At 35.1% G+C, this 256,739-nt stretch overlaps 1 protein-coding gene across 5 annotated transcripts; it reads left to right on the top strand.

Moving 5' to 3' along the window:
* Positions 1-105,393: 105,393 nt before the first annotated feature.
* On the top strand, positions 105,394-242,748 carry LOC150093840 (polypeptide N-acetylgalactosaminyltransferase 2-like). Of its 5 annotated transcripts, none has more exons than XM_090412709.1 (3): positions 105,394-105,483; positions 125,916-126,018; positions 177,448-180,416. In XM_090412709.1, exon 3 carries the CDS (start codon positions 177,545-177,547, stop codon positions 179,216-179,218), a length of 1,674 nt encoding a protein of 557 aa, XP_090268835.1. In that variant the 5' UTR covers positions 105,394-105,483; positions 125,916-126,018; positions 177,448-177,544; the 3' UTR covers positions 179,219-180,416. The 5 variants fall into 5 exon arrangements, 4 of the variants coding, with proteins under 4 accessions (XP_090268835.1, XP_090268833.1, XP_090268836.1 ...); XM_090412707.1 differs by having other exon boundaries at positions 105,472-105,557; XM_090412710.1 differs by lacking the exon at positions 105,394-105,483 and adding an exon at positions 105,525-105,628.
* The last annotated feature ends 13,991 nt before the right edge of the window (positions 242,749-256,739 follow it).

Raw genomic sequence — 256,739 nt, 5'->3', positions numbered from 1 at the left:
GTTTTCATACTAAAAACAGACAAACTGGTCCATGAACACACATATCTATAGAAATACCATGGGACAAGGATAGCAACAAGACACCATTTTATTCTACAATAATTCCCTAGTAATGTAGCATTGCCACCTCACTGACCATTGAGTTTAGAGAAAATACACAGACAATACTAGAACTGCGCACAAAAAAGGCAACTGCTTGATCCTCACTGCAAGGAAACGGTTTTCAATGCTGAAATTCAAAAGCGGTATTATCCAATAGTACAAACAATTTAATTAATTATTTAATTTGATTTCAATATATAATCACTTCATTTACTTACAAATGGCAAGCTTCTAGTAGCAACAAAAATATTTCAACATCTTTTGGATGACAGCTGAAACAAGAACTGATTACTGCGCATAAGTAAAACCTATTGTTGCCATGGAAATGAGACACATGAAATCGCATACGTTTACCATTACCATTAACATTACTGACAGGATGGGTGAAGCACTAGTGATTTTTATATTTCCCTTTATCTGTAATGAGAGTTGTTTGGAAATGGGAGGTTTGTGAGCAGTTAAGCTCGCCCTCTGAGGGCAGTTGTGTTAGCTATGATCAGTTGAGAGAAGAATAGCCTTCGGTCTTTTGTGTTTGTAATAATCAGTCTCATTGTAATTGACAGCTTGTACGATTAGTGGGTTTGAATGTGAACTTGACTTCACGAAGAATTTTTCTGCAAAATTACGAAGAAAGGAAGAAATGTATGGAATGCTGGTTTCTCGGTGAATCTGTGAATTTCTGATGAACCACGTGCATCCAGGATCATCCTAAGGCATTTGTTTTGGACTCTCTGCAATTTCGAAATGTTTGATCTTGAAGTGTGACTCCATGCTGGTGAGGCGTAGATAATGACTGAACGTATTACCATCCGGTAAAGAAGCAATTTATTATGTAGGTTCAATTTGCTCTTGCGGTTGATCAATGGGTAGAGCTGTGCTATTACTTTGGAAGATTTGGAGCAAATGAGATTGATGTGCTTGTTAAAAAGGGGTTTCTTATCCATTAATACCCCAAGATATTTGGTCTCTGATTGCCATGGGATCTTATGACCAGAGAGCAGGATATCTTCTTTGTTGCAGACCTTTCTTCTTGAAAACAACATGGCTGAGTTTTGAGGGGGTTCACTTGAATCATTCCCAGCTGGTGAACCAGTTTGCTAACTCACTGATACTTCCTTGGAGTCTAGTGATTGCTAGGCGAGGGCTGAGCGATCTAGCTAGAATAGCGGTGTCATCGGCATGAAGGGCCGTAGTAGTTGTTCTTGAATTGAGAGGAATATCTGCCATGTAAGTTGTGAAAACTATTGGGGCCAGAAGAGAACCCTGAGGTACTCCCACCAGAATTTTGCGCCTTAATGACACAATTCCATTGAGTTTTACTTGCATGTATCTTTCATTGATATATGAATATATGAGTTTCACTAGTTTAATTGGGATATTGTTTTCAATTAGTTTGAAGATAAGGCCTTGATGCCAGACCTTATCAAAGGCCTTGGCAACATCCAAAAATACAGCAGCAGTGTGAAGGTGCCAGTTAAAACCATGAGTGATATGTTTTGTTAGTCGGTGAATTTGTTGCACCGTGTTGTGAGCTTTGCGAAACCCAAATTGCTCATTTGGGATTATTTTCTGTTTGTCCACTGCTGATTAGTCTTGATAGGATGACCTTTTCTATTACTTTGCCAAGACAGGAAAGAAGACTGATGGGCCTGTAGCTTTGGGGAAGTTGTGGGTTATTACCAGATTTTTTCAGAGGTATAATGTCCGCGATTTTCCAATCAGAGGGAAAGTACTGAAATCGTAAAATGGTATTGGTAATATTAACTAGATGAATTATGGCTTTCCGTGGGAGTAGCTTTATTATTCGATTGGTAATGCCGTCAGGGCCGGGGGCCTTTTTATTCTTCAGATGGGAAATAATATTTATTATTTCTGTTGGAGATGTGGGGTGATGGTTTCTGAATCATCCTTAGGCTGTCTTAGTGCATTTCTAACTTTACGATGAACTTTGTAAATGAGATTGATATTTAAGTTTATGTAAGATGGGCTGCATTGATTTTCCAGATTGTCAATTGGGGCTTCTACTTTTTCTTCATCTGAGTGTGCAATTCCAAGATTGGTCTTCAAAGGGGGAAGTGGTTGTCTTTTGGTACGAAGAGATTTTACAAACTTCCACATGGAGTTATCTTCTGGGTTGATTTCCTTCAGTTTGGATTCCCATTTGGAATTCCTGTGCATCTGAAGGGCTTCTCGAACCTGTCTGTTCAGGTTGTTTGAGGTTGTTTTATCCTGCGGGGCTCTGGTGTTGTGATATCGCTTTCTGACTTTATTTTTGGCCCTAATCAGGTCCATTATCTCTTCTCAGATCCAGTTGGGAGCGTGGAAGACAGTGGTTTGAGTGACTGATGCTATTGCTGTGTTGATTTGCTAGTTAAATTGCTTACAGCTTGGTCTATTTCTTCTTTTTTACGAATGACAGGGGATGGACGGATGTGGTCTGGGAGAACCTTTGAGAGCTTGTCCCATGGTAAGAAAGAATGATGGGGAGAGAGCTGATCTTGAAGTCCTAACCTGAGAAGGATGGGATTATGATCTGAGTTAAGCTCTTCTAATGTCTCCAGCTGGTATTGATATTTGATGTTTCTGAGGATAACTATGTCTAATACATCAGAACTTCCTGATAGGCTGTAGTGGGTGGGCTCAATGGGTCCAGCTACTATTGATGAGTCGAGCGTGTAGTTGAATAAGGTATGGCCTTTGGAATTGATTGACGAACTGAACCAGGCCGTGTGTTTGGAGTTTAGGTCTCCAGCTATAATTATGGAATCCGTGGAGCCGAGGATGGAGTCTAAGTCTGCTGTCAGTAGTGGAATGCTGGGAGGATTGTACGCTGCGTAGATTTTGAGTTTGCCTGCGTTATTAGTGTGCACCTCCACACCTGTCACTTCAAGGTTCAGAGTTTGAGGAGTTAGTCACCGAGTTGTGGCTTAAATAATTTTTAATAAAAATAGCTGTTCTGCCTCCACTAGAGTTAAGTCTGTCTGTCGTATATAAAATATAACCTCTTAGTTTTGGATTGTTTGGATTGTTTGATGGTCTGAGGTGGTATTCACTGATCAAGATTATGTCTGGATTGTATCTTTTTGCGAATTCTTGCAGCTCGAGAATTTTATTTGCTAAGCCATTGGCATTCCATGCTGTTATCGTGAGAGAATTTGGTTTAAATTTTTTAAACATTATAGAAAGCTGTCAATATGGATTGGGTTTCTAGATAGAATCTCTTTTTGGAAGATGGTGAGATGCTTGCTTTGCTGAATTCATGCAGCATTGTTGCAAGTGACTAGGTTAAAGTTGATGTGAGATTAGAGCTTGTACGCTCTTGCGGTGAAGGAGTCTGGGTTCTTACCGCTTCCACATATGATTTGGACATGGATGAAGGTCGAGTGCCTTCCTGTGTTGCCGAATGTGAGGTATTGTGATCTGGAGGGCGACCTGTTTAGTTGTTTCTGTCATTGCTTGGAGGAGCGTGGTTCGTTCTTGTTGATCCACGGTTTTTTGGATGGAAAGGCATCCCTTGTAATTAGAGGGATGTGGTCCTCTACAATTGGCACAATAGGCAGTTGTGGATCTGGGCTTGGTGCAGGAGTTAGTTTGGTGACCCGCACCGCATTTTAGGCATCTGTAGGCAGCTCTGCACAGTTTTTGGGCACGCCCCCGAACCTCTGGCATCTGTGGCATTGCCCTGCCGATGCCTTCTTCCGTAGAAGTTTGGTTGTAATTTTAAGCTTACAAATGTCGGTAACTTCATAGATTCTTTTTTGTGTGTTGGAGATTTCGACCAACACCAGTGGCATTGGTGTTTTATCTGACCTCAACATTCTACTGAGTTTGATTGGGGTCAATCCTTGATTGATGAGGTCAGCTGTGATCTCATCAGTTGTGATGCCCTCAGCCACTCCTCTTAGAACTACTTTTAAGTTCTCGCTTGCTAGCGCAAAGGTGTGGAAGGGCAATTTAGAGTTGTCCAGCATTTTCGTCATCATGCGATAATCTGTGACAGTGGTAGGGTGAATCTTTACACCCTCTTCAGTATTTCTTGCCCAGGAGAAATTGATATTTTGTTCTCCTAGGGATCTTGAGACTGAGGTCCATTTATCTTTATCTCGAAGGATAACTGGAGGGACCTTTACTTTTCTATCTTGGGTGATCTGATTTTGGTGAGTTGTTACATCATCTTCCATTCCACCTTCCAAAGTTCTGCATCTTTTATTAGATTGTTCCTCCTGTGAACAATTATTATTATTATTATTATTATTATTATTATTATTATTATTATTATTATTATTATTATTTCGGGCGACTCAAGGAGTCCTTAGACTCATCGAGGGAGGCCCTAAACATCATGTCCACACAACTATGCGATTACATTCTCACAGTATCTATCATACCTTGCCTTGAACTCGTTCACCGTCATAGCACCCATAACAGACTCTGGCAGCTTATTCCACTCATTTACCACTCTAAAAGTAAAGAACCTAGCTCTAACACCCCTGCTAACCACACTCTTGCCCAGCTTCCATAGGTGTCCCCTAGTTCTCCCACCACCACCAGTCCTGATCTCAAAAATATCCTCTGAATTAATCCTATAGAATCCCTTTAGCAATTTGAATGTCTCAATCATATCTCCCCTTTTCCGCCTATCAACTAGTTTCTGCAACCCACAAATCTTCAACATGTTCTCATATGGTTCATTCCATAGACCTGTTATCAGCTTAGTCACTCGCCTCTGGATCCTCTCCACCTCCTCCCCATCAAGAAGGAACCGAGGTGACCAAATCTGGGCACAGTCGAACTGTCGGGGAGTCTTTGTAGGTGGAACAGATGTAATGTCCTCTTCGATGTCCAAATCATCATCTTCAGTGTCATTTACTTGAGTGAAGAGATTCAAGCAACCAGGATAATCCGTTTCAAATTTCTTTAGGATGAATTTGAGAATGTCAAGTGACATTTATTTGTTTAACTGTTGAATGGCGTCCTTGATAGCTTTTACATTCTCCATCCTTGTGTACAATGAGGGATGATTCAGATGTCTTATTCCTGACGATCTAGGAGGGTGGTCTTTTGACAAATCCCTCAGACTCATGCGAGAGTCTACCAGCTAAGCAATGTGCAATCACAAAAATAGACAAAAGGAAGAAAGCTTATCTCTAAATATATCTTTCGGAAGTCCCAACCATTATATACAGCATAGAACCTTTTTCAACACAAATTTGCCGCCTTTTTCGGGACAAATCGCATACGTATATTGGGTTGACAACAAAATAAACTATTTTGTTATAAGAAAAAAAAAAGTGTGTGTGTGTCTAAGAAAAAAAAAAATATATATATATATATATATATATTTATTTATTTATTTCATTTATTTTTTTCTTGTGATATAACCACCTCCCACTCTCCAAAAGTGATACGTTATTTTCAAGGTGGATCGGTAATCAGCGATATACTGTTTATATTATAAAATTTAATAACGCAGTCGGGTATAATCGCATCGAATAATAGGATTCACTGCGCATTCTAAACTGCGCATATTTTTAAAAAGCTGGTACAAACGACATTGAAAACATAATAATAATAAATACTTCGTATCCTGATAGAAATTGACCTTTGTTTATCTACTATCTGCATTTCTAGACATTCCATGCGTTCTACTTTTGCCTATTAAATGTTAACAGAAGACTTCATATCAGCCTTTCTTCAATAAATTCTTCAAAGAACATTTCAAGTACAGCTGACATAGAAAAGGGGAGGAGAAGACAGGGGTGAAATTCGATGCTAGCTACATATGCTTTTCAGAATGTTATCCGTTTTTGCTATGATGTGTTTACAACTCGCGGCGGTAATATTTCATGCTGACTGAACACTTGCTAACAGCTGCAGCTTTTCAGATCGTCTTTTTAGATATTATGTCTAATGGCTGAAAACTCATCGATACACTAATCTTATATGCAAAAAATGTTCATTTTTTCCCCTTACAATTTTAGATGTAAGGTTAACGGTGAAGTTTTTGTATAAATTGTAAAACGACACCTCATGGCATAGTTTTGTAATCTAAACCCATAGAAATTTAATCTGTTGCTTGACGCTATAATACGATCATCAGACAAAACAACTGGTACGATGGCGGGATATGTTTCACAAAAGCATATCTTTAAATGCGTCATAAATGTATGAGGGGCGCATACTGTATTTGTTAATTATATATTCTCCACCTCGCAACCATATGTCTGGGAAAAGAGTGTCCTGGGTTCGATTCCCATCGTTGACGTAAGGAGCTTAGGATCTTTCTCAGATATAGCCAAGTTAGCCGGTCTTGGGTGTGGACTTCAGGGTTTTTCTCTCCACTTTAGGTTTTTCTGGGTTTTTCCTCCCGCAAGCAGGCAAACCGGCCCCGTGAACACACGCATCTACAGACATAGGACACACCGGGAGGCATAGGGCCAACCACCTTATCCTCGAGACGGGTACGGCTTGGAAAGGACTTAGGATAGCTCTGTAACAGGCCAGTAGGCCTAATTTGAAAAGAAGAAGATATTCTCCACCAAGTTGGTTTGCTTTTGCGAGAAGGGATTAGACGGTATCAGTGACGCACTCGGGATTTAATCTTAGGGGGCCGAGTTCAGTACACGATTTGAGAATATACACTACGCATCGCATACGACCTATGACTGAGCATCTGCAATGATCGCTAATTCATAAGTAGCATAGAAATAGAAGACCCGACACAACATAAATAAAAAATGAATTTTAATTAGGAAGAGATTTTTTTGGAAAATTTTCTAGTGTTCTTTTTCCTTTTTCTTTGGGGGATGCCAGGGCCCCTTGGCCTCCCCTCTGGAGGGGATTAGAACCCAAGTATTTCCAGTCAAAGGGCGTGATCATTCTTACGACTTACAAATTCATCTTAGAAGGCTTGACAATTTAAGAAGCGTTTTAGTGTGAGAATCCATCACGAAAAAGTGAGGAATATTTTCAACTCGTGTGTGTGTGTGTGTGTGTGTGTGTGTGTGCGCGCGCGCCAAACTTTGGAGAAGCGGCTGAGGGAAACAAGATATGAACGTTCAAGTCAAAGTTCCGAAAATATCGGAAGAATGCTACAGTCACTATCCCTCTGTCTTTTGTTATATAACAACTCGGCATAACGCTTCGTTCATCGACTTTTTTTCGATGCCTCTGGCGATAGTTGATAAACAAGCCAGTGCAAAGCTCATAAAATTGGCTGATCCGACAACACCATTAAAATCTGTACATTTTTTTTTTATTTGTTCCTTGAATTCTGCAAAGTGTTTCATTGTAAAGAAATATTTGTAGTATAAAATACTGTTTTTAAATTTAAACAATAGTAGAACAAACGAATGTATAAAGATTTTTTCTACTTTATTTTTATTATTATTAAAAAAAAAAAGATGACGTTTGTGACATTCGAGGAGTGGGTTATGAAGCTCTTTGACGTTACACACTTGGCGTGACAGAAGGAAGTTTGAAAGGCTGACAAGAAATGTAACATTTAAGAAGAAACACAAATTAATATGGAAAGTACGGGCGCGATCACACGCACGCACACATCTCCAGCACATTTCCCTCTCCCCTAGCGGTTGGAAATCTAAACTTGTAAATAAATAAAACCACATGGCCTTCGCGATTATATCCAAGGGTCTGATAAGTCTATAAACAGAGAAGGTAAGTGGAGCCACGCGTGATTGTATCCTCGTTCCCCTTGCTCACCAACAGACTTAAGAACAGAATGTATTCTCAAGAGAACAATCCAATCAATCAACTGTCAAACGGAGCAATCTCAAACGACGACCTTTTTGACAAATTAATCAATACAGACCGCAATTTATCATAATGACCATCGCTATTTAAAGGTCTTCCTTTTTCACTCAGGTGTCAGTTCGACTGCTGTCGTCACCTTGTTAACTTCAGAGGTCTGCGTTAACAAACATGACCTTCAGCCTAGACTCATTCGTTGTCGGGACAGCAGTTATTATCGGCTGGCGTCCGAACAAGAAGAGTAAAGTGTCTAGCAGGACCAGCAAGGAGGGTAAGAAGAGGGGAGGGCAGCGGTGTTTTTGGTGCAGTGTTTACTTTCCAACTAATGACTGGACTGAAGACGAATACTGGGAGAAATACGAGACCATCATGACCTCGCTACACCATTAAGAAACCAAACGCCTACACGTTCAAGTGTTGCAGAATCGGATTAATAAAAGGCTTTGTATTCTCAGTTGAATGTTATGGCTGCATTAAAATAACATTCACTCATAAAGCTTAAGTACATGTACTTCTAATTTTTTTGCATAGATCACTTCGTTTATCAGTCCGTTTGTGATAATAATTATTTCGAAATTTAGCCCAATAGTAGCCAAAATATGGCGACCAAAAGATAAATATAATTTTTTTAATTTTCTATGTTTGTCATTTTATTATTATTATTTTTTTTTAGGTTAGGCGGCAGAGAGATATTCGTTTATATTTACATTCATTTATATTTTTTATTAATGAATTTTCTGGCTATTAAATGAAACATGATAAATTTAATAAATAGAAAAGTAACAATTTTTCTTTGGTGACTATTTACAATGCATGATTCCGCATACATGGTAATTACTGTGCCAGTGGATTGCCATCTAGTGAGAAAATTCGACTATTATTATAAATCAGATATCATTACATTTACGATATACTAGCATTATTCTAAGCTTTTTTTTATTTTTTATTTTTTTTGAGAAATGAATCCCTACACTTTGGAAATTATGTCAACGCAATAAAATTTCGTTACTTTCATAGCATCTCCCTTTTAATATTAGGCCATTTTTAATACCAAGATATGTATGATAACATCGTACAATTAACTTTGATATACTGTATATTACAATATAATTACTAAATATCAGAAACAAAACAAATATATATTAGAATAATAGCTCAGAGGCAGTAATGTATGGACATGAGCATTTCCATTTGAAAAGAACTTTGATTTATTATGCTACGAGAAATCCTTTACCTTTTTTTTTTTTTTTTTTCAAATAAAGATTAGTTAGACCTGGATGATTGTGAACGTGTTTAGGTGACAGACGATTTTTGTTTCCCGGTGTGAAATTACCATCCTGTTTATCAAAGGATTGAAGTGACTTGAAAATTCCATGCTTGTTCTATAGAGCAGAGTTTTGGAATGATCTAACCCTTAAATCACCCAGGGTACTAATGTACCATAGGGTTCTACCTACTCCCTTTGGGAATAAAAGGGTTAGAGGAGTTATTTATTATACACATAATAATGAACTAAATACAAATATTTTATGAATTAACTAATAGTACACTTTATCCATATTTATTAATTCATCTATATCATTGTGTCAACATTATTTTTGTTCCTTTAAGAGAATGGCAAAGTCATGTAATCGATTTTGTATCTCTATGGCTCAAAAATATGTTTGCTTAATTTTATTTTAGGAACCATGTTTTACCACTAGCAGCTAATAAGTATATTTGTTAAAGATATACTTAATGCTGTCGTTATATTTGGAAAAAAAAGTTGGATATAATAAGCTTCCAATTTCTTCTTTAAATTCTTCGACAACAGGAACAACAACAACAACAACATAAGTGATTTGTATTTTGGTTCTTGCAATAGGACTCACTTTAATATTTGTTGATTCATGGATTTTCTCATATTGTCCCCACGACAGACCTGACTGCAATAATCAGTATGTTTTAGTTAAATAATAATCAGGATAATCGGAAACCTAATAACCAATAGCCCACAACCTTTTAAATGTCAATCAGTGTCATCTAGACGCAGCCACTTTGGTGAAGTTTGAGCATCACTTGGGAAGACCATTTTTTTGTGCAAGACGTGGAGAAAAAAACTAAATTGAGTATCTTTAATTATGAAGTACTAGAGCAGATGTGTTGAAAGAAAAAAAGAATACGAAGTTTATGAGGCGAAATTATATGAACAAAATGCGCTCGAGTTTTTCCCCCGTGGATGTTTTTTATTTATTTTTATTAATACAAAATAATCCATCATGTTTGAAAAAATAAAAAAATAAATAAATAAGCTGCGTTTGTCGTGTTCCAGCCTAATTTCGTCAAAAAGCGGTCTGGAGGAATTAAATTTGTTAACATTTAATCTATGTTTAGGCTCTATGCCAATAATAATAACGTAAACGGATTGAGGGACGATATTTCTGTTTTCAGGAGAGGGAAAATGAAGACGAAGGATGAAACTATATAGTGATGACTCTTCAGTGAAAAAAGATTTCAATAGACTTGAGTTATGGACAAGTGAGTCTGGAAGAAGTTCGCTGTTGCTGATAGGAAGGCATTGAATTATGGAAAGCGAAGGGCTGTACTTGAACAATTGGAGAGAGGCAATTTACGAGAGTTAGATAAACAAATGCTGTCGTTCAAGCGAAAGTTCATTGCGAAGTTGTAAAGGTAACAGATTCAGATTGTAGGTGAGAAACTTAAAAAGGAAATGACTGTTTCATTCCATATAGTGTTGATCAGACTTTATCTGAACTATACACAGATTTGGTCATTTTGATCAGGAAGATGAGCAATGGTTAGTTAGCTAGTTAGATTACATCGAAGACCAAGGCTATGAGACGAATATTTGTCTTTCTAAAGCGCATGCGTTCTGTGAATTGCTTTTATGTTAAACTGGCTGACGAGGAACCTCTAAAAAAAAAGGTCCCAAGATAATTGACTGAACTAATATCAGCAGTGTGGAATATTGATTACTGGGAGAGATGACTACAATGCTGTGACAGGTGTGACTACAATATTTGGGAGATAGGAGGTTAAGGAAGCAAACTCATCCCACGTCGTTAGGATGAGTTTGCTGAAATGATTGTAATGGCGGAGTTGATTGTAGAATTGAAGGGAATGCAAGAGCATGTGATCATCTATGGATGATATTTAAGGATGTGACAAATATGAATCTGTCAATGAGTATAAAGCACGTTAAGAATATAGCAATAGTTAGTATTTTAGGTGGTTGACATTTCACAATGCTTTTTGTGATTCCCTGGAGGTAATGTGAATCATCAATACTCGCCTTGAACCGTAATTTGAAAGTAAACACTGACGTCTATAGAAATTTTACATACTTTAATATAAAATATTAAAAATTGCTATTTGCAATTATAACATTTTGCAATGAATGATCGATTTTTGAATATTTGTGTATAATGTTTATATATATTTTGTCCAAGTAATTATTAAAAATATATAATGGACTTGTCCCCTCCCATCTTCCCTTTGATGTGTTGGCTCAATGGCCTGTCACATCCAAGTAACTTGGCTTCCTAGAAACCTGATACTACTCGTGATAAGGCAGTTAATATAATCTTATTGTCTGATGACTGTAATGTTCTTCTGACCGGTTTGCCAATTTTGCGGGATAAAAAATCCTTTCACCTCCGTATGATGAAAGGCGTAATGGAATTATTAGTTTTATTAAAAAGTAACCACTCGGCGAATGATTTTAATCAGTTAATTTTGGACTATCTGTGTATAAAGCTTTTGAAAGTTGGAAGCATTTTGTGGAGATGAGACATTAATACTGTGAGAGTTAGATAAGCTGCGAACTCTGATCGGAGACTAAACATGGTGTACGAGTTGAGTTCTAGGAGATCCGAAAATGGCTTTTCAAACCACTTCGGACTTCTAATAAGCAGAGAAAGGAGGTTTCACACCGTCGATAAAGTCAGCAGTGTGAGATCCAGCGAAAACCACACGAACCTAGAGGAATTCAAATCCGCAGCCTGTGAACTGCACATAGCGATTAACATTATCAACTAATTCAAAGAATCAGATGAGATTATTCCTTCACACGGAACCGTAAATAAGAATGAAGCTTAATCTTGCATCACGAGTGGAAATTCCCAACCGATTTTGCAGTCTCTCTTGACTATTCTAACAATCTCGAGACGAGATTGTTAGAACAGACGAGATGATATGGCATATACAGTCCATGAATAGAAGTTATTGTTCATTATCAACGTGTTATGAACTGTATTTCTATTTCTACTCATTAAATTTCTTGCATTTATGTACACGTATGTCACCAAGATAAAACGATCTGATAGCTAAACATGATGGGAACCTTCGAGCTGTATTAAATCGGTATTAACAACAAAACATTTCAGCTATTCTAAACTCAACCTTTCGCTTCAACATTTCTTTCTATTTTGTTTAAATAAATGAATATAGTTTAAAGTACAAAACGGTCGTAGTGAAATTGATTTCCATTACTAAGATGGTTGTTTTGTCTCATAGTGACTGCCACCTACCGGCAAAACTGGAAAACTACAGTGTTATTATATAATTTGGATTCCTAAGTAGTTTTCAAGTCTGTTGTGCCACCCTCCTTTGGTTGTTCGTTTTTTTATTACATCGTTTACGGAGTATGAGGTTGAAAAATAAAAGAAAATGCTTGGAATTACATAAGCAACTTTCTGCTAATCGTTTTTAGCCTACTAGAAACACGGGAGGTCAGCGACCTATATACAGAGCGTGAACTTTACGCCCCCAAGATGTACGGTCAGGTGAGTGCGCAAAAGAAATAATATATCCTGTAACTATATCTGAGAGCACACCCACATACCTAACCTTCTTTCCACACAAGAGGTTAAGCCTTTTAAAGTGCCTCAGTTCCGTGCCTTCTATATGTTCTGCTTTTATTAAAAATCTTGTCAAGTATAAAATTCGTACATGACACATATTATCCATATGTGTCTATATGCGTAAGACAAACTGAAAATTTGACACGCACACGCACTCACGCACACACAGAAAAAAACTTAAACTATCTACATCAAAATTAAGCAAAAATAAAATTATCATAAACAAGGCTCCATTCCAGAATTCTGTATGTAATGGAGGGGCTATTTTACCATTATGAGGGCATAATGGTAAAAATACTCAGCTAAAAATAAGTTAACCAGTCTCATATGCAGGTGGCAAGGTTTTTCTTCCAGAAGCGGTTTTTCATCCACAAAATAGGCATTAGTCGGAGAACACATGCAATTAAAAGGCATAATACGTTGTATCATAGTCTTAACTTCTCCAATCGTATTTCGAAATATCTCAAACCGGTTCAACCCGTGAACATGCAACTGACAGAATTAGCATGGCAGACTATGTCGAAGATTTAACATGCTTAACCAGGTGAATGTACGTTTACGAATGTCAACATACTTTGCCGGAACAGGCTATTGAGCATAATATGTGGATGGAAAACTAGTTGACTGGTTGCTTAAATGGCCAAAGGAATTAAAGTCATCAATCTAGTGTATTGACTTAAAGCAGTTATGTTCAAAGGCCAGTTTTTCTGTTTTTTCGAGAGTAAAAATCCTATACAAAACCAGCTAGCCCATCTTCATTTGAAAAGCCCTTATGAACTTTCTCTCATTTCTGGAATCCGAACCTAGGTCTTTCCATTCCTAAGGTTATAGTCACTAAGGCATTGGTAAATGAACTGCAATGATTTTGAAAATTATTCAAGTATATTACTATTAAATGTGTTTAAGTTGAAACCTGCTTCAATTTAAGTATATTTTAAAAAATTTCGGTTATTTCTTCGGATGTCTGAGACACATATAGATGCATATTGTGTCGGATAAAACATGAGCTAATAATTCTCATAAAAACTTTAATTATCACAAGGGAGAAGAGGGAATGGAACTGATGGAAGGAAAAAATTAGATGTTCTTAAACTTTTTTTTCCCTTAAGTTTTTCGTTCTTATTTTTGGGGGTGGATGCATCTAATATACTTAACATCTACCCCTTTTCCATCCATTTTACAAATCACCTTAGTACTCAGAAGCATTTACGAAGTCTTTATTGTTCGGTGCACAGCATCAATGTACACGTATCTAGTTTTTTTAAAAAAATATTGTATATAGACGCTGAGTTTACGCAAGTTACACTTAAATGTTATGTGAATAAATATCACTAGAGGCGAGATCATGGGAAAACACTATTCTTTTCGTCTACTTTCTCCGTTCAGCAGCATGCGTGGTTTACCGGATTCTTTGCAACATGGAATTACCAGCTTACTGCACAGAGGATTTCTATACCATGACATATTTGTACAAAGGCGTACATCGCGCTGTTACTTTGTGAATTTAGCGTCACATGTCCTATTTACAGTCCAGTAAGCTTGAGTTGAAATGATTTTTCAGAGACACGTTGGGTTATTCAAAGGAGGGTAGAAAGAGAAGAAGAAAAAAATACATAAGAAAAAAAAAAGAAAGAAAGAAGTAATTTAGACAGCGTTTGTCAGTATCAGTGCCGTTACAGTTTCTATTTTGCGATCCGTATAACGGACGCTAACCTTCACGTTGTTCTCTTGTCCCTCACATAGAGGGCAGTGACCGAGTCCTGTACTTGTCGGCTGTGACTCTGTAGATCACACATCCCCTACTCCCCATTTAAACACACACACACACATACACACGGACACATACGCACGCACTGAAAAAAAAGGCTTCTAACGCTACCCCGCCAGTGACCTCATCGACGTACCGATCGCAGCTGCGAGAAAGGCTTACCTCCTCCTCCTCCTCCCCCTCTCTCCCCACACTCCATAATCCTATCCCCCTACACAGCTGACAGTGTTACTTCCCTCTGTGTTGTCTGCTTTTGGCAATGAGCTCCTCCAGGCGAGATTCTTTTCAAGTCTAAGGGAACTGACTAAAACAGCATTTCTTGACTTTTCCCCTCTGATGACCCCTTTTTCATCGAAAAGATTTATTTAGCTGTCCACAACTTTCTCTTTTCTCTGTTTTCCTTACTGACCGAACAGTTCTTATAAAGAACGAAGAGATCAAATGAATGACCATTTTTTTTTTGTTTTGTTTTACGAAAAGCATTTGGTACCTTCTCTTCTTCCTGGCGAACACAAAAGATTGGTTAAGAGGCATCGCTCTCAAGTGACTGGGAAGGAATCGTAAATTTCTTCTGCTTCTGCTTCTGCAATATTCCCTCTTTCTTATATCGACTTGTTATCCAAGCAGAGCGTGCATTGCAAGTTAAATTTTTATGCTCAAAACAGTGGTTCTCAAGGTTATGGAATCAAAAATTCTGTTATTAGGATCAAGACTACAAATCAAATTCTATTCATTTTCATTATTATTTTTTTATTTTATTTTATTATTATATCACTTTATTCTAAATTTCAACACCATTTTGAATAATCATATGTGTAACCAAGAGCAACCGGATTACGTAATACATTGTCATGGTATACACGATATATACTGTATATGTAATACACAACATTTAAATTTTACATTTTACTAAATTTCACTTTATAGTACACAATTTTGAATAATCATATGTGTAACCAAGAGCAACAGCTCATCACATTTAAATTTTATATTTTACTAATGTGAATCTTTGAATATAAATATTCTGGAAACCATTACCTAAATATGATAATTCGTACAATTATTTTGAAGCGTTTCCTCATTTCTGTAGAAAAATAAATATTCTTTGATCAGAGTTTTGGATGGACATTGTTTTTAAGCAAGCATTTTAAGGAGATGTCCATGGCTGATTCTTGAAACAGTTTCCTGCAAAATTCATAAAGGACATGCGCCCACTCAGTTTCCGTTTTAAGCTTCACCATAGTAGTACTACAGATATACCACTGATTTTCCGGCATCGTTGGTTCCAGAGACTTGCTGGATTAGTCGGATTAGAATAATTATTATTATGAACGATCTCCGACCAACGGAGGTCGTGTCATAATAATACACATCAGTAAACATCTGATAAATTATTATTACGTGATACAGTACCGTGGACCACTGGAAACTTAAATACTGGATGTAATTAAACATGAATTCAGTGACTGAATAAAATGCATTAATAAAAATGATACAGTTCAAGTAGATATGGATTCGTGCTCATACTTGATACCACCACCACCACCACCACTGTGAACTAGTCCTTGCTTAAAAACTCTATCTAGGGTTAAATGTAGACAAAATAAGCTAAGAATCATCTAAAATCAAAAGATCTCCATCAAGTGCAGATGATAACATGCCCACATTTGGATTTGGCGCCATCTGTGAATGGTAGTCGCTGGAATTTCAAGTACGCTATTGTAATTTTCTCTGGACTAAAGTACCAGACCATCCGTTGCCGGAAAATCGGTGGTGTATCTGTATTTTTTTTTTTTTCAAAAAAAAAAAAAAAAAAAAAAAAAATCCATGTTACGTAGCTGGAAGAATGATATCCTAGAAATTATCTAAACTTTTATTCCGCGAGGGCAGTAATAGATGGGACTCTTTAGTTCGGCGTCTGTGCACTCTCCGTGTGAGTGCTAAGGTGAAATTTTCTGGGTTGCTGGATTAAAACTCAATTTTCGCGAGGAAAAACCATACTTGCCTTACTCAAAGTTCGACTAACTCTGGAATTGGCTGAAAAATGATATAAATTCCATAAAGATATAAGTTCCATAATTATGGAACTTATATCCCATCTCTTGGAACTTATATCCCATCTTTTGGATTTGAATCTGTTCATAATGCTGTTATTGATTTCATGCAATATTCCCTTCACTCCCCAACCCCTATAGTGATAAAGCTAAGGCTCTTTGGTAAAAACGTTAGCAACATTTTATCTAATCTTTGAACTTATTTTAAATGTTTGCCGGTAGTTTCATAATGCTAATATCAAAATGTAGGGCGATCAGCAGGAGTGACTTGATAAGCGGATACCGACCCGTTCTCATGACATCAATGATAATTCAGAAGATATACGGGATGCGGCCAAACCAGGGGCGCCCCATTACGCTATGAGAGCCCGCTGTGGAATATCCGGAGAAAGGAGGAGGAGGGTAGGGGAAAAACAGGGGATAGAAGAGAATTTGACCGTGAACCTAGTCGCGTATGGTGGCTTAAATTTCTATGATTGACATGGAACATAACGAAGACCCTGTAACTTGTTTTTTCCCCCATCCCCCATGGGTACGGAGTTACACAAATGTCGAGGTCACCAAAGTGAGTGAGAGGGGGTGAAGGGAGGGGGAAGGGCGGATGTTATTCCTCCCTCTTTGGACTAACGTTGGACATATCTCGTTGGGGAGAATCTTTAAAACAGTAGGATAAAGAGGACGAGAGAGAGTGGAAACACTGGATTTATTCCTTCCCTTGAGACTAAAACTGGATACTCTGTATGATGGGGGAATCCTTTAAAACAGTGGAAGAAAGAGAGAGAGAGAGAGAGAGAGAGAGAGAGATGCAGAGTTTTGATTTCTAATAAGTTTTCAAGCCGAATCAATTAGTATCTTGAGACTTTTTTTTAAGAAATAATTACGAAACAATATGAAACATTCAAACGTTTATATACGAATATGTAATCGTTTGAATAGGACATTATAATATTTTAGAGAATATTAACCATATTTTGCCGTATAACAGAATGCGCGGAATACAGCGATACTGGTATATTAGAATATTCAAATCAATGCGTTAAAATATTCTATTATTATGATGAGTATGTAGATTTTTTCGACCAAAAAACGAATGTTACAAATAAGTTCTTTAACTGCGTTTAATAATAAAAAAAACCCATCAGTTCCTCAGAAAAAAGAGCTCTTTCAAATTCAAAGAACAAAGATATTATAATATTTAGGATTGATAAAGGCAATTCAACTGTTAATACTCCTTAACTCCACGATCATCTTCCGCTTATCGTAGATGGTATTAACTCTACTTATTTCTTATCAAAACATCTGGCTAATCTTCTAAAGGACATCAGACATATGAACTCCATCAAAAACTCGCAACACTTCGTAGAAAAACTAGGAGAAATTTCTATCTTACTAACGGTATTCTAGATATTGTAACTTTGTTCAGAAGTGTACCTGTAGATGATCTGTTCCCTCCTGACATCTCTCAACTATTTGGACATTGTCTCAACTCAAATCACTCGTATTTCCGATGGAATGGGAAAATCTATAAACAACTCTCTGGTCTTGCAGCGGGAAGCCCTCTATCTCCTCCATGCTGATTCATTCCCTTTGAAACGTTTTACATGAATTTGAAAAGATTTCTTGATAGGTGTATATCTAAAACCGTCACTTTGGTGGAGACACGTAGATGACATTTATAATCTGGAAACACAGTGTGGCTGAGTTACACAATTTTCTTTCATCTATTAACTCTTTCCATGATAAAATTAAATTCACTTTAGAACTTGAAAATGAAAGAAAATTACTTTTCCTAGATATATTAATTGCGAAAAAGGCAGAAGGATGATGCGTCTCGCTTAGCACATACCGTAAGCCTACTCATGCAGGTCATTACCTACATTGCTCTTCATCACCACATATCGCAAAAATTAGGTATTATACATACACTGAAAAAAAGGGCATTCTCTATTACAAGAGATGAAGAAACACTAAAAGAAGAATTACATTTTTTTCTCCAACTACTGATGAGCGATGGACATTCTAAGAAAATAGTACAAAGAATTCTATTCTTTTTACTCCTGCTCTACAACAAATTCCTGACATTCGCAACAGAGCCTCAGTTTCCATCCTTTATATTGGTAGACTTTCTCTCAAAATCACGAATGGTACGAGTGACTTTAAATGAAGCCCATTGTGACTATACGATTCCTATTGCGTTCACCTAAGGATCTCAACCCTTTCAACAAACATCCTGACAATATTCCATAACAATAATTTAACCAAGGAATGATTTTTATGTGATATTTGGAAGTCACTTATTGGATCTTTCCACACGTCAGACCGACTTTAATAATAATTATTATTATGTGACACCTCCAGGAAGTCCAAAGACTCATCGAGGGAGAATGTGCCAACACCATCGAACGATTGTGTCCCCTTCTAACTACTAACCGCGCTCACACCTGCTTAACTTTTTGCGAGCCATTAGTAGCAGAGGATCTACCAATCGACCAACCTTCGCTGGCTTTTCTGCTAACTATCAAGCATACCTACTGAACAATGAGTGACCCCCTGCTTCCAAGTTTCACGTATTTCTGTTTGTTTGTTTGTATGTTTCTTTACTTTGTCTAACGATTTCTACATGTTCCGTTTTAGTTACGTAATGGTTGATTTATTTCATTTACCATTTATTGTATTTTGTTCTTCCTTACCCAGAAGAAGCCACTAGCATATGTGGCAAAACTAATTGGTTTAACTATTTATATTATCACGATCTATTAAACCATTAACACTGGGTCTTATTATTATTTGTTCTGTTATTATTTTAACTTCAAATGAAGTGCATTGCAACTGTTAAACGAATTAATAACTCTTAATAATTACATACGTAGAAAGGCTCCCATATCTTAACAACATTTGTTTGTTTTACGAAGCGATTTACTGGTTATATTTTATGAAATTTGTAGATGGCGTGCCGCAACAATCAACGTGATGTGCGCATACTCAGATTCTAATGACCTGATATTGCTTTTAAGACTAACGAAAGTGTTGATAATCAGCCAAAAATTAAGAATTTTAACATTCATCAGCAGGTCAAGCGTAGTTTCATAATGGTAGGTAACACTAATAATGCTGTTAGCTTTATTTATTGATATAATAATTTTACCTTTATTTATTTATTTTTGAACTGTTGCAAATTCCATTCTTCAAATTTTCTCATCGGATAAGCAGATCATATCAATGAGAATGGTTATGATCTGTCATTTATTATTATTATTATTATTACATCAACTATCCTGGAGTCAAAGACTCATCGAAAGAGAGGTTTATACCATTAACAATTATTACATACATTGCATGCAATAATTATGTATAGTAATATAAAATTTGCTCACAAAGAAATTATCGATATATATTTTACAATTATTTGTGCCATTATCAGTAAAAAAATCTTGCCATTGAGAACAAATTGAAAGAAAGTTAAGATGGCAAAATAAGAAAACTTCCAATAATTCATGTGTGCACATACTTATTTTAAATCAGCTGTCCATCGACATATTTAAAATAATTCTTTAAGACCGATCTTAATAAAATAAAATAAAAACAATAAAATAAAACACCTAGTTCTGATATTCTGAGTGTTGATGACCATTTGGTGTTTCCTAGGAGAAGACATTCAGGTCAGCGACCCAACGTTTACCCCCTTCTCCCGCTGCGAATGTAGACAACTGCCCCGCCCAGTAAATGAGAATTTCGTGATTCAAAAATCACGTGATGCCAATCCATGTAAAATTGTCTGCACTAAGGACCAATCATCTTATCTTCTACTTCAGATCTGTTTTTTTTTTTTTTTTTTTTGTAGATTCTTTTGCTTTTTTCCTTAAAATAGATAACTTTGATTTGAACTTTCACATCATCTATTCAGTCAAATCATGCCAAATAGGCGTTACCAAATTCTACTGCTTTACGATTGAACTCTATACTTTTGCTGGATCTGACCTTTATTATACACTTTCTAAGGGAAAAAAAAATCTAAAAACTGTAAAGTATTAAAATTTTCAGATAAAGTTGGCGCAATAATAAATCTCAAATGTCTACAATTGTATAAATCATGCTATCCGCCTGAATTAAACTAGATGGTTTGTTGGTATCTCTTGACAGCACATAATCGGTTTCATATATTGCTCTTCCTTTTAGCTTGCAGTTAATACCCTGTTTCTCTCTCTCTCCCCCCACGCTAATCTCTCCAATGGCGTTTATGTTCACTTCCATTTGTGGCGGAATCTCCTAACTTAATCCATCAACGGCAGTTATTATTTTGTTTTTTGATGGTATCTTATTTCGTTCCTTTCTTCTTGCATATCCATTCCCTTTCAAGAAAGTTGTTTGTATTATAGTCAGTCAAAATAATACGTAAATAAATTAATAACTGCTACATGTTATTTGTTCTTGTTTTTATATATATATATATATATATATATATATATATAGTTAAACAGCTGAGACTCGTGAGATCACTACATTACGTTTCAGATAATTTTCACTATTTTGATGTTGTTTACTTCCTTTTGCATTTAATTACTGATTTTCATAATTTTAGTAGTTGAAATGCAGTCCATTTTGACCTTAATAGCTGTGAATCATTGCTAAAGTTAGCAGAAATAACAGGAAAGTGAGAACTAGGAGGGTGGAAATGAAGGTCAAATATTTGTAAGCAGCTATTACTTTTCTTTCGCGTGATATCTCTTGAAGGTTATGATTACAATTAAAAGCACCCTACACTTACCTGGTTTCTCAGTTTTACTTTGTATATAAAACCAAGTACACGAGCGCCATCTTTCAAAATAGGACTGCTTAGAATAATTGCATGAAAAAAATAAAAAAAATCACTACTCTAATCATTTTTGAAGTTTAAAAAATACGAGTGATGTCTCCTACTTTTTACTACTATAAGAGAAAAGAAATAGCATCATCAGCTGTTTTTAAGTGATTTTTAGAGCGTTGACACTACGAAAGTAAATGGTAATAGGGTAAGTTTTTTAGAAGGTAGGATAGCCCTAGGCTGTTAACTTTTAGCGTTCTCAAAAAAAAAAATAAAATAAAATAATAATAACTGAATGGCGAGGTTATACAGCATAAGATGATGGCGCGAAACAGCGTAATCTATAGTAATAGTTATTGATTTAAGTTTAGTTTTTTTTTGAGAGTTTTTTAAGAGTAATTTCGAGTCATTGCTCCTAGCCATTAATACGAATAGAAATCTAAACATTCAAAACAGCTGTTCAGAGAACGACACACACACACACACACACACACACTGCTTTTTTAAAGTTAGTTACATTTATATCCGTTAATTTAAATTTTATTTAGAAATTTAGTTAAATTTATATTCAGCAAACTCTTAGCAATTAGAAAATCCATTAATTAGATTGCGATAGTGTCTTTTAGTCTCGTGTGTGTGTGTGTGTGTGTATTCACATTACAAAAGAAAAACTAATAGACTTTCGACATTAAAGATATAACTTTATGGTTGTTAGAGTGTATACACTTGGCAGTGAAGCTTGTGACGCTAAATAGGCTTTATTAATACGTGTAATTATTATTACATTTTCTGTTCAGTACAAAATGCTGAATACATTAATTTTTTGTTCATAAATATACATAAAATACTACTACTACTACTACTACTACTACTACTACTGCTACTACCACTACTAATAATAATAATGTTAACCGCATAATTAATTTTCATTTTATCCACATCTTTCGAAGCCAGTGATTGATTTATATGAAGTTGATTTTAGGTATCATTAATTATATAATTAGGCTAATAATAGTTTTCTGCAATATTCTTTTCATTAATACAGTGATACTGTATAATTTCCAATGGACATGTGCGAGCTTGTTTATTTTCCTCTTTTAGAATCAGTATCCATTTAATTTGAGTAGGCGCTGTACTTTAATTTAAATATTCATAGAATAATAATAATCCTTCAAACATCCTTCATTTTCTAATTGTTTTTCTAGTCAATTGTTTTCCTAACTATTAGCAGTAATTTAAAAGATGCAGAAACTCGAATTTCTTATTAATTGAATATGTGAGTGCTGGTAATACATTTCTAAAATATTTTGAATTACAATAAATAATTATTATGTCCAGTAAAAAGAGGATATCTTTAATAAGATTAAAGATATATAGCCTCTTATCACTTACTCATATTTAGCATTCGTGTTATTTTATTTTATTTTTTGACCTGTTGGTTGGAGAATGGATACGCTAATTTCCTTTACTCTTTGTTATTAATTGTTCAGATCTCAGAAACCACGACTGCATTGATTCCCTCATCATGAAGATAAAACGGACTTAAAATGTTTATTTTAATTATAATTATTTTGTAATTATTCTTTTAACATTACTTTAACAAAGTTAGTTAATTATTACAATTAACATTTCACGGTTTATCAAATAAATGTTTCAGGATTTATGCCTACAAAATCTTCCAAGTTGAGAAAAGTAACGATTTTTATTCATTTAAAAGTAGCATATTTTGAGATGTTTAATTATGTACCTTTATTTGGTTGGAAAAAAAAAATAGTCGAGGCGAATAAACTGCTATTAAACATTGTCTATCGGCCCTTTCTTTCTTACAAACCTAATGGTTCAAGAAACTTACTTCCGCTCATTAGCTCTGCAGGTGGCGAGATTTGCTTCTACATTTACCACAGTTGTTAAATTGCAGATCAACCAGGAGCTCGCATCATAGGCACACAAGGAGTTTCATGTATTCACCATGTCCGGTAATCAGTACTGCTAAGCAGTATCACTTTGGTGTTTCGAATTAAAATAATACACTAATTTGGAAGAAAATGTTGATAGGAAGCTAGTAATAATCAAAGCTTAAATTACATTCGATAATCTTAGTATCTGTACACAACTTTTTGAGGGTTCATATCAGAAAATGAAATAATGAGAATCCAACATGGAGTTTAGTTTTTGGTTGTTTGTTTGTTTGTTTCTTTTTCACCGTTTATTTACACGGCACCTTTCGATCTTTTACCTCTGCATCAAATCTATTAAAACCACCAGAAACTTTATGTATTGAATTATTCAATATCGTCTGCTCCTTCCCTAATGCATAACGTCTGCTCGTATAGATTGCAGGTTAACAAACCGTGGATTACTGCATAACAGTTTTTGATTCTCAGACTTATAAAAACTTATATCATAATAAGTTAGATATAAATATTAACTGGATATCGTCTGCAAGTTTTAAACTGGTACCTGATGGAGTGGAAAAATTCAATTTAATTAAAGTTCATATGTTACTTTGCTTTAGGTCGGCTGGCAGATCAATGGTTTCAGAGCTTGCGAAACTTTACTTTACTTTACTTATGCCATAGATCAATATCGGCAACTTGTTCGAAGAATATTTTCTCAAATAAAAATCGTGTTCGTCAGAAGCAAGCTTGCTTTAATGTTAAAACATTTTCTGTACTTCTTATTAAAAATTGGAAAGTGACTTTCAAAACCCGTTAATTACACGGAGAATTTAGATGTTTTTTGTAGTTTAAAGTACAGGCTGTTTGCAGAAAAGTTTTCGATAATTACAATAAAGATTTTTATCTAACAGCTAAGATTATTTAGTAATGTTTGTAAGTTTGACGTCTTTTCAGGCCCTACCTTTTTTTTTTTTCCGAACTTTTCAGTAACTTTGTGAAGCAAAGTAAAAACTGTTATTATAAAAAAATTAATTAATTTAGTAATATTCACTTTCAAAATTGCTTCATTAGTTCGTTTTAGAAAGTCTGATTATATATATATACTGTATGAGACAGCGTCAGTTGAGTTGATACAAAAAGAGCAAATAGTTGGATTGAGTTGTTTTCCTTTGAGAGCGCATGCGCATTACGGTATTTGTGCAGAAAGCTAACAGCGGATAGATAACTCGTCGATAAACACCAGATATTTGTGCTATTTTTGCAGCGCTAAGAGATAGAGTTATTTAGTCTCTGAAAAGAAAGAAATCTTTATGATGAATGATTGCGTAGTTAAAGTAAACGAAAATTTAAGGTCATGTAAATTTTGATATGTACTACTTCTGTACAAATATTGATTAAGGATTGACTGTTCCGTATAGATTATTTCAGATTTTTTTAAGTGTATGGGTGTTCATATTATTTACTGCTGACGATACATTTCTGCAACATGTGAAGTCCTTGTCTAGTTTGTCCTTTATTAGAATTTCTGCTTAAATTATTCTCTTGTCATCTTAACACCACGATTTCTTTCATAAGTACGTGTTTAATGAAACTACCAAGAAACTAGGAAGTGCGAAAAGGGGAGTTGTCCTTGAACACAGCGTCATAAACCTTGACACTTGCTAATCTAAAAATTATAGTCGGGAATAAAGTCGTCAGTTTTTTTTTTTATTATTTTTTAGCGCCTTGAAGATGTTTCGAGTAACGAAATTCATGCATTTATATCTTTTTCTTTTTCTTTCTTTCTTCGGATGTAACAGTTTGTGCATGTAATAAGAGATTTGGGCTCGAATACAGAAACAGAAATTTATTAAGACTAAGGAGAGAGGTGAAACCTCCAATATATCGATACTGTTGTGTATACTTATTATATAATTAGGCGTTTTCTATTGCCTTTTTAGCAATTTATAAAAGATGTATTTTAGTTAGCAATGTCTGATTGAGCATTTATCAAAAATAAATTGTTTTATTTGCGGCAGAGGAAGCATTCGCTGCATAAATGAGACTATAGAATTATACCCATTTAATATTACACCATTAATGAAGAATTTGTTTATTATTATTATTATTTCATTTTTCTGCCAAGACACATTACAATAGCCATATAGGATGGCAACAACGCTACGAATTACCGAATTCCTACTGTGTATCAAATAAACGTAATATTACGAAAATGTATTCAAGACCGGTTTATGGTTTTGAACATAAAACTAACTTCCATATAGCTTGAGACTGACTAACTCATTGCTGAAGATTAAAAAAAAAAGAAAAAAAAAAAGAAATCAGTAGCAAGTAATTCATATACTAACCACAACGATTGCCATGCAACAAAATCAATGCATAACAAGAGATCCCCCGTCTCTCCCCCTCCCCCAAGGCCGCCGTAACCCACTAAGCAACAAAGGCAATACATAGGAGCGGCAAGTTTTGGAGGATGGCAAAATCTAACAAAATTGTATTCAACCATAAAAGTATCCTGTCTTTCTTTTTTTTTCCTTTCTCCTTTTTGTATACATTTTAATTTTATGTATGTTCTTGAATTTAGGGATGGAAAAATAATGCTTGCCTAGGGGTTCATATATCCTAACAACGGTCCTGATTTCCCATCTTATTCTCCTATTTCATATAGGTTGGTTTGCATGTATTCACTCCAACTGATTCTATTATTCCTTTACTCTCGTCCTTTTTTTAATTTTTTTTTTATTTTCACTTAATGCACAAAAATAGTATTATTAGTGAGCGTTAGATGGCATAGTGTGCAGATGGTGAATAGTATGTAGTCTCCAGAATCTAGATCAAAGATTAAATAGTGTGGACTGTGAGTTGTGTAGTGTGTAGTTTCTTTTCGCTACGAGTCTTCGAACTCTTTAGAGACATCATGTAATAATAATAATAAGAAGAAGAAGAAGAAGAATAACAACACTGACATTTTCAGCAAATACGATATATCTGTCAGACTAGTCAATCTCTTAACAACCATGACCTTTTTGTCAATAATCAACAGCGATACCAAAGAACAATCATTAACAAAAAAAATAACAATGGCAACATGTGTTTAACGGCTGCATGTTCAGACACTTCGTGATGACTGTCATTAAGTCGAATAATAATAAACAGCGATAATAGCAATATGCACAGCTCTTATTAAACTGTGCATATTGCATATTAATCACCAAGTAATCATATATTACTATAAAACTGTAATTCAAAATGTAAACGTAATCAAAATTAATACCAACAACAACATCAACTAAATTAATATTTTAATGTGAGTCATCCATGGCTTCTGGGGGATTTGAAGCTATAGACTGCACGATAAACGAGCAAGCAGTTGCTTTAATGTTCAAATTACAGCAAACCCGCCGACTCATAACTATCATAATACATTCTCATCATTCACTTTGTGAATCTTCTGATATGAATAGACTGAAAATCCTCAGTCTGTTCATATCCATTATAAATCTCCATGACCAAAGTTGAGAATGAGAATCCAGTACTGGTCTGATAAGCGACGAAAGGAATAATATCTCCCCATATAAGTAAGGCTTATTTTAATTAAACCCAGAGAAGTATTTAAGTTCCCAGCCCTTCCTATCACTATTTTTCGGTACATCTTTTTTTTCATATTTAAAAAGATAATAATTAAACGTTATTTTTAACATATAATGACATTATTCGAAATTTATTATTTTAACGCTTGTTTTATATTCATAATAATAATGCCGAATTTTATATTAAAATAAATGTATCATATTGTATGTTTTAAGAATATATACTGCTTATTTTTAAGTCTATAATTTTGAAAATGATATTTGGCACCGTAGTCCATTGTCAATATTGTCCATAGATAAATATTCTACTAATTAAATCATGGATAATATTTGGCAACGCACCAGATATTATTTTTAAAATTAACCAATATTTTAAAGCTAAACAGCGTATATAATAAACCTAAACAATTCTGAGTTTTTTTAGAACAAAATACCGAAATGCTTATCTTTTTCTTACGTAGTTATATTCAATGGCTAGCCACAGCCAAGTAACTTAGCATCTTAACTATCTAATTAATTCTGTGAGAGGGCAGTTAATTCTGTCTAAATTGTCTGCAGTGTCAGTCAGCTGCGTGTATTCTCTGCGCGTAAGCAAGCAGTTGTTTTAATGTTCAACTTACAGCCAAATAATATTTGATAGTACTGTTCTATATGATATCCTATAGGACAGTACTTCTTAACCCAAATCACCGTTTCATTTTTAAATCGCAATCCAACATTCGCTGCTGTGGATCATAGCAACAAAATAGATACAAAAATTTGTTTTAGATAATTACGTATACGAAGCCTCATGAGAGTCTATAACTGAAATAGGACAATATTTATTTTCTCTTATTTTTCATTTTTTTCCTTTTATTTATTTCTTTCTTTTTATTTATTTATTTTTAATATTCTTGCTTGCTACCTCCATATGAGATCAGCTAACTATTAAATGTGAATTGCCAGTCTTGAACCTATGCATATCTACGTACATAATATACCATATCTATCACTGTCATCCAGGGCAGCGAGTTTATAGAATTAACGTATGCCAAAACTTAACACGTCGCTCCCAAAAAGAAATGGGAAAAGATAAAATTTCATTTGATTTCAAAACAGACGTGTATATGAAAACTATTTTACTTGTGTGTACTATGTTTTCATTGATTTCAAAAAGCGATAATCTTGACTGGTGATATATTTAGAATGATGTCATCACAAAGTTCATCTTCCATTAACGTTTTAAACACAATATCCTGTCGCAGTCAAGCAACATGACTTTTTTTTTTTTTTTTTTTTTTAAACCTAGAGAGGTTAAGTTCATCCTAACTGTATGTTTGTTACGTTTATTAATTATATGTATTCTGTGGCTGGTTTTGTAGAAAGACACCTTTCCATCTTCACACGAGATCTGCTAACACACCTTCAGTTGAAATGTTCGTACAAAAATCTCTGCTTGCCTCCTAGATGGATTAGAATTCACTTTTGAAATTAAAAAAAAAAAAAAATGAAAAACGTCTTCCAGTTGCGCTATGGAAATACATGTAAATCTTTAAAAATCATTCTAAAATTTAAAAAAAAAAAAAACTCCCCAAAGAATCTAATTATTAATTTATCTCATGGATTCACCCGCGCACTGCCGTTACAAAATATAAATAAAGTTATAGGGAAAGAGGCAACAATTTGTGTATCATTTTAAATATGTAACATGATACTAGGGCCAAAAGTGTTAAAAAAAAGGGTGACTTTATTTAAGGAGGGCTCATGATTTGCAAAATGGAATCGCAAAAAAGGTGTGGCATTATGCACATTAGTCTTCAGCTCAGTGTGAGAACTATATACAGTAACTGTCAGTATTTGCTTTTGAAACTTGAAACATTTCGAAAGGGATCTAAAGTTAGGAAAATACAAACTTCGTCATACGTTACCTTCTGACCACCTTACCGGCCAGTATGGATCAAATACGCATCAGCATTCGCTTCGTATCCATCATATATTTCAATGTTATAACAATGGTATTACAATTTTAATAAGCACTTCGCATCCATGATAACTTGAACGTCTATAGACGTCTAGGCCGGTAGCGTGGTTAAACATTACTTAAAAGACACGAGCTCCGTTCACCTCGTACAATTTGCTTTTTATCGGTACCTTTGATTACGAGGGTGTCATCATGCATTACAAGCATTAATAAAAGACACATATCTCGGGTCTCGCGCAATACTAAGGCAACTCTTGCCAAAGGTGTACTTTCGTAAGCTGTGCATCACTTTCGACACTTTTAACTTTTCAGAATATTTGCTTAACAGTTTGTAAGTGAAAAGAAATTTTGAGTTATTACCTCTAAGCAATTTTGGTAAAATAATTATGCCTGTTAAACTAAAGGGCCTCGAATATCCTATGTTGTTTAATAATAAAAAAAAATGTCTTTACATCCTACCGTAACATTGACCTTCTCCAGAAAATAAAACTTTGACAACTAATTTGAACTATTCAGCTTAAAATTATAATTTTTGTTTTTATTTCTGAATATATTTTATATCACGTCTTTGCTCCTTTCCTTAGTGATGTAGTCACAATATTTAAAAACTACTGATTTGGCATTATATTTGTTGACCATTCCTTTAATAGACATAGGGAGATCGTATACTGTTTCGACATTAAATGCGCCCTTAACGGATTTCCACACGACTGAGAATCCGCTTGAACTCGTCCAGATAACCATAATGGTGACGCAACACACCCTTACAACCGAACAGGAGCTGTAACTCCAGTGGCCAGCTGTTACCCGATTCAACCAACTAAACCGTGTCATCCCACCCACCTTCCTTTGTTCTTACCCTAACTGACTAACCGATATTTTAAGAACCAACTATTGCAAGGACTGAACTACAAATAAAAAAAAAAAAAAGAATAAAATAAGTGCAACCCACCTTCTCCAATCCCACACCAGGAGACTCTTTCTAACCACCCCGACTTAACAGAAGAGTCATTAAGCATGATGTCGCCTCACGAACGAGGATGTGAGGACAGGTGGTTTAACAAGTGATGATTTCAAGGACAACACTTCCGTTGGGGTAAAAAGATGAATACCTCACAGGTGTTCGATAGGGACTATATAGAAAATGTTGTTCACCGAATAGTTCTCATAAATTGCATGGTTATTGAATATCAGATTTAAAAAAAAAAAAAGATGTTTTGCAATGTGCCTATAAGCTTAATATGCACTTCGAGTTGCAAATATCTCTCCTTTCAATTGTTCAATAGAGGAAGAGTTCGATAATGAAACCAGCAAGAGTCCTAATAATTTTGGAACGTAGTGTTTATATCGACTACAATGGAAAATCGTGGCGGTGTAAAAATAGTTAATGTTAGAGCCTGATAAACTCACGTAGACTGTCCTGAATAATTGAATTACAACTATCCAAGCTGGTCAAGGCCAGGTGTGTTCGATTTTCAGCCATCGATTGTTCTTAAAATAGATTAAGGAACTGCTCCAACGTTCATGAGTTATTGTTACGAGCTGACTTCACTAATACTGTCATTAGGGTCTTATCAGAAGTAGAATGAGATCCCAAATTCCTCGTACTCCTCACCGAAAGAAAAAAATCCACAAGGATTCATCCAGAACCGCTAACTCTGTTACATTAATTGTTTTAGCTTGAAGCCCACTGTTATCTCCTGTCACTTCTTCTTCTTCTTCTGTTCAGACATATTCGACCCACTTTTAGTCTTTGAATTTTATTGATCACTTCTTAACTTTATCCAGTCATTATTCCCCTGGACATTAGTAAATGCGAATCTAACTTAGTTACGTTTCTTAAACCAAAGAAATTCTCTCTAATTCGTTTGGTTACTTACCAAAAGTATTAAAGAGGATTATTGGAGTAAAAGCTAAAGAAGACTGCACGTAATAGAAAGATTACGTTGGCTGAATAGAATATAAAGATTAAAGTCCAACGGAAAAGAAGAAGAAGAAAATACCGAAAGATAACAGAAAGTGATACGTAGGAAAATAGATTAAGAAAGAAGGAAGGGACGAAATGCAGCGATAAAAAAAAAGACAAAAAGAGGAAGAAGAAGAAATAAGTATGCAAAGTGGCTTGAAAAAGGTTCAATGTTTGGTCCCTGGAGCAGGGTTTTTGGATATCTAACCTTTTAGCTCACCACAGTACTAACATACTGTAGGTTTACAACTTTTCCTGAGGATTCACATAAAGAAAAAAAAAAAAATTCATCTCGATATCTTCAGAGAAGACTGCTTGGTTCGTCATGCAACAAGTTTACATCGGGGAGAAAAAACGAAGGAGCATGTTTACTCAATCGTAAAGCTGTCAACATATTTGTGAATAAAGAACTATATTAACTTATCTCCTATCCGAGAAATGATAGAAAAATATTAACGCAAGTGAATTTAATGCGTTTGGTTACATGTCTAGCTGATATGAAGCCTCCAGCTGGGAAAGCTCTCTTCACACAAACGGTAAGATTTGTTTATACAGTTTTAGAGAGAGAGAGTGAACTGCACATAGGGGAAAGAGGTAAAATATTTCAGTTCTAGAAATACTAAATTTAAATCAGCATAGAGAGTCCGTTCACTTGTCGGCTTCCTGTATCCGTTACCACTACATTATTTATTCAACTTCACCATCGAAATAAGAAAGACACGCAATGGGGTCTTTCACTTACGCTTTATTACTTACGCTTCTTACTGACAGTGAAGCCTTACTGAGCGACTGACTAAACATCATGTGTTGTCTGTCTGCTTCATTTGTTAGCAGCTACCAAATAAACATTTGTCACAGTGGCATACCTACAAGACGCATCACCCCTCTCGTTCCTCTGGTTTTAGGCAATCGCAATAAATTACGTGTTTGTGTGTGTATGGGGGGGGGGGGAATCTTAGCTGTTGGTTCTTTCGCAAACGGTTGGAATGTTTTTATATTATGTTATTTAGAAGTTTGTACGAAACATTAAAACTAAACATTAATTTTAATTAATATTAAAACGATTTTTTAAAGGAATCTTTGGTTAATTCTGTATTTAGAAAATTGATTTATAATTTATAGATGGTATGAGGTCTCTTATTAATATTCTCATAACGAGTTTGTATAAAAAGTGGTCTTTTTTATATAAAAAAATATCAGCTCTCTCTCTTTGTGTCCTCATTTCCTTTTCTCATCTATTTGTCCTTGTTATAAATCTTTGGTCTGAGTCTCCTTATCTTCATCGTTTTCTCTTCGTAAGACTTGCTAGTACGTAGAAAGGGCAGCACAACTGATTATAAGAAAAAAGCAGTCTGCCTGCTCCATCTGGTGCTTCGCATGTCAATCAACTTAATAATTATTAAATTAGCAGGTTAAACTGGTCTCATGCACTTCAACCCAGCAGTGCCACTCAGAAAATACATTGTCGTCATGTTCGTCTATTTTGACACACGGCAAACATCTTTAATCTCGACACCACCAATCTGTCTTGTAAGACCTGTCTCTGTACTTTGCTCACCGCCCATGTTAGTAGCAGGTAGGAAAGATAGAAGCTCGTTTGTAAGAAATAAGTAGACGCTTGTTGAACTCTGACCTAAAATAATTGACTCCTACACTAACATCAGTTCTAAATGCGTATTGTAATTTATTTATTTATTCCCCCCCCCTCCCTTTTTTTTTAAGCAACGTACTTTGACTGCGACCCACATATAGGGAGGATTTCTCTCATCTAAATTCTTACCTTCTTTAGGACTGTAAATAGGAAATTAGCTATTTTAAAGCGCAAGAATATCGTTCGTTATGTTAATAATTATTTAGTTGGTTTAGATTTACATTGAGCGTTTTCATTGATTGATGATAAATAAATGATAAGACGGAAACAAAAGGAAACTAAAAATAAAAGGGCATATGCAGCATACACAATTTGTGTAATAAACAAAACGAAAGAAATAATATCTATCTATATTTTTTCGAGGAGAGCATGGAGATAAGTATATCGATGTATTTTTCCAGTTGTCATTGTCTTGTGTGTGTTATACACATACACATCCGCTACCACTTCGTAGATGCGGGTCTCTTATCAAAGTCTAGCACTCCGGAAACACGTCACACATCCTTGTAATACTAAACCTTATCATGACTGATGCATAAAGATATGTGACCGGAACAACACTCCAAAGTATTGAGTAGTGAGAACCGCTTCATCCAATCCTGAAGTGATGAGTATTTAGGTTTGGCATCCTTCTTGAAGAAAGTACGAGATTTGGCTGTCATGAAACCGTTCGTTAAGAATAGTAACAGCGAGGGAAAGAGTGTGAGGAACTTGTGTAATATCGGTAGCATGTTTATTTATTTATTTCTGTTGAAAGGATGTTGAGTATGTTCCCCCCCCCCCTCTGTAATGCAGATATTTTGTTTGAATTTTCCTGCATTCCCCCCTCCCTACTTTAGGGAAAAGTGCAGCAGTGTTTTCCCCTAAAATATTTTTCTATCCCTCTGCATATATGAATACGCAAACGTGCATTAGGGTTTGTGGGGTGGGGGGGGGATGAGTATTTTAGAGTATCAGTATTAGTAAAATAAATGAAATTACAGTATTCCTACTGTCTCAACAAAACACGGCATTTCTTTCTGTCGAAATATAATTTCGACTTTTGTATTTTCAGTTTGCAGTTTTTGTATTTTCCTGAAATTTTTGTTGCTTTACGTATTTCAATAAACAAGATTAATAGTATATCTCACTTGGAAACTCCTTATCTTTGGGGGGGGGGGGAATATAAAGAAGTAAAAAAAATCGACGTTTTCACTTTTTGTTTCCTCATACGAACACAAAATAACATCAAATGGATGCCACGCCATCATTTGCAAGGTGGTAATATGACTGGAAACGCATTACATGATTCGATTTGTGCATGTTAGGGATACCGCACTGACAAAAAAATTATTAACTATTTATTTATGGATAAGCAAAATCATATTGCGGAGAAAGGTTTGAATTTGATGTAATACCTTTACTAATAGTACCGATGTACTAAACGAACAGCGAGTGGTTTGTGCAGTTATGTCATTAGGGTAGATTATTTTCATCATCTGGTGTGAGACCACCACCTTCTTTGAAATGATGAAAAAGTTGCATGTTTGGTCTAGGGATAAGATTCTTGGATTATATATATATATTCATGTGGGGGATTTTCCCTTTCTCCCCCATCCCTTTGGGAGGGCGTGTTGAGCCCGCCTGATGAAGGATGCAATATATATAGTTTTATGACTCTAGATCCGTGTGTGTGTGTGTGTGTGTGTTTGCCTGTTCTGAGGGACAAAACATCCCTCTACTTCCGTATGAGACCGGCTAACTCACCTTTATCGAAAGAGACTACGTTTCTCAAAGGTTTCTCACGTCATAGACGGGAATCGAACCCAAGTCTTTAAATAAAAAAAAAAAAAAAAGCATCGTCGATATCGACTGAGCTACCGAGGCCTGCTCAGCTGTAGAACTAATCCATAAATTTCTTTGTCAACTCTGTGAAAAAGTGATGTGTGCCATCGTATCGAACGAGCATCTATGTTAGAATAAAGTCCTTCACAAAATAGTTCTTGTTACTTTATTATTTGAAACACTCGCGTACGTGAAATGCATATATTTCGAATAATCATATTTATCTTACAGTAACTTTAACTTCTGGCCTGATTGACCGAGTGGTTAGCGTATCCAGCCAAGAGGCTAAAGGTTTCAAATCTCGCCAGATGCATGGATATTTGTGGTCGTCCTACTTAACTCTTTGTGGAAAGGGCATATACCACCCTATCACGTCCTCTAACAGAAGGCTTCATTCTCAAAACTCAGTGAGTTATGGGGATGACCATACGGTATCTAAATGACGGCGCATGTGAATAACTGACTTTAATTCTTACAAAATATTAGCGAAATTGTGAATTTATTTGAAAACGAAACAAGTGCATATTTAGTAGTTTATTTTCACTTTTAAAACTAATAAGCTTATATTGCTAATATCAGCAACCTGTTAACACAAGCTTGCCACACTGGAATTTAATTTAAAAAAAAATACGTGTTTATTTTTAGTTGTTTCAGATCTTTCATAATTAGATTTTCATTGCATTGCTGTGAACTGTAAAATAATTTATGATCATCATTCGTTTCTTTCTTAGGTTCTAAAGTACTATATGCGATTTGATTGTTTTAAAATTTACCTTGGGATAATACATTGACTTTAACCCATGGATTTAACTCAAATAAATTGTCGAGTCGCATTTAGATTACCCAGGTTTTTTTACCGAAGTATTTTTTAAAGCTATGCATGGAAAATCCGAGGAATTATATCATTTAGTAAAGAGAATGGTGGCCCTCTCCGAAACCACTAAGGGACTGCGTGTGGCTACGAATTGTGAATCTCTGACACTGATATAAACGTGAATAGTTTATAGGCGTGGTATTCATTTCTAATGCGATAAACGATGCATCAAATATAAACGCCATCACAACTTTTGAGGTTCTGTTCTTTATCATTTTTCTGTAATATTTCATAATAATAAAAAATCGGATTGACTGAACACATTAGGCGTAATAAATTATGTCGGTTTGGGACTTCAAAATTTATTGCAATAAGCAGATGATAATAACAGTAATCCTATTTAACCTCCAAGCTAATTCCTGCATTCTCATGCTTTTGTTTTGTATTTCTCCCCTTTATATGTGCTAGCAAAATTCTTTTTAAAAATTTAAAGTGCTTAGGCAAACGACCCCGAAAAACGTCGAGTTAATCTCCACCCTAACATGATTAGATATACAGATCCATTAAGACATCACCCAAACAGTTTTTAACTCGTTAATTTTTAATGAAGACTAATAAAATAATGAAATTATTTCTCGCACGTTTGGTAAGCTACTGCCTTCATTTTTCAATAAAAAAATTAAGGCAGTAAAGCTAAAAATAAAAAATATCACAATAACTCAAATGAAATAAAAAGTTCGAGCAAGTGATAATTTAAAATGTCTAGTGGTGGATACCAAACATATTTAAATAAGCTCCAAATGTCACGCGCATGCGCGCGAACAGAAGACACAGAGGTTTCAAGATATGGATAGAGTTGAGAACGCCCTGACATACTCTGAAGACCCAGCATGCGAATATGTTATCCGTAGAAAAATGCATTAGGTGTGGGACAAAGGAGACGCTAGTGGTTGATTCAGAGCCCTCAACTTCAGCTGGGAAAGGCAATCAATAAATAATTGCTTCAATTTTCTGTTGATGTAATAGTGTATATGTATAAATGGCTGAAAGTGGAAACAGGCTTCCTACCGATTTCTAGATCTTAGGACTAAAAAAAATCTTCGATTATTCCATTTGGGGGAAAAAAAATGAATTGGAGAATTCCAACACACACATTAAATAGAAATGCATTCGTTTTGTTCTTCGTTAAATGATTTTTATTTCGTAATTCATCAATAATAATTAGGGCCAGGGGTGGAATAAAACATATTTCAAGTGGAGTTGGACAAATAATTGAATAAGTAAACTTCCCTTTATCTATTCAAATTATTCTTGTGATAAGAAAATAAGCGATCTGAAAACCATAGGAATATTGTTGGAAATTGTGTATAATGTTTTTTTCACAATTTCAATCACTGTCTTATTCACAGAACGATTATAGATTCGACTCTTCAATCATAAAATAAATAAGACCACAATGAGTAGCTTTTTTCATTGATATCTAAGAGAATTTTCGTGAGTTCAAAGACACGCACTCGTTATTGTGAACCAGCTCACGATCTATTGGAGGCCTCATTCTACGTAACAGATAAGGATGCTCATTACCAAATCACTCCGTAGAGCAAATTACTTCTTTCCCTCCCCCACTCTTTCCCTCTCCCTCAAAATATACCTACACCTAAGTAACACTCAGTTATGACGCAGGCATCATTTGTATTACCCGCATTATCTGTATTTATCACATCTCGCTTACATCTATATCCTTTCTAATGACTTTAGGTGCCATGATTTTTAAAAAGGGTGTCCACAATATTTTACAAAATCTTTTACTCTCAGCTGACCTGGTTTGCCGTAATGCAAGATGGGTGGGTAGATGTTCGGGAGGTCTTTGCACTGTCACCAAGAAACCTTATTTCTTAATGGTCTCTTGTTTCCTTTGCAAGATAAGACAAACGCCTGCCTACACCTAAAAAAAAAAAAATGTTCCAATGAAGAGGTCAATCGGTTCTTAAGAAGGTACTGCGAACATCTACCCTTACTTGTAATATGATTCTGGGTTGGAATATGAATACTAAGAGTACATTTTTATTGTTTCACTTTTTTTTTCTCTATTGACCAGAGCAGCGGATATCCGGCTATGGAGAATTTCTTTAGATTCTAATGTTACTCCCTCCCCGCAATGCATATTCCAAGGAAAGTAAACAGTATATCATGTTAGAGTTCTGGTTTCTTTGTTACCAGACACCCGACCTTTACTTCCACTGTTCAAACCTTTGTCTCTACTCATAGGGTACGCTTTAGTAGTACGAATAGTAACAATGATGATAAATAAATAGGGATAAATAAAATAGAAATATAATAAGATTACATTATTTTGTGAATGCATATTAGAGAAGATTATGTTGTTACATGTATAACGAATTATGTGACTACGACAATAAATAAATAATAAGAAACATTCCTTATCTAGATAGATTTTGAGTGAAGTGAGTTCAGATGGTTCCTTGTAAAAAAAAGAAAAAAAGAAAACGTAATGATTGCATACATCCAATTTTGTCTGAAGGATGCACCCCCCCCCCCCTCTCTATGATCAGAAACTTGAATTATCGAAGATGTTTTTGAGTTTTTGAGACCTTTTCAATCGAAGCCTATTTACTGGTCTTAGATAAAGTCCGCAGAGATTGTCCTATGAAAAGTACCCATTTTTACTTCCACAAACAGACCTGAGAACACACTAATTCTGTGAGTCAATGCCGGCCTGGTTGGTCGAGTGGTTAGCATATCCGCTCCTCAGTGGCTGCGGGTTCGAATCCTGCCTTGGGCATGGATGTTTGTGATTGTGTGTGGAAATACTACTGGTGGTGGTGAGCGGTAGATGGTGTTGGTGTAGTTGCGGTTAGTTGTAGCTGGTGGATTTGAGTGGTGGAGACAGAGTTGTAGAGTAAGTGCCCTCCCTCGATGAGTCTTTGGACTCCTTGGAAGTGTCACGTAATAATAATAATAATAATGAGACAACTTCAGTGGTCAGGAAAGGCGATAAGCAGTGTAATGGAGAAAACTTATTTCTATTTATTGAAAAATAAATTATAATTAAGCGGTGTAAGCTATACAGATATACCTAATATGTATATTTTTGAGATTGCCTTTTTAAGCCAATGATGCAATTAAATGATACTATCAGGTAATGATAAACTTTTTTTACAGGACTACGTGATCTGTTCATAAAGTATGGCGATTGGATTAAGAATACGAATTTGCAGGGTTAGGAATTTAGTCTCCTTCAAATTATATTCCTTTTGCAGAAAAACAAGAGTTATTGAAATCCATTTTCGGGTTGCCTAAAGGTGTGTTCGTCGCACCGAGCCAAATCTGGAGACTGCTGTACGTATAATTATGGTGTTCCGTTTTGTGTCGAAAATGCGTATTCATTTGTTAGAAGACATAACACAGCATTTGGTAGTGGAAACTCTAGAACTCATATTTTTTATACTTCTCTCAGAGTTTGTTAATCGCTACTCCCTTCCTCATCTCACTGGTCAAGTGTCCTTGGCTTTCCTAACCTTAATTTATTAGGATCAAAACGTTTATTCAATAGGCATAAAAATTAGTTTTATACCTACTGAATATATTTTTTTCTGAAAACTGCGTGTGATCTCATGGCTGGCTTGTCTGTTTGCGAGATCAAAAGTTCCATGCATCCAGAAAAAAAAAAAAAAAGCGTCCACCTCCGTATGAGACCGGCTAGCTTACCTTCAGTCGAAAAGCTGTTATAAAGATTCTTCGCGTCTTAGACAAGTTTCGAACCCAGGTCTTTCAAGCCAAAGGACATAGTCGATACCTATTATGCTACAAAGGCTCGTAGTACGTAGTACAAGACCGTGAATGCTTTAAAATGGCATCTACTTATCTTGCATAAGAATCATTTTTGGCTATCTAATACGTTACAAAAATACTTTTAGACACCTTGTAGAACACCACTCTCATGGCTGTGTTATCGTCATAACGCTTGAATTATGAGCCTTATTAATGCTTTACATATTGATATATCTCAAGTATAAAACTTAAATAAATCGCAATCAGAAACATTACATCTCGCGAAAAAGAAAGAATTTTAATTCGTGAATATCTGTCTGTTCGACTTACTACATCAGGTGCACATTTTACACGTGCAAAACAAGGAAGAATAAGAATTTATGTTTTGAATGTTATATGTGCCGGTCTGGTTGACTGAGTGGTTAGCGTCATTCGCTCTACAGTCATTCGAACGCTGAGGGTTTGAATCCAGCCATGAGCATGGATGTTTGTAATTATCCTACTAACTCTGTGTGAAAAGGGCATCTGCCATCCTGCAACTTCTTTTAGCAGAAAGCTTCATTCCCAAAACCCTGTGATTTACGGAAGGGACCACATGACGTCACATGGAAACAACTAACAAACCGATGCTATATATAACGAAATAAAGCATGTTTTGTTACATCAGACCAGTGACCTATGTCTCAACTTGTTCAAACTTGTACAGACATGCTCTTCCTGTCATAATAATGATCAATCGGATGATTGTCGGATCCGATCTAATCTTGCTTCACCGAGTGAGATTTATATACACCTACAGAGAAAGAGGAGAGGGGTGATCAAGAATGTAGCTATTTTAGTTTATTTCTATTTTAAATTTCTTACCTTTTATATAAATTTAGCATCTCATTGTCGAGGAAGAACATCCTCTGCAGCATCTTTCGCTCCTTGGCAGACCACCCTATCTGAGACATCATAAACACACAGAAAGACGTTAACTAATCACACTCGTGTAAATACTGCTCTTTCTTCACATTCATTCCCGTTGATCTTTGTGGATCTTTCAATAAAAGTAAATTAGATTTCACGGAAGTGTTTCTTGAAGGTCACTTACACGCGATCATGCGCATACACTTTCAGTATCCTTCGTCCAAGGACGAACAAATGATTGCGTGACCAGCTGACAAGATTTCAAAGTTTCTCCGATAAGAGCATCCATCAGGTTTCCCTTAACTATTCACTTATTTAGTATCGCTCTTGTCAGGATTCCATATTTCAAGAAATCTTGAAACGTGTGTGTTGTAACAATGAAAAATTACCCTCCTCAGTCTGTGATTCTGGATTATAATAATCGAGTTGGCTTCGATGAATTAATCTACTTTTTTTTTATAATCGAACGTTAGGGATAGTTATTCATTGCATTTAAAAACCATAAAGAAACATGAGCATTTCAATGAAACGATGCAACATTAGCTGTTATTATTATTATTATTATGACCTTCCACCAGATGAGATAAGTTCATCTAAGGTGGCAACGTCATGATCTTTCACGAATTATTGGAGTTCATACTTATTATATCTGGATACTTGTGATTACTACGAAATGTGTTCAAGGTCTGTTTATGTTTGCGTGGAAAAAACCAGAGCACCCGGAGGAAATCCAACACAAACAGCAGTAGCCTGAGAAAGACTGACTCAGTGCTGAGAGAGAGAGAGAGAGAATAACAGATTGGCCATATATTGATAAATCTACTGTGGCTAAACCGATACGTACTGCGAATAACACCACTCACGTATAGAAAGACTTGTATATTCACTCAGGATATCTTCTTTATCATTTATTCTCGCGTCATTTTATTTATTTTTTCATTTATTTTTATTTATTTTTATACATTTACATACAAATACAATTTTGTGTATAAATTACATATTTGTGTACACATTTTCTACACATAATAATACTGACATGTCGGATATTGCCAAATTACATAATTATTATACAATTTTATTTACGCACATATTAACCTATGTTTATTAATCTATTTATTAACCTGTTATTTCTGAAAATTCAGCACTTAAATTCACCGCGCATGAATTATCCTAACTGGTTTGCGAAGGCGAGTACACCTATTTTTCTACCCTTAACACTAAACATCAAACTCGTCTTGTTTATTTTATAATACACTCAGAATCAATTTATTAACTTCAACTATCGTATAACTAGAGCCTCCGTAACTCCGTCAGTATAGACGAAGTCTTTGGTCGGAAAGATCTGAGCCCGATTTCCGTGAGTATCGTGAGGAACCTTCATCTGGTCTCTTTCGACTAAAGGTGAGTTAGCCAGTCTCATACGGAGGTAGAGTGTTTTTTCACCCGGAAACTAGGGGTTTTCGTCTCTCAGAACAGGCAAACAGGCCCCGTGAACACATTCCTCTACAGACACAGGACACCTCCAGGAATAAGGAGTAACCAACCTATTTCGGTTCCGAATACCGTCATGGTAAAATATGTAGGTCTACGTGTGAGCTTAAATTAGGATAGGATCTTATAAATGTCTTCTTCTGTTAGATAAAGTCATCAGATTATAATCACCTGACTCTCATAATATATTTCATATCTTCTTTTTCTCCGCTCATCCATTTTTATTTTCACTCAGCCGAATATGGCAATACCCCGTTTAGCGCTGATTGGCGAAAAAATCACAGGAACATATGCTTAATTACGATTGGTTAGAAGTAAGGGACCAAATCCCACTTTCTGGGGAACATCAAGAAGAACCTTCGAAATTCCCTTCTTCTTCTGTTTTGGTGAGATCCCAAAATTTTCGTGAAACAGCTTGGTAAGTTAATCGAATAAATAACCCAGCTAGTGACTAGTAAAACAAATACAAGATGCGAAATAAATAAATTACTGGTGATTTGTTTATTTTGTTTAAATTTCTGTATCCCGTTTAAGGCAATCATCGTGCTTGTTGGAAGTCCAGAGTGGCTTGCAAAAGTTCCATGTTTGGTCTCTCGAGCAGGTTTTTTTGAAATATGTAACATTATTTCACTCACGAAACTTGTGATACAGTAGTACGGCTAAGTTTTTTTATATTTTTTTACATAATCCGGCAACCTGCAACTTGTCCCCCCCCCAGCTCTAGAGACGAAACATGGAATATTTTCAAGCCACTTCGCGCCTCCAGTAAGCAGGCAATAGTCACCTGGCGTTGAAATTCACCTCCCACCTAAAGGTGGACCTGCGTTCATCTTCAGGTGGAAGAGGAATCAACCACAAACATAGATTCGGCATCTATAACCCATTAGTTATAGATGTTGGTAGGATTCGAACCCGCAGCCTGGTTGGAAAGAGGCTACCTACTCGTCCCACCATGGGGATTGACCTAAAAAAAATGATATTTTCTTCTCTTCATTCACTTCCTTACGAAAACATCAGTGTCTTTTGAATTGAGTCACGACAATTTTGACTTAAATAAGAATAAAAAATAAACAAGCACACTTTAGAGAAAGCCTGCAAGAAAAAGATAGATGAGGAGGGGGGTAAAAGCTGGCTGAAATATTTAAAGGCGCGACACAAGTTGAGGTGTGTGCGAAATCGAAATGTGAAGCGCACGACGAACCTAAATAACCTACGACATTACACGTAATAGAAGCGTAGGTAGTGACGTATTTTTAGAAGAATGAAAATTAGAATATTTAGGTGAGGTTATCGCAGAAAGGAGTCTTTAAGAAGCGATGAGAGCGTGAACCATAATTGGAAAAGCGAGTCAAAATCGATCAAGATTAGTAGGGCATGTCTTGAGCAGCGAAGATACCGAGTCAATCAGGAAAACTGCAGATATGGAAGGGAAGAGGCTGAGAAGGAAAAAAAAAAGTCAATAGAAGATTCTATATGCAGTTTTGAGTTGGAGAACGGAATGAATATGAAGGGAATAAAAAGGAGTTCTTGTACGAATAGATTTGTAGACTACAAGAGAAGAAGAAAGATTGTTCGGCACAGAAAAGAGCCATTGACTTCAATATCGAAACCTTAGTAAGCATCTTGTTGTTTCTATTCATTTGAACAAATCTGAAAGAAATCTGAAAAAATATATATACACATTTTGATATATTTATACAAATTTATATAACCACTGTTTAAATCATATGGTTACCAAATAGCTTCAATATACATTGACCAAACTGACACCATTTCTCTCTCTCTCTCTCTCTCTCTCTCTCTCGCACTCTGATATTTATAGATTCAGTGTGAGGTCAGAGCGCACACACACTGTTCGAGGCATGGCGTGAATTCGTTACGACCTCCCTCACTGAACGCGCAAGGGAGGTACGATGTGTGTTGTAAGCAGAAGAGGGGATAGGGGAAGAAGACAGGGAGACTACCTGCCAGTGACAGCTGCAAACGGATAATGGCAGCTGAGCAAGCGACAGAATATTGCTTCCCTTTCAGCTTTATACTTGGGGGAGGGAGGACGTGCAAATTACATACGAGTAAGAGATTGCAACTTGTCCCCCCCCCCAGCTCTTTCAGTAATCATTGTTTATAACCTCCCTCATTTCTCCTGAATAATCTTGTATAGTTAGAAGATAGATTAAGCTGATTATCTCAGAATATTTGACCATTTAAAGAAGATAATCTTCCTGGATTGTGTCGCGATGTATTTCAATAGATGTATTAGACTTGTAATATTCTCTACTTTCGATTAGAATGAAAATAGCAAAAAGAAAATTTCATAACTTATCTGCATTCGCATATTTCATACACGAAGAAAAGGTCATCATCAAAGATTTAATCTTCCTTTTAAAAACCCCATCATGTGATTTCCAAGATCAAACAGCTCATGAGTTATATATGGAGTTATTACACTGAACGTCTAAGAGCATTTCTCAAAAGGGCATTGTGTGCGAACAGGAATGGTAAACTTCGTGATCAGCATACTCGATCATTATCAGTGATAATTTACAGGCCATAGATTATCAGGATACTTCAAAAAGAAGAAGATGATGATGAAGAGGAAAAATACGAAGAGAATTGGTTATTTGTTATATCAAAAAATTCAGTTTTTTTTTGTTGATTATTAAGAACCATTACTGGGAGTAGACCATATGGAGAATAATTTTAGAAGTGAGCAGGTATACTGGTAGAAAGAATAATCATACTTTTTGTTATTATTAATCATTTTGACATAATACTCAGCTAGGTATGTCAAAATTCTATGCCATATTAGTGTTATGGGTAAAATTGTCATTAAAAATATTCATTTTGGTGTCGTGTGTTAAAAGTACCTTCAACAATGTTGTTTTTGAACGTTTTCAAGTGGTAAATAAATATTGAGGATCTAACTTTGTTTTGTGACAGTGTATACGTCGATTTTATTGATTTTAGAAAAATCGTCTTTTGTCCATTTAAGGTATGTTACTTGAGATATAATTTCGTAATGAATGTCGTGAAATTTGAAATCAAACTAAACAGCAGACAAGCTATTATCGTGTGTGGCCAGCAAAGCAGTCTCCAGTCGCAGTTTTCTCCTCCCCCTCTCCTCTTACATGCAGTGCGGTTACCACTATTCATGCGCATGCCTAGCATACTGTAATTAACTAAGGAGCCAGTACCTCCTCCATTCGAAGGTACAAGAACAAAGCGGTTCCGCAGGCTACATAGTAGACGAGACCGAACCTAATGGTAATGCATGGATGTTTTACGTCAGCGTCTCCAAAAAAAAACTCCGTATCCTCTTCCGTTCAAGATCCTTCCTTTCAACTTTACAGCCCCCAACACTGTATAAGAGCCTCCGTAGCCCAGTCGGTTTCGATGAAGTCTTTTAGTTGAAAAAAAAAAAAAAAGGTTTCTAATCCCGTCTAAGACGCGAAGAACTTTTGTAAGGACTCTTAGCTGAAGATGAATTATTCTATATATAAATCCCAAATTCGCACAACCTTAGAATACTGTTCTCACCTTTTGGTAGAATATCAAAATACCCTGAAAATTGATATATCCCCTCTCCTCCCAGTTTCAAATTGGCTCACTCCAGTATTCTCATATGAAAGTTGTTCTGTTTCTTCCTGATGCCTTTTTGATATTTTCACGATCGTTGTTCCACTTCTCATCCTCTTCATGGAATACAATCTGTGGGTGTTCAAGAAACGCATCAACGTGTTTCATCTTTCTTCTTTCCCACTTAACACGGTCCTCTCGTGTTATAGGTTTTGGATGCATCGTTGAAACGCATATATTCCGTGTGTGTGTGTGTGTGTGTGTGTGTGCGCGTGCGTGCGTAAGAAAAAAGGATATAAGAATATGTTTTATAAAATAAAAGCTACAAAAAGTATAAATGAAAAACTGAAAGTACCTTCCTCGGTCGTCTCCTCTAAACTAATTGGAACACATCTCAATATGTCACATCAGATTAAAGCTCACGACCAGAGGTATATTCTTAAAAATCCAAACTCTCCTTTACTGCCACCCACTGATGGCTCTCGTAATCGAATGTCACATTATATTCGTGTGCAGACTAGCTTATTTCCTAACGCTGTGGCATCGCTTGATTCATTATGGGAGAACGGAACTGCTGCAGTAACTTGAATAATTAACGTCTAAAACTTCGTCGTTAATCTAATTTTGCACTTTAGGCATTTCTTTTAATTAAAACGTTTTAAAGTTAATAGCGGGAATTTAAAGTGGTCGTAAATCGTTCATCGGTTTGAATCAGTTCTGAGAGAGAGAGAGAGAGAGAGAGAGAGAGAGAAGAGAGAGAGAGAGAGAGAGAGAGAGAGAGAGGAGAGAGAGAGAGAGAGAGAGAGAGAGAGATTCATTCAATAGAAATACTTTTCCACAGACGTCTGCCAATGGACAAGAAGATTACAATATAAGATGAATACGAAGAAATTCAGCATCCTTATTATAATTCTTGTATGAACGTCGACAAGATTCCAAACGTTTTAAGCCAATGTTGAGTTTGCCGATCTCATTGGCGAAAGTTTTTCTCTGGGAAAAAAAAAAATCATTATGACGAGTGATAATCATTATACACTGATATCATGGCTTTCGTAGTGATTCTTCTTCTTTGGATATTGCACAGCAACATCTCTGTGAGCTGATGCTGTAAAATCTCAGACGTTACTGAGGCTCTTCAAGAGCCTCAGTCACGCAGTGATCATGTCCTTTGGTTGAAAGGTCCTGAGTCAAAATCACATCGGAGATGCAAAAGAACCTTTATCATTTTTTTCCCAGTTTTTTGCTAAAGATGAATTAGCTAATCTCATACGTGGATGAAATTCCTGAGTCCACGATTATAAGAAAAGATTATATAAGAAAGAGAAAAAGTGATTTGTAGTAACCTGGAGATGTAAGTCAAGAATTCGAGCTTTCACAATACCACCAATACGTAGCTGTATTTTGTTTTTGTGAAACAAAGGTGAACTTTGTTTCGTTGGCTCATTATACGAATGCCTGCTCGTTTCTGATACTATGGGCTGATTAGTCACAAAGAGTAATTGTAGAAAAGATGGCGTGTGCATCTAGAAGCAGATTTTGCAGTACTTGTTTCACGGAATACTTTTAATGGCGGATTCAAGAAGTCAGAACGATGGCACCTCCCTTAAAAAAAGGAATTCGTCAGTAAAACAATTAAAAACAAATGTTATATGTTTATTTGAATTATAATACGAACGTGTTAGTAAATACTTGAAGTTAATTAAATTAACAAAGCAAGAAATGTTAAAAAAATCGAACAAGTATGTTTGTCATTTGTCTTTCCTAATATGTGCGAATTTTCCCCCTCCCCACACAAAAAAAAAAACAACCACAATTTTAATCTCCTATTAAAAATCAATTGGAATTTTGGTATGCACTGCAAAACTTGGATGCATTCAGATTTTAATCTATCCATTAACACTTCTCCGAACCTTAGTGATTTTTTAATATAACAAATATGAAAAGAAAAAAAAAGAAAGAAAACAAATCCCCTGTTTCCTCGAAGAGTTGTAGCATTCCAACGAGAACTTGGCATTTCCTAAACACACCTAAAATTGTCGAGCTCACATTTTTTTTTTTTTTTTCTGATTTAATTATTAAGGTGTAATGCGTAGTGTCGGTGAACTAGCAAGTCATAAGCTTGGCCAATTAAGCACGTGGCTGACAAATGCACTTCTCCTGAGAACGTTTGTTACAAAGAACTCGGGCTTTTCTTCTTCTTCCATCCTTAACATTGTGTACATGCTTCTCTTGGCTTGCGGGTTCAACCGATTGCTTCTGTGAAACAAAGTTCACCTTTGGCATTCCAGAAGAGGCCAATATCCTCACTAGGGGTCGCTGACTCCTGCGGAACAGACGTGAAGGTCATGTGGATGGAAGAAAAGAAAAAAAAAGAGAGAGAGAGAAAAAAAAAAAAAAAAAAAAACAACGTAGCGTTTAACGAAGGTAACGTCTTTGGCCTGCAGCACTTTCGCGAGACTAAGAAAGTGCCAGAGAAAGTTGACCTTAATTCCCGTGCACTTGGCGTTCATCAGGACGCAGTCTTTTGTTGTGTCGTAATGCACTCGAGTATAGTATCCGAGTAGGCTAATTACAGCTTCCGTTTGCTCGTTTTCATTTGAGGTGCTTTCAAAGTAAACGTCATCATTGGCTTTTAATACTTGTTATGTTAGTAGTTCTTCCTTTGTATGGACTTGTTTTTTTTTGTTGTTGTTATTCACATTCTCTCTCTCTCTCTCTCTCTCTCTCTGTGTGTGTGTGTGTGTGTGTTTCTCTCCTCTAGTGTCCTTAATTCTGTTTCCAGTTTTTTTTTCCCTTTTTAATTCTGTCTCTCTCTGTTGCCTCTCCTTTTAGATTTCTCCTCTAGTCTTTTTTTCTCATCCTCTTTTTCGTGTTATTCATGTTGCTTCTTTTAATTTCTTGTTTCTCTTTATAATTTTGTATTTCAGTTATTATTTTAAAATGTATTAATAATTTAAACAGTAATATATCGATATATAGTATTAATACAGTCATTAACATATAACTGACATATCAATAACTAAGATATTTATTGTTGTTCAACGTGAACTATAAGCAAATAATAAGAGTCGAACTGCCATCCTGGGATTGTATAAACTTATACATTTCTTTCTTTCTTTTTTTAAATTTTTTTTTTTAGAATATGCGCTATATACTGATCAATCTTTTATCCAACTTTAGCTGAGAACCCCCTATGTATCTTCAGATACCGTCTAAACAGGGAGAAAAAATTATTCATAAATACACATACACACAGTAGAAAGTACGAAATATTTTCACTTAAACAAATTGCCACTAGAGGGAGCCTGGAGACGTTCAGTAAACTCCTAACTTTAGATGATCACAGTTGGATGTCGGAATAGGCTATTCACTCAAAATGAAATGGATTAGTTTGCAGCTTATGTGATGCATTTTTGGTCAATAAATTGTATATACTCTGAAAGCTATGGTTGTTGTCTGTTTTGAGACAATCATTTTTTTCCCCCTGTCCTTACAGAAACAGTGTTATACTTCAAAGTTTCTAAATAAATAAAAAAAATTAAATAACTGTATGATCTTGAGGCAATTGATAACTTAGTACTAAGTTAATGCATTTTGTAATAATAATAATAATAACAATACCTTGTTTTGGCCCATTTCTCCTCTCCGATTGTTAATCGAATACCTATTCTGTCTGTTAAAGTACACTTTTTTTATTACTAATGAAAAACAAATGGAATATAAAGAAAATATTTGTCTGATTCGTTCATGATATCAATACATTTTAGAAAGTAAACAGTTATGTAATAAAAGTGCATTACAATTGACTAGGTTAATTAAAACATCTGAAGCAACTCAACCAGTACTACTTACTGTCATGAAATAGTGGTTTTTACTAAAGTTCTTAACCAACCCTTGTGCGTGTGCGTGTGTGTGTGTGTGTGTGTTATGCAACTGGATAAGACTTCTTTTTTGCACAAACTTTTGTACAGAGCAGATGCTGTCTTATTTATATGCCTGCAAACCATGCATTATTACTGTATGTGGACTTTTTTTCGTTTTTATTTTTTTATGACTTTGTGACAAATTATTCACTGCTAAAACTGGATAGAAATTCTCGTTTAGTAACTAAACGTATTGCACTGCCGAAACAGGTTCGATCATTGGCTCAAGCTACCACCATGGCTTCTGAATATTGATTGATCCATCAATTAATGACACCCCTTTCGAGAGAAGTTATTTCTCTCATTCTTCCACCTGACCTCGACAGCTGGATTGCTTTTTTTTTTTTTCAGTATTCTGCGGGTATCTACCTTCACCGACAAAAAAGGCAACGACCTTACAAACGTGAATTCAGAGTATGAACCCCTCTTTCCAGAAGCGGAACTAAGTAGTATTACCCTCGGGAAATCCGCCTCACCCTCGTTCCACCACTACTTCTTACTGTGAATAATAATAAGGGATGTTTGTTTATAGCCCAATATCAAGGCAACTCATAAGGTTCAAGATGAAGCTTCTGTTTCTATTTTAGCAATGAAAAATAAAATCCACTCGTATGTAATAACCTCTTCAACCTCCCCCTCCCCCCCTCTCCCTTCTGTTTTATTGGATTTTGCATCCGTTTTGTAATTTATTCCGGTCATGGACACACCCTGAGTAATTCCCCCTAAGGTGCAAGATGTGATCCACCGCCTATGCTATTAAATTTAAATCGTGTATCGCCTCTAAGGGCTGTCGACAGTCCGAATATTGGTGTGGTTCTAATTCTATTGGGCTCGTATTTTGTTTCAACTTTTGCTTATATATATATATATATATATATATATATATATAATTGCAAGATTGTCAGAGTATTGGAGATTAATTATGGCTGATTCCTGACACTCCTGAACTCACAGGTGTTCAGGAGTCGATAACTGCAACAGTTTATGCTAGATCATTATGTACTGAATTCCACAGCTTTCGTTTCCGTAGGAAGGCTGCTATGTACAAGTCCCTCCCCTCCCAACAGGGTTTATTGCCGTGATGCAGAGCTCCAGCTGATTGGAACATAGACTTTTAGAAATCTCTGGTATAGCGTGAACAATCAAGATACACATGCTTCAGCTCAGATGGAAATACTAAGGTATGGTAGTTGCCAAACAGGACATTATTTACCAGGGTGTATCATCCCATCTGTTGAGTGCGTGAGTGGTAGCGTTGTAGTTTGGGAATGTGTCTGCCATTTTGATTTAGAACTCCTTTTCGTAGTATCTGAACTAGAACCCAAAAAGATGAATCCCGAATATTATATTGACATTCTGGATAATTCTGTGTTGCCTGAGCTGTTGCTATACTAGGAACTCAAATTAAAATAAATTATGATAATACACCCTATCATATTTCAAAAACTCTGTATCGACGTAGTTTGAAGAAGTGGATATGCAAAAGTTAGCCATGAAACAGAATCTCGATCTGAACTCCAAAGGGAACGCAAGTTGTGGATTCGATCGTAAGCCTGTACTGCAGGCATCGACTACTTGCCATTTTGGTGAAGAATGCAGCAAAGTAACCTATCTTTATTCATCAACATTAATGGAAATTTTATCCAGGAGCGTGGCACGTTTATTGGCTATAAAAGGTACACTGAAATTGGTGTCGCATTCAGATGTTCAATAATTTTTGTAGCTTGGTGAAGCATAAGATACTGTGCGAATGTTGGTAATGCTCATAAGAAATAGTTTTTAGTGTAGTGGCTTTTAAACATTATTTTAAATAAAATACATGCGATAAGTTGTTCACATCTACAGTCTTATTTTTAATGTTTAAGTCACAAGGGCATGCACCAGTTTAAAAGATTGTAAAGGTAATATTGAATAAAAGGATATTAAAAATCTATTATTCTGTCTTAGTCGAATATTTCGAAAATTGACCATAGAGCTTACGAGAATACAACCTTCGACATGGGAGATCCGTTGATATTATCGCTATAAAGAATCCTTAAAATCCTATGATAAATCATTCTTATACTGCTGATGTATTTTTTATATAGCATTTTCTTTGTCCAGCTACTAATTGATGATTACTCCAACTCTGGGTAAAATTGCGCCTCCTAAAATTATTTCCCCCCCCCCCAAAAAAAAATTGTCGAAGTTTTGAAGTTTCTTCCCCAAAATGTTAATTTTATTTGGGGTTTTCTTTTTTACTCTAAATTTGATTTCAGTTATTTTTATATTCTATATTTTATGTTTTTTTTGATATTCTTAATTAGCGGAAGTAAAAAATGATCGCCCATTCCGCTGTTTTCAAAACACACTTTTGAAATATTGGATAGTATTGTAAAAATATTTATTTTATATTTTTAATGATGAAAACGCTCCCAAAAATTATAAAGAAAAAGAGTTAAATCTTCTTATTTTGTTTTCTTCATTTGTATTTCTTCTGATTTTTGATAGATTTGCAGAAAAAAAAAAAAAAACAGGGGGGGGGGATACGTAAACTCTTTACATGTGGTAAAGTTGTTGCCCACTCTCATAGACTGCACGTGGGTGGCTCTCCACCCGTCCTTGGATCACCAGGCAATAACCTGTAAGGTTGGTGGAAACCAGCCATTAAGGTTACTGCCTCGCACCTGTAGCGTTTATAGGGGTTACAAGAAGTGCTAAGAAGTTTCGGGCTGCGGTGTAAATCAACCGAATCAAAGGCATAGTTAACTTCGTTAATCTGTTAAGGAAAGATCCAAAAAAAAAAAAAGCTACTGCACGTTTTGTAAAAGATACCGAAAATTGTGTTTGTATTTATTTATTAGTCCTAGCTCGTTCAGGGAAAGTTCCTTAATACGTAATATGCCGTACGTGTGCGTGCATGTGCGGAGGCAAGTAATGTCATCGTCCTCGTGCTATTTTTCATCTTGCATTTATCCGATCTGTGGTCTGTATTGTTAAAAATCCTAATTATAGACCGTAAAACATGTGATCCAAATACACTATCTGTTCTCCACACTATTTGCAGTAACAACTGACATCCATAGCTATTAGTGTAAAGACGATATACTCAATCGCTACATGTTGTATTTATATTTGGAGAAGATGCAACGACTAAATTGTAATAAATGATTTAAATTAATCACATACCAACCTTATTCCATCCTTTCTTTTTTTTTTTTTTTTCTCTAACCCCTTTACCCTTTTTTCTTTCTTTCTCAAGAACTATCGTATGAAGGATACCAGGATTGAAGCATTCCCCCAAAATATCAAGGTCATTATTGTTGGATGATTATAACCAATTATCTTTCATATAATTTTAATAAAATTAGCCTTACATGTAGCTTTATGTATAAAACACAAATGCATGCTACTGCCGGCGAAAGCGAAGTATTCAAGTAATATTCTTACTTTAAAAGTGTATCAATTAAACATCAGATGAGCTTTGTAGCTAGTAGAATATCGCAAACCGTATGACGCAAGATGGAGTTATGTTTACAACAAGCTGTTGTGCAATGGCTTCAAACTTTATATGAGGATGATTAATTCTCTTGTGAGTCAGTATTTAAAGTAGCGCCATCTGCTTGCTCATGTTGGAAACTTGAGTTCTTGACTCATATCACGTCACTCGTTGGACGAAATTGTGAACTCTGACGAACCCTATTCCACATGGGTATGCCAACAGGTTCCAAATGGAAATATTTTTAGATGCATCTAATCTTGATATTTTGCGTAGAGAAGCTTTACCTATGCTTTCCTTACACTGCCTTCTTTTAGCAATCACGCATAACTATTCTGTTTTTTTTTTGTCCAGCCTGCAGATGTTTTTGGCAAGACAGAGTTTGTTGACCTTTTAACCCCATTAGAAATACCACTTCCACATTCGTCGGCCTGTGATAGTGCAAGTGTTTCAGTGCGTCCACAAGTTTCCTGAGCTGCAGGTGATTTTAGGAACTTCCTTGTAATTTCGCTATCCAAGTTTTATCTTTATCTGACTAATGATTACTCCTTTGAAATTAGACATGTTGTTCTTGTATATCTTTCGCTGTATCTATGTATTTATATATTTTTTTCTTTCTTTCTTTCTCTGTGTTGTTGGTTCGTATGCACTGAGGCTTTCAATTTAGTTGCTTCGGCGTAGTTTAAATAAATTAGACTAAGAATTATTGCAACAGGACACTTACGTTCGAAGTGCGTCAAATTTCGTTCAAGAGCGAATTCAGTACGAATTCCAAAATGAAGCGAGGCAACCTAACTTATTAATGAGATAAATGCGAATTCGGAGTCACGTGAAAAAAAGACAGTGGCACGGTTCAAACTGCTCTAAAGTCCTAACCATGTTTTTTTCATATTAAAAAAAAAATCAATAAATCAAACCAAACCAAATGTTCTTCTTTCTCTTTCTCTTTTCTTTCTTCATCCTCCTTTTTCTCCTCTCTCTCTCTCTCTCTCTCTCTCTACCTCTATTCTTTCTTTCTTTCTTTTTATCTTCCTCTATTCTTTCTTTTTATCTCCCTCTATTCTTTCTTTCTCTATCAACCCTTCGCTCGCTTTGCTTCTTTTTCTCTTCTTTTTTACTCTCTCAGTCGCTCATTCCTTCTATTTTCCGTTTTTCTCCATTTATTTATTCTCTCTTTCTCTCATTTCCTTTTTTTTATTTCTTTTTTATTCTTTCTCTCACTCGTTCATTACCTATCCTGTTTTCTTTTGACAAATGTGTTCATCTTTCCTAACAACGTTCTGTTTAGGATTTTTTAAAAAATATTTCTCTTCATTGGAGTATTTCAATTTTTTTGTGGAACATTAATTGTCCCATCTTTTTTTTTTTAAATCCGAATAAAAAGTTAAAATATTAAAATATTTAAAATATTAAAAATTTTTTAAAATATTTAATTTTATATTTTAATATTTAATTTTATATTTTAATATTTAATTTTATATTTTAATATTTAAATAATTTAAAATATTTAAAATTTTAAATATTTAAAAAAATAAAGGTTAATTGTCCCATCCCCCCCCCCCCCTTTTTTTTAACACACTATGCTTTATTTGAAAAACACATCCGAATCTAAATTCGACAACATTACCGAAAATTTTCCTCCATTTTCGGATTAATGTGAATTTACATATTTTTCTCACAAAGCTGTCTTATCCTATCCTAATTTACGCTTACGCTATGTAAGCATTCGGAACCGAAATCCTACGGAATAGGTTGGTTACTCCTTATTCCTGGAGGTGTCCTGTGTCTGTTCATGGGGCCGGTTTACCTATTCAAGGGGACGAAAAACCCCAGTTTCCGGGTGAAAAAAATCCCCTACCACCGTAAGAGACCGGCTAACTCGCCTTTCATCGAAAAGTGACCAGATAGAGGTTCTTCACGTCACTAACGGGAATCGAGCCCAGGTCTTTCCAACCAAAGGGCTTCGTCTATACTGACTGAGCTACGGAGGCTCCCCACAAAGCTACCACTTCAAATGGTCCAGAAGAACACAGTGTTTATGTTGTTAGGAATGTTATGTCTCGTTATTTTCCCCAGGTCTTTTAATACCCAGGATTGAGCTGTCTAAGCATTCGAGTTTCTTCGTCTTGAAGTTATACTTAAGGTGATTACACCATCCACAAGTATGTTGAATATTCATCTCGGTTTTTCTTTACTGCATCGTGTATTAAAATGTCGGCTGGCATACTGGTCCTCAGAAAACATAAGATGTATATCGTTCAGGCTATGAAATAAAATAAAATAAACGACAGAAATGTGTAAGTATTGTTTATTAAAGTTGAATGGTATACGCAACACACACACACACACACAGAGAAAATATTTTGTCCGAACCCGTTGCCTAATCAATATCAGATGCCAGTAAAAAGACAAGATATTTTTAATTGTATTACGTGATGGGACAGAAAATTATTTCGGAAAAAAAAAAAACTGGTCCTCAGCTGTGTAAAATTGGGAACTCTGCTGTAGTAGAGTTCATGGACAAGAACTTTTCGTTGAAGAAACAAACTTGAAAAATTCTAATTGTTAGCTCTCCTGCATTTTTGTTTAATCATAATTTATTAATTTTTAGACTTTATCTGTATATTAATATTCACTAAATCAATATCGCGATATAAAGAGTGATGATAATGATACAGTGAACAAATGATATTCCATGATCCATGTCATGAAGGATTTCTGTACTACTCGATCAAAGTCTTTTGCCAGTTGTCTCAGGTCACTGTTATCAGCATTCGTAAGATTCTAATCAAACTGTAGGATACACCTTTTGGGGTTGCAAGAAAGAACTCTCCTGAATATCACTCCTCTGCATTTCACTTTCCAGTTCATCTCTGGCTTTCTTCATCTTGACTTTTTTTTTCTTTATCTCAGTTTCAATCATTTCTGTCTGAGAAATTTCAAGTCTACTCACAACCGAAGTATACACTACCCTTTCAGTGATGTATCTTCTAAGCGTTGTTGTTGTTACTTGTTTCTAAACTTTGTCTTTCTCTCTCTCTCTCTCTCTCTCTTTCTCTCTCTCTCTTCGCTCTTTTAGCAGATGAAATCCTGATTAGTTGCCACGAAAAGTATATTTTTACAATAACGTATGCATCAACTATGAGCTTTAAAATCACAGATACAGTATTATAGTCTGAATATTAACAAGTAGTACAATAACTTCAGATTGGAATGTTAGTTATAGAATTTACATGAGACTGGGAAGAATCTAATTGAAAATAAAATATGGAGTTTATGTGAATGTTCCGTTGTTTTCAGCTTGCTAACCTTTGGAGATTAAAAAAATCGACAAATAAAAGAACTGTTCTGGCGTGAATCTTTTTATTATATATGTACGAGGGTGGTCTGAAACGTTCTCGGCCTCTACCATAGATGGCAACACTATCGGCAAGATTTTTTTTTTTCTAAGTTGGTACATCTGCCATAAGCATCGATGTGAAATTGCAAGTCATTCTATCAAGTAGTTTGTTTTATACAGCTGTCTGAAGCAAAAGTGTTGGCTGTATCCCTTGAAATGAATAAAACTGAGTGCGGTTATAAAATTCTTTGTAAAAGAAGGTTTAACACGAAATGAAATTCATTCGAAGTTCATGAAAGTTTATGGGCAACCTTCGTTTTCGACAATTAAGAAATGGGCTGCCGAGTTTAAACGTGGCCGTACCAGCCTTGAAGATGATCCACGTGAAGATGAAGATGAAGGACGTCAAAAGTGTTAACAACACCAGAAATCATTGATGAAGTGCACGATATGGTATTGGATGACCGGCGAGTCAAAGTGCCTATAGTCTCAGCGTGAAATTGCTGAGACTATAGGCATTTCAAAAGAACGTGTAGAATATATTTTGCATGGAGAATTGCAAATGAAAAAGCTTTGTGCTAGATGGTGTTTTTGATCTGCTCACAGCAGATCAAAAACGCACTCGCATGAAAATCTCTGAACAGTGCTTGGAGCGTTTTAACAAGAATAAAACTGATTTTGTGCGTCGATTTATTGCTATGGATGAGACTTGGATTCACCATTACACACCAGAATCCAAACAGCAGTGAAAACAGTGGACAGAAGCCGGTTGATCAGCGCCGAAGGAGACAAATTCGGTTCCATCAGCAGGAAAGGTCATGGCATCAGTGTTTTGGGATGCTAAACATTTTTTTTTTTTTTTTGTTAATTACTTGAAAAGGGTAAAGCAATTACCGGGGAATATTATTCCGATCTTTTAACCAGACTAGACGAAAAAATTCGTGAGAAAAGACCCGGTTTGCAGAAGGAAAAAATCATCTTTCATCCGGACAATGCACTGCCGATAAAGGCGTTTTGGCAATGGGAAAATTAAGGGATCTGCACTATGAATTGCTGGAACATCCACCCTCTTCCCCAGATTTGGCTCCCTCTGACTTCTATCTCTTCCCAAAACTAAAACTCTTCCTCGCTGGTCAGCGTTTTTCTTCGAATCAAGAGGTGATTGCAACTGTAGAGGGGTATTTTGCAGATCTTACTGAGAACCACTACAGGGACGGGATAATGGCGCTGGAATAAATGCATCAGTCTTAAGGGAGATTATGTTGAAAAATAAAAATAATTTTGAAATTATAAATCCGTTTTTTCATTTTAGGCTGAGAACTTTTCAGACCACCCTCGTATGTTATACACGTTCATTGAATTTTTTTTTTTTTTTTTTTTTGATAGATGATTGTTGATCCTGGAGGAAGAGCTCTTTTTAAGGAGGACTCTTACAGAAGAGAATAGAGGTGGATGGAATGAAAGACTAGCAGTCCAACTGCAAACCTACTTCTACTCGTCTATAATAAGTTAAAAACCACATAAAACCCACTGCATCAAATTTTTCCGGGAGGAACAGTTTGGGTTCAAATGTAGACTACGATCGTCGCCACCGTGACAGGCGGTTCATAGAAGATTTGGCGGTAACTGCAAAAATTCAAATTTATATAAGTTGCAGAAAACCGAGAAAAAATAAATAAATATAAAAAGTACTGTAAATACTATGTCAGAAATTATCTGATAATGTATTTTACTTTGTTCGTATATATCAGGAAAATATTTTTATTTGTCTATAACAAAATAATCAGCCAAAATAAATGTAAAAATTAACAGAAAATGTGATAGTAATATTTGAATTGTAGATTTATAAATATCACGTATATGTGATGAGAATAATAAACTTTTTCAAGTTTGGTCGCTAGAGCAGCGTTTCCGGATTAGCTCAGCCTTAGCTGAGCTAATCCGGAAACGTATTAGTGTGATAGAGTATTGTGTGATTTACAATCTTGTGTGATTGGGATTCACATTAAAAAAAAAAAAAAGCCGTGATTTATTCACAGTGAATTAACCGTTCTCCTGCAAATATAAGATTCCTCCCAGAAGCTGTTTTTCTCCGCTACTTTTATTATTAATGTATTCGTAAACAATAACTGTTTTAAAAAAATCAGCAGCCGATTATTATTATAGATGTTATAATAGGTACATTAGGATGGTATGTATAATAGTTATTGCGAAGAAAACTTCGCTGAGTTAATCGGAGATTAATTTGATACACTCTTTCTCTCTCTCTCTCTACTTTCGCTTTCTCTGTAACAGTACTTCTTCCCACTGTTTCACCTTCATTCGTTACGTGAGCCCATTGCTCACTTTCACTGACAGCTACACAAAGAGTGTCAGTGAAAAGGTGACACTTGAGCCTGCTTGGCTTACAAACACACTCTCTGATACACCCACACGTACTTTAAAGTACCCTCGACTATATTTGCTTTGAAATGATTCCAACAACCGAGCTGATGGAAAATTATGTCTTGGTGCGTCACCATCGTCTGGTTATTCCTCTCTTCTTTTCTTCTTTCTATAACGCATTCCCGCTGCTGTTGGATTCTGTCGCTTCGCACCCGTCCTCAATTTTCCTGCCCTGCGCAGTTGTTTTTCTCTTAACTTCATTTTTTTTTTTTCTATCACAACTATTGCATTCACTCGTCTCTTACTTTTTTTTCTCTCTTGGTGTTTCATTTCTTCAGTTTTATCAAGAAAATGAATATCCTCATAATCCTACTTCTACCCACCACATTTCCTATTTCCACATATTCATCTTTAAGCGTCTTAATTTAGATATTTCTAACAGGGAGTGAGGGATGAAGAAGGAAAGAGGGATGAAAGAGAGACTGATGTGAAGCATGACAGCAAAAAAAAAAAAAAAAAAAAAAAAAATTAATAAAGACCTGTGTGTGTGTGTGTGTGTGTGTGTGTGTGTGTGTGTGTGTGTGTGTGTGTGTGTGTGTGTGTGTGTGTGTGTGTTTGCGAGCTCTCGCATTGCTAAATGAATGATTAATTGGCTGAATATATGAAAATATGTACGTATTTCGCATAGGGACTTCGCTGACATTTTGTAGAGAAAGTTTTGGATAATAGTAACGCTGTAACTAACAACGTTACCGTAGTCACAGCGTTAGATTAAAAAAAAAAAAAAAAAAAATTCACGACTTCAATTAGCCGTTTTCTTTTTTAATTTTCGAAAAACATTTTTTGTACCTTTTCTAAGACAGTGTAAGCTATAATGATGAAACTTCTGCTTATACTCCATTTCTTCTTTTATAGTTTTCTGTAAAATGTAACTGAAAAGAGAAGTATTTGACGCTTTCTTTTTTCCGCAAGTTCTACGGAATCTCCTATTAGAAGTTCAAACATAAAAATACATCTATAGGGTTCACATTCCTTACTGGGCAATAGGAGAATAAACAGTTACGTCGGCTTATCCTAACAGGAGAACTTGGAGTCTAAAAACATCAACAATTTTCCTCTTTTTGTAAAGAGAATCTTCTCTCTCTCTCTCTCTCTCTGGGTAGGACTTCCATAGCTCTATCCGTATCCACGACTCCTCCTGGTTGGAAAGACGTGGTTTCGAATCCCGTCTAGGGAACACTTAGAATCTTTATAAGGCTTTTCGTCGGAAGGGGTGAGGTAGCCTGTCTCATATGGGAGTGGGAGGGTTCCCCCCCCGCGGAAACTCATGCGTTTCATCCTGCAAAACAGGCAAACTGGCTAGAAGAACACGCGCCATTAACAGCCATAATATACTTTCATAGTCTTAATTGCTTCGGTCGTAATTCTAAACACCTATAACTACTCTCTCTCTCTCTCTCTCTCTCTCTCTCTCTCTCTCTCTCTCTCTCTCTCTCTCTCTCTCTCTCTCTCTCTCTCTCTCTCTCTCTCTATTGGATGTACGCGGGTCTTCGCAGCACGTGAGCTCACTATACTGATGGGGTTGGGAGGCAAGTCCCAGAGATAGAGCTTAGAATTCTGTGCAGTAATAGCATCTTTTAACATCTATCAACTAATAATAATAATAATAATAATAATTCAAGATGCAGTTTGTATATTCGTTTTTGTTATCCAGGAATGTTTGTCAAACTGTAATTTGCTTGTCTCCAAGAATATTCGTATAAATTCATAGGCATGAGAGGTGTAAAAATTTTAAAATCAGTATCAACCTTTTGATGCTAAAGTTTGTGAATCCCTGTATATAATATTGATTATTCCTAACTGAAAAAAAAAAAAAAAAAAAAAAAACCCTTCGGAAGACTGAGTCGCTCTACGAATCTGACGTATAGTTTTACTGCAAACTTCGAATAAGAATTCCTACGAAAATCTTCACACTGAGGGAACTACTCATCTCCACTCTCTCATAATCTCTCTATAAACGCGCTATATAATAAATAATAAATTTCTTCTAGAAGAACGGAGTTTGAGAATTCGAAGTGTATGCAGCCACATCGCACTTATTTAGAAAACATTTTCCTTCTGATAAAATAATAGGATTTCGACAGTCATGTACATGTATTTTGCTGTAATTTGCTGCAACACTGGCGATTGTTGTTTTATCTACGAGTGTGCATACGGCATATGAATCAGCATTTTATTCACTTGGAGTGTTATTAATAGAATTAGCATCTATCAGGTCTCCATATCCTTCAAAAATGACCCTGAGTACTGTGACCTTGTTATAACCTCCTACACATTTTCATCTCCTCATCGTGACCTTAATCGGATAAGGAAACAAAACAAAACTATAATCGCGTTGGATTTTTGCATTTGCAAATCTACTGGTTAAAAAGCGTAGATAAGTACCTTCTATTTAGATATGGAATTCGAAGTGCACAGTCCATTGCGGGGTGTGTGTTTCCAATTTTAAATTATCAAATCAGGTCGTATTGTTTATCTAGTAAAAAAAAAAAAAAAGTCAGCTAAACACGCCGTGTTTTCACATCCCCCTTCCTTTGTACAATTTAAAGATTTTGGTGAAAACAGTATATATGGGTGCGCGCACTTGTGTGTGTGTGTGTGTGTGTGTGTGTGTGTGTGTGTGTGTGTGTGTGTGTGTGTGTGTCATCAGTAAACGCAAAAAAAAAAAAAAAAAAAATTAATAATAATAACAACAATAATAAACAATAGTTATCTTCCTAGATTGAAAACGTCTCAATAGCCAGTTGGTAGTGACGCCATCTGCTTTCGTTTGGAGCGACTACTTATTTGTTATTTAAGGAAATGAAGCTCGATATTTTAATTAATTAATTAATCGTTAGCTTAATCAATGTCAAAATCCAAAGATCTATTTAACTGTTTGCTTTGTTTTGTGTTTGCCAGGCTTTTGGGCGCCCTAGGAGCAAATGGAATCGCCGTGAGGTACGAAAGGATGTCCAAATAATAATTTCTTGATAATATTAATCAATACTGCTTAATTATTAACATTGTTAAACCATTAATATTTATCATATGTATTAATATTGCTCAATAATGATAATTAGCAAAAAAAAAAATTATTTATTAAATTTAGATTAATAGAATACGTATTATACGATGTTGAGAGCAATGGAAATAGAGGACGCTACTGAATAAAGTTTTGAAAACAAGTTAGTTAAATAATCAAAAAAAGAATTTTTTTTTTTCCCAGCCTCCATAGCTCAGTTGGTTTCTACGAAGCCCTTTGGTTGGAATCAAAATGTGATGCTGACCAAAAAAATTTGGTCGCACCTCTGTCTACTAGTTAGCTGAGCTACTGATGTACTAATTAAGTATTGTCTGTTCATTGACTAATTCAACGCTTCCAAATTCAAAATTGGCGCCAAAGGGAAGATTTGATGACATCAACACAATTGAAAATATAAAATTATATCGCGTCTCAAAAGAACAACTTCTAAAGGGAGAAGGTAGATCATGAAACAGCAAATAAATGCCCATCATCTTAGAAAAAATAAATAGATAAATAAACCCTGAAATTATTTGATGACAACTTTATACGACGACATTAGTGATAATTGTCCTGTTACAACAGTCAATTGTTTTGATACCCACAATGCTGAGTTTTTGCCACTAGATGTGGTTTATTATGTGATTCACTGGAGTCCTTTCTTCAAGTTAACTCTTGATGGACAATACTTTCAGATGTAAAAAAGAAAAAATATGAATATCTTGATATTTATCTTCAAAGCTTTCTTACCTTCTTTTTAAAGAAGGTAAGAAAATTCTTAAAACTCACTTGACAACAGAAGCACAACACAAGACATTCGTATGCAGTCGGTATCCTCTGCTGTTTCACGGCATCGCATACCGGAAAGATGTAATAAAAGCACAAAATGGTGTCTGATGTTCACGGAATCTTTGCTTATGTGTTGTTAAAGTTTCAGATAAGCAGAAAAAAAATCCAGCCATATAGTTATTAGTCCGACGTGTACTAAAAAAAATGGTTCGAGAACTATTTTATGGACTTTTTTTTTTTTTTTGTATACAGTTTAACGTTCTATTTGCACAAATAAATTTAGTGCAGATACCTCATTTTATCGTCGAGTGGTTTAGATTTTGAAGGTCATTGCAGATACGACAGACTTGACCTTCGTATAATGTGTTCTTCGTACTTCGTACGTAAGTCTGTCCTCTGTAAAGAACGCCGAAAAATGTTAAGGACAAAACCTATTTGGAAAGTTATATTAGTAGCCTTAATCTTTGAACCGTATACTTAGAGATCACATCATAAAAGTAATATTTTTATATTATAGCAAAAGAATTAAATGCTAGAGTAGGAAACAGAAAAATCAAAACAAACATGAGATTTGGCGAAGATAAATGTAATAGTAATGAATGCAGACTACGAGACATTGCCACTTATCATATGAGAATAATGAATAGATTTGAACCTAAAGACAAAAAACAAATATACATGGTCAACCAGAGGATATAATAAATCAGTTATTCATTATATTATTGCAAGATTTAAGCTATCTGAGTTAATCCCATCGCGTTTTGAATTAAACTCTGATGGTAATGGCAAAAATCTGATTTAAACTAAGATGGCTAAAAATAACATGGAAAATGCCTATCAGCAATGTTACGAACTTTTTCTCATTGCAAGATTCCCATACCGGGCAGCAGCATTAAAAATGCATCCGATGGAAAAAACAGAAACCGCACAAGAATCAAATGATAGAGGAGGAATAAAAAAATCGGAAACAAATCCTGGTAAAGCGGCAACAAAAAAGCTTAGGGATAAAGAGTAAATGGAATAGAAAAAATAAGGATTACGTAACTGGAACAGAGAAATAGAAAATATAATGGCAAGAAAAACAAAGTTACCAGAAATGGTAACTTTGTTTTGATTGCAAGATAGTAGGAACAGAAATAGAGTACAAAAGAAATAGTGCTATTACAAAAAGAGAAGTAAGAAAAAGAAAAAAAAAAAAACAGAAAGAGATGGATACAATTAACACAAAAAATGTTTGAAGTTAGTCGATCTAAATATACCAATCCAACTCTTACAGTCTATTTAACAAATATATATACAGGAAATAAAATAGCAGTCAAATTGGAACAAATATTAGAATAAAGAGACATGTCGAGAGGAATATCTTATCGTCTACGCTTTTTTTAATATATGTATATAAATAAAATTATAACAATTTTGAAACAGCATCGCCCGTTTGGTATAATAAAGCACAAACAAAGATGACACACTATTATTTGCTGGTGATCACGTTGCATTACATACATCGGAAGATGTTGACAAAGATCGATTATGAATTGCTTCTGATTTCGTTCATTACTGAGGAAGGCCTGAAGGTCTCTTCCCCTAATGGGGAGAGAGTTGGGTCTACTTCTCCCAAAATGCGAGAAGTAGAAAATGAGAAATATCTAAAAAAAGAAAATTAGAATATCTAAATAACAATATGAATAAAAACCTAATAACATGAGAATATCTAAAGTAAAAACATGGATTTCAAAGGAGAAAATCCAGTAAGAAGTGAAATAATGACAGATAATAAAATATAACGCGTAAATACTACACGTAAATACGTATAACTAAAACTGGCCGAGCAGGTGTCACAGACTCAGGAAACCTAACAAAAAATAATTTAAAAAAATCCAATAATAAAAAATAAATGTATTATTATTTTACATATAAATGTTTATCAATATATTGTTTTAGACGAAACTTTTCTAAATAAAAATTTTCAATTATTCTTCAAGTTAAGGGGTTGCATAATTAACATTCCCCCATTGAGTGTAAAAATTTGGAGAGGGCGACATATTGCATTTTGCAAAGTGCAAAGCAATATTCATCTACGAAGCTACCGCATGCATAAGAGTGTATAATATCTTACTATCCATATATGTAAATAATTTATAGACTGATAATATTTTTTAAATATTTTCTTTGCTGAATAGGATATTGTAACGCGATTTCTTTTTTAAAGTAACATGTCTGCATTTTAAAACTGTGAGATATTTTCTCCGATCAGTCATGACAGTGAAGATAGTGTAAGAAATATAAAAGAAAGTGTGGCAGGTCATTTCGTCTCCAGCAATTGAAGTCACTTTGATTTCTCTCTCTCTTTTTTTTAGGGAACGGTTCCTATCTTGAGCAATGTAACTGTCACCATTCCCAATATTTTTATTAAAATATCATCACCGACCGATGTTTCACTTTCATTTCATCCATCGTACAGAGTGTTTTCTTCGCTCACTTGGACCTGTGAATACAGATTAACAATTTTGCTCTAAGTAAGATTGCCTTCATTTTCAGGATTCTCCGGAATTAATCTACCAAAGATGTATCTTTGGTAGATTAATTCCGGATTAATCTATTTATTCCGATTTTTGGCGGGATTCGAATCCACAGCCGAATTCGAATCCATACTTATCTGCTAGTGATGAGTAAAGGATTGTCCATATGAACCTATCTGAGTGTTTATGAATTATTACAAGGAAGAAAAAAAAAAAAGAGAGAAAACCTAAGAAAAGAAGTAAGTTAAAAAAAGCAGAAGAAACTAAAACAATTTAATTGGACCTTTTATTGTATCAAAATTCTAATTCATTACAAGCTTATTACAACTAATTAAAAAATTTGTGTGTGCACTTTTGATTCACAAAATGGTCGATTCGTTTTGAACAGTTCACAGGACTGTTTATTTTAGTCGGCCAACAACAAACGAATCTAACCGTACATTTTGACTATTACTTCACTTCCCCTTTCTTTTATTTCTTTTATTTATTTATTTTGGTTACTTCCCCCCCCCCCCTTCGAGTACAAAGCAATACATTGACAGTGAATTAAAAGCAAGCACAACAATAAAAAGTTCTTTAAATAATTCACAGTTTATTATTTTAAGATTTAGCAGTTGATAAATCAAGTGATTTAAATTGCCGACATTGAAATTTTAGGTCTCCGTCAAACAGCATTTCAATTAATTTTTCAATGAATTGTTTCATTTGATGATTAGCTGTTTCGAGGGAATGCGGATTTTTTGGCTAATTGTCTTTCGATGAATTGTGGATTTTGGTGAATTGTCTTTCGATAAATTGTGATTTTTTTGGCTAATTGCCTTTTGACGAATTGTGGATTTTTTTGGCTAATTGCCTTTCGATGAATTGTGGATTTTTGTCAAATTATCTTTCGATGTATTGCTTTTTCGATGTTATTGGTCGATGAATAATTTTCGGTGAATTGCCTACACACCAGTGTTGAGAGCGTTTAAGATGGCACACCTTGAGTGTCGTGATGCCGATGGAATGATGATTGCTTCAGATTACGTGAAGATTGTTGCAGACCAGGTATTCCTTTCATATCCACTGTTTATCCATCTAGTAACTGTTGCTTTCAGCAAGATAATGTGCCATGTCCTAAAGTGTAGAGTCCGGCAGAAATGATTCCAAGAAGCATGAAGGTTGCTTTACCAACCCAGTTCAGTTAAGCATTGGTAGGATAAGATGAAACCAACAGTTCGCTGCAGGATTGGGATCGACTGCCATAGCCAGCATCTTTGTCAGGGGCGAATGCTGGTCTTGAAATTCACGCTTGCTCTTGTTATCATTCAGGGAGTGAGAGGTGTGATTGAAGTCTGATTAGCGGAATAATGAATTACTGACCATTTAAAACTATATATTTAGAAATTTATGTACATTTAATCATACAAATACAACATTTATTTTACAAATGATATTCTATCTCTTTCAATTTAGCTACTTGAATACAAATTCTATTCCCACGGTTCTTCTTTATGAACTGGCCAATAACATCGTCATAAAAAGTTGGTTGTAACTTAATTTTCCCAAGCAACACGCACACTTGTAAAGGCTGGCTGAAACTCACTGGCTGGAACTACGTTGACTGCGTATGGCCTGTGTTTAAGGCGACGTGAAGGGAGCGGAAATGACTATGCGCGCGCATGAAATTACAGTGTTGCAGCGAGGACCTGGAAGCTCCGACAACCGAACAAGCCAAGGTAGCTTTGACTAGACGAGCAAGCATCGTTTTCGATACACAACGTAAAGCTCAATTATTGCCGCGCAAGCTTAAAACGTCTTCTGTCTACAAAAATAAAAGCCTAAATGGAATGCTTATAAATGCATGCATTTATTAACAAATAAATATTCTTTCTCAAGTAATGAGCTTCGCCCCTGATCTTTGTGGAAGACTTTTGGTACTTGAATCCACACGCTTCGATCTGTTTAGCAGAACTGCTACTACTGGCTAAAAAAAAAATATATAAATATAAAAAAGTAGGTTTATTTAATAAATTTTTCACTCTGTGTATATAAAGTGGGAAAATAGAAAATACAAAAACAGCATCAATTTATGGACAAGACCCTCGGAATGAAGCAGAACAGGCCCCCATTATCTTCTGAAACTTTTATGTGAATAGCGATCCTAATTGTATGACTTCAAATCTATGCAGGAAATATCATGCCCTGTATTATTTTTATGATAGGAAACACCTTAAGAAAAAGAACTTCCTTAGCTCTCATGGCATACTAAATCTGCTTAAGAACCTTGTCAGACGTTTATTCTGAGTTGTATGCATCTTAACAAAAGTAGATGATGAATAGATTATTAAAGATAAGAGACAATAGCTGTCCTAACTATGTTTAAGAACAAAATTTGTTTGTTGATAAAAAAATACAAATTTCATCTTCCTTTGATTACGTCTGTGTTCTGCTACAGAAACAACCTACAAGATTAATGACGTTTTATTTTCTTCATAAAACATCGTCTAGAGTCACCTGTTAGCAACGACCAAGCCACCAAGTAAACTTTTGCATCCCATTTTCCACAGCAACCCACGCTTTCGCCATTGTAACGAGAGGAGGGTTGCTCAACACGCCCAGTTGGGTAAGATCTAATTAGAAGTCGTCCGCATGAACAATAGGAGAACCCTCGAGAAGGTTTAGCATTTCTAAATAGCAACTGCTGCAGAGATGTATCGATTAGGGTGGTTTAAAAAAAAAATAAATAAAACCACTCACTTTCTTTCCTTTTATTCTCACCATCTGCGCATTGCGGCATTATATTCCACGAAAGAGGTCATGTGGTAATGATTAAGAAATTCGTTTGGGAAATAGAAGGATACAGAGAGTCGGCTTACTTCGATTATGCAATTCGCGCGTGTGTGTGTGTGTGTGTGTGTGTGTGTAGCGAACTTGTTAACAAGTAAGCCTAAATTTGAAGGCGATGAAAGTGCTGCAGTTTCTTATTTCATTCCTTTCGTGTGGATTTTATTCTTTAAATAGATCTTTGGAACTCTGTTCAAAGTCTATTGGTTTCAAATTTTTAAAGATTTTTAATTGAACTTTTCCTCTTTCTCTTAAAAGAAGGACCAGAAAAGCTTCCGACAGAACATCGGAAGGATAGTCAATTATAAATAACCTGACAAATGCGACTGCTTATAGAAAAGCAAATTTTGAGCATTTGAGAAAAATCGTATCGCATGAAAACGGCCATAGCTCATCCATACAAAGCGCCTAATTCAAACAGGATAATTTCAAGCATTGGCCTCGCATTCTAGACCTGGCCAAGAACTACTGTCTTCATATCCCAATCATAGACGATTATAATCACGCTGGTTGTTTCTTTAATCTTGAATGAATACGACAATCTTTTTTGCTCTAGATTGGTAGTCGGTTATTGTTCAGCAACGTTCCTCGCTGTTGGTAGTAACACAATTATCAGTATTTTGAATACGTTTTCTCGGTTGGCTTTTACTTTTACTAAGAAGCCAGTTATGTGTTGAAGGCGAGACAAACAGTGACTGGAGTTTGGCTTCCACTATAGCGTGGAAACTTGAAGTCCATATTTAGTTAAATAAATTAAAATGGAATGACAGAGTTATAATGTGTGGTTAATGTTGATCTCCCGTGATGAGCCCTTGAATTTCATGGTTTTTTCCCATTTATTCCCATCTAATATACTAATAGAATTTATTATATTATACGGTAACCTCAGAGACTTCCTTGTAATATAATAATAGTAATAATAATAATAATAATAATAAAGGGCAGTTTAATTAATAAGTTGAAAGCTTAGTTGTCGTGTTTTCTGTATTGCTTTTTTTATTTTATTATTATTACGTTTCTTTTTTTTTTATGTACTTTCTACCAACAAAAGGTTGCACACCAAAAGCCTATAACCTGGCTAAGAATCATCGTTAGTGTGTACGTATGTGTACAGAATATTTATTGATGGTATACAATCCGTTGTTCAGACCATATATAGTTTCCGGTTTACACTTAAAAGTTTTAATACAATACAAGGAACATGTCTCACATTTTTTTTTTTTTTTTGTTCCGCTTCTGCTTTTCCATTTTAAAATATAATTGGTGACTCTTGAAACCTACACGAGATGGAATTAAAATCATAATTAATAGCCATAAGCATTATGGCTATTAAACAGAAGCCAGTCGCTTTTGTTGAGATATTTACTTGGGTATCCAATATGTTCTATGGATTTAAGACCAATACTGTCGGCCGGGATGTTGAAACTTGGTTGTGGGGGGTTGGGGATCTCACAATATCTTGATAGATATTACGATTCATAAGTTCTACCTAATTGGCTTGTTGACTTTAAAAAAATCTGATTGCCAATAAGAAAAAAAAAATGGAAGGAAAGGAGTATCTTGAGCGACAGAAGGGCGTAGCGAGATATTTTTTCATTCGATCCTGAGCCACCTCTGTCTATGAAGCTCATTCTCTCTCTCTCTCTCTCTCTCTCTCTCCTTTTGAAAATATCAGTTACGCTGTTGTCAGTTATATGAATAAAATTATGGTATAACATTTTTGCTTATAAATTATTATTGCTGATGGAGTTACATATTTCAACGAAAAAAAAAAAAAAACAGTTCTGCACACATAATCACCTCAGCGGTGCATGCAGACAGACTTCAGCCAATGTTTGGATAGTTGCGTGAGTATTCCACGCTAGAACTGATGGAACCTCATTGTCGGCGCTCGTTACTGAATTCTGACACAAAGCGATGTCCTCTTAAGTGATGCTTCGGTTTCTTGGGGGGGGGGGGGGGATGAAAGTCGTCTGGAGCTGATAAGTGTGAGCTGTGTGATAGGAGAGCCAAGTCGTATTTCTTTCAGTTATGGAAGTAAAGCTTCTGTATGTCACAATGGACTTCGAATCCATTTCTTCATTTAATGCAGTGCTTCAACGTTATGCTCAGTGATAAGGGTGCTATGAGGTAATGTATATATATCGAACAGTATATATTATGTACACACTCCCTCACCATAAAATAAAATAAAAAATCATTCGGCCTCAGTATAATAAGTAACCTAAAAGTTACTAAATAGAAAGGGCCCTCTTAAAAGTATAGCTAAGGGACCACAACAATTTTAAATCTGCCCCTGATTACGCATCATTTTATCTGTAGTAATATCATCTCCACACACCATTTTTGCTGCTATAATTCGGAAGCGACATCTAGTGGTAAACTGGAAATTTCACACGCTTCGTATAAACTTTGGAAACCACTGCTACTATGTAGAGGACGTGTTCTCGAATTCTGAAAAGTTTTACGATAATTATTACAGCATAACAGCATCGATGTTATAAACTTCAGTATTTGCATCAAGAGATGACAGAAATGTCCAAATAGGACAGAAAATGAAATCCAAATCTAAACTCGAAACTGTAACAAGTACTGTACTGAACTGCTTAACTCGTTTTTTTTTTTTTTTTTTTTTTTTTTTCGTACTCTTTCTTAAGTATTTCAAGACAGCTGCTTTTGTTTAGATATTTACTTGCAACACACAAACAGTCAATTGTGGCCAATAATATGGAAAACCAGTCGTTGCTGTAATCATAGTTTGAAACATAGCAAACTCAAGTTGTAACAGTGCTATTTATTCTTCGCCAGTGGGAGAAGAAAACCGATGCAGGGAAATGTTATCCAATAAAAAGTAATAAATGAAGTGAAAGCGTTCAAAATTTATTTACTACTATTACAAAAGAAAAAAAAATAGATATCTTGTATCGCAAATTGTATATACGCACTGTATGATGTGAGTAAATACGGCTGTTCGTGTGTGTGTGTGTGTGTGTGAGAGAGAGAGAGAGAATGCGGTCTAGTCATATGCATAAATAGCCATTCTGTAGTAATGTTTGAAGATTGCCAGCAATTTTCAACCAACGCAAATCCAGTGTGTGCACTACATTAAGTTAATCTGCTAGTGGGTGGTGGATGAATTCGGGATCAAAACATGTTTATCCACCTTTTCCAAGGAGACATCTAAAACAGCTACGTAAACAGGTCGGCTTTCATTTCGCTGATAAATTAGCGTAACTTTATCGTCACGAACTTTGTTATTTGAAGTTACAAACGTTGCAAAAATGCATCGAAAGTCAGTGCATGAATCGGTTTTTATTTGATATTCATACATTTACGTATTTATTTTATTTTTATTTTTAATACACTTTAAAGATAATTAAATAGATTTGCATAAGTTTAAGTTATCGAATTATAAAGTAGAACGACTAACAATTATTAACGCATTTTCACTGTTCGGTAAAAAAAAAAAAAAATCTTAAACAGCATAGAGCCAACTACAGACGCTTATTTTGGGGTGATGTTTGTCAATGGTGATACAGAAACGTCTGTGAAGGTATTTTTTTTTTTGTGTGTGTACTCATAGATATTTCTTTTTCTTCTTAATATCCAACTTTATGTGATATTATTAATATAGTTAATGGTAACAGAACTTTTGTTATGTGACTTCCACTCAGGATTTTATAAACCTATAGTCCATTAGTCTGCGCAGTTAGACGAGTGACTGTGCGCTTCGCAACCATATTCCTGGGGAAGGAGTGTCCTGGGTTCGATTCCCGTCAACGACGTGAAGAGATCAAGGATCTTCCATAGTTAGCCGGGCGTGGGCAGCAGGTTTCCCCATCCCCAGTTTATCTGGGGGTTTTCATCCAGCAAGCAGGCAAACCGGCCCCGTGAACACACAGGCTACAGTCATAGGACACCTCCAGGAATAAGCAGTAACCAACCTATTCAATAGGATTTCGGTTCCGAATGCCTACACGGTAAAAAAATGTGGTGTGTGCGCGTGAGCGTAAATTAGGAAATAGTCTATTAGTACCGTTGGTAGGCTAAGATTTTTTTTTTGTAATTTTATATATATTTCTTTGTATTCTCGAAATATATTTTGCACATCCCTGGACGCCAAATGTAAATTTCTCGCTTCCCTTCAGTCCTCAAAAAAAAGAAAAAAAAAAAAAAAAGAAAAGAAAAAAAAAAGGGGGGGGGTGATGAAATTTGTCTCTCATAACTATCCATGTTCAGGACAGAATTCGAATCCGTAGCCTGCAGGTGGGGGATCGAATGCACTACTCATTCAGTCAGCCAAGCTATACCTTTCAAACTGACAGTCTAAATATAGTGTAGATAAGAATGTCAGTGATAGCACTGATGACCGAAGCGGAATTGTGAAATAAAAGAATCCACCCCCCCATCCATAAAGATATGTCACATGCTCAATAAAGAATGGATATACCAGCCATTCTACCCGAGTGGAGAAACTTGTGACTATACGAGTGTCATTTCTAAAGTTCCCTATAATGTATACCCCTGTTCTTAAACCAAACATTTATTTAACGAAATAAATATCCAGGCCTTCAATGTAATCCCAATCCTGCCTTATCGCTGCTATTCAACGTTTGGTTAAGTCTTGTGTTTCTGTCAGCAAACCTTTTTGTTTTTGTTTGATGTGTTAGTAAGTCGGGTCACTTCAGCAGAAACCTCGTCAAAGTATAGTGAAGCGTTTCCCACAGTGTGGTTCTTTTAACTTCGGGAACGGATCGAAGCGTGAAGGGGCTCATGTTATGACTGTATGGGGGGGGGTGAGGAAGTACTTGTCATCCGTACTTTTCCGTAAGATCAGCTTCACGTGAAACATCTGGCGTCGCACTGTTATGTAAAATGTTCAATAACCGATTTGAGTCAGATTTTGAAGTTTTATTTCGAGGTATACAGGGAACACAATCGTACTTGTCACGCAGAACTTTTGAACCGACCCTGGTACACACACACACACACACACACACACGCGCGCGCGCGCGCACGCGCTTTGTCTTGTCTTAGTGACAGTAACTTGTTGCAAATAATTCTTCGTGCAGCAACAGGCAAGAAGAAAATTAATTGTTAATACGAGAAAGAAACAGTTTCATCCATCTGAGTATCAATTTTAGGGAACTCCTGCACAAGAATTTTATTTATTCAACTTGTCTATAAAATGGGAATCATTTTATATATCTCACTGAGGCTTGAGGCATTAATTCTTTATGTATAGGATTACTATAAAGTGTTTTCACTTTGAAGCATGTATTACAGGGAAAAAAAAAAAAAAAAAAACTGAAGTGACTTACAGATGAAAAAAAAAAAAAAAAAATGCCGGCCAAATCTTTATTTACAAGTGTTCAATATGAGGAACAGAGCTTCCGTAGCTCAGTCGGTATAGACGAAGAAGCTCTTTGATCGGAAAGACCTGGGCCCGATTCTCGTCAGTGACGCGAGGACGCCTTCTGCTGGTAACTCACCATTTCTTCAGCACGAAAACGTGTTCACACGATGGTCAAGATTCAGTTTTACGCCTCTGTAGATTGATTTTTTATATTGTTTTTAAATTTATTTATATATTTTTCCAGACCATTTCGACCTAAGCCGAAAACGACTCTCGGTTCAATTGTAATAATGAATGATTTCAGTATTGTAAGAACGGATTTGCGAAATGCCACCTTTTACGATTGTATGTGCATCATTTTCATGCTTGTTGGCTTTTGACAAAGAACTGTTTATTGTCATTTGTAACATATAATTTGTATCGCTTCGAAGCGTTTGTACAATTTTGCCGCCGAACACTGTCCAGTTTAAAATTCCTTATTACATTTCAATTCCATCCAGTTAGAGGAACCGTTATTACCGTGTAGTTTCAAATCCTTTCTCCAAATGTTGATACTCAAAATAGTCCGACGGAAACGAAAATTGAATTGGTTCAAAATATGTCAGCAAGAATCTGAAAAGCCAAATTTCAATAACATTTTCCCAGCTAGAGCTAAGGAAATCAAATGGGCTGTACACGTTTTGCGAAACTTACCTGAACCTGATCCAGTGATGGGTGATGAATGAAATACGAAAGTTGTAATAAAAATATTAAATGGCTGGTTTCGTGTTTTTATTATATCCTAGTGCGAACTGTGTGTGTGTGTTGTAAGAGAGAGAGAGAGAGAGAGATAGGATGAGTTGGATTGTTTAAAACTAATGTTAAGGCGAACGTGCTCATTGTCTGCTATTCGGGAGGTTCAAATCTTGCCACTTCTGAGATCATCTAATTCAACTTTGAAAAGACCTCGAAAACCAACCCCTTTTCTCGCTTGGAAGAGATTCTAATCCAGGCCACCTGAGGACAATAGGAAGTGTTACTACATCATGTCTGAAAGTCCGAGCATCATAGCGAGAATACAGATCCTTTTAAGATAGTTTATTTTTTGACCTGTGATGGATGGGTGATATCTCTGCATGAATTCATGTAGTATTTCCTTGAACCTCTTCCAACAAATGAAATTTTATATCTTTGCCATCCTTATACAGCTATCTGTGAAGTCTCCAGAGAATGGCAGTTGAGTTCCTTGAAGAGCCGAAAAATAAAAACTCAACGAATAAAAAAATATATAAAAAATGACCGAAGCATCTTTTTCTTTTAGTTTTTCATCAGCGGGATGTTTACTATGCGAGGGTGCTGAACTTTGTTATCTGTGCGCAAGGGCCGGTCGACCGTTGATATGCCTCACTTAATATACGTGTCACTTACAAGTAACGGGGTCGTCCGGGGAAGGGAAAAGAAAAGGGGACAAAGTGCAAACGACCTACTTTGAATCATTTCCGAAACAATAGAATCGCTCAGCCAAACTCACCACCAAGGACAAAATCACCATTTTTCTGACCTTCTCCAAGGGGGAAATAGCCAATGTGCTTGTGCTGACATCTAGTGACCACTTCCAAACCATTCGTCAGATCTTTCGAAATATACCTTCAGGTTCTCGAAACTGTTTCTTGCTCCATTTCTGAAATTCTAGTATGCGCTGTTGTTAGGAGAAAAGATTCATCCAGATATCTAGGACAGGATACCACTCGACGACCGAGTATGTCCTGCCCTGGTATAAGGAGCTCGCCGTTTGGGTGACATACATAAATGTGTATATCGTCCTGGCACAAGTAACTGTGACATGTCAACAACTGCAATTATTACTTGGATTAACCCGGATATAAACCAGAACACGAGATTACTGGTCTCCCAGTAACCCGGAAATTCCACCAAAAATATTTTCCGTAGGTGTTGTATACAGGCCCGTTTCTACATTTTGCGGGGCCCTATGAGAAATGGAAAATCGGGGCCCCTGAAAGTTAGTGACATTTATGGAAATTTTAAATGGAAGAATATCTTGTTAATTAATTAATTAAATCCTAAATATGAAAAATATTTATGCACATAAATAAACAAGTAGGTTCTTTGGTATCAATTTAAGTAAAGAGAAAAAATTACTTAAAAAATAAATGTGTTTGTATGTACATGATATATTATTTTATTATGTAAGTACACATTATCATATAAATACGCGAGAACAATGATTTATTTTTAAAAAAATAATAATATAAAAATATGAAAAAAATTATCAATTTTTACTATAAAGAATGAAATATATGTATAACAACTTATAAGATTTAAAAGAAATCTTAATATATTAAATTTTATTTAATCGAATGCGCTTATCAATAAAATCATTTATAACGCTATCGAAATTCAAATTTTTTGCAATTTCATGCTCTATAGATATTATTGCCAGGGACGACAAACGTTCTTGAGACATAGAAGATCGCAAATAGGGTTTTATTAATTTTAATTTGGAAAATGACCTTTCTGCTGATGCGACCGTAACTGGACTGGTCCATAATATTTGAAATGTCGTAGTAATATTTGGATAAATATCCGACAAATTATTTGCAATTATGAATTTTAGAATATTAATGGGTGCATCTTCTGGAACAATATTTCTAAAAATAATTAATTCATTGTAAAATTCAGATTCATCAATATCTGAATAAATAAATGTATTTAATTTTTGATACAGCTGTTTGCAGCAAAATTTTAATTCATTTTTCGTCGAAGAAAAAATACTTTTCTTCGACGTACTCGACTTTCTTTAAATTTAATTTCTATTTCTAATAGATTTGACAGTTCTTTAGCAATCTCAAAACAGCTTTCAAATCCTGATATTCTCTGCTCTTCAAAGTACTGCACTAACTCTTTGATATGCTTAGTTGCTACGTCTATCGGACTTTTTGCATTTTGCTTTATTTACTAAATTAACTTTTGATAAAAGCTCATACCAAATTACAGGCTTAGTATAAACTCAAATGAATCTATTTGTTCATATATTGAAACCACTTCTACTTTGATAGTATTATCTGATGCAGTTTTAGATAATTCTTTTAGTGCATTTAAAAATTCTGGAATTTGAAAACGTATACAGCTCTAACTGATTCTAGTCTACATTCCCATCTTGTATCACATAACGGTTTTGGAGTTAATTGTTTAACAAATTTCTTTAATATGTCCCAACGTGAAGTTGAGGCAGCAAATAATGTATATATTTTGGTATAACATAAAAAAATTTTTTGCGATGATTTTGGGGCCCTGTGCCACCGCACAGTTCGCACACCCATGAATACGGCCCTGGGTGTATATGATAATTAGAAATATAAGCAGACAGGGGCGCGTCGATCATATGTGCAATGTGTGTATCGCGCACAGGCGCCAGGATAGTAAAGGCGCCAAAGAGGAGGAAATACTTAAAAAAAAACGTTTTTTTAAAGTGATTTTTTGATTGGAGGGGGGGGATAGGGGGCGTCAACTAAAGTTTTGCACACAGGCGCCGGACACTACTGGCGCGCCCCTGTAAGCAGATCAAACGTTATTACTATCATTGATGACATGACCGTTGGATTTTGTAATGAGAAAATATGAATTTTGAACCCCTACGGATGCTTCAAGCGAAAACTTTTGCTACAGTTAAACGCACAGCACCTTCAATATAATAAAATATTTGATTATTAAATAAGTCCACACTTAGTGTGCATTTAAAATATAAAGTATTCTAATTGCGTTTATCTCTGATGCTACACATTGAAATGTGGATTTTTCTCAATGGAAATAGACGCCATCTACCGATGATTTTTAAGACTAGAAAATAAAAGGAACAATTTTGCAGAGGAAAAACGGTAGCTTTTCTTAGTAGTAGGATAGAAAAGTTTTCAATCCATTATTAAGAAAGATGTTTATGGGTTTCAATAAATAGTAACAAGATAAAATCTTTCCTGCAAGCTCTATCTCCATATTTTAAATCAGCAGTCCTAGTTTTGATAACGATATACACCAGATGCTAATATTTAGATCTAGCATGGCGTAGGTCGGTAACCTCTAGCAAGCGAATCACCACCAGGTAGCATACATATGGAACACATTTCTTAATTAAATGTTGGTTTTTATTTACGTATATCATATGTAATATATCTTAGATATAGCGTCTTCATTAACAAGAAATAGAAATGTTAACTTTCACTGATGAACAAGCTTCCCTGTGTGGTCAAAGTTGAGAGCGGTGGCATATTTAAGAAATGGTTGCTGTGCTCAATTGCTCCACCCCCACCCCCCTTATTTGAAGAATTTGAATGTGTACACTTAAAATGCTAGTTCATTGTCATAATTCTTTTTCGATAATTTTTCAGAAATTTTTCATGGGACCCGCGAAAAAGAACTATTTTTATGTAATATAGGGTTCTGCAGTGTCCAAAAGTTTAAAAAACACTGGGACAGACACTAGGTTGGGTGTGGTTTAGGATGCCCTCTGTGGACTCCATGGAAACGTCACGAATTAATAATAATACTAATAAAGCTCAGTACTGCCTATATACTTCTTGTTATTAACTTCATATGTAACCTAGATTTGTTTTCCTTCACGGTACCACAAATACATTTCTTTTAATGTCGCATGTTTTCAAAATTTTGGACCCTCTTATTTCTTAGCTTTATTGCATTGCAAATGATTAGATCAGGGAACAGTATACTATCGATTGTGAAATGTCTCATGTTCTGCTTTTCAAAAAAATAATCCATTTCTGTGATTTAAAAATTGTGTTTCTCTCCGAACCTCAGCAAACTGCTAATTATTATATCGAAACCCTCCATTTTAATTCAAGTTGTGATCAACGAACATTAGTGACTGGTGTTATGACCCGCTGTGACCTCATTAATATCCCTCCCCCTGTACACATTACCCGAATGGAAAGCGTATATCTGTGAACCACAATTTGGAGTGTTTCAGCTACCACCATCATGCTTTGTAGACTTTTCAGAGAATGTTCTACATTATAGTGGACAAGTGGATCGTATTATCTGGGTTGTTCTGAAGTAACCTGCTCTTATTACAACACGTTAATAACTATAACGTGAGTATGAGTGCATTGTATTCGTGTCACTACGTATTTTTTAAAGTTAATAGGTCATAACGACTAATATTTTAAGTAATATGGCAATCACCTACATGAAATATGAATACTTTGTTACGTTATATAAGGTTACTCAGAACTACAGTTAAAAATTAACGTTTATTGTATATTTACTACAAGAATGGTTGGTTACGTATTTTATTTGTTCCAGAAATAATGAAAGGCAATGTCCGTTTAGGTTGAAATTATATTTTTAAGTCAAAAAGAAATTTGTGCATTTCCCCCCTAACAGCATTCCCAGAAATGCCACATGTTTAGTCACGTGAGTCGCGTGTCTGGTTCTTTGCCACGCGGTTCCATTGTTGCTTCCCACGCCAATCGATAAAACTACTAGTCTGGGCTCCATGCGGTTGGGACTACATGCAGAATACTGGTAGCTTTTTCTCGGCGTCACACCATTCTGCTCCCGATCTGAAGCACATCATGCGTACAAGATGCACGCGCGCACGCTTACACATACATATACACAGAGCAAGGAAACACGAAAGGATAATATAAAAAAAAAAAAAAAAAAAAAAAGCCCGGATTCGATCGTTGGCCTCTTGCACCATATTGAGTGCCGTGATCTCGAATATGTTTTCGCCACATTCTCCAGGAGGTCAGCGGTTAAAACAGGTGAGGTGAGTCGGAGTATTGAGTACATGCAAGCAGTTGACAGAACGCTGGACACAAAAGACTTCTTATTAGCTTAAATCCACCCCATTAAGATCCTCCTTTAAAGGAAGGGCTGCATGCGAATCATTTCCTGGTCTCAAATGATTAGGGGGCCCCTATTATTAGGATAAAGCCTATTATTGCCAGCGCGCATGTGTACAAAGAAATCTCTAGAAAAATGGAACACGTGTTGCGATAGCTAAACGTGACGTCATTGCGTTTGTAAAATGGGAACGTACCAGAGCAGCAATGCTCTGTGTACATAAGTCTCATTTTTTGTCCATTAAAAAATTAATAATATTACATGGTTTCCATGGCAATGCTCTCTGAATCCTTTCCCCTACATTACCTCCAAGTTCCGCCCCTCCCAATACTGCTCACTCAAGTCACACACTTCGCTTTGTTTCTGCCGTAACTTGATAACCACATTGCAGTTTTATTTTTATTTATTTATTTTTTTTTTTATGTGGTTCCCACCCATGAAAGGTTATTGCGGACCCAGAGTCCATTCCTCCCGTGGGTGGGTCTAAGGAAGGATTTTTTAATATTCATTCCTTTATGGGTTGTAACTGACATCCTTCATAAGTCTTTTTATTCTCGCAAATTTTGTTATTATTTTTTCTGAATGCTTTCATTTCATACGTATTTATTTATTGCATTTTTGAACTTTCTGTTCTTTTTTTTTTTTTTTTTTTTTCACATACGTATTGGTCGAACTACCGATTTATAGATTCTTACTTTTACTGTCTTTCGTTCAATCTTAATCTTTCGATATGATTGAATTTAAACATATTATATAGATATTTTAATAGCTTTCAAAGATTGTTCTTTTACTTTTGTTATATTTTCATTTATTTCTAGCGGTTAATTAATCCCTCGGTGTTACCGCGTATATCAAAATCGCGTTAATCAATTATAATAACAATCTTTCTTTCTTTCTTTCACTACGTTATTCCCGCTTCCTTTTGCAGAGTCCCCGTATTACTTAGATACGACTTCTTGTTAGTACCACTCCCAACCGACCTGTCCCTTGGTTTGCCGCTGGGGGTGGGGGGGGGGATATATATTTTTTTGACTGTAGCAGCGTATGTTCACGGGCCGGTTTGCCTGCTTGCGGGATGAAAAACGCCAGATAAACTGGCGGAAAAAACCCTACTGCCCGCGTCCAAGACCGGCTGACTTGGCTATGCTTGAGGAAGATCCTCAAGTTCTTCGTGTTCGACGGGAATCGAACCTGGGACACTCCTTCCCCAGGCATATGGTTGCGAATTATTATAATTGATTAACAATCAATTATAATAATCAATGGTAAAAATTACAATTCGTCCATGACCCATTACTGTATTAATAATTCGTTTTATATAGTACTCTTTTAGGAAAGATAAAAAATGAATGCAAGGTAAATGTTTAATAAATACTTGTACCTACATTATTTACTGCAATTTTTTATCAAGAGTCGTTTGAACAGTTTTAGTTTTTTATCGGCATAAATTCTACGATAACAAGCAAAATGACTCTCCAGACCTCGGCAAACAAGCAATAAAACAAAGAAAAAACACTGCAAATATAATACATGATGGTACAAATTAAGGGGATATTGAATACAACATCATTTCATACCTATCCGAATATAGAAACTATAAGAGTTTCGGCGGATGCAAGCATAAGTAGTGCCTTATGGGCAACTCGTAGTAAAGGTGGAGTTAGCTCCAGGCCACTTTCCTGTATTTTCCATAATGTAAAGCACATCTCCTAGAGGGCATGTATGATAAATAAGCCTTTGGCTCTCTATTTCAGTAATACACGATGGTTTATTTATTTTCAGTTACAATCTAAAAATTATTGAACAAAGAATAAAAAAAAAAAAAAACTAAACCATACTATACTGACATCGGAGGTTGCGGTATCTCTCAGATACAATTTACTCTCAAATATCACAAACCTTTACATGACACGTGTCAAAACAAACTGACAGCAAAAAACAGTGCGGAATATCACTCGTAACATATGAATGCCCAGCGACTCGTGACCTCCAAGCTATGCACTATGAAGTGTAAGAATATTTAGATTAAACATTTTGCATGAATCTGTCAGATCAGCTGCGAGCTCCGCATGGTTAAAGGCACGTTAATCAAAACTCTTGCCGCGTATATCAAGGGATTGCTACAATTAATTTCGTCACGTTAATCAAATCCCGCGATAGGCAAGGGATACCTGTATTACATCAGTAACCTGCTCCCAGAGACCAAATGAAATGTGCGGGGGTGGGGGTCTCACGACGGGCGATGAAATTCATCTTCTGCCTAAAGACAATCGCAAACATCCGTGCTCACATTAGGGTTCGAACTCGCACCCTGTTGTTGCGTTGGAAAGCAGATACGCTATAGATTTACTGCATACATTTAACCAAGTTTAAATTCTGTTTTTTTTTTTATTTCATTTTATTCAAGATATTACTCCCTATTTAAAGAGGGAGTAGTAATATTTGTTTGGGGATGATATTCCTTCTGTGGAAATCACTGGAGATTTCACAGATTTTTTTTTTTTTTTTTTTTTTTTTAGCGATGTTAGGTATTTAAATTATTTTAACTCTGTCATTCGACACTAATTTGTCGCAATTTGTTCAAAAATGAAGCTTAGTAATGCTTTAACTTTTGTGACGGCAAGAATTTAAATGTGTAGAAGGAGCCTCTGTTTTTAGACGGAAAAAAAAATGATAAAATGATCACACAATTCATTAATATGATCCTCAATGTGGAAAATAGTCCTATTCTAATCCATTATTTTAGCCCTGCCTGTATGCAGATTACTGGAAATTTCAGAAAAGACTTATCTTTTCCGACTCACACAAACGTTCCATATTCTATCTAGTCGAAACGACCCAATAAACTTCAATCAATAGGCCTTTCACAGTCTCAAACTATTGCTTGATTAGTGTTCTTGCTCTGTATACTCTATAGGGTATATAAAGTAATTATAGAGTTATACAACGTATATTCTCATCTTAAATTTTATAGCAAATACGATTTCAATGGTGTACAAAATATTGCAATTCATCAATCTTTATTAGCTAGGCGTATCTAACTGAGAATATATCAAAATGACTAATAAAATATGTCATATTAACGAATATGTATTTGTATGACATGCTGTTTCTTATTTGAAAGACAACGAAACTTATAGCATGTTAAATTAGGGAGTTAATTAATTAATTTATTTTATTTATTTATTTATTTATTTTTTTGCCTAGTACCGAAGTGGAATGACCTTGAATGCCAGAGCGGAATGAGTTCAACATACAAGACATTCGAGGTGGGTATAACGGATAAAAATGTGTCGGAAATCGGGGTAGCTGATTCATGACAACAGGCGTTTTCACAGGCAGAGCATAGCATCACTCCACCCGTAAAAGGCGAGGAAACTTAGTTCCAATGTCAAGGGCATGACCGTGCTTTTCGTTGATCGGAAATTTAAAAAAAAAAAAAAAAAAAAAAAAGAAGTCTCAACGTTTATATCTTAATAAATTTTAAACATTAGGTCTTTTCATATTTATATTTTTAGGTATTAGAACACAGTTTATGACCAGTTTGTAAGATAGTTAATGAATACGGACTTCTATCTATCCCTACTCACTTATTTGTGCTAGTGCTGCTATACGAATATAATGCTTTTCTCTTTCTCTCTTACAATCAAGAAAGAAAATAGTTGCTACAATTAAAAAAAAAAAAAAAAAAAAAAAAAAATATATATATATATATATATATATATATATATATATATATATATATAAGAAAAGTGGGCGCATAATATAAAATGGCTTTAGAAAAGTCATTATTTCTATAATATTCTAAATATTTTAACTTATTTTTTCCTTTTACTTTAATTCATTTTATTAGGAAATATTTAGACTTAAATATAATGATTTATGCATATTGTTTGTTGGTCGTCTAAAATTCAATCACATCATATCGTTTTATTTTTATTTTATTTATTTTTTGTGGAATAAATTTACTTGGTAAAACATAAAGGAATAATACAACATAAAAGATATTTTGCTATAAAATCGCTTATATGTTTCCTAATGGTAGAATAATAAAAATAATTATATTGGATTACTGTCAGATGTATTTTTCTGACAGTAATCATTTTTCTGACAGAAATTATTGAAATTTCTTTTTTTTTTAATTTTTATTTATTAAAATTACTATATTGTTTTAATATTAGATGTACAAATTACAGTGGTATCTCGTAAATCGTATACAGTCCTTTTATCTATATTATTCTATGCATATTTAAATGAATAACTGGAAATACGACAAGTGCGCTTCTATAATTAAAAGTTAAATAATTACAAACTTTGTATATTTATAGTTATCTCAGCTGCGATATACAAGACGAAATAACGTTTATTTATTTATTTTTTAAATATTAACATAATTTCCATAATAGTAGCGATTGTTTTCTTTTAAATATGCACAGATATCATAGACAAGTATTGCCATCTAGGGACAGCTTTGTGTACTTTACAATGACAGAGACAAATTTCTGTTATAATATGTGGTAATTTGAATGCAGCTCAGCTAGCCAATGGTGGCGTATCCCGTGGCGTGTCCTTCCATTAAGAGGAGGCCAGGTGCTATATTCACGTACACTGCCACTGAACTCCGATGAAGGTTAACTTTTCGTCAGCTGTTAAGGAGAATGCAACGAATCTGTTGTTCATGTAATTAAAATAAATTTGATGTTTTCTTAAAATTTGTGCTAACTGCGTTGAAAATTGTATTTTTATCAAGTTGTTCATGTAAAAAAATGTATCAAAATAATTTTAAAATCTAACCACCCCTCTAACTCCTTTTATCTCTCACATGGAGTAGACTAAGCTCTTTTAGCCCTAAGTAACGTTTTTGAAGATTGCAAGGCAGCCGGTATCCATCCTTAGCCATTTTGATGACTTAAAATATTAGTGATTAAACTTATACGCACGAAATTAATCACATATTATCATATGTTAATAGTATAATACATTCCACGATTGTTTTATTTCTGAAATATGCATGCACAGATATCATCACTGATAGCTGAGCCCAGAATCATCAAGAATTCTAATACGCACCAGGAAAGAAAGTACAGTAAAGAGTTGCCTCCATCTATACTCGGCTAAAAAACGGCTGAAAAAACTAAAAGTTCCTATAGTTGCTATTAGAAATGAACTTATAATGGTCTTTTTTTCTCTGGTGGTCTAGTGCTATGGAAACAAACCCATAGGATTATATAGGCACCATATAAATATTAGGCATTATTCGATCTCATACAGTAGGTTTTTGCTTCCCGCAAGTCGTATATTTCCTCTTGCAATCAAGAATTTCGATCCTGCAAACACGTTTACTGTCATAATAATATTATTATTATTATTATTATTATTATTATTATTATTCGTGACACCTCCAAGGAGTTCGAAGACTCATCGCGGGAGGACACCTATTGTACAACTCTCCGTCTCCACCACTACACCGCCCCTACTACCAATCATTTACATCAGCGCCATCTACTGCCTACCATCATAGCTAGTATTTTTTGTCTGTAAATTGCGTGTGTTCTGAAGGGCCGATTGATATCACCAATTAATATCGGTGATATTGCTATCCTTCTTCAATATACCTATCCATAGGGGATTTAGAAGTATAAAGGCAAGCCAGTTGAATTCAATGCCTGTAAATCTCTAACAACCACTGGTTTACTTCCATCCTGTAATGATAGAGGGGGGGGGGAAGAGGAAGAAGGATAGCCATAATCTACCGGTGGCAGAGTGCGCCATTCCTCTTCATTTGTCATTTCTTGAGTCAAATAGTCAGCCCAAGAGAGAATCTTGATTTGAGATTTGGGTATTAATGAGGATAATCTTATCAACGTTACTCAAATACAATTTGTCTTATCTTTCATACTAAAGGCTACGCTTCACATTATCTTTGATAATACCCAGATTTCCAGCCAAGTTCAGATTTCTCTCTTGGGCTTATTCTAACCTTTCCTCGCTGTACATCACATCCATCGCTTCCTCTAAAAAATACCACTGGCGTTCTCTTCTTTTCAACACACGTTGTTTTTCATCTGCATAGATTCCAACATTATGCCAATCACAAATTCACCCAACCGCCCAGAAATTTCTTGCTGGATAGCATCAAGCAGGGGGATGGGCTTACTGAATGGCTCCTCTCTTATTCACTGATTGGAGTGAATATATATTCTAGTCCGCGAATAGAGGAATTTTTTCTGAATTTTTTTTTTTTTTTTTCAATCAGTTCCTGAGTTAATTCACCACTGGCACAGAGAAGCAGGCTTTTCTCTCGGAAAATCTAGTTTTTCGTCCTGTACACTAAAAAAAGAAGAAAATGAAAAAATCGACCGTAGAATCCACACTATTTTCGGACAGTAAACATAGTGTTAGAATTAGCGACCACGAGATGGCGGCACTTATTAGCCGTCCTTCTTTACCAGATGTGTCTATTCAAAGGTGTAAAATTTGGAAGAAAAGGACGAGGCTTACCTCCTTCGACTACGATACTGTTTCCCATCATAAATATAGGCGAAAAAAGTTTAAATTTATCGAAAATGATATATTAAAAACTTGCCTACCACGTCAGTTCACACTTCACGGACGCAAAACAGATGACACTAAGAAAAGAAAACCAGCAACTCATGACAAATGACAACGTTCAATTGGATTGGTTGACATAATGCCAGCAAAGGTTTGTCGAGCCTCTGCTACTAATGGCTCACGCAAAACGTTAAGAAATTTTGAGCGCGGTTAGTAGTTGGAAGGGGTTCAATCGTTCGATGCTGTTGGCACACTCGCCCTCGATGAGTCTTTGGACTCATCAGAGGTGTCAAATAATAATAATAAATCACAGCCTCTAGGTGCTATTGTCTCAGAGCTCACCCAGGCCACGCCTTCTGAGCGGTTTAAAACTACTAGAACTCTAAGAATTTGATTCGCTGAGCCATCTGTACATCTTTTCAAAGGGATAGTATATATATATATTATATTATTAGGGATGGGCGGAGTGTTGTTTTATATTTATATAGGGTGAGAAAGAGTGAAGGAGTTGAAAACAGCAACTGATTTTTAGAGGGGGGGGGGTTGACGGGGTGCGGTCCGTTTCGACTATGCTTGGTCGTCGTCTGAACACATGGAGGAAGTGGATGCTATGCCAGGTCGGGTAGGTGCTTCTGCTTCTTTCACAACATAAAATGTGACCTCAATTTTATGTTGTGAAGATTCCAAACCTTGGAGATTATGTAGGGCCTGTGGACGTTGATAGAGTTCGCGTCACATTTTATGGCTATTGTTTCCGATATTCTAAGCATTGTTTCATTGTCTTGTCTGTCTACTATGATGGCCTTGTCGATCTGTATGTTTTTGTTCAAGGGCGTGAACAGCTATTTCCGTTTTCGCTGTGTTGTGTATTCGATTTTTCTTTTTGATGTTACGTTTTTTAGTGTTTAAATGTTCTGGAATAGGGATGTTACATTCGCGGAAGTGTTCTTGTAGTCTTGCCCATAAAGACCTGATGGTGGAACCCGTATAGATGATATCACAGTCTTTTTGGCAGGGAAATTCATAGACTACGTTGTGGCGTTCAAATATTTCTTCTTGTGTGAGATCTAGTGGGTTTTAGGAGATTTGCTAATTTTTGGTTTGTGGTGAATACCAGTTTGTAGTCAGTATGTTTAAAGATGTATTTATAGGCTCGGATATTATTTCTGGGAAAAACTCCCACCACAAACCAAACATTGGCAAATCTCCTAAAACCCACTAGATCTCACACACAAAAAGAAATATTTGAACACCACAACGTAGTCTATAAATTTCCCTGCGAAAAAGACTGTGATATCACCTACACGGGTTCCACCATCAGGTCTTTATGGACAAGACTACAAGAACACTTCCGCGATTGTAACTTCCCTATTCCAGAACATATGAACACTAAAAAACGCAACATCAAAAAGAAAAATCGAATACACAACACAGGAAAAACGGAAATAGCCGTTCACGCCCTTGAACAAAAACATACCTCGCAGATCCAGATCGACAAGGCCATCATAGTAGACTGACAAGACAATGAAACAATGCTTAGAATATCGGAAACAATAGCCATAAAATGTGACGCGAACTCTATCAACGTCCACAGACCCTACGTAATCTCCGAAGTTTGGAAGCTTCACGACATAAAATTGAGGTCACGACCCCGACCAATAGGCGGTAACACAAACACTTCAAAAGCAGAAGCACCTACTCGACCTGGCATAGCATCCACTTCCTCCATGTGTTCAGACGACAACCAAGCATAGTCGAAACCGACCGCACTCCGTCAATCAACCCCCCCCCCTCTAAAAATCGGTTGCTGTTTTCAACCCCTTCAATCTTTCCCACATTATATAAATATAAAACAACGCTCCGCCCATCCCTAATAATATAATATGTATATGTATGTATATATATATGTGTGTGTGTGTGTGTGTGTGTGTGTGTTAAAGATACCAAGCAATTTTAAACCTGGTTTTACTCCATTTTTCCCAAGTAAGCAAACAGACAAAAATGTCAAGTTTGCACCTGCAAGTGATGCAAGACAAGCTGATCCTACAGGTAGTGCAAGACCAAGGCAACTCATGGTAGAGGTGGAACAAGCTCCGATCACTAATCTTAATATTTACCCTTAATGCCAAAACACATCTCCAAGAAGGGGATGTATGATGTTTTGTATTTTAATACAAAATTTTGTATTAAAATGACATTTAAACAGGGGCACTCCTAAACTGAAGCAGGCAAAATAGCCGTTAATATATTGTGTTTACTTTTAGGAATCACGCGAAGTCTGAAAACATTAGGGGAGTCTTTAATGGGAATAAATGCAAAAATATAATATCGGTGATATTGCTATTCCGTGGATGAGCACCGCACAACTGGAATATTCGACCCTGATACAGTATATTCAGTGCGTTTTTTGGGACCTACACTTTCACAAAAACGGTGTATATATAGGGTGGCTTAGAAGTCACAAAGGGGCTTATAAAATGTGAATAACTCATAACTACTTAAAAGAAAATCTCCATGTTTGTATTTCAATGTAAGAAAAAAGAATAAAAATAATTAAGAAATCATTCGTGACTTATGGGCCACCCTGTATATATATATATATATATATATATATATATATATATATATATATATATATATATATATAACTGAAGTCAGTCTGGATCTTTTAATAGTTTACGCTAAGACCATGTTTGCTGATTCATCGTGAAAGGTTCACTGTGAGGCAACAGTTCTTGAGGAAATCATGCATCGTATATTAATACATCACAAAATCATTATAATAAGGCAGCCATGAGGAAACTCAGTTATTCTCATTCCTGGCTTATAGCTCTCCCCCTTCGTACAACTTCAAAGTCTTACTTATTTGTTTACCTGTGGTTAATAATAATAGTAATAAATAAAAAAAAAAACTTCCTCTATCTGACGAGCTCTGGCCAACTTAAAAGTTGGTGAAAGCTTATCAGATGGATGTGAAAAATGTAATTTCTCTTCCTGGTATTTTTCACGCTCTGTAATTTGCATTGGTTTAATTTATCCTCATAACCAGCGTTCCACAAATTTGATGCGGACGTTGGTTATGGCGATAAATTGAAGGAATTCAGATGTGCCAGCCTTGCAATCGCTTTACTGTTGCAACTTATTAGTGTCTCTTTCATCATTGTATTATTTATTTTTCAATTATATCATTATCATTCGTATTTTCCACTCTTCGAACTCCACTGTCGAACTAGCATTTATTTCGGGAAGAATTTTAGCTGTTCACTTACTGGAATGTGTGTATATAAAGGGGGGGGGGGGGGTATGTGCGTTCTCTTTTGCGAGAACAGTCTTCAGGTGAAAAACACGTATTATATTAAATGATAATTTTCGTAAACTAGCATTGATTGTCATGGGATTTTCCTTCACAGATGAAGAAACTAACTCGCCAGATTTTAGTGACCTTCTCCGCTTGTATACTCTTTGGTGGCTCGACAGATACCAAGAAGGTAAAGCAATTTCTCATTATTTGTTTCGCAGGAGCATGTTTGTTGTTCCGGAATTGCAATAAGTGATTATTAGTCGAGCCGCATTCGCCTACATTTTGATACATGTTGTCCTTTGTATGTTTCCGCCAAAAAAAAAAAAAAAAAAGACAACTAGAGGGATCATACTTGGTGACTTAAGACGGCATGGCATGGGTCACTCTGCTAATCTATATGGAATTTATTCAAGATGACTTTCACTTGGTTGTCAGAATGGGATGAGGACCTGTCTGGATGGAAGAGGTACTGTGGTGACATTCGAAGGGTAGCATAGTTCCACATGTTCAGATACGTTGATCCCTCTTACTGTGGTTTTCGTGTTGAAAAATGGCCAGCTTTCGCGATTGCGTTTGGGACTGTCATGTTCTCGTTCCATTGCAACCTGTGGATTTTGCCAAATTCGACAGTTATTTCTACGAAACTCACCAGACACTTGAAAGCTTACCTCATTAAAGAAGGGACAACGTGATCGAGAAATAGATTATCATTTCCGCGTGGGTTTGTTTAGTTTGAACTCTAAGCCACAATCTGTGCATAACATCGCGTAGGATAGATAGAATATATTTAGCAACCATGGAATGTATTTGGCATCCCGGGAAACGCATTTATTTGTTTGTTAGTCGTCTTAGTTATTTGACTTTTTAAAAAAATAAAAATAATAATCTTCTTTTCTTTGGTTTATTATATAGTTTATCAACTGCTTCATTATCGATATCAAATATTACATCACATACTAAATATTGAAATGTGTCACACTTAATCTAGAGTTTGTTTTTATTATTATTGTTATTATAAACTTCGAGGGAGTCGAGGACTCATCGAGGGAGGCTGTAAATTACCCAACCCAGCTATCATACCTTCCCTTAAATTCATTCACACTAGATGCACTCACTACTCCTAAGGGCAAATTATTCCCCTCACTCACTGCTCTCTGAGAGAAAAACCTAGCTCTTACCTCTTTCTTGACTGAGAACAACCTTAACTTCCATGGATGCCCCCGTGTTCTCTCCCCGCCTTCCTTATAACGAAAAATTTCTTCATTTGAAATGCTATAACATCCATTCAAAAGTTTATAGACCTCTATCATATCACCCCTCTTTCTCCTGTTAACCAGAGTCTGTAATCCACATACTCGCAATCTGTCCTCATAATCTAAATCCCATAATCCCGATATAATCTTTCTAACTCTCCTTTGCACCCTTTCCACAGCTTCTTTACCCCTTGAAACCCTGGAGACCAAATCTGCGCACAGTAATCCAAGTGTGGTCTTATCAAAGCCTTATAACGAGGCAAAATTACTTCCTTATCCTTACATGTCAAGATTCGCTTCAGCATAAAAATCCTCTGAGTTGTATTTGCAACTTTTGCTATGTGACCTTTGAACTTTAAATTCTTATCCACCAATACACCAAGATTCCTTGCCTCTTCAGTTTCTTGTAGCATAACCCAGCTAATATCATATGCCGCTGGATCTCTAATCACGCCAAAGTGCATAACTTTACATTTACTAACATTAAATTAAACTGACAGCCATTTTCGTTTGCCCAGATTCCCACTCTATTCGAATCATTTTGTAATTGCTGAACATCAGTAGCATCGCTGATTGCCCTGCCTATTCACATCATCAGCAAACAATTGCAAATCTGATAATAGACCCTGCTTGAAGTCATTAATATATAGATTGAACAATAATGGCCTAAGGACTGAACCCTGAGGTACATCACTGGTTACCTTAAATCTGGTAGATTCACACCCACTATATACCACTTTTTGATATCTGTCTGATAACCATCCCCTGATCCAAGTCAATAGTTTATTTTCAATCCCATATCCTCCAGTTTATGCAACAGCCTATCGTTTGGTATCCTATCAAATGCCTTAGAAAACTCCAACATTATCATAGTGTATCCATTTCCTTTATCCAACTCGGCCGTAACATTGTTATAAAATATGAGCAAATTGCTAAAACATGACCATCCTTTAGTAAACCCATGTTGTTCCCTGCAGAGTATAGAATGCTTGTCTACCCATTTCTGTATGCGAGTTCTTACTAACTTCTCTAAAATCTTCACTACCACACCAGAAATACTAATAGGTCGGTAGTCAGACACATCAGTTTTTGCACCACGCTTGTGCAATGGAACTATATTACTTTCCTTCCATTCCTGTGGTATCATTCCTGAGCTTTTAAATTACTATTTTAGTTCATATGGGATATTTATCTAATGCCATAATTTTTGTTTTCGTTTATGTAATTCTTAAGTTATATCCCTAGTCGTTGTACTACTGCAGTCAGGATATTTGTTTAAGAAATATTTTTGCTCAGGCTATAGCTGCTTACCGAGAATGAGAAAACCCTTAGAGACTTTTGGGAGGAATACAATTGCATTGTATTTTTTGTCCCGCATACAGACAAGTCGTCCAACAGGCCGACTTGTCGACCTGTTGGACGACTATTGACATTTGATATTGATATTGGGCGGTAGATGGCGTTGTGCACTAATGGTGATAGTGCCGTGGTGTATAGTAGGAGGATTAAGTAAAGAACATGGTGTGTTGTTGTATAGCGTAGTAATATAATAATAATAATGTAGTGATTTCCGACTTACGAATTACAGGAACTATAATTAATAAAACAACTATTATGATAAACTATTTCAAATCTCTATTGAGATTTGAAATTTCTGGTACATGTTTTTCTGGTTTATTCAAATGTTTTATTAATTTATAAGCTATTTTTGATGTCCATGTCCATCGTTTTCAATATTACTAACGAATCTATTATCAATAAGTAATATTAATCAATATTACTAATGAACCCAAGAATCCTTTTTACAATATTTCCTTTTAGTTCTGCACGCAGTTGATTCTTGTTTGTTTCTGCAAATTTAGCTTATAAGTTTTTTGTTTTTGTTTTTGTTTTTATTTCTGGTAAGCTTGAAAATAGCAACAAGCAAGAAAACCAAAAACCACGAATCTAATGAAAGAATAGGGACAGTAAACAGAAGAAATAAAACTTACTTACTAATATAAATAGTATTAGAAAACTATATTAAAAACGACTGTCTTAATACGTATCTCAAATTTCAGTCTCTTCTCACATAAACGAAGAGTGGACAAATATAAAAACATATTAATAAAACAAACAGTAGAAGTTTCCCGGAGAATAACAAAAAACAAAATAAAAAAGGATTAAAATTTGGAATAATGAGATAGCAGCAGATATGGAAGAAAAACAAAGCGACTGCTATCTCATTATTCCAAATTTTAACATTTATTTATTTATTTTTTTTTTGTTATTCTCCGGGAAACTTCTACTGTTTGTTTCATTAATATGTTTATATTTGTCCACTCTTCGTTTATGTCAGAAGAGACTGAAATTTGAGATACGTATTAAGACAGTCGTTTTTAATATAGTTTTCTAATACTATTTATATTAATAGGTAAGTTTTATTTCTTCCTACTCTTTCTTCCTTCATTAGATTCGTGGTTTTGGTTTTCTTGCTTGTTGCTATTTTCAAGCTTACCAGAAAATGGCGTAAGTATATATTTATACTCTGGAAATAGTTGAAGTTCTTACTTATGAAGACTGCTTTTTTTTTTTTTTTTTGTTAACAGTAATATAGTCTATCGATCGTAATCCATTCTCATTCTACACACACACACATATATATATATATTTTTTTTTTTAACTGAAAAAAATAAAAATAAAAAAGTTTTTATTTTGTTTTAATATAATATATTTTGACTGTTCGCTAATGATTTTTAGTTTAATGTAATATATTAAAATTTTGCGTATGAATAGATGTCACTTTTCTTTTTTACATAAAATTTAATAAATTACTTTCCCCCCCCCCCTTCCTTTTTTTTTTTTTTTCCCTGAATTCTTGAGGAAGCGCAAATCATCGCTTTCCTGGATTCCCCACTAGGATAATATCGGAAGTACGTCAATTAATTTAGAATAACAGCATGTTGCTGAGATTCTTAGTCTGCAATTTTCAATGAATTCGTGTGAGTCATATTATTATACCAGGCGTTAAAGGTGATGTTAATTCTGTCATAAAGGAAAGAAGGATATGCTGTCATAAAGGAAGGAAGAATTACTAAGAGAGAGAGAGAGAGAGAGAGAGAGAGAGCAAATAGAAACTATTTCAGTCTGTAAAAATTGTTACAAGAATGCATATTATAAACTGGTATAATGGCCAATTAGCTTAGCTTGTTTGGAACTGGTTAATGTTCTGATAGACGGTTAATCCTGCCTGTATAGTGTATCATGGCTGTCAACTGAGTGTGTGTTTCTTGTCAAAACCAACTAAGATACGGAGGCTCTCTCTCTCTCTCTCTCTTTCTCTCTGTGTGTGTGTGTGTGTGTGTGAGAGAGAGAGAGAGAGAGAGAGAGAGAGAGAGAGAGAGAGACAAACTTACTGTACAAAATCACAATTTATTATTTAAAATCTCAACTAGTTTCGTTTCCATTTATAGTACATTTCTTCAGAAAAGTAAAAGCGAGTTACTTGATATTCCAGTAACTTGGTTTACAACAAGCAAACAAGCTTATTATCAGTTAATAATAATGACCACTTAACATAGGCCAACAATGTTGCTCATGCGCAGTTCGTGACGTATTATGATACAACGTAATATTGTGTATTCAGTTTGCGTCCATATTTGCATTTTTTTTTTTTTTTTGTTTTTTGATGAATAGGGTAACAAGGAACAAAGAATTATCCTACATCAGATTTGATCTTCTTTCTCTTCCCCACGTCGATCTCGGACATCATTACATCGTAATTCACCTTGAATCGCGCGTGCACAGCGATTTAAAATAGATCAGTTTAAAATTGATCTCTTAAATGATCTTAACTAGTGATATCGTTGGCTTGCTTGTTATAAACTCAGTTACTCCATCCATCCATTCATTGAACATCAACAGATGCCGTATAGTCACGCCTTTCCTTCATGATATTCCACACCAGTCCTCGCCAGGCTGTCCTGTTTTATGCTTTTCTGGAGGCTTCAACTCTCTGAAGATCAGTCACTCCAGACATACCCTCTATCTGTCTCATTGAAGACAGATAGACATACCCTCTATCTGTCTCTTCCTCTTTTTCTAGGAACTTTACCTTCTATTACTGTTCTGATAAGTCCTTCTTCCATCCTTTCAACGTATTCTTCTGTCAATATCTTTGAAAAGCCTTAAAGTTTTTACTGATCCTTTATAGCACCCATCCGTTTGTCCGCCTTTCAGTACATGATATCCTCAACAGTTTTCTGTAACACCGCATCTCAAAAGCAACCGTCCTTTTCCTACCAGACTTCTTTAGGCTTCCAAGTCTCATATCTATAAGTCGCTGTTGGAAAAAAACAGCACATTCAGAATCCTTAACTTTGTTCCCTGGAGATAGATCCATCCTTCCAGATTTTAGACAAGTCTCTGACTGTCGTTTTAGCCATTCCTAGTCTTCCTCCGTTGTCTTTTGAACAGCAACATAACACAACAAAACAGTACTACTACTACTACTACTACTAATAATAATAATAAATATACTGTACATTTATTCTGACAATACAGCATAGTCTGAAATTGTTCCAAGCTGAATTTTAGATGATCGATAGTTGCATCGTTTTTGAGAGAACTACAGTATCACATTTTCCACAAATTCACGTATTTTGGAGCAATTAAATCAAGTGCAGTGATTTTTAAATATGTGACAAGTATGTCATAATTATCGTTCGCCCGCGTGGTTTATATACTTCTAGACATATAATTTTAATACTATATATGGATCGATTCAAACCCAAATTGAGATGATTCTATAATTTTAATAGACATGACAAATATCAAATTTTATTAAATTTCGTACAGCCAGTTCCGAAGAATTAATATCATTTGGAAATATTTTAACAATAAAATTATCCTAATGAGAGTAAAATGAATGACGTTAGCATATTCTTGTGTATATCCCAAATACAAAAATTTATGGCAATTTATAATTTTCTTCTATGTGTCCGTACGAATGGTCTACTTAAAAGAAAAACTGAATTATTCTAAAATAATTTGGACAGTGGAATGGGCACTGCATCAACGAATCTGCTCTCCAACCAATATCGTTCGTTGGAACCCAATTACTAGTATGAATGTATTTAGGTGGGAGAGGAATTATATTATGTTATATCATATTGAGAAATCAAGCAGTGTAGTTTTAATGTAACTTTTTTTTAAGCTTTAAACTCTTTTCTTTGCTTGTTCATGGTACTAATCTGATGTATGATAGGTTTCCAATCTTTCGTGGGTGGAATTGCCATTTAAAAAAATTAAAATAAAAATACACTGCTTGATTTCATTGCGACACAAAGGATTGTGAAAACAAAACAAAAATGAAGAATATCAGTGATTGCAATAATTATAGAAAGACTTGCCTAATATCTCTAATAAACAGCTGTATTTCAGAAAATTAGAAAGCAAGTAGAACTAGATCTATCAACTCCGATGCGATTCAGAAAAGAGCAGAACGTGATCTACAAATTTCATGTAAGGAATAACAAATAGACCTGTGTAGCTCAGTGAAAGTGGCACCTGCGTCCTCTGCACTTGGCCGCTCGAAGTTAGACCGAGGTACAAGTCTAGTCACGGACTACAGGAACTTTTTCTAAGCCTATCTTCGACCGGTTCCCCAGTTAGTCGATCTCTGGCACGGGCAAGCGGGTTTTTCCTTCCAGAAACTCCGGTTTTTTGTTCCCTATACTCAAGGAAATCGACCGTAGTACCAACATTATTTCTGACAATAACATATCCTATTAGGGGTAGGCACCAAGAAATCGCAGCACTTGTTTACTGGTCTCTTCTTCAGTAGCCGCCTATAATTAGTGATAGACATGGGCCAGCTATCTCTGATTGGCTACCGGTGGAGAATTGAACTGCCCACTCAGTCTCCAAAAGCTAGATAGGGTATAAAGGCCTCGCCTACTCCCTATTAGGGAATAAGAGGCGTTAGCTGATTTATTTTTATTTATTTACAAATAGGTAGAGTGCAATATATATCAGCATCCTGCCAACCCCAGCTTTTTGCTGTGTGACCTGTTTGCATCAAAGTTACTTTGGCCGTAATACAAACGGAACTAAACCAAATTTTTACCATCTAACAAATCTATTTTTTCATCCCCTTCTCCCAGAAAAAACATGCAAAGTGACTGGAGAACACACGCAGTTAATATGAATAATATGCTGCCGTCATAGCAGTATTCGCTTCGGTATGATTCCCACCACTTCAATCCTAACAGCATTTCTTAGCATAAACGTTAGTTTATGCTCTCAGAAATCATTAATCTTTATTCTAAATAGTAGAATCACAAGGTGATGTATTTTAAGAATCTTTCAAAATAATGACTGAGCGTCTGTCAATAGTCAGCATGTATGAGTTGGAGAAAAAACTCATTTTACTATCGCATGAGACATGCAAACTCAATTTCCACTGAAAACCTTAAAGCAGTTCTTCGCATTTAAGGTTCGAATTCCGTCCTAGATGAACATTGTTGTTTCAAAGTATATCGTTAACGACTGAATTACAAAGGCTCTAATCATCCTAGGAAGAAACTTAGCTTACATATAAATTGCAAATCAGCAGAATAAAATTGACGGATGTAAAAGGAAAATGGCTTGTTGTTAATTCAAATGTATGACAGGACTGCTGGCTATTATCTCCACTGCTAATTTTATAATCTATGTGGACAACACTAGTAATTGAAAGGAGCATTCAACGTGAAATCAAATTAGTACACGTTAAGTTCCATGTAGATACCATCACACATCTGCTTGAAGTCTTCGAAGAGTTTGTGCTCAATTAAATAATTGCTTTGACTAATTCGATGTGTAAATTATCTGTAAAAATGCAAAGACTATGAAAATAGTCATTGAAACATCTTAGACATTTGAACATCAGCTGCAATCTTAGTAGTGAACTTATAAAACAGATTAGATATTTTAGTTGTTTATACAGGGTGTCCCAAAATTCACGCAAGAAGTAATTTTAATAGAAAACACAGGTTTTTAATTAAAAATTGTAATTTCTTATTGATTCACAAAGTATACAGTATAGGGTTATGCATGGAATAGCATATCGGGTAAATGGCCTCCACGGCTTTGCTGGCACATACGCACTCTTTTGTCGAAATTTTCCATGACCGTTTTGCATAAATGTGGCTGAATTTCGTTGATACAGCGCTCAATTTTCTCCTTCAAGGCGTGGGTGGTCGTGGGCTTGTTGGCATAAACCTTAGACTTCAAAAAACTCCAAAGAAAAAAGTCCAACGGCGTTAAGTCACATGATCTGGGCTGCCAATTCTGATCACCAAAACGGGAAATTATACGACCAGAAAATGACTCATGCAGTAATTGAATTGTTTCTCGGGCTGTATGGCATGTGGCACCTTGTCGAAACCACATGTCGTCCACATCCATATCTTGCAATTTAGGCACAAAAAACTGGATTATCATTTCGCGATAGCGAGCACCATTAATTGTTATTGCCTTACCAGCCACATTTTCGAAGAATGGACCGATGATGCCTTCAGCCCAAAATCCGCACCAAACGGTGACACGTTGTGGATGCATTTGTTTCTCAACAATCACTCGTGGATTTTCTGAACCCCAAAATGCGACAATTTTGTCGATTAACGAAGCCATCAAAATGAAAATGAGCCTCATCGCTGAAGATGATTTTGTTCGAAAAATAAGCATCCACTTGTTGTTTCATAATCCATTCAACGAACTCTCTGCGCTGTGTGTGGTCATTTTTAATTAACCCTGAACTGTCAGCTGTCACGCTGTCTTTTTTTTTCTCGTTGGCAACACTTTACCGCACAAATGGCGCTAAATTTAAATCTTGCGTGAATTTTGGAACACCCTGTACATATATTTTAAATATGGAAATGGATAATTGAATAAGTTAGGCCAATTTGATAAGAAACCAGTTAAATAAATCCGTATGAAAGAAGAGGGAAATTAACCAGAAGTTCAAACAACCAATGTTCAAAGCATTGTTCAAGCCTATTTTAACATATAGGGCTGAGAACTAAATAAAACAATAAACCTTTCTTCAAAGATTGGAGAGATGTAAAAGAGCGATGAGCAAAATAAGTGGAGTACACAGATTGACACCAGTGTAAAGGCTCAGCACAGATAAAAGATGGAAATGTAAGGGTAAATCAAATCAGACTCCTAACAAATGGCAGACCAAATTGGGAGACAGTCATATACTAATAGGAAACTATTCATGATATGTTAATTGTGTCCTGCTATAAAACATCTGGAACATCTTGTGTATATACATAAAAATCTGATTATGATGATCAATAATAATATTAATTTTGTTTCATTTTCCATTTTTGCAAATGAAGGGCACTACATGTAGTTGCCCAGGATATCATTATGTTAATTTATGCTATAAATATTATTCTATAGTATGTTAATTTATTTACGTGTACTGTCTTTATTTCTGCTAGATATTCTCGACATCTGACCTTGCCGATCAAGCTAGAAGAAATAACGACGTTTTATCTGTTAGTAATAATTTAGGACAAATTGTCAATCTGCCCACCATAACACCGGATAGTCCTTACCATGCGAATAGTTTAGACCTCTTCTTAACCAGCTTTCCTTTCCAATATACTCCCGAACCAAATACGAGGTATTTAGTTATTTGGTTCGGGAGAGCTCAGAAATAGTAATCAAATTTTGGAAATGAGTACAAACCATGGTACTATAGCAGAGGTCGGGTTATCACTCGACCTGATACTATAATGCCAATGGACATGACAATGAGAATGGTTATATATCTTTCAATAGAGCCTGTGTAGCTCAGTGGATGTGGCGTTTGCACACAACGGCGCTTGGCCGCATGAAGCAAGACTTGGTTTCGAGTCTAGTCGGCGACTAGAGGAAACTTTTCTAAGCCTTTTTTCGGCTGGATCCCGAGTTAGTCGATCTCTGGCACGGGAAAGCAGTTTTTTTCCTCCCGGAAACTCGGGTGTTTCGTCCCGTAAACTCAAGAAAATCGACCGTAGAACCCACATTATTTCGGACATTAAATATATTGTGTTAGGGTTTGGGACCACGAGATGGCGGCACATTTGAGCCGTTTCTCTTCGCTGTGTACCGCTTAATTAGTGATAGCCTTGGGCCATCTATCTCTGATTGGTACCAGTGGAGATTGACTGCCCACGCAGTCTCCAAAAGTTAGATAGGGCTAAATGGTCTCGCCTACTCCCCGTATACGGGAATAAAAAGGCGTTAGCTGATTTTTTTTGATCTTCCCTTTTCTGCAGAACAATCATAGTAATGATTTTCTGTAGTAAAAACCATTGGCATTATAGTATCAGGTCGAGTGATAACCCGACCTGCTCCTATAGTACCATGGTTTCTACTCATTTCCAAAATTTGATTACTATTTCTGAGCTCTCTCGAACCAAATACCTCCTCTGAAAGAGCAGCTAAAATAACCCTTACTAGTATTTAGTGGAAATTCGGGGTTTTTAAAACCGAAAGATTATTAAAAGGTATAAAAACCCTGTTAAACTCGCATTATTTCAAACGGTTTAATACCAACTACAATTTGGGAACAGGAGATGCGACAGTTGTCTGCTGTACTCGCATCATTTAAAGTTTCCATGTGTGAGTATCCATTAACTCAATTATTGGTGTCAAGAAAGTTCTGCTTGCTTTCGAGAATCAAATGCATTAAAGTAGGATTTATTTATTTTTATAATACTAAATTACGAGATCTTCTGATAATATGATGGTGCTTTTTTTTTTCTGGAAGCCGTGTTGGATTTTTGAGATAATGTTGTAATTTTATAAATAGTTCCGTAGTCTAGTGTGTTATTTTTTCAAGAATTTTGACTGGTAGGTTAGCTATTGGTGTATCAGTTCTTTTGCCATGTTTGTAAATTAGCGTAAGTATCGCAGTTTTTCGTTGTTGTAGAATACTACCAGCGTCGAATATTATGTTCACGAGTCTCAGAAGTATAGGATTTATTTGTCCAAAGGGTGTTAAAAGGTCTGCGAGTCTTATTTTGTCTATTCCTGGAGTGGTCTTTGGTTTTAGCTGTAAGAGCTCTTTCTTCAGTGCTTGTTTTGCTGACTTTGTGTTGGTAATTTTTTTGTTGATCATTGGTAGATTATCTTTTTTGAGTTGTGTGATATTGCTCGTGAAGGAATAGTTGAATAAGTCTGCTAGTTCCGCTTGGTTCATATCCTGACCAAAGCATTTTGCAATAAAATGTTGTGGTGAAGTTTTCTTTTTTCGAATTAATAATTCGTTAAGTGTAGCCTATGTTTGCTTCTTCATATTTTCATTTCATTCAGTAAATTTTTGAAAGCAGTGTCTTTTTTCCTACAAATTTTTGTTGTCAGTTGACTTCTTGTGTTTTTATATAATGTTTGTAGATGAGTATTACTGGGTGGCATTTTTAGTCTTTTCCATAGATTTCCTTTATTTCCTCATACTATTTAGAATGTCGCCATTTATCCATGAGTAATTGTCCGTTTGTGTCCTCGTTTGTGTAGGCTTTGTTGCTTATTTTATTTATTTTTATTTATTTATTTATTTATTAAAGTTACAGGGTCATTTATCTTTAGTAGGCAATTCCAGTCTGTATTTTTTATAAGGTTGTCGACAATGCTTTTTAATATGATCGAGTTTTGCGGTGTTGAAAGGAAGCTGAGACAAAATCGCAATCTGCGATTTTGGCGTTAATTAATTACTGGTGAGGTATATGTATGGATCGGAGCCTGCATGTTGATATGGTCAATACATGCATGTATTTGTGAATTTTTGAGTATTTCTTCTTTTGTTGGGGAGTTTATGGTAGGGTTTATGTTGTACTGACGAGTATATCAAGGTATGTGTTAGTGGTTGAAGAAGCATGGTGTAGAGTATTAATGTTAATGTCCCCTGTAAGGATGAGCCGATATGTTATACGGGGTTCAATGCTGTTCAGCCATGCTTCTAATTCGTGTAGAAAGCTGAGTGGATTATTATACGTGGGTCTGTATATTATGTTTATCGTGTATTTGACGCTATGTTTGTCGTTATTTGTGATATTTCCGAAATTAATGTTTCTGCATGTTCGAAGTGAGTTTGTTATTTGGTCACACTATTTTTCTTTGATAAATGCCGTGATGCCGCCTCCTTTTTTGCTTGGTCTACATAAGTTGTAGGACTGGTAGTTACTAATGTTGTATGCATAAGTTTCTGTGTCATTTATTCCAACTTGAGTTAGGATCAGTACGTCTATGTTTGTCAAGGTGTAGTTGAGCAGTGTTATCAGTGTTTCTTTATACTTCTTATGTTTGTGTGTATGATGGTGAAGTTGGTGTTGCCTGTCCCTTTCTTCAAAGAGTCAGAGACTTCGAAATTTATATTTTCTGACTGGATATGTTGCCCAGATTTGAGATCTCCATAATATAGTTTTTAAAAATAATTTTAAATCTTGTTCTTAAGGATGGGGAGATTTAATGTACTGTATTGGTAGACTGCTTAGGTCGAATTTTCTTGCAATACAATGATATAAACTCCAGTGTTTTCATTCTGTTTCATAAATGTTTGTGAATCATTAGTCTACAGGAGCTTGTTGTTTTTCTCTGTTTTTGTATTCCTTGCCTGGTATAAAAGATTTTTAAAGAATGGAGTCCAGTGTTCAGATATATAGATTGGAGTTGAGAGTTGCTTGTTAGCTAGGATCGATGTTGGCTGCCTTTTTTTTGCTTGCTTCTAGAATGCGGTCTCTTAAAAGACTGCTGGTAAAACGAGCGATAATTGGTGACGGTCTCTCTTGATTTTTATGTGGTCCTCTATTAACAGAGGTAATGCCCGTGGCTATGACTGGAATGCGAATCCAATTAGTTGCACTATGGTTAGTTGGTGCCAATTAGTTGCTTAAATCTTCAATCTTTTCTTTGCTATTCCGTCTATTTGAAGTTATTTTTGTAGTATATGCAAGACTGGCGCTTGAGAGTATTTACTTCTCTCCGCAATTCTTCATTTTCGTGCTTGAGGTTTCCCTACGTTTCTATCCTACCGTTAATTTCCTTTTTGTCTCGCACAGTTTCAAGATGTAAAGTTCCTACTCCTCAATTTTTTTGTTAATTTGTTCCATCTGAGTATTAAGTAAGTCTAACCATGAGTTTGACTGAATCTAAATTGCCAGTAATCTTAGGATCAGGAAGGAACTTACCTTGCTGTGCATTGTTGCTTTTTCTTGATGTCTGTTCTTTGTTTTCATTTTCTCACGGCCTTGTGGACGCCATTCAGTACATTTCTCAGCTTCCTTTGCTTTCCACGTGGTTTCCGAGATCCCTGAGGACTAGTAGTGTAGTCTTCGATCGCGCCCAGAGCAATGCGGCCCGTTCCCTTCGTTGCTTAATGGCTTAGTACCCTTGTTACAGGACATTATGCTTAGTGACCTTTGATGTCTCGGTAACCTTTGGAATTTCCTTCCCTGAGCAAGTGCAGCATATCTATTAAAATGGAGACATCATTTGTTATTCGTTGGTGACCACAGTCCACGTTGTCTAAGACTTTCATCATTCAAAATTTGGATTCTACTTAGCCGATTTCGATGAATTATACTTCTGTCTTCAGCGTAACACGTAGAATTACCTTGTAGCACTTTTAAATAAAAAATAGGAATTAAAACCACTTTAAAACTATAAAAACGGGAGCAGTGAAAGTCAGCGTGGATGCACTCCTACACCTACACAGTGCTTTCTGATAACAATAATTTATTAATAGTAATATTATTATTCGTGGCAGTAGTATCTAAGACTTCCATCGAGTTAAGGACTTATTGAGGGGGGCATAGATCATCCACATCAGCAATCACACTCCTATTACTTCAACAAGCCAACTTTTCTACTCAGTGACTGCTCTCTGAGAGAAAAACTCTATCTTTCACCGTTCTTTATCAACAAACGCAACTTCCACGGATATCCCTCTGTTTTCTCTATTTTCCGTATAATGAAACTTTTCATTTGTCGACAACCTATGACACTCTTTCAGAAGTTTATTGACCTCTATCATATTATGCGACTTTTTGCTGCTTACCAGTGTCTGCACTTCACATTCTGTCAATCGTTTTCATAACCTGCATTCCATAATCCCGATATCATCTTTGCTACACTTCTTTATATCCTTTCCACATCGTCTTTATCGCCTCAGAACTTATATCATTGAGATATACAGGGTGTTCGGGATAAATTTGACAGTTTCGTAAGGAAAAAGAAAATCTTCTTTGTATCTATTAAATTTAATGAATTGACAAAAAAACATTACAGGCAGAGTTAATTACAATACTATCAACAAGATTTACTCAAAATAACCACCATTAGCATCGATCACAGCTTCAATTCTGCTTCGGAACCTCGAACAAGCTGATGCTACAGTCTCCCTGGGAAGGGCCGCAAAAACTGTTTTAATTTTATCCATTAACTGGGCTTTTGTATTACTGGAAGTGCGATTGGTGTCTTTTTCAACTGCGCCCCATACAAAATAATCTATGGGGTTAAGGTCTGGGGAGTTTGGAGGCCAAACATTTGGACTGGTGAAGTCGTAGAAATTTTCAGACAACCATTTTTGACTTTTCCCAGAGGTGTGGCAAGGGGTCGAATCCTGCTGCCATACATACGGCCTACCATTGGCTACCCTTGTTATCCAGGGCTTGACTACAGTTAGCAACTCCACGAACAAAGCCCGAATTCCAATGCCAGGGTTCTTCAACACCTGTTCCTGCAGATTTGCGAGGAATTCTGCTGTACAAACGCAATCAGATCGTCTGCTAGGGATCTTTCTTCTTGCTACATCCTCGTAGTCACCATTACAAGTCTCTAGTTCATGCCTGATTGTTTTTACTGTATTCAGGGAGCATTGGGCAGCAGTCGTAATATCCTTATTTTGATGGCGGGCACGAATCATCATGATACAAGTTATTCTCTTCCATGATTCAGGTGGGTTCCAGCTATCCATCCTTTCTGACATCTTGTATATGAATGAAGAAGGGTCCAAACTTTTAAATGAAGAGAAGTGTGTGTTAATACATGTAACTTACGGAAAAATATAATTAATTATAAATATGTCAAATTTATCCCGAACACCCTGTATATATATATATATAAGTTGATAAGAGAAATCTGTTAGATATATACAGGTGAATTATAGTGCATATAGGTGGTGGATAGCGCTCGTCTTTCACTTACCTGTTAGACTCGACCTATCATGACCAAGTAACTGGTTACTTAGAAATCTAACTAATGCTTTGCAGGACCGTTAATCCTATCAGCATAGCGCAGTATGTCTGCCTATTATGTATTCTGCGGTTGGTTTGCTATTGTGCGGTAGTAAAAACCCTGTCACAGTACTATGAAACCAGTTAACTCCTCTGCAGCTGAAAAGTTCTTTAAAGGTTCTTTCCGTCGTAGACGAAATTCGAACCCAGGTCTTCCAGCCAATGGAAATTGTCGATACAAAGTGAGCTATGGAGTTTTTCTAATAATTTATTTGCTACAGGTGGTTTCGTTGTTGTTTGGAATGACGGCCGAAGAAACTAAGGCTATGGTCCAGTGTGTTATGTCTGTTAATTTTATGTGTTCTCTGACCAGTTTATCTGTTTTGTAGCACTGAATTTCTGGAAGGAAAATACAAACATCGTTAGAACAACAATTATCATTAAACTTTGAAGTTTTATTTTATTTTATTTTATTTTATTTTTATTTTATTTATTTTATCCAAAAAACGTTGGGAAATACTGGTCTAGAATGTAAAGAAATTTATAAGGACTTTTTAATCTGAAGGTGAGTTACTTGTCTCATACGGAGATGAAAGTTTTTTGTTCCCTCCCCCCCGAAAAACTTCGATTTTTATTTCCAAAACCAGCAAATCAGTCAAAAGAACACATACACTTAACACTTAACATCCCGGACGGGCCCAACTTTTGAGCGCCTCCGTAGCGCAATTGGAAGAACGACGGTACATTGCGCCCTTCGATTGGAATAGGCCTAAGTTCGATTCTCGTCGCGACGGGAGGAATCTTTATCTGGTCGATTTCAATCGATGGTGAGTTAGCCGATCTCATACGGGGGTAGCAGGGTTTTTTCTCCCGGAAACTCGGGTTTTTCATCCCGCATACATACAAATCGGCCCTTCAGAACACACGCAATTTACAGACAAAAATTACTAGTTGTGGTGGTGTTGGAGGTGGGCGGTAGATGGCGTTGATTCGTAGTAGAGGTAAGGTGTAGAGACAGTTGAAGATGTCCTCCCGCGATGAGTCTTCGGACTCCTTGGAGGTATCAGGAATAATAATAATAATAATAATAATACATAAAACACTGGTCTCATAGTCATAATCTTTAGCCATAATACAAAACCACCTAACCTTACTCTGTCATATTTTCTTTGCGCTTATATATATATATATATATTATTTTATTTTATTTTATTTTATTTTATTTTATTTTTACCGAAGGTACCTGTGATATGATGGGCAAAGATTCTATAAATACATTTTTTATATATACACAATTCTTGTTTCCCCCCTCTAAATTAACCAATTTAATATTATTATTATTATTATTATTAGTATTATTATTATTATTACGTGATACCTCCAAGGAGTCCAAGGACTTATCCTGGGAGGACATACTACTCTACTACACAACATATCACCGTATGTCCTCAATTCTATAAATTTGGAGTAAATGGATCTCCCAGTTTTTTCTTTCTTTTTTTTCGTAGTATTTGTTTATTAATTAATATTTTGTCTTATTATGATTTCAATTGTATGTAAGAGAAAGAAAATAGAACAGGACATAAAGTGAGGCATAATATATATTTTTTCCTCTTAAAACAGTAAGGAATAGCCAATGAATGAATTGTTTTATGACGTAATTGCGGTCCATGATTATCTTGGTAGTTGCGGAAACTGGGCGAATTGATAACAGTGAGTTACCTCATGGCATGTGATTAAACTCGTGGAGTCGAAATGTGGGTAAGCGTATTGAGGTTGTAACCATGGAATTATGTTCTGATTTTTAGGCGATATTAAAGAGATGATTTTGTGAGGTAAATTCTTATAGCTGTAATATTTTGAATGTATATATATATACTGAAATTAAAAAGTTCCGTCAAGTGAGGTATGTTAATTTTGTTTACAATTGCTAGTTTGCTATTGAATTGCATGTCTGGAAATTAGTATTGCTCATTTAAATGCCCAGGTTTGCTTTTGAATGGGTGATAAGCTTCAACTAAATGGAATCATTCCTTGTATATACATGCAACCAGAGGAAAACAACAGGAGTCTTTCAATGCATGGGGATCTGGTGTTAATAATAATAATAACATCAAATTTTTAGGATTTTACATATAGTTTTACGCACAAGGTACATCTATCGTGCAGTTTAATTTTATAGCAAGAAGTAGACATTTTTATGTTATTGTGGGTATTATAAAACTTATAGTTCTGTTCAAAGCTTTCACTAAAAGTTTTAGTGATTAATGTAATTTTGGAGTAGATTTCATGACGACATCAGAAATTTTGTCAATGTCAAATGCTCATTGTAGCCTTGATAAGATCCCATCTCGACTACTGTGCCCAGATTTGGTCACCTAGGTTTCTTCTTGATGGGGAGGAGGTGGAGAGGATCCAGAGGCGAGTGACCAAGATGATAGCAGGTCTGTGGAATGAACCTTATGAGAACAGGTTGAGGATTTGTGGGTTGCAAAAATTGGTTAATAGGCGGAGGAGGGGAGATATGATTGAGACATTCAAATTACTGAAGGGTTTCTATAAAATTAATTCAGAAGATATTTTTGAGAAACAGGGCTGGTTATGGGAGGACTAGGGTACATCCATGGAAACTGGGCAAAAGTGTGGTTAGTAAAGGTGTTAGAGCTGGGTTCTTTACTTTTAGAGTGGTGAATGAGTGGAATGCGCTCCCAGAGTCTGGTGGATGCTGTGACAGTGAATGAGTTTAAGGTGAGGTATGATAGATACTGTATGAATGTCGAATAGTTGTGATGAATATGATTTGGGGCCTCCTTCAATGAGTCTAATGACTCCCTGGAGTTGCCCATAATAATAATAATATAATTAATGTTTTTTTTTTTTTTTTTTTTTTTTTTTTTTTTTAAGTAACAAATACTTACATCTGGATTTGATAATACTTGTTTAACACCTAACACACATGCATTCAGATACTAGAATCCAAACGAAAAACTGCTTATCAAATATAGGGCTAATTCTCTTTTTACACGATTTCGAAATAACAAAAGCAAGACTATTTGTACACTGTATATTTTGATTTAATAAGGTTCAAATGGCGCTTATTTTTAAAACTTTTGTTTGAATTCACTTCTGTTAAAAAGAGTATTTCCATTAAAATTATCATTTTCTAGTACAGTACATATGTACTTAGACTTCAATTTTGCAGAACCTCGATGTTTTAAATATCAGGGATTACTCTAACAAAAAGTAGAACTTATATAGCGAAATCACAAACTGGTGTTGATGGCTTTAAAGCATTTGAGGATCATGTGACTCTGTTATTTTGCAGTAATGCTATATGAAAAACCATTACTCATTAATGATCCCTAAGATGGACAATGAAACGTGTGGATTTTAACATGCTATCAGTGCACTGGAAGGCAAATAAAAAAAGGTTGGGTTACAAAAGAAATTTTTAATGAATGGTTTGATCAATGTTTTGTTCAAGAAGTTAAATGCTATTTGATGGGAAAAAATCTGGACCTTAAAGTTTTATTGATTATAGACAATGTCCATCCTGTTTTAGAACACCCGAATGGGTAATTTTGTTCTTTGCCACCTAATACAACCACTAGAACAGGGTGTGATCGCTACCTTCAAAACTTATTACATAAGAAGAATATTTCAATACATATTGGATATTGGCCAGTCTGGTTGGCTGAGTGGTTAGCGTATCTGCTCTCCAGCCAAAAGGCTGTGGGTTCGAATCTCACCATGGGCACGGATGTTTGTGATTGTCTGTGAAAGTACTAGTGGTGGTGGTCAGCAGTAGATGCCATTGGTGTAGATGATGAAGGTAGTTGTGGTTGGTGGCAGGGTGGAGACGGAAAGTTGTAGAGCAGGTTCCCTCTCTCGATGAGTTTTTGGACTCCCTGGAGGTGCTACGTAATAATAATAATAAACTAGATAAGGATAATTTACTGACAGTTATTGATGTGAAGAAGAAAGTTTCTATTTTGGATTGCATCAAACTTGCTAAGTTGGTATTATCAGAATTGAAACCATCAACTTTAAATGCATGCTGGAAAGCTACTTGGCCAGAATGTGTGAAAAAGAAAAATTCTGTACCTTTGTATACAACTGAATATCCCAATATCTTCACATTAGCACATGCAGTTGGCAGAGAAGGATTTGATTATTTTTTGTCTGCAGATATTGAAGAATAGATGGTTGACAAGGCTGTTAGTAATGATGAAATAATAGAAGCTGTCTTGAGAATCTCAATGAAAAAGAAAAAAGTGATGATGAAGAAATTCTACTCACTGCAGGATTAATTAAAGAAGGGCTTCCAATGGCTAGTAAAATTGCAGTCATTTTCTTACAAATGATCCAAATACTGAATGAGCTGAACAGTTTAAACATGAGCTGAAGTCATGTATGGTGGGATATGCAGAATTATCCAAAGATTTAGTCAAAACAGGATTTCAGTGATTAATTGCAGAGTTCGTGGTAAAAAAAAAAGTCAACCTTCAGAATTTTTGGAAATTAGTGCTAATTTAGTTCCTTTTACTGATGAAAACGTTTCGGCATTGCAGTATGAATAGGATGGCCAAAGTGTTTCAAGTGATGGAAGTGATTTAATTCCAGTCTCTCACAAAATAATGCAGCTACTGTCAGAAAGTGATGGCATATAAAATTTAACTAATAACTATATGCATGGGTGTATTTGGATCTTTTCGAATTTCTGTTTTATTAGTGAGACACTATTTTCTTTAAGATATATGTTTTGTTTGAAAATAACTTATTGTTCATATTGGGTTTTCACAACTGGAATCATTCTTCTATTTTTTCATATGCAGTGCATTCTTTTTTACACGGTTTTCATTTACACAATTTTTTCTGGAACCAATCTACCATATAAATGGAGAATTGGGTGTAACATTACAAAACTGGACATTAACTGTAGAGTGTAAGTAGAGAAAGGTTGTAGGGTGGCATCTTGCTAAGGAAGCCTTTATGTTGGACATGATTCAATGTTAACAGGTTTTTTCTTAACTTTCTACACATCCACTGCAGTAATGTATTACAGGTTAAACAATATCTGTGTGGGGGATTACCATATATATATATATATATATATATATATATATATAAAAAAATCCAACGACTGAGATTCTTGAAACCTCTCCATAGCATTTGGCCAGATGTAAGTAGTGGAATTTGGAAAAGACTGAATTTGATTCTAGTCATTATTTTTACCTGACATCTCCAGAGAGTCCAAAGATTCGAGGGAGGGTACCTACTCTATGACTCTCTGTATCCACCACTCAATCCACAAACAAACCGCAACTACACCAACACCATCTACCACCCATCACTGCCACCACTAGTATTTTCAAAGACAATTACAAACATCCATGCTCATGGAGGGATTCAAACCCACAAGGGATACGCTAACCACTTGGGCAACCAGGCCGGCTAAAAACGAGGAGATCACTCATACCTTTGGCAAACAAGAATGAAATTGTACTTCATTTTATTTTATATCATGATGGAGAGGAATCTTTATATTGGCTTTTTCAATTGATTGTGAGTTAGTTGATCTCATATGGAGGTAGCAGGGTTTTTCCTCCCAAAAATTCGGGTTTTCATCCTGCATATAAGCAAATTGGCCAACAAGACACACAATTTACAGACTCAAAATACTATTGGTGGTGGGCAGTACATGACATTGTGTGTTAATGGTGTTAGTGTTGTGGCAGTAGAATTAAGTAGAGGAGATGGAGTTCTTGTGTAGTGGATTAGTGTGCCCTGTGCTCTCCTGCGATGAGTGCAAGGACTCCTTGGAGGTTTCACATAATAATAATAATCAGCATTAGAGAGTGAATTGAGTTCTGAGTTTAAATGATGGTGAAAGAAATGCAAAAGAATATGAATGAAGTGATTGAAAGTAGTGGTTGTGGTGGTGGAAGTTCAAAAGAATGTAGAAGAACTGAATAAAGAAATAGCTCGCTTACAATAGTCCTCCTCAGGACAAAGCACGAGATTGAAAGGCTGTAGAAACAGCAAGATATTAGCGAACTGAGAACAGAAAAAAGCAAGAGCTCCAAAGTCAAAAAGAAAATGTAAGAATAAATGAGAGAAAGCGAAAGCCCTCTGTTTCCACCTTTGGCAAACTATTTTTTGAACATCTGGAAGACACCTTGTTTTCATCTTTATTTATTTATTTATTTATTTATTTATGCTTATGGCTTCATGAAAACTGGTAAGTGAAAAGTACAATCACAATTTCCAGAAACAAATGATGAAAATCTTAACATATAAAAGTTCATTACATAAAAGGCACAACATGCTTTCTAAATCTTTCCTTTTTTTTAAAAAAAATATAAAGCAAAAGTAACTTGTCATAATTAAGCCAGGGACAATTATCATCCTGCTGCACCAGGTATGACAAGGCTGTATGTTCTCACAACACTTCATAACATAAAAGTAGCTGTATTCGAGTTTTAAGTAGAGAGTAGTTGTGTCTTGTGTGAGAAAATTTGATCCATTAGAGGAGGCCCGTTTCACACTGTATCATCATCTTCTAACATGAAGAGGAGTTCTGCTGATACTATGATGAGGATTATGAGAGTAACTATGAGAATAACGTCTTCGTGGTGAGATGGGACCGTGATCTTCTATTTCCTCCATAACCACCGCCACCATCATACCAACTACAAGTTAGTATGATGGAAACAAAATTCAAGGCCTCATCCGTCACCTTGTGGATGTCTTGTAGGCCACCATCGTGAAATTGGAGGCTTGGGCTGTCGTACGCTATATGAGTAATCGTCTGATCTACGGGAGAACAATCACAATAAGGGTGATCTGACAGCCCCCATTTATGTAGAAGATAGCCACATCTGCCCTGACTAGTTCTGATCCTGTTTATGGATGCCCAAATCTTCCTAGGAAGATCAAAACCAGGCTGCGGAGCACAGGGATCTTCTACCAGTAAGCCGTTTGTTGGTAGATTGTTGGACCAGTATTCTCTCCGTATGTCAGATATTGATGGCAGCGCAGCTGAAGAGAGTTCATCCATGGACCAGAGAGGCTTTCTAGATTTGAGGCGAAGACTAGGTGGGTTTATGAGAGTCCGGTGTAGGGGTAGGAGTGGGTTGCTCATTGCTTTATTAAATTCCTTAATCGAGGCTTGTCTTCTCCGTACGTGTGGTGGAGCAATGTTGGATAGAACAGGCAGCCAGGAGAGAGAGGGGTGCTTCTCACTGTCCCACTAATTGTGTGCATGGTAGAGTTCAGCTTGGTGTCTATAATGTTAGTGTGTGTACTTCTTTCCCAGACAGGAGTACGATATTCTGCTGCAGAGAATGTGAGGGCTAGTGCAGATGACCTTAGGACTTCTGCACCACAACCCCAGGTTGTTCCAGCAAGCCTTGAAATGATGTTATTTCTGGTTTTAATTTTATTGGAGAGGTTGATGATGTGCCTTTTATAGGTTAGGCTTCTGCCCAGGCTCACTCCAAGGTATTTTGGGTGAGACTCATGTTCTACCATTTTTCCACAGAAGGAAAGGTTGAGTTGTCGATTCGCCTCTGCATTGTACAGGTGAAATACTGAGGACATTGTTTTCATTGGAAAACAGTGTCCTCAGTATTTTTCAGCAATCTTCCAGATGTTTCAAACTATTTTTTGAAACATCTGGAAGACACCTTGTTTTCATCCATTCATCCCCAACCCTCTCTTTGGTTTTGTTATGTTGATGATGTGATGTCTTTGCTATTTGGCCACATGCTGAAGAGGAACTTACCACATTTCTACAACAGATAAATAGCATTCACCCATGCATTCAGTTCACCATGGAAAAAGAAAAGTCTGGTAGTTTACCATTCTTGGACATCCTCTGATACTTTGTCAACAAGTGTCTATCGAAAACCTACCTTTACTGGCAGATACATTTATCAAAAGTCTGCTCATCACACCTCTCAAAAAATCAGCATTATCAAATCTTTAATTAATAGAGCACATAAAGTGTGCTGCTCCCCATTAAGCTTACAACAAGAACTTTTCACTATAAAAAAGTTAATAGACTCTAATGGTTACAACCGTAATCAAATCCAGCAGATAATTGACTCCTATGTTCCAACCCTCAGGAGTCTTCAACAGACTGCAGAGTTCCAATACCTTATATTTCAGGCATCTCAGAACCTATTGGCAGAATTTTGAAGAAGTATCATCTTATTCCCACATATTTTCTTATCAACAAAATTTCTCACTTGTTGCCATCTACAAAAGACAAACTGGCACCTCTATCATTAGCTGGTGTTTACCAGATACCGTGTGAATGTAATAATTTATCCTACTTTGGACAAACAGTCCGTTCTGTGGAAAAAAGAATGAAGGAACATCAATATTATATCAAATACATGAAACCTCATAAGTCTAGTCTAGCACAACATAGCATTGACTCTAAACATAATATCCAATGGGATAAAATTTGTCTTCTTTACAGATGCAAGTTTAAATATGAATGCCTTTTCAAAGAAAGTTGCAAAGCCCTTTTTTCAAATGGCCAAACAGCCAAATTTGAATTGAAATGACTGTCTCCCCCCCCCCTCCCCAAAAAAAAAGTTTGGGAGATTCTTATCTTATGCAACCATCAATGAATTAATTTTTAAGACTTATTTAATAATATTTTATTAGCATTAATCTTCTGGTACACGACAAAAATTTAATTGTTTATCCACCAACAGTTCTGTACTTTGTATTCCATTCCTTTAACTGATGATGTACTGTTACTTTAAGTATGAAATATTTGTACCTTTAATTAATTAAAGTTATTACTGTTGGTTTTATACGTGTTAAGTTATTAATATATGAATGTTTCATTTAGGTGTCAGCTCTGGCAAAGTCTTTAAGAGAGTGGAAGAAGGGCAAAATAATAATAATAATACTTATTATTATAATAATGTTATAATATTATTAAATATCAAAATAATATTTATATTAATAATATTAATTCAATATATTAAATTATATTAAAATATAATATATTTAATATAATAATAATTAATTAATATTAAATATTAAAATATATTTTAAAAAAATTATGTGACACCTCCAGAGAGTCCTAAGACTCATCGAGGAAGAGTGTGCCAACAGCATCAAACGATTGAACCCGTCCAACTACTAACCATGCTCAAACTTGCTTAAGCTACTAGTAGCAGAGGCTCTACCAATTGACCAATCTTTTCCTTTGCACAAGGGAGAATCAAGTCTGTGGCAGCAAATTATAGACCAATCAGTATGTCAGGAGTGGTGGTAAAAATACTGGAAAAATTGGTCAAAAAGAGAATTCAGGAATGGGTGGATAAGAATATGATATCTGAGGCGACAGCATGGTTTGTGAAGGGTCAGTCATGCCTTAGTTATCTATTACTAAGGTATGATGTGGATTAAAGGGTGGGTGATAGAAGATACCAAATTCCAGCAGAAGGCAGGTGACTAGTGGTGTGCTGGTAAATGATATAGGAAATACTTGATATTTCCACAATATCATCAAGTATGATTAATCTATATATTAAAATATACAGATTATATTTTCTGTAAAGGGAAGTTAATTTGTGGAGTTTTTACACAAGTCCTGGCTGTGATTTGCATAATTAACCACGCTACCGGCCAAGACATCTATAGATATCGAGTTTATCATGGATGCGAAGTGCATATTAAAATTTTAATACCATTGATATTACATTGAAATATATGATGGATACGAAGCGTATGCATATCCGTATTTGATCCATAATGGCCGGTGAGGTGATTAATCAGTTGGTATGGATATCTTGAAATTCTATGTAACCTGTTTAGCGTACTCCACCACCTGTTTTTCACCTTCACTTTTCACAGTCTTATCTTATTCTTAAGATGAAGCCATATTCTCTACTATACACTATGATTGTATTATATTATCCTCTTTTTAATTCCTATTTTATTCTTTTCACAAAAAAAAAAAAAAAAAAAAAAAAAAAACCCTGGGCCACCAATGTAAATGTTAAAATATGCTTAGGTCTTTATTGGCCTACCATTTCAACATATTTAAACTTAAAAATGTTATGAATGACAGTTAAGGAACAAAGAAAGTTTTTACCTTCGGCTTTATCTATGTTTACTAAAATATACTTTTCCACTTTTTGTTTTTAATTTTTGAATAACTTGTAGCATACATTTATGTTTTAATTGCCAAACCACAGGGTTCAAGGCAATAAGTTTAACAGAAGGGGTGCTCATAAACAAAATGTGAGATCTTACATTTCAGTCTTGTAAGCACTTCTTAGTGTATCAAATCCACACAGATCTGAGTCTTTTTCCTGCCATCCTAGCAACAAACACCTGTTTTGCTAACTTTTCCACTTCCATTCTGTTTAAGTGACCACACCACCTTAGATTAACTCTACTTACACATTCCAGAAAATTAACAATGTCTCAACCTTCCTAATATCCTTATTTGTCATGTGATTTTACCATTGATGTCATCTGTTCAGTCTCCTAATTTTTCCAACTTTCATATCTATGGTTTATGGTTTCCAGTCTTTGATCAAGTGTTTTATTTCTAACCCAGCTCTCAGATCTAAAAGTCAAATTGGTTCGAACACTGCCTTGTATGAAGATAGCTTAATGATTTGACTAATTCTCTTTTATTCCATATAATTTTATTCGCTTAACTCCCCACAATACTAGCTTTGGTTATTCTGTTACCTATTTCCATATTTAATTTACCATCTTCACTAAAAATTGTGCTAAAATGTTATTTCTTCTGTAGGTTCTCTGATTCAGAATACAGTTGAAGTTTGGTTTCTGCCTGTTATTGTAATTTTTGTGGTCCTTTTTGCTAGTTTTCATGCCATGTTTGTTACAGCATTTATTCAATTTATTTAAGGAATTCTGCAAACTTGTACTGGATTTACTTTAGGAATATAACAACTGCATAGTTTAATTGAAAAGACCTAGGTTCGAATCCTGTCTCGAAAGCAAAGAACCTTTTATCAGGGACTATTTTCCCCTGAAGATGGGTTAGCTGATCTATGAGAAGGGCTTTACTCTTGGAAACTTGGGTTTTTCATCCTGCAAACAGATAAAACTGGCCAGTAGAACCCACACATTTGACAGACATAATACACTGGCCTCATAGCCTGAGTTTCTTTGGCTGTAAATCCAAATCAACAACCAGCCAGTCTGCATATATTAAAAGCTGACATTAAATCTCCAATTTTTCATATCAAGTTTAATGTCACATTCCTTTGTAATGTGATCCATATAGGTGATGAATAACAGTGGAAATGTGCTCCCTTGTCTTGCACATGAATTAACATCAGATCATCTTCCTGTATCTCCTTCAATTATAACTGCTTACTAACAAATCTGCAGTCTAGCAGATTTGTTAGTCAGCAGTTATATGACAGCCGTAATGGGGCTGCCATCTTGAGGCCTTAAAGTGCTAGGAGGAAATTTTAAAGAGAAGACATGGAGATAGATTAGAGATAGAAATAGAATGACCCATAACCCTTGAGTACTCTAATAGCATTAGGGTCATCAGTTAACAAGAGTTGGTCAAGGAATGCCATATAGGAAAGGTTGAAGAGCAAGGGGGAGCCCAACTCGAAGGAGGAGGAGAGAATAAAACCAGCTAGGGGACCATGGGAAAGCCACTTCCCTTGTTGTCAAGATGATAGCCCCCCCCCCCCTGTGGCCCTGTTGGTCCACAAGTCCTTATTCAACATATTTGGACCATCCCACCATATCTGGTCGGCTCCTCTATCTACCACCCAGGGGACGCACCATCTGGAGGCTAATTATAATATATAATTAGCTATAAATAATTTATAACATTTTTGCCCATATTTATAATGGGAAAGAGTATCGATGATCTAATAAATGTCCAGTTTTTTGTCCAGAGCTTTCATAGATTGATTGACTATGATTATAGTCAGAGGTTGGAACTTGTGTATAAATATGTAAGTTATTTCAGCCTTTGTTTTGTTTAGTCTGGAAAAATAATAATTTCCCAAGTGATTACTTTTCCAATTTCTGTGTGTATTGTATGACTGTATTTAAAAATTGTATCAAGATTCCAATTATCCATGTCTCACTCTAGTATTTGCCAATGATAATCTAATCTCACCATGAAGCATAAACCCTTTGTGCGTTTCACATAAACGGAAGCATAGCTATTGTTCATTTGACCTTTATACTTTCCATATTTAAAATTATATTAATTGATAAATTATTCAAAGTTATTCTACAATTAATTGCATTGGACCAATTAAGATGAGCGCTGATGCTCTACACACTCTTAATTCATACATCAATAAAAATGCAATCATATGGTCAAATTGATATGAATTTTGTAGCACATCATGGGTTGCATAAGCCACATGACAGCACACCCAACCTAAATGGGCATGTGAAGCCACCGATATATAAATTAAGAGAGACCTCTAGGAAGTCAGGAACTCGTCGAGGGATTCTATATGCACCATCTGTCATACTTGTACCTGAATTCATTCACACAACTTGCGTATATAATATCCAATGGCAGTCCGTTTCATCCATGCACCACTCCATGAGAGAAACATGTAGATCTCACCCCTTTCTTCATGGAATTAATTTTCAGTTTCCAAGGATGCCCTTTTGTCTTTTCTCCATCCTCAATAAAATGAAAAATTCCATCAACTGAAATCCAGTATGACCCTTTTAGAAGTTTGTAAGTCTCAATCATATTACTTCTGCTTACTAGTGTCTGCAGTCTACAAATTATCAATATGACTTCATAATCAGTATTCCACAAACCTGATATAATTTTTAACACTCCTTTGCACTCCCTCTCTATTGTCTTAGTCACCATGGAAACCAGGAGACCAGACATGCACATAATAGTACAAGTGAGGTCTTGTAGAGAGGCTAAATAACAACTTATTTTTATGTGTCAAAGCTCGTTTCAGCATTGTAGTTATCCTCTGAGTTGTACGAGGATGGTCTGAAAAGTTCTCAGCCTCGACCATAGATGGCAGCACTAGTGGCACGATTTTTTTTCCTAAGTTGGTACATTTGGCATAAGCATCCATATGAAATTGCAAGTCATTATATCAATTAATTTGTTTTATACAACTGTCTGAAGCAAAAGTGTTGTCTGTATCCCTTGAAATGGATAAAATCAAGTATTGTACGGTTATAAAATTCTTTATAAAAGAAGGTTTAAAGAAATTCATTCGAAGTTCATAAAAGTTTATAGGCACTCTTCTCCTTCATTTTCGACAATTAAGAAATGGGCTGCCGAGTTTAAATGTGGCCGTACCAGCCTTGAAGATGATTCACATGAAGGACGTCCAAAAAAGTGTAACACCAGAAATCATTGATCAAATGCACGATATGATATTGGATGACCAGCAAGTCAAAGTGCGTGCAATTGCTGAGACTGTAGGCATTTAAAGAATGTGTAAGATATATTTTGCATGAAGGATTGCAAATGAAAAAGGTTTGCGCAAGATGGGTGCCGCGCTTGCTCACAGCAGATCAAAAACGCACATGCATGAAAATCTCTGAACAGTGCTTGGAGCGTTTTAACAAGAATAAAACTGATTTTGTGAGTCGATTTATTACTATGGATGAGACTGAGATTCACCATTACACACCAGAGTCAAAACAGTGGACAGAATCCAGTTGTTCAGCGCCAAAGAAGACAAAGTCTGTTCCATCAGCAGGAAAGGTCATGACATCAGTGTTATGGGATGCTAAAGGTATTTTGTTTATTAATTATCTTGAAAAGGGAAAAAAACAACCGGGTAATATTATTCCAATCTTTTAACCAGACTAGACAAAAAAATTCGTGAGAAAAGACCCGATTTGTAGAAGAAAAAAATCATCTTTCATCAGGACAATGCACCTGCCCACAAAGGTGTTTTGGCAATTGAAAAATTAAGGGATCTGCCCTATGATTTGTTGGAACATCCATCCTATTCCCCAGATTTGGCTCCCTCTGACTTCTGTCTCTTCCCAAAACTAAAACTCTTCTTCTTCTCTGGTCGGTGTTTTTCTTCAAATCAAGAGGTGATTGCAGCCGTAGAGGGGTATTTTGCAGATCTTACTGAGAGCCACTACAGAGACCGGATAATGGTGCTGGTACATTGCTGGAATAAATGCATTAATCTTAAGGGAGATTATGTTGAAAAAAAAATTTTTTTAATGAGAAATTTGTGTTTTCATTGTTAGGCCAGGAATTTTTCAGACCACCCTTGTATTTGGCTCTTGAACTTCAACATCCTATCTACTAAAGCTCCAGAATCCCTAACCTGATCAGTTTCTTCTAGCATAATCCCATCAATATATATAGTATGACATTGGATATCTAATCTCACCAAAGTTGCATGACTTTACATTTCTAATATTGAACAGACAGACATTTTCCCATGCCCACAATTCCAACCCATTGAAATCATTCTGCAAGTATTGCATGTCAGCCACATTTCTGATTATCTTTGCATCATCAGCAAATAGCAGTATATTGCCTGTCAAATCCTTTCCAATGTCATTAATGTACAGATTGAATAACAGTGTAAATCTTGCATTCATATACCCTTTATACCACTTTTTGATATCAGTCAGTCAGGCATCCTGTTATCCACTCAAATATTTTATAATCCAAACCTATATTCTCCAATATATGCAACAGTTTTCCATGCTGTATTCTATCAATAGCCTTAGCAAAGTTCAAAAGTATCATTGTGTATCCATTCCCTTTGTCCAACTCAGTGGTAGCAACATTATTATAGAATGTGAGCAAGTTTCTAAAGCATTATCTTCCCTTAGTAAAGCCATGCTATTTATTGGAAGTAAAGGTTCTCTGTCAACCCATTTCTGAATGTGAACCCAACCAAATTTTCCAAAATTTTCACTCCCACTCCAGAGATACTAGTCCTCACCAGGGATACATCAGTCTTTCCAGAACCCTTGTGCAATGGGTTTACCGTACATTCTTTCTGCTCCTGTGGAATCTTTCCTGTTCTGAGACTTAAATTATATAGTAGTCAAAGGAATACCAGTTTAGCTGAACACTCTTTTAGCATTCTTGCTGATATTCTATCAGTCCCTATTGCTGAATTTTTATTCAGTTTGTGCAACAGCTCTAATACCTCACTGTTATATGCTTGAATTTCTTCATTCAGTGAAGCGGTAGCAGTGAGTGCAGTGCTGCATATACCAGGTTGATAGCTTTTAGCAAAATAGGCACGCATTAGTTGAACAACTTTCTGTATCTGTCACCATCTGCATTCAGTAGAACTATTTTTTCATTAAGTATAATTTCTGGGATTCTGTTTCTGGGAAAAAGATTCCGATGACGGTCAGACGATGACCGAAACGGTCCACACCCCGTTAACCCCTATCCCAGTTTCCACATAAGGATACCCTTCCCCTTCGTTTCCCCCTCTCCCTCCTCCCCACAAAAAATGCGGCCCTAAACAAAATAATATATATGTATATTATTAATAGTAACCCGGGTTTCCAAACTTATTTCCCGTAAAACACACCCCCATGTCCCTTCCCCCCATTTATAAACAACCTTTAGCAGGATCTTGGAATTGGAAGGCATCATAGAACCAAAAAACAAGGTATGTACAAAATTTTTCCACTTCTTTTATTCTGCCATAATTGCCTTCTATATGCACCCATAATGCCCTAAAAAAATATATATACCCTTTTTTGAGTAATGTTAGCCAGTTTATTAAAATAAGGGACACTCCTAAACAAAAAACAGGCTATAATAGCCGTAATTATATTAATACTATTCTTTCATATTCATTCTTTCTTTTACTTGCAGCATAACGATAGAATTCTTTGGTCTTGTCTTTAGCTTGAAGAGCCAGTTTCTTTTCATGCGCAGACTTAGGTTTCTGTACAACAATTGATTCTTCTGGCCTGCTGCTTATAATTTTCATAGTTTACATCATTCTTATGCACACAGTATTCCTTCCACATCATATTTTGCTTATGAATGAATCTCTTGCTTGATAAGATTATATGTTCATTTCACTCCCCTATTTATTCTTCAAACTCTAAGGATACATTCTGATGTTGCATCATTTAAGTATTTTTTTAAAATGTGCCTGTGCACTGTCGATATCCTTCCCATCCAACAACTGATACCATGGAGCAGAATCCAGCATACTCTTCAGTTGGTCATAATTTCCTGCTTTGTAGTTCATCATGTAACCTTTTCTGAATGGAATATTTATAAACTTACTTTCTAAGTGAGTAGTGCATGATCACTGTCACCAACTGGAGGCAGAATAGTCACGACTTCAACTGAAATCCACTCTGACGCTATAATCAAATCTAATACTCTTTGACTTTGAGTTCCTTCTGTCACATGCTGATTGAGGAAGTTGTCTCACAACAGCTCAGTAAATTCCGTTTCATTCTTCTCATGAGATTTGTACCACTATCCAACCAATGTTTGAATAATTAAATTCTCCCATTACAATTACTCTTTTTGCATCCATTGTCTTTATTCAGTGACTCATTTCTTCATCACTAGCAACCAGTCACTGGATCTTTAACAACACTCCACTATGTATTTGATCTTGTTAACCTCTACCTCACACCTAATGGCTTCAAATTCACTGCCAGATGAAAAACTGTTACTAGTATTACAGTCATAGATCTCAACACTAACTTGATTTAAGTCATCCAATAACATTAGCAGCACACCCCCCACTTCTCCTATCCTGTCTTTCCTTCCTAAAAATACTGTACCCTTTACACTTGATACCAGTAAGTATGTATGCTTCTGATTGCCAGGTCTCACTAATACCTACAATCTGAGGTACCAATATATTGACTAAGGGGACAAACTCTCCCCCTTTGTTTCTGATATTACTAGTGTTTGTGTACAGACATAAGCTGCCTGCATAATTTTTTGTGTACTCTTGTCTGTGTGACACAGGGGGATAACTTGCACATCTCTGTTCTTATCCAATGTCTTATTTATGCCCACATCTTTGCTTTATGGGTCTGAACTCATTCTCTCTCTCCAGTCATTTCCATGATAATACCCATTCTCATTATTACCACAGTTACATAACATTGTCATTACACACAGGTTTTCACCATTCCTACCATCATAATTTAGTTTCCACGACTCTCTAAAAGCAGGCTGTCCCTCTTATACAAATGTTCCAGCGTAGGCTGTCCCTCTTATACAAATCTAATCTTCCCTCAAACTCATAGATATGTATAAAATAAATCTGGTAGCATTTTCTTCCCCAAAATGAGTAGGCAAGATGGGATAATGTGTGTGTGTGTAAAAAAAATTAGGTATTACTGTATGAGAAATTTGAGATCATTCACATACAAGACAAACATTTTGACTCTTTTTATTCTTCCTTTTTCCCTTTGCTTCTTCTTAATCCTTTCTTTCTTTTTTATTTTCCAAGTAGATTTCATCTTCTGTCTAATTATAATTGCTATGTTTCAAATCTTCATAAAGGAAGCTATGATACATTTTCAGAAAGTTCAATGTTAATTCACCTTTCACTGTGAAAAGCCTTCATAAAAATTCCTATTACCTCAGATGGGAATTAGAAATTTTAGGTGTGAGAAGACATTTTGTGATAGCAAAATTCTTGGATATGGCTGCAAGCTATTTAAGACTAGAGGATGGCCAAAGTCAGGTGGACTTAGCCAGATAGTTGCATGTGAGTCATTGTGTGATTCAGAAACTGTGGAACAAATTCCAGTAGCCACAAACAAACAGCAAATAATCAGTGTCTCTGATTATCTGCTCACCAAAACAGGATGCTACTCTGAATTGGCTACAGGAATATTAGCTTCTTCTATGTGTGTGTGCAGAAGGCTTCAGAAAGATGGTCTGTATGCTAGGCGACTGCTATTCTACTTGCTCCTTTTTCCCATGCCACAGGAAAGAACATTTGATGTGAGCCAGGATGCACGTCAACTTGACTCAAGGCCAATTGAGATCAGTATTGTTTATAGTTAAGTCTCGATTTGCTCTAGAAAACAATACCAGGCATGTTCTGATCTGGAGAGAACCAGAGACACATCATCCCTCTGATATCTGTGAAAGGAACACTTATGGTGGAGGTAGTGTGATGATTTGGGATGGTATCTTGTTGGGTGGACGTATGTGCTTCCTAGCAGAACCATAAATGCTGAAATGTAAATGAGGTCCTAGACTCTTGTGTTTGTCCACAAGACAAACACATGAGTGATAAGAGGAGAAATTTATCCTACAGGAAAATGCTTATTCTCATTGAGCAAAGCTCTTTGACCAATATCTTCAAGAAGACACTGTTGTATGTTTGGGCTGGCCAGCCAAGTCTCCTTATCTTAATTCTGTTGAGCATGTGTGGGATGCTCTAGGATGTTGCTGCTCTCAACCCTTCCTCCATCCCCGAAACTTTCAGGCAATTTGGAGAGCTTTGCAAGAGCAATGGTTGTTATTACCAACTGAACTCCTGCACAACATAAACAGTGAAACATCTTTATGAGCACTGAATTGCTGTGAGTGGATGACCACATTTCTTATAATTTAATCTACACATACCTTATTGAGGCACTTTGAGAATCTCATCTTAACCTTTTGTTTTTGACCATTGTCTTCATGTATCCATTTGTTACTGAATTAAACTATTTATTTACAATTTGGATGTTTCTTTCACATCTGATATATCATACTACTTTTTACTGAATTGCATAAAAATTCATCACACAGTTTTTGACTTATGATTTTTCTCTTTTCCTTTCTTTATGGAAACCAGTATGTCTATTACTTGTGGTATACAGCCATTGCAGCATAACAGACCATGCTATAGATACTGATCACTGGATTCTGTGGAAGAAAACCTCCCTCTTGTACAGGTATACACATAAATGCGTGAGACTTTTCCTAGAATCTGCCTCAGCATTACATCATATGCCAAATCTCAAAAAATTCGGCTGCTTTACGTTACCTACAATCTGGGAGACTGTCAGCTTGTTTCCATCATTTTAACCATAGGGGGTATCAATTAGAACTGTAGGTTCCTGCCATTCATATTTCTGTTTGCTTTTTTACCAGTGTGCCTGTATGCATGTGCTCATGAAAATGCCTAGGTGGCATAAGCAAAATATTAGCATAATAATTTATTTATATAAATATTAATTGCATTTATTATCTGTAGATGTGTATTTATTCCACAAAACATCAACGTGAATGATAATCGATATCTGACTATCCATACCCTATCATCCTATTTATTCTTTGAACTCTGGGGACACATTCTAATATTGCATCATTTTTTAATACTTCCACACACTGTTAATATCCTTTCCATCTAGTATCAGATACCATGGGACTGAACCTAATATTCTCCTTACTTGGTCAGTTTCTATTTTGTAGTTCGGCATGTAACCTTTTCTGAATGGAACATCCACACATTTAGCCATTTCCAAAATCAGTGTTACATGGTCACTGTCATCATTGAATGATGGCAGTGACTATGCTGCAGGTTCGAATCCTGCTGTGGGCATGGATGGTTGTGATAGTCCGTGAAAATACTAGGAGGGCACCTACTCTACAACTCTCCATCACTCGGTCCACCAACTACAATGAACCACAACTACAGCAATGCCATCTTAGTTAGTGGACTGAGTGATGGAGCCAGAGAGTTGTAGAGTAGGTGTCCTCCCTTGATGAGTCTTTGGACTCCCTGGAAGTGTCACATTAATAATAATAAAGGATACAGTACTGTAATTGACTCAGTCTATAGTTCTCATGTCTATCTCAGAAGAGAAGTTTTAGAATGTTTAGAAGTTGCAAAAGAGCTGTCAGTTAGTTGAAATTTCATTTTGAAAAAATAAAATAAATAAAAAGAAAGCTTGCCTCAATCGCAGGGTAGTTTGTCTTTTCTGGTCCCTCAGTAAAGCACAGACAGGGACTTCTGCTCTTTTTGAGTATCTCCGTAGTACAGTCTGTAGGATGATTCTTGATGTTGGTTAAAAATTTGAATCTTATCCTGGATATGAGAAATCTGTAAGGGTTTTTCAACTGAAAGTGAGTTCTCATACAAAAGTAGCAATTATTCCACAAAACATATAAAACTATCCAATGAACATAAGCCATGCAGTTAAGAGTCACTTTTTATAATGTGAATCCTAGCCCTGAGATTGTAAGCCAATAGTATATTAGTATTAGCACAATGAGTGGGCTAAGGGGTTAGATAAGTCTGGAAATCTTGCTCTAGAGACCAAGTACGAAACTTTAAGTTACTTGAAGTATACAATAAGCAGGGTAGCAGTCTCACACTGAGTAGTGAGATTCATTTACCACCAAAAAAAAGCATTCACAAAACATCCATGCTCATTTAGATTTGAATTCATAGCTTGTTGAAGGATGGATATGTTAACTGCTTAATCAACTTCTCTCATGGCTTAGCTACTTAAGTGATGCCAGACAGAAAACCAATCAACCAATGAACAGTGTACAAACAAGATTCATACTGATTTTTCCTTCAGTTGTGACATGTTTTAGGTCAGTGTCATACATGTAGAGGAAGGCTTATGCGTTCATTGTACATGTTGAATAATTTTAACAGTATGGATGAGAACACAGACTGATAAGAAAATAACTATTTATTAACTAATTGCTGATATTCTATTCAGCATCTTCAGAGCACAAAAAAAGGTTTGTCACTGTATGCAAGACAACCACAATCCGCTGTAACAATGGGACTATTTTGAACAATTGTAACGTACAACACAAAGACTAAAGTCTTGATTAATTGCCATCTATGTTGGGGGGGGGGAACGGAGAAAAAATGTATTAATTTTGTCTTAAGATGACCGTCTCCCAAATTTTTGACAAATTTATACAGCCATACTCTTGTTGAGGTTTGGAGTATATTTCAAGGCTTCTGTTGTTTTTCCTGGAAACAACAGAAGCCTTGAAATATACTCCAAACCTCAACTTCTATGATTTATTAAAGCTTCTGTGCATCACTTTTGTTTTTTTCCAATTAATCCTGTGTGCAGGAGTATCTAAATCATGGTCTGCTAGACCTGACTTGCCATAACAATAGTGCCAGATGTTTTTTTTATGTTCACCGAGGCAGATGTCCACAGTTCTTCCTGTCTGTCCATAATAAGCTTGATCACACGAACAGGGCACTTCATAGACTCCTGGTTGTGATAAAGGAGAGATTCTGTCTTTGGGTGAACGGATGAGAGTTGCCAATTCCACATATGGTTTAAATGCAGTGCATAATTGATGTTTGTTAAGCTTAACAAACATCAACTACTGCTTAAATTAAGGGGATATTAAATCCCGCATAGTTTTAAAACCGAATAAGAAACTCAAAGATCGGAATCAGAGAGTTTCTTGCCGAATATAGTAAACTATAAAGTATCAGCGACACTAGCGTTAGCCAATGCAAGTGATCCTAGTATGTAGTACAATACCGGGCAACTCGTTGCAAAGGTGGAGGAAGTTCAGATCGCTATTCTTAGGTATTTTCCATAATGTAAAAACACATTTTCTAGGAAATGTATGCTGTTATTACATTATGGAGGGAGGTCACTACCCAGACCGGTTTCAGCCTTTTTTGAGGCTTCATCAGTGAGTAGCTAGACCTAATACCAAAGTGTATAGCGAAAAGAACTTATGTATTCTGCGAACAAGTTTTCTAAACAGGTGCAACCATTAAGTTACTTAAGTATAAAGAGCTAATAAGCTTCATTTCAGCAATGAAAACATTACTTAAATTAATTACTTAAATTAAATTAAAACTATGCGGGATTTAATATCCCCTTAATTTAAGTAATGTTTTCACATCCGAAATGAAGCTTATTAGCTCTTTATACTTAAGTAATCAACTATTGCATTATATATATCCTAAAGGTGTGTTTTGTATCATATACAAAGGCAATTCATGTAAAGTCATTAGCCTCTATATACAAGTGGCCCAGTCATGATGGTACTTCATGTGCAGACTTTGTTTGCTTACACTTGGATAAAGGATGTAATTTCTTGGCATCTTTAATTTATAGTATAACCAAAAAACTTGCAACAGCATGTTATTTAGTTGGATAAAATGTTAAAATACTTTTAATTTAACAATGGATTTAGTTCTCTTTACTCAGTATTTATCTACAAATATATTTATTTTCAGAATATATCTATCAATCAGGTGATAATTAAATTTCAAAGTAATAACACAGCCTCTGCTTTAAACTCAGGAATGTAATAGTTTTTGAAAAGTTCAACTTTTTCAGGTAAGTGTTAATTCAAAAAATATTCTAATTATTATATATATTTTGTGATATTAGTTCAACACATGCACACAGTGAAAAGTTATTAATTTTTTTTTCTAATTTTTTAACACTTCAGATATTTTTGAACACGTAAATTATTTTATCCTCAGTGATAAAAAAAATGCTACACAGATTGAAAAACAAGTTAAGACTAGCAACTGGCTAACTGAAGGCAAGTGCATGGCAGAGAGAAATGTGTGTGCTCCACTGTCAAAATTCTTTCTGATAGACTGAGATAAAAGGTTTATGTGAAGTACATAATGTTGTTTAAGATGAGAATTTCCTATATGTTTGGCATGGATAACCCACCTCATTAATTTTTTGAGTAATGTTAACAAAGCTGTAGGACTCTCCTTGAAAGTACACATACCTCTAAAACTATTTCTGTGGATCAGCTTAATGCTCTTTCAAAATATTCTGCATTCAGTGTTAACATCATATTGGGCTAGACCACACGTGTAATTAATTCACTATAGCAGGTGTTTTTGGTGTTCAGTAAACCTTTTTTTCTATGAGACATCCAATTTTAACAAAATAAGAGCAGTTACACTTACATACACATCGAATAGAGAATGGGGAACTTGCTTATCTTTGGTGGTCAGTTAAAAAAAAAAAGTTTGTTACATTTAAATTTTAAATGTGATGACAGAACTTGCTTGCTGGTTACTTATTTGGAAATGGAATCTTTTAACTCGCCTTGTTCATTCATACATTCATTATGGACTGTTCTGAAAGCCTGTTACATCACATCAACTTGAATCTGAATGATGAATTATCTCTGCCAAAGGTAAAATAAGGAAAATTCTAATCTTAAGCAATCTTAATTAGTTTATTTATTTTTTGATTCGTAAGTGTTATATATTTATACACAGGTAATTTACTTAAATCATGTGAAAGGATTCCAGCAATGCAACACACTTGTCTCTGGTATATAACAGAGCATTCATGAACAGCTAGCTGATATTGTACATTCTCACCTTCTTTTTCGAGGTTGTGCAGTTTTTTTTTTATCTCACTGAGGACGGAATGACTTGCTCATTTTGAAATATTTCAAACTAACCAAACTTGGGCTAAACATTATTCACACAATGCCTATTATACCTCTCCTTAAACTCATTCACTGACATGTCACTCATAACCACCTCATTTTCACAAAAAATCTAGTCCTTATGCCATTACTAACCAGTCTTATGCAACTTCCAGGGATTGATCCCTTTTTGTCTCCCTTCCAGTCACATTAAAATATTTCTTTAGCATCTACTCTATAAAATCCCTTTAGTAACTTGTGTTATTATAATATCTCCTTTTCTTTCTGTCATCTTAAATTCTGTTACCTACAAATCTTCAATCTGTCCTCCACTCCACAGACTAGTCAGCATTCTGGTCACTTGCCTCTGGATCTTCTTCATCAGTTCTCCAAAATGTTAGGCAACCAAATTTGTGCACACTAGTTTAGATATGGTTATATCTTATAAACAGGGATAATAACTTCCTTATCCTTGCTTATCAGTATGTTGATTAGCATTTAAGTGATCCTATGAACTGTTCCACTTTTGCAATATATCCTCTGAACTCGACCTCTCTATTCATTTCCCCTAAATCTCAAGTCTTTTCCTTTCTTGCTGTGCAGTTTGATCTATGTAATAATAGCCTCTGCTGCTTTTTTCCATAAAAGCATAATTTTACACTTGAGCACATTGAATTGGCAGCTGTTATCCTTTGTCCAAACTACCAGTCTATTTAGATCCATTATGCAGAACTTCTACATTATTTCTCTTTCTAGTTTTACTTCATCAAAAACAACTAGGTATTCCCACTGAAATCATTTCTAGCATATCATTAATGTACAAATTGAACAGCAGTGGCCCAAGCACAGAGCCTTGTGGTACCAATGGTAATTTGTCTTTTCTTTAATGCATTCTTTCATATATTACTCTCTGATGTCTATCCATCTGCTATCCTCTTACTCATATCACCAGCCTCATGTCCATCCTCATTTACTCTGATGTACAGTATGGCTCTGTGTAGTGTTTTGTCAAATTCCTTTGCACAGTGTAGCAATTTCCTTTGTCCCATTTAGCTCTCACTTTATTGTTGAAAGTGAGTAAATTATTTCTCTTGCACTTTCCCATAAAACACAAACTAATATCTCTTCTACTCTCATGTCGGTAGGCACATTTGAGATGTCTTAATATCCTGCATACCTCCAGTTCACTACCTCTCTTCTTACATTATTCCCTGTTATGTCAGTTACTTCATTATCTTCACCCAAATGGTTCACTTTCATGAAGTGATCAAGCAGTAATTTAACTATTTTTTTTTTTTATTCCTTTTCTGTTCCTTGATTTTTTGCATATCCATTCTCTCACTGAACAAAGCTTTCATTTTTAATCCCTTTCTCAGATCTCAACTATTTTAATTGATTCTAACTCTTATGTTAAAATTGTTGGAACACTATTTTGCATGTTATGAATCAACTTTTTAAAATCTTATTTTGTTTATATGATCCAGTTTTGTAATTATTTCATTTTTTTACCTTTTGTGAGTTATATAACATCCAACTTTCTATCATTTAATTTTCAAGTCTTCATATCCTTTGACTAGGGCCTGATTCTACTTTTCTGTTCTAGGTTATGATCATTGGTTTCTAGCTATTGCTATCCTTCTCATCCATCCCTCTAGTAGTTTCTAGCTATTAAACAAAAAAAATAAATAAATAAATAAAAATTGAATATACATTTTCCCTTTTTAACATGATTCATTTTTATTTATTTTTGATTTGGGAAAGACCAGTAAAAAAAAGTAAATAAGAAGCAACTTGCATGAGAAGTTAAATCATTTAGAGTGTCAGAAGTGTTGGGTCAGGTTGAGAGATTGAAGCAGTGGATGGAACACAGAATATGTGTGAAAGTGTAATGGAAGACAGGATTGAAAGAGATCAAAAGTGGCATGAGAGAGAGAGAGAGTAAAAATGTTTGAAAGAATAGTAGTATGATGTATGTAAAAAATGAGAGTTGGCCATAATGAGGGAAATCGCATGGTTACAGAGTAATACATAGGACAAAGCATGAGCTGGAGCAAATGCAGAAATGTCTGGTGAGTGGTTCAGCTGAGAACAGAAAGAAAGAAGTGCAAGAAAAGAGAAAAGAATGCTTGACTAAGAGAGAAGGAAAAATTAAAGAGTCATATGCATTTCTATCATAAAGGTATACTTGGTGAGAAAGGGATAAAATTATGCTTCCTGAGTACAAAAATTAACAATGTCAGCAAGGCTATTAGAATGCTAAAGGATAAAGTGAAAGAGTTGATTGTTTTGTCTGGAACGAATGATTTCAAAGGAGAAAAGTGTGGCATGAGGAAGGGCATTAAGGAGTTACTGAAAGTAATAAAAGAAAAGAGTGAGAGAGTTAAGATAGCGAGTCTGTTGCTGCAGTATGACAAATTTAAACTGAGAAGGAGGGCCATAATAGTGAATAAATTGATGCATAGGTCATGCAGGAGGAATGATGTGGAATTTGTGGATGTGAGGACAAAAAAGACATATACAAGAAGCATGGCTTGTATCTGAATGGATTTGGTGTTCAGAGTCTGGAAAAAGTGTTGTTGAATGAAGTGACAGTGGATGTGCAAAATCAGAGAAACTAGAGCTTTTAGAGAGAAGCTGTTGAATGAGTACAGAGATACCAGTAAGGCAGTTGAGTGTAAGAATGGGCATAAAATGTCTAAGTTAGTACTACTGGCAACAAACCAGAATGGGATAGTTAGTATAAAGCATAAGGACAGAGGTGGGCCTAAGGGGCTATTGCACTTCTTGTATATGCATGAAAGCAACATTTGGAATAAGGGGGAGGAGTTTTTAGCATTGATTAGTTCATTCTGGCCAAAGGTTATTGGCAGTACCGAGACATGAAGATGCTATAGTTAGTGGGATAGAATATGAAAAGTATAGTGTTTTCAGAGAGGATAGAAAGAAAAGATGTGGGGAGGGAGTATTATTGATGATAGCCAATGAACTGCAACTAAAGGAGTTGAGTTCAACTGCAAGCCAGTGAAAATAGCACATTTGGGGCTATCTGGTGTGCGAGACAGTGGCTGGTAGAACAATATACATTCGAGTCTCTTTTTATGCAGTAGATACGTTCCACAGAAAACCACATATAAAAAATTTCACAAAAAAAAGACCTAACTTATGTTGAAAAATTAGGGATACGTTCCATACTTTTCTCCACTAATTTCCTGTGCCAAAGTAATGATTTCAGCTGATAATGTAGATGGTTGCACTGTTTGCAACACATCCAGGCCAAGCTGCTTTCCAGCAGGCATTTAAAGTTTGTGGTCTTATTTCAGCGATAGCAGATGCAACATGGTTTAAGCAGTCCAAAATAGAAAATTTTTTCCAAACGCCAGTTACTGTTAATGATTCATTTTCTAGTTTATCGTATATAAATTGAAAAGTGTGCTTAATGTAATATTTTTTAAAAGTAGCAATTATGCCTTGATCTAATGGCTGAATAATTCTTGTTGTATTGGGTGGAAAAAACACATTTGGATGTTCTAAATGCAGATGACTTGGTGCATTGTCAACAATTAATAAAACTTTAAAATTGAGAGCTTTTTGCTTCATATATGTTTCCACTTCTGGTACAAAGCAATTATTGAACCATTCAGTAAATACAGCAATTGTTACCCAGGCCTTTGTATTAGCCATCTAATGTACAGGCAGCTGTTTTAGATCTTTGCCTTTTAGAGCACGTGGTCTTAGAAATCGATTTACTAGGAGGAGTTTCAACATTCGATCTTCTGATGGATTGCTACAAAGTAACAACGTTATTCGATCTTTGCTTGCTTTAAACCCACTTGCTTTTTTCTCAGACTTTGCGATGTAGGTTTGACTAGGCATTTTCTTCCAAAACAATCCTGTTTCATCAGCGTTAAACACTTGATCGGGACAATATACACCATCTTCAATCATTTTGGCTAACTTCTCTTGAAAATTTTTGGCTGCTTTTTCATCTGCTGCTGCAACCTCACCTGTAATCTTCACGTTATGAAGTGCATTCCTTTTTTAAAAATCCGGTTAACCATCCTTTGCTAGCTGAAAATTCTTTATCAGCCTGGGAAGCAGAAGTAGACGGCTCCAATTTCTTCATCTGTTCATAAAACCGAAGAGCTTTTTGTTTAATTAAACAACCACTTATAGGAATTCTTCTTTGAGTTAATTCTTCAATCCAAATTACGAGGACTCTTTCTGTTTTTTTCTAGTAAAGCATCTCTTGAGTACAATGATAATTTGGCACTTAGTTTTGTGCCAGAAATGACAGATTTTCTTATTGTGACTTCATTGTTTTTAATCGCTCTTATAGTAGATTCGCCTAAATTAAAAAGTTCACCAATCGCTGTAGATCCCTCTCCTTTTGCTAAGCGATCTAAAATTGCAATTTTTATTTCCAAAGAAATTGCTCTTCTTTGGTGCTTTTTTTCTCCATTGGGCCAAATTAAATCTTTAAAATAAGAATTAGCAAATAAAAAAAAGAGATGAATGGGAAGAAGGAATTGAAATTTATGCAGTTACGAAGGAATAATTAACTGAGGCAGCAGCATGTGATGGAATGTGCTAAGGTTTTTGAGAGTTGTAGATCTAGTAATATTGCATCAGTGAATTTGTCTGTTTCCAGTATGACCACATTCTCACCAATTGGTGAGAGTCATATGGTCTTGACCTGGAAGTTGCCTAAATGTGTGGAATTTCAGTTAAGAGGGAGTGTATGTGGAAGTACAGGAGTCTTCAATAAGTGATCAGTTGGTAATGTTAGAATTGTTCCAAAACAACAGCATCCATGAAGCATTTTAATATAATTTAAATTCATAAGTTAACAAAACCAGAATACAAGGAGTACTCTGTAAGCTTATGAGTTTAAATTATATTAACCATATCAGAAATTTAAAAATGTATAGAAAATGGCAGGATGTGTGATGGGATTTATTAACTGTTCTCTTTTTTTTGCTGTTCAATCCCAAAGTAACTTCTGCAAAGACAAAGCTACCAATCAGGCCAGCATTTCAGACTAAATGCTTTTATACAATTGCCCAACTGATATAAATATGTGCAATATTATTTGGTGACCTTCGTAGTTGCATACATCGTTTAATATATAGTCATACCCCAAAGTTACGCGGTAGGTGGGACCAAGAAAAAGCGCGTAAGTCGAATTCACGTAACTCGGGGTATAATTTTGCATGTAATTTATATATACAAACATACAATTGGGACCAAAGGTTTACAAAAACACCTATATTTTTTAAGAAATATAATCATAATTGTAGTTTTTCGTACATAAAAAAAAGAAAGTTATTTCGATGTTGATGGTTTCAAAAAATCTAATAGATTCGTCTAACGGCATAATGTCTTTTTCATGTCACACAAAATTTCTTCATAGCAAGCTAACGATTTTTTTTATTCCTTGCCTTGTGGCTACAATTCATTCCTCGTTAGAATCTATGTCCACCAAAATCTGTAAACCTTTCTTTTATGATTGTTCTTACTGTGGATTCCTGTAGAACTTCTTTGCTAGCTCACAAATTTTCATTCCGCCTTCAAAATCCTTAATAATGTTGAGTTTTGTTTCCAAAGTCAATGTTTTTTTTTTCTTGCTAGCTGTAGAAGAATCGGACTTGCTTCTTTTGGACGACATTATTATTTTTTTTTGTGATGAAATATTTATCAAGAACATAACATTAAACAATCGCAAGGTTTGTAGACTATAAAAATCGTGTATGAATGGAGGCCGCTCGAAACAAGTCAGTGCTTGTTCACAGCATGTGCAACACTGGTGAATGTGGCTGGCGCCGGAAAGATACGACTAGTGGTGAAGCGGGATGGGAATACGTACATATAAGAAACTGCATAACTCCGGATTCGCATAAGTCGGGGTATAGCTGTATATAATTATGGCCTATTAAGGTAGAAGATCAGCAGTCCTTTCCCCCCCCCCTTTAAAATCTAAAATTTACTCGAGTGAATGATTATGGTATAACATTTTAATATCAACAGCTTAAGTATTTACCTTAAACATGTTGCTCTCGGCAGTATAGTTAAAGAAAAGATGTTTTCTTTAAGGCATAGATGTTTTGACACATCTATGCATAGGATTAGCAGTGATGTGTATCGTTATATGTAATTACTGAGATAAGATTTGTTCAGAAATTTTAAAAGAAAAGATGTATTTATTACAATATTAGACTTAATATTGTGTAGTTTTGTTTTGTTTGCCTTGCGTATTTTAGTGCGTCTATTTTTGGTGTGTTATAACGTATAATTTGACAAAACACGTTACAGATAAGTATGGCACCTGTGCGAAGGAAAATGGCGGCCAGTAATGAAGGTTCGCCATCGTTATCAAAGAACGGTAGCATAAAAGAAATGAGTCAGTGTACTAGCTGTGAAATGTACGCTTTGCGGAGTGCGGTCGAGTGTGGTTAGATGATAATAAAGGATTGAATGTGTGTAGAAAATGTAGGGAGAATGCGGAATTGAAGTGTATTTCGGATCGTGAGTGTGATATTTTTGTCAACCTTCAGAATGAAGGAAATAGGGATATGACAAGAAACGGCAAGGTTGTACATGAAAATTGTGAGAGTGTGAATGTAGAAAGTGTGAATGATAGTATAAATGGTTTCTCAGAGAACAAAAAAGATGAGATAGATGCATTGAGTGAGATCGCGTTGTTGAATAGTGCGATAGAAAGAGCAAAACAGCAGCTAGAGTGCATGAACAAAAGTAGAGACTGAATGAACCAACCAATAATAAAAGGTATGACAGGAAAAATAGACGTATGAATGTGAACATGAACAAAATGAAGGATAGAGTGCTGTATGGAGACTCGTTAGTACGAGGTGTGTTAGTAGAGGATTTGACAAAATCGTACTAACCTGGTGCAACCATAAAGGATGTAACTGCGTCTATTAGAGAGCAAAAGGAAAGGGTGAAAGAAATGATTGTTGTGGCAGGTACGAATGATTTGAAAGGAGATAAAATGGAAATGATAGAAGACCTGAATGAATTGTTTGAGGTAGCAAAAGAAAAGAGTGAGAGAGTTAGAATGATTAGTCTTTTGCCACGGTATGACAGTGAAATGTTTAAAAGGAGGGCTATAATTGCAAATGAATTTATGCGTGGGTTATGTATGACGAGTGGTGTGGAATTTGTGGATGTGTGGAGTGAGTTTGATGGGCGAAAGGATCTATATAAGATGGATGGCTTGCATTTGAATGGTTACGGTGTAAGAAGACTTGAGAAAGTGTTGCTGAATGTAGTGGATGTGCAAATTCAGTGAAACTAGATTTGTTAGGGGGGGGGGGAGTAGAGATACGGTCCTTATGGAGGCAGTTGAATGTAAGAATGAATATAATATGCCAGAGCAAATAAGGACAACAAATCTGAGTGGGATAGTTAATATAAGGCATCAAGGTAGGGTTGGGGCTAATGGGGGTCTTAAATTCATGTACACTAATGCTAGGAGTATTAGGAACAAGAAGGAAGAGTTTTTGGCCATGGTTGGCACTTCCAGACCACAGGTTATAGGTATTAGTGAAACATGGCTGACTGTAGATGATATAATTAGTGGGATTGAATGTGATGGGTATAGTGTGTTCAGGAATGACAGAGAGAATAAAATGGGGGGAGGAGTATTGTTGATGATAGCTGATGAGCTCCAGCCAAGGAGAATAGAAGTTGAATTGCAGGATAGGGAAAAGAGCACATTTGAGGCCATTTGGTGTGAGATTGTGGCTAGCAGAACTAAATATACAATTGGGTGCTGCTATAGACCAGGTGATGGAAAAGATGGTGGTGACAGTATGCACAAGCAAATAGAAGAAATGGGTGGAAGGAGGGTGATTATTATGGGAGATTTCAACTATGGTCGCATTGATTGGAGTGAGGAGAGGACACACGGGAGGAAGGAACTGGATTTTACGCGGTTATTAAGGGATAACTATCTGCGACAGCATGTAATGGAAAATACTAGGGGTCAGAGAGTGCTTGACCTAGTAATTACATCTGAGGATTTGGCTGTAACAAATATGACCACATTGCCACCAATCGGTGAGAGTGATCATAGGGTCTTAACTTGGGAGGTGGCTAAAGGTGTAGAATTTTCAATTAAGACAGGGTACATGTGGAATTATCGGGCTGGAAAGTATGACAAGCTTAGGAGTTTGATTGGTTCAGTGCCATGGCATGTACAACTGCAAGGACTAGAAGTTGATAGTGCATGGGAGGTAGTTAAGAAGTGCTTGCATGAAGCAATGGCTGACTGTATACCTAGAGTCCGAATAATAAATCAAGTAGGGGTTAAATGGATGAATAACACCATTAAGCTTGAGTTGCAAAAAAAGAAACAACTATGGAGGGAATTTAAGGAGAAGGGTGACCGGCAGGCACATGAACGGTATAAAGCGCAGGCCAGAAGTGTGACGAGTGTGGTAAGAAAAGCAAAAAAGGATTACGAAAGAACATTGGCCATGCAGGCTAAAGAGAATCCTAAACAGTTTTTTAGATATGTAGCAAGCAAAAGGAAAAATGTACATGGCAGATTGATTTTAAAGAATGCCGATGGTAGGGAGGTAACTGAATCAGTTGAGATAGTTGAGTTACTGAGTGAGCACTTTGCAAAAGTATATCATCCAGGTGGTGACATTGCAGAAACGATCAATACATCTGTGGGATTGGATGGTATACCAGCTCGTGTTGTACGAGAAACAGCTAAAGCATTGTCAGTACCCTTGACCATTTTGTTTAATTTGAGTCTCGGGTCTGGGTTAGTCCCGAGCGGGTGGAAAGAGGGGAAAATAGTTCCACTGCATAAAGGTGGTTCCAAGACTGCTGTTGTAAATTACCGACCGATTAGCATATCAGGAATCATTGTCAAGGTCTTAGAGAAAATAGCCAAGAGGAAAATACAAGATTGGATAGAAGAAAATGGGATACTGTATCGGGGACAGCATTGTTTTGTGAAGGGTAGGTCATGCCTCAGTAACTTGCTCACGTATTATAACACAGTGACGGCTGAACTGGATAAGGGTAATGGGTTTACGGTGATTCTACTGGACCTTGCCAAGGCCTTTGACAGGATTCCACATGGAATTCTAATCAGTAAATTGCAGCATATGGGAATGGACATAGGGTTGGTGAGATGGATAGGAGGGTGGTTGACGGAGAGATATCAGAGAGTGGTTTATTCGGGAGTAGAGTCCACAAGACGGCCTGTGACTAGTGGTGTGCCACAAGGATCTGTTCTTGGACCACTGCTGTTTAATTTGTTCATAAATGATATAGGAAATGATCTGAGAGGAACAGTTCATTTGTTTGCGGATGATGCGAAGTTGGGTAGGGCAATAGTGAATGCAGATGACGTCAAAATTTTGCAGGATGATTTGGATAGATTGGAGGTCTGGGCTAAGGAGAATGGATGTCAGTTTAATGTGGCAAAATGTAAGGTTATGCATTTTGGGGTGAAAAGATTGGCGGCAGTTTACTGCATTGGTGGAACCCTGCTCCAGGAAATTGATGAGGCACGAGATTTAGGAGTGTTGGTAGATAAGGAATTGAAATTTAGGGGACACATTGCAAAAGTGACCAAAACAGCTCATCAAATCACTTGGTTGCTGAAGAATACGTTGACAAGCAGAGACAAGCAGGTTATTGTTCCTCTCTATCGAGCCTTGATAAGACCCCATCTAGACTACTGTGCTCAGATTTGGTCACCTAGGTTTCTTCTTGATGGGGAGGAGGTGGAGAGGATCCAGAGGCGAGTGACCAAGATGATAGCAGGTCTGTGGAATGAACCGTATGAGAACAGGTTGAGGATTTGTGGGTTGCAAAAATTGGTTGATAGCGGAGGAGGGGAGATATGATTGAGACATTCAAATTACTGAAGGGTTTCTATAAAATTAATTCAGAAGATATTTTTGAGAACAGGGCTGGTTGTGGGAGGACTAGGGGACATCCATGGAAACTGGGCAAAAGTATGGTTAGTAAAGGTGTTAGAGCTGGGTTCTTTACTTTTAGAGTAGTGAATGAGTGGAATGCGCTCCCTGAGTCTGTGGTGGATGCTGTGACAGTGAATGAGTTTAAGGCGAGGTATGATAGATACTGTATGAATGTCAAATAGTTGTGATGAATATGATTTGGGGCCTCCCTCGATGAGTCTAATGACTCCCTGGAGTTGCCCGTAATAATAGTAATAATAATAATAATAATAATATATTTTTAAAAGATTTATTTATTTGTATGGTCAAATAAAGCAGATTAGGGCTATATATTTATTACAAATTAAGTTTTAAATTGGACAACCATTGCACTTCTCCCTTTGTAGCTTGATGTAATTCTGCTATTCCCCCCCCCCCCCCACACACACACTTGGGAAATGGGAAATTGAACAAGACTGCATTATATGAGACATGGTTTGCAGAGCATTCACAATATGGCTGATTGGAAATTTTTCATTTATGAAGTTGATATTTACATCTTCAATGGCCTGTCCTAATCCTGTTTAGGTTGAACCATTGTTTGTGTGGCAGATCAAATCCAGGAGGCTTAGAACAGGGATCTTCAATAAGTGATCGATTGGTAATGTTAGAATTGTTCTAAAGATTCCTCAGTTCATCCTCAGGATTAAAGTTGTGAGTTTCCAATAGCTGTCCTCAGACCAAACGGAGTGATGATCTAAGTTGGGTTCGTGGCAGATTTTTTAATATATTTGAGATCAATTGTAGAGGATCAGATTAGTTTTTTTATATTTTTTCAAAGTTATAGTCTGTCTTCTAAGATCTGGTGGGGATGACATTTGCTAGGAAAGGAAGCCATGGTAGAGGAGTTGATTTCAGAGTACCTGAGATAATATGCAGGGTTTGGTTCAGTTTTATATCTATTAACTTGGCGTGAGCACTTCTACTCCAGACTGGGGCATAGTACTCTGCTGTTGAGAAGACCAAACCCAGGGCTGACACCCTAAGTGTAAAGGCTCTGCATCGCATCCCCAGTCAGTTTAAAGATATTGCTTCTAGCTTCAGTTTTATTTCCCAGTTGTTGTATATGCTTTTTGTAGGCGAGTTCTAGGGTGACTCCTAGATATTTTTGGTAATCTTCATGGTTTATGACTTTATTACAAAATTAAGATTTAGTGTGCATTTAGCTTCAGAGTTGATCTAGTGGAATGTAGATGAGACAGTTTTTGCTGGATTAGGTCTTAGAAACCAGGAGTTGAAATAGTTTTCCAGTTGTATTAGGTTGTTGTCAAGGGATTTCTCCACTTTGCTAAAACCAGGCTTATGACTAATGATAGCTAGGTCATCAGCATACATGAACTTGTGGGAATTTATGGAAGGTAGGTAGGTCTGATATATAACCATCGAAGAGAGCTGGAGACAAGACCGGGTGAGGCCATTTTGGAGGAATCTTGTCCTGCTTTTTCTTGTACCAAGCCTCACATGGAATTTATGATTTGAAAGCATTAAGTTTAGAAGATTTTATTTTATTTTTTTTTTGCATTGGAGGATATTTGCTAATTTAAATGAGTCCTTTTTTTTTAAAGTCTTCATAGATCTTGCATCTGCCTATGATACTATATGGTATCATAGGCAGATGCAAGATCTATGAAGACTTTTTCAGTATTGATTTCTTATTGATTTGAAAGAAAGATGGAGTCCTTGACATACTATACTCGAGGGAGGGATCAAAACTCCCCAAGAAGTATGAAATCATTTAACAATAAATGGTTGATTGAATATGTTTAACCTAGCAGTTCATGGCAGTTCCAAAAATAGTATCATATGACCTGAAAAATTGATTTCTAAAGATGGAGCATAAAAATTTGATTTGGTAATATGCAGAGAAAGTACAATGAAACAACTTTTCTTTGGATATCTGTTAAAATTGTACAAAGAAATTGGAAAAAAAACCCTCTGACAATTGGATCAGTAGAGATTCATAATAATGTAGTTAAATAGGAAGTAAGGATATAATAGGAAGTAAGTGCTTGAACTCAACGTACTGTACCATATAAACCTTATATTCACCAAATTCCTCATGTCTATTCTCAATTCGATAGAAATGTTTCTCTTTGGATTATCTGTTAGGACTCCTCCAATATTGTCGTATGGTATATATCATTCTTCTAAAGCACTTCTTATTGTACCAAACTGCCTAGTTCTCGGTCTTTCTCTGTATCTTTTATATCATCCTGACATCCGTTTCATAAATTTCCTTTTCCATTCAGGTTAAATGACTATAAGATTAGATCAGGTCACACATTCCTGAATGCCAACAATGTCAGGTTCCTACCTAATATTGTAATTTTAAATACAATTCTGCCATTAAAGCGTTCACTCTTCTAATTTTTTTTAAAACTCTCATATCTGCATATTCCAGTCTTAGATCAGCTGATGTATTTTTAAACCACTTCTCTTAGAGCTGTAAGTTAAAATTGGTTTGAACAGCTGGAATATAGCTAGTTGAGCATTTTGAATAATTTGTCACTTTATTCACTTGATTCCCTTTCCAGATTTGCTTATTCTGATGGAAAATTTAATATTTCCAATATTCAGTTTGTCATCTTCGCTATAAAATTACCCAAATAAGTGAAACATTTGATTATTCTGTAGGTGCTCTATTCAGAAATTAACATCTCCAATTTTAACATCAGGCTTAATGCAACATTTCCTTTATAATGTGATCCATATAGATGAGATAAATAACAGTGGGAATAGTGTACCATTATCTAATGCCTGAATTTACATCAAGCCATTTTCCCTTACCTTCTTTAATTCAAACTACTGACTTACAATTCGGATATGAACTATGTTGTCCGATATAACATTCCATTTACACCATTTAATTGTAGTGTTTTGAAGAGGGTTTCTCTTGCACTTGTCATATGCTTTTTCCAGATCTACAAAACTTAAATATAGATTCTTGCTATAAATTAAAGATGCCAAGAAATTATATATTCTGGGTTTAACCCTTTATCTAAGTGTAAACAAACGAACCTTCACAACTGGGCTACTTGTATATATAGAGGCTAATGACTTCACATCAATTACGTTAGCATCCCATAATACAAAGCACATCTCCTTTCAGACAAGTATAATGCATTATGAGAAGGGTCACTACCCAGACTGGTTTTGATCTTTATTGAAGTATGTTAAAGTGCAGGAATACCTCTCCAGAAACTGAGTGATCTTCAAGATCACTCTAAATCTCACTGAGTAACCCTAAAGGATCACTAGTAAAATCATTACTGCTGATCTGAGTTGCTCTAGGACAGGAAACTAAGCAGTGGCTCTACCCATTGACAGGCAGAAACCAGCAATTGAACAGAACTTCCCTACTCTCTGAGAAACAAACTACCATCAATGGGATCCAGACCCAGAAGAGATATAAAGGTTGAAGTAATGCAGAAGTCATATGTTTTTCATATGTAAGTAGTGAAAAGGTGTATCACCTTATTATTAAGATACTCTGGGTCAGAGATAGATGTTGAAAGTTTTTTCATTGTGTTATACTACAAATTAAAGATTCCAAGAAATTATATTCTTTGTATCTTCAGTGCCAAGAGTATAATTCTTGGCATTAAAAACATTACCCATTTTTATTCAAAATAAACAAATTTGAAATTGAGGAATGGAATGTCTCATTAAGGACACTTTTCATTTTTGTTCAATAAATCAAAATGGGCAATCCAGTTAATTGATGAGTTTCTCTCCTTTACAGGCTCACTCCAGTTGCTTTCTGATAGGCATTCTCTGCTGAATTGAATGTCCCCGGTATTGCCCTTTCCCTTTAACCTGTAAAAATGTAGGCAACTGCTGGTCAGTATCCATTCACTATTCAACTTGAGACATTCTGAATCAACTTCTCATCCTCCTCTTTCATTCAGTTTATCTCTGTTCTTTGGAACAGTCTTCTTTGTATGGTTTTCCTTAAAGACTGCACACTCTCCATTATGTTCAAAAAATATAACAGGTTGCTTTTCTTTTCTAATCACTTGCCTACAAATCCCATTGATGTACTGGATCTTTTACAGCTTCTTGTGTATGCATATGATTAATAATAATAATAAGACTTAAGTTCTAGAATAACTTGCCTGTGGATGGTGAGAAAAAATTACTCTTATATGTGTTTTGTGCATTTTGTAAAGCACCTCTGATAATAGGAGACTGAGCAACAGAATGTGAATATTATAAGAGGAATAATGCTCTATCACATTAAATTACCATATGATGAGGTTGTATAAATAAGTTGTAGAATAAGTGTGATGGAGAGCCACTTGCATAAATTATATTAAATGAGAGAGAGAAAAATTGGTCAAAAGACAAAGCTAGCTGTATATGAGCATCTTCAAGCCATTATTAAAATGTGTATTTGAGAGTTAAGTCCAAATTAAAACTATTGATCTATGGAAAAGATGTCCACAATTGTTGGAAGAGAGTAGTTTTATGGGCTGCAGCAAGATAAGCGAATTTCTGTTTGTCCTGTTTGGAAGAGATATCCTTATGTAGATTTCAAAAGAGATGAATAGCATGAGTGGGTGTGGAGTTTTTAAGGATGATATATTGAGATGAATGTAATATGTATGTATAGGAAGACTGTGTGTGTGTGGAGAGTAGAATAAGAAAGGTGAGTGAATGAATATGGGTATGCAGGAAGTGTGACAGCTAATGGGCTACGAGGCTTCATTGAATCAGTAGAGAACATGCAATAAGCAATGTTGAACAAAGAGCGTAAAGGCAGTGCAGAGTGTAAGAATATGAGGGCATAAGGGAGAAAATCATGATTGTGGATATGGAAGGAAGAAAGAGAGTTGAATTAACAATAAGATTGTGTTCAAGACTGATGGTGAGAAACAGAGTGGCTAACAGCAAGATAGTGAGAATCAATAACAATGAGAAAATGATTCAAGACAAAGCAAAGTTGGTGAAGATGAGGCAAGAGATGAATATGAATTGTGGTGTGCATGTGTGTGTGTACACACACATAGGTATCCCTTGATTAATGCTATTAATTGATCCCTAGATTTACCGCGTATATCAAAATCGCGTTAATCAATTATAATAATCAATGGTAAAAATTATAATTCGTCCATGATTGATTACTGTATTAATAATTTGTTTTATATGGTGCTCTTTTAGGAAAGATAAAAAAATGAATGCAAAGTAAATTTTAATAAATGCTTGTACCTACACTAGTTACTGCAATTTTTTTATCAAAAAAGTAATCAAGAGTCCAATAAATTTAGTTTAATCCTTTATCCAAGTGTGAGCAAACAAAGTTTGCGCCTGAAGTATCTTCAGGACTGGGGTAAGGTGATACAGCACCAGGGCAACTCGTTGCAAAGGTGGAGCAAGCTACCAACACTCCTGTCTCAGTATCTCCTATAATGCAAAACACATCTCCTTGCGGATATGTCTAATGTTATGCATTAAGGGAAGGGCCACTACCCAGACTAGATACTGGGTAGTGGCCCTTCCCTTAATGCATAACATTAGACATATCCGCAAGGAGATGTGTTTTGCATTATAGGAGATACTGAGACAGGAGTGTTGGTAGCTTGCTCCACCTTTGCAACGAGTTGCCCTGGTGCTGTATCACCTTACCCCAGTCCTGAAGATACTTCAGGCGCAAACTTTGTTTGCTCACACTTGGATAAAGGATTAAACTAAATTTATTATACTCTAACCAAGTGAAAAATAAACTTTCAACATCTTTCTCTAAATCCAGAGTAATTTATTAAAAAAGGGTGGCACACCATTTGGCAACTCCGATAGGTAGAGATGACCTGCAAATGCTTCTGCCTGGTATCTCAACTTGGGCCTGGCTCCCACTGAAGAGACCTCAATAAAGGTCGAAACTAGTCTGGGTAGTGGCCCTTCCCTTAATGCATAACATTAGACATATCCGCAAGGAGATGTATTTTGCATTATAGGAGATACTGAGACAGGAGTGTTGGTAGCTTGCTCCACCTTTGCAACGAGTTGCCCTGGTGCTGTATCACCTTACCCCAGTCCTGAAGATACTTCAGGCGCAAACTTTGTTTGCTCACACTTGGATAAAGGATTAAACTAAATTTATTATACTCTAACCAAGTGAAAAATAAACTTTCAATAATCAAGAGTCCTTTGAACAGTTTTAGTTTTTTTCTTAACAGCATAAATTCTACGATAACAAGCAAAATGATTCTCTAGACCTCGGCAAACAAGCATTCTTTGATTAACATCTGGATCCATATCCATTACTTGCTGCTTAAATGATTCTAAACTGCAACATATTCCATCCAGTTCTTTGATTGTTATCTCTTTTGGAACCTTATCTTCACATTCCATTTGTTTGTTGTCTTCATATGTGTGTTGTTCAATTTCAAGAAGATCATTGTCACTGAAATCTTTTGAATTTGAATCCAATAATTCTTTAACATCTTCTGCATCAACACTATCAAAACCATGCTCTTGACCAGTTGCAATGATTTCTTCAACCATGTTGTTCACAGGATTTTGAAAACCACCCAAGTCATTAGTGCATTCTGGCAAAAGGTTTTTCCAAACAGCTCTCATGTAGCTAGAAGACACTTGCTCTCATGAGTCATGAATGTTTTCAATTGCGTATTTAATGTTAAAATTTTTCCAAAATTCTTAGAGTATAATCACATTTTCTCCCATTGTTGTTTCTACTGCCTTTGAGAATGTCTTTTTAAGAAAACAGGCTTTGAAAGTTGCATTGACATCCATGGCCATGGGCTGTAGCAATAATGTCGTATTTGGTTGAAAAAATACTTTCATATTCTCGCACAGATCTTTAAGAGAATTTGGATGACTAGGTGCATTATCTAAAAGAAAAAGAGCTTTGAAAGCTAAGTTATTTCTCTTGCTATAAGCTTCAACTGCCAGACAAAAATAAGACTTAAACTAATCTTCGAATAGGCTTTGGGTGATAACCCAAGCCTTCTGATTCGCCCACCAAATTACAGGTAAAGAGTTCTTGTTACATCCTTTTAAAGTCCTTGGGTTCTGAGTTTGATTGACAAGCAGCGGCTTCAATTTAAAATCTCCATTAGCATTCCCTCCAAGCATAACAGTTAAGCAATATCTTTTGATACCAGACTGCGCTACTTCTTTTTTTGATATAAAAGTTCTAGATGGCATTTTTTTTCCAGTAGAGGCCAGTTTCATCTACATTGAAAATTTGGTGGTAATCATAATCATTTTCTTCGATAATTTTCTGCAGCTCAGCAGGAAATGTAGGTGCAGCATCTTCATCAGCACTTGCAGCGTCACCTGTTATTTTCATTCTTTAGTGTCCAGCCCTAGATAAAATTTTCAAGCCAGCCTTTGTTAGCTGCAAATTTTGAATTGTCTTCTTTATATTTAGTCTCTTTAAGTCTTGAAAACAGGCTTAGAGCTTTGTCCTTGATATTATAGGCACTAATTGGAATTCTCTTTTGATTGCAGTCTTCTAGCCAAATAATATTTCAACCATTATAGCACTTTGTTATGTGTGCATTGCATACCTGGCAGATGTAGATGCAACTTTACCTTGCTCACAGTACTCATCAGCTTTGGATTAGTCAGTATTGTAGACTTGTTAAAACCAAATTCACTTGCAATCTTACTTTTACTTTCAGCACGTTTAAATCTTTTAATTATATCAAATTTTGTATATAAGGTAATTACTTTCCTCCTCTTTTTTTCACTTAATGACCTGGTTGTGGGATTGCTCTTATTCTTCGACATGATTAATTGGCTGTAAAATTTACGAAGAATGTAATTTGTAAATACAGCAGAACAATTGGAGCTTGTAATACACCCACTCTTAATGCTTCATCGTGCTCACAACTTTCTTTCTCTCGGCCAGGAAACACTTCTCAAGGCTTGCATGTTTTTTGCATGACATGATAAATTTTAAAGTGCATTAATTAAAACTCTTGCTGCGTATATAAAGGGATTATTGCAATTAATTTTGCTGCGTTAATCAAATCCCATGTTAAGCAAGGGATACCTGTATATGTTGTGAAATGTGAATGTGTAAGAAAGAATGGAATGAAAGGTGGCTGAGGAGGTAATGAATGATTTGAGTGGTGCTGTATGGCATTTCGATTATTTTAGATGTGGTATGTGAAAAAATGCACACGGTTTGTTTTCCAGGAGGGAGAATGAGTAGAGTGACGGGCATTGGATATAAGGAGTAAGCATGCAAGAAGAGTTGGTAATGGTAGTAGGAACAAATGATTTAATTGCAAACTTGGAGAATGTGAGAATAAGTGCCAGGAGGTAGTTGAGGAGAGTAAAAGATAACATTGTGGTAGGAGAGATGGTCAGTGCATTGCTCAGGTATTGACAGTGATGAGTTTGAGTTGATAAGTGATTACAAATAGCATATTAGCAGAGCTGTGTGATGAGAAAGGGATATAGTTTGTGAATCTATGGGATGAGTTTGATGGATGAAGAGTAATGGACATCATTTAAATGATTTGGTGTGAGTTATCAGAGACTGTTGCAAGGGAAAGTAAGAGTAGCAGTGAAGTGATCTGAAAAAGTAAGAGAGAGAGAGATTGAAGGAGTGCTTGTAAATGGAAAGTTGAGTAGTGTGGATGAGAAAAAAGAGAGAATTGGAATGCAAGACAGGAAACTGGGAGGGACTTGGGATCAACAGTGAGGCACTGTATGAAAACAGTCGTATGTATGTGAGCAAACAGCAAAAGAATGAGATAGCCTGGAATGAATGGAGAGCATTTGAATCTGGCAAAAATTAAGATGCTGGTAGAGCATGAAATAGCCAAGAGCAGGAATCATATCTGAGAAGTTGTTGAACTACAGACCCAGAAGTAAACTACCATGTTTGTTTACAAATGCCAAGAGTATCAAAATAAGGGGAACATACGAGTGTGGTCTGAAACGTTCTCGACCTAACAACAAAAAAACAAATTTATAATTTCAAAATTATTTTTATTTTTCAACATAATCTCCCTTAAGACTAATACATTTATTCCAGCAATGCTCCAGCACCATTATCCTGTCCCTCTAGTGTTTCTCAGTAAGATCTGCAAAATACCCCTCTACAGCTGCAATCATCTCTTATTTCGAAGAAAAATGCTAACTGGGTTTTAGCGAGGAAGAGATAGAAGTCAGAGGGAGCCATATCTAGGGAATAGGGTGGATGTTCCAACAATTCATAGTGCAGATCCCTTAAATTTCCCACCTTTGTGGGCAGGTGCATTGTCCCGATGAAAGATGATTTTTTTCTTTTGCAAACCAGGTCTTTTCTCACGAATTTTTTCATCTAGTCTGGTTAAAAGATCGGAATAATATTCCCTGGTTATTGTTTTACCCTTTTCAAAATAATGGAACTGACTTTGTCTTCTTTGGCGCTAAACAACCAGCTTCTGTTCACTGTTTGGATTCTGGTGTGTAATGGTGAATCTAAGTCTCATCCATAGTAATAAATTGATGCACAAAATCAGTTTTATTCTTGTTAAAATGCTCCAAGCACTGTTCAGAGATTTTCATGCGAGTGTGTTTTTGATCTGCTGTGAGCATTTGCAGCACCCATCTTGCACAAAGCTTTTTCATTTGCAATTCTTCATTGCAAAATATATCTTACATGTTCTTTTGAAATGCCTATCTCACCAATTTCATGCACTCTGACTCATCGAATACCATATCGTGCACTTGATCAATGATTTCTGGTGTTGTTACACTTTTTGGACATCCTTCACGTGGATTATCTTCAAGGCTGGTACAGCCACGTTTAAACTCGGCAGCCCATTTCTTAATTGTCAAAAATGAAGGAGAAGAATGCCTATAAACTTTTATGAACTTTGAATGGATTTCTTTTGGCGTTAAACCTTCTTTTACAAAGAATTTCATAACCGCACGATACTCAATTTTATCCATTTCAAGGGATACAGACAACACTTTTGCTTCAGACAGCTGTATAAAACAAAATTCTTGATAGAATGACTTGCAATTTCACATGGATGCTTATGACAGATGTACCAACGTAGAAAAAAAATCTTGCCGATAATGTTGCCATCTATGGTGGAGACCAAGAACTTTTCAGGCCACCCTCATATTTGCTGCACAAATAGAATACATTTGCCCAAAAATTATTGAAATAAGTGAGATAAGGATAACATCCTGACAAGAATAGAGATGGAAGGGGGAAGGAGGCAGAGTGCTCTTGATGACATCAGGATTTCCTCCTTGAAGATATCAAGGAGGAAATAGTAGCAATGATTTTTACAGTATGCTGGGATGCAGAGGTGAATAGAATGAAATTGTGTGTGTGTGTGTGTGTGTGTGTGTGTGTGTGTGTGTGTGTGTGTGTGTGTGTAGTTTTTTTCTGTACCATGCACTTGATCAATGATTCTATCATTCTATCATATCTCACCCATGAAAGTTTTTGTAAACTCATGGTACATTTGAACTGTTTGGGTTAGTTTTTTTAAAGTTAGTCTTACAAAGAAACAAATAACTATATACAAATATCTACAGCAGAGTAAAAAAAAAAAAAAGAACAAAAGCAGGTATAATGATACACAAATCTATGCAGAACAGTATTATATATTATAACTACTGGACTGAAAGACTAATAAAAATTAGACTAGAAATATTCAGAGGTTAGATAACAATAATGGGGGCATATACACCTAGAAGAGGGGAAAGAAAACAGTAAAATCTTATGTAAAGAATTGCAGAAAGTCATAGGAAAAAACAAATAAAATAGACTAATTATTACTAGCAAAGGAGTTAAATGTCTCAATAGGAAACAGAAACTAAAAAACAAACTGAGGGAGATTTGGTGAAGATACATGAAATCAAAATGGACACAAGCTGTGAGATTTTGTCATTTATAATAATATGAGAATAATGAACTCGGTATTTAAACATAAAGAAATACATAAACATATATGGTCAGAGGATGGTAGTCAGTTATTGACTGCATTATCACAAATTTTAAATTAGCCAAATTAATCCTAGTTGTAAAAGTTTTGAATTGAGGCTTGGAATTAAATTCTGATCATTTTATGGTATTGGCAAAAATTCAATCTAAACCAAAATGGCTAAAAATAAATAAAGTGGAAAATAGTTATCAACCAAGTTCCCCATATTAGGCAACGATATCAGAAATGCACTGATTTAAAAACAGAAACTTTACATGAATCAAATGACCTAGAAGAGGAATGGGGAAAATCCAAAACAAATCCTGACAAAAGTGGCAACAGAAATCTTAAGAATGAAAAGTAAATGGAATATAAAAAAAAAAGACTACAAAACTGGGACAAAGAAATAGATAAGATAATAATAAAAAAAAAAAAGAGTTCCTAGAAATAGCTCAATTTCAACACAGTAGAAGCAAAGATAGAGTACAGTTACAAAACGAGAATTAAGGAAAATAAAAACATAAAGAGAGATAGGACTGTTTTGTAACTGAACTAGAAAAAGATATAACTAAGCTAAAACCAAAAACCTATAAAATAATAAAATACATGAACAAAGAAATTAAAGAAAAGGTAAAAATACAAACATTGGATTTAGAATGGGTAACTTATTTTCAAAATCTCTAGCCTGATGATAATAAAGAAGTAAAATTTTATACAACAAAGAATGATCTAACGGAGAATATTATGATGTCATAACTAAATGATACAATAAATAAGATGAAAAATAGGAAAATACCAGGAGAAGACAATATAAACATGGAAGTGTTCAAAAATGTAGGGGGAAAATTTTTTCTGAAAAGAATTTCAGAGAGACTTCTGAAATTTTGGATTTCTGGAAAAACTCCAAACTCTTGGGGGAAAAAAAAAGCACTGGTTATCCCAGTTTATAAAAAAAGGAAGTAAAGATGACTGCAATAACTATAGGTGAATTAGTCTGCTAAATGCAGATTACAAAATATATTCAAGAATGTTAAAAAAGAAACTAAACAGTATTGTAAATTAAAGACGCCAAGAAGTTATATTCTTGGCTAATCCTTTATCCAAGTGTAAGCAAACAAAGTTTGCTCGTGAAGTTACTTCACGACTGGGCTACTTGTATGTAGAAGCTAATGACTTCACATCAATTGTCTTAGTATCCCAAGATGCAACTCACATATCCTTGTGGATATGTATAATGCTATGCATTATAGTTCGCCCACCGATTAGAGGTCCCTCGACACTTCTGTGCATGTCAGAAAAAGGAGAATCCATTCTGATAATAGGGTAATCAATCTGTCTTCTGGGATGTGTTTGTTTATTATTACCGGTCGGAAAATTTAGCTTTTCTTTTACGAACATTGTAGTTTTTAAAGTGTAACTATTTTGCTTGTATGACAGTTGGAAAAATGTACGTAGAATATTAACAAAATTAAAAAAGGTATAGCATAAAATAAAAATAATTATACAGAAAAACAGAAATTTTTTCAAATGAACTTAGATATTCTAAACTTACAGTTGAGAGAACTGAGACACTTTAATGTCCTAAACTGATTAATTATTTATGACTTGTTGTGACTTTTAACAAACCCATGAAAAAAAAAAGGTTGGAAAAAAATACCATTATCAAATCCTTTTAATCTTAATCGATGTCCTCTGAATCCATAGTCGTCTGAATCGATGTCCGAATTGCCATTCACTCAAACTGATCACCAAAGGTTCGCATAATTCTTCGATAATTCTGTCTCTGTCCCAATACATATTTTCCAATGAGGTGACATGAAAGCAATATTTTCCCCAATTTTGAACTGTAATACTTTCAATCGCCTGTTCTGAAAGCTTAAAAAGTTTCGACATGTCAATATCTCCAGTTACGTTACGATGGCGAATGAAACTTTTCACTTCTGCCCAAACATACTCAATAGCATTAATATCACAATGTAGGGGGAAAATGGTGGCAGCCTCAAAGCTAGAAATCCATGCTCTTTGAGCATTGTGTCGAATTTAAATAGTTTAGTTGCGGGCGAGTTTCTTTTGACCAAATTAAGCAATTCAGTTTTTCGCATATCTGGGGAATGAGAAATGTTATTTGCAGAGAGCCAATCCATAAGAACTTGCTTCTTATTAGACCAATTTGGAACTTTGTTTAATCGAATAGAGTGATATGAAGCGTTATCAATTTTCATTCTTTCAAAGTGTTCCATCCATTTGTGTTTATATATTTTAATTTTTTCTATTACTGATTCCTGGTTTTAATTCTTTCATAATTTCTTTTGTGATCAAATAGAGTGTTATTAATCTTTGTCTTTTTTGTTTTATTGTCCAGATTTTACTTCCATACAATAGGACTGGTAGGGCTAATGTATGTATACTTTTAGTCTGGTTTGTTTTTGTACTAGAATTGGTTTAAATATGGAGTTAATTACACTGTTATTTTTAAATATTTTGCGATTTTTAGGTTTATATCTTTTTCATTTTCATATGTAATGATGCATCCTAGGTAGTTAAATGAATTCACCTGTTCTAAAATCTTTTAATCTATTACTATTTTAGTTCTTACTGGGCCATCGTTTTTGATTTTTCTGTTGATATTATCATTCCATAATCTTTGGCTATCTCATTTAAATTTAAAATACCTTTCTGTAAGTTATCTTCAGAATTTGTAATTATTTGGTCATTGGCAAAAAGGAGAGTGTTTAAAAAGAGTTGCTGAAAAGGACACCCCTGTTGGACTCCTTGGTTTATCTCTTTCATATATGATAGCTCATGGTTTAATCTTATTTGTATCTGATTATTTTCATTATATACTTACGATAGCTTTTAGAATATTATTTGGTATTTCTCTTTCTTTTAATATGTTAAATAATATGCTTCTTTAACTTCGTCAAATGTTTTTTCAAAGTCAATAAACGTAATATGTGTTTCTAAATTGTATTCTTCTTTTCTTTATTATTAATTTTAGGCAGAAGGCCAGGTCTATACATGATCGTCCTTGTATAAATCCATTCTGTACTTCTAAAATAAAATTTTCAGAATATTTTATTAGTTTGTTATTTAAAATTCTACTATATATTTTGTAACAGTAATTTAGTGTACTTATACCTCTATAGTTTTTAGGGTCATCTCTACTACCTTTTTTAAAGATAGGAATCACAATTGCTTTTTTCCATTCTATTGGGGGTTTACTAGTTGAATAGATTTTATTTAAAAATAATAGGAGTCTTTCTTTGAACCTTGTTCCTGCATATTTATATAATTCTGAGCCTGACTCATCTTCTCTAGATGATTTTCTGTTTCTTGTTTCTTTCCATTAAATGCTTGCCAGTTATCTTTTTTAAAATATTTATCTGTCCATAATTCTATATACAAATTTAGAAATTCTTCTAATTTCAATTCAGTGTTTAATTTTATGTTTTCTTTAGTATCTGTACTTATGTGTTTCAAAATCTTATATACATTGGGTCATATTTTATATACGTCATGTTCTAAATTAGAAACAAATTTGTTCCACGAGAGGTATTTTTCTGACTTCTCTTTTAGCTATTGCTCTTATTCTTTTATATTCTATTTCATCTTCTAATCGTTTACTGCTTAACCATTTATGATATGCTTCTTTTTTCAATTTGATTATTTCTTTGATTGTATCATCCCATATCTTCAGTTTTTTTTAATTGAATTTTTTGGTCTTTCCTAAGCTTTTGTGTGCTGCTGTATTTAGTATTGTTTTTATATTAAGCCATTCCATTTCTTCATTTTGTTTTATTTTATCTTAATATTGGTTAATTCTTTGTTCATATAGACACTGTATATTTGTGTCATTTAATAATCTAGTTTTATAGACAAATGTTTAAATTTTCTTTCTGTTCTTGTTATTTGTAGCCATGTAATCTTAATTTTATTTTAATGAGGAAGTGGTCACTACTTATTTTATATCCTCTGTGAACTCTAACATGTAAAGAGATCTTTGATGTCTTTTCATTTAAGATAAAATAATCTAATATTGATTTCCATCCTCTTGCTGCCCAAGTATATTTATGTATGTCTTTTTGTTTATAGAAAGAATTCATTATTTTAAGGTTATTATAAACTACATAGTCTATCAATTTTTTACCATTCCTGTTTAGAGTATGTTCTTAATGTATTCCTATATTATTATTAATTTTCGTGTTTCCAATTGCATTTAAGTCTCCTGTTAATATTACATAATCATTTTATTTTATTTTATTATATATGTATGTTTTTTAATTGATTATAAAATTCAATATTATCCTGTTCTCTTCCTTCTTCTGGAGCATATAAACCAGTTATTGTTAAATAACCTCTATCTATTTTTATTCTGGCTTCTATTCTTTCATTCCATAATCTATAATGTTTTAACTGTTTTGAAAGGGAATTGTGAATCCAAATCATAACACCTGCTTATGCTCTTTGGTCTCTGTCAACTCCACTATGTATTACATTAAAATTTTCAGTTCTCATGGTTCCTTTTTAATTTCTTTCTTGTTTCAGTGATTACTGCTATTTGAAAATTTCTTTCATTTAATATTTGGTCTAATTCCGTTTCTGTATATGCTATTCCTTTTACATTCCAGTTTGCTATATATATATTATATTTTGTCCTTTCCATTTTCATTTTACCTTTTCCATGGATTCATTCCGATTACTTTTCTCTGTCGGCTTAAAAGTAGAATAATGTTCTCCATGTCAGGTGACTAGCCTGGCAATGGATAGTCCAGTGGTAGAGCTGCTACCTTAAGGCTTCTGGACTAGCCTTCTTCCAAATTTAAACTCATAGGAGGAATAGGGTATATTGAAGGGGAAAGAGTAGATTATAGTAGAATAGAGTAGAATTATAGTAGAAGTTTATAGAGAAGACATAGATATAGATCAGAAATGGAAAGACCCTATGGCCCTTGAGTACTCTAATAGTATAAGGGTAATAAAATAAGAGGAGTTGGATGATAACGCCTTATAGAGAAGATTAAAGTGAGTGGATCTTCCTCAAAGTAGAGGAAGAAGAGGATAGATCCAGCTAGGGGATCATGGGAGTGCTACTTCTCTTACAATCAAGATGGCCCTGTTGGTCCATGAGTCCTTATTCAATATATTCGGACCACCCCACCATAAACACACACGCGTACATGGTGGGCTCCCCTATCTGCCACCCAGGGGATGTGCTCTCTAGAGGTTACAGGTTCCCTGGAATATAGCAATAAATTAGAACAAATATCAGAATGAAAAGACATATCAAAAGGAGTAAGGCAAGAATGTAATCTATCACCTATATTTCTATAATATATAAAATTGTAACAATCTGGAAATAGCATAACCCAGTTGGTATACAAATTGTATTAGCTACATCACAAGATGATCTAGAGAGATCAGTAAAATCATTAAATTAAATTTCAGAAGAATTTAATATGAGAATATCAAAAGTAAAGACAAAAATAGTGCTTTCAAAGGAGAAAAACCAATAAGAAGTAAAATAGTGATAGATTAGAACAAGTAAATACTTTCAGGTATTCAAGGGGCCAGACTAATCTTGGTCCTCTGAGTTGGGGGTTTTGTGTAAGGCTGGTTACCTTACCAAGTAAAAAATTTCTCTAACTCAGATGCTTGGACTAGAAAATTCATCAGACTGAAACAACAGAAAATTACCAAGAAAGAATAAAGGTTAAACAATTAGCAATCTCCGACATTTTAAAAGTAGCCATGTGGAATGTGAAGCATAACAATTAAGGAATTAGAATTGGTAAAACAACTAAAAGTATTAATATATCCATGATAACAAAAAGAAATTAAAGGGAACAAAATATATAGAAGGTTTTACTATGCTATATAGTGGAGGTGGACCATCATATCAGAGCTTCTAGTAGTGTGGCCATTTTAATCGATAATAAATGGAAAAATAGAATACGAAAGTACAATTTGGTAAATGATTGAATTATAGCAGTTAAATTAAAAACATTATTATTATTATTACGGGTATCTCCATGGAGTCAGTAGACTCATCGCGGGAGACCCAAACTAGCAAAACAATATCTGTCATATCTCTTCTTGAATTCATTTACAGATGAAGAGCTCACAACAAAGTCAGGCAATGAATTCCACTCATTCACCACCCTCCAGGCAAAAAACCTTGTTCTGACACCTTTGTTAACCACACTCTTCTTTAATTTCCAGAGATGACCTCTTGTTCTTCCATCACTATCACACAGCTGAAACATTTCCCCTGCATCAATCCTATAAAAACCTTTTAGTAATTTGAATGTTTCTATCATATCCCCTCTTCTTCGCCTATCAACCAATCTCTGCAATCCACAAGCTCTCAATCTATCAATGTAGGGAGCATTTTTTATATCACTCACCAACTTGGTCACTCTTCTCTGAACCCTCTCCACAGCCTCCTCATCTCCAAGGAATCCAGGTGACCAGACCTGAGCACAGTAATCCAAATGTGGAAGTATCAATGCTTTATAAAGGGGAATAATAACCTCTTTATCTCTGGATGTCAGTGTGTTCCTCAACAACCAAGTAATCCTATGTGCAATCTTGGACACCTTAGCAATGTGTCCTCTGAACTTCATCTCCTTATCTACCAATACCCCTAAGTCCCTAGCCTCATCAATCTCTTGGAGTACCTTTCCATCGATGTAGTACACAGCTGGTAATCTTTTAATCCCAAAATGCAAGACTTTACACTTTTCCACATTGAACTGACATCCATTTTCTTTTGCCCATTTTACCAGCTTATTTAAATCCTCCTGCAAACTTTCAACATCAGCTTGATTTTTTATTGCACTACACAACTTTGCATCATCAGCAAACAACTGAATATCTCCCTTTAAGCCGTTTCCTATATCATTTATATACAAATTAAACAACATTGGCCCAAGCACAGAGCCCTGAGGGACACCACTGGTCACCTGCCTCATTCTGGACTCGGCTCCTCCATACACCACCTTATGGTATCTCTCCCTGAGCCATTCTCCTATCCATATCACCAATTTAATATCCATTCCCATCTGCTCCAATTTGAGTAAGAGTGTTCTATGGGGTATCCTGTCAAAAGCCTTAGCAAAATCCAGAAGTACCACTGTGTAGCCAGTTCCTTTGTCCAACTCTGATGTTATTCTATTATGGATAGTTAATAGATTGCTAAGGCAGGATCTACCTTTAACAAAACCATGTTGGCCTCTATAGAGTATCATATCCTGATCCACCCATTCTTGAATTTTGTCTTTAACCAACTTTTCCAATACTTTTACCACTACTCCTGAGATGGTGATTGGTCTGTAATTCAATACTGCAGTTTTAGAGCCACCCTTATGCAAAGGAACCACTTTGCCTAACTTCCACTCCCTAGGGACCATACCAGAGTTCAAACTTAAATTAAATATCCAGGTAAGAGGGGTTGACAATTCATTTGCACATTCACGCAACACCCGAGCTGATATTCCATCTAAGCCTACCGCAGTGTTTGCATTTAAGTTTCGCAATATATTTAATACCTCTGATTCTTTAGCTTCAATTCTCACATTAGGTATTGCTATAGGTATAGAGATATCCTCACTTGGGTGATAGACTTTTGAGAAGTGATCACTCAGTAACTCGACTATTACATCTGATTTTGTCACCTCAATACCATCAGCACCCACTAAGGTTATCCTTCCGAAGTCATTCTTCCTAACTTTATGTTAGGAAGAATGACTTCGGAAGAATGACTTGATAAAAATTTTATTATATAAAAAATAATAATGTCATCCAAAAGAAGCAAGTCTGATTCTTCTACTGCTAGCAAGAAAAGAAGAACATAAAGAAGCTACTTAAATATCATAGGAGTATGAGCCCCTGAAGAAGGTAGAAAAGAGGATTCTGAACAATTTTATGAGTAACTACAAAAACAGTTAAATAAATGTAATAAAAATGACTATATATTAATAGCAGGAGATCTTAATGCTAGAGTTGGAAATAATCCAATCCTAAATGTCTTAGGAAAATATGGAGAAATTTGCATGAATAACAATGGGCAAGAACTATTAGACTTTTGTACTGTTAATAATTTTAAAATAACCAATACACTTTTTCAAAAAAATAATATAAATATACTTGGAATGGCAGAGGAACGAGATCTATAATTGATTGTATCATTACTAATCAGAAACTAGCTCCATGTGTGAGAGATGTACATGTTTACAGAGGAAGTGAAATTTTTTCAAATCACTATTTAGTAATCTCTAAAATAGAAATACTAGCAAAATGGAGAAAGGAAGTAAATAAGAAAAAAACAAGAAATAGAACAAGTATACAGAGTATGTCTATTACAAAAAAGAAAGCATTAGAATGCTATATCAATCATGATTAACAGATTACCTAAAAGAAGTCCAAATCATTGAAGATATAGACAAGAATAGAAAACTTTAACAAAGATAATCCATAAAGCAGTATCTGAAGTACATGGAAAGAAAAATAAAATACAGTCATACCCCGACTTACGTGAATCCGGAGTTACGTGGTTTCTTATATGTATGTATTCCCGTCCCGCTTCACGCCTCACCACTAGTCGTATCTTTCAGGTGCCGGCCGCATTCACCAGTGTCGCACATGCTGTGAACAAGCACTGGCATGTTTTGCGTGGTCTCCATTCATACACGATTTTTATAGTCTACAAACCTTGCGATTGTTTAATGTTATGTTCTTGATAAAAATTTTATTATATAAAAAATAATAATGTCATCCAAAAGAAGCAAGTCTGATTCTTCTACTGCTAGCAAGAAAAGAAAAACATTGACTTTGGAAACAAAACTCAACATTATTAAGGATTTTGAAGGCAGAATGAAAATTTGTGAACTAGCAAAGAAGTTTGATCTACAGGAATCCATAGTAAGAACAATCATAAAAGAAAGGTTTACAGATTTTGGATGACATAGATTCTAACGAGGAACGAATTGTAGCCACAAGGCAAGGAATAAAAAAATCATTAGCTTCTATGAAGAAATTTTAGCGTGACAAGAAAAAGACATTATGCTGTCAGATGAATCTATTAGATTTTATGAAACCATCGACGTCGAAATAACTTTCTTTTTTTTATGTACGAAAAACTACAATTATGATTATATTTCTTAAAAAATATAGGTGTTTTTGTAAACCTTTGGTCCCAATTGTATGTTTGTATGTATAAATTACATTCAAAATTATACCCTGAGTTACGTGAATTTGACTTACGTGCTTTTTGTCGGTCCCACCTACCGCTTAACTTTGGGGTTTTACTGTATTAAAAATCTGGAACACAGCTATAGAAAATGCAGTAAAAGAAAAACAAATGGCATACAAATCACTTCTTCAAAAACATACAAAGGAAACAGAAGAAATATAGCTAAAGCCATAGTATAGAAAGCTCACCAAGATTCTTGGGACAGGTTTATTAATAAAATAGGAGACATACATGGAAGACAAGACATAGCCTACAAAATATTAAGGAAATTTATTATTATTACGGGTATCTCCATGGAGTCAGTAGACTCATCGCAGGAGATCCAAACTATCAAAACAGTATCTGTCATACCTCTTCTTGAATTCATTTACAGACAAAGAACTCACAACTGAGTCAGGCAAAGCATTCCACCCACTCACCACCCTCCAAGCAAAACATCTAGTTCTCACACCCTTGTTAACCACACTTTTCCTTAATTTCCAGGGATGACCTCTTGTTCTTCCATCACTATCACACAGCTGAAATATTTCCCCTGCATCAATCTTATTAAAACACTTTTAGTAATTTAAATGTTTCTATCATATCCCCTCTTCTCTGCCTATCAACCAACCTCTGCAATTCACCAGCTCTCAATCAATGTAGGGAGCATTTTTTACATCACTCACCAACTTAGTCACTCTCCTCTGAATCCTCTCCAAACCTCCTCATCTTCAGAGAATCCAGGTGACCAGACTTGAGCACGGTAATCCAAATGTGGAAGTATCAACACCGTATAAAGGGGAATAATAACCTCTTTATCTCTGGATGTTAGTGTGTTCTTCAATAACTACGTGCAATCTTGGATACCTTATCAATGTGCCCTCTGAACTTCATCTGTCTATCCACCAACACCCCCAAGTCCATAGCATTATCAACCTCTTGGAGTACTGTTCCATCAGTGTGGTACACAGCTGGTAATCTTTTAATCCCAAAATGCATAACTTTACCCTTTTCCACATTGAACTGATATCCATTACCGTTTGCCCATTTTGGCAGCTTATTTAAATCATCCTGCAAACTCTCAACATCAGATCAATTTTTTATTGCATTACCCAACTTTGCATCATTATCAAACAACTGAATATCTCTCTTCAAGCCATTTCTTATATCAGTTATGTACAAATTAACAATAACAGCCAAAGCACAGAGCCCTGAGGCACACCACTGGTCACCTGCCTCATCCTGGACTGTGCTCCTCCGTACACTACTTGCTGGTATCTCTCCATGAGCCATTCTCTTATCCATAACACCAGTTTAGTATCCATCCCCATCTGCTTTAATTTGTGCAACAGTATTCCATGGGGTATCCTGTCAAAAGCCTTAGCAAAATCCAGTAGTATCAATGTGTAGCTATTTCCCTTGTCCAACTCATGTCATTTTATTATAAAAAGTTAATAAATTGCTAAGGCAGGATCGACCTTTAACAAAACTATGTTGGCCCCTATAGAGTATCATATTCTGATCCACCCATTCATTGAATTCTGTCCTTAACCAACTTTTCCATATACTTTTACCACCACTCCCGAGATGGTGATTGGTCTGTAATTAACTACCGCAGTCTTAGAGCCACCTTCATGCAAAGGAACCACTTTGCCTTCCTTCCACTCCCTAGAGACCATACCAGAGTTTAAACTTAAGTTAAATAATCAAGTAAGATGCATTGACAATTCCTTTGCATATTCACGCAACATCCGAGCTGATATTCCATCTAAACCTATAGCAGTGTTTGCATTTGAATTCTGCAATATATTAAGTACCTCTGATTTATTAACTTCAATTCTCACAACATACAGTGCAAATCAACATAATACAAGAGAAACAATGGATAGAACATAAGAATTTATGGTAAGATCCAAATTTATTAACAGGAAATAGTAATGAAAATCAGCACTGGTATAGAACCAGTAAAATTGGAGGAATTAAAAGAAGCAATAAGGTATCAAAAAAATAGAAAATCAACCAGATTAGATGACATAAATAGAGAGCTTTTGAAATATGGCAGAGAATATTTACATCACAGATTCTTAAAATTAATAAATAACTGTTGGAGGAAATGTGAGGTTCCATCAGATTGGTTAAAAGCTAAGGTTATATCCATATTTAAGAAAGAAGACAGTGATGATTGTGGAAATTACAGAGAAATAAGTTTATTAAATACAGGTTACAAAATTTACAGTAAAATCCTGAATAAATGACTTAGAAATATTGCAAACAGTCTATTCTCAGAAGAACAAAATGATTTCAGACATGGAAGGCCATGTATGGATAATATTTATGTACTAAAACAAATTACTGAAAAAATACGAGAATTTATCTTGGAGACTCATATGGCCTTTATAGATTACAAGAAAACTTGTGATAAAATACACAGAGAAAAGCTATGGAATATAATCCATTACATTTGTTATAAGCTATAGAAAGTTTATATAAAGATACAAAAATACAGTTATAGTTGAATAATAAATTAACAGAAGAGATTGAAATAAATCAAGGTGTCAGACAGGGATGCAGCTTTTCTCCAACTTTATTCAATATACAGTCGGGTCTCTTTTTATGCGGTAGATACGTTCCACAGAAAACTGCATATAAAAAAATCGCACAAAACAGACCTAACTTACATTGAAAAAGTAGGGATACGTTCCATAATTTTCTAAAACTGCATAAAACCGAAGCAATGAATTGAAATAAACCTAAAAGGTTTATAAAAATTCAGGAAAATAAGAATGCCTAAGTTTGTTTTATTTATTTAATTTTATTGAAAAGTAACGATTTTTTTTTTTTACATTTTTTCATCAGAATTAACGTCGCTATTAGACAATATTCGGCAATGTTTGCGAACTGGTGCGAAATCACTTTCATCACCAGAAGATATAGTCAGTGCATCAGAACTGTATGGTAAAGGCAATGGTTCTTCACAAACAGAATTTGCTTCACCCTCGTTCTGTGCTGATTTTTTTCTTCTGACAATTTAATCAGTGATTAAACTTTGCGATGACGATTTTACTCATTTTTTATACAGCTTGCGATATCCATATCCAGAAATACAGTTCTTCAGCTCACACTGAAATTTAAAGGCTTGTTCAGAATTTGTGTCATTAACGAGAAAATGATTTTTCCAATTTACTGCACAATTCAAGACCTTCTCGAATTATATTTGCAGGGAGGGGGGACAGATTTTTCTTCCACTTCACTATCGTTTTTCTGGATCTTTGATAATATCTAAAGTTACTTTACCAAGCATGTAGCATCATACTTTTCCTAGTCTTCTTTGTGATCACCTAAATAACCTGATAATGCCACCAAATTAAAGCTCCATGTCCTCCCATACTATGACCAAACATTTGGTGGCATTATCAGGTTGTTTAGGTGATCACAAATATCTAAAGTTAATTGATATCCAATAATATCATCGTCACTTAAGGCATTATCCACATGCAATTCGTCTACATCATTCTGGCTAAATGTATCAAAACCTTCTCCACCAATTTCATGTGCCAAAGTAATGATTTCAGCTGATAATGTAGATGTTTGAATGGTTATACTGTTTGTAAAACATCCAGGCCAAGCTGCTTTCCAGCAGGCATTAAAGTTTGTGTTCTTATTTAGTAGCAGATACAACATGATTAAGCAGTCCAAAATAGAAAGTTTTTTCCAAATGTCAGTTACTGTTAATGATTCATTTTCTACTTTATCCAATATAAATTGAAAATGTGCTTAACGTAATATTTTTTAAAAGTAGCAATTATGCCTTGGTCTAATGGTTGACTAATGCTTGTTGTATTGCATTAAAAAAACACTATCTGCACATTTGGATGTTCTAAATGCGGATGATTTAGTGCATTGTCAACAGTTAATAAAACTTTTAAATTGAGAGGTTTTTGCTTCATATATGTTTTCACTTCTGGTACAAAGCAATTATTGAACCATTTAGTAAATACAGCAATTGTTACCCCGGCCTTTGTATTAGCCATCCAATATACGGATAGCTGTATTAGATCTTTGCCTTTTAGAGCACGTGATCTTAGAGATCAATTTACAAGGACAGCATTTCAGCATTTAATCCCCTGATGCATTGCTACAAAGTAACAATGTTACTTGATCTTTGCTTGCTTTAAACCTACTTGCTTTTTTCTCAGACTTTGCGATGTAAGTTCGACTAGGCATTTTCTTCCAAAACAATCCTGTTTCGTCAGCTTTAAAAACTTGATCGGGACATTATCCACCATCTTCAATAATTTTGGCTAACTTCTCTTGAAAAGTTTTGGCGGCTGCTTCATCTGCTGCTACAACCTTGCCTGTAATCTTTCCATTATGAAGTGCATTCCTATAAGTGGTTAAGTGGTTATTTAATTAAACAAAAAGCTTTTTTGAGCTTTTTGTTTAATTAAATAACCACTTATAGGAATTCTTCTTTAATTCTTCAATCCAAATTATGAGTGCTCATTCCGTTTTTTCTAATAATGCATCTCTTGAATACGATGATAATTTGCAATTTGGTTTTGTTCCAGAAATGACAAATTTTCTTATTGTGACTTCATTGTTTTTAATTGCTCTTATAGTAGATTCGCCTAAATTAAATGTTTACCAATCGCTGTAAATCCCTCTCCTTTTGCTAAGCGTTCTAAAATTGCAATTTTCATTTACAAAGAAATTGCTTTTCTTTGGTGCTTTTTTTTTTTCTCCACTGGGCCAAATTAAATCTTTAAAATAAAAATTAGCAAAATTTAGACTTTTGATAATGAAAAGACAAACACTTACTCATATGCAAAATTAAACTTCACGGACACTCATTGCTTGCACGTTACTCACGTTACACCAGAATGTGCTGCAACACGCTGGTCATCATGTACAATGGTATATAAGTTTTGAAGTTATGCGCCACATAAAAAAGATGCGCATAAAAAGAGACCCGAGTGTGTGTGTGTGTGTGTGTGTGTGTGTGTGTGTGTGTGTGTGTGTGTGTGTGTGTGTGTGTGTGTGTGTGTGTGTGTGTGTGTATTGACCAGATTATTAAAATATGGAAACCAACAATAAAACAAGGTATCCAGTTAACCACACGAACTGCTATTAATACAATGCTGTATGCGGATGATCAAATTATATTACAAGACAATGAAGATGATTTTCAAAAATCAGTTTATGAATTAAACAGAATAAGCCAACAATCCAATTTAAAAATTTCACAAAAGAAAAACGTTATGGCAATTAAATGTTGGGATCATTTTAGATCAAAAATAGTTATAGAAAATAAAATAATAGAACAGATGACACAGTTTAATTATTTAGGCTGCATAATAACATATCTTAAAGATATAGATGAAATAATAAAAAAAAAATTCAGAAAATCTGTGGAACAATTACAAGGATACTGAATAAAAAAATCAAGACGATAAACTCAACTAAAATTTTACAAAGTAATGGCCACTCCCACTATTATATTATACACCCTCTGTCCAAAAAGAAACCGAACTTTTCAAAAATAGAAGAAACTAGTGGCACCACCTGTTGTTTTTAATTTTTTAAGAGTAATAAAATAATGTACAAAATTAGCCCATATAAGAAGTGAAGACATGAGAAAGAAACTAGATATTTATAACATAAAAGAAAAGATCAAGGAATATAGAAAGAAATGAAAAGAACATCTACGGGGGGGGAGACAGAAATGAGATGGAAAGACCAGTGAAGCCGGAACATGCAAATGCCTAATCCTTGAAAAAAAGAAATACTTTCAAATATCTGGGATGCAACTTATCATATGAAGATGAAAAAGATATAGACATTAAAATATCAAATTTTGTTTAAGTAAATGGCATAATAAATGATATGTTTAAGTCATCCTTGTAGAAAAATACACTAGAATCAGATTATATGACATTCTGTGTAAACGAACTTTATTATATTTAAGTGAAACATGGACCATAAAAAAAGAATGGAAAATGGATTGAAATAGCAGAAATGAAATTTCTTCAAAAAACAGCTGGATATGCAAGGTGGAACCATAAAACAAATGAAGAAATTTTACGATCCCTGAATATGAAACCAGTTAACCACTATATAAGTAAATATAAACAAATATGGCTAGAGTATCTAAATTGAATGGATAATAGCAGACTGCCAACAATACTATATGGATATAAAATAAATTGGAAGACCAAGAAAGTGATGGCATGAGACCAGAATAGGCCTGAAATCCATGATAGGAAGAAGAAGCACTAGTGTGGGCATTGCACTAAAAACAAAACATGGGCCTTTTTTAAGCCTCTTCAAGCCTACTGTCCATTGGTTGGGGGGAGTGGATACTAACCACATGGTCAACCAAGATGGCATGTTTAGTTCGTTGTTGTTATTGACCTATGTGGAGGACATTGACAAGGAAATGTGCAAGCAAAAGCCCAGCATATAAGAAAAGATAATCATTATAGGGGTTTTAATTATGTAATATAGATTAGAATGAAGAGATTGCATCTGGGATGGGGGACAAAAAGAAGAATTTCTTAAATTTTTGAGGGACAGCTATCTTAGTACATAACAGATGACACACAAGGCTCGAGGAACTTTGATTATGGTAAGAGTGATCATGAAGGGGTCACTTGGGTGGTAGCTAGCCATATTAAGGATTTCTGTAAGGAAAGGATATATGTGAAACTCAAAGGCTGGTTGAAAAACTCAGCAGACAGTTTGGAGCTATATGAGAAATTGAGAAGATTAGTGCTGCTTGGCACTGTTCTAGAAATTTAGCAGAAGCATCATCTGAATGTATTTCCAATAGTTAGGAGGTTAAATAAGATAGTTGTAAAATGGACAAATAAAGAGAATAAGCATGCAGTTTGGAAGAAGGCAGCATAGGATGAGAAATAATCAGTTGAATGAAAAGTATATAGAGCAAGCCAGGAAGGTGACTTGTTTGGCAAGGATAGCAAAAGTGCAGTGTGAGCAGCATTTAACTATTAAGAGAAAAACGCACGTGCACACACACAAAAACAGGAAACTCCTTTGATATGCAGCAAGTTTAAAAAAGAATCCTGCCAAGGGCATGGCTGTTTGTGATTGTCCTACTAACCAAATTACCGTATGTACTGCTGTGTCCTGTGCCATATGACCTTTGATGTCTTTGTGCCATAAAAAAATGAATTATCATCATCATCTTCCTTATACCCTCTTTTACCTTGCGGTGTCGAGGGTCCATTGATCATCGGACTTACTCCGTTTACAGGATAAGGTGGTCAGCCTTATGCCCCGGTGTATCCTATAGCCTGTAGTGTTGAGTTCTCAAGGCCAGTTTGCCTGCTTTGTGGGATGAAAAACCCCAGAATAAACTGGGGAAAAAACCCTGCTGTCCACGTCCAAGACTGGCTAACTTGGCTATGGCTGAGGAAGATCCTTCAGCTCCTCACGTCACCGACGGGAATCGAACCTAGGACACTCCTTCCCCAGGCATATGGTTGCGAAGCGCATAGCCACTAGGCCAACCGCGCGGACTAATGAATTATTATAGAAGGATGATATTGATTGATAAAAATCATAAAATGATAACCACTGTAAAAGGTATAATTCAGATATTAAATGAGCAAGTCATGAAAGCATCACATCCTCATGAATGCAGAGCTTGTGGGTAATGAGAAAGGAGGGGAAGAGAAATGGATGATGAGTGAATAGGAAATATATGGGGAATTGAATAAACTTGATGTTGTTAAGGTGGTTGGAATTGATGATGTATCACCATGTATTTTGAGAGAATGTTCAAGGAGAATTAAGAACTGTCTTCATGTTTAACATACACTGGACAAACTACCTTTTTACCTTTATATGAAAAAATTTCATGACTACAGCCAAATGTGGACATAAATTTATTGCCAGCATATTAATAAATGATATTACACAAAAAAAAAAAAGTGTTATAAATTTCATACAAATTATATTGCAAAACTATGTAGAGAGATATTTCAGTATGGAACATGTCCACTATGAACTGTGATGGAGCTCTCACAACAGTGGCTGAGTGGTTAGTGTATCTGCTCTCCAACCAAGAGGCTGTGGGTTTGAATCCAGCCAAGGGCATGGATGTTTGTGTATATACTGCTGTGTCCTGTGTCATATGACCTTTGATGATTTTGTGCCATAAATAAAAAAAAAAAAATCACGTCGTACCATGCTTAGCACCAAGTGATTCTGGAGTTAATAAGGTAAACTGGTCCACTCCTTCAGAGCAAGGAAAAGGCCTTGTTTGTTTTCTGGAGGGGAATTTCAAGCAGCAGTGCTTCTCCCTATTGTATCCCAAATGTGTTCTATGGGGTTGAGATCTGGGGAGTATGCTGGCCACTTGATTTCCTGTTTTTTAGTTGTTGCCCATGTCTCACTTCCATAGGTAAATGCTGGAATAATGCATATATTAAAGTGCTTTCTTTTTAGGCATAAGTAAATCTCCTAGCAGATAGTTTGTATGCAGCCAAAATGCTTTTGTTTCATTGTGTGATTCTTCTACTTATTTCTTTATCTTGTTTTTCCTTAAAACTAATTGACCAAGTTAAATATAGTCACACACCCCCACAATTTCAATATGATTATCTGTTAATTTTTCTTTCATTTGATCTGAATTTGTCATCATGTTGGTTTTAGTTAGATTAATCTTTAAACCTTTTTTTTCCTGCTTTCTCTATCAAGGTCATTTAGCATTTCCTGAGCTTCTTTATTTTAATTTTGGACACTCTGCATCCATGTATTTATTGACATGTAAACACATCTAGCCACTGCTTATATATGATGAAAGGGAAGGCCTGTTCTGTATGTGGTTTGGAAAGAAATATAATTTTATGCAATTCAGTAACTATGTGACAGCTTTCTATTAGCAAAGTATATGCATAAAACGTTTTTGAACTCTGCATGAAAAGCCCTTTAAAATCAAGTATCACATATTGTTATAAGAGAAAAAAAAAAATCCCCTTCAAAGTAGCACTATCTGGAGGAACTGTTGCAGATTAAAATCCATCCCGTTCTTGAAGTTGTATCATGAGTGGAAAAAAACCTTCCAAGTTGGTGGCTATAGCCTCTACTGTTCAATGGATTATCCGACAAACTACTGAGGAATATATATTAAGATAATGAACTTAAATGGTATTTACATGCATTAAAAAGGAATAAAGGTGTAGATAAATTGTCTATTACTATTATTAAAGGATGCCTCTGAGTTAATCACAGGAGGGCCCTCTAATCCAATGGAGAATTAAATAGCTAATCCACTATTTAATTCTCGAACTACATACAATGACACTATTACTAATACTACTATCAATAGCATCTACTGCCCACCAAAACAACAACAGTATTTTTTGTCTGTAAATTGCATAAGTTCTCACAGTTTGTTTGTATGTAGGATCTACATACTGGGACACAAGGTTGAAATAGGGGATCAACTGATATAGAATCTGTATATGACAGCTTTGTGATATTATACTTTTTTTTTTTTTAACTTGAAGTTAATTTGAATTTCATAGTTTTTGGAATAGAAGGTATTATGACAAACACGAAATGCTTCACATCTAGTGCTGTTATCCAAATTTGGTTGTTATTGAACTTATGTATAAAAATTATTTTCACATAATTACAGAATTTGTAAATGGATGGTAAATATTCATTTGGTTTAATGACTAGACCTGTATGTGGAAATACTGTCAATAAATTGTGCCAAGTGAGTATTTCAAATCCATTTACAACAAGGTTTGTAGTTATGTGAAAGTAATGGTTATTCTTAGCCCAGCTTTTATATATGTTTTGATAACAAATGAACTGAGCCTTGACAATTCATAAAAAATTAACACATTTGTCATCTTTTTTTTTAATTAACATATCTTAATTAAATAATTCCATGCTTTGCTTAGTAAGGGAGCATTGTCAAGGCAGTAAATAAATCTATTGTTGATAGTGAGATCTTCAGATTCAAGATATAAGACATATATAGAGATTTCAAAATAGAAAGTAATCAAAATAAATACTAAGCTTAAAAGAAAGGAGAAAGTAATCACCATTTGGGAGCATAATAAAAATGAGCATATAAAAATAAAAACATTGAAAAGAAAAATGTATAAATATTACTAGAGAAAATGTGGAAGCATTCGGAAATAAGAATCTAAAGTTCAGAGAGCCAGTTTAAAAATATGAATATAAAAAAATTTTCTTGATTCTGCTAGGAAAGTAGATGTTAAAGTTGTCGGCAAGAGGATAGAAAAATTAAAACTTCATAGTGGACTGTAAATTAAAAGATACAGTCCTAGAAGAGAAATCATATTGAAAATTACTGGCAATTAAGCCAGCATGTATCCTTAGAAAATACAAAGAAATATCATTTATTTTAAGAGAACATGTGTACTAGACATTTATTTTCTCCATGATGATGTCTATGTTACATTGGATGAAATACAGAGAAAAATGTAATCTGTGTGTATAAGTAGCTAAAAGAAAAAAATCATGGGAGGACATTAGGATGAATATGGAGCATAAGCACTTTATTAAAAGCTTTCTCTTGAGTGTAGCCCTCTGTAGATCCATATCTTTGATCTACAGAGAGAGATCTACTTCAAAAAAAAAAAAAAAAGAGAGAGAGAAATTAAGACTTCTAGCATTCATGTGGTTTTGGTGCCAGCTACCAAAGATCACATGGACAGAAATAGCTACAAATGAAGAGGTATTAAGAGAGGCAGAAGAAAAAAAAAGAGAAATACTACATATGTTAGAAAAAAGGAGAAATAACTTGACAGGACACCTACTAAGACAATTTGATTGGACTACAATTTGATGGAGCAAAGACCTGGTAGAAGGAGACCAAGAACCCAATCCATCATTGACAACAAAAATGGACATAGTTACCAAACAGTCAAATTCGCAGCACAAAACAGAAGACTATTGCCAACAACCATGCTACTTATCAACCAATAGGTTTAGGAGAGAAGAAGATGGAGCATATCACACAGGTGGCAAAATGTTCTGTAGGCTATTGAAAAAGCATAGAAAGTGCATTATTATTATTGTATGGGCACCTCCATGGAGTCTGAAGATCATTGCTCGAAACACCAACCTTGGCAACCCATTCCGTTCGTTCACAACTCTGCAAGCAAAAAATGTAGTCCTCACATGCCTCTTAACTGCTTTTACTCATCTTCCATGGATGACCTTGCTCTGTCCTCTGTAATCAAGTGCTGAAACATTTTTCCAGCATCAATCCTGTGAAACTGTTTAAGTAATTTAAATGTTTCTATTATATCCTCTCTTTTTCACCTATCAACCAACTTTTGCAATCCACACACATCCTCATTCAATCCTTATAGGGCACATTCCACAGACCACTCACCATCTTGGTTGCTGCTTGCCTCTGAATCCTCTCCACTACTCCCTCATTCCCAAGAAACCGGAGACCAGACCTGTGCACAATAATCCAGATGTGGACATATCAAGGCCTTATAAAGAGGAATAACAATTTATCTCTACTTGTTAGTGTTCTTCAATTGCCAAGTAATCTTATAAACTACCTTAGCAATATGCCTTTTAAACTTCAATTCTCTGTCTAAGAAATCCCTAGTTTCATCTGCTTTTTGGAGTATGGTTCCTTTAATGTGATACACTGCTTGTAATCCATTTTATCCCAAAATGCATAACTTCACATTTCTCTACATTAAATTGATATCCATAATCTTTTACCCATGCTGATAGCCTATTTAAATCATCCATCAAGCTTTCACATTGCCTTGATAAACTATTACTATACTTCATTTTGCATTATCAGGAAACATCTGAATATTTCCTTTCAGGGTATTTCCTTTATCATTTATGTACAAATCAAACAGTATTGGTCCTAGCACAGAACATTGTCTCACACTACTAGTCACCTGCTTTTGCCTAGACTCTCCTCTGTATACTGCTTTTTGATATCTCTCCAGCAGCCACCTTCTTATCCACACAACCAGTGTCATATCTATCCCCATTTGTTCTAATTTGCATAACAGTTCCATGTTTAGTCTGTGAAATGCAATGCCTTTGCAAAATGATCATGTAGCCATTTCCTTTATCCAACTCAGCTGTCACTTTATTATAAAAATTAGTAAATTAGAAAGGCATGAACAACCCTTCAAAACGCCATGTTGACCCTCATACTGTATTGTTCTTATCTGCTCATTTTTGAATTCTCATTTTGACCAATTTTTCCAGTACTTTTACCACCACTCCTGAGATACTGATTGGACTATAATTTACTACTGTTGTCTTAGAACCTCCCTTATGCAAAAGGAATTATTTGCCCTCTTTCCTCTCCCTTGGAACTCTGCCAGAGCTGAGACTCAGAGAGCCTAGTCAGAGGTATTGCAAGTTCCCTTGTACATTCTTGTAAAATGTGAGCTGATATACACAGCTGTATTTACATTGAAATTTTGCAATATCCTAAGAACCTCCAATTCACAGATCCCACATCAGCTCTGTTACAGCATTACATTCTTGTAAAGTGGTCATGCAGTAACTCAACTATTTTGTCTGCTTCTGTCGGCATCACACTCATTAAGGTTACATGTCATGTAACGAATGAACTCTTTGGCATTTCCTCCCATATACATCCTTCTCTTGCATGGTTTTATGCAAGAGAAGCTTCAAGCATAGCTTCAAGCTTCCCTCCTAAGCTTGTCATAATCACCTGCCTTGCAGTTCTACATATATCCCTTCTCGATAGGATATTCCTTATATTTTACAATCTCAAGTCAAGACCACATGGTCACTTTCCCCCCTAATGTGGCCACCTTAGTTTGGATAGTTCTTCTGATCCTATACCAGGTCTAATGCTCTTACACCTGAGTTCCCCTTCGTCACGTTGCCTATTTATCTCTCAGTAGATGTATAAATTCCATCATTTCCTTTCTGCTGTATGATCTTTCTTTCTTCCAATTTATATCTTCATTATTGAAGCCTCCCATAATAATCACTCGACATGTACTCATTTCATTGTACTAATTTCTTGATAGATGTCCTCCACAATCCTCCTTGGAACCCCCCCCCCCCCCATCCTTTAGCAGCAACCAACCACATATATATTTTGTCTTTTGTCTTATTGGCTTTGATCAGACATCAGAGCACTTGAAATGGACAGCCACCCTTCTGCCTATCTTCTATTCTTTTTGACTGCAATTCATCTTCTATCATCCAGAAATCCTCCCAATCCTGTCTTTTCAATCCTTTATCTACAATTTGCTTGTGGCATTTTTTTTTAGAAAACTCTGTAGAAGAATCTCACTAAATGATTGATGAACTGGATACAGAAAGTAAAGAGAAAGAATTCAATATAGACAAAAACAAAAATAATGCATAATAAGTATTCATCAAAAAGTCATTATAAACGGAATGCCAGGAAATTGATATAGTAACCTTCTATGTTTACCTAGGACAAAAATTTGCAGTAGAGGAAGACCATGAAGAAGAAATTGCATAGAATTCAGCTTAGTTGGATAGCCTTTGGAAAACACTGTGAAGCACTTAAAAGAAAAATATTCAACAGTTGTATACTTCCAGTCATGACATGGAAATGGAATGTGGACTTTGACTAAAAAGACCAACAAGTTGAGGATTTACCAGAGGAAAATGGAAAAATTGTTACTTGGTATTACCATTAGAAAGTACAATACTTGGTCAGAGCTCAGACTAGCGTGAGAGACATAACAATCATTAAAAGATTCAAATGACAATTGGTAGGTCATTTTGCAAGAAGTAATGCTCAAAAATGGACAAAGCTGGTATCAGAATGGTATCCCAGAGATGGAAAGAGCTATTGGAAGACCAAAGCGATGGTGGGCGAATGAGATGGCTGGAAGGAATTAGAAAAGCTTAAGATAAAATTGAAGGGAGGACTTTGAGGGAGGTCTTCATCCAGCAGTGGGCAGAAAAAAATGGCTGATGACAATAACTAGCAGTATGATGAGGATAGTGTTTGAGATTTGTGTGCACCAGGTGAAAAATGACCAAACCTGATGTAGGATCATACCGCATTTCTTGTTACATTGATTAGTTTTTAACTTTTCTGATGACTAAATGCCCTGTCAAAGAAATTGTAATCAATGGAGGCCATGTTTGTCTGCTGCCATACTTGATTTATCTGTGTTGTATGTGCTGCTGGTCCTTATTTATGTTAGCTTTTTTTACTCCACATTCTTGACATGTTTCTGACATGCATCTCTCTCTCTCCTGACTGGCCTGTTTGTCTTGCATAGGAATTCCACATTTGTTCTCTTCTTGTGGTTTATTGGGTTGTAATGGGAAAGTTTTGGAGGTTGATGGAGACTTCAGATGTTGTTCATTGAAAGAAAGCTACTTTTATTTCTTGTTGGCCCAACATTTTTTATATCTTTTTCATGATGTATTTCAGGATATATTTAAGAAGCGATACTGCTCCTTTATATTCCTGGTTTTTCTCCCATCTGTTTGTTCCCTAGACAAACAGATGGGAGAAAACAGGAATATAAACATTCTCAACCATAATTTTGGTATTTTAATAATTTTTTAAAGGATAAGACTGAGGTATTAGATTTCTCATTTTCACTTCTCCCTACTGCTAGAAACATTATTCTATGTTATGTCAGTTTTTTGTGATGGAAGTATACAAGATTACTTATTTGTGTGGAATTTACTGTATGAGACAAACTAGCTGGAAGAAGAGATACTCATGTCAGAAATAAATGTGGAGAATACATTAGTCAGGACTAGCATCACATGTACACAAGACGCAAATCATCAGGTAGTATAGCAGCACACACAAACAGCCTACATTGATTACAATTTCTATTCATCAGAACATTCAAAGAGCCATCAGAAATGTTAAAACAAAACAAAAAAAAAACATAATTAGTGTAACAAGAAACAAGGTATACTCCTACATTAACTTAGGTCATCTTTAATAAGATGCCTGGCATATGCAGACCATGAACACTACACATTACACTGCTAGCTATTATCATATAACAAATCATTCCTTCCCAATATTGTAGGCCTATTTAAAATATTTTGTATTACTTTTATTTGTTTGTTACTTAACTAAGTCTGTAATATCAGTTTAGTTTTTATTTCACTTTCTTGATAAATTAAGTAGTTACAACCTAACATTTTGCCAGCTCAAGCTAGCATTATCTAAGGCATTTTTAAGATACATGCTCAACGAGACTAGAATTACAATGGCTTACAGAACAAGGACAATCACACGTATGGAATGTGACAGTGGTGCTCTCTGCAGTGATGTGATTATTGTTAATGATTGGATAAGGCAGTAAACCAAAATTTATGTAGAATTACACCATTTCTGTTATAGTTCAATGGGTTTTGTAGCACATGCAATGCTTATAGGAACAGTCCCTGTGATTTAAAAGTTTTCTAGTGGCTACATTGTATAATTCAAGAAGCATGGTGAAAGCCACATTCAGGATGATTGGAGTAAAGCTCTTATACTACCGATCTATGAAAAAGGAAAATAAAAATTGGATGTGAGAATGATAAGGATTTGCTGCTGAATGTTCTTAATAAGATTTATGCAAGCATACTTAAGAAGTGATTAAGAAAAATATCATGATAGGACTTTAGTTCCTTGTATTGTTCATTATAATTTTTCAACTGGTCCTGCTGTTAACTAATTGTTGCTGTTCTTATACTGTGACATATAGTTCATGAAAAGTCAGGTATAAGATAATGGTGCATACTATTTTGACTTCTATTTATTATCCATAGGATCACATTATGAAGGAAAATAGCATTACTTGATAACAGAATTGGATATATTAAACTAAACTTCTTTATATAAATGATATACAGAATTTATTTAGGAGTACAAGTCCAGTGCAGAACCATCTAATGAAATTGGATAAATATGAAAATCAGCAACGAAAGATAAAAAAACAACTGCGAAACCATGGAACACATCAGTTGCATTCTTAGTAGAGAACAGCTAATAAACCAAATATTTCAGCTGTGTGGAAAGGCTTGTGTGTTCGTCGTACATGTTGATTAATTTTAACAGTATAGTTGAGAACATAGACTGATAAGAAAATAACTATTTATGAACTTTTTGCTGGTATATTCTATCCAGCATTTTCACAGCACAAAAACAGTTTGTCACAGTACGCGAAACAACAACAATCCATATGTCAGTGGGACAGTTTGAACAATAGTCACTTCCTGGTCTAAAGAAACAGTTAAAAAATTCAAGCCCTTCCATGTTAAAACGCCCAGGATATATGGAGCACCAAAAATTCACAAACAGGATACACCCTTATGCCCTATTGTGGATAGCTTTAAACATTCCCACATATAAACATGTTAGACATTTAGCTAAGCTACTAGCCACTCTCACAAACAATTCTCCCTCCCTTGTTAAAAATTCTGCTCACCTAAAAAGTATTTTAGAAAACCATAATTCACAAATGTGCCATTAATTAAAACAAGGGTTTTAATTACGGTACATTATTACTAAACCCTATTACTAAAGTTACACTTTCCCCCTGATATATATGAACTAACCATTTAAATTCACAGTACATGCAGGTTATTTTACATGGAAAGGAAACATATATACAAACAATTAGATGGAACAGCAATGGGCTCCCCCTTAGCCAACTTCTACATAGAACACTTGGAAAAGCTATCAATACAGCTGCTCTCAAACCAAGGCTACGCTATGTTGATGTGCATGCTCTTTGGCCACATGGCCCAGACACATTGGATAAAGAGCAAGCACATCATCAACATAGCATGGCCTTGGTTTGAGAGCAGCTGTATTGATAGCTTTTCCAAGTGTTCTATGTAGAAGTTGGCTAAGGGGGAGCCCATTGCTATTCCATCTAATTGTTTGTATATGTTTCCTTTCCACATAAAATAGCCTACATGTACTGTGAATTTAAATAGTTAGTTCATATATATCAGGGGGAAAGTGTGACTTTGGTAAATCAAGGGTTTTAATTAACTGTACATTTGTGAATAGTGAGGTGATATCAAAATTCACCATTATGTCTGAACTTTTTAAGGTATGGTTTTCTAAAATACTTTTTAGGTGAGCAGAATTTTTCTTAGCACATTTAAATAGCCAACACCCAAAAATCCACTTTATAATGGAACTGGAAGCTAATGACTGTCTGCCCTTCCTGGACACACTAATCGCACATCTTCCAGATGGTTCCTTGTAATTTTTGGTTTTTATAGAAAACCCACACATACAGGGAGATATTTACACAAACAATCACACCATCACCCATCCCAACAGTATGGTATCCTAAAAACACTAACCCACAGAGCTAGACGATTTGTTCCAATGACAATGCCTTCACTGCCCGAACTCACTCATTTATGTCATACCTTTCTTAGCCAATGGCTATAATCCCCCATAAGATAGACAAAATACTAAATGCTCCTCAGAAATCCCCCAACCATCTACCACAAAACTGTCACCATCCCATACATTCAAGGTAAATCTCTGAAAAGATATCTAGAGTGCTTAGTAAACATCAGCTATGCACTGTATTTAAACCGTATATCAAATTGGTAACTCTCATCTGTTCACCCAAGAACAGAATCTCTTTATCACATTTGGGAGTGTGAATTGCCCTGTTCGTGTAATTGAGCTTATTATGGACAGACAGGAAGAACTGCGGACATCTGCCTCAGTGAACATAAAAAAATACATGTGGCACTATTGCTATGGCAATTCGGGTCTAGCAGACCATGCCTTGGATACCCCTGCACACAGAATCAATTGGAAAAAAACAAAAGTTCTGTTGATTATAAGTTAGAATCAACAGAAGCCTTGAAACATACTCTAAACCTCAACAAGTATGGCTGTATAAATTTGCCAAAGATTTGGGAGACAGTTATCTTAAGACCAATTAATAAATGCTTTCTCTTTTTTTTTTTTTTTATTTCAACATAGATGGTGCTTAATTAAGACTTAAGTCTTTGTGTTGTACGTTACAATTGTTCAAACTAGTCCCATTGTTATACCAGATTGTGGTTGTCTCGTGCACTGTGATAAACCTTTTTTGTACTCTGAAGATGCTGAATAGAATATCAGGATTTTTTTATTTATTTTTTTTTATTATTTTTTTTTTTAGTGATAGTCAGTTGCAAAGCTGGTATGGTGGTGTTGGGGAGGGGGGAGAACAATTAAATGCATTTATGGAATAAATGAGAAATTAGCCTAATCACTATCAGTATACAGTACAGTATTCAAACTTATTGCTCTTTGAAATCAAACAGTTGATCAAAGACTATGAATTCTAAGGAAAATTAGGGACATGAATAGATAGTGTCAAAATAGTATTAAAAAATGAAGATATTAGAAAGGAATTTGCTTCATTAGCATTCAGGGATGTTTGAGCAGAACTAATCCAAGATGGTATGGTCACAAACAGAATGGGAAAGGAAAGCAACACATGTTTTTGTTGGCAGGAAAAAAAGACCTAGAGGAAAACTAGGATATAGGTAGTAATTTGGTTGTCTTAAATGGTAGTTGTCTTAAAAACTGAAAATGTCCGAACTGACAAAAAAACAGATTTAATTTGGAGGAAAATTGTTCAGAGGATGTCGGTAATAATGTAAACCTATTATATTATGTGGTGATATCATAGCATCAATTTACGCTTTGAGAGAACGTATTCAGGATGATGCTGTATCACTGATAATGTGATTTTTGTTCTACCGTATGTATATTTAGGGATTATCTGCAATTGGTCGAAGTTATTTAATTTTTTTTTTTTTTTTTGTTTGTTTCTGATGTTCATTTGGCAAAATGCATGAGCTGAAATCCGCGTATTTCAGTTGTTTATATTAGTTCCCAGCCTCCAAGGAGTTACAGTGAAATTTGTAACTTCTTGAAGGCTAGGGATGAAGTATTTTTCCCCAAGTGTGCAACTCCATGCTTTTGTTCATTATCAGTAGCTCTGAAAATTGCAGTTATTTTCAGTCAGAGCTATTAGAGATTAGGGCAAATGTATATGCATTTGCAGAACTGAGAGTATTGATATATTTACTTCATAAAAATGATGAATGAATTATTATAATGCTGGCCATTTTTTTGAATTAGCTATTATGATAGCTACAATAAACATTGCGGATAGTTAGCAGTACATGTTATGATGGTTGTGAGAGCGTCAGTTTCTCTTTTATTGACCTTGAATTGTTTTCCGCTTGTTTCATTTTCCTTATATACGGTTTTTTTTTCTCTCCCTCCCCTTGTGTCTTTATACAAGACACGTTTCTATACCGAAAACCAAAAGGGTGTCTCTTAAGCAAGATCAGAAAAAAGTGAATTTGGCTAGAATAGTATAGTTAAGAAACCACTGGCTTTTAAAGGCCGAGGCAGATTGCTTGCACAACTTTTCCATGAAAAGACGAGGTCACTGTCACGAGCTGTATTTTCGTCGTTTTCCAAATACGCATTTCTCCGCGGTTGACGTATTCTCGGCGGATGTTATGTGAACCTGGTGTTGGGCATGCGCACTCCTTAAAATTGCTGATTCACTGTTGTGCTCTGTGTTTGTCTAGGTATAGTTAACCGGTGTCGGTTGTTTGATGCGTCTGAATGCGACCACGTTGATAATAATTCAGCAATTATAACGATGATTTCATTTAAAATCGAATACTACATTTTAGAAAAAATGTTCAGTAGGTATATATGTTAACTGTGCAATGTCTTTTGCGAAATTACGGCACCGCATACATTTTATTGAACAGTAACGTGTTTAAAGCGTAAGTCCTCATTTGTTGGTTGCTGCCTCTTTATCTGTTATTGTCAGTAAAAGTTATACATAAATTTTATATTAACTTTTTACATGGCATGAGTTTCCATTTTCTGTAAAGCATTCTGTAAGCACACACATGTATAAACAGATTTCCATATATCTTCATAAATAGTGATACGAATTTTCAAGCGGAAAACTTGTGGGTTTAAACGAGTGGCAGTCAGCTGTTTTGATCGCGTGTGCTATCAATACCCACAGAGGTTTCCTTGCATGAAGTTCGTTGTTGGTAGTCTTAAGCAAGTTAAAGTTTAAATAAGTTACGAATTTTATGTTTTCTAAATTAGAAAGGTATAATTACAAGTTATTTTTAAAATCGTTTTAATGAAGTACTTCTACTCACTGCACTGCTTGGCTGCTTTATTTCCTGTAGTTAAAATTGAAGAGTCTTCTCATGGTCGGATCTGCATAAAGGAACAAGCAGAAATTTAACTCCTGGACTTAAGTGTGTCTGCACTGGGTTTGGCAAGATGACTGTAGCAGCACGCCGCAGAGTGAGGTATCTTGTGATTTTGATTTTGTCTCTTGGATCACTAACTTTATACTTGTTAAAGACAACTAAAGGGGCTTCAGAAGAAAATAAAGCTCTCAGGTTGAAGCAATCATCAGAGCAAATTTTTGAACAAAAACTTAATTCTGATACAACAGATCCAAGGCTTGGGTGGAGATATTTTGATGAAAAGACATATGTTGCAAAATCTAGACTCCAGCCAGGTGCTGATGCCTATGCACGCAATAAATTTAATCAAGAAGCTAGTGATAAACTGTCAAGTAACAGAGAGATTCCTGATACTCGTCATCCTAGGTGCTCCACTAAAACCTACAGACGTGATTTTCCACCAACTAGTGTCATTATTACATTTCACAATGAAGCCAGGTCAGCTTTATTACGAACAATAGTTAGTGTCTTAAATAGAAGTCCAGATCACTTGATTAAGGAAATCATTTTAGTTGATGATTTTAGTGATGATCCCTCTGATGGACAGGAATTGGCAAAAATCCAGAAAGTTCGTATACTTAGAAATGAAAAACGAGAGGGTTTGGTTCGGTCTCGCGTAAAAGGTGCAGATGCTGCAACTGCTGAAATACTAACTTTTCTGGATAGCCATTGTGAATGTAATGTAAACTGGCTTGAACCATTACTTGAAAGAGTTATTGAAGATTCTACAAGAGTTGTTTGTCCAGTGATTGATGTTATAAATATGGATGACTTCAAATATTATGGTGCATCTACTGATCTGAGAGGTGGGTTTGAATGGAATTTAGTTTTTAAATGGGAGTTTCTATCAACCAAAGAAAGACAGCAGAGGTCTTCTGATCCTACATCTCCAATCAAAACACCAATGATTGCAGGTGGTTTGTTTCTTATTTACAAAAGTTACTTTGATAAACTTGGTAAATATGATACTCAGATGGATATATGGGGAGGTGAAAATCTTGAAATATCATTTCGGGTATGGCAGTGTGGTGGAAGTCTTGAAATAATACCATGTAGTAGAATAGGGCATGTATTCCGAAAACAACATCCTTACTCTTTTCCTGGGGGAAGTGGTAATGTTTTTGCTAGAAATACCAAACGAGCAGCAGAAGTTTGGATGGATGATTATAAAAAATATTATTACTCAGCAGTTCCTGTAGCAAAAAATGTACCAATTGGTAGTATAGATGATCGTACTGAATTGCGAAAGAAACTAAACTGCAAGCCATTCAAATGGTTCCTTGAAAATGTGTATCCAGAATTAAAAATACCTAATCGTGGTGCACGTCGTCATGGTTCTATGCGTCAGGGACTATTATGCATGGATACGCTCGGACATTCAGCTGGAGGATATGTTGGCATGTACAGCTGCCATGGTGCTGGTGGAAATCAAGAATGGCAATTTTCTCGAGATCACTTAATTAAGCATGATGAATTGTGTTTAAGTCTTCCTAACCCAAAAGTTCACTCCCAAATAATTTTACAGCATTGTAAAGATAATATTAGTCAGAAATGGTACTGGTGGAAAAATGGACATATGCTAAAACATTTTGCTCATGATTTATGCATTGACAGTGAGAATTACCATACTGAAGGATTAAGAGTTAGCATGTGTAATGATAAACTTATGAGTCAGCAGTGGACCTATATCAGTAGTGTAAAGTGATGTTATACAATAGTTATTTATTAAATTGTGCCAGTGTATAGATGTTATTGAACTTTATGGACCCCATATTTCTTCTATATAAATTACTTAATCTTTATAATGATTTTGTGATTTTGACAGTTGTTTCATATTTAAAGAACTTTTTTTTTTTACAAAGTTTTTACATTAGATATTTGTAGTCTATTTTTAAAGTATTAGCTAGTCAAATTCTCAGTGATGTATGATGTATAGTTATATTAGAGTGGATTACAAAACAAAAGCTGCCTATGCATGCAGTGAGTGGTACAGAAGTACACTAATATTAAATTATGGAGCAGAGAGAGAGAGATTTCATTACTTATGGAAGTCTTATTTTTAATGTTCTTAAACATAATTTTTATAATGTAGCTTAAGCATGATGATAACTTCAACAGACTTTGCTGTATTTTATTATTATTATAAACATCTTATATAAATGATAGCAGAATGATTTGGAAATATAATTAAAACACACATAATTATGTGAAAAACAGTCTGGCTTTGTTCTGTTTTAGGGGAATCTTCATATGTTTCATATGTGTTGTACCTGACACTTCCAAATTTCTGTTGTTTTCAGCTGTTGCCTTGTTTATGTTATTTCATTTTTGATTACTAGTTAGCAGTTATGAAACTTTAAGATATCTTTCCATTCTTTGTGCCATCAGCCACATAGTAATAGATTACTAACTTTTACAGAAAGGCTTATAGTTCCTGCAGTAGGGACATATACTCCAAGAGTCCACTGACAATAATTCTTATTTGAGGCTACTCAGTATGTGAAATTTAAGAGTATTTGTTTCAGGAGGTTTTTTTTTCCCCCTTCTATTCTATTACTTGTTTAAAGTTGTACATAATACACAGAAAGAATTGTTATATGTTAATCTGTTAAGTCAGTGAACAAGGATTATGTATTTTTGATTTTATGATATGTAAGTTTTGTATGTAGTTGAAGGTTAGTTGCTGCATTTTTGTTCACATTTCTTTTACAGTTGAATTGGTTACCAGTTATGGAAATTGATATTTAATCTTAAATAACATAAGCACAATGGCTGATGTGTGATATATGTTTGAGGGATTTGATTTCAGGTGAAGCTTATTAAATGCCATTAGGTAATTTGTTAGCTCAGTCTTACTATTTCTCAATAAAATTTGAGCATAAATATATATTATTCCCATCTCTTTCAGTACTGCACTGTAGTCATTTTTTTTTTTTTTTTTTTTTTTTTTTTAAGAAAGTTTGGGGTGGTTATTTATTTGCCCTATCCAGAAAGACTGAACTTTCTAGGTCAACATAATAATATAATCTGGTGCTTGCCTTTATTGGCATCTCTACTAAAAATTCATGTTGTTTGGGCATTTAAGCAATACTGCCAAAGAAAGTGACTTTTTTTTTTCATAATTTCACTTGAGTATAGTGCCAAAATGTTTTGTGTGCCTACCTATGGTGCAACCAAAAAGTCACTTTGCTGAATTATGCAATAAAAATCCTATTTTTGAAACTAGGCAAGATTTCAGTTGTGTCTGCGTGAAAGAAAGAGGAAGGGGCACTGAAAATGTGTTATAAAATGATTGTATATGAGAAGGAAAGAATGAATGTATCTTTATTTTTTTATTATTTTTTCTTTGTCAAGTGCATAAAATTTAGTCTTCAGTTTATTTTTTGGAATTGCTGGTGAGTTGTAGTTAACTGCTTCAGTGCATTTTTTTTTTTTAATTTATAATAGGTAAATTTTTTTAATCACATATACATTTACAATACACACACACACACTTTTATGTGAATTATTAACTCTTGCAAGAGTTATTGTTAATGGGTCCATGGAGTCCAAAGACTTATCACAGGAGTTCACAATATACCTATCATACCTCTTGCGATGTAACCAAATTCACCATGGGAGTAAGAAACCAACCGTTATTATAACAACGCCTATCGTACCTCTCCTTAAACTGATTCACCGACAGAGAACTGACAGCTGCCTCTAGCAGCCCATTCCATTCATTTACCACCTCCCCTTAACAAAGCCATGCTGACCTCTAAAAAGTATCTATCAGATCTTGAATTCTGGTTTTAACCAACTTTTCCCAAACCTTAGCGCCTCCGTAGCGCAATTGGAAGAATGACGGTACATTGCGCCCTTCGATTGGAATAGAATCTACCCAGAAACTCAGGTTTTTCATCCCGCATACAGACAAATCGGCCCTTCAGAACACGCAATTTACAGACAAAAAATACTAGTTGTTGTGGTGGTGGACGGTAGATGGCGCTGATGGAGATGATTCGTAGTAGAGGTTCGGTGTAGTGGTTGAGACAGTTGTAGGTGTCCTCACGTGATGAGTCTTCGGACTCCTTGGAGGTATCAGGAATAATAATAATTAACCACCACCCCCGAGATAGTAACAGGTCTGCGGTTTTCAACCTCTGTTTTTGACCTACTTTTATGCAATGGAACTATCATACCCTCCTTGGAACTACACCTGAGCTGAGACTTAATAAAAAGACTAGTCAATGCAAGGCATTGACTAGTCTTTTTATTTGACTAGTCTCCCTTGCACATTCACGCAATCCATCCATTGAAATCCCATTTAATCCTATGGAAGAATTCATGTTCCATATCCACCTATGTCTCATGAGCTCTCTCTATTGTACCTTTATCTTGTTGATAAACTTTCACAAAATAATCACGCAACTATTTCTTTTGGTTCTATTACCATTCTATTGGCAGCATTCAAAGATAGCTTTCCATAAAGCTATTAAAATTTTTAATAAAAATGAGAAATGATGCAGATGTACTGGTGCTTCAGAGCGATTTGAATAAAGTGACTATGTGGGTAGACAGTGGAGATGTCAATTTAACATCAGTAAATGTAAGGTTTTGCATTTTGGATCTCAAAAAAGTAAAGGCTGCATATCATATTGGAGACATTGTATTACAGGAGGTGGAGGAAGCGTGTGATCTTGGGATATTGGTGGATAAAGAATTGAAGTTCAAAGGACATATTGCAAAAATAATAACAACAGTAAAGAAATGACAGTATACTAAGAAAAACACTGACAAATAGAGAACGATGTGGTCATTCCACTGTACAAGGCTTTGATTAGACCACATCTGGACTACTGCGCATTGATTTGGTTTCCTAGGTGAGAAGCAAACTGGAAAAAAGTTCAGAGGCGAATAACAAAAGCAATATCGGGATTGTGGAATACTGACTGTGAAGACAGGTTGAGAGAATGTAGATTACAGATGCTAGTCAGGTGGAAGAGGGGCAATATTGAGACATATAAATTACTAAGGGGTGCTTATCAAATAGATACCGAGGATATTTTTCAAAGGGTACAACCCTTTGAAAAATATCCTCAGTATCTATTTGATAAGAAAAGGAAGGAAGGGGATAGAGATAAGGTCATTCTTGGAAATTGTACAAAGGTATAGTATATAAGAGAGTGGCATGACTTTTTTGCATGGAGAGTGGTTGGTGAGTGGAATTTATTGCCAAATAAGATGTGAGTGCACAAACATTGAACCAATTTAAGATAAGGTATGATAAACATTATCTCTTTTTAGAATGCATCTTACTATAGCCTCCCTTGATGAGTCTTGACTCCAGGTTTTTGTATAATAATAACTATTTTTCTTTTTTACTTGCAACATAGTGAAAAAATTCCTTTTGGATTCACTTTGGAATGTTCAGCCAATACTTTTACCAAAGGCATAATGACTGTGTTTGCAATCTTTAGAGTTAAGGAAGAGTGGTTATGGAAGTACTTATACAATAAGCAAAAGGCAGCATGATTTCTTTGAAATAGAGACTGCAGTGTAAGAGTTAAGGATTGGTAGTTCACATTAAAAAAAAAAAACATGCAGCATCTTGTGGGTTTTAAAGGTTTTTAGTGTGAGAATAGAGCAGTATTCAAAAGTGTAACATTATTATAATGTGTGCATTATATTATATGATATATGAGATTTGTTATAAATTGACAAGGATGACCCAATTGTAAGATATCTTCACCATACAATAAATAAAAAAAAAATTGCTTCAAAACCTTAACCCATAATTTGCATTTATCAAATCTATCATTGTGACCTATTGTAGAATTTTATGGGATCAAAAAGTTTCAGTAAAGTCTGGTGAAGTTATTTATAGCTTATCTAGGTCATTATTAAAATGAAATGGATGAAATGTTATTTGCTAGTCTAATGCTATATGTGTATATATAATGTTAAAAGTAAGCCACTAGTTTGGCACATTGAAATGTATTTCTTGAACTGTAGTATCAGTTAAAATTACTGGCATTTTTTAAAATATTTGAAGTACATTTTAAGTATATAATCTGCAGTATTTTAAATTTAATTTTAAGAAAAGTTTTCTATAATATTAGTCTTATTGATTATAATATTAAGCTACTTCTCCTCCCCTCTTAGATAATGCTTATTTGCTAAGGTTTTCATTATTAAATGATTTAATGAAATCATGTGAATTCAGTTAGCTTTATTAATTTCTCTGTGATTGATATTACAGATTGTTATGATGTATAACAAATATTTTGCCAGTTATTCAAATAAAGTAGTCAACATTGATTTTTTTTTTCTCCCCTCTGGAAAAATCTATAAATGTTTATTGAATATATTGTACAAACAAAAGACACATAGCACAAGTGAGTTTCGTGATGCATTCATTCATATTCATCCAGAGTGATTTACTATATTTATTATTAATAATAATTTTATCCACTGTTAACAAATCATATAAAATAGTAACATTGCCAGTTGTAAGAATATAGGTAAAACAGTTATAGATGTAGCTCTCTTAATGATGTGATTTTAGACTTTTTAGATTGACTAAAGATTACTGTTATCAAGCAAAATAACTTGATCTTTAACTCTTATGAGAACAACTGCTAAGCATTAGCTAATATCAGTGTTGATGATTAGTGCTTGTCATTTGTTCTTGTGTAAACAGGGTATGTATTTTGGAATCTGTTTTAGGATTTTGTGGATAAACTGTTCAGAAGTTTAAGTCATCGGATTGATATTTTTAATTAATAAAATTTTACTTAAACATGGACCAACTATATACTATACTATTAAACACATAGCTTTAATTTATGTTTGTTATACTCAACTGAGTGCTGTTTTGAAGTGTTATCAATTTTTATTATCTTATCTGGTTGAGTATTGTGAACTTGTTGAGATTCTAAACTTCAGAAATATTTGGTATCAAATTGTTAATGTAAGTTGATATATGTGTAGTTAATTTAATTTTGTCCCTGGTTATATTGAAACATAAGAACTAGTGGTATTCTTTTATTCATCATTAATGTGACCTAATTTTAGTATCAGATTTAGAATATGAAAATCTGAAATGTTGCTGGTATTTCACTTTAAAGTATTTAAGTGAATTGTCACACACAAATTTTATAAAAAATGTTTGAATGACTTCAATTTATGAAGTACATTCTTTATGTATTTGAGCACCTGTAATAATAACATAATTATCTATTACTTTCATATAAGCAGAAAATAATTCTTTAATTTTTCCCTAATATTCTAAATGCTTCTGTATGGTTTGGTTACTTGAGATTTTGCAGAGATATTTGATTGCTTGCATGATAAGTTCATTTTTAAACTGAAGCAGTTAGTAGTATACTGGAGGACTAATATGAGTGTGTGCACATATGAGATCCCAGTAGGGCGACATAAGGAATGATTTTCTGTCCATTTTTTTTTTGTTTGTTTGTTTATTCTGTTTGTCAGTTTTATGATACTCAAGTGTCAAGAGGTGCAACTATTTGCAGACGTAAAAATTGGAAGAGCAAGAGGGAAAATCAAATACTGTGATATTTGTTATCTTGAGTTCATTGTGTAGAAATTATGGAGGCAAAAACACACATTAGAGCAATTACTTTACTTACAACTTATAATACACATAAATAAGCTATAGCATAACTTCTTTGTTAACCATTTATACTAGCCTGATGCATAGTGAGGAGGAATAGTAAAATATAAATTATAAAAAATTATGATAAAAAAATTAAAAGTAGAACTACATCCATTGCTACTTGTTAACTTCTCTATAATCCTGTTATCTTTATTTTCCGTCCACTGATCAGATTTCCTTGTGTTGGAGTTCTGCCATTTTGGTCTTCTGATGTTCTATACCTGAATGCTATAGAGGTTGCAGATGGATTTTCCAGATTCTTGGAATTACTAATCCATCATTCTTGTTGAGATTGGGATAATGAATCAGGATCTCACAGTTTCTTTGAATTTCCTTTCTTACAATGTGCAGGAACTTATTACCTTTCCAATTAATTCTATGACACAGTTGGAGTGCCTGATCAAAAAGACCATTTTACCATAATGGAGGAATTTGCTAAAGGAATGATGAACACAAAATATCATTTGTGTTCATGCACTCCAAATGTGTTACAGAATTAATTGGAAAGGCACTAAGTCCCTGCACTTCACCAAAACATCATAGGAAAGAAAATTCAAAGAAACTGGTGAGATCCTGATTCATCATTCCAATCTCAACAAGAATGATGGATTAATAATTTCAAGAATCTAGAAGACCAAGATGGCAGATCTCCAACACAAAATCTGATCAGTGGACAGAAAATAAAGATAACAGGATGATAGAGAAGTTATCAAGTAGCAATAGATGTAGTTTCACTTTTATTTATTTTTAATAATTTTTATTCCATGCATCACTCTTTGTAATGGTTATCAAAGCAGTTATGCTATACCTTAAGTGCACTATGATACAGCTTGCATTTTAGTTCATAAGTATGGATTCCTGACAATGACCTTGATATAGAGGTTAAAATGTTATGAGTTATTTTTCTTAGTTTTAAGTAAAGTTATTGCTCTAATATGTATTTTTGTCTCTGTAATTTCTGTACAATGAATACTGATTACCATGTTACCTTGAGTATTTTATATGCTCAGAAATAATGTTTTAATGTGTCTGTGAAAAGCTCTGGGACTTGGTCATTTCGTACCTCAGTAAGCAAGGTGGTGTTCGCTGAACACTGGGCATCAAAAATCATCTAATCCCAGAATAGGTTAAAAAGCATCAATATCTCAGTGGATCCAAACCCATATCCTAATGATCACATTTGCTATCTCCTTGGCTAGCTATGCTGGCATGATGCACTTTGGTCAGCATAACTTTGAAACTTTTATCATATTAATATACAAGTTGTAAAGTAAAAATTTTGGTTTGTTGGTGGATGAGTGTTAATTTGAAACGGCTTTAATAGTAACTGGTCAACAGCAGACAGAATATTAGGTCACAGTACAATATTGACCAGTATGGATAAGATAGTGGTAACTTGTCTGTATTGTTTATCAATATTTAAGTGATGTGCTCTGATTTAAAATACTTGGTTTTCACATAATGAAATGGAAAAAAATTATAGAAGTTTATCACAACAAATATATTAGGATTATAAATTATATATTTAGTTTAATCATTTCTTTCTCTAATATTAGGATTATTGAATTGTTCATATGACCAGCTGCATATTTTACTATATTGAGCAAAATATGTAGCAATGCTGATTTATTTTTGCTTCATCTACCAAATTTTTCTGCTGGGTTGGAAAGCATATTACAAAAATTATATTCTTGTTTTCCCCAATATTTCATTCTAGAAATTTGCATGCAAAATATCTTCCCAATTAAGCTACTTGTATATAAAGCAGATGATTCTAAAAGTATCTTAGTTATGAAGATATATATGCAAACTGTCATATGCTAAGGGGTAAAATATAGATTAAAAATTAATCTAATTTCTTGTCAAGTATAATATGCTTTCCAAATGTGGGTGGGGTAATTTACCACATATGATGTGACACCACCACTATGCTGCTTGCTGGTTTCAAAGTAGATTGAAAACTTTATTCTCTAGAACAGTGTTTCTAAATTACATACCCTTAATCCATGCATGCTATTAATATGTTATAGGTTTACAATCTTTTGTGAATAGGATCTCCTTGGCACAAAATAAATAAAAATCCAGAGTCTACTGATAATATGGTGATGCCCTGTTTTGTTACTTGTATATGAGGAAATAAGGGCTGCCTTTGAGATAGCTCTTGGTATTTCTGATTCTAGCTCTCATTGATGAGATCTTGTTACATGTCAAAATTAGTTTGGAAAGTAATTTTCGCTATAAATATGACATGAGGTGCTTTGCATTATGTGGTACAAAGAACAAGTTGAAGTGAAGGCAATTGCTCTGTTATAAGTCTTAGTCATGAGGATATTTCCGATATAAAACTCTTGGGCAGATATTTCTTCACCAAGAAATATGAAATAAAACAAGAATGTAATTTGTTAGGTTATGTTTTTTGCTCAGCCAGCATTTGTTTATAACTCATACCTTGCATGTCACTAATATCACCAATTCCTACCAATCTGAATCAAACTAATTAGTTTTGGAAAAGTAACCTTAAAAATGAATATTCATAAGTGATCTTTGAAATAATTGTTATGGCCACCAACTGAGACAAAGATGCTGTAAAAAATCCATTTCACAGAGATGAGAGATGATTAATGTACTTGATTATTGGAGTGGGTGACTGTTGAACTAATAACTTTTATTACTTAAGCATATGGTCACAAGACACCAGGACCAGAATCCAGAATTAAGTTAACATAGCATTCTTTTTAATGGAAAGCATGGATTTGTTAAAGGTTATGTGCTGGTAATCTATTTACTTATTTCACATGACAAGTGAAATGCATACACAATGGTATACTTAAATTTTTGCAAAGGCCTTTGATAGGTTGCCACAAGACAAGTTGGTAATTAAATTGAAATGGATTGGGTTGGATAAGGCAGTTTGGGAAAGTTTCATGGAGGGAGGAATTGGAAGGCTGGGATATCATTAGTGTGTGGGAAATTATGAAAGATTATTTGTTAGCAGCAATGGTAAGTTGTATACCATGAGTGAACAAGAGGACATAATTTGGAGTAAAGTGGATGACAAACAATATTAAACAGGAATTGAATGCAAAAAAGAGCTTATGGAAGAGATATAAGGAGACAGGTGAAGAGAAGATGCATGACGAGTATAAGACACAAGCCAGAAGAGTGACTGGTATGGTAAGGAAGACAAAACTGGAATATGAGAGGAGATTGGCCCTAAGATCCAAAGAAAATCCTAGGTAATTTTTTAGATATGTGGCCAGTAGGAGGAGAAATGACTGTGGGATAAAAATGGAAATAGAGTGACTGATGCAGAGGACATAGTGGAATTGTTCAATGAACACTTTATTAGAGTATTTCATCCTGGAGGAGTCAGTTTTAATGCTAGAGAGATTGGGCAGGTTCGAGATTTAGAGGTACAGGAGGAGAGTGTGTTTCAAATACTGAGTACTCTGGATGTCAGTAAAGCTGTGGGACTGGATGGTATTTCACCACGAGTTTTGAGAGAATGTGCTAGGGAACTGACAGTGCCTTTGACCTGGCTTTTCAATGAAAGTTTGGCTGCAGGAAAGGTGCCCGTGGAATGGAAGGAAAGTAAGATAGTGCCATTGCATAAGGGCGGTAGCAGACTGGAATTGTCTAATTATAGGCCAGTTTGTGTGTCATCAGTAGTTATTAAGATCTTGGAGAAAGTAGTGAAGGACCGTATACAGCATTGACAGATTAGGGTAATGTTATCTGTGAGAGTCAACATGGATTTGTGAAGGGGTGCTCTTGTTTTAGCAATATGCTGGTCTTTTATGATAAAGTTACAAGAGCATTAGATGAGGGAAAGGCATATACTGCCATTTTCTTAGACTTAGCAAAGGTATTTGACAGGGTGCCACATGGTAAGCTGATATTTAAGTTGCAGCACATGGGTCTGGATGTCAGATTGGTCAACTGGATTCAGGATTGGCTGTCCGATAGGTATCAGAGAGTTGTGTATGGTGGGGCAGTTTCAAGGAAGCAGAGGGTTATAAGTGGGGTCTTACAGGCTTCAGTACTGGGACATATATTGTTTAACCTTTATATTTCAATGACATTGTTAGTGGATTGCAAGGGGATATTCAGTTGTTTGTGGATGATGCAAAGCTGGGAAGGATTATTAGTAATAGTGCAGAAGCGGTAGCCCTGCAAGAAGATTTGAATAAGCTAGATAGATGGGCAAATGAATAGGGGTATCGGTTTAATGCAGCAAAATGTAAGGTCTTGAGGTTTGGAAAACATCGATGGGACACTGCATACTCTGTGTAGGAGTTATACTGGAGGAAGTAGGGGAGACAAGAGATCTGGGGGTTGGTGATTGATAGAAACCTGAAATTTAGGGGACATATTGCAAAGGTGGTGAAGGTAGCACAGAGGAGTGCTGCGATAATGAGAAGGACGCTGACCTGCAGAAATAAAACAGTTATCATTCCATTGTATAAGACCCTGATCAGACCATACTTGGACTATTGTTCTCAGATTTGGTCCCCAGGATTTGAAGCGGATAAATTAACTGTGGAAAGGGTACAAAGGCAAATAACAAAGATGGTTTCAGGACTGTACAGTGATAGTTATGAGGATCGGCTTACAGAGTTTGGTGGATAGAAGAAGGTGAGGTGATATGATTGAGACATTTAAACTGTTGAGAGGTGGTTACAAGGTTGACACTTAGGGAGTTCTTTCACTTGATTGAACAGCGGGAAGGAGTGATGACAAGAGGCCATTCCTGGAAGTTATGAAAGGAATCTGTGAGCAAGAGGTTGAAGAGTGGTTTCTTTGCATGGAGGGTGGTTGAACCATGAATGCATTGCCTGATGGAGTGGTGAGAGCAAGAACCGTCAATGAGTTTAAGGAGTGGTATGATAGACTTTGTGTTTCTTAGGGGGGACCTCCCCTTGATGAATCTTGATAGACTTTGTGTTTCTTAGGAAGGACTTCCCGCGATGAGTCTTTTGACTCCATGGATGCCTGAATAATAATAAAAATAATAATAACAGATTAGTGCATTGGGTTGGAGACTTGTTATGTGATAGGTATCAGCAAGTTGTGTATGGGAGAGTAGTATCTCACAGGAGGAGAGTCACCAGTGGTGTGTCCCAAGGGTCTGTTTTGAGCCATTGCTGTTTAACTTGTATGTTAATGATGTTGGGAAAGGTTTGAATGGGGATATGCAGTGGAAAGAACTGAAAAGTAGACTAGATGTGACTTTAGAAGAGGACTTGAATAGACTGAGTGAATGGGAAAGGTTGAGTAGATTGTTAGCTCACTCTTGCAAAGCATAAGGTCTTAAAATTCAGGAAACAAAGATGGGATGAGTTGGTAGGGATACCTTAGAAGAAGTGGAGGTGATGGTAGATAAGGATCTGAAATTTAGAAGACATTGCTAAAGTTGTGAGGACACAGCAGATTCTGACTTTTTACATTGCTGAAAGTTTCCTGAGAAATTCAGCCTAATTGGACTAACAGGAAGAGCAGTTTCCTAGTGGAAGGAAGCAATCACCACAAACTCCTCTTTTAGTCTTCTCAGTCAAAAAATGAAAGTGCTGATTTCTTTCTCAGACATCTGTACAACTCACATTGTTCAATTGTTTTTGACTGCATTTGTAATAATTGTTTATGATCCCCGTTTCAGCATTAATAGGATTAAAATGGAGATCAGTAAAGAGAGCAGTTATTAGGTTATGTATTGCTTTTTTCTGAGTAGCATCCTGAGAGCAAAACAACATGTTATAGTTTATATACAACAGTAAATGAAACAGTTCAAATTGTGACACAGAACTTTAATTTGATGTGCCTTCTAATGTTGTATAAAGGAGTTATTACATTTGTGTAGGAGTTGTCCTTAAGATGATTGTCTTCCAAATTTTTGGCAGATTAATGGAGCCATATTTGTTAAGGTTAGGAGAGAATGCTTCATAACCATTGCTGACTCTAAAAATAGTGTCTCTGATCTGTAATGACTTATGTATAGCACATTGGTTTTTTCCCATCTAATCTTGTGTGAAGGAGGTGTTCAAAGCATGGTCTACCAGTCCTGATTTGCTATAATAATGATAATGAATGTATTTCTTGTGTTCAAGGTTAATGGATCTTCCTGTTTTTATGTTTTCTAAGACAGATGTTGTTTTGTAGCTGGCTTGTTTGGTAGTTACAGCAGTAAAGCATTACTGCTGTAACTTCAAATAGAGTAAGTTCTGTCTCCATAGTATGTGTGTGTCATGACTTGGAAGGGAATTACACAACTTGAAAAAGAGAGAAATAGAAACTTAAACTTTGGAGATCTGTACATACTGCCATTTCAGCTTCCAATGAAGAAAGTAGTGGTGTTTTACTGGGGAGTGATGGTCATCTCTCTCTCAGCTAATAGGCTGTAACTGTTTCCCAGGCTTAATTTCCATGTGTCTTAAATGGTATTGTTTTTTTAGTTGAGATTGAAAAGTCTGAAAAAATAAGAATTTGTGACAGTCAAAAAATTCTGGGGTGATGGGGAGGGACGAAGTGACATTACTTAAGAATGATGCTAATAAGATTTTTTTTTTCCCTTTATGAAGAATGATATGGAAAGTTGCATACTGAGTAAATCTGTTTACAAATGCAACTTCTATAAAATTGATCAGAAGCACAAATTTCTTTACTGATTCATTCCTATTTTGATTGAAGATTTTACTAGACAAAAATTATTTATTCTTGTCATATTCAATCATTTTGCCATCCTGTTCTTTAAATTTACCTTGGCACATTTTTAAAAGGAACAAAACAAAAACATTTTCTTTTTTACATGTTTTATTGCAGATTGCTATGAAACTTCAAATATATCACAAAAGCATTTGAAAATAAAAAAAAATTAAAAAAAAAAGTTGCTTTGTTTATAAAAGACATGCTGATGGATGGAATAAAGATGATCATTTTTAGTTGGAAGCTTTCTGGGAGTTAAAGTATACAGAATGAGTGTACTGAGGATGAATAATCAAAGTGATCATGACTTTTCACTACTGCTCCATCATATTGTAGACAGATTACTAAGATAGAGATAAAATTGTGTTACTTGTGTTTGCTGTTGGGGCAGGAAGAATTATTGAGGGGACATTTTTTTAAGAAAGCAAATGAAATATGCATAAACTGCCATGCTATACAATAGAGATTTTATTGCTGGATTATTTCAAAAATGGCTTTGAAAGTGATTTTTTTTTTTTTTTTTTTTTTTTTTTGCAGATATGGCACAATCAGAGCAGTGTTCATATCTAGAAGAAGGAGAGGTGATATGATTGCAACTTTTAAACTGTTGAGAGGTGGTTACAGGGTTGACACTGGGGAGTTCTTTTGCTTGGTTGAACAGCAGGAAGGAGTGATGACAAGAGGCCATCCCTGGAAGTTACGAAAGGAAACTGTGAGCAGTGTGATGGATTTGTGAAGGGGCGCTCTTGTTTCAGCAATATGCTAGCCTTTTATGATAAAGTTACAAGAGCATTAGATGAGGGAAAGGCATATACTGCCATTTTCTTAGATTTAGCGAAGGCATTTGACAGGGTGCCACACGATAAGCTGATATTTTTTAAGTTGCAGCACATGGGTCTGGATATCAGATTGGTCAACTGGATTCAGGATTGGCTGTCTGATAGGTATCAGAGAGTTGTGTATGGTGGGGCAGTTTCAAGGAAGCAGAGGGTTACAAGTGGGGTCCCACAGGGCTCAGTACTGGGACCTATATTGTTTAACCTTTATATCAATGACATTATCAGTGGATTGCAAGGGGATATTCAGTTGTTTGCAGATGATGCGAAGCTGGGAAGGATTATTAGTAATAGTGCAGATGCGGCAGCCCTGCAAGAGGATTTGAATAAGCTAGATAGATGGGCAAATGAATAGGGGTATCGGTTTAATGCAGCAAAATGTAAGGTCTTGAGGTTTAGGAAACATTGATGGGACACTGCATACTCTATGGGAGGAGTTATACTGGAGGAAGTAGGGGAGACAAGAGATCTGGGGTTGATGATTGATAGAAATTTAGGGGACATATTGCAAAGGTGGTGAAAGTAATCCACAGGATTGCTGCAATAATGAGAAGGACACTGACCTGCAGAAATAAAACAGTTATTATTCTGTTGTATAAGACCCTGATCAGACCACACTTGGACTGTTGTTCTCAGATTTGGTCCCCAGGATTTGAAGGGGATAAATTAACTGTGGAAATGGTACAAAGGCGGATAACAAAGATGGTTTCAGGACTGTACAATGATAGTTATGAGGATCGGCTGAGGGAATGTGGACTGTAGAGTTTGGTGGATAGAAGGAGAGGTGATATGATTGAGACTTTTAAACTGTTGAGAGGTGGTTACAGGGTTGACACTGGGGAGTTCTTTCGCTTGGTTGAACAGCAGGAAGGAATGATGACAAGAGGCCATCCCTGGAAGTTAAGAAAGGAATCTGTGAGCAAGAGGTTGAGGAGTGGTTTCTTTGCATGGAGGGTGATTGAACCATGGAATGCATTGCCTGATGGAGTGGTGAGAGCAAGAACAGTCAATGAGTTTAAGGAGTGGTACGATAGACTTTGTGTTTCTTAGGCGCGGGGGACCTCCCCTCGATGAGTCTTGATAGACTTTGTGTTTCTTAGGAAGGACCTCCCACGATGAGTCTTTTGATTCTGTGGAGGCCTGAATAATAATAATCTCAAAACCTTGCTTCACAAAGTGTCCAGAAATGAACTTGCATACCAAATTAAGAATTTGCACAAAATGCATCTTGTTGATCCTTGGTCCATGTTTTATTCTTGCATTACTGTGCAAACCTTTGTGGTTAGAGTTAACTTTTTAAAAAAATAGACTTTGAAAGTTCTGAAACTCAAGCAGACAAAATAGTTTTATAGAAAGTTATTTCCTTCTTTAAGAAGGAGCTTATGGACCTCACTAAAGAAAACAATTCCCCCACTCAATCTTAAAGAATTCTTCTATTCCGCTATTCCACTGATATGATTCTCATAAAAAAAAATATATATATATATATATATATAAAAATATAAAAGTGAACCATGTAGTGCTTGCTATGTGTATATAAACTTCTTTTTTCTTTTTTAATTTTCTTCGCTTTTTATTTTGTCAAATGCCACTGCAAAAGAGCATACTGAAACGTGTAATGTGTCCTTCGAAGTGTTGCTCTAGTAGGCTACAAACGAACAGTCCAAGACATTGCAAAGATGGGAATGTTGATTTTTACGTAATTTTTTTTTTAATTAACTAACAATTTACTCCTTAGATGAATTGGCTAAAACATTCAAGAAGTAAATTTTTGAAATAATTTAAATGATGCAACTTGGAGCTGCCTTTGGCATTTTACTTTATTTTCTTTCTTTTACATTTCTACCATTCATCTTAGTCCATTTGTGTGGAAATTATTAGTGAAGTTTAGTGTTAGAAGCATCTGTATTTGAAATTTCATTGAAAATGACTGATCGATGCAACCTGTAAAGGTGTTTATGCAGGATGGAAGTCTAATTAGTTTGAATTTCTCAGTGGTCCTGCTACAGTGTAATTGATCGAAGTTGCTTGACCTATGACTTGTTAAGATTCCTGCAGAGGAGGAGAAGAAATATAACACTTTTTGGACAGCTTTCACTCTTTTCAAAGTTGCCTAGTTTTGTAATTAATTGATGACTAAAATAGCTAGTAGTGACTGTTGAGTTGATACAATGTGCACTCAATCAGACAAAATAGTTTTATAGAAAGTTATTTCCTTCTTTAGGAAGGAGTTTATGGACCTAACTAAAGAAAACAATCCACCCACTCAATCTTAAAGACTTCCTCTCTATTCCACTGATATGATTCTCATAAAAAAAAAAAAAAATATATATATATATATATATATATATATATATATAAGTGAACCATATAGTGTTCATTTTACTTCTTCTTTTCAGCCATTTTCTGTCCGCTGCTGGATGAAGACCTCCTCCAGTTCTTTTCTGGCAATGGTTGACCAATTTTCCCCAACAAAATTTGACAATTCATCACTCCACCTTCTTTTAGGATGTCCTTGGAATCATTTATCTTATTTTGGAATCCAGTTCGTTTGTATGGTTGTCCATCGCTCATCTTCTCTTCTGGATAGATCTCTGGCCCATTTCCATTTTAGTCGCTTATGGTAAAGAATGATGCGAGTCTGGCTTCTTATCCAGGTGTTTTGCTTATCTTTTAATGTGATGCCTAGCATCAACCTCTCCATTTTCTTTGAGTTGTTGCTAGTTTATTTGCCAGTGCTTTTGTTAGAGACAAAGTTTCATAACCATATGTGATGACTGGATGTATACACTAGTTAAATGTCTTCCTTTTTGAACAGAGTGGGACATCATTGTTTTGAAAAATGCTTTTCAATTTTCTGAATGCACTCCAGGCAAGTTGAACTCTCCTATTTATTTCCTTTTGGAGCCCACAGTTGAGATCAGTGAGATGACTTATGTATATGAAGGGACTCTTTCCAAGAAATTGTTTACCATTATTATGTTTTTTGGTGTTACAAAATGATTAAACATGAAGAAAGTTATTTTACTTACATTATTTTAAATAATTAATGGTATTGTTGCCTTTTTTTTTTTTTTTTGTCTCCACCTACAAAAGATTGTAAACTATATAGTATATTAGTACCATGGGTGGACACTGAGAAGTTTCCAATTAATTTTTTTTTTTTTTTTTACATTGTACAGAAACCCTGCTCTAGAGATCAAACATAGAACTGTTTTTCAAATCACTTTGGCTCGAAACAAGTGAGACACTTTGGACAGTGATCAAGTAACTTTGGACAGTTACTTGATCACTGGGCAATGAAATCCATCTCTCACCTAAAGATGATCGCTAACATCCATATTCATATCAGGATTCGAATCTGCTGAATGTTGGTTTAAGAGCAGATATGCTAATCACTTGGCCAATCAGGCCAGCAAACCAGTGATCCATTAGTTCATCTCAGTTCTTTCAAATAATGTACAGGACCAATGGTCAGTGTCTTCATTGCCTGGAAGCAAACAAATTAGTAAACATCATGATGAGTTCAGTCACCCTCAGTCCGGACAGAGAGATCTCCTCACATTGACCGCTTTTGGACTCATGCTACAGAAAGACTTACAGAAACTCATGAGGCTTTTGACATTTCCAGAGCATCTGATTGAGTTTGGCATAGAGTCTTACTTATCAAACCAAGATCTTATATTCTGATGTCTGCTCTTTGCATTTGGATTGCTAATTTCTTCTCTTGTTCATCCACTACATGTCATTAGAGAACTCCTTTTTCAGATTTGTCTACCAGAAGATATCTGAAGAAATGAGACTATTCTATCCAAACAAATCTCTCTGCCAGCAGAGTACTCTCCAGGAACTCTGTACTTTTTTGTTTACACTCTTATGCATACATGTTCTCTCACTAACCTCAGATTCTGTTTTTAATTTGTTGATGACAGCATACTTCATTCCTCTTTTTCATTGACAGATGCAGTGGTTAGAAATTCCAGTTTTCAAGATCTTCCATAATAACCAATTTGCGAAATACTGATCTCGCCATTCTCCATTGAGGCGAGATTCTACAGTATTTGTTGCTACCAAAATGCAGTCCTGTTTCTTATAGGTAAAATCCCATGTCACTTCTCGTTTGTCTCCGATACTACTTATCTCTAGGCAAAATCAAATATCTCTTCTTAGGCTATTACGCTAGTCTTTCCTGACACAAACATGTATATCATTAGCTCTGGCAAGCTTGATGTCCTTTTTGCTTCAGACATTACGTCTCACTTGTACAACTGCTAATATTATATAAATCTGAAATCTGCCTTTTTTTACTAAGTAATTTAAGGAAATTATAATGTCAACTAGGATATACATTAAAATAAATTTTAATATACTTCAGTATTTCGGCAACGTCACATTGCCATTTTCAAGAAACTTAAGAACAAGACACATGCACGCAGGCATAACAAACAGTAAATGAGGAAGAAGCAGGAAGCTATTATTTCTCCTAAAGTCCTTAAACTCTGCCCCACAAAAACCAACCATTTGGCTTCGCTATGTTGATGATGTGTACGCTATTTGGCCACATGGCTCCGATGCACTCCTCTCCTTCCTAACACATATAAACAACCAACACCCCAGAATCAAATTCACCCTGGAAGAGGGAAAAAAAACAACTGCCTTCCTTTCTTAGACACACTAGTCACCTGCCAGCCTGATGGAACCTTGGTTTTCTCAGTCTATAGAAAGCCCACCCATACAGGCAGATACATTCACCAACAATCCCACCACCCCTCCTCGTAACAATATGGAGTCATTAAGACACTACACAACAGGGCTAAACTTATCTGTTCAAATGACAGTGCCCTAACCACAGAACTAAACCACATTCTCAACACTTTCTTAGCCAATGGCTACCCCTGCCCCCAAAAAAATCCAAAAAATATTGAAACCAGTAACCCTCCCCCCACCACAATAAAGATTACTCTAAATCCATCACTATACCCTATATCCGAGGCACCTCGAAAAAATTACAAAAATCCTAAAAAAACATGCCTTAACTTCTTGTTACAAACCATATAAAAAATTGGCATCCCTTATCTGCTCTACTAAAGACCAATCTCCTCCCCTAGACTTACCTGGTGTATATCAGGTCTCTTGCAGCTGTAAGCTGTCCTACTTTGGCCAAACAGGCAGGACAGCCAACATCAGAATTTCAGAACATAAGGACTACATCCGGTTTCACCAATACAACCACTCTGGTCTTGCTGACCATGCGCTGGATACCTGCCATAGAATACGGTGGAAGAAAGCCACGATAGTACACCGTAGTAAATACAAATATGAAAGGCTTTTCATGGAATCAGCTTCAGCTCTAAGAAACAATCAAACCTCAACTTATCTGTTGAGGCTGCATGAGACTGCCTCAAATTTGGGAAACCTACATCAGAAGATCTTCAGCCCAATCGCCCAAGAATACCAACATTGCCCGCTAGGCGGGCACCATCAGGACTTTAGGAGCTTCCTGCTTCTTCCTCATTTGCTGTTTGTTGTGCCTGCATGCACGTGTCTTGTTCTTAAGTTTCTTGAAAATGGCAACGTGATGTTGCCGAAATATTGAAGTATATTAAAATTTATTTTAATGTATATTCTAGTTGACATTGTAATTTCCTTAAATTACTTAGTAAAAAATGCATAACCAACGTCTAAGCCTTTCCACGAGAATTACTGAATTCTGCCTGCCCATAGAATTCTCACATTTGGAGTAGTGTACCAAAAACTTCCTGAAAAATGCTTGAAAAGGATAACCTAGTTAACATGTTAACCTCTTTCGCAGATTCATGCTACTCATTTTCTCTCATTGTTTCTATCTTTTTCTATATATGTTTTCATGGTCACTGTTTGCTAAAGTGGCATTGTTCATCATATTCATCAATTCATCAATATATACTTAAACATCAGACTTATTTGACCAACTTCTCATCTTCCTCTATTCTGCGATACCTCTGTTTATTAGGAAGAGCTTTCTTCACATCACATGGCATTTAGGTACTATGAATTACTGAGTTTTTTTATACCAAGGTCAGAATTGTACTTGTATTTAAATTGTACCAACCTCTATGTTCTTCAGTGCATGGCTCATTTTTTTGTATATGAGATGTTTTTTTTTTTATGAGATAACATGTACTTTATCTGATTTTCCTGTCCCTTTATAATAATGCAATAAATATATCTGAAATAATGAGAGCCTGAAAAATTCTATTTACATATTTAAAGCATTTAACACAAGTGTTTAGCATACAACATGTATGTTTATTTGTCCCCTCTCTGTTTGTACATTAAAAATGTACAAACAGAGAGGCGAATTTATTTCTCAGTTTACTTGTACTTTTACATTCCTTTAGACATTTAGTAGCTGGAACAGACTCTCAAATCAGGCAGCATACATATCTTTTATTTTCACATGAGCACAGAGAATTTGCTGGAGATAATTTGAGATCATACTATATTCCACATTATTTTATGCACTTAATCAGTGATTGTACTTTTATTTTTTTTTTTATACTTCGATTTCACACTGAATGTGATTTCTGTGGTAATACTTGAATTCTTGCAACAGTGTGAGATCTGATGTATATTATAAATGCAAAATATTTCAGAAATTTTTTTCTTTTTCCTTGAGAAGTTATCCCATCATAAGAATGCAGTAAGTGTAATTATCTGGAGAGTAATGAGGAGGGGGGGGGAGCATGAAGTATCCCAGTTACACATCTAATACATAAATATTTACTTATATTCTGTTTGTTATATTTAATTTTTTTAGCACTGCAGAGAGCATTTTGTTACTTGATTTCTGCCGTATCTACTATTTCATCGTCGTTGTCTGAGCAATTTAGGTATAGGCTTTTTATGTACTGTTCCTGCTCTGCAGATGAAGTTGATCTTTCCACTTAATCTTGGATATCCACTGTCTCTTCTTCCTGTAGGTTTATATGCTAATTTGGGAATCCTATTTTTATTCATCCTTTCTATGTGGTGTAGCCAATTTTGTTGATATTCTTCTATTTCTTGTATGATGTTTGTTGTATCTAATCTCTCTTATTTCTGTGTTTTTCTTTTTATCTAACCTAGTGAGTCCCAGGAGAGGTCTTAGAAACTTCATCCATGCTGCTTCCAGTCTTTGTTTCTTTGTTTTAGAATCCAAGTTTCACTTCCAAATTTGAGAGATGGTTTAGAGGTCATATTATGTAATCTTAATTGAGTTTCTTTAGTCATTTGTTTTCCAAAATATCTTTTAATTATGCCATTTCATTCTATTGTAAATTTGTAGTTTTGCTTCCAATTGTGAATCAGTATTGTATTGCAAGATTATATTTCCCAAGTATTTGAATTCTGTAACTTGTTCTATTATTTTATTGTTAAGCATAATTTTGACTTTTCGAATGGTGTTTCCACACATTGCCATAGCCTTTGTTTTTGTTTCAGAGATTTTCATTTAAAATTTTTTTGTTATTTCATTTAGATGGTTAGTTGCAATTTGGAGTTTATCTTCTGAATTTGGAATTGATCACCTGTATAAAGTATTGTATTTAGCTGTATATTATTTGTTAGTTTAACTTCATCTTTGACATTCTTTTATGATTCTGTTTATACAAATGTTGAATAGGATTGGGGATAAGCAACAACCTTGTCTTACTCCTTTATTTATAGTTATAGGTTCTGATAATGTTCAATCTTCAAATTTGACACAAATTTTTGTTTCTCTGTATAGACTTTTTATTGCATTAATTAATTGAGGAGGTATTTTATCATCTTGCAATGTTTTTCAGAGTAGATTTCTGTTCAAGTTATCATATGCCTTTGCGTAGTCAATAAATAGAAGAAAAGTGGGCAGATTAAATTCGTTTCTTTTTTCTATGATTTGTTGCATTGTGAAAGAGGCATCTGTGTATCCTCTCCCTCTTCTTAAACCACACTGTTCTTCTTCTAAATAATTTTCTGTATATTTAATTAGTCATTCTTTAAAATGTTTGCTTATAGTTTAGAAGCTGTTATTAAGACAGTAATGCCTTTGTAATATCCACATTTGTCTTTGGGACCTTTTTTGTGAATATTTATTACTGCTCCAGTTTTCCATTCTTTTGGGAACTTTTGATAATTCCAGATATTATTGAACAGTTTAAGTAGGTTTTCTTTTAAGCTGTTGTCTGCATGTTTAAAGAGCTCAATTCATATTCCATCCATGCCTGGGCTTTTTCTATTTAGTGAGTTTTTCAGTTCTTTTTATAATTCTTCCATTGCTATTTCTTCTGTACTTTCCTGTGCATTGATATCTTCAATTATGTGAGTTTTGTCATTGTTTTGTATTTCTTGTTTTTCATTCCACAATGTTTTATAGTGTTCTATCCAATCTGCTTTGGAAATTAGATTATTTCTTAATTGGTCATTTTCTGCTTTTTTTTTTTTTTTCAGTTGCGTGAAAATTTTAAAAACTATTCTTTGTGGCCCAGTGATATCCTGCTCTAATGATTTAACATATTTACTCCAATCTTCTCTGCATATACTTCTGGAAAGCTTTCTGACTTCAGCCTGTAGTTTCTTATATTCTATATAGTCTGTATAGTGCTTTTACTCTGCAGATAATTTTAAAAGCCTGTTTTTTCCTTTTGAATTTCAAGTTCTGAGCCATTTTTTGTTTTTCCTTGTTTGTATCCTAGACTTTCTTCTGCTGCTTTTAGTATGGTTTCCTTTATATTTTTCCAGTCAGTTTCAATATTGTTTGTTGTTGGTTTTATTTTATCTCTTATTCTGCTTTTATATAAGTTTCTGATACTCTCCTGGTCTAGGAAGTGAATTTTAAATTGTTTATTAGATGTTGGTTCATTATCTTTTTTTTCTTTTGAAGTATGTGGTTCTTTTTATGAATTCAAATCTGCTTTCAACTAACATGTGATCACTATCAATTTCGCTTCCTCTAAAATCCCTTGTATCCTTGATATTATTTAGTTTGCTGTTAATAATAATGTAATCTATTATTGATTTAGTTCCTCTTGCTTCCCATGTGTACTTATGTATATTTTTATGTCTGAAGAAAGTATTGCTGATTTTTAGACTGTTAAATGTGCTGAAGTCTCTTAATAAAATTCCATTGTTATTGATTATCGATTCTCCCTCTGATCCAATGCATCCTGTTATTGAGTTATTTCCCACTCTAGCGTTGAATCTCCCATCAAGATTGTTGCTTCATTTTTATTTGTTTCATCAATACATTCCTGAAGTTTTCTGTAAAATTCTTCTGTCTCTTCCTCTTTTTCATCTACTGGTGCATAAATTCCGAAAACGTTGAATGTTTGATTCGTAATTTTTATTCTGTCTGATATCCAAGTATAATCCGAAATTTTGTTTTTCCATTTTTTATTAATCCAAATTGCGACTCCAGAAGAAGCACATTTGTCTTCTGGAACTAGGGAGAAGATCATGACATAATCTTCCAGAATTTGAGATCCCTTCTTTTTCTTCTTTGTCTCAGTTATTGCTGCTATATCAATGTTTCTATTTTACTATTTATAAATAAATAAAAAATTACAATACAAGCTTGATGAAAGAAAACATCATCAGGCTAGTGTGTTAAAAGTCATCAGTAAGAGTGATACTACACCTCCTTCCACAGATTACTTAAATTCCTACTTTATACTTGTGTAAAATCTATAGGATATGTTCGAATTGAGTACTATATGTATAATTTTTGTCAAAAAAAAAAATTTTGTTAGTTTCACTTGTTAGAAGGAAAATAGAGCTTCTATGGAAAAAACCAACCTCAGAATACAAGATCAACTTATTTTGTGTTCTGCAGGGGAGGGAAATCAAACACCACCTGAGTCATGCCGAGTAATCAACCATGTGATTAAACTGATATACATAACACAAATTTTACTACATTGTGCATATATTGGTCGGCTTGGGTATATTCACACTCATAACTTAAATGAACATCTTCCTCCTGTGTTTTCTTGCATCCTTTATTATTATTAAATACAAATTCATAATAATGCACATAAGCAGCACTAAATTATACAATTATTATGCGTTAGTTAGTTTTTTCTTTATAGCTATCTAAATTTACTGCTTCTGTAGGATGTTGCTAAAAGTCATTCTGCAATTTTCCAACCTAAGTAAAAATTGATCTGGGTCTTTCTTTTGCTATTAATTTTTTTATTATGCCTACTCAAGCCGAGTGCAATATTATTATGTAAGACCTCCAGGGAGTCAAGAACTTGTTGAGGAAGGCTATACATTACCCATACCAGCTTTCATATTAGGTGTATGCTCACTACTTTAACAGAAAACTGTTCCACTGACTCACTGCTCTGTAAAAGAAAAAACCTAGCTCTCACCCCTTTCTTAACTATGCATAAACTTAGTTCCCATGGATGTCCCACACCTTTCATATAACAAAAAATTTCATAAATATTCCTTATTCTTGCATGTCACTGTTTGTTTCAACATCTCAGTTATTCTCTGGGTTGTAATTGCAATTTTTACTATGTGACCTTTGAACTTCAAATTCATATCTAACATAATTCTAAGATTCCTGACCTCCTTGGTTTTTTGTAGCATAATCCTACCAATATAATGCCATTGGGTAATTGAATATTACTGAATGGTAGAGAAACATAGTATTATCAGATACTTTTATATTTTTTAACCCCTTCATTGCTAATTAATATGTATACTAGTATTCTAGAAATTTGATAGCAGCATTTCAGTTTCTCCCGGATTTTTTGGATTAAATACTTTTATTTCTTCTTATAGTGCTTTTATTCACTGAAGACTTTTCTGATGATTTTGCAATTGTTAAAAGTGCAGACATTTTTACGGGAAAAAATTAGAGTGTGTTATTTCTATAATTATATATAAAGCTAATATTTTTAAAAAATTTTCATTCTAAATCTAAAAATATAGATATACAAAAAAATGACCAATCAGAACCATTTCACATACTTTTGCTATATAGAATAAATACCACTCAAAAAGTACAGGGATAAAATAACTTTCCTTCTTTGGAGGCATCTGTAGCTAAAACCAATAAACGGAATGATACCAAATTTTATATTGAGACTTTTGAAGGCATGGGGAGATGAATTCTGCGAAAAAATATTTAGTACCAAAAGTTGCCGATGGGGGAAATTTTGGCGCTGGCAGAGCCAAAAACAAGCAGATAATTACATTAGGCAGATAAAATGGAATAATAACATTTAGACGGTGTAAGCGACAGCCACGTCACTCATTCCAGCTGGATATGTGGCGCGTTACAATGATGATAATAATAATAATTAAACTAAAACAACAACTTGCGAGAGACTCAGAAATTAATGTGGTGATTGTGAACTCACAGGAAATGTTTTATTCATTATAATCCGGCTCCCCTGGACCACATACACAATTTTCAATGTGCTGACCTTTCTTGTGTACAACAAATTGCATCTGGTGTACGACATGCTCAACAGCTGAGCGTAAGGAGTCGGATTGGATGTTCATAACAGCCCGTTTTATGTTCTCTTTCAAGACATGCAAGTTGGGAATGCCACCAACATACACAACAGATTTCAAATACTGTTTAAGGTAAAACAACAGATGCCTCCAAAGAACGAAAGTTATTTTATGGCTACCCTGTACATAAATCAATAATACAAATAAAAAAGGGATATAGATCAATAACTGCTATATTAACACAGTTTATAGTGGACCAGGTGCTAGAACTTGCACAAGTGTGCAGCTGCCAAAAGAGGCTGATACTCACTTGCTTACAGTTAGGTAACCTTCAGTGTTAACCTAGGAATTGTAATATATTTTATCTATTGTCATCATTGTTAACATTCCCATGATATTTCTGTATCCTCATGAATTAGCCTATAATTTTGAAATTCAGTATATATCTTAGTTTAGATGTTTGGCCTTATCTCGGATTAGTGCAGCACCCATGGAATAAGTGATTTAGATTCAAATCTCCTTCACAGTAAGACCTTCACTATGGTCATATACTACCCATTGTTTCTGTTACTGTTGATAACATTTATCAAAATTTGTTTTATGGATGTCCAAAACTGTTAAATTTTATATAATGTTTCATAAATGTGGCTTTCAGTTTTTTTTCGTGTTTTCCTCTGAACTGCAGCATGTAAATATTTTAAAATCTCTGTACAAATAAGTGACAGGAAATGCATTTTGAATATTTGCACACATCCGATGAATATAGAGGATATTTTTGATTCAGTACCATAAATAAAATAATAATAATAAATGACCTCTGTTTTGACTCGCAACTTCATCATTTGTTGTGTTTAGGAAGTTGTCAGAGTTTGAAGAATAAACAGGGTAGGAGTTAAATGGACAAACAGTCTTGTTATGAAAATTAGAAGACTTACAACATTTGTACAGAAAGCATTTAAATATGAAAAGGCTCTCTTTAGCTCTGTAAACCAAAGACTATCCAAAAGAATTCTCTCGTAATGCTTTAAGTAAAAGAAAGAATCTGGAAGAATAACTACACTGAAGGTAGATAGTATGCAGAAGTGATTGTTCAAGTAATAATTGCTCTTTTGCTAAACTTGTTATTTAGCAAACTGCTAATCTCTTCATTGGATGGAAAAACTGAAGTGTATGAGGAGGTACCAGAGCTGTTGTACCAACTGAATAAGAATTTGTCGGTAGGGATTGATTAGATATCAACACAGATGGCAAAAGAATGCTCGGCTGAACTAGCTGTTCCTTTGACCAGACTATATAACGGGTGGGCAAGTTCTTCGGTAATAAGAGCCGCATATAATACATTTCTGAATGTTCAAGAGCCACAGAAAATATTATTTTAAAATTGTATTTATAAATAATAAAAAATACAACTATATAGTAGTCCTACTCACCAAAGAAGAATATGATTAATCTCTACTCATTGAAGGCTTTGATTGATTCTTCATTTGTGCAGTTAATAGTTTAAAATCTGGCTGGTAGGATGTCAAAGCTGTTCTAAGAAGCTCGATGAGGTGGCTATTAGTGAGGATAGCATGATGTTTTGACTTGACAAATTTCATTACAGAGAAGAGAGATTCACAGCAGTAAGTTATCCCAAAAATAGAGAGTAGTTGGAAGCCAGTTTTCTGAAGATTGGGATACTTTGCTTCTGGGATTTGTTTCCAAAAGTCAATTACAGATGAGCTTTTATGTACTAGCTTCAAACCTACATCTTCCTGCAGCTCATAAGCTCTGTCTCTGTTGAAGCAACATCTGCAGTAAAAGGTACAACAACAGGACATCCATCGTTGATGACAAGATTAATTTTAATTTTTGTGACATCAATCACAAAAGGATTCACAAGAAATTCAAAACATGGCTTTAACTTTTTTAGTTTCTCAAACCTATTCTCAAAATCATTATAAAGTGTTTCTAAGTTTCCTTCATGCTGTTTCAGTTAAAATCATCCTTCCATTGTTGGTTAAAACTCTCATTTCTTGTTCTTATTTCTGTTTTATACTCTTCTGTTGCTCAGTCATTTTAAACAAGGGTTTTATAACTTTCAATAAAATCAATCTTAATTATTTATTAATCAGAAAAGTACTTATCTACACTAAAATTCACTAGTTATGTTCCGCTACCACCGTAACTTGTGTGTACTGCATGAAGAGTGATGATGCAGAGGCACTGGGTAATGCAGCGATCATAGTAGTTACTTTTGGAACTAATTTGATAGAGTGACATAGTCCATAAAATGTCGAAACACTTTTTACCAACCAAATACGATAATAAAATCCACATTAACAACTCTTTTTGCCAGTACCACTTAAAAGCTAAAAATGTAAAGTTTCAAAATATATGTTTTTTAATTATCTTTAAAGCATTTATGAAATAAAATATTCTAATATTGGTACATACTATACTACTATAGATTATTAATATAAAAGTTTAGAAAATATGGCAATGAAAATCAGTATTGTCTCGGGAGTCACGCAGAGTAGCTTTGGGAGCTGCAGTTTGCCCATCCCTGCTATAATTTAAATCTCAGAACAAGGAAGATTCTACAGGAGTAGAAAGAATGAATGTATGATAATTTTTTTTTTAAAATTCTTGAATAAGTTGGTTGGCCCTATGGCCTGTCTGTAGATGCATGTGTTCGCAGGGCTGGTTTGGCTGTTCTGGGGTAAATATAACCCTAAGTTACCAGGTGACTCCCTCCCTCCCTGTATGAGACCAGCTAACTCGCCTGTCATCGAAAGAGACAAGATAGAGGTTCCTTCACTGACAGAATCGAACCCAGGTCTTTCTGACCAAAGGGATTTGTCTATAATGACTGAGCTACAGAGGCTTACATTAATGACATGGGAAGGATTTGACAGGAGATATAGCTGTTTGCTGAAATCGAGATTGTGGCCAATATGCTGTACTTGTAGAATGGTTTGAATAGGCTGGAGCGAGCACTTGAAAGTGACTATCAATTCAATGTTGTAAATGTAAAGTATGTACTTTTGCATTATGAGAGAGATCAAGTGTCGTGTTATATTTCTGGGATTATGCTAGAAGAAACCAATCAAGCAAAGGATCTTGGAGTTTTAGTAGATTGAAAGTTGAGTTCAAGGGCCATATGGCAAAAATTTTAAATACATCTTAGAGGATAAATTGCAATGCTGAAATGAGCCTTGACATGTAAGGATAATGAAGTCATTTTGTCCCTTACAAGACTTTGATACAACCCTATTTAGACTGTTGTGTGCAGGTCTGGTCTCCATGGTGAGATACAGTGGAGATAGAATGTTAAAGATTGTGTTGGGATTCTGGAATACACATTACAAAGACAGAATTGAAAATTTGTAGACTGCAGACATTAATAGATTTGTAGAGCTCAATCATGATATGATTGAGCTCTACAAATCTTCCTCACCCTCCATAAAATGAAAAATTCCAGCAGATGGAATTTTTCATTTTATGGAGGGTGAGGAGAGGCGTCCATAGACTTTGAATGGAGTGAAAGCCAGATTTTTCATTTGTAGAATGGTGTGTGATTGAAATGGATTGCCTTTAGAGGTTGTGAGTGTAAGTAGGATGGATGAATTCAAGACAAGGCATTGACAGCTGGTGCAGGTAATGTGTGACTTTCCTTGATGAGTTCTGACTCCCTGGAAGTCTCTCTTAATGCAAGCCCATACAAATTAGAGGCTGTATACAAATGTTTTTTTCTGTTGCTGATGTACAGATGCAGATATACTTTGTTGAAATGCATTTCATTTTACATTTTAAATCTTAGTTAAAGTTGGGTTGCACAAGCTTATAGAACTATAGTCAAAGAAGGATAATATTTTTATCATTCATTAATATTGATTGATGATTGCCCAAAGTGTAGGTTGCTTTTCATTGACATTCTTTTTTTATTTAATTGAAAAAACTGTGCACCTCATAGCAGTATCTCCATGTGCCTTCCTTTATTTAATTGTTTCACTGATTTTAAAATATCATATTGTTCCATATTTTCAGATATTAAAAATCACTGCAAAACATTTTATTAGCTCATCACTGAACATTCTTCTGCTTAAATCTACACAATGTTTTGTGGTGTATTCTACACACTGTATCATTAACAAATGTATGCTTATTATGATGACATCTTCTCTTTGTCTTCTCATATGGAGGGAGAAGGATTTTCCCTCTGCAAAACTAAGGTTTTTCATCCTACAAAACAAGTAGACTGACCATTAGGACATATCCAGTTAACAGCCATACTGCCTCATAGCCTAAGTTGCTTCAGCTGTAAATACAAAATGACAAATCTTTTTGTCTTCCCAAAAAGATTATAACCTTCAGCTGTTTAAAAACTTATCAACACAGTCATTCTTTTTTTTTTTTTTTTCTCTCTCCTATCCTCTAGTCCATGCTTGGTACTGATATGCTATGTTGCAACCTTTCAATGTGTGAGTCAGATATGTAACTCACCCACACAAATTTTTGCATACATCAGAAAAGGTAGCTTCCTTTAGCTTCTACTTGTTTCAGATGTTTTGAAATAAGTAATAGATATTTAGGCTTCTGAATCTTGCCTTTTTTTTTTTAGTGATCCCATTAAATACGCTTCCCACATAACTAGCTTGGTCAAACATTCATTTGTTAAATTAAAAAAAAGTATAATTAATTACTATTGCAAAATCTTAGCCGAAAGTAATTAACTGTATCTTTGGAATGCAATAACAGGAAAATAAGCATGCACAAGTAGTTGTAAAAATTAACACTTGGTAATGGCTACAATCACATTTTTTGTAATTTTGAAGAATTAATCCTGAAATAGAGATTTGCACACAGCCATTTTTATTAAGACTTGATTATCATTAGATAATTCACATAAAAAAAAAAAAAAAACTAAATGCTAGTCAAACTTGGGAGTATATGAATGTAATTCTTCCTCGATTGTTAGAGAAGATTTCTTTACCACTTGGGTAGAAGTTCTTGATTATAAGATGTTTTTCATAAATCAATTGTTTTCTAATGTGAATAGGTTTTCTGTGTGCCCTGCATGGGAAAGATACTTTGGTTCTTTTATAATAGTTTCAAGGAAAGGTAATTTTTGAGTACCACTATTTTGAAGTTGAGGCAGCTGCATTGGTTACCACTAACGTCTCTAATTCTGTGACCAGATCCAATACTTAGTCTCCTCTGTTACATGTTTTTTGAGATAAATTTTTCTTAGTAGCTGTTCATTAATTTCCTTCCCCCCTGTGACCATTCCTCCTAATCTGTGTCCTCATAGTTATTTTTCCTGCCCTTATTATGTTAAATTGCTAATGCATGTCATCTACATTCTTCCTTATATCACCTTGCCTATAGCATCAACCAACTATATATATCATACTGTTGGCCACTATTTCACACCACATAGCCTCAAATGACCCGCCCTCTTCATCCCTGTTCTTATGTACTTCTGTTTTTTTTTGGTTTTAGTTTTTTTTACTGTCATTGACAACCATTCCTGCCATTCTGTTCTGTGATTTCTGAAAATATACCCCTTGCATTCCATTCATGTGATCATCTTCTGCCAACCAAGTCTCATTATGCCTGTAACTTTTGGCCAGCTTGAATCAGCCAGTGCCCAAAACTCTTCTCTTATTCCTAATACTTTGAGATTAGTATGTATAAACTGCAATACCTCCATCCCCTCCCCTCCCTTACACCTTATAATGATTTCCCAATGAAGTAAAGAACCTGAATAGCTACATTCAGCATCATGTAATCACTCTCCCACTTGTCTCTATTTTACCTGCATATAACCCTAAACACTAGTTTCCCTGACTTTGTACTTCTGAACTCTCAGTGAACAATAATTTCTCAAGACACCTAACTCCAAATCCATTCAAATGCAAATTATCTGCTTTAAAGATCTTCTGTCCATCAACCCCACTACACACCATTCCTCCTGCAAAATGATTTATTTGCAATCATAGTTCTTTTCAATGTACCTCTATCATACCATGGCAGCAGACTTGCAATTCTACTTTTTCACTTCTTGTTTGCTTGCATCAGCAACTTTTTCATATCCTCTCATACCAGTTTTCACCTGCTAGATCATCAGTATGAGCCAAAATAATCATCTCTTTCAATTTCCTTCTTAGCATTCTTAATCTTGGCTGTAATTTTTCTCATTCTGATATATGTGATCTCTAGTCTTAAACTGTTTTATTTATTTTATTTCTAACCCTACTCTTTAAGTTAAAATTATGATAACTAATATTTAAGGAATTGACAGCGTATACTAGAAATATAGATTAAATAAACTTTAATATATACTTTCCGATATTTCGGCGAACGTCACGTTGCCATCTTTCTTGGGAACTTATTAAAAAGACACGTGCACACAAATACTAATAACAGCAAATGAGACTGAAGCTAGGAAGCTAGCATTTTCCTAAAGTCCTGATGGTGCCCCCTTAGGGGGCACCATCAGGACTTTAGGACATTTGCTGTTATTAGTACTTGTGTGCATGTGTCTTTTTAATAAGTTCCCAAGAAGATGGCAACGTGACGTTCGCCGAAATATCGGAAAGTATATATTAAAGTTTATTTAATCTATATTTCTAGTATACGCTGTCAATTCCTTAAATATTAGTTATCATGTTTAACCAGCGTATAAGCCTCTTAACAAGAATAAGTTAAAATTAATTTGAACATTCTCTTATATGCCAGTTTCGTGTTTTGTCTAAGTTCTCTCTTGTTCCATGTAAATTTGTTAATCTGACTTCCCACTATACTAGCTTTGCTTATTCAGTTGTTTACTTCCATATTTAATTTGCTATCTTCATTAAAAATTGTGCCTAAATAGCTGAAATATCTTCAACTATTTCAACTCTATTGATATGCAGTTGAAGTTTTCTAACCTATTTTTATTGTCAGTTTTCATATCAAATTTATTACAGCTATTATTCAGTTTAGTTAAAGAATCCTGGAGACTTCCATTGGATTTGTTTAGTAATATCCTATATCATCATTTGCATCATGGTTCTATTTTCAGTTCTAACTGCTGACTTACAACTTAAATAGACTATATGTATATTGGAAGTTTTTCCATTTGGTTATACTATAAATTAGAGGTACTTGGTTTAATCCTTTATCCAAGTATAAGCAAACAGTTTGCACCTGAAATATAATCAGGACTGAGGCAACTTGTATATAGAAGCTAATGAATTCAATCACTTGCCTTAGTATCCCATAATACAAAGCGCATATTCTTATGGGTATGTATAATGCTATGCATTATGGGAAGGGTCACTACCCAGACTGGTTGAGGTTGGTCACTACCCTTTATTGAGGTTTCGTCAGTGGGAGTCAGACTCAGAGGTGATACCAAGGTAGAAGTAATGCCGAAGTCATATTTTCATATATGAGTAGCCAAAACGTGTCACACCTTATTATTAAAATACTCTGGATTAGAGATAGTTGTTGGAAGTTTTTTCACTTAGTTATACTACTTGATTTCCACTTGGCTTTGCATTATGGGATGCTAAGGCAAGTGATGTGAAGTCATTAGCTTTTATATACGAGTTGCCCCAGTCTGGGTCTGGCTCCCACTGACGAGACCTCAATAAAGGTTGAAACTGGTCTGGGCAATGACCCTTCCCATAATGCATAGCATTATACATACCCATAAGGATATGTGCTTTGCATTATGGATACTAGGGCAAGTGATGTGAAGTCATTTGCTTCTATATACGAGTTGTCCCAGTCCTGATTATATTTCAGGTGCAAACTCTGTTTGCTTACAGTTGGATAAAGGATTAAACCAAGTATATAATTTCCTGGTATCTTTAATTTATATGTATATTGATCTGCACAGTGTTTTTCATTTACCCCTATATGCAGACAAAATCTTGTCATGTGCTTATGCCACATCTACAAAACTTAAGATCTTAAACTACAGATCTTTGTCATATTCTCGTGCTTTCTCAACTATTTGTCATAAAGTGAAAATCTGATCACAATCTAACTTCTGTTTGAGCTGAACCCTGTTGCTCTTCTAAGTTTCTCTTCTGTGATTTTTATTAGTCCTTTTTGCTTGCATAAATGGAATGCTTAGTAGAGAAATTCCTCTATAATTCTCACGTTGTTGTTTCCTTTTTTTTTTTTTTTTTTAATATAAAAAGAGATTTCACCTCATGACTGGACATTCTGACTTATGCAGTATAGCTCTCTAAAACTTTTTTTACTTCCATATTTAAGCATTTCTGGTAAAATATTAAGTAATCACTCCATATATTCAGAATATCTTTACTTTCTGTTTTCATGTCCTGTTTATCATCTCTAATTACTTTTTACTGTGTTTCCTCCAGGAGGATATTTTGCAATGTTCCTGCTACTACACATAGCTTAGCTCTGTGGCATTTTTTTTCTTATTCTTTTAGGACACTGCCAACTGACTTGTTGGGAACTTTCAATACGCTTTCTTTTTCTTGTCTGTCTCTTTAACACTTGTGTCTATTATATAGTTTTCTATCTTTGCAGACAACTTCACATTTGTCTTCCTAGCTGAATCATTCAGTATTTTCTTGAGAATTTGCCACTAAGACTGTAAGGCGTAGTTCTTGTTTTTGAACTCTTTCATTTTTTCTTGAATAATGTGTGTATAGTTTACAGTATGAACTGTAAACTATACACAGTTCGGTGTATAGTTTACAGTTCAAGGCTGCTCAACTAAACTTTATTACTTTTTTTTTCCATTTTGAATATGGTATTCATTTTTATCCTGCTTAAAAGAAAGTGGTGATCACTTCCAATTTTTGATATGCTGTATACTCTTATATCCTGAACCAATATGAAGGTAATACTTTCAGTGATAATGCAATAAGACCTTTTTTTTGTCTTCTCTCCATGTGAATTTGCACTTATACCTGTGAATTAAAACATAGTGAAATTAAACTGGGAATCTTATATATATATATATATATATATATATATATATGTATGTATGTTTTTACATGAATATAGAATGTAAACGCCAAATTATTTGAATTACAAAATGAGAATTAACATTGATTTGTTGTTCACGGATCACTTATGTCTGGTTTCTGTTGAAATCAAAAAATTTTTAGCACTTTCACAGTTCCTACTATCTGTTTTCCATATTTCAAGGGTTATGGAAAAATTAAATATTTTTTCATTTTCAAATATTAAACAGTATATTTACATATACTGTTCTATTTTTATTTTTTAAAAATTTTATTTATTTTTTATTACCCTTGAAATACATCTACACTATGGCATAGAAAGGGGAAGTAATTACTAGGCTAAACCGCTTCCATTTTTGTAAAATGTTTGTAAGCATGGGGTTTTGTGTTTGTTAAATGAATTGGGGGTCGCAATTTATTAGCAAGTGCTTGTTTGTTTATAAACATGCATTATTCTCATCTTAAAAGTTTGTAAGTAGAGGGGCCTGTATATTCCATTTTGTGATGGATGTATTTCGGTACAGGAATGTTCATTAGCATGTTACATGGTAATAAATTAGCTGATAAAGTTGATCTTTTAATTTAGTAAAATTAAAAGATCAACTTTTAATCCATTTAATCTAGTTCTCTAGAATTATTAAGATGTTATTAGTTACAGGTGCTCTCATATTTAACAGTATGCCTATTTAATGCTATGCAGTATTTTTCAATAATGTAATTCCTCACTTTGTATTTTGTTTCTATTATGTATAAAAACTTCATTAAATGCTGTTTGTTAACATAAGTCTTTTGTCTGTCATAACTTGTCTTAAATTAATAGTATAATAGTTTTTTGTTCTGTATGCAGAAGCTCTATTATGCATTTAAGTTAAAATAGTGTATGAAACTTGACAAGTAATATCTTAAGAGTCTATAGCTTTCAATAACGATACAAGCATATTGAGTCGAAAAGACTGGAGTTCAAATCACAAAAACCTATGGAACTGTTTTACGATTGTTTGCTATCAAGCAAAGGATCATCAGAGAATTATCAAATCATTTATAGAAATAGTACGGAATCCTATTACTAAAAAGTAAAGTAAATGAACATTTAGAATGGAATTCAAAGAACATGACCATGGTGTATTTGTTGTTTACAGACATCTAAAACTTAAATCCCCACTCCTGCGTGCGCGTGCGCACAAACACGCACACACACAATTTTTACCTTGTAGAGCAGTATAATTTTGTTGTATGCCATCTAGATTGTAACCTAGTTTTAAAATTTATTATAAGAAGAATTTTGTGGCCCTATCTTTCATTTATACTAAATTAGCTGGTCTCAAGCAGTACTATTCTTCCTTTTCTCTCATTATTAATAATACCCTTTGGTTGGAAAGAACCCCCTGGGTTCAAACCCTGTTCTAGGATGCAGAAAACATAAGGGCTTTTCCATATGAGACCAGCTAATTCACCATCAATTGATAAGTTAGCTGGGTTTCATATGGATGTGGCAGTCATTCATTCCAGAAACCTGGGCTTTTCATCCTGCAGAACAGGTAAGCTGGCTAGAACATGTACAAACATGATCAGTGGCTTCATACCTTAATTGTTTTTGGCTGTAATTGCCAACATCAACCAAACCCCCCCATTCTTGGTCATGTGGATTCCTCTTCTCCTGTTTTTATTTTAAGAAAAAATATACAAAACTGGTCTGAGAATATATGTGCAATTACCAGGCATAATAGAACATGGGAACTATAACCAATCTTAACCTATCAAAAAAAAAAAAAAAAAAAAAGTCAGTACAATGCCAATAAGTCCAGATATATATGAAAATAAGACGATGATGATACATTTATTTTTTATTTTGGAATGTTTAGTAATTTACTCCTATTTATTGATAACTGTTTTCCATAAAGAAATACTGTGATATTTATGGATAGGATTTAAAAGAACAACTGTCATTGTAGTGAATGAATTTGTTAAGGAAGTGCTATAAAGAAAAACTATCGACAACCTGAGGGTGGGGATAAAAAGGAGCAGGACAGAATATGAACTAGAAAATTCTGTAATAGAAGAAAATATGATTATTGAAAAATAACATTGACTAGAGATGGTAGGAAGATAACTAAAGCAGAAATTTTTTTTTGTGTGTGTGTGAATTCCACTCAACAATACTTGTTAACCTATTGAACATTAGTACTGTGGATAGAATAAGGGATAAATATTCTTATCTTGCCAAATGTGGAACTTTTTCTCCCAAGCCACCTTATGCTTTCTAATAAACAGGGAGTTGGTCTCATCTAAACTCATGTTCTATCAGTGTACCATAGATTACAAAACTCCAGGAGTTTCAAGAATGTATATCAATAAGTTGAAATGGATATATCACCAGAAATGCTCAAAGATTGGAGGTAAACATTCTGTAGGGCTACAGAATTGACTGTTCCAGATAAGATTTATGCATCTATGCTTGAAAAGAAGTTAAGAAAAATTGGAAGAACAAACCTGGATTCTGCCAAGATCAGATTTTTGCTTAAAAATATATAGTTGAGAAATCATGGAAATCCTGGAGACTTGCAATCCCTTGCAAGTCTCCAGGATTCTCTAACTAAACTGTATTTAAGACAATATCAGAAACTAATAATGCATATTTGGTAATGGAGCTACTCTATTTTCCAACCAAAGTCTAATTTAGATCTAATATAATTTTTTTTTTAAAGGCAGGGATGACAAGGTATTTAGCGCTGAAGTTGATTATACCATAAAATGCAATAAGAGAAAGTTGTGGAGAATGAATTTCGGTTATGTGAACTAATGAAACCATAAAAATGACGAGTCACATGGACTATAGAATTTGAAAGATTAAGAATTAAAATTATGAAAGCTAAATTTAGTTTCAATAATTATGAAGTTATAATTAAATTATATAATGTACAGTCCAGGTTACTTCCAATTTCAACCCAATCATGAAAAGTTAAGGAAAGAGAAATGATTACATGCTGAAAAAGCAAACCTCCCAAAACCGTATTAGTTCCAACTTTAATGACATTCATCTCCAAACTGCAAAACTTTATCCTTTTTCCCTCCTGACAAGCTCAAATTTTAGTTTTCGATTTTTTGATCATTTTGATTTTCCCACTTAACTCATTCTTTATTCTTTTTGTCTCAAAGGTGGCATTTGTGCATGTGGAATCATTCCTAACAAATAAGTCGGCAGATCCCTTAAAAGAATGCAGAGAAAAATATAAGAGTTAAGTTTTGTGTAAAAGTAGCTAAACAAAAGGCATGGAAGACTGGTAAAAATATATTAGTTATTTTCTCTGGACTATTGGAAAAAAAAACAAACAAACAAACTTAGAAATAGAAAGAGTACTGTGAAAGGAATCAAGATGATTAAGATGACATGAAAACTGAAGGTAAGGATATTTTGGATATATAGACTAATTACTTTGAAAAATTGTTAAATGAAACAAGCAGTAACAGAACAGTAGTAGAAAATATTTAAGAAGAATGCAAACAGGAGTACATATCAATACCTGAGGTAGGAAAAAAACTATTATAAACCTGAAATGTGGGAAGACAGCTGGAGTAGATGATATGCTCAAGTAAAGAGGTATAAAAGGTTGCATTGTCTACATTGCATAATTCAGGCTGCTTGGTTTACAAGGTCTATTTCAAGATGATTGGAGTACGGCTTTCATAGTTTACATTTGTAAAAAACGGGAAATAAAACAATGTGAGAATTGCAAATGAATTTCCCTACTTGTTGTTGTTTTGTTAGAGGATAAGGTAGGAGAGACAATGAGTTGTGTGTAGTGGAGTAGTGTGTCCTCCATGATGAGTCCTTGGAAGTGTCATGTAATAATTGTTAATAATTGTTTGAGATAAAAATGAAAGCATACTTGTGAAGAGGCTAAGAACAATTGCAGAAGACAAACTTAGAATAACCTGGATTTAGGCCTAAATAGGGATTTTCATGATGTGATTTTCTCTTTACAACAAATGGTTGAGAAATCATGAGAATATAAAAAGCACCTGTGCTAAAGTTTTGTACATCTAGAAAAGGCATACAACAAGATTCTAGTGCTATTGGGGTAAATAGAACATTATACAGAGTTAAATCTATATTTAAGTTTGTGGGTCAGCAGTTAGATTGATGGATGTACAGGAAAGTATAAAATCAGGTCGTATGACAAGGCTGCATCCTATCTCCACTCGTATTCATCATCTATATGGTTCATGTTACGAAAGAAAGGGGCATTAAACATGATATAAAAATTAGTTATCAAACTTAGATCTTTATGCTGATGATGTATTCATACAGAAATCCCTTGCAAGTCTCCAGGATTCTCTAACTAAACTGAATAACAGCTATTACAAATTTAAGTATGAAAATTAAGAATAGAAAGATCGAAACTGTGAAAATAGTAGAAAGATGGAAAACTTCAACTACAGTCTCAGTGGAGAACCTGTAGAAGCAGTAACATATTTCATTATTTATTGTGAAATATCTTACTTGTTACTTGATTTTCAGTGAAGAGGATAAATTAGATGTGGAAAGACAATAGAATAAGCAAAGCTGGTATAGTGGAGAACTGGTTGAATAAATTTACATGGAATAAGAGAGAGAGAGAGAGAGAGAAATTAGCTAGGAGATTATTTATACTAACAATGTATATAACAGTGTTCAAACCAATTTTAACCTATGGAGAATTTGGTTAGAAATACTTGATCAAAAGGAGACCACAAATTTGAGATTTATGTAAAAAAAAATTAGGGTTATGAACAGATGGTAACATCATATTAAAAAAAAAAAATGAAAATATTAGCAAGCTATCTGACATTGTTAGCATTCAAGAATGTGTGAGAAGAGTTAATCTAAGATTGTATAGTATGGTCACTTAAACGGAATGGGAGAGAATAAAGTTATCAAAGCAGGTGTTACATGCCAAGATGGCAGGAAAAAAGACCTAGAGGAGTACCACGATCTAGGTCACTCGATGCAGTAAAAAATATTCTAGATGACGTATAAGTATGTCTTCAAGAATTCAGAAAACCATCCATACATGGCACTGTTGTGTTTAGGTCTTGTGACCTTTCATGCATTGGGTTATTATATATATATATATATATATATATATATATATATATTAGGCCCCCCCCCTGAGTTTCGCAGTGGTAAACCAGTTCTCCATGAATTCTGATGACTCGAAATTTAAAAACTCGAAAGCACCCCCCCCCCAAGTTCCGGACTGGTATGTGCCGGTTCTCCTTGAATTCTGATGACTCGAATTTTGGAAACTCAAAAGGGGTCCGCTTACGGCGCCCAACCCCCTGAGTTCCAGACTGGTAAGCCAGTTCTCCTTGAATTCTGATGACTAGAAAGGGTGATCCCCCCCCCGAGCTTACGGCACCCAATCATCCCCAGTTCTGGACTGGTAGGCCGGTTCTCTCTTGAATAACGTTACAAAAAAAAAGCTTATCATTTTATATTATAGAGTATATATATATATATATATATATAATAAGAGAGAGAGAGATCTGACAATATTGGAGTGCTGACAAGTGATAAATTAAATTAGAGGAAAATTATTGACAGTGGATTAGTTATAATGTAAACTTGACCATATAGTATTGTCATAATATTCTATAAACTCCTTAATGATACACATCAAGAAATTAATGATCTGCCTTTGTACCCTTTCTGAAGTTTATCCCCTGAAAAATCTAGGTGGAAAGATTATATAGTATGAATGTGGTCTGATCAAGTGTTGTATACAGTAAAACCATCACACTTATCTGTGCTTCTGTGTTCTTCTTGCCACTGCAGACAGCTGTAGTTGCAAGAAGTTGCACTCTGCAATTAAACAACATTGCACTTGCAATGTCATTTAATTTCCTCTTGATCATTATTCCTAAATTAAGGTTGTATGCTATATATTAGGTAAAAGCTGTATATTAGGTGCCTGGTGAGTAGTAATAAAAATATAGTGATGTGAACTCAAAAATGTATAGTAAAATAATCTGGCATTAATTACATACATTTTTGTAATTGTAACTCAGTTACAATCAGATTGCATGCTAGTTTCATGAAAAGCTGATGTGTGTATATACAAATCCTGTAAAAGCTGAACACTTTTTTCTAGGCTTCAGAAAAACTCACAAAAATTGCAATATTTAGATAAGTTAAATTCTAATTGATACTATATCTTTTTTAAGGTTTTGATATAGTTATTAACCCTTAATTTCAATTTAGTCATATTATGTAAAGGAAATGAAAGTGAAATGATTGAAAATATACTGAACAACAGAAATATATGTTTCAATAAAAGAAGGAACTAAATGTTATCAAAGCACTAAAATAAGATAGCTGTCAAATGGATCATTGTAGTATAACAGTGACACCTGATCCTCGTCTTCATTTAATTTGAAAAAGTTATTACTCCATAAACTTCATGAGAATTTTTCAAACTGATACATAGTATACAGGTAATTCCCCTTTCCGTTCCAAGAAGTTCGCATTAAACAGGAATACTTTTTTTTTTTTTTTTGCACATCTATTGATTTTTTTACATACTTGAGAGCCTTATTTGTTGTTATTTGCATGTTGATGGTATCCATTTTTGATTTAAATCTTCAATCCATGCAGCTAGCAAATTATCCAACTCTTAGTGGTTTTACTCTGGGAATGGGTGATTTCCTTTGTTGAGAAGGGAGTAATATTTCCACTCACTTGATATTATTGATAATAAAATTTTATTTATGAAATTAATTAATAAATTTAATGTTAATTAAAAATATTTTTAATTGTATCATCTTTAAAGATTGTTCTTATTATAGACTCATTGAATACTGTTATATGTGTTAGTTATGGATATTGGCATACATGTTAGTTATGGATACCCCACAGGTTTCACTATATATGTATATAAATTCAACAATCTTAAAACCTTGCAAGTTATATCTTCAAATCAGTAACAAATTTTGTACTCGCAGATATGAGGTGATGTGCTTCGTATAAGGCAAATGTATAGAGGGCAGAAAAAAATCCATGTAAATTAGGGATTACCTGTATGTTATTACTATTATTATTATTATCCTAAGACCCCTATGTAGTCAAAGACTCATCTAGGAGGTCCTTTTGTCATACACATGCAGCTCATCATACTGTGCGTTAAACACACTCAAATTTTCTGCAGGCACCACTCTCTCTGGCAAGGCATTCCAATCATTCACAATTCTGCATGCAAAACACCTGCTTCTCACTCCCCTGCTCACTTATACTGTTTGGGTAAAATTAAAGAATAATATAGTTTAGTCATATTAGGAAATATTGGCCATTAGTTTGATTAAATAAAAAAAAAAAATGTAATTTCAAAAGTCATAATTTCAGGTTCATATTCTTTGTTCCATTGTTCGCATTCTTTTTTTTTTTTTTTTTTTTTCCCTTCTCTTCCTGTTTGAGCAAATGCATTATTTTAACTTTACCTGTACTATTATTGTAAATAGCAGGGATTACAATTAGGAAGCATCACAGTATGCTGGATTGTACATTATCAACTGTAGTTGATAATGTTCAACTTAAATAACTTATAAAAATCTTGCATTGTTAAGAACACTATAATAGCATGGAGAACTAAATTCCAATCTGTCTGCACCTGATTCCATCGAACTGTAGTAATATCTTTATATTAAAAAGTTGTGCTTGTGAAAATGTGATATTGTGCATACTCTTAAGTTTACCAATGGAATTTATTTTGCTCAGAAATAATAATAAAAATAGTGTTTCATATCAGGCTGTTACAATTTTCTTTTAACTGTGAGTGCTCAGACAGCCTCAACTATTATTGTGCCATAGGTCTAGCACAATAATGATGTTAGAGTATTAATTTGATAAAATAAATCTATTTATAGATGGTTAATTTAAGTCGGACTTAAGCATCTGAATGTGACATGTAGTGATTTTTTTTTAAAGTATTTTAAAAAAAATGTACATGCTTTGAAATTACAATAGTTTTACTGATGTAAACTCATGCTGTGTTTAGAATGTTGCACTGTTTTAATGACATTATGGATTTGTTGTTTTAAGGATACTTGCGACATAAGACTGAATGATATAATCACGTAATCACAAGAAAGATATTTATTTAACCAAATATTTCGGTCTGGAAATAGCAGACCATCGTCGGTGGTATTACAAGAACAGTTTAAAAAAATATACAAGCTAGAATACTAACAATAGATCGTTGAAATTAGAACATGCCGCGTGATGTTATATCACTAAGTATGAAACGAAATATTTTGAAGTAGAAACATGATTGAATTTGCTATAAAAAAAAAAAAAAAAAAAAAAAAAAAAAAAAAAATTAATGAGTAATCTTGATTAGGCTTTCCCAGATTTTTGATATAGATATGCAGTCATTACGATTCAGGTTGGGATGATGGAGCAAGGCCTCCACGCTTTCCTTGAACAAACGTTCGAACCTATAACGGGATCTATGTAAGAGGCGAGTTTTGGACCAAAGGATGCTGTGGTCAGTTTCAATCCCGTGTTGAGCCAAACCAGACTTTTCAGGTTTATTGTGAAGAATGGATGATTGATGTTCTTGGATTCTTTTTTCAAGAGAACGTCCAGTCTGTCCAAAGTAAGAGAGATCACAGTTGCAAGGAATTTGATAAACTCCAGGAAGAGATAAAGTTGAGCGTTTGTCTTTAGGAGAAGGAAAATGAGAAGACAATTTGTTAATAGGAGAATACGTAGCTGTTAAATCATATTTCTTCAAAATTCTTGCGATAGGTTCTGAAATACCGGAGATATAAGGAATAGGTACTCGACGTATTGAATCTTTGTTGTTTTGTGGAGGATTATAAGATGTAAGAAGACGTTGAATACTTTTTTCAGAAAAGCCATTGAGTTTCATGTGTTGCTGGATAGTAGAAAGTTCTTTCTGTAGATAATCAAAAGTAGAACAATTAGTTTTGGCTCTTTTGATGAGACATTTTATAATTCCTGTTTTTTGACATGGATGATGGGCTGATTCTTTCAGAATATAACGACCTGTGAATGTTGGTTTCCTGTATACTGTAGTTGTAAGAATATTTGAAGATGATCGGATGAGGAGAACGTCTAAAAAAGATAACTGGTTGTTTTCTTCTAATTCCATAGTAAACTTTATGCGATGATGTAAGGAATTAATACTGTTTAAAAAGGACGATAAAGTGTTTTTACTGTGAGGCCAAATAGCAAATATGTCATCTATATATCTTACCCAAAAAGATGGTAGAGGGAAACTAGATGTGAAGAGGACTTTTTCTAAATGTTCTAAATAAAAGTTGGCTAAAGCTGGAGAAAGAGGACTTCCCATGGCTGTTCCTTCTACTTGGCTATAAAATTTGTTTTGACATATGAAATAACCAGAATGTATAACGAAATCGAATAGTTTTATAATATCTTGAGGAAAGATGTCAGCAAGTAGTTTTAAAGTTTCCTTAAGAGGTACATTGGTGTATAAAGATTCTATATCAAAACTAACCATAAGATCTGTAGGTTGTAATGAGACATCTTTTAATTTTTCTAAGAAATCTGAGGAGTTTTTTAAAAAAGAACTCGAGTTGCCAATGTAAGATTTCAGTAATTTAGCTAGATATTTGGCTATACGGTAAGTAGGAGAATCAATGCAATCTACTATTGGACGAAGAGGATAGTCAATCTTATGGATTTTTGGAAGGCCATAAAATCTAGGAGGTCTTGCAAAATGAGTTTTAAGTCTTTCAATTGTGTCTTTATCCAAACTGATGACTTCATCAAGGAGAGAATTTAATTTCTTTAGTTGTCTGTTGGTTGGATTATAATCAATTTCTTGATATGTGGAGCGATCTCGAAGCAAAAGAGAAAGTTTTCTTCTGTAATTTACTGAGTCCATAACTACTGTTGCTTTTCCCTTGTCAGCTTTAGTGATAATGAGGTGATTATTTTTTCTCAAGGACTGTAAAGATTTCATTTCAGAAGGAGATATGTTAGAAGGAGGAAGTTTAGCCTTAAGTAGAGAAGAAGCGACTTCTAGGCGAAGAGCATTAGCTTTATCGCTGGTTAGATGATTAAGATTCCTTTCAATGTTAACTAGGAAATCTAGATATGGTATTTTATTTGGAACAATAGAAAAATCATGTCCTTTTGAAAGGATGAGGGTTTCGCTTTTAGTCAAAGGACGTCCGGATATATTTACAATCCAATTATCTGGAGTTATGAATGGCTTGGATTGTTTAGACGAAAGAGCCTCATATTTACGGTTAAGATGTTGACTTAGTTTATTATAAGCACGTTGAGTAGAACGTTTAGCTACATTTAGAACTATGTGAGAAAGATGTGGATCCAAATTTGTGGATATATAGGTGCGTAAATCAGAAGTCTGATGACTGTGAATAGCAAGATCACGTTTAGCAGCTTTAAGTTGATTACGGATTAGAGATAAACTTGTGTTCCGGTAAATATTATGAGCTCCAGGAGATTTTATTGTTTCTTTAATCTTAGCGAAATTGGGAATAATCTTGTTGTCGCGGCACTTTTTTAAGAAATTAATCTTTGCTCGTAACCTACCTTGTATAACTGAAAGTTTTCCTAATTTACCAGTTATTTTGGTAGCATTTTCCCCGTGAAGGATAAGAATTTGTTGTTTTAAGGATACTTGCGACATAAGACTGAATGATATAATCACGTAATCACAAGAAAGATATTTATTTAACCAAATATTTCGGTCTGGAAATAGCAGACCATCGTCGGTGGTATTACAAGAACAGTTTAAAAAAATATACAAGCTAGAATACTAACAATAGATCGTTGAAATTAGAACATGCCGCGTGATGTTATATCACTAAGTATGAAACGAAATATTTTGAAGTAGAAACATGATTGAATTTGCTATAAAAAAAAAAAAAAAAAAAAAAAAAAAAAAAAAAAAAAAAAAAATTAATGAGTAATCTTGATTAGGCTTTCCCAGATTTTTGATATAGATATGCAGTCATTACGATTCAGGTTGGGATGATGGAGCAAGGCCTCCACGCTTTCCTTGAACAAACGTTCGAACCTATAACGGGATCTATGTAAGAGGCGAGTTTTGGACCAAAGGATGCTGTGGTCAGTTTCAATCCCGTGTTGAGCCAAACCAGACTTTTCAGGTTTATTGTGAAGAATGGATGATTGATGTTCTTGGATTCTTTTTTCAAGAGAACGTCCAGTCTGTCCAAAGTAAGAGAGATCACAGTTGCAAGGAATTTGATAAACTCCAGGAAGAGATAAAGTTGAGCGTTTGTCTTTAGGAGAAGGAAAATGAGAAGACAATTTGTTAATAGGAGAATTATCACTCATTATCACTAAAGCTGACAAGGGAAAAGCAACAGTAGTTATGGACTCAGTAAATTACAGAAGAAAACTTTCTCTTTTGCTTCGAGATCGCTCCACATATCAAGAAATTGATTATAATCCAACCAACAGACAACTAAAGAAATTAAATTCTCTCCTTGATGAAGTCATCAGTTTGGATAAAGACACAATTGAAAGACTTAAAACTCATTTTGCAAGACCTCCTAGATTTTATGGCCTTCCAAAAATCCATAAGATTGACTATCCTCTTCGTCCAATAGTAGATTGCATTGATTCTCCTACTTACCGTATAGCCAAATATCTAGCTAAATTACTGAAATCTTACATTGGCAACTCGAGTTCTTTTTTAAAAAACTCCTCAGATTTCTTAGAAAAATTAAAAGATGTCTCATTACAACCTACAGATCTTATGGTTAGTTTTGATATAGAATCTTTATACACCAATGTACCTCTTAAGGAAACTTTAAAACTACTTGCTGACATCTTTCCTCAAGATATTATAAAACTATTCGATTTCGTTATACATTCTGGTTATTTCATATGTCAAAACAAATTTTATAGCCAAGTAGAAGGAACAGCCATGGGAAGTCCTCTTTCTCCAGCTTTAGCCAACTTTTATTTAGAACATTTAGAAAAAGTCCTCTTCACATCTAGTTTCCCTCTACCATCTTTTTGGGTAAGATATATAGATGACATATTTGCTATTTGGCCTCACAGTAAAAACACTTTATCGTCCTTTTTAAACAGTATTAATTCCTTACATCATCGCATAAAGTTTACTATGGAATTAGAAGAAAACAACCAGTTATCTTTTTTAGACGTTCTCCTCATCCGATCATCTTCAAATATTCTTACAACTACAGTATACAGGAAACCAACATTCACAGGTCGTTATATTCTGAAAGAATCAGCCCATCATCCATGTCAAAAAACAGGAATTATAAAATGTCTCATCAAAAGAGCCAAAACTAATTGTTCTACTTTTGATTATCTACAGAAAGAACTTTCTACTATCCAGCAACACATGAAACTCAATGGCTTTTCTGAAAAAAGTATTCAACGTCTTCTTACATCTTATAATCCTCCACAAAACAACAAAGATTCAATACGTCGAGTACCTATTCCTTATATCTCCGGTATTTCAGAACCTATCGCAAGAATTTTGAAGAAATATGATTTAACAGCTACGTATTCTCCTATTAACAAATTGTCTTCTCATTTTCCTTCTCCTAAAGACAAACGCTCAACTTTATCTCTTCCTGGAGTTTATCAAATTCCTTGCAACTGTGATCTCTCTTACTTTGGACAGACTGGACGTTCTCTTGAAAAAAGAATCCAAGAACATCAATCATCCATTCTTCACAATAAACCTGAAAAGTCTGGTTTGGCTCAACACGGGATTGAAACTGACCACAGCATCCTTTGGTCCAAAACTCGCCTCTTACATAGATCCCGTTATAGGTTCGAACGTTTGTTCAAGGAAAGCGTGGAGGCCTTGCTCCATCATCCCAACCTGAATCGTAATGACTGCATATCTATATCAAAAATCTGGGAAAGCCTAATCAAGATTACTCATTAATTTTTTTTTTTTTTTTTTTTTTTTTTTTTTTTTTTTTTTTTTTTTTTTATAGCAAATTCAATCATGTTTCTACTTCAAAATATTTCGTTTCATACTTAGTGATATAACATCACGCGGCATGTTCTAATTTCAACGATCTATTGTTAGTATTCTAGCTTGTATATTTTTTTAAACTGTTCTTGTAATACCACCGACGATGGTCTGCTATTTCCAGACCGAAATATTTGGTTAAATAAATATCTTTCTTGTGATTACGTGATTATATCATTCGACATTATGGATTAATAAGCTACTATGCTTTATATATATATATATATATATATATATATATATATATATATATATATTAAAAAAAGCATTATAGTATTTAATAACGAATTTAAAACAAGGACATATTTTTTTAATAGAAAACCAACATTTTTTCGTGTACCTATATTCAGGTACACGGAAATGGAGTGCAAGAAAGTGGTGGTAGACCATTTGTGCAATTACAGCTAGAAAGCTTATTTGCATACTTAATGATATCGTATATATTGGTGCTGATCACCATATATCCATGACAATTTTTTGTAGGGAAGCTGTCAGTAGTATTGAAGCAGCAACTATCTGGAATATTTGGTAACATCTGCTCATATCACTTTCTAGAAAAGATACAACTTGATTCAGATGTGAATGAGTGAGTGAGCTGATTTAAAATATAAAAATTTTTTCCCTCAATAGCATTGTGACATAATTTGGAATAGCAACGTGTTTATCAATTTTTTTGCAAAATTGGTAATATAGCTGCAAACACAAATCTTGCAGACGTTGTGAGAAATATCTGAATAATCCAATATCTTGGCACTAGTGATTGCTTTCTTTGGTGTGGAGGTTCTGTGCATCAAGAATTTCTTCACCAGAACCAGACCCAACCATGTATTAGATTCCTTTAGTACCATTACTAAATGTTTTAAGATTCACTTTGTCAGAAATGTTGTTATGAATGATCTTATATACTTTTTTTACATCTTAACAACGAGCCATTTTTGCATAGTCTTGGATGTTCAGATTCTTAGCCAAAAACAGCATCCCTGTAGCATCAAATTTGTCTTCTTGCACCTTCTTCCTCTTTCAGGTTGAAAAACATCCTGAAGAGGAAATGATTTTGTGATGTCATGGATATACAACTTGATTGTGAAATAGCAGTCCATTTCCAAACATGCCTATTAGACATACACTGAATAATGGGAGAGATTGAAGAGGGTTGTTAACTTGAAGTAACTTTTCTTATATGTATTTTAATTTTCCTATAAAAATTTCAGAGTTAGAGATAATGAGTAATTTGTTTTAGTTCATTTTTAAATAAAGCATAGACTATAATGGATGCATTAGTATTCTTCATATCTGATATAGAAACAATATTATTTTTTTAATAAATTATATTCTGGAATATCTTTCAAGCTTTCTTCTGTGGTAGGCAAAAAGATTTCTTGCTATGTTTCTGCTTGTGTAGCAATCATTCATCGTATGCAGTGGTGAGCAATCTCTTGATCTACTGGAATGATGCACCTGCTAATTTTATGAAAGAAAAACTCAACCTATTAATATGCATTTAAGTAATTCAAACTGAGTCTGATATAGTGAGTTATCTGTTTTCCTGGACTTAGGGATAGGACCTAGGTAGGTGGGATAATCAAACTGGTTGAATGACATGAGTATAATTCACAACACCATAGGAACAAAATAACATTTAACTCCTAATATTTTGCTTGTTTTCTAACTAGCATTTTCAGAGCAATAGTTTGTCACAGTACACAAACACCGATCTTCAACCTGGATCAGTCCACGTCTGGACAAAGGTCTCTCCTAATTTTCTCCATTATATTAAATTGCATTCCAGCAGTCCTAACAGTTTTATTTTGCCATCTCTTTCTTGATCTTCCCCTATTTCTCCATTCTATAAATAATGGAGCCATAGGTCTCCGTTCATTGATCTCCATTCTGTAAATAATTTAGACCACCTTGCACTGTTATATCTTACAGTGTGTCCAGCTCATCTCCATTTTGAATGCATAATATTACTGATGATGTCCTGTACACCTGTTCTCAATCTTATCAAATGGAAGGTCATCTGGTCTTGAAGTGTCACATCGAGTATATTCCTTTCCATTCTTCTCTGGATAACTTTTAGTTTGTGAATCCTATTTTGAATTAAGTTCTGAGTTTCTCTGCTATGTGTAATTACAAGTATGATGCATTGATTGAAAACTTTCCTCTTCAAACTAATAGAATATCACCTTTTGAAGATCTTCCATCCTCCCAAAAGCAGCCATCCAATCTAGCTGCATCTGTCTTTTATTTCTTCTGTTTGTCCATCTTTAATTTTTATGATTTGAACCCAGAATGACATATGAATCTACCCTCTCCACTTCTCTGTCTTCTAGTACAATTCTTTTTGGTGTTAAATTGTAATTCATCATTACTTTCATTTTGTTTAAATTCATCTTCAACCCATTTGGCACTTGAGCCAATTCTCTTAGTTTTATTTCTAGGTCTTCTGCTAAGAGAATTATATCATCAGCAAAATACAGATGAGTTCGAATCTTTCTATTAATTTTAATTCCTCTATTCTTCCAGTTCAATTCATGAAAAACTTCTAAGGCAGATGTAAGGAATTTGAGAGAGATTGTATCTCTCTGTCTTATTCCTGTATTTATTGGAAAATTTTCACTTTTCTTATGCAGTTTAATATAACAGACATGGCATGCCTATATATATCTTTCAAGGTGTGTGTGTATGTTTCTTCTGTTCCCTGTTTTGACAGTGATTCTAGGATAGCTGAGGTTTTGATGGAGTCAAATAGTTTTCCAAGTCTACAAACAGTACACAGAGGTTTATTATATATATATATATATATATATTTTTACCTATAATATGCCTGAGCCTATGGATATGACCAGTGGTAGTGTAATTACATTTAAATCTTGACTGCACTTCTGATTGCTTATACTCGAGCTGTTGGGTTATTCTGTTATTACTTTTATGTTTTGTATACTACTGGTAATAAACTATGGGCTTATAATTTGAAATATTCAAATTATAAGCCCATAGTTAATTTTAATTCCAAATTTGAATATTTTTCATATTCTCCTTTTCACCTTTTTTGTAAATTATTATTAATGCATTATTTTATGCTTCTGGAAATTATCCCTGTTTTAAATAAAGTTTGAAGAGTCTTGCCAGGTAATTAGCCACTGTCTTCCCTCAAATTTTCAGCAATTCCACTCATATCCCATCTTTTCCTGGAATCTTCACTGCTTCATTAATTTCAAAACTGCCTCAACCTCTTCTCATAACTTTTCGCACATCCAATTGATAAGTTTTGTATTCTATACTGTAACTAGCTCCTTCAACATCTTCATCATATCTAATATGCAAATTGGCCCTACAGTTTGTTACTGCTGATGTGGATTTCTCCTTTTACAGTAAGTACTATTTTTCCATCTTTCCATTCTCCACTTGTCAGACTCTTGTTTTTCAATAAGAGTGGTTGTAAGCATGGCCTCGTGAAAACCGAAGTCAAGGACAGCAGTATTATCTCCTTCATACATTATGTTAATATATATGTTAATCTAGTTTAGTCCAATAGCTTTACTAAAATGAATTTTCTTATGATTCCAAACACTTCACATTTGTGAACTGCAAGTCCCTCCTTTACCTACTCAGGCATATTCAAGATGAAATATACTGACAGAATACCCCCTGAATATTTTTCAGCGGATGTGACAGTGTTCTATCTTCAGTAACCGTCAGTGTTTCACACTTATCCTTTCTTCTGCCAGCCATATAACTTGAATTCTGTAGGATTCTGCTATGCTGCCTCTACTAGTCTCCTTTCACATGCCAATTTCTTATTCCTTGCTGTGTTCATCACTTTCTAGCCTGTTCCATAATTATATGCCACCAAGAGTACTCTTTATACCTCCTTCATAATATCTACAGCTTCTGCATAATTTAATCATCCATTCATTTTATTCCATTCTGTGTATTCTTCTAACTTTAGAAATATAGTCTGACATTGCCATGAATAAGAACTCTCAAAGTACATTTTGCTCTAGTGAGAGATATTGTATTACTGGAGTCATACTGTATAACTAAAAATATCTGCTGCTTTAAGTGTCCATGAAGATTACTGTCCACCAGGACAAAAGGTTTCTCACCACTGTTGTATGCATATAATCTTAAGACTATACAAATGCCAATCATCTTTTCTTTGTATAAACATGGGGGAGTATAAAGCAAAAAAAGTTTAATTCACTGGTTAATTTTTTGTGTTGTTTCAGTATCTAAGATTCTACATCACCAAAATTATGCAATTTTTATTATTGAATAATATCACATTATCTATTAATCTTGTTGCATGATTCAAGCATTTATTCTGATGTTGATAAAACTAGATGATATAATCCAGAGGCGTAGCTAGGGGAGGGTGGAGGGGGTGCTCCGCCCCGGGCGGCACTTTGAACCTTTTTGAACTTTTGCAGTTAATTCTAAAATACAGTCTCGAGAACTCAGTTCCAAATATTGTAATACTACTACGAATTTTTCTCACAATTGCTGTAAGTGTTGCTAGTTGTGAGAGAAGTTTTTCTAAATAAAATTGATTAAGAATTACCTACATTACTATGAAATAGACTTCACCAATGTCATCGATTTTGCTAACAGATAAGCAAGAAAAATAACATTTTAGAATGTTGAAATTAAAGTTTTACTTCAAAGATAAACAGTGTTTTAATTTATTTTCCTATAATTCATTTTGACTTTTTGTAGTATTTTTGGTGTGTATTGAGAGGGGCAGCAAACTCAGGATCTGCCCCGGGCGGCAAAAGCTCTAGCTACACCACTGATATAATCTATCAAGTGTCATCTCTATCCAGCAGATAATGCTTAACAATTGACTATCATGGTTTATGCAGTTTGTGGTCTTTGGTTAACTGTTTTATTTCTAATCCAACTGTCATTTCCATAAGTTAAAATCAATTTAGTGTTTTGACTAATTTCTCTTTTATTTCATTAAACTTGTTCACCTGACTCCCTGCTATATACCAGCTTTGCTTATTCTTTTATCTATTTCCAAATTTAAGTTGGCATCTTCACTATAAATTGTACTTAAATATTTGAAATATTTTACTTGTTTTGTAATGTCATTGAAAATACTGCTTGTTTTCATTATTTTTGTCTTTTACTTCTGATTTTTATTGTAAATTTGCTTCAGCAATTCTTCAATTTAAGAGTTCAGAAAACCTGTACTGGATTTATTAAGGAATATTATTATAACATGATCATTTGTCTGAAGTAAAGAGCAGAGATTAATATCTCTAGTTTTGATATCAGTTTGTGTCACTTTCCTTCAATATCACCATATATATTGGGATCATTATTGAAGGAAATTTTGTTTTATACCTGATTTTAATCAATTTTCCTGTATATTGTTGTAGGAGCAGGCCTACAACAATATACATATATTGCTTTGTATAATCCCATTTATACCATATAACTAGCATTTTGAAACCCCTCCCTCAAAAAATACCCTGTATCTTTACACCTTATATCATTTTTTCTAGACTGATAAAGCTTAAATACATATCCTTGTTATATTCTCATGATTTCTCAACTGTTTGTTGGAAAGTATTTTCTGATCATGACAACTCCTACCTGAACCCAACTTAGCCTCTGCTCAAGTATACTTGTATAAATCTTTGGACCATTCAATAGAGAAATTCCTGTGTAACACTTTGTAAATGTAATTTTTTTTTTTAAAATTTGCATTTATTAGCACTTTTAATTTTTGCAAGTATTCCACTTCCTTACACTCAGTGCAGTATTAATATCTGCATCATGAAGATTATATTCCTCTTTGATACTGTCAAAATTTCTTTCACTGTAGAGATTGAATGAATGAGAAAAAGCACACTAACACTTTTCTCAATGTGGAAAGGTTCTGACATTTCTCTTTATTAATGGTTGCAGTTGGTTCAAGTATATATAGGATATTGGCTTTGTTATTTCTGTCTGCTCTGTTTTATTTAATGTTTAATAAGAATCTTACAGTGAGGAGGGTCTCAAAAGATTGAAAAGAGGGCAAAATAGTCATATCACAAAAGTGGTACTAAGATAATGTTTGTAATTGTAGATTAGCCTTTCAAATCTACAGTTAAGGTAATGGAGAGACCAGTTAGGGAAAGAACCAGATTGGGCTGATAGACATGTCATTATCACCTTCAATATCTATTTGTTCCCAAGCATGTAAAATTCTAAGTACTTCTACTTCATGCTGTTTGATTTTGATCTGTTTGTAGCATTTGTTGTTTAGTTTAAGCACTTTTGTTTTAATCATATTTAAGACCAATCATTTCAGCTGTTTTATACAAGTGTTCCAATTTTGCTTGCATATCATTGTGTTTTGATTATATCAAAACTATGTCTTCAGCATAATCTAGATTTTTTAACTGTGACATAGGATTCCATTTAATTCCTCTTCTTGCACCTGTAACTTTTCTCAAGATATTTACATAACCCTGTCTTATGCTAGATCTTATCTCAAACATTCGGATGTTGTTTGCTGTGTAAAACACAACTTTACAACTTTTACTTCCGTTATGCATTTCTTTGATTATTCTCACATATTTATCAGGAATTCCATAACTTTTAAGAATTAATCATAATAATTAACATTGCTATCAAAGATCTTATCGACAGTTGTTGAAGATATGTCAATACTGTCAAATGCTTAGCAAAATCTATTAAATTTAGGTATAATGAGCTTCTAAATTCTATACTTTGTTTAATGAACTTCTTTAAGTAAAAATGTGATTTCCAGTATTCCCACCCATTTTAAAACCAGCTTGTTCATGCCTTAATTTATTTTCTACTTCATTTTAATCCTATTTATCAATATTTTACAGGAAATATTTGCAGACAGGCAAATTCCCCTCCAATGCTCACTTCTAGTGAGATCTCCTTTCTTAGAGATTATAATTATCATTGCTTCTTTCTACTGTTTAGGTATCTTTCAGTCTCTAGCATATTGTTAAAAAATCAGTTGCAGTTTATAAGCAACAGTTCCTTTAATTGTCTTAAGCATTTCTGTTGCTATATTATCATTGACTGAAGCCTTTCTACTTTTCATTTTCTTATATTATCTTTTTTATTTCATTTTTAGATATAGGTTCTGATGTTATACTTAAATTTATGCTTACAGGCAGTGGTGCACTCAGGATTTAATCTTGGAGGGGGCCGAGCGCTCGGGATTTAACCTTTGGGGGGGGGCCGAGTTGAGTAGACGTTTTGCGAATACACACTACACATTGCATACGACCTATAACTGAGCATCTGCAGTGATCGCTAATTCATAAGTAGCACACAACATAAATAAAAAAAAAGGAATTTTAATTAGGAAAAGATTTTTGGAAATTTTTCTAGTGTTTTTCCTTTTCTTTGGGCGGTGCCCGGGCCCCTTGTCCCCCCCCCCCCTCTGGGTGCGCCATTGCTTACAGGAGGTTTTTCTATTATCGAACTTCTAATTATGACAGTTATATTGTTTTCTACCAACAATCTTATTTTTCTTCAACCAGCAGCAAATTATCTTTATCTCTTACGGCATTTACTTGCTTCTTTTCTTCGGAGCATAATTTTCTTGTCATCTTTTACAATTTCCTAATGGTGCAGCCTATTGTGCTACTATCGTCAAACTGTCCACATAATTGCTTAAACGAATTCTTCCAGCTCTCTGGGATTTAGCATTTTAACTTTATGCCTTTCTTCTATGAGTCTCCAGGTCCTGTCTGATAACCATTCCTTGTTCTTTTTCCCCTCCTTAGCACCCAAACAGTCTTTTGCAACCTTATTCTATACAATTTAAAACTTTTTTCCATTGTATTTCAATCATGTCTCTGGGCTTTATAATTTCTCACCTTTTAACTTTTCATTTTCTAAAATATGAAATTGATTATTTTATCATAATAGAAAAATTTTTCTTAATTTCATTCATTTTTAATGTAGATGTCATATTTTATCCTTCCATTTTGATTTCCATTTTTTTTTTTTTTTAATCTCATGCAGTTTTAATTTAATTTTGGCTGTTACTAAGTTAATGACCAGATCCTACATCAGACTACCCTTGCAGCCATACCTCTGTTGTCCCATTGAGGATGTTTGTGTTAGTTTTGAAGGCATTGTGATATTACCGAAACTTGAATAGTAAATCTTAATTGAACTAATTTATGTATGACATAAGAGAGGTATATGAACAAGCGAGTTAAACGTAATCTACGTAATTTCACGGATGCTTGATATTTCCAGTATGGGGTTCTGAACTATTCGTTTTATGGTTGGAAATCTTAATTTTTTCATTAGTGTTATCAGCAACATAATATTAAAGGGCAATCAAATACATTATTTTTTAGATGTAAATTAAATGTAAAGAAAGGAAATCAGTTAATAATTTCAGCATGCTTTATGCTCTCCCTAATTTTCAAAAACAGTACATTCCTACTGATTTTTGGCATAGATAAATTTTTTATTTTTTTAAAAAAATCTAATATAATATATTTGCATAATGCTTATTAGATTTTGAGCATATTCTTTATTACATAATCATGCACAAATTTATCTTAATTCAAAGGTGATATGGACGTGGAAAAGAAAATGCCAAGGACATAGATATAGATAAATACGTATAAATATAGAGCAAGTTTATTAGCACTGATTTCTTGATTGGGTTCCTCAGAGATTGTTTCAGCACTGATCATGAAGATCTTATGTAAATTCTGCTCATCATACTTAATAGAAGACTTTGATTAAGCACATTCTGTAAAGTGACAAGATGCAAAGAAATTTGAAATATGATGCAACTGAGAATATTACTGTAGATGCATAGAGTGAAAAACGTGGACTATGTGTTTTATTTATGGAAGAACTGTTTATAAAATGAGTAGCAATCAGTTTTCTTGATGAAACTTGTTCGTTTATGAATTGTTAAGTCAAAATGTTTCACTATAAAAAAGTGATAAATTCACATTTGCTGCAGTTGGCCCTTGTTGTTTCCCTCTTACGTATTGATCCCTACTACATAGATACTGGATGGAGAAATGAACCAGAGGTGCAAGAAATATTCCTGGGGCAGAGTTCTGCATATACCCAGATTAATTTTCATAACTTGAATAACAGGCTTCATGGTTATATTCATCCTAAAAATTTTGATACCAGTATTTCAGATAGGACTTCTGAAACACTTTCATTGTTTGCTGAATTGAATTCATTAGGAAGGTACAGGTGGCCTCATAATATAAGAAATGATGTTATTGCATACCTTGCCAGTAGTTCCGAAGCATCCCCAGAAGATGTACAGCGACCATCTCTATCTGAGAATTCTAGTGATATTTCTGAAAATGGAAATCAGAGTGATCCATTACATGGAACTGAAAGCAGCAGCACAACTTCACATATAAGTACAGAACATAATGCAATAAGTCTTAGTTTGCCTGTGGAAGAAAATGCAAGTGCAGGCTGTGAAACTTCTGCTTCTTCTGAACTCAGTCAAGAGGTATTTATTGCTTTGTTTTTCTTTTGCAATATACTAAAAAATTGTGGAATGCTTAAAAGGATATAATTAACAGTGAGAAAATATGTTCATAAAATCATGTTTTTATGCATGCTAATATATCTTTAAAAATGGCTAGTGTAGGTAGTTAATGTTATTTTTATTTTATTTTATTATTATTATTATATATATATTTTTGATGCAGTATAATTTTGCTAGTATGTCACTCCATAGAGGATGAACAATAACTTAGTTATATTTCTCTTACTGCACACATGCATAATGAGTTCTTTAAGTTTATTTTTATGTAATTCATGTTTACATTTCTCATTAAGAAACACTGCAGTAACATAATGTATAATACATAGAGTAAAATTGGATATTTATTATGTTGTACTCTATATAAAATTCAAATTTTATTGAAATTATAATGATATGTAAAAGTTCACTAGTCTGGTATACTTTAGTATATGTCTATGTATTGTTGATGGTAGAGTAGATAAAATGGGTTGTAGGAATACCCACATTGATCATCTGGCGGGGGGGGGGGGGGGATCTGTTAAATAAGTGAATGAAAATCTCCATACCAATGAGTGAATGTTATTTTGATGCCTGTGGTAATGTTTCCACTCCAAGAAGAAACCAGAGGAATATTTTCTAGGTTTCTTTTTCAGCCATTTCCTCAGATATGTAGTTGTTTGTCAAAGCTGTTAAACAGTAGCCAAGAACTCAACTACTTGTGACAACTAATGGTAGAGACTAGCTACTTTAAGTTATTGCTAAAAGTGTTTTGCCCATTTCTGGGAATAAAAAGGAGTTAGAGGACTGAAATATGAATTGAGAAGTGTCACACAGCCATTAGATATAGAAAGTTTAGCTCATTTATTACAAACATCTACTGTATCTCTAAGACAATAATACAATTAAGTATAGTTTAACAGTATGATTAAACACAATGCTAGACATTAATTAACATTTATATTTCACAAGTCTCATTAGCTGAGTATGCAGTCTTTGCTTTCCAACAAAGGTATGAGCAAACTACTTCAGTTAGTTTGGATGAACCTCAACACCCAACACGAGTCCATCACCTTGATATTTGGAGGCTTAAGGTGCCTTGAAAACTTGCTTGCATGGTCTCCAGAGCAGAATTTTTGAATTTCTTGTACTAATGTACTGTAGGTAGGATTCCCATCTATAAAATAATAAAAATAAATAAACTATACTGGTATACAGTAATTTTACAATTTGCTGATTCACCAAATGCATTTCATTCTGTATGAGGCTTTGTAAAAAGTTAAAAGCTCTTAGATAAATATAATGTAGATGTTTTGTAGATATCAGACAACATGAATATGTAGATGTCATATACAAAAGAAAAAAAAGCAGTCAGGACTTAACACAGGCATCTTATGACCAGTAAATCACATGCATCTGATTATAACACATTATTCTTAAATTTAGAGCATATCAAAGACAGTTCAGAGAAATCATTCAAGTTATAGTCATGGAAGAAATTGAAATAAAAACTTAGACACAGTCATCAGCAAACTGTGAGTAGGTGAAGTTCAAATTTTAATTGGTGGAAAAATTTCCAGATGTGAACTATATTAGATTTATGTATTAACTTAACTCTTGATAAGACCATGCTGTATGAAGTGAAATTCCTGAGGTAAATCAATAAATAGATAAATTACTGCATACTTTTTTTTAATGATAATACCACCAAGAAAGGTTGTAATCTCATTAATACTGTAGGTGGGTGGGTGTTCAATAATTTGGGAATTCTGTACTTTTCAAGCTCCTTGAAGATTTCAATATGCTGGGCCATAAAAGCAGTTACCACCTAAAGTCTCACAAACATGCATATTAGAGTGAGATTTGAATAGGCAGTCTCTTAGTTACCTGTCAGAGATACAATCTACTTGGCTACCCAAGCCAGCCAAATTAAGATGACATATATATAAAATTAATTAGCCCATTAACATTTTCCTAAATTTTTGACTCATTTGCAAAAGTGAGTGAGAAATCTGTGTTGTTTAGATCAGTGACTGGAATTTAGAGACTTCACTTAAAAACACAGGCAGATGTAGCTTTTAGTTTTAGAGTGGAGTTATTGTTATTTTTAGATTTTGACATTTGTGTTATGAATATCATGTTATTCTTTTCATTAATAACATTTTAAATTTGTAATTTGCATTATCATTTTTAAAAGTTTTGTGATTGAATTGAAAATGCACTTTTCTTTTTTTCTGGGGAGGGTAAAAGAAGGAAAGATTTCCTCTTTTTAATTCACCTTTGAATTGAGGGGAGAATGATGAAAGAATCATATACTTGAGTGGAGGGTCATTATTATTAATGTAATGCAGCACTTTTCTCCATATAAAAGGTATTGTGAGGTTTGATTTCAGTTCACTGAACTGAGATTATATGTTTCCAGAATGTACCACAAGTCAGAGTGATCTTAAGTTTAGAAAATCATCATTATTATTATGACACATCCATGGAGTCCCAGGACTCACTCATAATTTATACAGTATATCATAGAATCGATTTAATTTAATATATTTTAAAGTTGTGATTGTATATGATTCAGTATTAATTCTCAAAATAGAATTAACGTACTTCTACTATTTTCAACCTCTTTTAAATTGTATGATAAACATTTTTTTTCTGGTTTCAGAATTGAAAAAGTTAATTCACTTATTCATTAACATTAAATTATAACTGCTTATTTTTATATTGCAATCAGTTTTCCTTCAGAAAAGAAGGAAGGCATTATTACTGTGACATTGCAGTGCTTGGCATTTGTTTCAAAAATGTTGTTTACCATAAGTGGTGGGTGACTAAATAAAAAAAAGCTGGTTATTGTTTGCTTTAAAAATAAAGATTGATAGAGTTTTGATATCAAGTGCATTGATGTGAAAGACTGCTTGAAATGAATCCATTATTTTTAGTGTAGCCATTTGAAGATGAAAAAATGCCTTTTGATGCACGCCAATCTGTGAAAATTAAGAAATTTCATTATGGCATGCAATGCATAAGATTTTAAGTTAGCTTCATTTCAATTTTTAAGTGCTTTTAAGCACTTAAAAATTCAGCAGAGCAATAAAATAATAGGGAAATGTGATTCATTCCAACACATTCAGTTGTAACTTGTAGATAAAATATACTGTGTGCTAAATTATGTTAGCTCTTTACCTACACATTAGTGTGGTGTAAGTTTCCAACGGGAGCTTCCGTAGTTCTGTTGGTTTAGACGAGCCCTTTAGTTGGAAAGGGCTTGGGTTCGAATCCCGCAGGGGTGTGAGAAACCTTTATCAGCTGTTTTCAATCAAATGGTGAGTGAGCCTATCTCATAACAGAGATGGAGTTTTTTTTTTTTTCTTCCGGAAACTGGTTTTTCCGTCCCTCAAAACGGGGCAACCATCTGGATGAACACACGTGTAATATACAGATATAGGACACTTGGGGAATAAGGACTGCCTTTTCCGTCAGATTCGGTTTCGAATACCTGCATGGTTGAAGTGTGTGAGTCTACGCGTAAGCGTAAATTAGGAAGGAAGGTTTCCAACTAGTAGAGCGATTAACATATCTGGAGAAAATCGCTTGGACATGGACTTTTGGAAGCACACAACCATGCAGGAGTATGCAATCCCAACTTCGAAACAGAAAAAAAAAAAAAAAAATTCAGCAGGTTATTACAACTAAATTGGAGATTTTTATTTCTTTTTTTCAGAATTAAATTAGAGAATAAATTGAATTAGGGAATAAATGGCATCGAAAATTATTAAAGAATAATAAATTGCCATTATTGTTTTATAGCAAAGCGATTTGTCTTGAAAACGTAAAAAATGTCAAAAATGACCAGGATCTTATGAAAATATATTTGCATGCAAGCTGACTTGGTATTGCACTACTTAAAAGATGAACTTTGCCCACAGCTCGTTATATTAATCTTTTATTTGTGCTCATTCTGAGAGGGTTTCTGCATAAGTCTCCAGACGAAATGAGCATTTTGAAACTGCTGTCAGCTTAGTAAAAAAAATCCTTCCTCAAAAGCACTAGTAAAAGACAAATTCTTTGCAAAGTTCTTTGTCATTTAAGTTGAACAATACAACTGCAGGCACAGAGGCTGGGAGACGGTCTGCCCAGGGAGGCACCTGGAACCTTTTTGAACTTTTGCAGTTAATTCTAAAATACAGTCTCGAGAACTCATTTCCAAATATTGTAATACTACTGCGAATTTTCCTCACAGTTGCTGTAAGTGTTGCTAGTTGTGAGAGGAGTTTTTCTAAATAAAATTGATTAAGAATTACCTACATTACTATGAAATAGACTTCGCCAATGTCATCGACGATTTTGCTAACAGAATAGCAAGAAAAATAACATTTTAGAATGTTGAAATTAAAATTTTACTTCAAAAATAAACGGGTTTTAATTTATTTCCATATACGTCGTTTTGACTTTTTGTAGTATTTTTGGTGTGTTGAGACGGGGCGGCAAAAGCTCTACTACACCACCGTGTAGGCATGAATCGCTTGATATTCTCTTTCTTGGTAGCAGGATTATTTGCAAGCTGGCCTGGAATCCTCTTAAAGCGTTCATTTGAGTTCTGTTCACCTACTACCTTTCAGCTAGTGGAATACTGGTTTTGAAGCTTTAAAAAAATGCTGGATTTCTGATGTAACTCTGAAAACAGTTATATTACATGTTGGGAGAAAAAGTAACTAGATCTCTCCTCTGGAGTCCAAATATGGTTTTCGGCCACTTCGGTGGTATTAGTCATAGCCTTGCTTTTCCAGGAGTTGCGGTAGTGCTGTATTTCCACTCCTATCTGCATTAGTTTACAGTACTTCTAGACCATTTCCTCTAGTTGGTCGGTTTAATGCCTGTTGGCGGATATTCGATTATATTAAGTCAGCCAACGCAAAAGTAATATTTCGTGGCATGTGGATTGATAAAAGATGTTTGAGATGCTTACCTTCACTACTTTCGGACTTTATCTACATTGTCTTATGTACACTGTTTGTGTACATAAGACAGTTAAGGAATTAAGGACAGTACTTACAGAAAATTATACGGAGAGAAAATTATACTGAAATTATACATTTCAGTATGAAATATGCCCACCCAGAACTGCGATGCAACTCTCACAACGTTGTACCATGCCTAGCACCAAGTGATTCAGGCATTCTTGAGACAAACTGGCCCACTTCTTCAAGGATAAGGCTTTGTTTGTATGGGCATATGGAAGGGAATTTCGAGCAGCAATGCTTCTCCCTATTGCGTTCCAAATGTGTTTTATGCGGTTGAGATCTGGGGAGGGTGCTGGCGCTTGATTCGATTAATATCCTCGGTCTCCAGAAGTATCTCCACTGCTCGTGTACGATGTATTGTAGCATTTGTCATCCATAAAAACGAATTCTTCTCCTATAGCACCGCGGAACAATGGAATGACAGTGAAGAAATTCGTTACAATATCGTTTAGCAGTTATAGTCCTTTTCCCCAGCATTTGTAGCTCGGTGCGTCCATTAAGCATAATGCTTCCCCACACCATGACCCCAGCACTGTCGTATCTATCCATTTCAAGAACATTCTCGCGATGTTAAGCAATACCACTTTCACACCAGATCAAGTGTCGTCTATAATCGGAGAAAAGACTAAAACGACTCATCTGAAAAAGTAGATTAGTCCATTGGTGTCTTGTCCAATTTTTATGGATACACCACCACTGAAAACGTGCTCTACGATGAGCTGGGATAAAGAGGGGACGCTTTCGGTCGTCCGAAGGCGTCCTTGTTGCATAGTTTGTCGCGAATATCCTCGTACCTCTCTTGAATGCTGGCCTGCCGTGCTGCATCGATTACATTTTGCTGTTATAGCCAAAAATCTATCTTGCTTTGTGGTAGAGCGAGGGTGACCTCTTAACAAACGTCTGGAACACATTCCATTGGTTTTAAACTCTGCCCAGAGCCTGGATACAACGCTATGTGAGATTCCAAACTCTGACAATATCAGTAATTCTGCGGCCTGCTTCAAGCTTTCCGATAATTCTTCTCTGCATGAAATCCAGTGATGCCTTTGAGACATTACAAAACATCCAAGTTTACAACTTTATTTCTTTACGGAAAGAGCTTTCCTTCAAACACAATTTGCTTACCACATCCTTTTGGCTTTTATCCTGTTGAGTGCTACCACGTGATCCCTTTGCGCTCGATTCGAAAATTTGAATATGTACCCGCTTCTACTCGAAATCGTCAGTTATACAAATTGCCACAAGCTGATTCGTCTGAATTTGCGGCTGTAATGTAATCTTCAGAAATAGTGTTAAAATAGTAAATAAATCTTTCATTTGTTAAAATGAATGATGCTGTGTTTGGGGCTAGTACAACACAATTATTATGCTATATTACACAATATTATTGACATCGTTTATATTAATTAATCATTGTTTGTGTCATCTCGGCCTCATTTCAGTGTCGTGGAGTGTATATCAACATAGTATCTAGATTATTCGCATAGATGTAATCACACCAGCGAAAAATGCTTCGTGTGAGAAACATTTAGATATACAAAGTTTTAAACCCAGTCACTGGGATGAAATGCTTTTTTTTTTTTTTTTTTCATTTAAAGCTGTATATAAAATATATATCATTTTGCAGTATTTATAGCAGTGAAAGAAGAAATATTAGCATCTGTTCTGCATATTTAATATTTACCACGGTCTTCCCATTATAGATTTGAGGGAGAAATTGAGAATTCATCTTGACTATCCCAGGTAAAAATTTGTTATTTTCTACAATCATCAGTTAAATTTCGAAAGGCTTTAAACGTATAGAAGACAGCTATGCATTTCAAGATTTAATTGACAAATGTGGAAAAGATTTTTTTTTCTTTTCGCAAAATTTTAAATGTATATAACTTTTTAATAACAAAAGAAATGACCTTGATAACATCGTTGTGTAACGAGTGGTTTATTTTTTGTAGTGCCTTGAAGAAATACGCTATTCTAGCCAAGGTCGTTTGTTAACGAAACACCAGTTCACTGACTTGCATTTTGGCACAGTTTCACGTGATGCATGTATGTTGTAAGAATCAGTCCTGTTTGTAGCATTGTTGTAAGTCTCGTCTTTGGGTTTTCTCCCTACGTTGTGAATAATTGGATTCTTGGTTAACATTTTAGTCATGTTTACTAAACAGCTAGCATATTCATATAATAAACAACCATTATCAATACTCTTGAAGTTTTGTATACCTTATTTAATTATTTTTTTACTGCTAATCTCACCCCCCAGAAAAGGTGAGAAACCGATCGTATCCTTTATATCATGAGTGGTTAACACGCTACTTTTAGATAATCTGGGAGCTCTGCTCTAGAAGAGATTAGCATTGTACTTTGTCAAGCCGCTTCATGCTTTAGATAAGGTCAGGGAGGTAGTCTGCACAGAAAGTGAAATCATCTGCGACATACGAATGTTTAGAAATTTTTATTTACATTATTCAATTGCAGTCTGTTAGTTGCAAAGTAGAGATGCTATCCACTCGGTTGGCATTTCTTTATTTTTAAAAATGAGTAAAATGTAAATATATTAACTTTTCAAGAGTTATGCCGTGTTTAGTATTATTACTGCTTTAAATGTCTACAGCTGGAGATGTTAATTTTCTGGTCATTTTTTTAATTGTAACTTGGATAGTTCATTCTCTACTTTTTACCGCAAATTCGGGGTAAAAAGTAGAGAATGAACTATCTTCTTATCACGGATTTTAAGCCATGTAGCTTGTTCTGGTCTCATGCCGTTGTTTTCTTGGTTTTCCTTTTTTTTTTTTTTTCTTCATTTATTTTTGGAAGTCTGCCACTGACCATTTGATTTAAATGTTCTAACCATTTTTGTTTATATACTTATATACTTTTGTTTATTTATTCTTATATAGTAGTTAATTGGCATTATATTCAGGGATTTTAAATTTTCTTCATTTGTTTTATGGTTCCACTTGGAATATCCAACTTTTTTTCTGAGAAATTTAATTCCTTCTGTTTGAATCCGTTTTCCATTCTTCCTTTTTATGGTCCATGTTTCACTATATAATAAAGTTGGTTTAGACAGAACGCTATATAGTCTGATTCCGGTGTGTTTTTGTATCAGGGATGGTTTAAATTTTATTATGCCGTTGACTTGACTTGAACAAAATTTGATATTTTAATGTCTATATCTTTTTCATCTTCATATGATAAGGTGCATTCCAGGTATTTGAAATTATTTACTTGTTCTCATATTTTATTATCTATCACTAATTTACTTCTTATTGTGTTTTCTCCAGTGAAAGGCATTATTTTTGTTTTTACTTTTGATATTCTAGTATTATATTATTCTGAAATTTCATTTAATAATTTTACTGATCTCTGTAGATCATCTTTTGATGTAGCTAATACAATTTGATGATCTGCAAATAATTGTCTATCTTTATTTGTGGGCTTATTTATATACCAAATGGGTTTTGCTGTTTCCAGATTGTTATTTGTCTATTGATTTTATCAAAGGCTTTTTCATAATCAGTGAAGGTCACGTGTGTTTCTTTTTGAAATTCTATTCTCTTTTCGATTAATAATTTTAGAGTGAAAAGTGAGTCTGCAAGATAGGCCTTTTTGAAATCCATCTTGTTCTTCCAGTAGTTTGTACCCTGCATTCAGCAGACATTCCCTCTAGATCATATTTAGAGAATTTCAGAAGTCATTCATTAAATTTTTCACCTGCATTTTTTTATATAGTTTCATGTTTATATTATCTTCTCCTGGTGGTTTTTTTTTTTTTTTTGTATTTTCTTTTTAGTTCTGACATTGTAATATTTTCTGTTAGATCATTTTTTGTTGTATACTTAACTATCATACCGAAAAACGACCCATTCTTGGAGTGTTCACATGAATGTTTACATGAACGAAAGGAAAATGATTACGCCCCTCCCTTTAATGATTGTTTATTCAGGTTTAGCAACACCATTAGCATTTCTCTATAAGTTGAATCGTCAAGTTTTATGAAATAATTGAGTAGATATGATTTTTGTGCTTTCGTTGCTTCAGTACAGATGGACAGCGATAGAATCCCCCCCCCCCCCTTTGTGTGCGTGACGTGGGATTTAGCTTGGAGCTGGTTTAGGAAAGGTTTAGATGGGTGAAATTTATCTAAACTTGCATATCCCACTAGGAGTACCAATCATACAGTGTGACCCATAAGTCACGAAGGGGTTTAAACATTCAATAACTTTTTATTTGTTAATTATTTTTATTATTATTTATTGTTATTTTTTGTTATAATATACAGAACCTGGAGATTTTCTTATTAGTTATGAAAAACCACATCCCTTCCATTTGCGACTTCACAAAGACGAGCCCTTTACCCGGTATGTTCCATGATAGCTGTTAAGGTTTCTGGCTGCAGCGCCCTAATTTCTGTACGAATGTTCTTCAGCTGTTGGATTATCTGGGGCTTGTCACCATACACCTTTTCCTTCAGGTAACTCCATAGGAAGAAGTTGAGAGCCGTCAGATCTGGAGAACGTGACGGCCAATTAATTGTGCACATCTTTGCGAAATTATTCGCTCGCCAAAAAAATGCCTTAGGAGTTCCATTATGGCTAACTGTGGACAGTGGCCCATCTTGCTGAAACCACATCTCAGACCAGTCCTTTGCCGCAGAGCGTACAAAATTTTCAATCATGGCCCGATATCGCCCCCCCCCCCCCGTGACCGTCACTTCACTACCTTCCTCATCTTGAAAGAAGTAAGGCCCGATGATTCCCTGTGACGTTACACCGCCCAAATTGTGCACTTGAGGTGCAATTCGCATTGGTGAACAACTCTTGGATTCTCCGAATCTCAAATCCTGCAGTTCTGCTTGTTTATAAAATCATTGAAGTGAAGTAAGCCTCATCGGGCATAATTAGATGGCTGATAAAGTCTTTTTCTTCTCTAGCCTCTGTTGAAAGTGGATTGCAATATTTACTTTCTGATTAGTTTCCATGATTATTTCCCCTAATGTTCCCTAGAATACCACCGCTCTCTCCCCCCCCCCCCCAAAAAAACAATAAAGAAATTAATGATCAGAAAGTTATAAATCCCTTTGCGACTTATGGGCCACTCTGTATACATGTACGCTCACACTGATTTCCATAAATTAAAGAACAAAGAAAAATCGCGATAACTCGAGGAGAAAAGAGGAAAAAATGTGAAGATCAAAGTGACACTGTCTGATTGTCTTATACAGATGAGGGGCATTGCAAAACCGGGAGTGCTTTTTTGTCTTTTGTGAGTGCCTTTCCATTTCATGTCAGGAGTGAGAACAAGATTTAACCGATGAATTCCGGTAGCGAGCCATCGTAGGAATAGTCAGGCGGAGCTAGCAATTTGGTTGCATGTGAGTTGCTCCGTGGTCCACAGACTGTGGAACCAATTCCAAGTCACAACCAGCATCACGGATATACAGTGTAAGAAGGCCAAGGTGCAGTGGATGACTGATATCTCCGATTACCTGCTCGCCGAAACAGGAGTGCTATCCCGAATCTGCTGACTCCCGTCGGCTATAGGAACATAGATATCTGCATCTACTGTGCGCAGAAGACTTCGCGAAGGTGGTCTGAATTAGGCGACTGGTAGTCTGCGTGGCCCTTTCCCCACGTCACAGGATAGAATGTTTGAAATGAGCCAGGCTCCACTTCAACTGGACTAATGGGGATCGATAACTTTACAGATAAGTCCCGATTTGCTCTATAAAGCGATACCATGCGTACTCTTATCTGAAAAGAACCACAGGTACCATACACCTTATCATCGCTCTAAAGGGACTTATGGTAGAAGTAGTGTTGGAGGAGGCATCTCTTTGGGTGAAGACGGCTGAGACTTGTGTAGGCTTCCGATCGGAACCACTAATGCTGCAACTTATAGACTAGGTTCTGGATCTCCGTGTTCATCTGTATGCTGGTGCTATGTGGGAGACATGTATCCCATAAGTTAATCCTCATCAAGCGAAGCTCGGGGATACATACCTTGAAGAGCCTATCGTACATATGGCCTGGCTAGCAGGTCTCCTGACAATCCCAATCCCGTTGAGCATGTCTTGGAGTGTTCCAGGTAGACGTGTGTTGCTGTCCTCAATCCCCCTCCCCAAAACCTTGAGGGACTTTAGAAAGCTTTGCTTCATAATGGTGTCCAGCTGAGTTCCTGGACACCATTATGAAGCAAGAAACATCGTTTTCAGCTTTCAGCGCTGTATTGCTGTGAGGGACGACCACATTCCTTATTGAGACACTTTGACATTCTCATTTTGACCTCTTGTTGACCATTCTCTTTGTTTCCATTTGTTACTGAATTAAAATATTTACAATTTTTGTGGGTGTTTCTTTCACATGCTTTTCACTGAATTGCATAAAAATTCATCATACAATTTTTTTTAGTTCCTTGATTTTTGGAAACAAGTGTGTCTATATACACTCGTGTTCATAGAAACCGCATTGGGGTGGGGGGGGGGGGGGGTGGGGGGGGGGGGGGGTGGGGGGGGGGGGGGGTGGGGGGGGGGGGGGGTGGGGGGGGGGGGGGGTGGGGGGGGGGGGGGGTGGGGGGGGGGGGGGGTGGGGGGGGGGGGGGGTGGGGGGGGGGGGGGGTGGGGGGGGGGGGGGGTGGGGGGGGGGGGGGGTGGGGGGGGGGGGGGGTGGGGGGGGGGGGGGGTGGGGGGGGGGGGGGGTGGGGGGGGGGGGGGGTGGGGGGGGGGGGGGGTGGGGGGGGGGGGGGGTGGGGGGGGGGGGGGGTGGGGGGGGGGGGGGGTGGGGGGGGGGGGGGGTGGGGGGGGGGGGGGGTGGGGGGGGGGGGGGGTGGGGGGGGGGGGGGGTGGGGGGGGGGGGGGGTGGGGGGGGGGGGGGGTGGGGGGGGGGGGGGGTGGGGGGGGGGGGGGGTGGGGGGGGGGGGGGGTGGGGGGGGGGGGGGGTGGGGGGGGGGGGGGGTGGGGGGGGGGGGGGACATGCTGGACTGGGGCCATTTCCCTTTCTGCTTCTTCATTTTAGAACCCTTTGCAATTCCATCTGTTTCCTTTTGATCCCTGATCATCCCATTACTTTCCTGCCTACACATTCTCTCACCTCCTCTTGGAGCATCCACCTTTCTCACGCTGTGTATCCCTGTCCACCCTGAGCCTCGCCGTTTCCCTGCTCCTCTTGCACACCCATTCTCTCATTTTCTATACTCATACCACTCACTTCCACATTCATTTCCACTCCTTCAATCTCTCCTGCTCTTCCACATCACTCCCCTCTCGATCTGATTCATTCTCTCTATTCACTTCTCTACCTTCCAGCAGCAGTCTCTCCAAGCGACTCACACCATAACCAGATTGTTTTTTTTTTTTTTTTTTTTATGAACAACAAATGATTATAAACTGCATTACTCAGTTTCCGATATTGTATCTTTTTTAGTATCAAAAATTTATACCTAATGTTATTTTATCAGAGACTCTTCACCTTCTTCTTTTGCTGTAAATTGCAACAGAGGTTTTTTTTTTTTTTTTGTAGGATGCACATTACTATAATATCCAGTGCTTAACTACTGTAGATATGTTGAAAATATAATAGGAAGGATATCCTGTATGGAATGATTAAAAATTTATGCTCATTTTTGGATTTTTTACTGCAACCCCCCCCCCTTCTGTTCTGGAACTGAGTTGCATAACTACTTTAAATTTCTATAGCTTTGAAAGCTTTCAGACGGTATTCAAAATCTCTTATTTCAGTTTACCGTTTTGACAAAAGAAATAAAGCAATAATGTTGTATATCGAAGCTTCTAATTCTGTACTCTTTCTTTGAATCTGAAATCAGCTGTCTGCTGAAATTATTCTAAGATTTAGAAATACTATGCTGTATTTTCAACATGTAAAACCCACACAAAGAAAATTGGCAGAAGCAGCTAGGCTCTGCAGTAGCCTAAAAAAAGTAGAAAAAGAAATGTCTAAAGCAACTACTACCATCAATGAAACAGAAAAAATAATAAAATCGTTTTATGAGAACCTTTACTCATTTAAACAAGTAGTCACAGCTCCAGTACTAGATGAAAATTTGGAAATACCATTTGTACTACTTGAAGAAGTAAAAATGGCTATCCACCATATGAAAACTGACCGATCACCAGGAATTGATGGTATAAAATCTGATAAATTAAAAATGGATGAACAAGTACTCTTTAAAGCTATAGCAAAAAGATTTACTCAATATATGCAATTAAGGAAAGCACCTACTGAATGGAAAACACCAAAGACCATAATTCTGCATAAAAAAAGTAATAAAGAAGACATCAGTAATTACAGACCCATCTGTCTATTATCATATTATATATAAAATATTTGCCAGTCATCCTAAACAGAATGCAAACCTCCATCAACAAAAGCAGCTGCAAAGAACAGGCCGGTTTCAAAAAAAGGATTTTCGACACTAGACCACATTCAAACTATTACTCAACTAACAGAAAGATGTAGAGAACACCAGATTCCACTTTGTTTTTTTATATATTTTAAAAAGGCATTTGACACTGTTTAACATAATGCAGTATTCTAAGCTTTAATAGAACAAGGAGTAGAGATAGCATACGAGGTGTGGCTATTAAATAACGAGACTGGTTGCAAAAATGTGGTTTATTATTACAATTGTGCAACTTAATTATTATTCCCTTCAACATACTCCCCTCCTCTATCTATACACTGTTGCATACAAATTTTCCATTGTTGGAAGCAGCGTTGCAAGTCATCAGATGTTATCTGCTTCAGTAGCGCTGCCATTTTCTCCTTTACCTGATTGAGAATCCACTGACTGAAAATGGGTGCCCTTCAATGAGGATTTCAACTTTGGAAAAAGGTAAAAGTCGCATGGAGCTAACTCCTGTGAGTAATGTGGATGGTCCAACACTGGGATCTTCTTATCAGCCAGATACTGCTTTACAGACAGTGCACTGTGGGCATTGTTTGTCCTGATGGAGAATCCAAGCATTGTTTTTCCACAGATCAGGTCTCTTCTTCTTCACTTGTTCTCTCAGCTCGGCCAGAACCTCAAGGCAATAATGTTGGTTAACTGTCTGACCTTCTGATACCCATTCAACCATTACCACGCCACTGATATAAAAACAGACCTGATCAGCATTGCTTTCAGTTTTGACTTGCTCATTCTTGGTGACGTGGGAGTTTTTAAATGCACTGATTGTCTCTTCGTTTCTGGATCGTACTGGAAAATCCACGTCTGATCACATGTGATGAACTTCTGCAAGTCTGGCTCCGCTGTCAGCCGGATGAGGTATAGGAGAAAACAGCAGCGTTACTGAAGCATATAACACCTGATGACTTGCAGCACTGCTTCCAACAATGGATATTGATAGAAGAGGGGAGTATGTTGAAAAGGATAACAATTAGGTTGTACAATTTTAATAATAAACCACATTTTTGCAACCAGTCTCATTATTTAATAGCCACACCAAGTATATCCAGCACATAAAAGATATTTACAAAGAAGGCACAACAAATATCGTCCTTTTCAATCACCTGATTAAAATTAACTTAAGATTATGTGAAGAGATTATCACCTAATCTCTTCACATCTACTCTGGACAGCATGATTAAAAAAACTGACATGAAAGGTGGAATAAATATTGATGGTGAAATGTTTTAATATTCTATTATTAGCTGATGATGTGGTATTAATATCTCACTCCCCCGAGCTAGAATCAATGCCGAATGACATAAGCCAAAAGTGCCAAAAAATTGGATTGGAAATACATCCGGACAAAACAAGATGGATGAAAAATGAATACTGTAAAGATAATACAAATACTCTAGAATCCTACACCATCGAAAAAGCTGAAGATTACATTTACCTCAGACAGTCAATAAAAATGAATAAGGGGATATCAAGGAGAAAAAGAGCTGCTTGGATGGCCCTTCGACAAAATAAAATCAATTACCAACCAAAACAGTGACGAGTGTGTCAGATAAGGGAGAATCATATACAGTGATATTTTTAGACTTTGCAAAAGCGTTTGATAGATTACCATATGATAAGTTGTATTACAAGCTGAAATGGAGGAATAGACAGTATATTGGTTAGATGGATCAGAGCTTGGCTCTCTGAACGATACCAGCAAGTTGTGTATGATAGAGCATTGTCTCAAAAAAGAAGGGTAACCAGTGGAGTGCCCCAGGGTTTTGTTTTTGGGCTCCTGCTGTTTAACTTGCTTGGAAACGATATATCATGTGGCCTGACTGGAGATCTTCGGTTATTTACTGATGATGCAAAGTTGAGAAGAATTATAAGTAGCATTGCTGATGCTGAATCCCTAAAACTTGATAGTTTTAATATCAATAAGTGCAAGGTGTTGCATTTTGTTTGGAGTGCAAAAAATATAAGGCTATGTACTATATTGATGGTGCTATATACTGTAGGAAGTGGATGAGATTAGAATTTGGGAGTGATGGTTGAAGTAGACCAGTGATGGCCCGTACATAAGCACTGCGACACTGCAGCACCCCCCAAGGAAAAAATGAAAAAATTAAATTTTGGTTGTGTTTATAAATAATAACAATGCTTACATTATATAAATGCAATACAACATGTTAAAGGTTACAGCTTATGTTTTGATATTGATAAAATAAAGAGTTGAATATGCCGTAGAATGCATTGCCTAATAGTGGTGAGAGCAAGGATGGTCAATGAGTGGTATGATGGACTTTGTGTTTCCTAGGAAGGACCTTCCGTGATAAGTCTTTTGACTCCACGGAGGCCTGAATAATAAAAATATATTATATATAAAATATATATTATAAAGTTTAGCATATTTATTATTTCAGTTAGCATGAACGTTTGCATGGCATCCATTCATAATATGGCATCCAGTTTTGGAAATTGTTAATTAGATGATAAGAACAGAAACTGTAAGTACAGGACTGTACTGAGGATGGACATATGGATGGGGGAAGGTAACAGTAATGGATTAGGACCATTTCAAAGTCTCTGAAAATGCACTGCTGTGGTTATATACTAATTTCAGCATTTTTACAAACAAAGGGAAAAGAGCTTGTATCTTTGAGAGGGTAAAGTGGTCCAAAGGTTAGTATGCATTCAGAATTGACTTGAAAAAGGGTCAAAGTATTATCTGGTCTGGGTGGTGATGTTTCCCATAATGCACAGCATTATATATGTCTGTAAGGATATGTGCATTACATTATGGGATACTAAGGCAATTGATGTAAAGTCATTAGCCTCTATATAACGAGTTTCCCTGCCATGAAGTTACTTCGTGATCAAACTGTCTGCTTACACTTTGACAAAGGATGAAACCAAGAATATAATTTCTTGGCATCTTTAATTTATGGGTCATAAAGTAGGAAATTTGCATTGGATCCAAATAGTAGATATGGTTTCTGGTCCTTTGTCAAAGCTAACAGCTATAACGTTTATGCAACTCTGGCTTCCATTCTTTTATGTTCTGATTTCTAACACATCATTACCCACAGAAAATGGCAATTTTCTACCTTCTTACTTTTATATCAATTCTTGAATTGTTGATATGAATAATTTTTTATCATTACAAACTCATAACGTTCATAATTACATTTGATTTTTCTGTCATAAAAATGATTCTGGACACACACACACACACACACCAAAAAAATCTTCTGAACCTAATGGAATTTCCAAAATTGTTCTGAAGGTTTATTCTCCAGAGTTGATTCCTGTATTGAGTCATTTATACTCTCCCGGTATTTATCCTGTAGATTGAAAATAAGCCCATTTTCAACCTCTTCCCAAGATTGTGACAAATCTTGATCAGATTATGGTTTAATTATTTTCACTTCACTTCCATTAACAGTCAACTTGGATGCAATCTGGAAAATTCTTGACTAACAAGTCATTGGCAATATGATTCTATCAATCTTGACCAAAAGTTGATTATCATCATAATTTCTTGTTTTAAGAATACTTGTGTCAATGTTTCTTAAAATTCACATCAAATATATGGCCCTTTAATAAATATTAATTATCCTTTTCTTGTGTTATTGTGTAAACTTTAAGAAATATTATCATCATATCTCCATGGAGTAAAAACACTCATTCATGGGAGGTCTGCACTATTCACATAATGCTTACATACCTCTCTACCTCATTCACTAACAATGCACTCACATAATCACCTCTGTGGCTGAATCCAATTGTTCACCACTTCTCTAACCAAAAATCTAGTCCTCACACTATTGCTGACTATGTTTATTCAACTCCCAGAGATGGTCCCTTGTTCTCTCCCCTTGGGTCTGGTAATGAAAAATTTCTTTTACACCTATTCCTATAAAACTCCATTTACTAATATGCTTTTATAGGATAGATGCAGAAGAAATGCAACAGTAACTTACATGTTACTATCTATTTATCCACTTCCCCCCCCCTACCTACTCTACTGACCATACATAACTTACATACCTTCAATTTGTCCTTATAAGGAGCAAGAAACACCAGTGACCAAATCTGTGCACAGTATAGATATAAAGTCAAAGTCTTAGAGAGAGAGAGAGAGAGAGAGAGAGAGAGAGGGTGTGAGTGAGTGTAACTTTCTAATCCTTGCTTGTTGATGTGTTTTTCAACATTTATGTGATCTTTTGCTACTTTGGACACTTTTACAATATGTCCTCTGAACTTTAACTCCCTATCTGTCATTTGGCTTTGAAATGATGTTGGATTTAATAGCCGAATACAGAAGCTATAAAAGTTTCTTGTGAAAACTGACCAGAGAGCTTGCGGGAATACACTTGCTGCCATACTATGAGTTGCCCTAACTGAACCTTATAGGAAACATGAATGCTCAAAGCGCCTGTATATTTGCCTCCTATTGGTCCATTTTGATAAGGTTTCACTGGTCTGACAGCTGTTTCAAACTTATTGGTTTTTGTCAGAGACCAGTTTTAAGTAAAGGGTCTCTCTAAAAATTAAGCGATCCCCGGGCCACTCACCACGAGTGATTGAAAGATTGTCCAACTTGGCGTTGGTTCCACTCAGTAACAGGCTCACTCCACCGAGCAGAACCGCTCATATTTTCCAGGGAAAAGCATCCACTGACGAGGCCCCCACAGGCCATGCTGGAAAACACTTTCCGCAGAGACTCAAAATGCTCTCTCAAGGCAAAATCCCCCGAAATCTTAAGCCCCCCCTCAGTGGATGAGATACAGCAGAAAACGTAAAAAAACTCTCAGTACTAAGGAACTTGAAGCGTCGGAGAGGTGTATTTTCCATAAGCGAACTCTCGGTCGGTGTGTAAAGTATTTGCATAAAGAATTTATAAGTATGACACCTTGCCTCATCCACTTCCTTCAGTATAGTTCCACCAATAGAGGATGAAGCTTTCCATCGCCAGATACCAAATTTCAACATCTTGCACATTTGGCTGCATTAAACTGATACACCCATTCATTTTATCACCAGTTTATTCAAATCCTCCAAAAAGATCAGAACATCAGCACTATTATTAATAACCCTTCCAAGCTTCAAATCATATACAAATAACTGAATATCTCTTGCATTATTGATAATATCTAAAAGTGTTAGTACTGATCCATGTGGAAACCAACTTATGACTTTCCTTTTCCTTGACACTGCTTCCACATATGCAACTCTGATACCTATCACACAGTCAATTTCCAATCCAATTTACTAATTTGATACCTAAACCAAGGTCAGAACTTTATTACCAATCTACCATGTGGCACTCTTTCAAATGCCTTTGCAAAATTGAAACGACAGTATATAGAATTCCTCATCAACTGCTTTTTATTTATTATAAAAGGCAAGCAGATTACTGAAGGAAAGAGTGCTTGTTAACAAATCCATGCTGACTCTCATAGATATTATTATCATCTGCCTAATTTTTATATAATCTCTTGATAATTTCTCCAAAATCTTAACAGCTAGCAATACAGAAGAAATACAAACTATGTTACTTCTGTATTTCAACCATTACTAGACTTTCATTGAACAGCCAGGTCAATGGAGCTGTCAGTTCCTTAGCACATTTTTCTTAAAGCACTTGGCAAAATCCCATCCAGTTCCACCTGCTTCAATGATTCTAGCATACTTATTATTTAGAACACATTCACCTCATGCACTTCTAAACCTTCATGGACAAATAAATGGGTCTTCTTCTACTTTGGTGCATCAGTCTGAAGATTGGTTAGTTATAGCAGCACATCATAACATCCTCTCTTGTGACCTCCTTTTTATCTCTTCATAACTCTTAGTGCCAGTTAGCATCAAGCTGCTAACTGCCGCTAAATGAATGGGTATACTAATTTAATTTAAACAAAGCTCAGTGAGGGTTTTGAGTTTTGGGATTTTTTTTTTTATTATTATTATTGTTACGGGCAATTCCAAGGAGTCCTTAGACACATTGAGGGAAGTCCTAAACATCATGTCAAGAACGATTCCTCATTCATAGTCATGGCACCCACAACAGACTCTAGCAGTTTATTCCACTCATTTACCACTCTCCAAGTAAAAAACCTAGTTTTAATACCCTTGCTAACTACACTCTTGCTCAGTTTCCATGGATGGCCCTTAGTTCTCCCACCATCAGATCTGTTCTGAAAAATTTCCTCTGAATTAATCTTGTAAAAACCTCTCAGTAATTTGAATGTCTCAATCATATCACTACTTTTCCACCTATCAACCAATTTCTGTAACCCACAGATCTTCAACCTGTTCTCATAAGGTTCATTCCATAGACCAGCTACCATCTTGGTCACTCACCTCTGGATCCTCTCTACCTCCTCCCCATCAAGAAGGAACCCTGGCACCCATATTTGGGCACTGTAGTCAAGATGGGTCTTATCAAGGCTTGATAAAGAGGAATAATAACCTGCTTGTCTCTGCTGATCAAAGTATTCTTCAGTAACCAAGTGATCTGATGAGCTGATTTAGCCACTTTTGCTATGTCCCCCCCCCCAAAAAAAAACTTCAATTCCCTATCCACCAACACTCCCAAATGTCTGGCTTCATCAATTCCCTAGAGTACAGTTCCACCAATGTGGTATACCTGCTAATCTTTTCACCCCAAAATGCATAACCTTACACTTTGCTACATTAAAAACTGACATCCATTCTCCTCAGTCCAGTCTGCCAATCTATCCAAATCATTCTGCAAAATTTTGACATCATGTGCATTCACCATTGCTATACCCAACTTTGCATCATCAGCAAATAAATGAACAGTTCTTCTCGGATCCTTTCCTATATCATTAAAGAACAAATTAAATAGCAGTGGTCCAGAAACAGAACCCTGTTGCACACCACTAGTCACAGGCCTTCTTTTGGACTCTACTCCTGAATAAACTACTCTTTGATATCTCTCCATCAACCACCCTCCTATCTCTCACCAACCCTATATCCATTCCCATGTGCTGCAGTTTACTGATTAGAATTCCATGTGGTATCCTAGCAAAGTCTAACAGTATCATTGTAAACCCATTACCCTTATCCAGTTCAGCTATCACTGTGTTATAAAATGTGAGCAAGTTACTGAGGCATGACCTACCCTTCACAAAACCATGCTTCCCCCCCTCTATACAGTATCCCATTTCCATCTATCCATTCCTGTATTTTACTCTTGACTAATTTCTCCAATAACTTGACCATGACTCCCGATATGCTGATCAGTCGGTAATTTGCAACAGCAGTCTTGGAGCCTCCTTTATATGCAAAGGAACTATTTACTCCCTGCCAAGGACCTAACCCAGAGCTGAAACAATATGGGCAAGTGCACTGACAATTCCTTTGCTGCTTCATGTAAGACTCGAGCTGGTATACCATCCAATCCCACAGATGTATTCACATTAAGGTTCTGTAATATACCATTTACCTCCATTTCATTCACCTCAATTCCTGTATAAGCATTTGTTCCCTCATTCCTGCAATACCACCACCTGGATGATATACTCTTACAAAGTGTTCACTATTATATTTACACTAAAGAGGGCGCATATTATATTGGAAATATAAGAAA

This window comes from Typopeltis vanoorti, chromosome 23 (assembly GCF_054136105.1).
Source record: "Typopeltis vanoorti isolate ZY-2024b chromosome 23, IOZ_Tvanoo_1.0, whole genome shotgun sequence".
NCBI classification, from domain to species: Eukaryota; Metazoa; Arthropoda; class Arachnida; order Uropygi; family Thelyphonidae; genus Typopeltis; species Typopeltis vanoorti.
This window is presented reverse-complemented; position numbering and strand designations above follow the sequence as displayed.

Coding starts and splice junctions, on each gene's coding strand:
- LOC150093840 (XM_090412709.1), top strand. CDS start 177,545: ATGACTGTAGCAGCACGCCGCAGAGTGAGGTATCTTGTGATTTTGATT.